Source organism: Saccoglossus kowalevskii, chromosome 9 (genome assembly GCF_978046115.1).
Source record: "Saccoglossus kowalevskii chromosome 9, keSacKowa6.1, whole genome shotgun sequence".
In the NCBI taxonomy this organism is placed as follows: domain Eukaryota; kingdom Metazoa; phylum Hemichordata; class Enteropneusta; family Harrimaniidae; genus Saccoglossus; species Saccoglossus kowalevskii.
In genome coordinates, this window is record NC_140649.1 from 19,614,713 (window position 1) to 19,819,982 (window position 205,270).

The 205,270-nt window shown below is 36.5% G+C and overlaps 8 protein-coding genes and 3 long non-coding RNA genes across 11 annotated transcripts; 8 read left to right on the top strand and 3 right to left on the bottom strand.

The window, feature by feature from the left end:
* Positions 1-23,615: 23,615 nt before the first annotated feature.
* LOC102809140 (sulfotransferase 1B1-like) lies at positions 23,616-24,515 on the bottom strand. Its single transcript, XM_006820606.3, has one exon. It carries the CDS (start codon positions 24,513-24,515, stop codon positions 23,616-23,618), a length of 900 nt encoding a protein of 299 aa, XP_006820669.1.
* An 8,107-nt stretch (positions 24,516-32,622) lies between these two features.
* On the top strand, positions 32,623-33,138 carry LOC146738947 (uncharacterized). The gene is made up of 2 exons (XR_014930391.1): positions 32,623-32,740; positions 32,834-33,138. It is a non-coding gene; the product is annotated as an uncharacterized LOC146738947 (long non-coding RNA).
* Positions 33,139-35,895: 2,757 nt separating this feature from the next.
* On the top strand, positions 35,896-50,678 carry LOC146738948 (angiopoietin-1 receptor-like; the record flags this gene model as incomplete). Its single annotated transcript, XM_085503980.1, has 6 exons — positions 35,896-35,908; positions 36,177-36,467; positions 41,622-41,882; positions 42,595-42,726; positions 47,592-47,741; positions 50,611-50,678. Coding segments are annotated over exons 1-6 (915 nt in total), but the record flags the coding sequence as incomplete, so codon positions are not given.
* A 1,015-nt stretch (positions 50,679-51,693) lies between these two features.
* LOC144345274 (uncharacterized) lies at positions 51,694-68,686 on the top strand. Its single transcript, XM_085503981.1, has 17 exons — positions 51,694-51,895; positions 53,249-53,533; positions 54,921-55,250; positions 56,250-56,317; positions 56,610-56,880; positions 57,118-57,338; positions 57,941-58,010; positions 58,111-58,217; positions 58,701-58,893; positions 59,298-59,427; positions 61,480-61,690; positions 62,070-62,115; positions 62,280-62,445; positions 62,648-62,703; positions 62,806-62,902; positions 65,982-66,037; positions 67,454-68,686. The coding sequence occupies exons 1-17, from the start codon at positions 51,694-51,696 to the stop codon at positions 67,534-67,536; spliced, it is 2,592 nt and encodes an 863-aa protein (XP_085360107.1). The 3' UTR covers positions 67,537-68,686.
* An 8,356-nt stretch (positions 68,687-77,042) lies between these two features.
* Positions 77,043-77,975, bottom strand: LOC100374694 (sulfotransferase 1B1-like). The gene has a single exon (XM_002738102.3). It carries the CDS (start codon positions 77,973-77,975, stop codon positions 77,043-77,045), a length of 933 nt encoding a protein of 310 aa, XP_002738148.2.
* Positions 77,976-79,643: 1,668 nt separating this feature from the next.
* On the top strand, positions 79,644-86,909 carry LOC146738949 (uncharacterized). The gene is made up of 2 exons (XR_014930569.1): positions 79,644-79,785; positions 86,351-86,909. It is a non-coding gene; the product is annotated as an uncharacterized LOC146738949 (long non-coding RNA).
* A 16,428-nt stretch (positions 86,910-103,337) lies between these two features.
* Positions 103,338-106,373, top strand: LOC146738950 (uncharacterized). Its single transcript, XR_014930570.1, has 3 exons — positions 103,338-103,411; positions 103,543-103,646; positions 106,259-106,373. It is a non-coding gene; the product is annotated as an uncharacterized LOC146738950 (long non-coding RNA).
* Positions 106,374-110,163: 3,790 nt separating this feature from the next.
* LOC102809497 (acid-sensing ion channel 4-B-like) lies at positions 110,164-112,646 on the top strand. The gene is made up of 5 exons (XM_085503982.1): positions 110,164-110,169; positions 110,762-110,844; positions 111,174-111,249; positions 111,925-112,065; positions 112,608-112,646. Exons 1-5 carry the CDS (start codon positions 110,164-110,166, stop codon positions 112,644-112,646), a joined length of 345 nt encoding a protein of 114 aa, XP_085360108.1.
* Positions 112,647-113,761: 1,115 nt separating this feature from the next.
* On the top strand, positions 113,762-125,594 carry LOC100374843 (uncharacterized). Its single transcript, XM_006820609.3, has 8 exons — positions 113,762-114,104; positions 117,865-117,972; positions 121,956-122,075; positions 122,346-122,537; positions 123,132-123,214; positions 123,582-123,634; positions 124,107-124,256; positions 125,160-125,594. The coding sequence occupies exons 1-8, from the start codon at positions 113,762-113,764 to the stop codon at positions 125,401-125,403; spliced, it is 1,293 nt and encodes a 430-aa protein (XP_006820672.3). The 3' UTR covers positions 125,404-125,594.
* Positions 125,595-129,261: 3,667 nt separating this feature from the next.
* Positions 129,262-139,837, top strand: LOC100374993 (ribosome production factor 1-like). The gene is made up of 9 exons (XM_002738104.3): positions 129,262-129,470; positions 130,608-130,664; positions 131,540-131,620; positions 132,917-133,012; positions 135,319-135,472; positions 137,190-137,272; positions 137,593-137,771; positions 138,728-138,854; positions 139,327-139,837. The coding sequence occupies exons 1-9, from the start codon at positions 129,333-129,335 to the stop codon at positions 139,366-139,368; spliced, it is 957 nt and encodes a 318-aa protein (XP_002738150.1). The 5' UTR covers positions 129,262-129,332; the 3' UTR covers positions 139,369-139,837.
* Positions 139,838-150,923: 11,086 nt separating this feature from the next.
* LOC102809730 (arrestin domain-containing protein 2-like) lies at positions 150,924-184,651 on the bottom strand. Its single transcript, XM_078012125.2, has 7 exons — positions 184,497-184,651; positions 164,808-164,945; positions 160,402-160,637; positions 159,865-160,047; positions 158,213-158,401; positions 152,686-152,800; positions 150,924-151,780 (listed from the first exon to the last, which is right to left on the bottom strand). The coding sequence occupies exons 1-7, from the start codon at positions 184,621-184,623 to the stop codon at positions 151,116-151,118; spliced, it is 1,653 nt and encodes a 550-aa protein (XP_077868251.2). The 5' UTR covers positions 184,624-184,651; the 3' UTR covers positions 150,924-151,115.
* Positions 184,652-205,270: the final 20,619 nt, after the last annotated feature.

Sequence of the window (205,270 nt, forward strand, 5' to 3'; positions counted from 1 at the left end):
GTTGCGTTGACCCGAATCTTCGACAGCTTGTTAAACGGAAGAATAACAAATAGATTTCCATACTCTTCAGGAGTAAAACAGAGCTGTAACTTAAGCCCAACATTATTTAATCGTTTTTATTTTATAAATGCTCTCCAGACATTTTTGCTATGAACACTTGTGACCCTCCAACCAGTCGGAGCCCAGGAACTTTGATCAACTGTACGCAATCCCTATGAGCGGGGGGGGGGGGGGTTTATCGGCTGGTATCTAGTTTAAGAAATAAGGGATGAAGGCTCCAGCCAGCTCATATTTTTTAAACTCGAAAAAACAGTCAAACGGAATGAAAAAAAAAAATCTAAAAAAAAAATACCAGCTTGAAGAATATTGGTTGCTGTTTAAAATTTCAAATTTGATCATAGTTCCTGTGCTCCAACACGGGGGGGGGGGGGGGCTCCTTTTACCAAAACCACCACCCCATACCACTCCTAGCCCAATTTAATTGCGTATGTCCCTTCTAAGGACGCCTATAGTTATCTAGAGGGGGTATAGGGAAGAAGGCTTATTACTGAAACAAACGTACACTAGTACAAGTTCGTACTAAAACAAACACTCAATTCTGTCTCAAACCTCAAAATAAGCATAGCTCTAAACCTATTTGATAAATTGATAGCACCCATCATTAGCTATGGGTGTGAAGTATGGGGAGAGGAAGTCACTAAAAATAGCGATATTATTGAAACTGTTAACTATTCTTTCTTCTGATTACTCCTGAGGGTTAAAAAGAATGCTACTAAGCTTGCAATCTTAGGGGAATTGGGAAGATACCCTCTTGCCATAAAAATTATCACACAAATAATTAAATTCTGGCTCAGATCAAAACTTCCATAGACGCCCAAGTTAATAAAAAGCACCTTTGATGAGGTCAATACAGTAAAAACTAGGTGGACAAGAAATGTCGACAAAATAATCAGTGACAACAATCTTGATAAGGCAATAAAACAACAAATAAAAAAAAAGAAACCACACCAAACCAAGACTATCTCTGCTTTACTGAAAGAAAATTATAAAATAAAATGGAAAGAAGCTCTATTTGATGACAACAGAGCAAATGGTGGAACAAACAAATTGGAAAATTATAGAACATTCAAAACACAGTTTAAAATGGAAAAATGTTTAATAACAATGAGTAATATTAAACTGAGACACTCCCTATGCCAGTTCAGAATCTCTGATCACAAACTTCATATTGAAACTGGCAGGCATTGCAGAACTCCAAGGAATGAAAGGGTCTGTAAACACTGTGCTAAAAAGCAGATTGAAGATGAGATACATTTCCTTATGGACTGCAGTCTGTACAATACACACAGAATTGAATTATTCAAGTACTGTAAGGAAATTATACAAAATTTTAGGAAGTTAAATGAACTAGAAAAATTCAATGCAATCATGAAATATTGTTCAGGAATAAGAACTGCACAATACATACAAAAATGTATGCAAATGAGATGTGAGCAGCTCCACCAAAATTAAAAATATTCTTTCCACCATAATTATGACTAATGTGATTTTAATGTGATTTTGTTACCTCTTAATAATATTAGCTAGTGTATTGTATTGTACCGTATAAGTTTATTATGATCTTTTGCGTGTTTGTAATATTATTTAGCTTTATTTAGCATTCTGTGTAGTTGATTAACATTACTGTATCTTAGTGTAGTTTATTTTATTTTATCTTATCTAGTTTTATTGTTATATGACCATAGAACAACTCACTGTAGTTCGCTTTAGTGTTGAATAAATAAATTATTTGACAAATTAATTTATTTTTTAATTCAGCTAATCCTTGTTTGAGGTAGTGATGTCTGGGGGCATTGAAGCATGTACTGTTCCAATGTACTATTTAACATCTAGTATGTTAGCTTGCAGCATTTAACTGGTACAATTGTATAAAACCAGTTTAATTCCTCTCCAGGAATTTGACATGTTTCAATAAATGTAAGGTTATCCTGATATTACTTGTTCTAGACCTGAGTGTTTTTGGGTAAATTTTTTTTCTAAGATTGGGGAACACAGCATTAAAGAACTGGGTAATATTCTTTCCACATTAGACGTAAACAAATTTCACTGGTTAACTCAGGTGACTGTGTATTATTGTTGTCGTTAAAACAATACTTCATACCTTTGTAATTTTTAAACATTATTATCTTGGTATAGTAGTGGTTTATACCCCGGTATAAGGAGCAGTATAAATTTGATATCTTAGAACATAACATGTTTCTGTTTTAGCATGTTTGGTCTTATATTGCTTCAGTGATCAAAACATTCAATCCCATTCCTATACACAAGACAGAACCTATATTTCAAAACTGTGATTGGAATAAACATCTTTCATGATGTTGAATAGTTCCTTAAAATAAAAGGAAGACAGTGATTGGTGTGCTTACTACAGGCTAATTACTGCAATGTATTTTACAACAACTTTCTTTTGGTAACCATCAGGTGCTACAATTGTTTTCTCAATAATGATCAATGTATGTTTCTAATTTGTGTTTATTGAAAATCAAATTATTTTACTAATAGATGTCATCTCTATTACTTATAATAAATAAAATGTGGCTAATGATTTTTATCAAATTTACCGCTGCATGTACATAAATCAGATTAAATTATTACCAGTAGCTGATTTGGATGGCTGATAGACAGTATGAACCTAATAAAATGGTCCATGATTTAACAGTAGAATGTATAGTTACCTTTCTCAAACAAGTGAATTTTTAATCTAATGAATATTTCTATTTAGTATCCACTGGAATTCAAACCAGTGAATGTTTTTTAAATACACAGTGCCCTCTATGGGTTGCTTGGAGAAAGATACAAAATAATGTGAACTACCCCCGGTAATTGAAATTGAAGATTGCATAGCAATTGTTAGTTTTATAGAAGTTCAAGAAAGATTAATGTCTGATAATTGTAAATGTAGTTCCACCTTGTTCAAATTCTACCATTTAAAATCATGAAGTGAAGAATATCATTTTTCAGGCATGTCTTAATATATTGTGTGCACCATAGTTTTGGAATCAGCTGTCCTGAAAATTCATTTATTTAATATTTTAATCATTCATATTGTGAAAGGTGCAGCATTTGAATATTGCATAATATTGCATATATAAATACAATACTGTATCTTATTGTTCACATTTGTCCAGCCATCCCTTTGTGCTAGGCAGCATTATTCAATTTTTGAGACTAATTGAATCCCACATCCCAAATGCCTGGGTTGAGATTTCTCATGGAAGGAATATTGTTTTGAAATAGAAAAGTGATTGTGTTTACAAATCATTAATATACCATTGTAGCTATATAAGGGGATTATTAGGTTTGGGCCAATTGATATTTAAGGTAGAGATGCAGTTTACCAGACAGGTATTTTAATTAGTTAATTAGGCAACCAAGATGACCTCCCTTGTCCACATAACTATATATTTTTAGAAAGCTTATTGTATGAATTTTAAAATTTTGTAAGTATTTTTTTTATGGACATTGTAAATTGAAATATGCACAAAAATGTTTTTTTTTTGGTCAAAAGTGATTTAAAACAAATTCGCTTCTAAACCATGTCTCTGTTTCCTGTCAAAATTGGTTTACGGGTACATCTGTTTACTATGAAGAAAGTTTCGTCTTGAAAACTGTCTACCTGGGCAGCAGCTCAAATTTCACTAATTCAAGTTTATGCATAAATTAACACCCAGGTTAGTTGTCTGTATGATTGTTGTAACACTGTTCAACCAAAAACAATGCCCCTACGGCGTTTTGAAGATAAACACATTGTCAATCATTTGTGAAAATTTTAAAACAAAAGGTCAAAGCGTAAAGTTTATAAGAGACAATTGCTAATTTGTATATTTTATAGTTAAGTAAAAATATATGCTGATTTACATTGCTATTGGATTTAACAGAGTTCCACTAAAAAATGCTCGGCACCATCTAAAAAAAAATTGTTATATATATATATATCTGTCAGATTTGTTAAATTCGTGTAAAAATATGGAAATTTAGATTTTAAGTGAATATTTTTGTCATTTTTGGTAAAAAATGTTATTTTCGACAACTAGTTCGAAACCATAAGTCCAAATGTTTTCATATTTCCAGCAATGATACGTTGGATGGTCAGATTTGTTAAACTGGTGTCAAAATAAGCAAATTTGGATTTTTAGTGAACATTTTTCTCATTTTTGGTAAAAAATGTTATTTTTGACAACTGGTTCAAAACCGTAAGCCCTATTCACAGAGAGCTTTCAACTAAATATAAAACATAATACAGCTTTAAAGTATACTTTGAATATGTAATAGCACAAGTGAGTTAAGTAACTGGTATTTTTGATGAAAAATGCGATGATTATTCTGCTTATATCAGGTCTCTTAAATTGCACACATAATAATTTGGATGGCCATTATAAATAGAACATTGATACAGTCATTAGAAACAACTTTTAGATCTTCTCAGCTTATTTCAGAAGCCACCACATATATGGCACAACAATTGATCTTGCATTCAGCAATGTCTTATGTAAAACTGGAGTACATTTGTAATTGACTCTTTTATACCTGATCATAAGATTATTACTGCACAGATTTATTGAACATTTGTTCTTGGGTGTAACAAAACAATTACATATATGTACAACGTATCAGGAAAGATAACATTTCAAAAACATGACCACAATTTTCAAACAAAAACATTTTTTTTTTTTCTCGACCATTTCTCAGGTTTTTGCACATCCATGATTTCTTAAGTTTAGCCTCAATGATGTTTGTCCAATGAAATGCACTATCCTTATGAACACTATAAAAGTTCATAATTGCAACTGCAAGAAACTGCAACTGCAATGTTTTCTAAATGACTGACTATGAATATTACAACCACAATGCCACTTCACTGATTCTTGTTCCATGATAATGAAGACAGCGGACCTATTTCGACCGTCAGGTCGCTTGGTTTTCAGTAGATTAATGATTTATTTCACAGCACAAATCATCACTGTGTACATGGTATGCTATCAAATCACATATGCAATCTATAAACGACAACCATTACAAGTTCTGAATATTAGGGTAACATCCATGTGAAATATAGGAATCTGAGTCTTTGATTTGCACAGAAGATCTGAAGTTTGTGGACTCCTAGTGATACGTCACTCAAAATAGGGAATACTATATAATAGCTTGTGTTGCATGCTCGTTGAATTATGTTTCTTTATTATTTTACCTTTTGATCTTAAAAATTATATTATGTTGTTCCTGATAATAAAATCAACGAAGATCCCATAAATTTGCATGCACAAAGTTTCTTAAAAGTGGGAATAAATATAACCACAGTTTGGCAGTGCCGTATTTACAATTAAATAATTGTATTTAATGTATTCATGGTCATTAAAGCGTTGCTGCGCATTCCCTGTAAACAAATGTGTATTTTACACGTATTGTGTATGTCATGAGTTCCATATTGATTAGGACAAGTAGTAGTTTGACCAATCATTTTCATAAACAAATTAAACAGCAAATACAGTGTTTATGTTAGCAACATATTTCTTAAGAACATTTCCCATCATTTCCAATGCTACTACCAGTACTGCAGAATTTACAGTTGATGGAAAATGTTACTGATATTAAAATATACAATCAATACAGTTTTTCTCTATTGGTGCATTAAAATTGTTGTTCTCTATTTCTTTTCTCTAATTTTTTTGGAGTATAAAGAAAACTGGTATTTTTTTTTTTACAAAATTGACCATCACGTTAAATGTTTGCAGTTTTCCCCATAGACCACCATGTAAACTGAAAAAGGGTGTATAGTAATGAAACATTTTATTTAGCCATTTCTGAATACAGTCTTGAAAATGTATTGGTCACCCTTAATTTCTGTGCAAATGAATTTATTCACTGATTTCACATCAAATTTGGTTGTTTTCCAGACTTTTACAAAATTGTTATATAGGCTTGTACATATGACTTACATATGAACATCCATTTGTGATACAGACTTATTTAACATGGACAAACAGTGGCAATTTTAGTGCTAAAAATACATCAAAATTCCCTGTTTTGGCCATTTCAGAAACAGATCTTGGTAATGCATAGACTGATTACATTCAAACTTGGTACAATGAAAACGAATGGGACCTTGATGCACGAGACATGCAGATATAATTAAAAATGGCTTACTGGTGGCCATTTTGTTTTACCAAATACAGTTCCAGGTCTCTATATTGGAAACACTGGAATGGTCAAGTTCAAACTTTATACAAACACCATACAACATGTGCTACTACTTGATTCAAGATTTAGTACTAAAAATGCATTAAACTTATTTAAATTGGCCTTTCTGAACTAATATTGAACCTTGATGCGCGTCCTTTCCTTTTGATTTAACAAATATAATTCTGGTTCCATATCTTGAAAGTACTTGGATAGTTAACCTGAAACTTTAAACATGCACACAACTCGGGATGCATATTTTTTATTCATATTTGTTTTTTATTTGTTTTTTTATTTTTAGAATAGTGTGTTTTCTTTTTTGTTTTTTTTTAAATTATAGTTTTTAAATTTCTTTTTGTAAGACCCTTTTTATTCTTCCCTGAGGATTTTATGCATCTAATAAATATTATTAAGATGACTGCAGAAGGCCCCTTCTTGGATGGATTTTGTTTTTTATGCAATGACTTAAACTTCATAACCAATGAGGACTGTATAACTTGTTAATAGTATTTTTGGGCAGGCAATACAGTAAAACTTGGGTTTTATCTATTTATAGCAGTTTAATTGTACCACAATAAGTCAAAGGTGACATTGTACACTCTTTGCCCAAAAACAATGTTTCTGGCCAAATTATTTTTTCAAAACTGATGCATTTCTTTACTACCATGGCCAACTACAAAAAAAAACATTTGACATGTAATCTTTGAGTGATGTGCATGGTGATCTGAAACATTATTTTGTTTTGTTGAGCTTAAACTATATATAAATCTTAAAAAACATGGCTAAGAAAACAGAAATTCTGTGGAACCACAGATAAATCATCCTTGTATATATCATGTGTGTTTGACATTCTGAGTGCATGCTTTTCTAGTTTGTATGTTACATTAGTATAGGAAAATGCAGAAAGTATTTGGTGTCCCTTGATGCCCTATTTTCACAGGTTCGTACAGAGTCCTGTCAGGAGCACTAGTGCATATAGAGATAGTCACACAGTGTTATAATGAAGACATTGCACACTAGACCTGATTAACCTATTTAACAAGTTTATAATTCCATAGTTTGTAATAAAATGTTGAGATGACGATGACATAAGTATCCACCACATTCCAGTATATTACTTACATGCACTGTAGGCAACTTTAATACAATTATGAGGGTATTAGTGACAACTGATTTTCATTGATGTCAGTTCAAATTTAAATAGCTAATTATTGCTACTGCAGAACTGACACTTGCCATATTAGTCATCTAGAAGGCAGCACATTTACAGTTTTCAATTTTTTTGGAAAATTATCTTTACCTACTTAAGATACTTGATGAAATTTGTGGTGCAAATTTTCACTGGCCCTTTAAATTAGTTGCTCATAATTGTGGATGTACAGTTATTTATATTTTGTGGACACAAATCTCAATTGTCAGTTTTGCGCCTAAAATGTCACACAAATCATATGGACATTCAGAACCAAGTTTATTTAGTATGGAACAACACTGCAACCATTTACAATTATTATAAAACAAATTGTGTTTTATTAGAGAACCTATATAATATAACTGAGGATGCTGATAAAGAATGCCATATTTTTTCCTTTATATTCTTTAGAACAAGCTGTATGGAAACCAACATTACTGCACTGTATACTGGATATAATATAAATTAATGCTGGCTAACCTGGAATTATCAACATTGTATAGATGTGGGTGCAACGTCAGGACAGACATTTTGCCAGATTATTTCAGTTTATAATGAAAATATTTTTTTGATAATCATCTTATAAGCTATTTTCATTTGTTAACTTGAGTCTTGAGTCCAGGAAATAATTCCCTTTCCTCGATGGGTTAAATAAAGTGACACTGAAACATTACAATGAAAAGAAATTGTTTCAGATGATATTTAAATGTTTTTCATATTAAAAGTGCTGATAATACCATGAACTAACAAACATTCATTGTCAGCTGGCTACACATGAAGCTCCATGCAATACATAACCCCCAAAATAGCTTACTGCGGAAGCACCCAACACTGTTCTGTACACTGTTCTAATACATTTGGAGTTATTGCTATATACCGGTACTGATAGAAAATTGCGTATTTCTAAAGATGCAATACAGTACAATTTATTAACTCATAACAACCTACTGAAGGAGGTTAAAGGTTACAACAACAACAAAAATTACAGAAAAAAAATTAATCAAATTACAATGGCTAATAGTTTAAAGACAACCAAAATCAGACTAAAAACAGAATAAAAGTTAGTAACGGAAATATATAATAAAGTAAAATAAAACACAAAAAAAAAACTATAAACTGAATATAAAAACAAAAACCCAATGAATAGGTGTAAAAAAAAAATAAAAGAAAAAGTGAATGACTAAGTACCAGGGGTAGGTGCTGCTGTCTAATAGCAAAGCTGTATTTCAGATATTGTGCCAGAGGAATTGCTAAGTTATTATTTGACATTATTTTTATGAATTTATTTTCAGGTGTGAGATTAGTAAAGTCAGGAATAATCTTTTCAGCTTTATTGTATAAAACGACCCTCTCTTTACTATATACTGGGCATATTATGAGGAAGTGATGTTCATCTTCAATATCATTTTTATTACACAATTTGCAGATTCTGTCGCTACTTTTGATTCTGTTTTGTCTTTCTTTTTCAATTTCTAAACTGTGATTGCTCAGTCTGAATTTAGTTAGGGTACTTTTCAGTTCTTTATTTTTTAGCTTAATTAAGTAGTTTTCCAAAATGAAGTTTGTTTTAAATTTGTTGTAAGTCCTCAGTTTGTTTTTTGTACATGTATTAGTATTTTGTCTGTTATCATCATTAATTGAGTTAATCCAATGCTTTATAAATACATTTTTTATTTTATCGTATATCCGTGACATTTGTGACGATTTTAGCTCATTATTGTCAATATCTGATAGTGTTGTATTTGTAGATTTAAATACAGTTATTATTATTATGCGTCTTATATCTACTTCAAACAAAAGTAGCCGCTATTCGTGATGAGAACTGGAAAACCAACTGTAACTTGGGTAGCTGGTAAACTGACCTAGCTGATGACAAACCACTATCAAAAAAACTTTCGACCCCCATGTAGCCACGTACGGCCGTCAGCTATATGAACTGCACTCCGTCTACAAATGTTCATCTGCCGACACGTTATTGGACTTTCCCACCCACGATGACAACCAATAAATCATGTTTGTGACGTCTGGTCTGATTACACCCAGCAGCACAAGCTCTAAATCAGGGTCATATATTGCAGATTTGTATTTGAACAAATAAGCGTGCATGGGCATCCTGTCTTCTAAGCTTTGTGAAAGCATAAGGTTTTGAAAGCATTGTGCATATTTACAACTTTCTAGCATTTCACACGTAATGCGCCATATACTAGTATGTGTATCGATGTCGCCATGCCAACGTTTCGTTTCGTCCTAGTTGTGATATTTATCTGTAAATGTCAGACCATTGGTCTGAGGTTCGTCGCAGGCTCTATTTGAAAGGCTGCGGTTGAGGTTTCATGTTGATCCGTCGAAAATGGCAGTTACTTATCACACAACAAAAACTTATTAGTTACGACAATATTTTCTTAACATTTTATGGAAACAATTCGTAGTGTGCATAAACCTTAAAGAAACATAATAGACAAAACAGTAAATTTTAATATTACTTGTTCGTGCTGTTTTGCAGCACTGCGAAGGAAAATGAAAGATTACAACAATTAGCACATATGGCTGGAAGTTACATTTGCTCCGTTGTGTAGAAAGGTTTCAACATTTCATCAGATAATACAATTTATATCCAATCATCTAGAACAAACTTTTCTAGAGAACACACGCGCACAAAGATTTTGTGGTCTCGTATTGGGGGGGGGGGGTCACAGTAATATAAACAAGGATACATTTTGCCGAGATATTCAAATCAGTCGCTATTATGATTTACAGAGGCGGCGGAACGAAATATCCCATGGAGGGGCGAGATCTGCTCATCACCCCTCGCTTACTAGGAGGACCCAGGGGCATACTCTTCCTTGAATTTTGAAATCTAGACCCTCTACAACCTAAGCTATTTCCTTCATTTTGAGGGGCAAATTGTGCTGACACAAAAGGTTTCAGCTTGATTTTCGAGTGGCGGCATATTTTACGTGCCCCTGAAGTGGTTCTCGTTTTTAGAATATTAGAAATAAGTATCGGTCTTATTTCTGATCAAGATGGGTATGAGTATCGGTAGTATTTTCCCAATTTGGTGTATTTATGGTTCCGTATATGAGCGAATATCTCCACCTCAGATTCCGGCCTCATATCCCTAGGTAACTGTTTTATTCGAAATAAACAGTGAGGACAGAAATGGTACTTTGGTATAAACATGGGTATAGATTTTGCCACTATCCAGTTATAAAATTGGCCACACTTTTGAGCACTCAGGGGCACTTCCCTACCCAGCTATGTATCAACTGCCCCCCCCCCCCGCGTGCATGCCCGTGAATGTGGTTATGCAATAGAAAGTAATGTCTACACGTAGGTAGGGTTATTAAAATCGAGAAAACAAAATACGGGTATATTTTTTCCGACATATAAGATAAACGGAAAAGAGGTTACTAATCAATCTTCAAGTTTTACATTTTTGTAATTTCTTCTGTGAATCTCTCCGGCGAACCTACCAGCGAATCTCCGGTAAGGTATACTTAGTAGTACGTGACGTTCAGAATTCCCCCGCCCCTGAATAATCGCGAAGAACAGACTGGCGTGTTAACTGCATAAATATGTATAATTTCCTTCCTGAATATAGAACTTAGTTGATCTAATCGTTAAGGCGTATGATACATTTTGATGTGAGTTAATTTGTAATGAATAGTTCAGCCAAACACTGAATTATATCATGATGGTGGTATGATGAATTATATTTTTTTTCAAAATGATATTTCTGGATTTCATAGAAGTATATTTTCATTTTTTGGCCGGCTAATGTTGGATGTGCAAACCTCATTCGGGAACATGTATATTCGGTGTTTAGAATAAAGATGGGCAAAATGCTAACAGGGCAATCGTTTTTATTGATGTGTTGAAATTACGCCAATAGGGTATGCTTTTGATGTTTTTGTTAATTGAATGTTTTTGTTGTTGTTGTTGTTGTTGTTTTTAAAAAATTGTGTACGTATTTGAAATTTATTTAAAAAGCTGAAGAACCCTTGTATCATCAGAGGGACTGTGCATCATCATAAGAATAGCGGATTTTGCAAGGAATAATGTTTACTTGCTCTCTTGACTGAACACTTAAAACCCAGAGTAAAGAATAAACTTTATAAAATACTAGTAGTCGGATGGTTGAGATCATATACTAGTATCACATGGATATGTGTAGTATAGTCAGATGGTTGAGATCATATACTAGTATCACATGGATATGTGTAGTATAGTCAGATGGTTGAGATCATATACTAGTATCACATGGATATGTGTAGTATAGTCGGATGGTTGAGATGATATACTAGTATCACATGGATATGTGTAGTTGTAGTCGGATGGTTGAGGTGATCTACTAGTATCACATGGATATGTGTAGTTGTAGTCGGATGGTTGAGGTGATCTACTAGTATCACATGGATATGTGTAGTTGTAGTTGGATGGTTGAGATCATATACTAGTATCACATGGATATGTGTAGTTGTAGTTGGATGGTTGAGATCATATACTAGTATCACATGGATATGTGTAGTATAGTCAGATGGTTGAGATCATATACTAGTATCACATGGATATGTGTAGTTGTAGTCGGATGGTTGAGATCATATACTAGTATCACATGGATATGTGTAGTATAGTCAGATGGTTGAGATCATATACTAGTATCACATGGATATGTATAGTGTAGTCGGATGGTTGAGATCATATACTAGTATCACATGGATATGTGTAGTATAGTCAGATGGTTGAGATGATATACTAGTATCACATGGATATGTGTAGTTGTAGTCGGATGGTTGAGGTGATCTACTAGTATCACATGGATATGTGTAGTTGTAGTCGGATGGTTGAGGTGATCTACTAGTATCACATGGATATGTGTAGTTGTAGTCGGATGGTTGGGTGATATACTAGTATCACATGGATATGTGTAGTTGTAGTCGGATGGTTGAGGTGATCTACTAGTATCACATGGATATGTGTAGTTGTAGTCGGATGGTTGGGTGATATACTAGTATCACATGGATATGTGTAGTTGTAGTCGGATGGTTGAGGTGATCTACTAGTATCACATGGATATGTGTAGTTGTAGTCGGATGGTTGAGGTGATCTACTAGTATCACATAGATATGTGTAGTTGTAGTCGGATGGTTGAGGTGATCTACTAGTATCACATGGATATGTGTAGTTGTAGTCAGATGGTTGAGGTTATATACTAGTATCACATGGATATGTGTAGTTGTAGTCGGATGGTTGAGGTGATATACTAGTATCACATGGATATGTGTAGTTGTAGTCGGATGGTTGGGTGATATACTAGTATCACATTGATATGTGTAGTTGTAGTTGGATGGTTGGGTGATATACTAGTATCACATGGATATGTGTAGTTGTAGTTGGATGGTTGGGTGATATACTAGTATCACATGGATATGTGTAGTTGTAGTCGGATGGTTGAGATGATATACTAGTATCACATGGATATGTGTAGTTGTAGTCGGATGGTTGAGATGATATACTAGTATCACATGGATATGTGTAGTTGTAGTCGGATGGTTGAGATGATTTACTAGTATCACATGGATGTATGTAGTTGTAGTCGGATGGTTGGTGATATACTATACTAGTATCACATGGATATGTGTAGTTGTAGTCGGATGGTTGAGATCATATACTAGTATCACATGGATATATGTAGTTGTAGTCTGAAGGTTGAGACGATATACTAGTATCACATGGATATGTGTAGTCGTAGTCGGATGGTTGAGGTGATATACTAGTATCACGTGGATATGTGTAGTTGTAGTCGGATGGTTGAGGTGATATACTGGTATCACATGAATATGTGTACTTGTAGTCGGATGGTTGAGGTGAAATACTAGTATCACGTGGATATGTGTAGTTGTAGTCGGATGGTTGAGGTGATATACTGGTATCACATGAATATGTGTAGTTGTAGTCGAATGGTTGAGGTGATATACTGGTATCACATGAATATGTGTAGTTGTAGTCAGATGGTTGAGGTGAAATACTAGTATCACGTGGATATGTGTAGTTGTAGTCGGATGGTTGAGGTGATCTACTAGTATCACATGAATATGTGTAGTTGTAGTCGAATGGTTGAGGTGATATACTGGTATCACATGAATATGTGTAGTTGTAGTCGGATGGTTGGGTCATATACTAGTATCACATGGATATGTATAGTGTAGTCGGATGGTTGGGTCATATACTAGTATCACATGGATATGTGTATTATATGTACATGTCGGATATTTTGTCTTTTACGCCTTGATGAGTCTGTCACAGGGTTCACAAAGAATCACGTGTAACTGCCCCTTAAAAGAAAAATAACATTGCATACTCCGAGGTTAGTATTAAAGCCAATCGGCGAATTTTGCAGGGGCTTATTGCCAGTAGCCCATATTCTCAAAACCGTGGCGAAATGAAACATTAAGCTCAGTGGTTAGTTTACGCATCTTTTAAATGTGTTTTGATTCACAGTGCATTCGGCAATCAACTGCAAGTCAGTTATGTGAATATGAATTGCATTCACTGGCAGCCGTACTAATGAACAAGTTGAAATCGCATTTAACGGTAGAAATATGATAATTCTTAAAACATCTACATTTCTATGAAAGGCCTCAGTACTCTATATTGTTTTAATTTGTATGTAGCTGTTGTTGTATTTTCTGATTTAGTAGTAAGTGCAATGTATATTTCATTAAATGAGTGAAACAAAGACGTGGAATTCATCACCTAAACTGAGTATAATAATTTGTCAAAATAGCAATAGAAAATAATATTTCTTTGGCATTACCCAATCTCATTTAATATACTTATTAGACAACAGAAAGACAGACAATATGCAGGGTTACATCCTTAAATGACGATTCACCGTGAATGGAAGGGGTTCACTGCCAAGTTGAAGCTCCTTGTGTTGGAGAGGTATAGGTACATTCTGCGCTACGGAGTTCTCATTTCAAACTGTTTAACCCCTCTTTTCAGTGTAATGTAGAACTATGTCTTATTATGACAACACATCTTCATCAAAATGTCGAAAATGGAATATCCATTTTAGTACAATTTACCCAAAATGGAGCCTGAGTTTTAAGACCTTTTCTAATATAAATAAGAAGTGGAGTTTAGAACACCTATTAAAACATACCATCTTACATATTTCGACATTGATTTTGCAAATAAAACATTCGCTTGAATGGTATCATCACACTGCTGTCATTTGAAATAAAATTTGCACTCTGAGAGAATTTATAAAGCGTTATTAGTGTACTGGAAAATGCCATTCTCTGTAATAGCACGGACTGTGACAAAACGTGAAACCGTGAGTTCTATATAAGTTTGTTGAACGTAAATAATTCCATTACAGCATTAAAACATGAAACTTAGTGCTGATGGTCAATTCAAATAATGGGTCAAATATTTTTTTAGTCTATGAAGACGAATCATGTATATTTTATGTAATAGATTGAGAGTTTCCTGTCACCCAGATTATTTGGAAATCTGTTTTTCAAAGTTAAATTTAGATAGCACCGCAGTTCTATTCAACCCACACATTTATAATTATAAGCAAACGCTGTTTTATTTTAGAATTATCTTGCGAGCATCATTGTTTGTTGTCATCAGAGTACTTCGCTAGGACCTACAGGACTCTATAGTAAACGTGTCACTCTTCATGACCAACTTATACAAAGTACCGAAAAATCTAATTGTTGAAAACATCACTACCGGTAAGTTGAAGATTATGAACTGGAACTCGAAGGCCTCAAAACACATTCTGTGCCCAGGAATATAACGGCACACGGCGTTTGAATCAGTCACAGTACCGACCGTTACATCGCGAGTCATCGAATAGTAGCACCGCAAACCAAGGGTCATTCAATAACCAAACACTCCCTTGCTCCCTTGCTCTGTCCGACTGTGTGCGACCCGAGTCCACGTCGCGAGCTCAGTTTCTATTTACGAAATACCAAATATATTGATACTAATGGGCCCGGCAACGTTAAATTATAATGTGCCACAACGCCATTGAACAATCAATACGTCACTTCCTGAGTCCTATTCGTGAGGTCGTATCTGTGAGGTTCTATTCGTGAGGTATATAGCGCGCGCATACATCAATTGCTAATACCTGGTTGGGTGATCCACAACCAGTTTTAAACTGGAGGCGCTTTTTGGCTAAATAAATTGCATTAAATTAAATGGCATTAGCTTAAATTTTGATAAAATGACTGAAAATTTTATAATTGATGGTCAGAAAGACCGGTTTGACCGTGAAAATGGGGGCCAAAACAGCGGCGCAAACCCATATATGGGAGTACCTCCCCCGCCCCCACGGATATTTACTGCTGCAGACATGTTGGTATATTACATGAATGATCGGTTTCCCCCATTTATCCTGTGTCTCATTTTCGCCAACACTCCTAGAATAACGATTCTACTCTGGGATACTTCAAAGTTGAGTTTGTGTTTTTCCCGGACTTTAGCTGTTTTCACCGGCTCTTCGACCGCCGTTCCACAGCAGTGCTCGCAGAGCCCATAGAAATACATGGTACAGTGGTGCGCGTCTTAGCAACATAGAACGTTCTGTGACGTAGCTCCGCCCCGGGAATATGTACATGGGCCGTATTTCCGCATGTTCTTTTTTCTTGTATCATGTTGTCCTTTTTAATTGGGAAGGTCGCAACAGAGCGCACCGGAAACCGAGATGAGTACGTATGGTGATTGCCCGAGGCCGTGAAGACTTCTAACGAGTATAGACGACTGTCCTCTATGGACTAATTATCTACTCGTTTTGTTTTATAACAGTTGATAAATACGGTTTCCTTGGAAATTGCTGGTACTTGGTGAATATATAGTTTATTGTTGTACAAGATCATATGTGAGTAAAAATGGGATGACGGTCCAATGCTTTTTTTTTTTAAATAAGCATAACATTACTTTACGCAGAAAAACAGTTAAACTTACAAGCGACTCTATGGAGGAAACAGTAAAACACGACCTGTTCAATTCGTAAGACAATATGGTGGGAACTACGGGTATATATATAAACAAAATATAATGGGAGAGGAGGTCGCATACAGTGCTAGTTATATGTCTATAGTGAACCAGTGAATCAGATTGCACTAGTATTGAGCTATTTTAGCTGTTATTTCGAGTAATTAGGAAAGTTATTCTTAGCTCTATTCCCAAAATCATCGGAAATCGGATATACTGTGATGTACAGTGCCTAGATCTTACATGGCCACCTGCATACCACAGCGTGGATAAATTTGTAATGACTTTATACCTGTATGCCAAAAATTCCCATATACACGCATGAGTACTATATGTAGGGTTGAACACACTTTGTAATTAATTTGGCGCAGTTTGACCATGTGACCTGTAGCGGCCTGTAGTATATAATACGTCAACGCGAGTACCACGTGACCGGTTTATATCTCAACTGCTTAATGTATATAAAGTATAATTAAGGATGTAGTTCGAGGTTTTGATCTTTGAAAATATAATTTTTTTTCCACATTCTCTTATAAGAATATACTAATATAAAGAATGTATTCAACTAGAAAAAACAGTTGTAGCGATGGTTTAAGCATAGACCCTAAGGTATATGGTTTAAGAGGGTAATACATACATGAGTGAATCTGAGATACAGTGTGTTTTATGTTTTTTTTTTGTGATTTTTCACGCATAAAAGAAATCGGTATTTGGGTTTAGTATAGAGAGTTGATCTTGACTTCCAGCTGCTCCACGGCAGTGATTTTTGGTCTAGGTATTCTCTGATAGCTGCTAGTGAAATCTGGCCTATATAGTTTGTCTACCACCTTGACTTTTGATATACGACACAACTCTCCCTTTGTTTGAACTCTTACATCATCATATTTCACAACAACGTTGACGATGTTTTTAAAAATTGTTATGAGGTCAAAATCTAGGTCACGCAACAGTAGACGAACTGGGAAATTTAATTCAAACCTTTTATAGTATACTTAAGTACCGCGAACATAATTGATGTGGTCTTATTTTGGTTTCTTCGAAAATAACACCTTTATATTTGCACATGGTCACGTGATTACATGGTTGAAAAATATAAAAATATATATTTTCAGTTCTGTTTTTATGACAACTATTTTATAAGCATGAAAGGCACCAGTACATGTATACTACCAATTTCTAAACTTTCAGCCAATTTGCAGTTCAACTTTTGAAGTTATAGATGAAATCATTTTCCCAATTTCTGACAACAGATTCTATGATGTCATACTTTACCCATAATTCTTTGCTTGAAAATCAAGATGGCTGATTACATAATACTGACAAAAAGTTGAATATCTAGAGAATGAAAAGTGTTATAAAAAAACTGTAAATTGGATTCTCTTACATTTGTGGAGCTTCTTCTTGAGGGGTCATTATGTTGTTTAGGGAACCGCTCAATCCTATGGATTGCACCAAAGAATCATGGGCCACTACTGTTTATGTTGTTTACAAAGTTAATCTTTTGTTATCCATTGTAATTTTTATCCAGAAAGTAAATTTGTTGTGAGATTAGGCTTAACTGGAAGTGCCCCTTTAGAATGATCTGGTACGCATGTCTGTTAAAGAAAATGCGTTAAAAGAGTGTTTTTTTTTTTAAAGAAAAGCAGGTTAACGCGCGTTACGCGTTTAGGGTTACCATTTCAGTCAAAATAGACAGATTAAGGTACTTTTCCGGTACTGCCAACGTGATAAGGGTGGTTATTTTTTTTTAATGCTTTAAGGAATTCAATGATCGCAAAAACGTGGAAAATGTCCGGCCCCCTGGTTAACGACCCTTGATCACGGGCGATCACTGCATATGACCAACCCGTGCTTACACTGAAGGGTTAGAAAGCTCAAATATCGCGAGATCAGACGCGAGTTCAAGGTGCGTGATCTTTTACCTTTCTAACAGTGAAAAGGGTACAAAATTTTGACCTTTTAAAACGTCTTTAGGGTCATTTTGAAAACCCCTTTCACAGACATGGGTTCTAGGTATTTCCACAAGTCGGACTCCCGGGCATTCAGTATCATACCTACAAGTGATTAACCTTATGTTTATGGGCCATATTCCCAAACAAATCAGGACGATGATTTTTTTTTCATTTTCATGTGTCTAGGATTGCGAGCGTCATAACAGCACAGCGACAGCAAATTTCAAATTGGGAGTAAAACACGTACAGATGATCACCAGACACCAGGATGGCAAACTTCGCCGACTAGTAGACGACTGCCCTCTATGGCCAAATGAGCCGCCCAATTTCACGACGCATCCCCAGGAGGTGTGAGTTTTCTACAAACGACGAATGCTGTCCTTTCCTGGATACATTGGGCGTAGACACCGCCAATGTGCAAGTAAATTGTCACATATTATATAAAGGACAGTGGTCGTCGCGCAGCGCATATTCAAATTTCTTGTAAATAAACAGTGTATTTTACTCACGTTGTGTACCTCGCTATGAGTCTCACATCGAACAGGACACGGAGCGACGACCACTGCTCTATAACAGCGCTAGCCAAGTGGGTAATATAACTGATAGAAACTACGCCGTTGTGATAAGAAACGTTCCCTGGTGTGACAGGGAACTTACGTGAATAAGCGAAATAAAGGACGTTCTCAACGTTGATAATTTGCTTATATCGTCGTCCGTCAATAAAAACTGTTTTTGAGAGGATTAAATTTCATAATGCACTATTTCTAGGAAGATGCATATATATATATATATATATATATCGTGACAACCACATTGAAGATAAAACAAGGGATGTCGATCTGGCATTTCATCATAGCACGCGACGACGAAAGGAGAACTGACAAGAACAGTTTAGTTAAACCGTCTTGCAACTGTTGCGAAGGCACTAATATTAATTACCGTGAAAATGGTATTTAAGGGCGTGTACAACAGTAAATTGATAAGTACTATATAATATTTCGATCGCTACTCGTCTAAAAAAACACACAACTTGAAGGTGAGTGAGAAACATGCGATCGCCGTAAAATCAACGCATCGTCTTTCATCAATCCGTTTATGAACTTCCAAAATGCGAAGATTATCGAAAAATCCTATCGTGACACCTGGGAATATATTAATAACAACTTTTTTCAGTTGCTAAGTTTATTTTGTTCAACAGCGTACAATTCACGAGAGTTCTAACAGTTTTTGGCGACATACGTCAGCAATAAAATGACAGAAAAACAGTAATGAGGGGTGGGGTCTATATAAGCGGTACTACATATGTCGATACGAGTTACTACAAGATTGATGATGGGTTATAAGACCATATTTGGCCGTAATAGTACTAATCGTTTTATGGGGATTTCCATCCATCAAATGACTAGGAAGTGTACGATGTCGTCGATAGAGGGCGCAATTAACCTTTCGGGCTTCAGTTGAAGGAGCATATCCTCAGATTAATTGAGGCATACTCGCCGTCGCGGATTATAGTTCGTATATACAAGATGTCATAACAAATCACTCTTGACAACGCATAATATTACTGCAAATATTTATGTAATTACCATGATTGATTGGTTTCACATCTTGGTACTTTTTCCCTCGAGTTAATTAAGACATTCTGAACCATCTGAAACAGGCAAACGTTTTCCAAAGCTAATACGGAGATATTTGAAAAAAAAAAGACTTTTTAGAAATGCAAGTTTGGTATGCATGTACATTTACCTAATTCATCATGAAGCAGAGAGGTGATCAAATCTCACGGACGGCGATTCACGCGATGAAGGGACGCCGCCTCAAACTGTGGAACGATCATTCTCGGATCATAGAATTGTTCATCACATTTAAATTATGCAAGTATTAAGATGTCAATCTTGCGATGACGTAGCTTTGATCAAATTAGGGAGTTTTGTCGTATACATGACTGAATGATATCTACATTTTCCGGTGACTATTTTCTGCACGGCTTCGATTATTCAGCTCAGCTTGTCGATAAGTCAGATTTGAGTACACTGGTTTATTGATGGTTTAGAATTTGAGCGACACTAGGGCGTGTTCCGTAGTAACATTAATATGAGTCACAACTATGTAACTAGATGCAGGGTGGGTATTATCGTATGCCCCAAGAAAAAAAAAAAGTTAGTTCGATTAAGCGGAATAGTAACGTATGTAAATGAGAATTCACCTATCCAATCAGACTCGATACTCTGCGGCGTCGCAGAGCACACGTCAGAATCAAGTGCTGTCTTCATAATATGATAACAATGTTCATTTTAATTCTCAGTTTTTCTGTTATACTGCCACCGGCAATATAATCCGTCATTTTTCAGCACTGTATCTCTGTAACGATTTCTCCCATGTCTAATCCGAACACGCTCCTTGAAAATTAAATTGATCCGTCCCTTAAAATAAGAGATCGGTTTCTACTCCCAGTCCACAGTTGTATTTGCCAATCTACGAACTCCCGTGGCATATCTTTGTTTGTATTGACATTACGCAGAAACGTTAACACATGTCTCAGATAAAAATAGCACATGCTCTCCGATGATTTAAACATTGGTCTAATAAGGAAAGGAATGAACGACGGGATATGCTGTGATATGTGTGTTTTACCACAGCAGACGTACGCCAAGGCATGTGAATCGGACTGACTGTTGCTGGGCTATGCTGTGCACGGTCCCGTCAAAAATATTTCTGAAAATAGAAAAATTATATTTAAAACAAAAACTGGTTTTCACTCGCATCGCCCGCGGTACAACAGACCAAGTCCTCTGGCTCGGTTTCAAGACTTGTACAAGTAAAATAGCTTAATTATGTAGAATGTGGGATATGGCCGTACATATAATACAAACTTGGCAAATAGATGCCACGATGGATATAAAATCACAGCGTTAGATTACTTATCTGTGCTATAATATAAGAAAAACTCGGTTCCGTCTCACCTTTGATGTAGTAAGGCTCTTTCGATTGGTAGGCCACAGAGTGCAGTCCAGCATGTTAATGGGCCATATCATATGCTGTCTTGATCGTGGATAGAACAGGATATAGACATATACTCACACTGCTTAAGTTAATAGCTTACACGTGGAACAACAGAAAATCACGAACTAGATAAGTAAATCGTCTTGTAAATCTCCACGGATATTTATTTTCAAATCAGCAATTAATGATTAAGCGGGAACTTGAATACCGAAGAGGATATGAGTATAATAGTAAACATATTTGCAATAACACTCAACATTCCGTAAATGTGATAAATTACCACTCATTAAGACATCGGACAGCCGACACGTGATCGCGTTTTCTGAATATTAGAAACTGACTACTTAAGTTGCCTGAATCATATCGGCATATACTAAGTTAGTGATTTTAGGGACTGCGTCATCGTATTTAATAGTACATTTCCTATTTATGTTACTTAAGTTTTAATTGACTCCAAAACATAAAAGTATCTTAATTTGAGGCATTTTGAGTCGAATTCATTTGCAATGCATTGTGGGCTAATAACTTGCTATTTAGAAAGACATTGTAAAAATGTAAATTTTCCATGTAATTTCTACCTTTGCATCTCAAAAAATAGTCTTATTTTTTCATCTACTCTTCAATTCGTCTCAAATCTCCTTATATATTGGTTATCTCGTGAACAACCTAAAACATCGTGCCGAATTAACTGTTATCAATGATACCGGGTTATTTAAATTTGCTAAATTGCGTATTTTATATTTCTTGATACAGTGATTTACAGTCATATACATAAAACACGATTGGAACTATTTCGGGATAAATGGATTCGCTTAAAATGTGCTACTGTAATGGTTTGTTTTCACAAAAATATTTTATTTGTTCGTTTTAGATTTTTTTCTGATAATTTCTTGTATTGATATCAGAAATGAGGAAATTAAGAACAATACTACCCTACAGTAGCACATTTTAAGCGAATCCAATTATCCCGAAATAGTTCCAATTGTGTTAATATTAACAGTTATTATGTTATACTAGTATATTACAAAGGTATGACGTCTGCTAGTTCATAAATGTCAGGACCTCAGCTGAGAAAACAAACATCGAATATTGTGGACTTAAATGACCGTAAATTGTAAGAATATCCTTTTCTTTCAATGGTCGCTTACAATCCTCCCTCTTTATGACTGGATGGGGGATAGGTTTAAGCGTCAGTCTCTAAGCATCCAGACCTGTCTCTGTGATCGTCGTCACCCCTTAGTTAAGCCACAGGCAGCGGGTGTTCATGTTTAATACGACTTTGCATTGCTGTATAAATCCAAGCCGGGCAAGTGGTGCTCGGAATGTGCGATAAAGCACGATGCGTTATACGGTTACAGCCTCTTGGCTATCATTGCAGTGCTCGGAATAGAAAGTTAAAATGAACGAGCAACCTTTAAAGAGGATCGTAAACACAAGTTTTTATTAGTAACGATATCTATAGAAATAGTTTGATGTTGTAAACGACAATTTTTTCGTTTGAGTTTCAAATATATGTATCAAAACAATTATTACTATGACCAGAATTAATTTCCGAAATAGTTAGAACAGTTTCAGTATGCGAAAAAAAAAATAGTTGTTCTTCTGACATTGACGGCATTGTCCCATTAGGTGTTTTATTCGAATATTAGCGCAATAACCCCGGCCGTCGTGTGTGTATGGCGCGTCTATTGGCATGGCTTTAAAATAAAATAAAACAAAATTTCAAGTTAATGCAGTAAATTAGTATTTTTTTTTCATTCGACTCTGATGTCATCACACAGTTACTATGTTAACCACAGCAAACAAAATACGTACATAGTAATAAGAGAAAATCCACACCACAACAGAGCACTAATATGCTGAAATACTTTCGTTAATCATAAATCGTGTGGTTTATTTGTAACGGACTTTGGTGACGATCAGCCGGTTACGAGCGTCACGTGTCAGTGGTTTGACGAGAACTAGTGTACCCAACGTTACCTGACATCTATGTATTACACTATCTAGTCGGTAGTTTGGCGATTTTCCGATCGTGTTCACCAACGAGATTGATAAATACAAACAAGGAATCGTCCGTGACGATAATCTTTCGTGATCGATGTCAGATATGTCTAAAAACACACATGTAAATTATTAAAAAGTAATTAGTATCCGCTTTATGAACTGACGGTCAAGATATTTCAGTTGAAAAATATTGTCCGCATCCAGGACCCGTAAGCGATTCACTGGTAAGGTGTGTATAAAAAGTCCAGGTTTTTCGCCTTCAACATCATGCCGATGTCTCGATCAAACATTTTACTCTGTTCCTCGGAGAAATGTTTTTTCCATTCCCCAATGACTCCCTTCTTGACACCTTTCATATCCGGGTCCTTATCTGTGCCGTCTGCGCGGAAACGGGACAGTCTCTTCACGGCTACTTCGTCCAATGGGTATCCGATAAATTCAGCAAGCGTACGAATCACGGTGTCGGGTTTCTGCATCAGATCCTCATAGGAGACGTGCAGGAAATTGTCGTCGTCGCGGTGTTTCAGCCATTCTGTCACGTGGTTCAACCAGGGGCCATACACAACTAGTCCTTCGGCGAAGTTCTGTACGAACGCCTCCCAGGGTATTGGCTCGCCGTCTTCACCAAGCGGGAGAGATGATTTCTCAAAACTATAGTAGTTGACGCACACATCTTTAGGGTTTCGCGATATATAAATAACCTTACATATTTTACCTTCGCGTAGCTTTTCGGGCACGATTGGGTAAGGTAGACGGGTTTTTATCAACCGGCGACTTGTTGTCATATCAGTGGGATCCGTGGCAAACATTTTTTTAGCTATACCAACAGCCCCCTCAGTATGAAACTGGCTGACGGACCATTCGAGTTGGGCCACAACTTTCCTTCCAGCGGCTTCAATGAGACCCCAGTTGTCGTACATCTCTCGGAGAAGCAGAGTCATGCGAGTGGCGCCAGACTTTGGAAATCCGACCACCAGTAAGTCCTCGTCTGTCAGCTCAAACTTGTCCAGTTCACGGTTTGTAAGTCTCGCTTCCTCTATATTTGGCGGTAAAAAGTAGCCTCTGTAAGACACAAAGCTGTCTGTTCCATGGGCTTCGGAACGTTTCCGTACGGACATGACGATACCGGTGTATATTGAATTGAATTATCGTCAACGGGCAAGGAATCGCTATTTTGGTCCAGCAGTCAGGCTCCGCGATGCAGTCTCTATCCTTATAATCTTAGCAGATCTTTCGAGTGGCAACGAAATATGCAGGAACGAACCACTACAGAAATAGGGATGAGCCATAATTATGACTTCACCATGGTAAATAAAGTCTGTACGCGACGCATGAGATTCATATCGAGCACAACGCGGTACAACGACTATGACCTTTTAATTGGCATTTTCAGTGTGTATATAACTTTTGGGACTTATGGTTTGACCTGTGCGTCCGTGTGTCCGTGCATGCATGCACCCGGACCCATATTTTAGTCATGCCTGGACTGATTACATTCAAACTTCACACATACATCATACATAATATTATACATATATGTACATCAAATTGTTTTATGATCTTATTCAAGATGGCAGCAATTTTTGTGCTGAAAAATTATCAAAATCAAGCATTTATGGATGGATTTTGTTCAAACATGGTGCATACGTTATGGAACCTTGATGCACGCAATTTTGCTTTTCAGATCTGATTTAAAATGGCCGACTAGCAGCCATTTTGTCTTAATGAATGCAGTTCTAGTGTCATATCTCTGCCATGCTTTGACTGATTATGTTCAAATTTTATATATTCATTATAAATCATGTCATGGATGTACAGATATATTTGTTTGATTCAAGATGGCCAAGTGGCGGCCATTTTTGTGCAAAAAAATCGTCAAAAAGAATTTCTGGCATTGTGGAACCAAATATTTGTCGTTTATGGATGGATTTTCGGCTATTTTGTTTTAATCAATGCGGTTCTAGAGTCGTATCTCTGGCATGATTTGACTGATTATTTTAAAATGTTATATATTCTTTCTACATCATGTTATAGATATACAGATGCATTCACAATGGACGATTAGTGGCTATATTTTTTAAATTAATGCTGCTCCACAGCAATATCTCTCAATATGGACAAGTACTCAATTGACAATCAGATACAAGACGACTGAATGTCAATCATTTCAGTGTTAACAAATCAGCATAATCAAGCATCAGCTTCTGGATCCATATCTCTGACATGTTTATGTTTGAACTACTAGTATATTACTGTACACAAAATTATATATCTTAAGTTTGATAACTAACGGAGACTGCGCCATGCATGGCTTGTTTTTACATGTTCTAACTTTCTGCGAACATGTTTCGTTCAGCATTTACTGGGAAGGTACTCTTTTTTGTTCCAAATAATGAACTAGTCCTGGTTACCAGCAAAGTTCTCTGTTTTGCCAAACACCGTACTCGTTTAATAGTTTCTTTGTTGTAAACAATTCCTGTTTACTAGAAAAGGACAGTTCTGAAAACCCGTTGTTCTAACACGATCCGAGGGGATAGTACAACTTTCCGTCTCATCATTTTAAAGTGGGACATTTTTGAGCAGCAACACCCTGGGTAAATTCTATATCGAATAAATACATGCTTACTCTACTGAACGATCTAAGCAGGTGAATTATGGTTGAATACAGCAAGTAGTTGACTATGGGACGTAGGGAAATCGGGTGTTATGTAACACACGTACGCTGTGGCAACACACAACCGGCGATGAGGCCAAGTGGGCCGCGAAAGTTTACTAGAACCTCGATACCATTAGCGTCCTCGTAGCCGACCTTTAACTATTATAATAATATATGTATAAAATGTCTTCAGCCCAACTGCACTGCCACCGGAACAAAACCTCGCATAGCTTGCAAACATACAATGCAGAATAAGGGCACGTCCTATAATAAGCAGCACAGCTTATAAAATAACTCCGGTTTATACTAAGCAGCACCTTACTGATTATTCTTTACACGTGACGTCTGGATGTGGTGACATCATGATTAGCCTGGTTAGTAATGGAATGCACTATCATAAAATGTCGAGAGTGCGGCTATAAAGTTCACGCGTAGCTTTCTTGTGCGCTCAGCTAATGTTCACTCTTAAGTTAAGTTTTTTGGATCAACCACATCAACGATTGACCCGAGCACGTCCACTTTCATCCAATATTTTTGGGTAGACAAGAACAATTGTAACTCGAAGTTCATAAAGAAAATTTTCTAAACAAACTCGAAGTTCCTTAACGCTATGGATATCCTTTATTAACAATATCCAAGCATCGTACCCAAACATTTAGATCGAGTAAACAGTGGCGTTAACGATTGTTGAGACTTTCGAGTTACAATTTTGTTGCCCCTCTCGACAAAGTAGTGAAAGTGAACGGGTTAACATTGTGCGTAGTCGAGTGAAAAAATAAGTATAACTCGACAGTAGGCGTAGTCGTCTCAATTGGACACACATATAAAACAGGGTTCACTAACGGGGACAACACGTGTTCTTCAGACATTCGAGACGTTTGACTGTTACCGAATACTGTCAGGTGTGCTTGTTGTAAGGAGACTTTTGTCGATGTTTTTTTAAGCTTTATGTTATATATATATATTTGTGTTTATACATCACTGAATATTAGGGGCATTACAATTAAAAATTATAGCGCGGTTTGTGTTTGGATAGCTTGGTAAATTCATCTCCATGTATAACATTTCTTGGCGCATAGGTGGTAGCTCTATAGGGTATAATCATCATTTCTTTACAGAGTGAAAAAATGTCATATCGTGTCTGACATCATGTCTTGATATATTTTTAAAAAAATTGCATTATAATGTTTCAATTTGAAAGTGCTGTATTCAGCGAGATTAAATCGCACTGACAATCTTGTGACGTATGGCTATTGTATTGTGCAGTTATTACCTGAGAAGAATAACACGACACGCGGGGCAGTTCTAGAACTACCCAGAGAATTATCATAAATATGTCTAATGATGAAACTTAAAAAGAAAACTATAATTTGTTATTGGCAATACCCGGCACTCGAACCCTGCTTTATTTAGATTAGCCACTTCTAAGCAGGTGATTGGTGGGAGGAATTGAGTGATGTGTGACAAATAAATGCGTGTATCAGGTTTGTCATGCCATGTACATCCGGGTATCCGATCCCTCGGGACTGTGATAAAACTAAGTTCTTACAATAAATATGTTGTTTTCCTTGTTGTTCATCCCCTCTTTCGCGCGTCTTTATCTCACCGTGTCTGTGCTGATGATGTGGTTCTCATTGCATTGCCTCCACTGACACTTCCAATAGATATTTCAAAGATAAATGGGTAAACTTTACTTTCTGTTCCATTTTTTTGTTACGACATCAAACAATATTTACTGTACATTTCATGAGCACAAAGACATCATTCTATGACAACTCAAAGTAATCAATTCAATTTTTTAACCAAAATAAGGATTGTCTCGTTTAAATTAACTTGATACAGTCAGATGATACATATGTTAGTAATAATAATAAGAACGGCCGCCTTTTGTCGATGAAGCCGACTGAGTCTGCGCAGAAGATCAGTTACGCTCACCATACATATCATACTTGTTAAATACTAGCGCACGTATTTCGCATTTCTTCGTGTCTTGTTTCGTGCAGCAACGGTAATTTGTGGTGGGTGTGCAAATCCAATTATTTTTAAATAACTGCCATGATCATTACTTTGTTCCGACACATACTTACAAATAAAGTATAAATTGTTATTATGAACGCTATATCTTCAAGCGCCCAAAACGCACTAGATTATTTGCAAGATGCGATGTCATGTGATGCTTTTTTCAAAAATCAAATCTGCATGATTCCTATTCAGCTAGTCGTGGTATAATCGCTAAATGAACCTCTAATAAATATGTATATACCAATCTATGGTTTGATAGTTCGATATGTGACCATTGATTGAAACACCATAAATTACTGAAAAAAAAAAAAAAACTTGTGCTCGCTCTGTGTTTTTTTCCCATGTGTGCGGGCATTGCTAGTATAGTCGCACCAGAAAACGGCCTTTTGTGAGAATAACATATGGATGGATCTGAGCAGCTGTCTGAATGATCAACACATTGTTATCGGAAGCTGTTTACAACAATCATGACAACTGATGGTTCATTCCGCTATCTACACTTACATGTATGTCACAGAGTTATTTGTACGCTGTATCGTATGTCTGCTGTTAATTGATTGGCCGCTGCTTCAACTATTTATAAATCAGATCACAATGACCCCACGGTTAATTATTATTGTTGATGACTGAGAGCACAGACTCGGAGTTATAGATCCGTATTGCAAGTGATTGACAGTCGAATTCGATACTGCTTCGTGGAGTCAAATATAAATGATACTTTCAAAAATTGAAACAGAAAACTCAAGCAACATTTACGAGCAATTTGAACTTGGTCGATTATGTTTCTTACCAGGAAGTGCCACGTCGACGCTTCACGTTCTCTTCAATGTGGGTCCCATGGGACGTGCTCAACGCGTGTGAATACATGAACTTTGAACCTGAAGCAACAATGTTTGAGGTGATCATGTTTTTTTTTCTTGTTGGTGAACATATGGATGGTAGCGGCTACGCAGCCATGTCGTTGGGATTTCAGAACATATATATGACGTACAATCACGTATCTTACGTCGAATTAATTGAGCAACCAATGGTGAAGTGTTCGTCATTTTCATAGATGTATACCAACAAAAAGATGTTTGAAGGCCCTAATGTTCATCAGTATAGAATAAAGGTATCATGCCACTAATTAACCAATGGCTGCTCGTAGTTCCAATTTAAATGCCTTGCAAGAACCAATGAAATTATTTAAATATTTTTTTTCTCAGGTGCTCCCTGTTTGAGGGCGTAATCACCTGGGTCAAAGGTGAGACCAACATGTGGTCTTTTGTTTACTACTTAGCGGCTGTGTACCTGTGGGTTTATTCTGTGTGTATTTGGATGTTCTAATCTTGGTGTTTTTCCAGTGATTTCTCTAGGTGCAATCCAAATACAGTAGGCGTGTCTTGTTTACCTGAGATTTGTAAGAGTTTGAGCTGGCCAACATGTTAGTTTTTTTCATATGGTTGATTACTGGCATGTTGATTTCCCATTTTTGAGCCATGTTTTCAACTTTCGTCATCATTTTCATATAGCAATCTCGTCATATGTAAACATTGTCGTCTATGGAAATTCAATTAGTGGTATGAGCCCTAAAACCACGTTGTTAAAGTCATGGAAATCTGTTTGAATGGTGCTGAGTCAACTTCCTGAATTCGTAGCGCCCCCTGTGTCTAGAGTATGTATAATGAAACGTTAACTGTTTCATCAACAAGGGAACGTGTTGCGGACTCACTCGTTAGCGCTCCAACCGAAGTGACTGATTGTCCAAGCTCTGTGTACAACAGGTTATGTCCATACTGGCGCAGATTTATTTCTCGCAGATAAGCAGGTAGGGTTTTGTATCAGGATCATACATGCTGGGTTCCCGGGGCTGGGTTAAAGGTGCATTTCAGTTTGTGCATACATTTAGTGCAGAGTGAAAAGATCAAAACTCGCAATTTGAAGAGCGCATTGAGTTGTGAGTAAATCCGACTGTTGATAAATCTCGCCCATGGGTATCCCGACGATTGACTCATTTTAGTCACAAGGAAAACACAGAGCCAGGATAGCCACACAATGACTGTTTTCATATGCGCTATCAAATCAGCTTCCTGTTTTATAATTGGTCTTGTTATATTGTCATCAAATTAAATACACCATTGAATAATGTTTTATATAATTAATTAATTTAGTAAAATTGATATTTATTTATTTTATATATTTAGCACACACAGCGGTTAGTTGTCGACCATTAGAAAATCTAAGGGATAAGGTAGATTTCAAAAAGAGAGAAAAATGTGCGATTATTACATAAAACTGTGACAATTGCAGTTACCGGTATTACGTTTAGTTATAAAACACACACACATTTGACAGAAGAAAGCCATCGCTATTTTATAAAACACCATCCTAAAACACATACAGATATACTATAATCATGGTAAAAAGGGCCAATATGAAACATAATTCATAGATCCATAGAGTGCCTCTCACACCAATATCCGAAATTACTGGTCGCTAAAGTCCATCATGTATGCACTCTATGGACAGTGGTTTTCATTGGCAATACGATCGCGAGTCGGTGTGCGATGCCCATTATCAAATGCCGTCCTGCAACCTAACTATGAAAGTCTGGCAACTAAAATAATAATTATGCGTTTGACTACTAGTAGCCACGATATTCCATGTGTAGTCGGGAGCTCTCATCGGGTTGTCATAGTAACAAACTTGCCTCCTGCCACCAGCTTTGTTTTGGTTAGAACATAGCTTGTTGTGTTGTAGGTATGTCTACAGAGTAGAATACTCTGAGCACGTGAGTTTCTAAGCTCTGGGGCACTATCTACATCAAGTTATTATTGACACACTTTCAAAACTTTGGTGTACTGCAAGTACTGCCAAATGATTATACACTCCCATCTAACGGTATGCTTTTCTTTCACAACTGCATTTATAGCGTCAGACATGAACGTTGACACAATTTAATAGTGCAAAACTTCTGAATAAATTTGTACATTTTATGTCATCATAATTTGTAGTTTTTATAGTTACGTTGTTCCCAAATATATATTATTTTTTGTAGAAGCAGCATTAAGGGGTTCATTTCAGCTCAGAAAGACTAGAAACGCGGTCAGATGCGTACCACGTTTGTTTTCAATTGTGGCTTAACTTTTTAATCCAATGAACAACTGATCGAACTAACGCGACTATAACGTAATTACGAGATGTCTTTTATTATTTCATGAAATAATAGTGCGAGATGTACACAGTGAGTAGTATTAGTTGGGTCGTAGTTTATTTTCTTTTTTCTTGGTTAAATAATCTCCACAAATGTAACAAAACATGTGCAAGATATTTCTGTGTTCATTCCCCATACTCTGTAATTATGAACCAAACAATAATAGAGATAGCTAAAATGCTCATTTAAATATCAGCTTCAAGTATTCTTATATCAAGTTTTTAATTGCATTCATGATTGTCTACACAAACTACGAAGCGTCCACACAAAGGAACACTGTCGACGCCAACATTGCCATTTGACATTTATAGGAAAATTGTCACATATTCTGTGAAAATTCAAAGTTGCAATTGCTCATTATATATTCAGAAATGAAGATTTGTTATGTTAGAAGTGTCCAACGTGTCGGCCAGTAACATGTTGTCACCCCTCGGTGTTTTTTTCTGTATTTATAAATCTTGCAACAATCTGAAAAAACATAAACAAGCGAGTCAAAATTTAATTATAGGTGTTGATTTTACTCGTATAAATGTATTCTAGGTTTAAGTGCAAGTGCAAGTTTTCCTAGTCACTCACAGATTGTAATATTATCACAAATATTGGTTTAACTATACAATTCATTATAATATGGACTCAAGGTTTGACAAGTTTTCCACATCACATATTGTGTTATACTTTGTAATACAAGGGAAGGCATATCACATAAATATAGCACACGGCAAAGATTCGAACTCGCGCAACGAAAAAAGCCCCGACTAACAGCGTCTTAATGAACGCGCCCTCACAGTGACTAGTTGGAGATGTGTAAGCCAAGGTCAGTATGACCTATTCAGCACGGCCAATGATCTGGATGTTAGACTATTGGTTTATAACACATGCCAGTTACTGGATATCAATATAATCGTCGGATTACAGCAGAATATTACCAACGCAGTCAACGTTTTCTCCTGAACTGTGACCCGGATATGTTAATAAATGTATTGTGAATAAAACCACACGCTCTATTCAAGTAGCAGTAGCAGATACTGCATAGCACTCACTCAAGCATTTCTATTTATTGTTAAACACAATGCTAATACTTGGCGCCCCACTTGTATAAACTGCCCCACTGGATACACGTTGACCTCCTCAGTACAATAATTAAGCTAAAACACAGCTCCACTTTACTGTGAATGCTTGCCGCTTATCGTGTCTGAAGAATAATTCAGAATAAACGAGGTAAACCCGCTCTTTTGTTTCATGATACAAGTAGCTATATTGCTACTATATAATCAGTTACGGCTCTATGTAGTGCATTGTTTAGCACTGAGGTACTCTCGGCTAGTTCTATATTTAGGTGAACTACCCAGTGTGCATTGCGGTGATATTCTGCTGGCGCATGACTTGCCATCGATACAATCGGTATTAAATAAGTGCACTGGAAATGAAGCTGTTACTATTACTTGTATTTGTTATTCAGATTTCACAAACAGGTAGGTTACTGAATACATGCCATATACTGAATAATGAGTATTATGAAAGAAGATCTAGTTATGTAACAACTTCGACGTTCTGTTTTTTACCAGATGTTACTTCCGCGTTCAGAAACTTTTTCTTGAGAGAGCATGCTCAAGGACGTTTAATACACGTCCAGCAAACTGACGTAGCTGTGATCGTAATACAGAAACCATCATTCAAGCTGTCATATAAAGCAAAAATAAAAGTTGAAGCACAATTAAAACAACGAAGACTTGATACAACTGGCAGTGCCTTTGTTTACTGTACGTGCTTTGAATGATGATAGGCAAAAAAACACCGGAACACAGATCGCTTCAAAGTCAGTTCTGTTAATGTTATCCTATTGTAAACCAGAAATAAAAATCTGATTGTACGTTGGTTATTTGCTCTGAGATTATAAAGACATTATTCTGATCTAATATTAGGTGAGTAATACAGAGATTAAATCACATATCCAAAGTATTTCGTTAACAAACGAAATTGTCATCATGACTAGTTTGGTCGTTGTAAATATTAAATCTGTTGATGTAATGTTACATGTTATTCAGGTTTTCATAGAAGTCATCGCACTGGTAAACCGGGGAAAGGGGTGAATTGACTTGACAAACGCTTTAACAGATCAAAAATTAATTTTCTGCAAATATGATCATAGTTATGATAAATAGCGCATTTCATTTATGATAGAACGTACGAACTATTGAACTTTGCGATAATAAACTCAAACTCAGGGGTTTACATACATTTTAGCAAAATGAAAACAATTGTTTTGAGTAAATGGGATATGAGTTTATTAATTATTAACAAATTGATATAATACATGATAATAACAATAATAGTAGTAGAACGTTTGAATCTCAATAGTATTCTGAATATTCTCATAGTTGGTAATAGTTGCAAATTTATGTTAATGATAGATACATAAAGATACAGCTAAAAATTGTTATTTTCAAATTGTTACATAATGGTCATGATTTTACAGTAAAATCAAGGAACGTTATAATTTTAGAAATACGTTTCTGTGCACTGCAAAATGGTTTTCAAGTGTGTTATGTGTGGGATCCCTATGCCCCGAGTCATAGCTTAATCAACGATCTTTATATATACGCCCGCAATGAATACTCGTGATGTCAGCAGACACAAGTGATTGCCTCCAGATTTCTGGATCAATCCAAGCAGCAGGCCGTAACCACTATGTGTACTATGTTATCTTTTTCTCATTAGCATTTTCAGGAATGCTGTGGATTTCCACAATATATCCTCTAATATAATGTTCAATATCAGTATTACAAATGTCCATATCTATTATTCGCCTTAACTGATTTTTGCTGTTAAATTGGTGTTGCATTTTCTCGAACTTATTGTTAATATAATTCATTGATCGTTTAATTTCCATGGTTTTATCATCCACTATTGTAATCGTTTATTAATGATGCTGTCTTTGGTTGTGACGGGAGATAAGTAGGCACTTCTGTTTGTGACTCTGTGGTAGTGTTATTCACAAGTACAGCTTCAATTAACGCCATGTTTGCTGAGTCTCCATCCCCTGCATTCACGGGGATCTGCAAGATTTTAACAATATTTTTTTTTCATTTATTTACCTTCAAGTCCCTGATTGTGTCACAAGTCTGATTGTGTCATGTTGGTTTATACATACTTGAAGTTAAACTGGTAGAAATAATCAGGATTTTTTACAGAGCTAATATGTGATGTTAACAATAATTTATGAATTTATGTTTGATTAGCACCGATCTTTCTAGAAATTATTTTGAAAACGCAAATCACCTGAACTATTGACCTTGAAATGAGCATTACGTGAAATATGTATATTGATTCCCGAAACTGCATATTATTTGTATTTGAACAGAGTGTAATATTTCAAAATACTGTACCACATGTTTTAATGAAAAAAATAGCACTATGAAAAAGTCATAATTTCGGCTTGAACCGAGTTGGTGCAATTAATTCTCGCCTCTGTATGAATGCGACGAGGATAATCCCTTTGCCCGCTTAAGGATTAATCTATTTTGACACGATCTAAAAGCCCATCTGATCTAACCTATAATTACTTGTCACTGCACAATAAATACTAACAATGTTAGTCTGTTAATTCACTATCTTTATCTCTGAAACTTGGCGTTGCTTACAAATTTTTACTAGTTAATGAGCTAATAATGCCCATATTCAAGCTCAAAGGAAGCTGTGTGTAGGAATGAGCACCTAGTCGAGCACCCAATCAAAGAATATCCAAATGACAATTCTCGTGTAATAATTGCCGGAATAGGGAAATAAATTGCAGTTTTTTGAGAAAATAAAATTGCGTAATTAGTTGCGTCGTCATTGCCTTACACTACACTTTTACGACGAAACAAAACATTTATTTAGTACAATATTATTTACATACCATCAGAATTCATGATGTGAAATAGGTCTGTGGAGAAGCAATCAAATTAAAGAGTTTCATTATTATCTTTGTTTTCAATATTGACAATGCAACGCGCAAGTGAATTAGCGATGTTGAAATACATGTACAATTAGTTGGCACTAATTTTGAACCAAAATAAAACAGCAATTTCTTTTTCAAAAAGTGGTAGTTTGCAGTTATTCAGTATAGAAAAAGTGTTTAATAGCTTTGAAGGCCACACTACATTCCCGACTATTGATACTTACAGTGGTCACTATAATTATTTGGAAAATTAAAACAATGTTCAAAAATCGGGTTGCATGACTTCACGTTAAGAGATTTGTTTTTCGGAAAGGGCAGTGGCTGGGTCGAACGTGATTTCGAAATCATAAACCCTAAAAGTGGAGATTGAAAGCTCAGTTGTTTACGGTTGGTTAATTTTTTTTTAACGAAGTGATTAGCTAATTAAATATCTGCTATTTGTATTTTAACCAGGTGTGGCTGACCTCATGTTTTTATTTGAGGTATGTTACATGGTCAGTATTTATTTTGTATTGTTTTATCTATTATTTGTATATAAACATATATAAACGTGTTAGAGCCCGTTGACTGGTCTATGATATTAAATGTTGAAGTTATGAGAAATGAAATAAAGTGCAATTCAAAAACACATAATTTACATATATGAATATACATGTATAGTTTCTATATGTATATATATATCATACGATGGCACCATCTCGTATGAACGTTGATGTTTCTGATACATTTCTAACCATTTTCAAATTTTAGAAACATTGTCATGGACTTGAGACTGGGCTGCATTTTGTATTTTTCATGTCATCAGTTATCTGTAAGTTACATTACATCAATTGTTCGCAGAAAATGTTTCTGTGTGAGTGGACATGTTACTGTCTATGGACCACACAGTCGTGAAAATGTGCCAATCAAGATTCAAATTAATATTTAGTTGCATTTCATTAAACGTTTTTATTGTCATTTTTTTGCAGTTGCATACTTAGATATAACATTCTTTAGTGTAAAGGCATTGCCAAGTTTGACGGAAAGATACTTCATTGGTGGATACTCTGCTGGTGATGCTATAAATACTGTTGGTACATCATTTACATATGGTAGAGTAATAAATACAGGTACAGGAGATGACCTACCAAGTGTGACTTATGAAAACTTCAATGGTTATGCGAGACGACTCAATTTACCTGAAGGTGCAGGTAGACCAGGTGTATATTACTGTAATGCTTCAGATGTGTCAATACAAACAGTACAAGTAGCATCGCAAGGTGAGTAGATTAAATCATAGCTGCAGATATGACTTTACAATACAGCTCAACTTAACTACAGGTACAGGTAGACCAGGTGTATATTACTGTAATACTTTAGATGTGTCAATACAAACAGTACAAGTAGCATCACAATGTGAGTAGATCAAACCATAACAGCAGATATGGCTATACAATACAGCTCAACTTACCTACAGGTACACCAGGTGTATATTACTGTAATACTTCAGATGTGACAATACAAACAGTACAAGTAGCATCACAAGGTGAGTAGATTAAACCATAACAGCAGATTTGGCTATACAATACAGCTCAACTTACCTACAGTTACATGTAGACCAGGTGTATATTACTGTAATACTTTATATGTGCTAATACAAACAGTACAAGTAGCATCACAAGGTGAGTAGATAAAACCATAACAGCAGATTTGGCCATAGAATACAGCTAAACGTATCTACATGTACAGGTATACCAGGTGTATATTACTGTAATACTTTATATGTGCTAATACAAACAGTACAAGTAGCATCACAAGGTGAGTAGATCAAACCGTAACAGCAGATATGGTTATACAATACAGCTCAACTTACCTGTAAGTACAGGTAGACCAGGTGTATATTACTGTAATACTTCAGATGTGTCAATACAAACAGTACAAGTAGCATCACAAGGTGAGTAGATCAAAACAATAACAGCAGATATGACTATACAATACAGCTCAACTTACCTACAGGTACAGGTAGACCAGGTGTATATTACTGTAATACTTCAGATGTGCTAATACAAACAGTACAAGTAGCATCACAAGGTGAGTAGATAAAACCATAACAGCAGATTTGGCCATAGAATACAGCTAAACGTATCTACATGTACAGGTATACCAGGTGTATATTACTGTAATACTTTATATGTGCTAATACAAACAGTACAAGTAGCATCACAAGGTGAGTAGATCAAACCGTAACAGCAGATATGGTCATACAATACAGCTCAACTTACCTGTAAGTACAGGTAGACCAGGTGTATATTACTGTAATACTTTATATGTGCTAATACAAACAGTACAAGTAGCATCACAAGGTGAGTAGATTAAACTATAACAGCAGATATGGCGATACAATACAGCTCAACTTACCTACAAGTACAGGTAGACCAGGTGTATATTACTGTAATACTTTAAATGTGTTAATACAAACAGTACAAGTAGCATCACAATGTGAGTAGATCAAACCATAACAGCAGATATGCAATACAGCTCAACTTACCTACAGGTACATGTAGACCAGGTGTATATTACAGTAATACATTATATGTGCTAATACAAACAGTACAAGTAGCATCACAAGGTGAGTAGATTAAACCATATCTGCAGATATGGCTATACAATACAGCTCAACTTAACTACAGGTACAGGTAGACCAGGTGTACATTGCTGCAATACTCCAGATGTGTCAATACAAGCAGTACAAGTAGTATCACAAGGTGAGTAGATCAAAACAATAACAGCAGATATGGCTATACAATACAGCTCAACTTACCTACAGGTACATGTAGACCAGGAGTATATTACTGTAATACTTTATATGTGCTAATACAAACAGTACAAGTAGCATCACAAGGTGAGTAGATCAAACCATAGCTGCAGATATGGCTATACAATGCAACTTAACTTACCTACAGGTACAGGTAGACCAGGTGTATATTACTGTAATACTTTAAATGTGCTAATACAAACAGTACAGGTAGCATCACAAGGTGAGTAGATCAACCATAACAGCAGATATGGCTATACAATACAGCTCAACTTACCTACAGGTAAATGAAGACCAGGTGTATATTACTTTAATACTTTATATGTGCTAATAAAAACAGTACAAGTAGCATCACAAGGTGAGTAGATTAAACCATATATGCAGATATGGCTATACAATACAGCTCAACTTAACTACAGGTACAGGTAGAACAGGTGTACATTGCTGTAATACTTCAGATGTGTGAATACAAACAGTACAAGTAGCATCACAAGGTGAGTAGATCAAAACAATAACAGCAGATATGACTATACAATACAGCTCAACTTACCTACTGGTACAGGTAGACCAGGTGTATATTACTGTAATACTTTAGATGTGTTAATACAAACAGTACAAGTAGCATCACAAGGTGAGTAGATTAAACGATATCTGCAGATATGGCTATACAATACAGCTCAACTTAACTACAGGTACAGGTAGACCAGGTGTACATTGCTGTAATACTTCAGATGTGTCAATACAAACAGTACAACTAGCATCACAAGGTGAGTAGATCAAAATAATAACAGCAGATATGGCTATACAATACAGCTCAACTTACCTACAGGTACAGGTAGACGAGGTGTATATTTCTGTAATATTTCAGATGTGTCAATACAAACAGTAAAAGTAGCATCACAAGGTGAGTAGATTAAACCATAACAGCAGATATGGCTATACAATACAGCTCAACTTACCTACAGGTACAGGTAGACCAGGTGTATATTACTGTAATATTTTAGATGTGTCAATACAAACAGTAAAAGTAACATCGCAAGGTGAGTAGATCAAAACAATAACAGCAGATATGGCTATACAATACAGCTCAACTTGCTTACAGGTACAGGTAGACCAGGTGTATATTACTGTAACACTTTAGATGTGTCAATACAAACAGTACAAGTAGCATCATAAGGTGAGTGGATTAAACCATAGCTGCAGATACGGCTATACAATACAGCTCAACTTACCAACAGGTACAGGTAGACCAGGAGTATATTACTGTAATATTTCAGATGTGTCAATACAAACAGTAAAAGTAGCATCACAAGTTAAGAAGATCAAACCATAACAGCAGATATGGCTATACAATACAGCTCAACAAACCTACAAGTACGGTAGACCAGATGTATTTTACAGTAATACTTCAGATGTGTCAATACAAACAGTACAAGTAGCATCACAGGGTGAGTAGATCAAACCATAACAGCAGATATGGCTATACAATACAGCTCAACAAACTTACTAGTACGGGTAGACCAGGTGTATATTACTGTAATACTTCAGATGTGTCAATACAAACAGTACAAGTAGCATCACAAGGTGAATAGATCAAACCATAACAGCAGATATGGCAATACAATACAGCTCAACTTACCTAGGTACAGGTAGACCTTGTGTATATTACTGTAATACTTCAGATGTGTCAATACAAACAGTACAAGTAGCATCACAAGGTGAGTAGATCAATCCGTAACAGCAGATATGTCTTTACAATGCAGCTCAACCGACCTATAGGTACAGGTAGACCATGTGTATATTGCTGTAATACTTCAGATGTGTCAATACAAACAGTACAAGTAGGATCACAAGGTGAGTAGATCAATCCGTAACAGCAGATATGTCTTTACAATGCAGCTCAACTTACCTATAGGTACAGGTAGACCATGTGTATATTACTGTAATACTTCATATGTGTCAATACAAACAGTACAATAAGCATCACAAGGTGAGTAGATCAAACCGTAACAGCAGATATGTCTTTACAATGCAGCTCAACATACCTATAGGTACAGGTAGACCATGTGTATATTACTGTAATACCTCAGATGTGTCAATACAAACAGTACAATAAGCATCACAAGGTGAGTAGATCAAACCGTAACAGCAGATATGTCTTTACAATGCAGCTCAACTTACCTATATGTACAGGTAGACCATGTGTATATTACTGTAATACTTCAGATGTGTCAATACAAACAGTACAAGTAGCATCACAAGGCGAGTAGATCAAACCATAACAGCAGATATGGCTATACAATACAGCTCAACTTACCTACAGGTACAGGTAGACCAGGTGTATATTACTGTAATACTTCAGATGTGTCAATACAAACAGTACAAGTAGCATCACAAGGTGAGTAGATCAAACCATAACAGCAGATATGGCTATACAATACAGCTCAACTTACCTACAGGTACAGGTAGACCAGGTGTATATTACTGTAATACTTCAGATGTGTCAATACAAACAGTACAAGTAGCATCACAAGGTAAGTAGATCAAACCATAACAGCAGATATGGCGATACAATACAGCTCAACTTACCTACAGGTACAGGTAGACCAGGTGTATATTACTGTAATACTTCAGATGTGTCAATACAAACAGTACAAGTAGCATCACAAGGTAAGTAGATCAAACCATAACAGCAGATATGGCGATACAATACAGCTCAACTTACCTACAGGTACGGGTAGGCCAGGTGTATATTACTGTAATACCTCAGATGTGTCAATACAAACAGCGAATTAGCATCACAAGGTGATTAGATCAAACCATAGTAGCAGATATGGCTATATAAATCAGCTCAACTTATCTACAGGTACAAGTAGACCAGGTGTATATTACTGTAATTCTTCAGATGTGTCAATGCAAACAGTACAAGTAGCATCACAAGGTGAGTAGATTAAACCATAACAGCAGATTTGGCTATACAATGCAGCTCAACTTACCTACAGCTACAGGTTGATAAGGTGTATATTACTGTAATACTTCAGATGTGTCAATACAAATAGTACACGTAGCATTACAAGGTGAGTAGATCAAACCATAACAGCAGTTATGGCTGTACAATACAGCTCAATATACCTATATGTACAGGTAGACTAGGTGTATATCGACTATGCAGTACCGAAGTACATGAGCGTGATTGCAAATATAAAAACAGTCATTTTATGTGTTGTGATTTTGTAGAAAAAGCTAAAGCTACAGTAAACTGGGACGGAAATGAAATTGATCACACGAGTTGTAACTATTTTAATAAGGTGACACATTCAAACCAGCCCCTAGAAACAAAACTTTGACGGAAAAAATGTACAATAAATGCATTTAACAGGTTAAATATTTGTCATATTTGAGCAAAGTGGTGGAAAAACGTTTCAAATAATGTACATATCATCTATATACGTAGCACTTGCATTTACGTGAATTACATGGATTCAACATTCAAATGTGATTTTCGAAGATGCACATTTAATAGCACAAAAATGATATGTTTCATGATTAATGGTGAATTTATATTCTTTTTTGCATACATCTGTTTCCGCAAACATGTTTATTTGTATTGTTCAAACAGCTGAAATATACCCAGAGATTCAAACCAAGACAGTAAGTTGGGGAGATGATGTAACACTGACCATGACCATACAATCAGCATCAATATCAGAATCACAATTGATATGGAAACATAATGGTGTGGATATAGAAGCATGGGATGGACAAAGTAGTATTACTATTACATCAGCTAAACCATCAGATGCTGGAATTTATGAATGTTATACTACTCAACAACAACGACAAAATGGATTAAATGGTTTTATGAGACTTATTGTTAGGCGTGAGTTCATTTTATTTTACATAACTTGAATACGAGTCATTTCTATGGTACACTGTTTTCATTGTAAATTTTCTACTTAAAATGTGTATTTGAAACCTCATCTTCAATAGGAGCCAGGTCATTTTTTAAAAACCAAACAGAACCAACAATTCACCATTTCTCATATGTATATATGCTCTCAAAGAAGCTGCATTCTCTGTTGCTTCAATCAATTCTAATAGAAGCCGCGGCTTCTCAGGCAGATTTTACAGTGTTCTATATAAAACAAAAAAATCACAGATGCAAATGCATTGTATTTGTTTCACTGGCCCATGTATAAGAATTTACATACATGATCGGTAATGACAACATAACACGGAAGAACATGAACATCAAGTCACAGGAACTTTCACTACAGCCCATATGGAAGTCGCAACAGTGCAGCATTATGATGACGATTTGATTATATAACAAATATGTGGAACTAGAGTGATAAAAAAGACCAAATACATACTCGACAGTGCCCTAGCTGCAACAGTGTTGTAACAGAAATAAAAACATTGCCGCATTTGAGGGCCTGGACACATACTCAGAATGAAACAAAACTATATCCTGAAAGTACCTCTGATGGACTCTACCTGGCAAAGAATGTAGTTCAGAACTGTTTAATAAGTCGTACCTTGCAAAATTTAGGCTGCAAAATAGAATTTGTTATTTATTCTGATTCTTACAGGTTGTTCTAATGGTAAATATGGTGATACATGTCTACTTAACTGTCCTACATGTTATAATGGAGGTATATGTAATGCAGACACTGGAGAATGTATATGTTCACCAGGATTTACAGGAGATGACTGCAATACAGGTACGACATATAATGACACAATATCATGACCTATACAGAAAATATGTTGTTGGATGTTTTGAGTTTAAAGCATCCGTCCATGTACCCGATGTCATTCCTTGGACATGATGTGGTTTAATTTTGGTACACAGTCAAATCATGGTGGAATGCATACACTGTCACGATTTGTCTTTTTGTTTCGCTAAAACGTGGTATCAACATCATGCACATCATTTCATTTTGCGATTAAAATTGGTCAATTGGTGTTCATTTTTGTTTTGATAGCCCCGTCACACCATAACGTTTTGGTCAGCGTTCTCTGAACGTTCCAATCGTGGAACGTTCCAATTTCCGAGCGTTCTGGAACGAGGTAGACACATCCAGCGTTCGATTAACGAGTGCCTTAACGTATGTCTAGCGTCAATCTGATTAAAATCCGATGTAGGTATGAGGCTCCAATGTTCTTTTTTTTTAATATTTTTTTTATAACCCTTTATATTGTATATATTTGTATTTTAGTTTGAATATGTCGATTTTTTTTTCTTGCCGTTAATCAGTTCTTAGAAAATTGTGTCCCAGTCGCCTCTAACTACATCTGACTCAATGCCTATACAAATCTCGTACAAATCTCGCCCAGGGACCAGCCAATCAGATCATTGGTTACAAACGCGCCTGAGCATGACTCAAAACATGGCGGCGTACTGCTGCTACTTTTGCGTGAGCTGGACCTAATACAACTTATTAACAACAGTTTTTTCGATGATGGATGCTTGTCTAAAATAACAAGTAAGTAGCATTCATTAACCAGTTTGGCCTTGATTGTATTTCATTACTGTTTGGTGGCAGATGAATTCAATGTGCAGGCAATGTTCTTTTTTTCGGCGTCGGTGTACCGGTATCAACTTCAAGTCATTTTATCCCAATCACGATCTTTACTTCAAGTTGAAAATTCATTTTAGTCGATTGTTCATAAACTAAGAATTCATGAAAAATTTGTGTTTTTTCTACTGCTCCCCGTTGACAAATTGGCCACCGTCAACACGCATGTTTACGATTTGGGGGAAACAACGCTCGCTATCAATTCACCGTGTTACATGTTTGTTTATTTTTTTCAGAAAGAACGTGACACCCCAGAAACAATTATCCTCCAGGGCAGATGAATGTGTTATTTGTGGATTCAGTTTTAGAAGCAAACTACTAGTATTCGCGTGTCGATAGTATATATTTATATAATTTACATAATATTTATGTTAATCACCTATATTGAATTTATTGATGTGCATTGCTAACAGCACAGATATCTCAGCTGAGAGGCTGCAAGCACAGTGTACTTTTTTCGCAACTATTGTAATGCAAATTTCATACAATTTACGTTACGAGATTAATGCAGCACATGGATTAATTTAACATGTTAATTAGTATTTTCTTAGACATGATGCTGTACTATATATTTTTTCCATACCAGTTCTGTTTTTTTTATAATTATTGATCACTTCGTTGTTCTTGTCTATGTCTGATCAGAATTGATTCTATCTATTTTTTAGTCAGTGTTTTGATGCAAAATGTCTTAGTTTATATCTTTGGTCACATAAAGAAAAGATCAACCAGGTATCTTTTTTTTAACTGGCATTTTGGAATAGTTGTGCTATTTTGATAAACAGTACCATCACAATTACCTAATAGTAGGTAGCCACATATCCCTGTTGACTTAACAAAAATTAAAATTCTAAAACTGTGATGAATAGCTGCCAAATACTTCTGTTATTTTTATAAGAATATTTTCAGTAAATTTGACAAACATATTTTCTTTGAGATAAATATTTATTGATACTTAAATAAACCTTGTTCTGTCAGTTTTTTGTAAGCAGATGAACATGTTACGCTTATAAAAACACAGCTGGAAAATAAATTGATGGCTTAAGAATGTAAATATATGCTATGTTTCATGACATTAACCAAGATGTCACTTATTTAGGTGATGTGGTTTATTGCTCTTCATGTCACTGATGTCTTCATTTGATGCAAAATCTTCAAATAAGTTAACCCTCCTACATACTGTTACATTTATTATATAATTTATTAATTTACATGATAAAATAAGACTGCTGAGATGGTTCATAATCTCTACCAACTCAACCCGACCCCTGTATTATAACTTTTAATATCTAAAGAGGGATCTAAATGGAGTACATTTTTGATAAAAATGCCCATACCAAAGGCTGTGTGGCATAATATTAATTTCTAACTTTAGTTTGACACTTCAGCTATTTCTTTTGAATGCGATTCTTGTACAATACTGTACTATAGTTTCCTTATAGTACCGGTACATTCACATATAAAAAAAAACTGACTGGGAATACTCCTCTTTAAAATAATGATATTTTAGAGCTAATGAAAAATATATAATTGTCTGTGGGAAAGTATCTTTCTCTTTTCTTAGTTTGTCAAACATCCAATTAAATATGGATACACTGTCCCTAAGAGTTTGGAATAATGTAATGCGGCTGTCTTTCAACTGGGACTGTAGAGATTTTGAGGCAGTTGTGATCAGTGCAAGGACTGTAACATCAGGTAAAACAGCATAGTTCCCCAACATGCTAGAAAAATTCCTTGAATGCACTTTGTTGTGTCTTGCTGTCATCTGATTTTTCACCCCTACAAAAAAGATCACAGAAATTATCATTTGAAGGTAAACGTGTACAATTTAGGACTCCAAATTAATCATTTCCTGATTTTTAAGAAAAAAAATTCTCTAATAAAACATGTACACTGAAATGTTGGTAGAATGAGCACTTTTATAATGAATTGCCCAAATAACTTAATGAATCAACACTGCTCTGTACATATGCAGTAGTGGAGGAATATGTTCACATATATCCTACATTAAAAATATTCGCATTTTATCAGAAAATATGAAATGAGTGACTAAGCCACTTTTAAACCGCATTTCATTGACCATTCAACATGAACTTCTACAATTTATAACACACATAATGCAAACTATGATTTTAATGTTGAAACTTACCTGAACTTTCATTAATAAAACCACGGGTGAAACTATGATAACAGAACCAGGTTCCTCATTATACATGGGTAGATTAGCGATTTAACCAAATCCAGTTGGCAGGATGGCTTGGATATTGTTTTTTGATAACAGATGTGTTAATGCCTCTTTCTTGCACACCTTAAGGAAAGGGGAAATGTGCACATTTAATATATCACAATAACAAAATTGACTCGGCAAATAAATTATTCACGTTACTGGTTCATGCATATAGGTCACAGTCACGGCGTCACGTGAAGACAAAACTATTACTGTTACTCACAGGCGCTCGGACCGTTTAACGGTTAAGACGGGATCGGAGTAGGGGAATGTCGTTGAAAGGCTAAATACAAATACGAAAATTACTGACATGAAAGCCATAGGTTTATCAGAGACTCACAAAAGCATTGCCTGGCCGTAATACATTAACGCATAATGCAATAGTTAGATCGTGATGACTGTGTCAGTATAAAGTCGAAACAACATGCACGTAACTGATTTGTATAGGCATTGAGTCAGATGTAGTTAGAAGCGACTGGGACACAATTTTCTAAGAACTGATTAACGGCAAGAATAACCAAAAAATCGACATATTCAAACTAAAATACAAATATATATAATATAAAGGGTTATAAAAAAAAAAAGCCTCATACCTACATAGGATTTTAATCAGATTGGTCTAGCGTGTTCCTAACCCACGAGAAGCGTGTAATGAGCGACCAAGTAAGATACCCCTGGAAATCATTTACGTGTGCTAACGTGTCACTAGCGCGCGACGAACGACTTTTAAACGTTAGGTGAGCGTGTTGAGCGTGTATCTAACGTGTGAATAACGAACGAATAGTTTAGGTCGTTAATTTGACGTTAGTCGCACGCTTTAGTGCGATAGGGGCACGTTCAGCGGTCGTTGACAGGTCGCTAGTGAGTTGTTCACTGCAAAGCGAGCGATTGGTAACAACTAAGTAACGCTAGAGCAACGACTGACTAACGATTGTCGAACGCGTCGAACGTTATTTAACGTTTAACAGCATTTAAAAATAAACATTGAAGAACGCTGGTCTCAAATGAAAACTTTTGTGCATGTTCAAAACGTTTTTTTGGGATCAGCGTTCTCCGCCGATTCCCGACGATCAGCTACGATTACCGACGTTCACTAGTGTTATCACGGCGCTCTTCTGGCGCTGTCCCAGCGACTTTGGGCGACTACCAACGTTTCCTCAAACACCAGATAACGCTAGCCAGAACGTCATGGTGTGACTGCCCCTTCAGATTATGGGTCTGTACGATCCTCGTAGATATTGCTGTCACATATGTTAACTATACTCTTTTATACCATGTTGTCCACTTAGCACAGTATCCCTCAAAGAGAAAAGAAGTGCCAAGTATGGTATTGATAATAAAGGTTTCAATATCTTGTCTGTTTTAGTCTTGGTTATGCATGCTGATTTTTGTCTGTTGGACATCCGAACAAACTTAGGCGGACTTCTGTCAGATTTGTTAGCTCCACTGTCATCTGATAGCATCGAAATGTGCACTATATATAATCTAAGCTTCCACAAAGACAAACATTATGGAACAAACTGCAGTACAAGTTTGTTCTACTTTGATTATGTTTAATTATAGCTTACAGTGATTAATGTTACTCTTATCGCCACCTTAGAAGGTTTGTGCAAAATGTTTGTATGTCAACAGTGTCAAATTATTCACGCAATGTGGAAACATTGAAGTTATATGACAAATATCTTGATTTACTGATAAATGGGTAAAGATGCACATGTTTTAAACAACAGATGACATTATTTAGGTTATGTATTCATTAATCTTTTTAAATTACATACTGTAGGTTGCCAAAATAGAGGGACATGGGGGAAAAATTGTGGCAGAATATGTTCACCGGGAAATAGTGACGGATGTCGAACAAGAATGTTTTGTGTTTCTGATCCATATGGATGTTCATGTCTTGCATCATATACAGGATTAGATTGCAATACAGGTAAGTTGAATGAATACACCAAGCAGTACTGATGGTTGTCATAGTGTAATGATGTGTGTTTCTGATCCATATGGATGTTCATGTCTTGCATCATATACAGGATTATATTGCAATACAGGTAAGTTGAATGAATACACCTAGCAGTACTGATGGTTGTCATAGTGTAATGATGTGTGTTTCTGATCCATATGGATGATCATGTCTTACATCATATACAGGATTATATTGCAATACAGGTAAGTTGAATGAATACACCTAGCAGTACTGACGGTTGTCATAGTGTAATGATGTGTGTTTCTGATCCATATGGATGATCATGTCTTACATCATATACAGGATTAGATTGCAATACAGGTAAGTTGAATAAATACACCTAACAGTACTGATGGTTGTCATAGTGTAATGATGTGTGTTTCTGATCCATATGGATGTTCATGTCTTGCATCATATACAGAATTAGATTGCAATACAGGTAAGTTGAATAAATACACCTAGCAGTACTGATGGTTGTCATAGAGTAATGATGTGTGTTTCTGATCCATATGGATGTTCATGATGTGTATCATATACAGGATTAGATTGTAATACAGGTAAGTTGAATAAATACACCTAGCAGTACCAATGGTTGTCATAGTGTAATAATGTGTGTTTCTGATCCATATGGATGTTCATGTCTTGCATCATATACAGGATTAGATTGCAATACAGGTACGTTGAATAAATACACCTATCAGTACTGATGGTTGTCATAGTGTAATGATGTTTGTTTCAGATCTTCATGTCATGCATCATATACAGGATTAGATTGCAATACAGGTAAGTTGAATAAATACACCTAGCAGTACTGATGGTTGTCATAGTGTAATGATGTGTGTTTCTGATCCATATGGATGTTCATGTCTTGAATCATATAGAGGATTAGATTGCAATACAGGTAAGTTGAATAAATATACCTAGCAGTACTGATGGTTGCCATAGTGTAATAATGTGTGTTTCTGATCCATGTGGATGCTCATGTCTTGCATCATATACAGGATTAGATTGTAATACAGGTAAGTTGAATAAATACACCTAGCATTACTAATGGTTGTCATAGTGTAATGATGTGTGCTTCTGATCCATATGGATGTTCATGTCTTGCATCATAAACAGGATTAGATTGCAATACAGGTAAGTTGAATAAATACAACTAGCAGTACTAATGGTTGTCATAGTGTAATAATGTGTGTTTCTGATCCATATGAATGTTCATGTCTTGCATCATATGCAGGATTAGATTTCAATACAGGTAAGTTGAATAAATACACCTAGCAGTACTAATGGTTGTCATAGTGTAATGATGTGTGTTTCTGATCCGTATAGATGTACACGTCATACAGGATTAGATTGCAATATAGGTAAGTTGAATAAATACACCAAACAGTACTGATGGTTGTCATAGTGTAATGATGTGTGTTTATGGTCACATTTCCATATTTATTTTAATAAACATAATACATTAAGGTGAAATGCTATGGAAAGGTAAAAACGATAAAGACAAATTCATATATACTCAGTTTAGAAAACAATCGGTCAATAAAATACGGTGAAAATAGCATGTTTGTCTGTTTTTCGTGGTCCATAGAACACACTAAAATGTATTTTTATATATATTATTTTACTCTTAAAATTGCAGTAAAGTTAACACGCTGTTGATTATTTTTAATTCAATACTAAAACGATTAATTGTAGACAGATTTTGATACCAAATAATGTCACTGGTCATTAGTATATCCTATATGTGCACATGAAAAAACTCCCTTCGTCCCTTCCATTAGTATGCTAATGAGACTCGTCCGTGGTACATCAATTATTGGAAAATGTGTTGGGTACGTTTTTTTGAATATAGAACGGATACAGTTGCTAGTTAATTGATGTGTTAGTTTTGCACGTTGGGTGAGATATGAGTGTAGTTATTACACCTAAAAACGACAAGAAAGGATGTTTCCACCACAGTCACTGTGAGTGCTTAAAATGACTGTCAGTCATGGGCTTATGCGAAATCAAAGTGTTAATACCGATTGAATAACATATATAGTATGTAAAACATTCAACCACATATTCTTTGGAATGGATTGTGTTTAACATAAGCGAAAAACAAACACACAGAAAAGTGCTTTCAATAGGTTAAGGGGCTTCCTTTAGAATTGAATAAAGCGTCTTTTCAAAACAGTTGATGGCGAAGCATAAGATGTTAGCAGATAGAATACCAAGTAAACAACTGGATGGCCATAACAAATGCATTTCCCAAGACAAACTGGTGCAATCATGGCAATTCAACTTACCATACTCTTACACGTGTGTCCAGTCTGGTGCAATAACATTTTATTAAAATAAGTTTTTAGTCAATCATTTTCAAAAATTTCGTTCTCAGAAAGTTTGTGAGTTTGATATGAGACAACTTATGATGCAAAGCAAATTATAAGGAATTCATCATGAATAATATTTAGTATTTAGCGTGAATTTGTTACTGTAAAACTAGTTTGATTTTTAAATTTGAACATCTTATAACGATTGGCTGTGAGCACATGTTGATTCAGATATTAACTGAGTTAAAATCACTTGCTATCTTTGGTGTATCCATATAAAATGCTTCTCGACATTCTAGTAGTAGAATACATTGTGTAGATTTTATTCCAATTTCTTATCACCACCAGTTCCCACTTTTCATCTCAAATTCACAAAATAGAAATTGGGACAAAATTAGGGTTCAATCCCCAGAAAAAGTGCAGACAAATTTGGTTGATAATGTCTGGTGGTAAAGGTTTAAACTTTTCCTCAGTGTTCCGTAGGATCAAGTAATACCTGTGAGATTCCTATTTTTGACCAGATTGCCCTGTTGGGAATTATGGAGCTGGTTGTACTCAGACATGTCACTGTACCAATGGATGTAGTAAATCAGATGCCGATCTACTTGTATCTGGAGAATGTACTATAAGTGGAGATACTTGTGATGATGGATGGGGTGGTGAAAACTGTAGAGGTATGGTTATCTCTTCACATGAGTACAGAATCAACGGTCACCTATATTTTCATGTGTACTCAGATCTTTTCATATGTTTAGCATTGCATTACCATTGCACACTCATTTAAAAATTTCTTTTCACAGCATGCACTGTAGTATAGTGTTGTGCATAATAAACAATGTATATCCATATTCATCACATGGGAACGATGATCTGGATATTTGTCATGTAGCATATAAGGCCATAACCTCTTACAAGAAAAACGAATATTATATCAGTCACATGGTTCGTATTGTTGACAAACATGGTCACAATTTGCTTCATGTTTTTCTCATGAGTGTTTTTGCCAATCTCAGCTTGATATTCTGCATGTAGTTAAAGCTTGTTATATATTAGTGGATACATATCAAGGCACATTCAGCCTTCAAACTTAGACCTGAAAAAACGACTCTGAAGTTTTAATTAAATTCGTTGGTGACTGGTAGTCTATTTAGAAAAATATATTGAAAACGGAAAAGAATATTTCTGATGATTTTAAAAACTGTTGGCAGCTGTAGATGCAAATACATGTTCAATGACAAGCTTAGATGCCATGTCTAATTAGCATAAATTAACATATGATTTATAATCTTAGTTCACATTTTTTCTGTTGTTTTGACATGAGTTTGTCAAGTGATCAAAAGGTTATTACATGTGATGTCATGGCTGTATAATCCACCGAGATGTGCTTGTATCGACTAGTACAAAGAAGTGTTATCGAGTGACAGCAGTATCATACAGGTGTACATGGACAGTAATGATTAATTAATTAATTCATATATTTCAGTTCCCTCCGCTTGTTCTCCTGGTTTCTATGGTGAAATATGTAATTATAATTGTCATTGTAAAAACAATGCAGCATGTGATAAGAACACTGGTGTTTGTCCCAATGGAGATTGTGCACCAGGATGGATAAATCTAGATACTATAGATTCAGATTGTCAACAAGGTTTGTATTTCAAATCACTGGTTTCCATGGTGAAATATGTAATTATAATTGTCATTGTAAAAACAATGAAGCATGTGATAAGAACACTGGTGTTTGTCTAAATGGAGATTGTGCACCAGGATGGATACATCTAGATACTATAGATTATGATCGTCAACAAGGTTTGTAATTCAAATCTCTATGGTGAATTGTGTAACTATAATTGTCATTGTCATTGTAAAAACAAAATAGGATGTGATAAGAACACTGATGTTTGTTCAAATGAAGATTGTGCACTGGGATGGTTATATCTAGATACTACAGATACTGATTGTCAAATCACTAATTCCTGTTGTAAATTATTAAATAGTAAAAACAATGCAGCATGTGATAAAACACATATGTGCACCACGATGTATTCTACCAATTCTTATTGTGTAGCTATAACCGACCCACAAGTAATATAGTCTATAATATATAACCTTGGGCTGTATATGTTATGCTGGATATAGTCTTAGAACATGACTTGATTCTACATCGTAAGGGCCATATAGTAATCACACACATTGGACATTATTATTCCGAACAAAGTTTGAAACAGGGACTTGTAATTCGGTCTTTATTCGTCTGTCACATTTCAGAACCCTCTTAACCTAATCCATTCATTCTTTGCATGTGTCTACTCCTTTATTTGGGACATTCGCACATGCAGTGCATTATTTATTTGGTCTAAGATGGCCGATGGCCCAAATGCATTGATACATGATATGTACCGGTTGATACTTTGGGTAGACTTTTATTTTTTTTCATTTCGTGATGATATCATTAATTCTCTGTTTTTAATGAATATTGATGTTATTTTTGGTCACAAATTTTATTTCTCAAATCTACATGACAATTACCTGGCGGATTGCTTTTATACATGATATGTAGATACTTTGGGTAGACTTCTATCAGATTTGTTCCTTTCATGATGTATCATTAATTCTGTATTTTTAGCGAATAGTTTTGTCATTATTGGTAAACAATAATATTATTGACTTTTCTTGAAAACTACCAGCCCAATCAATATCTCTGACATGCTCAGGTTGTTCATATTCAAGCTTATGTATGTCTCTTATGTCTTATGTCTCTGAAACTGAGAACTCACTGTGACTGTGTAGTGCAATTACTTGTTTTTCGATAGCTTCATGTTACTCTGGCAGACCTGACACAGTATAGAAATCAGTAAACATTAAAACTCACGCTACGTCAAATTTCATCGTTCACTCCACTCTAATATCATTCTGCGCATTTGTCTTCAGTTTTAGAATTTTGTACATTTTACCTCATCCCGTCAAGTTCTTCAAAAAAAATGATGGCTCCCTAGTTGCTGTGAAGATTATGTCCTTGTCATTTAACAACTGGCCACGGTAAATACATTTGAATATTGGCGACTGTACTCAGATTCACTCCTGGACTCTTACTGCATCAGCTATTTTGAATTTGTTGCAATAGAAAACTGACTTGTTTGAGTTGTTTTCTATCATTTTAAGATGGTAGTCCTAAATTGAAGAGCTTCTCCTATCACAAAGTCAACCCTGGTGAAGAAACATATTTCATCTGTGGAATCATTGGGAATCCTGTTGTAACAAATGATGAAATGAAATTATGGAAACTAGGTACAACTGACTTCCTGTCTCCTACTACCTATAATGATGGTGAAAAATATACTGCTGTTGGAACTTTTACTGGAGTTGTTGTTCAGAATGGTGATGTATATTTCTGCGATGCTCCAGATATTGGATTTATTGGATTTGCAGTTACTTTACAACTATATGGTAAGTTTACATATATTATGTATCTTATGTTTAAAATGAGGTAATCACAATACTCATAATGCAATGCAATAGTGTATAGTGGTATATCTTGCCTGAAAATGTAGAATGGTAATAAAAGTCTATTTAGCATGTGGATATGTCATTAGGCGTACATTTCTACCTGTTTATTAAAATATGACAACATGTGATATTCATGGTTTTAGCTGTGGTCATTAATACCACTCACCACACAATATCGTTTGACTCTGTGTTGATTTGTTTCCATGTGTTTGCCCCAGATGTAAAAAAAATAATAACGGCACTCAGAGCCACTGAGAAAACAATAATGCAAAGCAGATTATTTTATGTTTACCAGTAATTCCCACTTCAAATATCCTACAACAATGAGTATGCATCCTAAAGTAAATGTACTGTACTATATGCCATGTGTGTGTGTCCATCTGTTCCGATATCTCAAGAACCATATGTTTGTTTTTGATGAACCTTGATGAATATATGCATATATACTAATTAGTATTAATAATTGCATAATGATTAATCAATTCCTGGCTTTCCGACACATGTCTCAAGTAGTAATCATCTTATTACAATGATGTTAAATAATTTGTTCCTTTTTGGCTTTTCAACTGACATTTCAATTACTAATCAATACATTTGAGTGAAAATTGCACACATCTAATCAGTTTGGAATAATAATCTGTGCATATTAATAATCGAATTTGCATAATGATTAGTAAATTGTCGGCTTTCCCACTGATACCTCAAGTAAAAACCATTTCTTTACAATTAAACTTAATTGGTACATATATGCAGTGTCTCAGAGGTTCATAGACAGCTTTACTCAAAATTTGGTAAATAGTTGACACATAATAGTATGCATATGCCCCAGATTTTGTTTCTTTTCCGATACAAACTGTCCAATGCAAGTTGATTTTTGTTGAGATTCTTTTTTTTTGGTTTTGCAAATCTGAATCATTTTTCAATTTGGTTCAAACATTATCAATGGATTTGATCAAAAAATGTTATGATTAAAGTACATGAACGGAGGTGGTTGCAACATTCTCACAATTATTGTTATGTTTTTGTGTTCTAAATTTAAATCATCTGAGACTGAAAATCCTTCCATTTTTGTAGAACAGATGGCATAGAAACAGTTTTCAATGACTTTGGGTACTTTATATAAGCTTAGAATTTGTGCATGTACAGACAGACAATTATGTACATAAATTTATTATGAACTAAAAAACTGAATGTATTTGAAAAACATCCGTGTTTGTGATATAAGACATAGTATGAACAAGAATATGACTTAATATTAAACACCGTACTTCAAATATATAACAAATAACTTATGAAACTAACATATAAAAAACTCATATTACTGTAGATCTGCCACGATTTCAGACTAGTGACAAGCCACAAGTATCAGATAGTCAATCTGACCAGCTTACTGTGACCTGGAACAAATGGACTACTGATGATATTGGAGATGGACCTGTTGAATCTTATAAAGTATACTACAGAGAGAGTGTTGAGAGTGACTGGATATCAGGTCAAGTTTTATCAGTCAGTGATTCAAGTCAGATGAGTTATACATCAACTATCACAGGATTACAATGGTCTACTCAATATGAAATTACAGTGACTGTTAAAAGACCGGGTCCACTTGGTGAAGGAAGTAAAGACACAGCTATAACAGAAACTACATTGTGTGCAAGTATGTGGAATTTTTTAATCGTATTCTTGTGTCATTTTTTTGGAAAATTAATTACTCAAAATGTATTGTAATTAAAAGTCAAGTTGAAATGACATACAACAGTTTGGCTTTTTATACGGCAGTGTTATGAATGGTGTATTTGAGATGTGTATTGTTTGAGCAGGTTGTAGGTTATAAACGGCATGCTCATGGTAGGGGATACTGGTGAAAAAGTGTTTTTGTGACATAACAATCTCGCTTACCTGTTCGACGATATTTTCCTTTTTCTCATTTTGATGATCCTTTTTGGTGAATATTTCTGTTATTGATATACATCATCAGAAAGCTTGCATTTAGTCGCGATTACAGTCGCACATATACCAGCAATGTTTGTCTAAAGGATAACTAAATGTCAGATTTCACGTTTTTTAACACTTTCAGTTATGCAAATCGCCTGTGACTACATAGGATGTTGTATACCTTTCGGATTTGTTTTTTCATCTTCCAAAATGTGTTGCAGATAAACAATGATAAAGAATATGCAGTGCTGTATTCACATATATTTATGCGATGTGTATCAGATGTGCGGTTTTTTTTTGTAGCATGAGAATGTCTGAATAACAGATTTTTAACTAATTTTCCTTCTGTTGTACCCTCAGATTTATTATTGAAAATACCAGATTTCCATGGTAATATACACATGTATGTGAACATTCATGAAAAATGGCTTGACCAATCGATTTGATATTTTCCCCATTATGCATCTGAAACTACAGAGATATATATGCCCACACGCCGATTGTTCAATCAGCGTATATTAAAACATCCATCTGGGGTTATTGAGCAATTAGTAAAATTAATTAATGATATGTACTTCTGTCAAACTTGTTTGTCATTCTGGCATATCACGTAATCATTCAGTATTTTGAATTTGCTTTTCCTAATACAAATCTATATGTTGGATGATGATGTGGAGATGACAGGTGTGTAATATACATTTACAGTTCAATTGTATTACAGCCCCACAAAAACCAACGATCAAGAATATATTATCACCTGAGTTGAAACAACTTGAAGTTCATGTGCAGGTAAGCATTCATTGAATGAATTTGATTTTAGAAATATATTATACAAATTTGGGTCGCACCAGCCAGTTTAAAAAACTGTAATATCGATCCGAGGCCAATGCCCTCCTAATAAGTTAGACAATAAATCTTAAGTTCCACAGATTATTTAAAACTAATTATTAAGTTTTATTAATGTAAACTACGATTTACATGTAACTTGTCACAATGTCTTGCATACACATGTATGACAATTATTTATTTGTATAAAAAGTGCTTACAGCTTCAAATACATTATTTTTTTTTAATATTCAAGGTTCCCGATAGTGGTGACATAAAGTGTAAACACAACAATTTGGATGGTTACATTGATTACATAAAAGTACAGTATAGAAAAGCAGGTACACAAGATGAATATGGGATAAAACATGAAGTTTACCAGAGGAGTATGACTGGTTCAGAAGTGATCACTGTTACCGATGACTCATTACTACCTTACACAGAGTATGAAGTCGTTGTTTTACTCAGAAATGCTGATGCTTTAAGTCCTCTGAGTAATTCAGTGACTGTTATATCACATGAGGATGGTGAGTTGATTTATCAACCACAACTAGAATACATTTAGGTACAGAATAACATTATAACACAAACATTATGGTATAATAACAGCATATAAGATAACATAATGTATGTGTTTTTATTACAGTTCCTTCTAAACTACAACCAGCAGTGTATAAATTGTTGTTACATTGTTAGAATCAGACCTACCCAAATGGTATATAAACGGCCTATAACACAACATACTTTATGCGTTTGTATTACAGTTCCTTCTAAGCCTAGAAATGTAACACTACAACCAGCAGTGTATACAATTACTGTTACATGGTTAGAACCAGACCCACCTAATGGCATAATAACAGCCTATAAACTAACATATTGGAAAACTGGTGATGACAGTACTAAAAAGGATATATCGATAGATAATGGGGATTCACAACAACTCAATATAGATAATCTGGATTACCAAGTTAATTATACTGTAATAGTAAGTTACACTACTCTTTTTCTCGTAGCCATTCTTCTAAATATGATGTCAAAGAGTTTTCATCACGCATTCTTAATGTTAGTAGTGAATAGTTATAATTTTGTTTTGTTTTAAACAGTCGTTATCATACGATCATGGCCCTTCTTCACAAAAGACTTATGTAACACATGTACATTATAAAACACATATCTCATGATGGTGTAATAGGGAAAAAAACTAATACTTGTCAAATGTGTAGTGTAGCATCGTAACGTGAACTTGTTCGTATATTAATGTGAAGAATCAGCCACTTTTGGAGCCTCCGTCAGATTAAAGTCTGAGGGGCAAAGCCAAAATGTAGCTGGTAATTTTCATTAATGTACTTGTAAGAGTATATGGATATAATAACTATCAGCTATGTGATATTATTTATTATAAATAGACACATTTATATTTTGTTAATATTTATAAAACTTACTATGTATATTTGAGTATATGGTTATAGAGGGGCATGCAAGCTTGTATTCATGTTAAAAGAGATATTTAGGTACATGTATGTATATGTTATTAATTTTTACATTGTGAGCTACCTATTATTACATAAAATTATGTTTCGTTTTCAGGTATCTGCGTCCACTAGTGTTGGGGAAGGTGAATACAGTGATGAATTGAATACAAAGACAACAGAAACAAGTATGTATCATACACGAATCTTAACTATTTATTTTTACATATAGTACCTGTGTGTTTATTTGTTGCAAATATTATATACAAATCATATCATATGTTACAGTTCCTCATGAACCTGCCAGCATTGATGTACAAAGCACGACTGAAAACAGCATCATATTCAGATGGACAGATCCTACCATATTCAGTGGTGATATTTCACAATATAGAGTAAGTAATTAATGTTCATTTGGATCTAAAAATACGTTCTTATAGATTTACTTCATTCTGTACATGCTTGATTCTTGTCTTGTTATATTCTATGTCTGTTTCGATATACAAATTAGGATGGTATTTGCAGATTGGTGGGCGATTTACCATCCAGCAGGATTGAGTCCAGTAATTGGGTCTATACATATATTTATACTGCTATACATTTTGGTGCTTTCTGTAGAGTATAATATTATCACCGCTCAAATTTGAGATGACAAAACAATAACTCGAACTTATAAACTATAAAAGTATCCTTGTCTCCCTGCTGTGACATTTATTCAGCTTGGCTGCATCTTATTGTAATTAGTAATTTTCTGAATAATTTCACTTTATATTTTTATGGATGTGGTGGATGTGACACAGATGTATTCATCTTGTGATGATATCTTCAATTCCCTGATTGAAATGTGCTTTGCTAAAGCGGAGTTTATTTTATAATAGATAACATATAAATCATCTGAATCTGTTTATTCAACTACCGTGGTAGAACTGAAGGGAATATTCGTTGAGGGCAGTATTCATACACACACTTTAGAAGAATTACCACCAGGAACACAGTTTGAAATATCAGTGAGTGCAAGTACATCAAAGGGATTTGGTAAACCTAAATCAATTATCTCTGGAACTAAAATTGGTAAGTTCATCTTACTTTGTATGACTAAGTCATAATAATGTGAATGGCAACTGAAAGCTAATTTTGAGCCAAATGTTTTTATTTTCAAATTACATGCATGATCGTTCCAATGGAAGTGTCAGGCATGACATCAAGATCATTCTGACAAACACTATTCCTGCTCATATTGGAACATCAAGCTCAGCAACTTCCAACAACTAGTGCACTTACTATTATTTTATTACCAGGGTGACATATTCCAAATTATTATTTATATAGAATAATGGTCACAGGTGTGAGGTATAACTGATAGGAGTCGTTTAATGATTTATATAATATGTCAAAGTCAATGTGGTCAGATTAACAGTAATTAAAACTACATGTAGGCGAGTAACATTTAAACAAGAAAATAATTGCATTTATAGGTATTGATGTTTCTGATATTCTGGAAGAGCCTCATGTGACAAATGAACCAATATTAACAGAAACTACTGCTACCATTGATTTGAGAAAACTGAAATCAAACACAAACCTAAAGACTGACACACCACTTATGTAAGTTACATGCATATTTTAATATGATAGATATGCTAACTACATATATGATAGACACATCATTGAGATTACATATAGTATATTACATAGGTATAATAATGAGTTTGTCCCTGCGTTGTCATCGTTTCAGTCGTCTTGAACCATTCCCTATCTAAGGAATAAATGTATTATTAGTATAATATTGGTAATGTTGCTGTAGTTAAATATTATCTTCAAAACCTGTATTTTGTATGTCAAGTTTTTTCTATGCCTGCTTGAAACCTATCAACTCATCATCTAGTAATTGTTCCTAATCGTACATGTAGAGTTATATTGCAACATTCCTAGATCTGTTAAGAAATGTGAGTATCTTATATAAATAAATCTATTACTCCCCCAAAGTACGTGATTGTACGTTTTCCGCCGTGTTTTTGGTCAATATTTAATGCTGGGCAACCCTTTCCCAAACATGTTCTGCTTATATATGTAATATTGTGTTTATTATTCCACCCATTAAGTGACTTGTTCAATAACTGTTAGATATGTAAATGTTTGTCAAATATATTTTAAAAAGTGTAGATATTCAACGTTATACAACATGGCTTGTTATCCTTAGCAGCAATGCACTTTCATTATATGCCTGTACGGTATATGCTTTAGTATTGGTTGAATAATGAGCCATGCCAGTAAAATTTGCTAGTATCTCTGCACTAAATTCCTTCATTCTCTTACCCAGCATTTTTACTAAAACATTATTAAACACAAATTCCTCATTAAGAACGATTTAAAGTAAATATTATGGATGATATGTTTATGCGCAATTGTAATCTCTTGTTTATTGGTTAAGGGAATAACACATGATAGGTGGATCCTTTATACCCATTTCACGTTATTTGTCTTTATTAGACCCCATTGAATGCAAGCCTACACGAGGACTTATGTATTGAATATTTTCCGCCTTACGCCATGTTATCCGCCAAAACATAGGCTTATTCAATCTCTGTTATTTCATTCAAATTGACCTCACTAGTTTAATGATGCACATCATTTCGATTCAACGTAATTACTCTTATATGCTTTGACTGGACAAACAAGGTATTGACATCACCCGTGTTACTGAGTCTCATTTTGTTTTGCTATGTTTTTTGTCATTTACCTATTTTTAGATACCACTATTGATTAAATTTGGTATAATTGTCTTGCATATACTTTCTATGAAATTCCACTGACTGGCAGCAATTAAATTACAACATTTCAACGTTATCAATATATTCAACAAATTGAACATCATACATAATGAAATAGGATGCACACCAGTTTGCTCCATGATTTGATTCAAAATGACCAACTGGCGGCCGTGTTTCCTTTTTGTAACCTAAACAAAATTTCAGATGGTCCGATAACGATATATAGAGTATATATGCATGTTGAGCTGTTAATCATTTCAAATGACGTTCGGTCAACTAGAGGCTATTTTCTTACATTCATCAGACATGACTGGTTAGATGCAAAGTTGGTATTGTCTTCCCTCATGTTTTGGATCACAATAGCGAACTGTTGTTTTAGTTTCCTCGTGCTTCCTACCATATTACAGTTACATTTCCATCATTTTGTTTAAATATGATATAGAGCCAAAATTTAAATTGTGTTAATATTTATATTTAGTTTGGGGTTTTAATTATCTGATGACCGCCAGCCATTTATTGTCGAAAATCTCAAATCACAAAATATTTACATATTATCAACCATTTCTCAATAATGCCTTTGTCAATTTCATTTAAACTAATTTTGTGCTTTCCAACATTCTTGTTTTTTATTTGATTCAAAATGTTGGTCTTATGCATTCATAGTCAGTTATCGGGCGTGCCTTGGCATAATTGTCACAAAGACTAGATGTAATTTTGTGTTATCATAATTTAGGCACATACAATTTAGACTATGTCATTGAATTTATTTATTTATAACATGACAGTTTATATTGGGGGTACATACATTTTGACTTAAAATCTTTTCTAAAGTGTTAATTGCCTTGAGCATAATTCTTTTTTGTGTGTTAATTTCGTAACATTTCAGGAGGTATATTGTTGTTGTTGAAGAGAAGGAACAAAAAATAAAGCGGGACTTAGAAGAGAACCAGTATATCACATCATCGTTTCCTCTGAATGCAATTCCTGATCAACTTATAGTGGGTGATGGTATGGAATATAATGGTTATGACAATAAACCATTAACACCTGGACAACAATATGTCATATATGATGGGTTTGCAGTATATACTACAGGGGTAAGATAGTTAGTATATTGCAACGTCATTTCCATTACATGAAATCCCGGTTAGTTTTTTTTAAGTAGGGGAAGGTTTGGATAGCATTGGTTATATAAAATAATGAATAACATTAATATTTCCTTCGACTTTAATGCAACTGTGACTGTTACAGAACCGCTACAAGTATTGTCGGCAGTAATTCATCAACAAACTGCCCAATATTAACTATATCAGTTTCGTTATGTTTGCATTTAATTGTTTTTTTTTGTGATTATATAAATATATCAACTAATCTTCCGCTGTTCATTAATAATATACATATTTTTGGATTTTTGCTATTTATTTTGGTGCTCAATCATTCATCTCCCATTCACATTTTTATTTATTTGCGATGCAGGTAGAAGAGTTGATGTTACATGACAGTCAGCTGACTTCGTTTACAGGTAACATTCATTGTTCAGAAAAATTGTATAGTGCAAGCAGACATAACTGAAGCTGCTATTGATTCTATCTAATAATGTTGATGGTAGATTACGTTACTAATAATGCAAGTCAGATTGCGATATCCTGTATTATATTTAATGTATTCACAATTTATTATTTCTAGCTGGTGGGAACATGAATAGAATTAAAGAAAAAGATAACAATATATCCATGTTTATGACCGGTTTTGCTGTTGGTATCGCTGTTGGTGTAGTTGTGACAATTGTCGTTGTCGTATTGTTATTATATGTAATACGTCGTTTGAAATCACATAATAAATACAAAGAAAGGTAATACAATTTCACTTCAGTCAACTATATACATGTGAACATTCATTGAAGAATAACTTAACTGTGACATTATACAATGTGAACAAAATAGGTAATATTTGTATCCTTAACTTTGTTAAAAGTACTAGTATATTATGATGGCTTTGGTGCACATATAATATGAGTAATACATATGCTTGTTTTGTTTGTATATGCTGTTTAGGGACGAGAGTCACGATGATATTGCCCATGCTAGGAACGAGTCAAAAGAAATGAGAGGTACCATATTTTTTTGTCACATGCAAACAATGATATCATATTAAACTAATAAAAGGACGTATAAGTTAATGTGCAACATTGGTTGGTGCAATGCAATTACAGGTTACGGGGAGATCCAAGTAAAAGAGAATGACCCCTATCAAGACCTAGGAGACGTCCAAGTAAATAATTACGAAGAGTTGAAAATGAATGAGTACCGGTAAGTACACTAAAATATATGGTCTGCTACATTGGACTGCAGTGTGGATCACATCCTCGGCAAACTGGACTGAAGCAGGGGCGTCGATCCATTCTGAAAAGTGAGGGGGACACTTTTGTGTCCGCATAAACGGCCAATGTCCGCGCTTGCGCGAACAGGGGGTGTCTGAGAAGGGGGGACTGCCCTATGTTCCGACATCTCTATGTTCCGACACCACTATGTTCCGACACCTCTATGTTCCAACACACAGTATACTTGTGTCAAACTTAATCTGACTAGCCGTGCGTGACCTTTTACTGCCTTGATATAACCAGGATGTCCTGTGGGTTAATACTGGAAATCCAACTGTGGTGTAGTCCGGCCATGATGCTCGAAAGTCCGTGAAGGCGGGATCTTGCATAATGTTATCAGATAATTATCAGAGAATTATCAAACAATGTTGCCCATTGTATCATTCTAATACTTCGGCAATTATTTGACAATATCCATGTCTGTTGGATGTGGTTCCAACCTTAAATCCTCCAATTGCCTAACTATCGAAGTTTTAGATCGATAATTATCGGAGAATTGTTTTACCTATTTTATGAAAGTTGTACTTCGATATTCATCAGTCGCGGAATTGCAAGGTTGCCGTTTACATCCGGTAGCACCTTTCCAAGTTTATCTACATATTAATTAAAATCATTTATTTATTTATTTATTATGCAAGAGATGAATAGGCACTGCATTTAGCATTCCGTAGTGTTTGCATAAGTTTTTGAGATTGCAAAAAAATACAAAGGTTTCACACTATTATCAGGGGGAAATTCTTCTCTCTGGGTTTCTCTACACGTGCCAGGGGGGGGGGAATATCGTCTCGTCTCTCCATCGCGTCCCCTTGAGGTACGGGATCGGGAAAGTCACTTAAGCTTTACAGTCAAATAGACACACACAACGAAATACGTTTCAACTCTCGTCTTAGTCGGTCAGTCGAGCACTCTATAAGACACAGCGCCCTGGGGAAAAGTCCTTAAGACTATTGCAAGGCTGACTCAAGACTCGCCCAAGACTGCGCCAAGACTCTCCAGGACTGGACTGCGTCTGTCGTGGAGTACTCGCCAAGACCAACTAAAAGCAACTTTATTCATTTTCAAAACCGTAACCAATTACAAAGCAAAGCGTGGCCTTCAATCATACAGCCAATCACACTAAGTACTGAATACGTCATATCTTTTGATTAATCGTTCACTACATTAATAACTACGAATACTAACTGTCAGAAATAGTAGTCCAAATAGTGACGGTTATCTCGTAATTAATTCCAAATCACTGAGCCAAGTTCCGTGCAGGACCTCGCATAGGCCGAAACGATGACAGACATAACATAGCCATTCACTCGTAATAAACTAGCTAAGTCAGTCAACAGATACGCAAAAACAAATTCATCATACTTCCACTTTCCATTTCTATATTGTGTGTTTTCGGCCAACATTCCTTGTTTACCTCCATACGTTATACGTTTTCCTATCAATCTAAGACATTGATAGGTCTCAGAGAATTCCATGTTTAAAAAAATTAAACCACCACCCAGCTGTAGACTCTGTCTAGTATCAATCTAAAACATCGAGAATTATCAGATAAATAAATAAATAAATAAATAAATAAATAAATAAATAAATAAATAAATAAATAAATAAATAAATAAATAAATAAATAAATAAATAAATAAATAAATAAATAAATAAATAAATAAATAAATAAATAAATAAATAAATATTGAGAAAGCATAAAAGGACTTATTTTCAAATAAATGAATATGTCATGATTAATTCATTTTATCATAGACAGGATTTGCCCAGAAAATGCCATTTGATGATTTTGAATAATGTATAATATCCAACGTAATACTTGTACGCTACACCAATATAGCTTTAATTTGATATATAACATGATGGTGTTTGTCTGAGGTATTCCTATTTAATATGTGACAGGCTATTACGTAATTATATCTTTGTGTAAGGTTGATCCCATAAAATTCCCTTTTATTTGACGCTGTATTTATTTTTTTAAAGCTAACATATTTACCCTGATTTTCGGGAGCAAAACGGCTCAGATTCTACAGCCAAAATTCACCAAATTAATTCCCACGTTTCTGTTATGGCATGTAAATTTGACAGCCTTTTTTAAATTTTAATTGTACAGTCAATATTCTGTAACTAGACTGATCGCGCTGAACAGAGAAAAAACATGTTGCTTTGTTCTACCATGGGGAGGGGTATTTATCCAATTTTGGCTTCCGACCACTAACGTGCATATTTCCATTGAAAATATGGCACATTCTGGCCGGCTCAGAATTTATTGGATGATTGTCGAACATAAAAGTACTAAACAATGTAATTTAGGTCTCCCCGAGTACAAGTTGTCAGGGGCCCACATGAAGACTGTCAGGTACTAGTACATAGTTTACTGTTGATCTGAACGTTTGACAATAATTACAAAAAATAAATATGTTGCGTCTGAAGCTTGATAGCATACATCGCGTCTGAGAATATTGCCGACGATGATCACAAAAACACCTCCACGAAAGCCCATGACCAAAAGAGTGGCAATATTATAATCCGGCATAGTTATTTTTTGAGGTAAAGAAATGTAACATTGTGTTACAAAAGGTGAGCGTAGAATAATATTTGAAGAAGAAGAATAGTAAAGAGATAAAAACGCAGTGAAATATCAAAAACGTGTCTAAAATTTCGTAGGTGTCAGAACCTATTAGCATCTCAACATAGGGTTGTCGGAATATAGGGTTGTCGGGATATAGTTATGTCGGAACATAGGGGTGTCGGAATATAGGGATGTCGGAACATAGGGGCGTAACCCCGAGGAGGGATGTGCCCCCCTCAGAAGGTAGAAATTTTTGAAAACTGCAACCAAAATGAAGTCATTTGGTGCATACTTGGGGATTTTCATTCTAACTTGATCATTAAGAATACAGTACATGTACACAGAACCAAAGGCCTTACACAAACGCATCATCAAATGTGAATGATGAATGCAACATTTGATATAATTTAATTTCTGATATCTCTATTATTTGTTATAGCAATGTCGCCAAGCCTTCAATGCAAACACGAAAACCTAAGCCGATTGAAATCAGAGGTAAACAATGAATTATTATCATACAATAAAATACAAAGATTCAACTATATGCAAATTGATTTTTTCAATTGTGATCCATTATTGTTATACCAATTTAGCTTGAATTAATATATTTGGTATTGTTACAACTAATTGTATATTGTATTATCTGCCATGAATATTTGGATCGCAATCAATAAGAGACCAATTACTTAATACTGAACAGTATGTACGAGGGGCGTTCAATAAGTAATGCCCCTGACCCATTTTCCATAGCAGGAGATTAATGAAACTTGGCACAGTTATTAGTCTGTCTCTACATAGGAACCACCCAAAGTTATGCATTGCTCCCATCGTTTGATGCAGTTCTGGATACCGTTTTTGTAGAACATCCCCAGGTTGTTCCTCCAACAACGTCGTAACATCATCTGGGAAACGCTTTCCTTTCAAAAAAACTTTATGGGTGGGAAGAGATGAAAGTCAGAGGGTGCAAGTACAGGAGAGTAGGGGGGATATGGGAGGATTTCATAGCCACACGCCCGTGCTTTTGGTCTGGTGACATGCGAGTTGTTGACCGGAGTGTTGTCCTGCAGCAGGGGGATACCTTTGCTGATCATGCCCCGCCTCTTGATTTTTATAGCTTCTCTTAATTTCATCAAAAGTGAAGCATAATAAGCTCCTGTAATTGTGGTACCCTTTGCCAGGAAATCTGTCATCACTACTTCCTCCTGGTCCCAGAAGACTGTGAGCATGACCTTGCCAGCGGAGGGGTGCACCCTTGCCTTCTTTGGAAGTGGTGAGAACTCGACACGTTCTTGCATCTTGAAAGGTGTGAAATCCATCTGGAAACACCTTACGCATATGCACATGGTCTTAAATGGTAGTTTCCACAGACCCTGTACTAATCTTGACCTCTTGGGCTATTTGCGTCGATCTTCCAAAATGGCTGCCTCAACTTGACGGACAGATGCCACATCAATGGCAGAGGAGGGTCGACCATATGATGGGGCATCATCACCATAAATTTATTTTATTTCATCAAAAGTCTCCTTTGGTGTGCGTCCTTTCAAATACAAAAACCCGGATCACTGCGCGACACTCAACTGGCTCCATTTCACACCTGACTCAGTTCAAACACCTGTAAATTCTTTGCACATGCAAAATTTCATCTAAATTAGACAACTGGAAGTGGGTCATGGGAATTAATTATTGAACGCCCCTCGTATGCATCAAGATTTCTACATTAACATAATTTGAATACTAACATACGTCAATAACAATTTAATGTAATTATATATATATGCGCAAAATAAATGTGCATACCAATGTAATTTTCACCTTAATAAGTGTATGTGACCATATAATATTTGTATATAAATCGGCATAATTCCGCGAACGCTATTGTGTTACTAAATATGTATATATACTTTCTTACAGATCCAACTAAAGAACCACAAGGACATTATCAAGACCTTCAGAGTGTACAAGAATCTCAGTATCAGTCGCTTGACAAAATTTGAATCATTAAACGTGCATGTTAGCTATAATATTACATATTTGCAACTAGAATCTCTTGTGTATAGTAGGAAATTTTGATCACCAGCTTCGTTCTCTATTGAATACTGTTTTGCTAATTTTGTTTTTGTAAATTCTGATTAAGCTTGATGTTCATTAAGCAATATACAACATAATTTGTATCATATTGACATAGGCCTAGACATATCTAACCAGGACCCGTATTAAATTATGAAACTCAAAATAAGTCTTAACGCGCAATCTGTATTGACATGTATCGGTGTTTAATATGTAAACTCTCCTAATTAATATCTTTGCAAAACAAAAGATAGTTGTGGTCACGTGTACGTGATACATTCCACGTATTGCACAATGAAAGAAAAAAACATTTATGTCAATCAATCAATAATATGGCGCATTTATATCATTTTTATACTAAGGATGACATATGCATTCACAGAGACTAATGACTATACTAATGGATAGGTATATATCATGGTAGCACGTTGTTTCATATATACGTTTGAGCCTTCTTGGGAGGTAGTATCAGCGTGAATGGTGTAACCGAGTACCTGTATTGTATGACGTAACAATTAATATAATAACGATTTATTGTAGTGATAAACTGTATTTTTAAAACTTTTAGGCGTAGACAAGTACAAGTATTTATCAATAGTGCATGGAAAATTTATATTATTAGAAATCATTTTAACATGACGATACTAAAGGCATGGTCATATTCGAATGAATATGAAAGATTATTTTAAAACGAAATGTAGATGCAAAATAAGTATATTTGATAATTCACGCCGATAAAAATCTACTGGTATTATATTTTATTTGCACGCACCGATTGTTATCTTTGTAGTTTCATTCGATGCATGTTTGTATTTGTATTTTCTTTGTTCAATATTTCTTTCAGTTATTATAAAATCGTTTAGTGATACGATATATCTTGTTATATATTTACATGAAATGACTTGATATTATCCCGCTGTATGTCAATGCTTTGAATTTTCTTTTTAAGATAGTACTTCCTTGTCAAGTTCGAAGGTGGTTTCAATTCATCCGGTGTTAATACTGTGATGTAATACAGTTTCTCTATCCCCTTTAGTGGAAAACTGTAATAAAATCTAATCTTGGAATCTAATTAAATGAATATGTTTAATTGCCTGATGATATTGTGTAGATGATGGTGGATAAAAACATTCATTGACAGACGATGACTAACTGACTCTACTGACAGTCACAATAACTGGTGTATATTTGATCAATATTAGCAAGACCTAATTTACTTCTAAAGGCGTACATAGCTAACTCTAACACATCACGTGATATAATGCTGTGGCCCAGATAGTTGTCCACTTAGTACCGGGCAATATTATTGACAAAGCAATCACAGAGGCAATGCCTTACTTCGAGAAGGCAATGCTACTGTAACGGTGCTGTGATTGGCGAATTTTTAGTTTCATACAGGCATAATAACTCCCTCTACTGCTACTAATGTGCAGAAAGTTGCTTACATGTCACGATCCAAGAAGCGCATTACATTAGTCGGTTGGTTTTATCGATGTTTGTAAATCAGTATTTAATTGCGAGTGTTTTACAGTGATATGCTTGCCTATGACACTTATACACTTAACATTCAGACAATCCACATTTTCGTCAAAACTTTTTCGTGATTCACTGGGACGATGCTCAGAGAATATTGCCATCCGATCGGGTGTTTAGCCAAGGTGATTTTTGCAAACGATTCGTCAGTTTTGAACAAATCTGAATGAGGGCGCACATCATGAATCGATACACACTAAATAAGTGAATCCGCTTGGCCAATAAACACCAGGTTAAAACTCATCGTTGCATCTAAAATTTCAGCTTCCGTTATTCCTGCATCTAGTATTTTGGATCACTCAGTTAGTAATCTTTGTCGCAAGTATTCGTATATCGAATTACTTGTTGTCCACAAGAGATTTAATTAATTGTGAACCAATTAACGATAGAAAAAATTAGACGACAATTAGTGATAAATTTGCAAACTCCAGTGACCAGTTACACTTGGTTGGGTGACCATTTCTAATGTAATGTTCAAACTTGACACTCGTTCGGGAATTCAGGTACTGGATATTTATAGACATTTAATATCTATGAAAAGTATTGCATTTCATATCTTGTTATATAATCGTTGCCGACCTTGCTGTGGTGTCCGTAGTACGTGTTCTTACTAATCGTATATACTCATTGGTGTGTGGCGGAGACCGCGTTTAGCACTGGCATATTGTAGAGGCAAACCACATTGCCTGAAACGAGTAACCATACCAAACATAATTTTTGTACCGAATGGTAATTATGTGTGTCGTTTGAGTAGGATTGAGCAGTGTGCATTCGTGTCTTTATTTATATATGCATGCATTCGTATTGAATAATATTAGTGTCCGTCAAGTGTTACAAGAATTGTGTAGCTGGTTAAGAACCTGTACACAGAATGTTAAAATATTGATTATTATCGGGTGTTTTGGATTAGTATAGTTTCAGACTAAATTAAACTTGATTTCAAGACTAAATTGGAGCTGTAAAATAATGCGAATTTGTTCAGGAGTGTGTAACCCACAACCCCGCAGTGAAACACGTGTATAATGACGTGTTCATGTCCAACCGTTATACCGGTAATAGTATTGCTTACATGTCAGTTTCCATTTGACTAGTAATTGTTACTGAATGATTCTTGTACACTACTAATGTTATTGTGTATACAGAGTGGGTTCGAATTTAATAGATAATTAGAAATAGGCGTTTCCCCCAAAATTTAACTTTGCTCTGCTCAAGACCGGTTACGTTGGTGCATTGAATTAATGATAAGTGGTCCGGAGTTTAAATTCCTACTACGGTGGTCAATTAATTAATGATAGTCCATAGTTACTGTGTTTGGACAGGACTGGTTGACTCCAGGATATCACATTACATTGAGATTTGATAAAGAGATGGCCACACAACACTCGTGTATTCCCTAATATGAATATTGTTTCTGTGACAAAATGCACTATATGGAAGCACTTGCACTTGATATTCAAACAGGGAAAACAAAATAGTGACAATAAATGTTTGGAGCTGCTGCAATGCATACCTATATAAACACAATTCTGTATTATTGACGTTTGCTTTCATTTGATCACTTTGTAATTTTGCTTTTACTAATATTATAAAGTCAAGGGTTGCGACAACGTAGTAGATAAGTGATTTATAAATCATTTATGTAAACACTGTATTACCATTACATTAAGTATATAATTAACTATTTGTATTCCTTGTAGATTAGATCATTTAAAGAATTATATTGTTTGTAATGTTAGCTTCATCCACTTCATCAGTATAGAATAAAACCATGTTGTTAAAGTCAGAAAAATCTGTTTGAATGGTGCTTAGGGTCTCATGCCACTAATCAATTTAAATGCCCAGCAAGAACCAATGAAATTTTTTAAATATTATTTTTCTCAGGTGCTCCCTGTTTGAGGGCGTAATCACCTGGGTCAGAGGTGAGACCAACATGTGGTCTTTTGTTTACTACTTAGCGGCTGTGTACCTGTGGGTTTATTCTGTGTGTTAATGGATATTCTAATCTTGGTGTTTTTCCAGTGATTTCTCTTGGTGCAATCCAAATACAGTAGGTGTGTCTTGTTTACCTGAGATTTGCAAGAGTTTGAGCTGGCCAACATGTTAGTTTTTTTCATATGGTTGATTACTGGCATGTTGATTTCCCATTTTTGAGCCATATTTTCAACTTTCTTCGTCATTTTCATATAGTAATCTCGTCATATGTTAACATTGTCGTCTATGGAAATTCAATTAGTGGTATGAGCCCTTAGTCAACTTCCTTAATTCATAGCGCCCCCGGTGTCGCTGTTTCATCAACAAGGGAACGTATTGAGGAGTGGATGTTCATAACACTTCGTTTTAATGTCAATACAATTATGTACTATGTTTACCACTGATTTTGTATATCTTCTATCCCGTCTATGGAACTATTCAGAAGTATGTAAAATGCGAGAATAAAGGAAATGTCAAAGAGTAAAATATATAATGAATAGAAGATCGGCGCTATACGAATAGCGCCACCTACGGCGAATCCCCATCTCTCCTCCGTAGCTTTTACAGCTGTACAACTGTTCTATTCAAACACGATTACTGTGCTGAAAAGAAGTTTAGGAGACATTTAGGAATACCGATTTGAATTGATTATCGGGAATTGTATTGATTCATAGTTATCAGTGTCAACATAAAAGCAGAATAAGTTGATCAAATAATAAATTTCTAATTTCAAACACCATCACAGTTGAGGGCGCACTTCAATAACCGGCTCAGTCTAACGCTTCCGGAAAAAATTCAAATTTGGTTATTCGTCCTCTATTTATACACTTTTATTTTAAAAGGGTCACAATTTGAATGTTTTGGCCACCATTTCAAACAAGATGTAGAATGTGGAAATCTGAGTTTAAAAGAAGATAAGAAGCCTACTACGGTTTAAGGCCCGAGTATAACCGGAGGATACGCTGGTTTTCATCGAATATAAAACAGTTTTATCAAAAAAATAATCCAAACTGACATATTTGTACGCCCGGGCGATATCATGCCTTGTTTTATTACACTCGGGCTGCAGAAAGACGCACCACCTGTTTTTGTCATGGTGACAAATACACGCATATCTGATATTCGGTACAACGAAAAATATCACACGCGCATGTTTACATTGCACCCCATATCCGATATTTGCTCGTATGCGAAACGCCGTACTTTCAGCTTCGGGAAAAGTGGTTCGTGGAGCTTGAGAGGGTAGAATGTTTGGATACATGAGGGCGCTCCACGCTGATACACAATTCTCACAGACAAAGGTTAACTCAGCATTATTTTAAAGTACATGTACTAGTATCTGAGATGAAAGGGAAACTACGTATGAAAAACATCCTGTATCTGTTCCCTTTGCACCGTGGGTTCCGAACTACAATACGGATGGAGCTTCCAGAAGCACTCGTATATTGTTAAATATGAACTTATAGTTTCTGGCAAAATGTCAACTTTGAGGGTCCCCCAATGGACATGTTAACACATAAATAACAGATATGCATATGTGCTATAGGAAAGAACACACAGGAAAACTGATCACGGTAGATTTCCATGTTTTGCTTTGTTAGGAGATTTTTTTGTCCAGAAACACGTTGTATACTCTTTATCATATTTATATTTCTTCTACAATTTATATCCCGATAAGTTTTCATTCCAAACTTCCAATTGCGAATGATTTGATATTATTCGCAGATAATCGTGATCCGCAGTCTGATCACATTGCCACGGTACAGCCTACTCAAGACCACCAACGTGCCACTTACACACCGCCCACATATTTGACATCACCCTTATGATACACACGACATAATTCACCACCCATTTAATAATATTTCATCGACTTAACGTGAAGTTACGTATTATTATGTGGGTCGGTAAAAGTTAAGCTAATAACTTCTTTTCAATTGAGGGTGTGCCCTGTTCACCTACCCACTTTCATTCTGTACTCCCCCGCATCCATTAGTTGACACACGGTTATTAAAATTAGTAACAGTGGTTGTCAGTATTTCGTAATCCTGTTTGCATTGAATAGATTCTTTCAGCCATTCACTAATTATTTACTTCAGTATATTTAATTACCTTTTTCTTGTAACAAAGCGAAGTAAATTAATTACTTTTTCAAGTAGCAAAGCGAAACGAAGTTTAAAAATAGTTTTGTTTCCTGAACCTTGAACACATTTGTTTATTTAGGTCACAATGAACCCACACATTATTCTATATACTTACTGTCTTGTCAATTACCAACAATATTGTCAATAACATTTATTAGCCTCGTCTGAGGCCGATGACGATAATCATCCTTCGCCAAATGGCTGTTATTGGCCACAGCCGAAAGCAAATACCTAATAATGTCCGAAGCCAAGGCCAATAACGTTATTTTATTATTCTGAAAAAGAACAGCGAAGCAGTAAGTTATGTTAAACTGTTAACAAAGAACTTTGTGACTAGTCACTTATGGCGAAACGCATTGAAAAGTGTCCTTTTTATTATTATCGACTGGCAACCAAAAATCTAAGTGTCCCGAATGTATGACATCAAGTACCAGTAAGACACAAAATGACGTTGTCACGGTAGGCAAGGTTTACCATGAGAGAGCCCAATATCAATATTAGTCAAACGATCATGTGACCGCTTTTGACCAATAACATACCTTATTGATAATAAGAAGCTGTCATTGGTCACAAATAGTTTCCAGATTATACAGTTATCGTCCCGAAGTGGCTAATGGCTAATGGCCTTAACTTTTGGTTTCGGTTAAAAACTGCCACTTGGGTGAGAATAATTCTAGATATCGACCTTATTTGAGGCCAATAACTGTAATAGCGCCATCTCCGAGATTCACCGCTTTCTGCATCGTATTATTATTTGTTTAACCATTGTTCCGATGAATTCTAGACGTTATAACAAGGCACTGTGTGAATGTCAAATTTGACATCGCAACATGACTGTCACACGTCAATCACTTTTGTTCGACACCCATTAACGTATTTCCCTGGCCCATATCAGTGCTGGCAACCCTTGGAAACTATATATACACCACATGCCCTGTGTGTAATTACCCTATGCATACCGGGGTATGCACAATGTTGCCAGTACTGATCTAGTATTATTGACCTTTTCAATGGTTAAGTATATATATATATTTCAAAGTATACTGTTAGGATAACCTTATACATACGAGGTTGTTAAATTGATAAACACGAACGAACACGCGGTTATCAACCCAGTTCTTGTATTCTTATCCGATTTTCTTTCTGTGTTAATAATACTCGGTAAAGTTGCATTACACTAAACATCACGTGCGCGCTGAAATCGATGTGTGTCAGTCTCGAGGGTTATATTGCGACCATAGATAATTGTCTCTAGCATCGGATTAGTAGGAGACATGAAAACGCCAACGTTGTCACGACGCACCGTGGTCACGTGGTCAAGTGTTAAAAACAAACTTGTAAACAACACGAAATTCAGTCGAACGCGCATGACTAATAATGCGTTTTAATTTATACGCTCATCTTCGTATTTATTTATTTATTAATTAATTAATTATTTAATGTATTTATTTATATCACGAACACGCAGTGGATTTTCCCTTACATATGATATCAATACCATTACGTGTGGCTCGTTATAAAACGAACCCATGCCGCGTTGACGAGTGCATCCTATGAAATTGAACAAATTGTCTATTTATTCACGATTAGTGACAATGTAGCCGTGAATAAATGGATATCTGTGTCATTTCTATAGTTGGAGCTTCATTGTATTTTGTCGGTCGTCTGAAAAGCAAAAACCGTATAATGTCCCAATCAATTTAATTATACCCGTGTCAACACTAAATGATCGTCATACTTTACCAAAATTAATAATACGGTGATTGGTTCACTGAACATTTCCGCGAAGCTTTCCAATATAATATACAGCTACATATATAGAGGTATTAAGCCGAACATTTCCACTTTGGAGATGTTTTGTCGATCGGGAACGCAATACACTATATCAGTGCACACAATCTGACAGTACATATTGTTTGTACGATAATATCAAGCTATACTGTAAAACATGTCTTTTAGCTAGCATGTTAGTTTAGCTAATTTAGCTAATCTGTAATTTCGCTAATTCAAGATTTCACTAATTTAAAATAAAGTATATTCTCATATTATGAGAATGTTGGAACTTTAACTAAATTAAGATTCATGATCAGTCACGGTTAATTCATGCATGGAGTCAAATTCGCTAAAATGGCATGTAGCTATTTAAACATGTTTACAGTAAGGCTCAAATCGCTTTAAGGTAGAAGCCTACTCATAAATTAAAAAAAAACAGAATTTATTCATTTTGCAATAAATTGTACTCCACGGCAAGATAAGGATATTGACCTTAAAAAAGTTGGGGGTTACCAGCCTTTTTTTCGAGAAATCGATGGTTGTATTTTAGTGGAAAGTCGCCATTTTGACACTATTATAACACTTTTACCACAGGTTCCTATGGGGGAGATATTATGCAATATCTCAAAATCTAGCCTGGTGACAAAGGCTGAAAAAATCATATATTTTTAATGATGGAGTACATTTTGTTGTTCCGAATTATTTAAAAAATCTGGGTTTTAAAAAGTGTCAAAAAATGCAATTTTTCTTTAACATTGTGTTCTATGGAATTGCTCTAAAAATAGCAATTTTCAAGAAATATTAGGACACGTTTCTCAAAAAGCTTAACTGTAACACACAAAATAATGTTATTTAATTGTACCATGGAACATTAGCTTCATTATTGTACATAATAAACTAATGAACATTGTTATGCGATTTATGACCACTTTTGTCAGAAATTATGACTTGGCTTCTACCTTAAACCAGTAAAAAGGCAAATATTAACGATTTGGCATACCAGGAAAAATTACGAAATATTAATTTGCAGCACTGACTAAAAATATGCTATCCAAAAAATCAAATTCAGAAAACCCTCTGAAACTCACTACGTATACAGCAATGACAATTGTGTTTCGTTTGGTGATTAAAAACCGCAGCCTCCACTGTAGACTACCTTCAGAATTTGTGACTATACTAAGTGATTTTCTTAATTTTATGCTAATTCCATTAATCCATAAGAGATGTTCTGCATATAACACACAGTGGGAATACAACTTTAATACAAATCTTTAAATTACACGGCATAACAAACTTATCATACAATATTCTTCCAAATTAAAATCATTCAGTTATATTAAAAAAATCAATGCTGACAGAAATAAACAATTAAATATCTTAGTTAATAAATTAATGAGTACAAATATACATATATTGCATATAATAGGATCGGGTTATAGTAACTGATATTGTCGCCATCCATATTACATGATTATAAAACATCGGGCACATAGCTACACGCACGGTGCCAGTAACTCAGGCTGACCGAGATATCTTTGTAGTGATTGTTTTTTTGTTTTTTTCAAGCACGGGTTGTGTTACTCGTTTACTCAGGCTCATTTTTGTTTATAGCTTGATTCTCTTCGTTTTAGTACTTTCTTCAGTGAAATTGGCCTGTTAAACATCATATATGTCACGTGACCATGTGTTATTATGATAATTACGTAGGTTAGAGTGATAGGGGCGGGCAACTTTTTTTTCTATTGGAAAGGCCGCATTTTACTTTGTTTACGCATCATTTTTTTAAGTTTGATTATTCAGTAGAATAAGCCACTGATAATTGATTAATAGACTAAACGATTCCCCAATTAGTAACATTTGTGTGGAACAGCAATCATAGCATGGTAAATACTGCTGACAAAACGGCTGTTCTATCTATTAAATTCAGCCCGTGTGTCTACATACTCGTACTAGGTGTATTTATAGTAAACGTAAAACCAAATCTATTGGTGACATTGTAATCGAAGGCCAGTTTATTGCCGACATGGCTCGTACAAAAAGTCTAATCCTTTGTAAGCTAGCCCGACACCTATTGTCCTATCGTAAAGGTCACTCTGCTCTTTAGTGAAGTGGTTCTTCCACTCGCCGGTCACACCCTTCTTAAATTGAACTCCACCAACTTTTATCACTTTTTCTTCGGAAGTTGTAAAAGCGGCGATTGTTTTTATAACTTTGTCGGTCAATGGGCGTCCGAGAAACTCGGCAACCATTTTAATCACGTCTGTCGGATTGGTGATTAAATCTTCGTAGGTAACGTGCAAGATATTTTCATCGGCTCTGTGCTGCCACCACTCCATAACGACGTTCATCCACGGTCCGTAGACTACCCGCCCCTCGACGAAATTGGTCACAAACTCTTCCCACGTCATCACGACGTCCGGTGACGTCATGGGAAGGTAAGACCGCTCCAAGTAGTAAAAGTTCGCACATACATCTTTAGGATTTCTAGTCACATAGATGATCTTGCAACTGTCTCCACTCCGTGCCGTTCGCGGTAGCATGTCATAGGGCAAATGAGACTTAATCAAGCGTCGACCTGACCCCGATAGACACGGATCTTCAAGGAAAGTTTTCTTAGCAATGCCCGAAGTACCTTCGGTGTGCTGTTGATTGACGCACCATTCCAACATCGGGACTACGTTCCGTTTGAGAACGTTGACCAAATTCCAGTCGGCATACATCTCTCGCAGTAACCAAATCATTTGGCTCGTTCCAGATTTCGGAAAACCGACCACCAATACGTCGTCTTTGGTTAAATCGAAGTCTTCGAGTTCCCGATCCATGATTTTATCTTCTTGAAAATAAGATGGCAGGTAATAGCCTTTGTAGCAAACGAAAGCCACGCCAAGATGGCCATAGTCTGGGCATGCGGTGTAAGAACGGTTGTCTTGACTGGATCCCGCCATTTTTACAAGTGAAAAGCAATTTCTAGTTTGTAAACATAGACGCAGACAGGGAATGTCTCACTCTGCGCATGACGAGTAATTTTGGTATGCATGGTATGCAGGCGATATAAGTTGGGGTCATCGTCCCGATCGCGAGTTCTAGATTTGAATTATAAACAGCTCAGATGGATTCGACGTCAATGCTCCGTACTGCAGTAACCTATAAGTTATCCCTACACCATTTTCCCCATTTTTATGTATTTTTCTAAATATTTTTTGAAAATTTTTGACCAGAATGACAATTGACTACATGTTTTGATCAAAATTCTAGAAAAAAAAATATCTGAAAACATTACGTGTGTTTTATTTTGAGAAATATGACAAATGTTGACTTTGCGGGCTCTCAAAGAGTTAACCGTAATCAAGTACACGTATAATCCATTTCAACTGCTTCATTCAATTCACAATGTATGTACGTATATATCATTAACAGTCTCTTGTGCACATATCAATGTTTTCCACCGGGGGCTCAATTGGGTATGTAATTAGAATATTTAAGAGTAGAGTGAAGCCCTGTTTTCAATTTAGTGGGCGCTGTCAAATTTACCCTACGTGCAGCGAAATTCCCACCGTGCAAAACATTGTCATGTGCATCATCATCTATCTACAACTTGAGTCACGTCCAGTCATATACTTGTTTATATTATACCAGTGTGTCAGTGTCAAAAATACATTATTGTGATTAAAAGATATCCACTTTTATTTGTGCGAGCCACTGTTAATTGAAGCATAATGCACCGGGTATAGTTTTCGAAAGTGTTTAATATCGTCACGGACCGCGTTGTAGCTGGTGACGTCTTGCTTTAATGAGAGACATGCCATGGTATTATTACTGGCTATAATTCTCTCACTGTTAATTTCAAAGCAGCTGGTTCTGAAAATGCCAGTGTGTTGATGGGAGAGTGGAGTTATTTTAAGCAGTGAAGTCGTAAAGCAGGTGTGATACTGGTTTCAGTGTGGTTAGTGTGAACATTAGATGGAAAGTAAAGAATGATTTGTTATAAGGGGGCATTAAGTTGACATTGCTTAGTGCTTCAGTCAATAGCTAACACCTCGGGACATCGAGAGGTTTTTCGGGCTAAGCCCTCACAACACCCTCTGTCCCGCTGTGTTTACTACACTTGTGATAATGAATATGAATAGCAAATATTTACTACCTTATATACTAAAATATGTTTATATTTAGAGTACTAACAAATTCCCACTTCCGGTCCGGTTAGACTTAAAATACACCATGAAAATTCACTTTTGAGATATAATTTTTGATATGTCTTGGTTCTTGGATATTTCAGCTTCGTCGTCCTGTACTTCATTTAGTAACTCGAACTTCCTAGATTACGTAAAAACGGAGAATCCATTGGCTTAATTGTTTGCTGAGGAACGCCTGTTAAGCCACTATTTTGGTATTTGCCACTATTTTGGTACCCGCGAAAATTAAAACCAACGTCCTCTTGCTCTTTGTTATTATTTTTCTTCACAAGTCAATAAATCTCATAATTCTGAATAATTCTGGACAGTTTGTGTATAATTTGGAGTAATTTGTTATGTTTAATTTAAGTTTTCTTTACTTGCGCATCTTTTCAGACCGAATTGTCATCTTTTTGACGCAGACACAGTGACGCTAACTTAGGGGGTATTACAATCGGCTGTACTAACAGCCATATCGCGGAGCTCAATTCAACTGTCGTACTTTTAAAAATCAATTGCATAGCATATCCGTCGCCGATTGAAATGGTGTTAGTGCATCGAAACTGTTTGGCGAAGCTGCTAGGTAAGTATATGACGATTCAATACTAATATTGATATTTACTAGCTAGCTATCGCACTATGACTTGTTTAGTGTGCCTGCTCAGACTGCTGCGGCGTCTCGAGTCGTCCATTTGATTCTATCATCATCATCATGTTGTGTTCAATTCCAATTTCGAATGTGCATCGATTTCTCAAAACAGTAATTTATAGACATGTATATAGTTCATCTGATCCAGAAAGTGATAGTTTAAACTTCATGTACATGTCCAGCTTGAATTTAAATAATCTATATGCGGACGTTGAGCAGACGGACAACAACAGAGCCACCGAGCGATATGCTACATGTATTTTTCCGTTTTGTGTTTCTTCCATTTGAGGTGCATTTCTGTAAAATATTCCGTATATGATGACATAATTCGCTGGTGTTGTCAAGTTGTAGCATCCATTCTGGAAATTTTTATATTTTAGCAGCTATTTATTTTCTTGAAATTAAAATGTTTTAATACGCAAGATTTAAGTAATTAATGAGGTCTTGATATTAGTAATTTATACCCATAACCTGAATGATATTCTTGTATAAAACATGTCAGTCACTTTCTTATTTTATCATATTTTTTCTCTATAACATGACGAGATAGAACAATTTGTATAATATATTATACTCTTGCGTAAATGACAAAGGTGTGTCAATAGTCAATAAAACAGCTAGCTGCGGTTCCGTAGCTCTTTGGTGCGACCTACAATCGAATTTCTTCCTAACAATTTCATTTGGACGTCTTTTTTTTAATTTTGTAGTTGTACGTCGAACATAGAGCTACGGGATCTATCACAGTTTAATAACAGAAATCTGGCATACATAAATTAAACCGCTTTTGCTTTCGATTACTATGGTGTGACGTACCTTTATTGTGAATTTATTGCTGGATGAATAACATACAAACTTTTGTTTGCAATTTGTGTTTATAAATAAGCAATAATTTGTGATATTTTACAATTACCGTGGAAACCAAGCAAATTACGAGAAAACGGCAGCCATTGACATCCCACACTCCCTAGCACAGAATAAATGTAATCTTGGTTGGCGGTCATGTGATACAGTGGTGGAAGAATAAAACTCACTCTTCCCGTTATTCTAATTGTTCCAAGAAAGCAATCACATACAGTATTTATAATTGTATGATTTTTGTTTAATAATAGAAACTAGTTGCATAAACGCAATTTATCTACTGATTTCGGTCACGTGGTACAAAATTATAGGTCTCGCGTAATTTGCTATAAACTCTGGAATACAAAATGGCGTCTTTCGTCTTGTTATTTTTCTGCGACTCGGTGTACAGTAAATAAAGTCAATTATTTATGACCACCGTCATCATTTCACAGCGCAAATAGGTTCTGGTCATTGTTTGGAAATAAATAAACATAGTGAGTACTTTCGAAGGTCTTAAAATGTGATTTTCGCGACGACCATATTTGGCATGTGGATTTTAACCGGGCCGGCCAGAGTCAGTCACGTAAATAATGCGGTCGGCAACATAGGGCTATGATTCCACAGCTATAAAACAGCCTAGGCAATACTATAGTCATTTAGAAAAGACATACAATTTGTTATTAATCTCATTATACACTTGTTATTAATCTCACTAATAACAACCATTCATGGTTATTTCAATTTTTGTATTACATTTTAATTTGTTTAGTAAGTTTTACAATACAAAAACCATCTTTATTATTGCTGCATTGTGGATATAAATGTAGCTCCAGAATGTGAGTAACCACTTGGAATTCCTACTGAATTTTGGGACGCCATGAATTCACAGAAATGCTTTCTTAATTTCATTTCCAAATACTTGCTGTGATAGATGAATGTTTAAACAATCATTTATACATGTTCCATAAGTGAATAAATAATATTACTAAAAAAAATCCTTTGAAAATCAAAAGTTTACCATTCAATCTATTTGTATCTAACAACGTTGTCCTGACTCACTGCACTAATGATCAATGGGATAATGGCTTCCTATAGAGAAGAAATGTGTTAACTCAATATTGGATTTTGCAAAGAATTGTGGAATTGAAAATTGAACTGAACAATATAACCATCAAATTTTTAAAAATAACTTGCACGTTGCTTGAAAACAGGAGAGGTAAAAAGCTTATTTTAACGGAGGGCTCTATGGAAAAGATGTGAGCCCCCCAAATGCCATCTAAAGTTCAATTTTCTATCTCGCAACTTTTTGCAAAATCAAATATGGAGTTAACACAGTTCTTCCCTATACATGTATATAACACATTTCTTCCCTATACATGTACATGTATAACTAAAACTGGATACTATGAAACAAATAATAAGGTATAATTATTCCCTTAGAACCTAACCTGACTCACTGCACTAACAACCAATAAGACATTTGTTACTCATAATTAGGACTAGGTATTATTATTATTTTTAATAATTTTTTTGTGCCAGGCAACAGTTCCGGACATTAAATTTCACTGTTGACTCTCCTGACCTTTTTTATGTGCAAATTGCAAGTGCTGACACATAGTGCATTTTTGCCACAGAAGTCATATTCAAGTTTGGGACTACATGACAGGACTGTGTGGCCATTTTCCTATCAAATGGCAACTTAATGCACTATCCGACCTTAATCAAAGTTCCCCCAAAGTCGCATTCGTTAGTGAATAAATCTTGGCCAGTGGAATTGGGCTTTCCGTGTTCAGCCTTAGTAGGATTTGAACTTGGGTCTACAAATCATGAGTCTGATGCGACAACCACTACGGTATACTACCAGTGACCGATAGGACTAGGTATTATTACCTGGTAATCGAAGACGACCTAACCCGACTCACTGCACTAACTATAAAACTAATAATAAGGTATTATTATTCCCCTAGAACCTAACCTGACTCACTGCACTAACAACAAATTGGACATTTTTACCTACATGTATAACAACAGTGTTCTCTCCACACCTCTAAAGCGTAATGGTACAGTGATGTGACCCTGCGAGATGTTCTTTCAAGGGTGTGGTCCCTCTAAATCCAAATCAAATACTAGAATATTAATAATTTGCCCATTGCACGTAACAGCAACAATGTGACAAAACAAGTCTCACAAATCACAAATACTGCACATGTCCGGAAAATATACTGATTTGGTACACTGCTATTATTTGCAGTTTGTACTTTAATTCAAAAAAAAAACAAGTGAAATTAGGTCCCATTGAAAATAAAACTGTACATAAATCGAAGCAAAAATTATTCAACTGCAGGCATCGCCAAAGAAAAAAAACTGACTGGCAACACTGTTGTTTGGAGGTGTCAATCTGCCCAACGATTGTGTGTCTTGGCTACGCTGGTGGCTCATGCTTTGCCAAATTTTGCCGAATGGCGAGTTGAGTTTTAAGTTGATTTGCCAAATAATATATTTTATAGCCAAAATTGACCATATTTTAGGAAAGTAATGATTATTTGAATGTATAAACCATCTTTATAGTAATGTTCTTGAATGTATAATAAAGAAAAATGAACGACTTTTACCATAATATTTTTTCTGATAGTTAGTCGATTTTTCTAGGATAGTTGACGTCGCCATGTCTACAACAGAGCTGGTATTATGTTACTGTATTTTGCCGATCATGTATTAAAAACTCTTGAAAATATGATACATCAGGGCAAAATGTAAGATAAAATTGGAAACTTTGGTCTGACCTTTTGCATCACTTCCTGTTGAAACACCAACAAAGTCGTATGTTATCGCATGACTTTGTGGACATTTTTTTTTTTATCATCCCCAGTTCTTTCTAAGATTAAAACATTAACTCGAGACACACGTTAGATCAAAAGAAATACCTGGATTGCCAGTCTGTTTATTAGTGGTTCTAAGATAATCGCCAATGAATCATTTTCAGGAATTTTTTTAAACAAGAAACAGGGGTGCATCGCCCTCATGCCATGGCCATGTGCCCCTTACCCTAGGGGGCAGATTTTCTGGCAACCACAAAATTCTGAATGACAAGGGATCACAAGTGGCTTCAGTCTTCAACTTTGACCTGTCTGACAGAAATTTTGGCCCAAAGGAAGCCAGAGAATGCTCCACACCCTGATAGGCAAAACCCCATCTCCCCTACTTGATGGTGCCGCTGAATTGCAGTGCTCCCTCTTGCAGTTTTTTTAGCTCCGCTGTCGACTTTGTCGAGCGGAGCTTATCATATGAGTGATTGTCCGTCGTTCGTGTCAATGTTTTACTTTTTCGACTTCTTCTTGGAAACTACAAGCCTGAATGCTTTGATACTTGGTGTATATGTACCTTGGGTAGACCTCTCTTAGGTTTGTTCATTTCATGTTGATATCTTCAATTCTCTAATTTTGGTGAATATTTTTGTCATTTTTGGTAAAAAGTGATATTTTCGACTTCTTGTTAAAAACCGCTATTCCGATTGCTTTGATATTACATATATAGGTACTATATGTGGATCTCTCTCAGATTTGTTCATTTCATAATGATATCTTAAATTCTCTAATTTTGGTGAATATTTTTGGTAAAAAGTGATATTTTTGACTTCTTGTTAAAAACCGCAAGTCCAATTGCTTTGATATTACATATATAGGTACTACACCTGGACCTCTTTCAGATTTGTTCATTTTGTGATGATATCTTTAATTCTCTAGTTTTGATGAATATTTTTGTATTTTTTGGTAAAAAGTGATATTTTCGACTTCTTGTTGAAAACAGCAAGTCTGATTGCTTTGCTATTATATATATATAAGTACTACATATGGACCTCTCTCAGATTTGTTCATTTTGTGATGATATCTTTAATTTTCTGATTTTAGTCAATATTTTTGTAATTTTTGATAAAAGGTGATATTTTCGACTTCTTGTTAAAAACCGCAAGTCTGATTGCTTTGATACTATACATATATGTACCTCAGGTAAACCTCCCTCAGATTTGTTCATTTCATGATGATATCTTCAATTATCTAATTTTGATGAATATTTTTGTCATTTTTAGTAAAAAGTGATATTTTTGAATTCTTGTTGAAACAGCAAGTCCGATTGCTATACATACCATACATATTGTTCATTTTCTTATATGATATCCTCTGTTCTTTAATTGAAATGTGCCTTGCTAACAGCGGAGCTATCTCAGCCGATAGGCTGCTTGTTTTGCTGTTCTATTTCAAACTTTATTTGACTTGATAAATACATAAAAGACAATGGAGTAAAATGATATAAAATATCAGACTCTCTCGTCTTTAATTAATTGTAGATAGATTGTTAACTAATTTTATACTAACACAGTTATTGTATCACAATATTCAATGGGAAAATTATGCAAATTAGATACAGTGTTTGACTTGGGGTCTGGGGAGAACACTGAACTTGGACTGGATTTTTTTAATCCTGAGGCCCTGACCTGAATCACTGCACTAACAAGCAATGAGACATTTGTTATCTATAACTAGAACTGGGTTTTACATGTATTAATTAATCCTGAGGCCATGGCCATAATCATTGCACTGATGACCAATGGGACACATAACTAGAACTGAGTATATTAGTTTCAGAGGACCTGACTTGACTCAGTGCACTAACTACCAATGGGTCATTTGTTATCTATAACCAGGACTGGGTATTATTATTCCCAGAGAACCTGACCTAAGTCACTGCACTAACTAGCAATGAAACTTTTGTTACTTATAACTAATACTGGGTATTATTAATCCCAGAGGACCTGACCTAACTCACTGTACTAACTAGCATTGGGACTTTTGTTACCTATATCTAGGACTGGGCATTATTATACCGAGGGAATCTGATCTGACTCACTGCATTAACTAGCATTGGGACTTTTGTTACCTATATCTAGGATCAGGCATTATTATACCCAGGGAACCTGACCTAACTCACTGTACTAACTAGCATTGGGACTTTTGTTACCTATATCTAGGACTGGGCATTATTATACCGAGGGAATCTGATCTAACTCACTGCATTAACTAGCATTGGGACTTTTGTTACCTATATCTAGGATCAGGCATTATTATACCCAGGGAACCTGACCTAACTCACTGCATTAACTAGCAATGGGACTTTTGTTACCTATATCTAGGACTAGGCATTATTATACCCAGGGAACCTGACCTAATTCACTGCACTAACTAGCAATGGGACCTTTGTTACCTATATCTAGGACTGGACATTATTATACCCAGGGAACCTAACCTGACTCACTGCACTAACTTCATGTACAAATCAGACTTTTGTTACTTATACTAATACTGGGTATTATTAATCCCTGGGGCTCTGTTCTGGCATTTGTTAATGAGGACTGGGTATTATTAATCCCAGAGAACCTGACCTAACTCACTGCACTAATGACCAATGAGTCATTTGTTACCTATAATTAGGACTGGGTACTACCGGTATTAATATTAATTCCCTGACCTGACTCACTACACTAACTACTAATGGAAGACTTGTTACCAATAACCCTTAGGCCCTGTACTGGGATAAATTAGCATAACATACAAGCTTTGTATTTTGATAGATATTTTAACAATTTTTTTTTTTATTATTGTAGGAAACTTGGAAATACTATACAGAGAAATGAAAGAATATGGTATCAATGGCTTCAGTACCTGTAACAATGATTTATGACTTTTTAGTAATTGTATTTGTATACCACTTTTTCAGTTTTCTGATTATTTCATGACTGTATGGTGTATTTTGTTATAACATGATGATAATAACAAAAATATTATAAAAGTGTATTACAAAGGTACCATACAGTATAACAACAAGAATTAAAGTGTGATTATAAATTTATACTTAATTTAGAAATAACGTTTCTCTTCTGGACCCTTGTCAGTGTTGGTCACTTTGTAGTAAAGCATGTGATCATGTCAGCATTATGGATATTGTCAACAATTATAATATTTGAACTCTCAATATTTTCCAAATGAGTGAGATGATAAGTAAGATGGTGCATTGTTTATTTTCAAGCATGCTATATATTAAATTGCTCAGTACTATGGAAAATTCTATAATATTTGAAATTGCAGTGTTAGATTCTTTAATTGAGCAAATAATATATTTTGTACACCTATGAGACAAAAATATATTATTTCTGATTCTTGCAATACCACATTGTGTTGTGTTTATATTCTACAAAATGTTTGCTTTAAAAATTTAAACTTGATTGAAGCATAAAGCTTTGATCTCTATGATTTATGTCTAATAATTTAAAAACAACTGTTCATGTGTAGCACAAATTAGGGGCTTACAGTTTGACCTAGGTTCATGGTGTACACTAATTGTGGTTGGCATGGTCACACTAATTTCCCAGCAGTGTAAAGGCAGATCACAACAAACTTGATATGAGCATCATACATAGTGGGTTGTTATGTCACATTGTTTTGTTCAAAAATGGGAACTGATTGGGATTGATCTTTGTGTGTGTGTGTACAAGCGTACATCTCCAGCTGCATCGTTAACATGCCAGGACTGCTAACATTCTAACTGTACACATGCATCAAACATCTTGTGATATACCGGTATATATCAATATGTATGTACCGATATATACATTATCCCGAAACCAGATCTTGGTCGTGTGTATGGGATTCTTTCAAATTTGGTTTAAACATGGGATCATCCAATATGACAATAAAATTGATCATGTGTGGGGTCCAGTGCCCTTTAGTTTAGTTCTATATTTTCTGATGAGTCAAGTCTACTTAAAAAATGTAGCCCAAATAGAAAAATTCTTGGGATAGATAAGTATATGAGGTGACTGAGATGGTACAATAACCTCAGTGTAGATCCACTGTTATACCACTGCCACCTGCTGTTGATTCATTCGTCGAGCAGAGGGCAGGGATATTAGGTAGGGTTGCAAATTCCACACCACGCCAAAGCACCATTTGATTACAAGTGGGAACATCAGTACTGTATTTCTGGTGACAAACCAGATTGTAAAGGGGACCCTGTATCATATGATCCAGTACTGTTGGTGGGCCCAGATGAACCATTCTTTTGCAAGGAAGAATGTCTAACCTTGGGCACCATGTTAAATAAATTTTAATTTCCACATAAGTTTCATTTTTCTGATTTACCAAGTGCTTGCTGCAGTCTCTGGCTTTAAGCTGGCACTCAATGGACAATACAAGAATTTGCTGATCGTAACGTGTCCCTTTTTTTACATGGCTAACATCACCCAGAATGTTGTATTTATGGTAAAAGGATATTCACTGAACAGGGGCCTGCAAAACTATTTTGATTCAATGGGACCAAATATAAGGAATTAGTTTAGCCCAGTTCTGCCTAGGTAGTTTGCCATTTTGAGGGCCTCAACAGAGGCAGCAGTCAAACATATTGCCAGAACCAATGGTGCTAGGCATAGATGCACCAATATAATATGTGTTCTAAATATGATAAACTGAAGACAGATACACACGAACAATAATCTCATTCATAGGGTCAGAATGCCCAATAATGACAGTCTGGTCGAGGGGAATACAGGAACAAACATATCAACCAAGGAAATGATCGTTGATGTGGTTGGGGTCAGGTGTTTTCAGTGGTATGAATTAAAGGATTCATTTTGTTTCCCAACCCTTATTTCCTGTGAGGTTAAATTGTTCGGTTACCGTAGCAAACTACCACAATGACCCTGTAGGACCTCTCAGAAGTCAAGCACAGCTACAAGATCAAGTTGGCCAAAAAGCTTCAGTTGACTCCATCACCAGTGTCAATGGCTCTGCCACGAGTAATGGTAGGCATGATTTTCCAGGAAGTGAGAGAATTATTGGCAAATGGCATCAGTGCAGTGCCTGTTATCCCCCCATATTTTTGGTGAACAATATAGACCCAAGCCAACTGAATCAGTATATTCTCTCAGAGCATTTTATGTGATGGTGACCCCAGCAGAGGTACACTGCTGTGTACATCAGGGGATTTCCTGATATCACTCAAACATTTGATTCAAGATATTAGTTCAATGTTTGCCCATTGTAGCCTAACAGGTTTTTTTTCCCAAAATTAATGGCAGTGCCAGTTTTGTGGCTGCACAGCAGGCCAACAATGTGAATCCATTTTATCAATATCTGGTTGATACAAGAGCAGTAATTTTAGCACACATCCTTCAAACAATCATATCCCACATTTAGTATTTCCGGGAATGTATTCTTGGGAGTGTTTCAGGTTGAGAGACCCGGCAGCCACACTTTTTGCATGCACGCACAGCTCAGACAATTATTGAGCTTTTTGGAAATGGCTTCATCTATGGGAGGCCTTGTGCCTCAAACAGCTCTCAAAGGTATGCTCGTCTAGGTCCACACACTCCAGTTGTGTGGATCGCCACATGAGAAATATCATGGACCCCACAAAGCTTGACTGCCATCAAGTGGATGGACTTAACCAACATAAGACGGAGATAACAGATTGCTCCATCAACTGCGGCTATAACACTGGTCATGGACTCCTTGAAAATAGAATGGGGAATGGCTCCCTTGCAAAGCACAGCTCCACATAAACATACCTAATATGTTGGGGGCATTAGATTGCTTTCTAGATGAAGTATAGAATAAAACAGTTCCCATCCATTGCGACAACACAACTGTATTAGCATATATTACAAAACATGGGTGGACAAATCCCACAAACTAGCCAGCTAGTGGAGGAGATAAAGAGTGGGAAATAGAGCTGAAGCCCACCTGGCAGGGATTAGAAACAGTGTGGCCAACACAACACGCAATGCCGTGTTTCACATTCCAATCTCGTTTTTCAGTTTATATGTTCATATATGTGCCTGTAATTTTGAATAGATAATTATTTAGCTGCGCCTCTTTCCCCATTTTGGGATTTACTTGAGGGTCACTAATGGGCTTGAACTCCCGCAGTTCAGCCACCACCAGGGTATACTTTATACCCATTGAACATACATACAATACATTGGTTTTGGCAAGGTAGGTATGGCTTCACTATGCAAAATTTCGAATAATTCCCCGGGAATCTGATAATGCAAAGATCAGTACATTAACAAAGGGAATTAAAAATTGTTAGGGGTCATGTGACAACAAAAGAATGCACACTCCTATGTTGGAACCTTTCGTATATTGAAAGAGAATAATACATGCCACTATGTTCGTACCAATCGTATATTAAATAATAGCAGATCCCGACAACAGAATAATACATGCCACTATTGTTTGTACCAATCATATATCGAATAATAACAGATACCGACAACAGAATAATACATGCCACTATTTTTGTACCATTCCTATATCGAATAATAACAGATCCCGACAACAGAATAATACATGTGTGATAGGTATTTTTGATGGTTAACAACCTTTCACTTAGGTAACCGGGATTCGGTCGTTTCCACGCTAGGCTGACAAAAGACACACACAAGCTTCGTTCATGTTCCCAAAACGATTCTCTGCCAAGTCCCTCGTTTTCACTCGAGACAGCATTAAATCCATCTTTATTTCTTGTCACCCCTTAACCAATTACAATCAGTATAAGAGACTCCAAGGCCTTGCCTTCAAACAAACAACCAATCACATGAAAGTTTTACACATCATAATCAATTAATTACTCGTCAAGCTGTCTAGAGAAAACATTTCTATACATTGTCAACGCTAACTAATATTGATGGGGTAATAATCTCGCACTAACATTCCACCAAGATACTACCTTTTTTTAAACTCGCAAACAACATTGGTTTAGAATTACAGCTACTGTCTTGTATCTTAAAAACTGCAGAGTCATAAGATGTTTTTGGTTGATTTCGACCAGCTCGCCATCTGGTCTTGTCATTAACCTTTATCAGTATATGTCATGACAACCACTGTCAAACTGACTGAAATATAAATCATGATACATGCCACTATTTTTGTACCATTCCTATATCGAATAATAACAGATCCCGACAACAGAATATTACATGCCACTATTTTTGTACCAATCCTATATCGAATAATAACAGATCCCGACAACAGAATATTACATGCCACTATTTTTGTACCATTCCTATATCGGATAATAACAGATCCCGACAACAGAATAATACATGCCACTATTTTTGTACCATTCCTATATCGAATAATAACAGTTCACGACAACAGAATAATACATGCCACTATTTTTGTACCATTCCTATATCGAATAATAACAGATCCCGACAACAGAATATTACATGCCACTATTTTTGTACCAATCCTATATCAAATAATAACAGATCCCGACAACAGAATATTACATGCCACTATTTTTGTACCAATCCTATATCGAATAATAACAGATCCCGACAACAGAATATTACATGCCACTATTTTTGTACCATTCCTATATCGAATAATAACAGATCCCGACAACAGAATAATACATGCCACTATTTTTGTACCATTCCTATATCGAATAATAACAGATCCCAACAACAGAATAATACATGCCACTATTTTGGTACCATCCCTATAGTGAAGTATAGCAGTTCCCGACAACTAAATTATACGTGCCACTATTTTGGTACCATCCCTATAGTGAAGTATAGCAGTTCCTGACAACTAAATTATATATTGCTACTATTTTGGTACCATCCCTATAGTAAAGTATAGCAGTTCCCTCCAACTAAATTATATGTGCCACTATTTCGGTACTATCCCTATAGTGAAGTATAGCAGTTCCCGACAACTAAATTATATGTGCTACTATTTTGGTACCATCCCTATAGTGAAGTATAGCAGTTCCCGACAACTAAATTATATGTGCTACAATTTTGGTACCATCCCTATAGTAAAGTATAGCAGTTCCCGACAACTAAATTAAATGTGCTGCTATTTTGGTACCATCCCTATAGTAAAGTATAGCAGTTCCCGACAACTAAATTATATGTGCTACTATTTTGGTACCATCCCTATAGTGAAGTGTAGCAGTTCCCGCCAACTAAATTATATGTGCTACTATTTTGGTACCATTTCTGTAGGGAAGTATAACAGTTCCCGACAACTAAATTATATGTGCTACTATTTTGGTACCATCCCTATAGTGAAGTGTAGCAGTTCCCGCCAACTATATTATATGTGCTACTATTTTGGTACCAATCCTATATCGAATAATAACAGATCCCGACAACAGAATATTACATGCCACTATTTTTGTACCATTCCTATATCGAATAATAACAGATCCCGACAACAGAATAATACATGCCACTATTTTTGTACCATTCCTATATCGAATAATAACAGATCCCAACAACAGAATAATACATGCCACTATTTTGGTACCATCCCTATAGTGAAGTATAGCAGTTCCCGACAACTAAATTATACGTGCCACTATTTTGGTACCATCCCTATAGTGAAGTATAGCAGTTCCTGACAACTAAATTATATATTGCTACTATTTTGGTACCATCCCTATAGTAAAGTATAGCAGTTCCCTCCAACTAAATTATATGTGCCACTATTTTGGTACTATCCCTATAGTGAAGTATAGCAGTTCCCGACAACTAAATTATATGTGCTACTATTTTGGTACCATCCCTATAGTGAAGTATAGCAGTTCCCGACAACTAAATTATATGTGCTACTATTTTGGTACCATCCCTATAGTAAAGTATAGCAGTTCCCGACAACTAAATTAAATGTGCTACTATTTTGGTACCATCCCTATAGTAAAGTATAGCAGTTCCCGACAACTAAATTATATGTGCTACTATTTTGGTACCATCCCTATAGTGAAGTATAGCAGTTCCCGACAACTAAATTATACGTGCCACTATTTTGATACCATCCCTATAGTGAAGTATAGCAGTTCCCGACAACTAAATTATACGTGCCACTATTTTGGTACCATTCCTATAGTGAAGTATAGTAGTTCCTGACAACTAAATTATATATTGCTACTATTTTGGTACCATCCCTATAGTAAAGTATAGCAGTTCCCGCCAACTAAATTATATGTGCCACTATTTTGGTACCATCCCTATAGTGAAGTATAGCAGTTCCCGACAACTAAATTATATGTGCTACTATTTTGGTACCATCCCTATAGTGAAGTATAGCAGTTCCCGACAACTAAATTATATGTGCTACTATTTTGGTACCATCCCTATAGTGAAGTATAGCAGTTCCCGACAACTAAATTATATGTGCTACTATTTTGGTACCATCCCTATAGTGAAGTATAGCAGTTCCCGACAACTAAATTATATGTGCTACTATTTTGGTACCATCCCTATAGTAAAGTATAGCAGTTCCCGACAACTAAATTAAATGTGCTACTATTTTGGTACCATCCCTATAGTAAAGTATAGCAGTTCCCGACAACTAAATTATATGTGCTACTATTTTGGTACCATCCCTATAGTGAAGTGTAGCAGTTCCCGCCAACTAAATTATATGTGCTACTATTTTGGTACCATTTCTGTAGGGAAGTATAACAGTTCCTGACAACTAAATTATATGTGCTACTATTTTGGTACCATCCCTATAGTAAAGTATAGCAGTTCCCGACAACTAAATTATACGTGCCACTATTTTGGTACCATCCCTACAGTGAAGTATAGCAGTTCCCGCCAACTATATTATATGTGCTACTATTTTGGTACCATTCCTATAGTGAAGTATAGCAGTTCCCGACAACTAAATTATATGTGCCACTATTTTGGCACCATCCCTATAGGGAAGTATAGCCGTTCCCGACAACTAAATTATATGTGCTACTATTTTGGTACCATCCCTATAGTGAAGTATAGCATTTCCCGACAACTAAATTATATGTGCTACTATTTTGGTACCATCCCTATAGTAAAGTATAGCAGTTCCCTCCAACTAAATTATATGTGCCACTATTTTGGTACTATCCCTATAGTGAAGTATAGCAGTTCCCGACAACTAAATTATACGTGCCACTATTTTGGTACCATCCCTATAGTGAAGTATAGCAGTTCCCGACAACTAAATTATATGTGCTACTATTTTGGTACCATCCCTATAGTAAAGTATAGCAGTTCCCGACAACTAAATTAAATGTGCTACTATTTTGGTACCATCCCTATAGTAAAGTATAGCAGTTCCCGACAACTAAATTATATGTGCTACTATTTTGGTACCATCCCTATAGTGAAGTATAGCAGTTCCCGACAACTAAATTATACGTGCCACTATTTTGATACCATCCCTATAGTGAAGTATAGCAGTTCCCGACAACTAAATTATACGTGCCACTATTTTGGTACCATTCCTATAGTGAAGTATAGTAGTTCCTGACAACTAAATTATATATTGCTACTATTTTGGTACCATCCCTATAGTAAAGTATAGCAGTTCCCGCCAACTAAATTATATGTGCCACTATTTTGGTACCATCCCTATAGTGAAGTATAGCAGTTCCCGACAACTAAATTATATGTGCTACTATTTTGGTACCATCCCTATAGTGAAGTATAGCAGTTCCCGACAACTAAATTATATGTGCTACTATTTTGGTACCATCCCTATAGTGAAGTATAGCAGTTCCCGACAACTAAATTATATGTGCTACTATTTTGGTACCATCCCTATAGTGAAGTATAGCAGTTCCCGACAACTAAATTATATGTGCTACTATTTTGGTACCATCCCTATAGTAAAGTATAGCAGTTCCCGACAACTAAATTAAATGTGCTACTATTTTGGTACCATCCCTATAGTAAAGTATAGCAGTTCCCGACAACTAAATTATATGTGCTACTATTTTGGTACCATCCCTATAGTGAAGTGTAGCAGTTCCCGCCAACTAAATTATATGTGCTACTATTTTGGTACCATTTCTGTAGGGAAGTATAACAGTTCCTGACAACTAAATTATATGTGCTACTATTTTGGTACCATCCCTATAGTAAAGTATAGCAGTTCCCGACAACTAAATTATACGTGCCACTATTTTGGTACCATCCCTACAGTGAAGTATAGCAGTTCCCGCCAACTATATTATATGTGCTACTATTTTGGTACCATTCCTATAGTGAAGTATAGCAGTTCCCGACAACTAAATTATATGTGCCACTATTTTGGCACCATCCCTATAGGGAAGTATAGCCGTTCCCGACAACTAAATTATATGTGCTACTATTTTGGTACCATCCCTATAGTGAAGTATAGCATTTCCCGACAACTAAATTATATGTGCTACTATTTTGGTACCATCCCTATAGTAAAGTATAGCAGTTCCCTCCAACTAAATTATATGTGCCACTATTTTGGTACTATCCCTATAGTGAAGTATAGCAGTTCCCGACAACTAAATTATACGTGCCACTATTTTGGTACCATCCCTATAGTGAAGTATAGCAGTTCCCGACAACTAAATTATACGTGCTACTATTTTGGTACCATCCCTATAGTAAAGTATAGCAGTTCCCGACAACTAAATTAAATGTGCTACTATTTTGGTACCATCCCTATAGTAAAGTATAGCAGTTCCCGACAACTAAATTATATGTGCTACTATTTTGGTACCATCCCTATAGTGAAGTGTAGCAGTTCCCGCCAACTAAATTATATGTGCTACTATTTTGGTACCATCCCTATACTGAAGTATAGCAGTTCCCGACAACTAAATTATATGTGCTACTATTTTGGTACCGTCCCTATAGTGAAGTATAGCAGTTCCCGACAACTAAATTATATGTGATACTATTTTGGTACCATCCCTATAGTGAAGTATAGCAGTTCCCGCCAACTATATTATATGTGCTACTATTTTGGTACCATTCCTATAGTGAAGTATAGCAGTTTCCGACAACTAAATTATATGTGCCACTATTTTGGTACCATCCCTATAGGGAAGTATAGCAGTTCCCGACAACTAAATTATATGTGCTACTATTTTGGTACCATCCCTATACTGAAGTATAGCAGTTCCCGACAACTAAATTATATGTGCTACTATTTTGGTACCGTCCCTATAGTGAAGTATAGCAGTTCCCGCCAACTATATTATATGTGATACTATTTTGGTACCATTCCTATAGTGCAGTATAGCAGTTCCCGACAACTAAATTATACGTGCCACTATTTTGGTACCATCCCTATAGTGAAGTATAGCAGTTCCCGCCAACTAAATTATACGTGCCATTATTTTGGTACCATCCCTATAGTGAAGTATAACAGTTCCCGACAACTAAATTATATGTGCTACTATTTTGGTACCATCCCTATAGTGAAGTATAGCAGTTCCCGACAACTAAATTATACGTGCCACTATTTTGATACCATCCCTATAGTGAAGTATAGCAGTTCCCGACAACTAAATTATACGTGCCACTATTTTGGTACCATTCCTATAGTGAAGTATAGCAGTTCCTGACAACTAAATTATATATTGCTACTATTTTGGTACCATCCCTATAGTAAAGTATAGCAGTTCCCGCCAACTAAATTATATGTGCCACTATTTTGGTACCATCCCTATAGTGAAGTATAGCAGTTCCCGACAACTAAATTATATGTGCTACTATTTTGGTACCATCCCTATAGTGAAGTATAGCAGTTCCCGACAACTAAATTATATGTGCTACTATTTTGGTACCATCCCTATAGTAAAGTATAGCAGTTCCCGACAACTAAATTAAATGTGCTACTATTTTGGTACCATCCCTATAGTAAAGTATAGCAGTTCCCGACAACTAAATTATATGTGCTACTATTTTGGTACCATCCCTATAGTGAAGTGTAGCAGTTCCTGCCAACTAAATTATATGTGCTACTATTTTGGTACCATTTCTGTAGGGAAGTATAACAGTTCCCGACAACTAAATTATATGTGCTACTATTTTGGTACCATCCCTACAGTGAAGTATAGCAGTTCCCGCCAACTATATTATATGTGCTACTATTTTGGTACCATTCCTATAGTGAAGTATAGCAGTTCCCGACAACTAAATTATATGTGCTACTATTTTGGTACCATTCCTATAGGGAAGTATAACAGTTCCCGACAACTAAATTATATGTGCTGCTATTTTGGTACCATCCCTATAGTAAAGTATAGCAGTTGCCGCCAACTTTATTATATGTGCTACTATTTTGGTACCATCCCTATAGTGAAGTATAACAGTTCCCGACAACTAAATTATATGTGCTACTATTTTGGTATCATCCCTATTGTGAAGTGTAGCAGTTCCCGCGAATTAAATCATATGTGCTACTATTTTGGTACTATTCCTATAGTGAAGTATAATTTGTGTGCAATTTTACTGTTAAAGAATTTTTGTCATTAAATCCATTTTCTAAGAAACATTTAATTTGGAACACACCTTCAGTTTATTTTATTTTCAGGCTAAACCTTGATACTTTTACAATCCACCAATGTCCAAACAAGCTGCAAATAATTTGGTTACTAGTGGCGGTCTTTATTGTCGATATAGTTATTGTCCGCTTGCTCGTTAGTAGTATTCAATAGGCTTTACTGCCACCTCCTAGGCCGCTCATTATTGACACGGTACCAAAATAGTGGCAAATACCAAAATAGTGGCTTAACAAACGCCCGCTTAGGTACGTGCTCTGCACAGTCAGCTGTGCCAATAAAATAAATGCGATATTTACTATATGGGGCCGCCATCTTGAATGCGGCATAAAACCATACGAGACAAGTTGTGAAACGCGTTTTTCAAATTCCTACAAATCAGGACAAAAATACCAATCTTTCACAAAAATACGATTCGTTGGGGTTATATTAAGCCAGCCGATAACAAAATTCGGCCGAATTCGTCGTTTTTGTGTGGAAAAATCCTTTGCATACCAACACCTAATTACACAAAGAACCTAGAACACTAAGCTGAAATGACAATTTTCGGTTTCAAATACCCCAGAAAAGTTACAAATGACTGGTTCAACAGTGTCAATCCTGACTGCGTAGGGTCGGCTCAGTCGATATTTAACTAACCAACCAACCAACCAACCATATACTAGTATAATTCTAAAAAAGAAAAAACAAACAAGTGTAAAATTATGAAGTCAAAGAAGAAACCGCAAATTAAATAAATATTTAAAATAACATTTCTATAATTGACAATTCAGTAAAAACTAATCCACTATCATCTGTTATGTATACTGTGAAATTTGGTCTCGGGGTTATTGAACATAAATATTAAATATGCGTTACTATTGAATCTTTTGATGCTTGTTTAAGGGAGCCCATTTATGTGTGTGTTTTTATTTTCGTCCTTCACAAGTGAACACATAAGATGATTAATATATTAATAATTACCCTGTGTTGTGTTCAACATGGCTCCCATGAGGCGAACTATTCTCGGGACGGACATCCGGGTTATTTTCACTGCCTGGCAACCATCACGGTGAAAACAAAGGCCATAAACTCTCAGAAAACGGTACTTTGGGATGGTTGTTGAGACTCCCCTGAACAGTGTAACTAGATTATCCCTACATGTGCAACATATAAAAATTTGGTTGCTCAGAATTACGTCAAAGAGTTGTTTGTGCTGTTTCTTCGACTTCAGCTGTTTTCATCAGCGTTCCACAGCTGCAGCTCGCACATAGCCCATAGAAATACATATTTGGTGATCGATGTCCTAAATAACTATTTAAAATAGCAAAAATAGAAATACATGGTACAGTGATGCGCGTCTTAGCAACGTAGAACGTTATGTGACGTAGCTCCGCGCCTGAAAATACAGCGCGTAAAATCGTTGTGTCGTCACAGGAAGCGCTGTCTCAGCACAGACTTAACAAGGGTCACGTGCCATCCTGTGATTGCTTGGGATAAATGGCTGAGAATGCACAGATCTGTGTCCAATCTCCCAGGCAGAGTTCTATTCCACGAATATATCTCTGCCTCCACACGATCTTATGCTTGTCGTTGATTGGTCGATGCGTCACAGTGGCACTACTTTCAAAGGCGCCCAACAAAACATTGCCATGCAAGTGTTCGATTTTCGAACCCGACGTATATGTGTACGCGTTGTTTACAGATTTTGGCTGTTTTCAAAGTTAGAAGCTTTTTTTTTTCTTTCTGTAACACAAACGGTGTGGCAGTAGGAATATTTAGTCGTCAATACTAGGAACTGCTTTCGTTAGTTTGTAATTCTTTGCCTGGCAATCGACAAGACGGTCAGTTTGATGAACCGAGTAACACCTTGGTAACGGTTATTACGCAATGGAATTATTTTGTTTTGTAAATTATAACTATTGCACCGTTTTGGCAAAAAAAAAATCATTATCAGCTATCGATGAAATCTTTTAAAACTAGTTTATCAGTAGGAATAAATCAACACAAGATCCCTCTCATAACAAAAATACGCAAATAATTGGCGTAGTAAAAGTCTTGTGGTGTTTCACCACAAAATGGCGGTGTGCGTTGTGTCGTCACCGGAAGCGCTGTCCCAGCACAAACCTGTGTCATCAATCTCCATCCCAGAGGCCTTTGCGCTTTACGCAATAGTGCCTCTGCCACAGGCAGCCTTCAATTTTGTGGTCAATCACCTCACTACGCACGGTCATTTTTCCGCGGTTGTTTCATTTGAAACCGAACTACAAAAAGTGGGAAAAAACGTATGTGACATCCGAACTATTTATTAATGTCAGACTTCAGTAAAAACGTAAATACGAACCATTTTATCGCTATGTTTTGCAAGGTAATGTTACTGTAGTGAAAAGGCGCACGTGATACACTAAAACTGGGGAGAAAAAAACTCTCTGTTAACGAATATAGTTGGGAAAGAAACATTAAAGACTAATTTCACTGAAAGGGGTTTCCTAACATTTCCGTTCATCTTGTATTCTGGTGAATATTTCAAAACTATTTCTGGCTTGAACGGGTTCGATTTTCGGCGTCTAACAGCCATAGAACACACAGGTTCTAGTAAGTTAATAAAGTTAGTCATTTATAGTAGAAACTAACGCTTTGGCATGTAGAAAAGGATTGTACTTTTCTAACGCAAGTCATGTATATTTTAATCTAATTAACTGCACATTTTATTCGGAGTTAGGGCGTGAAACGTCTTATTAAAATGATTAATTTGCATATTCGAATATGTTCGAACTACAAGACCCAGTCGGTTAACACAGTTACGTTTAAGCCACCGTGTTACTTCAATCACTTTAATAAAACATTTTACGTCCTAAATCTGAAAGAACTGTTCGGTAAATTAAATTAAAACATACATGTTTTACGCTTGGAAAGTGCAGTCCTTTCAAAGTTATCAAGACATTAGATTATACAATAAATTACTAACTTTATAAACTTATTAGAACCTGTGTGTTCTATAACTATTAGAAGCGGAGAACCGAATCCGTTCAAGCTAGAAATAGTATTAAAATATTCACCAGAAAACAAGACGAACGGGGTTGTTATGAAAATCCCTTCGAGTAAAATTAGTGTTTAATTCTTTCCCCATCTTATGTACATAAACAGAACGCCGTTTTCCCTAGTTTAAGTTTACTAGTATCACGTGCGCCATTTCACTAAATAACAATACCTTGCAAAACATGGTCCGTGATAAAATGGTTCGTATTTACGTTTCTACTGAAGTCTGACATTAATAAATAGTTCGGATGTTACATACGTTTTTTTTTCATTTTTTGTGATACGTTTTCAGATGTAAAAACTACAGGAAAATGGCCGTGCGTAGTGAGGTGACTGACCACGAAATTGAAGGCTGCCTGTGGCAGAGGCACTATTGCGTAAAGCGCAAAGACCTCTGGGAAGGAGATTGCCGACGATTGTCTTCGAAACGTTCTGAGTTCCGAACAAACTCTCGGCACTCCTTGCGCGATATGCGTCAGATCGGTGTAGAGAGGACGAATTCACAGAGTAATGAACGCACGCTGCGTGACACTACACGATTTGCTGGGACTTAGAGTGCTAACCTGTTCAATTGGCCATCGATTAATCGATTAACAATTTGACAACAAATGCATTCATTTTCCAACTGCCTAGGTGTGTGTTTGTATGTGTCGAGTCACCTGTATGTAGCATGAACATTCTGATATTTTATCCTTTGTGTGTTTATTTGGTAACACGAAAGTCAGTATTTCATGGAATAAAAATATTTTAAAAAAATCGACAAACAATGCAACTCGTGTACATTTAATGACGTCCACAGCAAACTGAAATTGTTGAGTCACTCAATGTAGTTTGCTGATTTAAATTCTGAAGAAAAAAAAACCTCAATTGCATTCATTTTACTCAGTTTACAATACAACACTATAGGGTTTAACGCTACCAGACAATCGCAAAGTCACTGTTTCCATGGAAACAACTTTAAGTTCGAGTAACCCCGATTTTTATTTGGAGGAAAATTTCACCCAGTAAAATATCAAGGATTGACAGTGCTTTTTAAAATGTTCACATTGTTCACTACTTAACAGAGGTCAATTCTATAAGTTGTTCGTTATATCCCTTTCAAATGAAAAAATACGCAGAGCTGACACGGAGCCCTTACAGTTTTCTTCAACCTCTATCTTTCCAGGTTTGGATGAGCATATACCTTTAGAAAGTTAAAAAAAAAAGTTTTTTTTACTTTTTCATACCTGTTGAATGTCCTTGTTCGCATATCATGCGCATCTCGATTCGAGTATTACCGGATGCGTACAAGACAAAATACCCACCTAACGATCGGACGCTTGAATTTTTAACGACTTGTCATCATCGAGCCATAAATTTAATGTCTGCATTGGATGACCTTTCATGCGTAGATTGCTGTTAAGTGTGGACAATATTTCACTCTAATATTTCACTGAACATATCCATAGAATATTGAACTGATCCATAGAAGGGTGTGATTATTATACAGTTATAGGTCTCGCTTGAGGCCCATATTAATAAGTATTGTCCTCTAAGATGCTGTTAATGCCCTCGACTGCGGCCAAAACCAGTGTCATAAACAGTCAGGAAGTAAGGAAGGTGAATCTGAACCTCCGAGTCAAAACCAAATTAGCCTTCTGTGGCGAAACATCTTGCTGTCGTCAAGTGTCCCGAATGTCATGACGTCACAGGACAGTGGCACACAAATAAACTTCAGAGTCACCAAATACAGGAGTAGTGATGAATGTTATTGATATTTTCACCCAGCAACGTTATTAAATTGCGTAAGTGTTAATTTATAATACCAAGATATTGTTATGTCAGAGCGTTATGTATAATTGATGTAATTGTTGATAAATAAAACGCAGCCAGCTTGTATATGTCTTTGTTTTATTGGTAATAATGATGACTAACATTTGCAGGAAACGTCCTGAAAAGATCAACAAGTTGGTTACCATAGTGATAATATACATTGCGTTACTTCATCCATGACAATTTCAGTATCACGCATGTTTGCTCCAGTAATTAAATAAAAAAAATCATCACTTCGAAGAAGAGCGCATGACAGAGAGGTTCATTTGTTAGATCTCGATAATTTTCCGGAACGGAAAAACAAGAGGCGTGCTCGATGGATGTCGTTGTTCCTTTGAGTCAGATGGACAACACTGACCACCAAACAAAAAAAGCAGGTATGAGTGCTGAGGCATCATTTGTTGTTGCCTTACTCTCGAATTGTATGTTTATTTTTAACACTCTTTTCTCGAATGTGTTGTTTTTCAGAAGACGACACGGCATCACAGTCACAAGAACCGGAAAAACCCTCCAGATTGACGCTTGCTGTAATTTATGCTCAAAATACGACGGCCCATGGTTTGGCTAACACTGTCAATGCTGGTACACTACACAAGCGCCTGTTTTGGATACTGACTTTCATAATATGTATGGTAACGCTGGTTGTACAAGCGCAGTCGGTGATCAGACTGTATCTAAGTTATCCCAAGGCAGTCTCAGTGGAGATAAAGAGCCGCTCCAAACTCGACTTCCCAGCTGTCACGGTGTGCAACCTGAACATGGCCAGGGTATCAAGGTGGAATGGAACAAGATTTCAAGAGCTTCTGGACGTTGATAGAATGCAATTTGACATTGACGAATGGTTTTCGGAGAACCTAGGAAGCTCGGATGCCCCGGAACCTGACACGTCTACCCAAGCAGATGTACCTATAAACGCGACATCGTCGGGTGATGCACCCGTAAACACGACATCGTCAGGTGATGCACCCGTAAACACGACATCGTCAGGTGATGCACCCGTAAACACGACATCGTCAGGTGCTAGAAAACGACGTGCGGTTGTTGCTAAACACCCAGTTACTGATTTACTTGGTCAAGGAACACTGTCGGAATTCTTGAAGACCCTCGGACCTGGTTTACAGTCGTCATGGATTCGTCAGTACGCCAAAGAAAATGTCATAACACGGCCCAAACGAAATTCAGGAAACGATAGTGAAACGTCTGAAACAGATGGTTCGGACGACACGGATAATGGAAATAGCGAAGGAAGCGAAATGGGAAGCGAAAGAGGAAGCATGGGATTCTATGCTTCTGACGATTACGACGATTTTTCAAGCAATGCATTTATGGACTATGGGCTAGGTGGTACGAATCCTAACGACTGGAGTACTTTTTATACGAAATCAAGCACAGACGATTTCTCTGATCTTCGCGCTGCTTTGCGTATGACCCAGGCGGAAATCGAAGAGTATGGTGAAAGGGCGGAAGATTTCATTGTTCAGTGCTCATTCGACAGATCAAGCTGCTCGTCGAAGTAAGTTTCATGTTATTATAATTATTTTTAAAAACAAAATATTCGCCGGTGTGTATATTAAAGTAACTTTCACCAAGAAAATATTATAACGCATCTAATAATCAAGTATTCTAATTAATAACTTTTTCCAGGGACTTTACCGTATCTCAGAATGACGTTTACGGGAATTGCTTTACGTTTAATGGGATAACCGGCAATAAAACCAGACGTACTACTAAAGCAGGGGAGCAATACGGTTAGTTGGCTCATTGTTTGTTTTCACTACATGGACAATTTTATATTAAAGAGTCGCGTTAGAAATGTTTTTCGTGGCCACGTATGCAGACCGCTCGATGTACTTGCCCTAGAAAAAAGGGTTAACTTTCATATGCATCTATATACGTGAGGCTCAGTGGTGATCTCCAACGTTTTGGCCAATGTATGGCTGGACTCCAAACTATCCACAACACTGCTGCTTCTTGAAGCGCTACATAAGCTACATAAATAACTGACACGATGACCGTAACACTAGTCTCGCAAATCCATAATTCCATTAAGTGTGGGTTAAATATGTATGTGTGTACCTTTACAGGCTTGAAATTAACACCGTATGTGTGTACCGTTACATGCTTGAAATTAACACTGTATATGTGTACCGTTACATGCTTGAAATTAACACCGTATGTGTGTACCGTTACATGCTTGAAATTAACACCGTATGTGTGTACGTTACAGGCTTGAAATTAACACTGTATATGTGTACCATTACAGGCTTTAAAAGTAACACTGTATGTGTGTACCATTACAGGCATGGAATTAACACTGTATGTGTGTACCGTTACATGCTTGAAATTGACACTGTATGTGTGTACCGTTACAGGCTTGAAATTAACACTGTATGTGTGTATCGTTACAGGCATGGAATTAACACTGTATGTGTGTACCGTTACATGCTTGAAATTGACACTGTATGTGTGTACCGTTACAGGCTTGAAATTAACACTGTATGTGTATACCGTTACAGGCATGACATTAACACTGTATGTATGTATCGTTACAGGCTTGAAATTAACACCGTATGTGTGTACCGTTACATGCTTGAAATTAACACTGTATGTGTGTACCGTTACATGCTTGAAATTAACACCGTATGTGTGTACCGTTACAGGCTTGAAATTAACACTGTATGTGTGTACCGTTACAGGCTTGAAATTAACACTGTATGTGTGTATCGTTACAGGCTTGAAATTAACACCGTATGTGTGTACCGTTACATGCTTGAAATTAACACTGTATGTGTGTACCGTTACAGGCTTGAAATTAACACTGTATGTGTGTACCGTTACAGGCTTGAAATTAACACTGTATGTGTATACCATTACATGCTTGAAATTAACACTGTATGTGTGTACCGTTACAGGCTTGAAATTAACACTGTATGTGTGTACCGTTACAGACTTGAAATTGACACTGTATGTGTGTACCGTTACAGGCTTGAAATTAACACTGTATGTGTGTACCGGTACAGGCTTGAAATTAACACTGTATGTGTGTACCGTTACATGCTTGAAATTGACACTGTATGTGTGTACCGTTACATGCTTGAAATTGACATTGTATGTGTGTAGCGTTACATGCTTGATATTGACACTGTATGCGTGTACCGTTGCATGCTTGAAATTGACACTGTATGCATGTAGCGTTACATGCTTGAAATTGACACTGTATGTGTGTACCGTTACATGCTTGAAATTAACACTGTATGTGTGTAGCGTTACATGCTTGAAATTGACACTGTATGTGTGTACCGTTACAGGCATGAAATTAACAGTGTAAGTGTGTATCGTTACATACTTGAAATTGACACTGTATGTGTGTATCGTTACAGGCTTGAAATTATCATTGCGTGTGTGTACCTTTACAGGCTTGAAATTAGCACTGCGTGTGTGTACTGTTACAGGCTTGAAATTAACACTGTATGTATGTGTGTACCGTTACAGGCTTGAAATTAACACTGTATGTGTGTACCGTTACATGCTTGAAATTAACACCGTATGTCTGTACCGTTACAGGCTTGAAATTAACACTGTATGTGTGTACCGTTACAGGCTTGAAATTAACACCGTATGTCTGTACCGTTACATGCTTGAAATTAACAATGTATGTGTGTACCGTAACATGCTTGAAATTAACACTGTATGTGTGTATCGTTACATGCTTGAAATTAACACTGTATGTGTGTACCGTTACATGCTTGAAATTGACATTGTATGTGTGTAGCGCTACATGCTTGATATTGACACTGTATGCGTGTACCGTTGCATGCTTGAAATTGACACTGTATGCGTGTAGCGTTACATGCTTGAAATTGACACTGTATGTGTGTACCGTTACATGCTTGAAATTAACACTGTATGTGTGTAGCGTTACATGCTTGAAATTGACACTGTATGTGTGTACCGTTACAGGCATGAAATTAACAGTGTAAGTGTGTATCGTTACATACTTGAAATTGACACTGTATGTGTGTATCGTTACAGGCTTGAAATTATCATTGCGTGTGTGTACCTTTACAGGCTTGAAATTAGCACTGCGTGTGTGTACTGTTACAGGCTTGAAATTAACACTGTATGTATGTGTGTACCGTTACAGGCTTGAAATTACCACTGTATGTGTGTACCGTTACATGCTTGAAATTAACACCGTATGACTGTACCGTTACAGGCTTGAAATTAACACTGTATGTGTGTACCGTTACAGGCTTGAAATTAACACCGTATGTCTGTACCGTTACATGCTTGAAATTAACAATGTATGTGTGTACCGTAACATGCTTGAAATTAACACTGTATGTGTGTACCGTTACAGGCTTGAAATTAACACTGTATGTCGATGCTGACGAATACGTAGGATTGTTCACTCAACAAGAAGGAGCGCGAGTCGTGGTACATCCGGGTAGCCTTTACCCGGTACCTGAATCAGTTGGACTCACGGCGGGTGTTGGACAGTCGCTGTCGATAGGATTAAAGAAGGTAAAACCGAAATACTAACTGAATTTTTACATTGCCAAATCCGAGTAAACCCAAGATTTTGAGTTGAATTTCGGGTTTTATTACTGTATCGATGAAACCTGTATAATTTGACAGATTAAACAGGCTGTTTTATTGTTCAGTGCACAGATCAAAGTAACGCGTATTACGTGTAATATTATTGTATCACAGTTGCCCGTATGTGAATCAATAAACCTTCAGGTTCAGCACGTAACTTTGAATGTTGTGACGAAAATGAACCTACGACCAGAACAATAGGAATAGTTACCGTTTTTCGCTTAATTTCAGAAAGCCATTGAGCGACTACCTAGTCCTTGGGGAAAGTGTTTGAACAATGATGAAGACAAAACAAGACCTGGATTCAAGTACTCAAAATTAGTGAGTATCCTCTGGGGCGGAGCTACGTCACAAGACGTTCCACGTTGCTACGACGCGCATCACTGTACATGCATTTCTATGGGCTCTGTGCGCGCTGCTGTGGAACGCCGGTCGAGCCGGTGAAAATTCGAGAAAACAACACAAACTCAACTTTGAAGTAATCCTGAACAACCAAATTTATATATGTTACACACGTAGGGCTAATCTTGTTACACTGTTCAGGGGACTCTCAACAACCATCGCAAAGTACCGTTTTCTGCGAGTTTTTGGTCTTTGTTTTCACCGCGAGGGTTGTCAGGCGGTAGAAAATGCCCGGATATCCGCCCCCCGAGGATACCCTCGTGAAACGTGTAAGCTAGCAACACCGCCATCACGCCATTCCTCCAGTAAAAAATGAAACAGCAAAAAATGTTTAATGTATGATCGACGAAACAGTTTGAATATGCAGCGCTAAGACTATCGCGCAAGTTACTTAAAATTTTGCCATCAACTGAAAGTTGTTTTTATTTGAGCATTTTGATAAAAACATAAAGCTGCTTTGGCCAAAAAAAGTAAGGGAAACCATTTAGCTCAAAACTCTAATGCGCATGTCTACCGGATTTACCTATATGTACTGTTATTTTAAGTGCACACAGTTGTGTTACTAAAATTGCAAAGTGCAGTATAACCAGCCTTTCACGAGTGTTTATTCTAAATAATTAATTAGATAATATTAATTAAAACGCAAATCACTAGAATAAGATAATTTAATTTGTCCTCTGCTTGCCTATGCATCAAGACGACACAGTTTAGTTAATTAGTTGATTAACGGCCAAATTCTTCTCTAAATGTCAGGATCTTGTCGCTTACAAATGGGACATGGTCGATATAGCGTGGCATGTTAAGCAATGTCGCTAATAAATTAGTAATTAAGTCATAAATAATTAAAGTGCAGGGGTCGTTGTACGACCACCGCCCATTAATTACGTTCGCACAAAGAATGTATTTTTATGATTACGTGGAACATTGATAGTAATAATAGTGTATCATATCCACTTCTAATACATTATAAGTTATTAAGCATCAGTTATTCTCAACTTTCGCCCCAGAACGGGATAGAAATAAAATAACACCCAGAACGAGCATGAGTCACTCTCTCGTATACATCACATGCTACAACTAAACACCGACAATGTGAAAAATTGAACAGCGGGACCCCTCCCAGTTGAAAGTGTGGAATGGCAAGTTTATAATAAAATTAAATAGTGAACATCATCATCACAGGAATTGAACGTATCCGAAATGAAGCAAATTCAACGACATACTTGTACTGGCGATATTGGAAAAAAATGAACCTGCTGAGTTCCCTCTCTCCAAATCAGTCATCCCGCATTGGTACAGAGTCTGGCCATAGCGTGAAGCACTGTTGTTCGTAACGTAGTGTTCTATATACTCCTTACAAATCGCGCCCTCTATTTTCGTTTTGACACACCTGCGCATGTAGCAGACGGCCGTAGCGTGTCATTGTTTACATACAAGCGTCTACCCATGAGCCTTTGCATTTTAGCGTGCGTTGTTATCATCGCCTAGGACCCAATCCTCACGCGTGCGCAGGTGACGACCCTACCGCCATAATGTAACACCGCACTTATGATGATGTTATATTTAATAAAAACACCAGCAAACCCGATTTTCGGGTTAGATATCTGTGCTCGAAAGCAAACATACACATTTAAAGTGAATCCACGACTAATTCGTTTCACCTCACGTTCGTGCATATAGGATTGCAGCAGACGATGTCTTCAAGAGAAGTTATGGATTCGATGTAACTGTGTCGACAATAATGTACTGGAGGGATTCTATAACGTGTGCAATATAGTGTCGAAAAAAGATGGTGGGTGTTCGATGCCTGGATTCCAGTTGTTATTGTTTTTTATATTTTTCTTTTTCTGTGATCCAAATTATACTTTTAATCCTTTTTTCATTGTTCTGTAGATTTATTTTATATTGTTAGAATTTCGAGTCAGTAGCTTATAACTTCTTATGATGGTACGGTCTTATAACTTCTGAGCTATTGTGTCTAGTACATTTCCCATTATTTGAAATTTAAAACTTTTTCACGTGATTTAAGCGTTAATCCAGGTATAAGTCAATAATTAACACTTTTATGCTCCCATTTTTCTTGCCAATAATTGACGTATATTTATACTCCGACCATTATTAGACCGTCGCTAAACATCATTGGCTCACTATGTGTTTCTAAGGACAGTGACAGTCTCATACCACAATGCGTGGGACTGGCGTATTTGTCCGATGAGAGCCTAGTTGAATGCTAGTGTGATCATTGACCAAACAGTTTGCTTATTCTACTGAACAACCCACCATAACGTTTTAGCTTGGAATTTTACTGGGTATTTTCTTCCTACCATATTAGGAAATGCGAATTCCAAATATGGTATGATTACACGCAAGCGTCCTCTAATAATAAAAACAAACATGACTGCCACCAGGGTTTGACCGGTCTCCAAACAAAGAAGTTCGCTTATTGTGTTCTAAACTTTTTGGATTTCGGCATTCTCAGATGTATCATTGGAAGGAAAAGATGTATAATAATAAAGTTGTTACGAGGATACCTCAAAGTATGCACGAAGACAGTACGCCGTCACAGTACTGTCTTCGTGCATACATTGAGGTATCCTCGTAATAACCTCATAGTATTATATTTGGTCTATTATTATTAATATTATTGCTCTAACTTTTAATTAGTGTTGTGTACTGACAAGGCATATTTAACATTCTTCAGAGAAATGTCGTCAGTTGGTACGCGCACATTTTCATTCGGAAACTACTGCTGAAGACTGTGGTTGCCTAGATTCTTGCTAGTAAGTCCAGATATATCTTACATTTTGGTACGGCATCATTACGTTATATAGTTAATCCGAGCAAACGATGCAACAATATACATTGTGTGTATTTTTCCCTATTTTTTTTCTTGACAACTTACTTTTTCATTGGGGGAATCAAATCATTAGGGTCCACTTGCAAAAATATTAGCGGTTTTACACGCGTATGATCGTTGAGTTTCAGATGGGATGTCGCTGTATTGACATCATTTCTTCTATCTTTCTCTTCCCAGCGAAGAAATTTTTGAAACCACGGCGTCCGTTTCGCAGTGGCCGTCTGAGTTCTACGTTGTAAGTATCCGATTCAGATCGACTCCATATTATCAACATTTCTGATATTCCTACGAATACATCGCGCCCTCTTGTGATAGAGAGCTCATAAGACATTCGTCTTTAAGAATAGACCACTTTCCTGAATGTAGCGTGGCTGAAGTGCAGAAAAACGTATGTTTATACCATAATGATGGCGGCAAATACAGACACGTCAGCTTGCTGATATTTGATAAATAGGAGTTTTTTTTCTTGAGAGACGTCGATTGATATATCCACAAGCGCAATAACATGCGTACATGGTTCCTTTAATCCTCATATTCGGTATGCGCGCGCATGCGAAACGCCGTATCTTCGACATTCAGGGAAAGTGGTCTATATAGTATAATAGCCCAAAAATAGAGTCTTCATTAATTGACGGCTACAGATCAAAACGATAACGACGATTTGTTATCCGTTCATACCATAGAAACGAAATCGTTTTCTTTGTGTTATATGTGTCGATCTGTTTTTCAAAGTGTAAGCGGTTAAATGTTAAATTAATAACATAGTTCTATGTTGTAAATAGCACTTGATGATTCTAGCTCCGTTATTATACCACGTAGAAAAATTATCGCTTTTAATTTGTGTAATTAAAATGGAATAGTGCTCTACTTACTTAACGAGAGAGAACATGGAACACTAGTTGAGTGAAAAAACAAGACTCGTGGAACTGTCACTCTAACGAGATCTTCGAGTTGACGACAGTTTGCGTCTAAGTCCTACTCATTTTTTTATTTGTATTTTCACAGAACCATCTACTAAATAAAACAGCTGGAAAAAACACCACAACTGCTGAGTTCATGAAAGTAATGAAAGAACTGGACTCAATTAAGTAACTACTGGTGTATTTTTATATTAACGATCATTGTACTTTAGTGGGATGAATATTAAATGTATACAATATACTTATAAAGTTTGTTTAAATACGCGGTGACGTTATTTGAAGAATGACAATAGGCAGAGCACTGCAACCTTCATAATAGCTTACATTCTAAATTATCACTGATTGGAGCATAATAGAGAACCTATTCATAGGTTTCCAGCGTCGATATCCAACCAAACCTGGTGGTGTTTGAACCGGGTTACAATTATTTTCAAATATGTGCATAAGAACTATGTAATTTGCATAAATAATCAATTAAACTATTCTGTCTTACGCAGGAGAAACTTTGCAAAGGTACAGGTATATTTTGAGGATTTGAATGTGGAAACAATCACTGAGGTCAAAGCTTACCAGGTATGCTATATTTGATACATATTATTAAAGATAATGATCAATCTGTTTCAATTAACAATTAGTTGCGCGCCGGAACTTTCTGATGTGCTGAAATCCTGTCGCTAACATCCGATGTTTCTGCTGTATTAAATCCCTGCGTTAAGAAAATGAACATTGTTATTCGATGTTATGGTTCAAACCAAATTTAGATATATAAGGTCACGCGAGAAGCCGAATGGGACGACAGTTTGAGTTTCAACGCTGAACCGATCGAGAAAGTAATTCTCCCACATTTCATCCTGATTCAACTTTTGGATTCGCCATAGAGCCAAACTTTTAAAATCGAATTAGTGTTCACTTTTCATGGCAATGTTTTAGTTTTCTGTATATCATAATTTGGTCATCAACATGCAATAACAAACAATATTAAACATATCATGGACCTATGTGTTTAGAGGTCCATGAACATGTATATGTTTTCACACATATTACATCTTTGAGATTCTTCAAACGTAAATTAAGTTCATAGAAACCAATAACGAAGCAACCAGGACCGTCGTCAGCAACTGATTGGGGACTTTGATAAATTTACTTACCCTCGTTACTAACCAAATCTAGCTCAGTGTTTACGGTTATTTCCGGAGTGTAGCGTCAACTATCATGACGACCAAAATTCGGTCTGTACTTTTATTTCAGGAGGAGAACATGTTGGGAGATCTTGGAGGAACTATGGGTCTTTTCCTCGGTATGTCCGTCATAAGCATCATGGAGTTTGTGGAGTTCATCTTGTCACTGTGCGGCATACTGATTAAACCTGCAAGCAAGACGAGCAAAAAAGTAGGCACGCAGAGCCAAACGTGGCAAGTCAATCATATTTATGTCTGGTCGTGTGATTCTTCCTTGCGATTGGATACACGAAAATATCTATTTTCTATTTTTGTTCAACTTTTCCTTGAATGGTGCGGTTTTTTTACTTGTTGAGATTTATGGTGATTTGTTGGTTTTAGTGGCACTCTAAAAACATTTCTTCTTTTTGAATGAATGAATGAATGAATGAATGAATGAATGAATGAATGAATGAATGAGTGAATGAATGAATGAATGAATGATCGAACTAACAAAGGAACGAAAAAACGAACCAGCAAACCATCTATACACGTATACCACAAACAACACACTGTCGAACGAATGACATTGTGGTAGGTGGTTAACGAGAAGGAATAAAGATATAATCTTTCATTCGTTGTTAGTCATTACAGTAGTATGACTCGATATTATATCAACAGGCAGACAAACCTCGTGCATATTAGATGTGTTAAGCTAAGCATTTATTTGTCACTATCTAATCTCTCATGTGCGATATTGTTTTCCTGTTTCAGATGCGGGAACGGTCGGACTCTTACGCACCAACATCCTAACCTTGTGCAATATTCGATTTCTGTGTAAACAATTTTCAGCCCTAATATATGCGTTTCGCAAATGTAGATCGTGTACGATGTGATTGAAATGACATCCATGTTTTATATCAATAACTGTAATCTACAAATAATAATGTGTTTTATCTAACTAGACAGTTATAGCAATGTTTTATCATATTTAATAATTTATTATTCATATATTGTATTCAATAATGTAACAGTAATGTAGTAATTAAATTAATAGTTCATGTTGTACATTTTGATAATTTCAAAAGCATACAAATATGAAAATATTATAGTTGAACTACTACAATTCTTTTCAGTGTTTGGATTATATTATGTATTATTTCCTATTTGTGTGATATTACACGGAGTATGTACATCCCGCATACGAATTCTAAATATGGAAAGATTACGCAATATTTCAAGTTGCTTGGCAGACATATTTGAAAAGGTAGTTCATACTGACGAAAACCATCTAGCTCAGTTGACGGATTCATACACGATTCGAATGGGTCGGACAGGTGTATACTTAGAAGCACATTACGAGAGATACAGCAAAGTATACACGACGACTATGACGTGGAATATCATTGTAACGTGTACATTGAGATTATCTGAAGTTGAGAAAAACAAAATCGAAACATGTGCTGGAAAAGTAGCACTGGTATGTGTTCAAGTATAGTATAGTAAAGTATAGAAAAAAAATTAACATATTCATTGAAAAAGTTCATTCTGTTTACAGTACAAATAATTGAATATATATAGCAGAAAGTAAGATACACATTCTACAGTATTCACAATATTTTGAGTACTATCGCGTCTTTGGAAAGCACAGCGTACAATATTTTATTATGCTAGTATTTTTTTGCAACGATTTGTTGTATGTTATTAATAGAAGAACGAATTTGTTCGCAATACAAAATAATGACATTTTTTTCCTATTTGTATCAGTCGTTTATCTTAAGACCAAATTATATTTAAATTTTATTAATGATAATACAATATCAGTAAACAATGACTTATCAACCCAGAGCATTATTTCTCATGTGAATTGTCACTGGAATATCATATGGTGTGTATTAGGTAAATAAAATTAGCATACATAAATCTCAATGACAGTGTTGGATGTTCATTTCCATTATAAAGTAGACATGATGATAAACCTCTTACTGCTCGTCGCGTTGGTTCCATCCGCTGCTCTCTGTCAGGACTTAGAGGCGAGGACCTTGGGATTCTTCACAGTAGAATACCCAGCTTTTACCAGCGTCATTGACTTGGCCGACACCCCTGGCTTGTATGACCTATTTGTGACAACCTTCGAAACACAACCAAATACCACCGATGAGGTGTATGCTGTACGCGACTTGGCAGCCAAACTAGACAATGTGTCAGCCATAACAACAGAGTTGGTCACGGATGAGATTCTCTATCCAAACGAGATTAACCTCGTTCCAGGTAGATATATTCTTTACATTTACGTTTCATAGAAGTTTGGTTACCGCGTGCGTAGCATATCAACAGATTCGGACAGAGATAACTAGTAATTAGTGTTGCTCCTTTTATTTTATCTAAATCGATCCATTCTAAATATATGTAAATGTTACGTATACAAATATCAATAAAATCTCACGTTACTAAAATTATACATCGAACATTATACTGAAAACACCGTATGTTGGGGCGTTACCATGTTCACAAGGAGGGCGACAAATGGTTGTAGGTCAGAAACACATCAGATAAGGCCAGAGCGTGATAAAAAAAATGATAATTATATGCAAGTGTCATGTCATGGCATGAAATGAAGATCACGCGATTGATCACTGCAAGGTAGATATTTCTAGAATACTGTGAAAGAAATACCGTGGACCTTAATTACAAATAACCGTCGTTGAAAGCAAGAGACAGACGCGACTTGCAAATGGTGTTTAACATGATCCACAGCATGTTACGGCAATCCATGGAAACTGCAAAGACTCATTAATATTTCACTCTTGTACTCATGCTCAAAATTGCTCAAAATTGCGCAAAATGTTTACAATAACTTTTATCTAATTAGTATGCATTTCGGAAAAATAACTGTGTTTGTGTGCATGCGCAGTTTGAAATGGAACAATTTTGAGCGCAATAAAATCAAGCGTGGAACTCAAACCAGCAAGAACAAGTGGCGTCCAACTGGTTGTCGGTTGAATTGTTTTGCAATAGACATCATCTTAGGGTATATATGTATGATGTTTCTATATTTCGTTGAGAATTGTTCTGTAAAGAATTCGCTGAAGTTATTTGGCTATGGACGATTAACCTCGAAACGGCGCATCCAGATCGGACAGTGGCCTCTCGTGCCGAAAGAACGGAATACTGAAAAACATAATCATATAGATGAACGAAACGCCATGTGGTACGTGGTACTCCTGGGAAATGGGTACCGCACTCGTGTGCTTGACTTTCAATATGCACCCTCTTTCACGAGAATTGCTAATAAAACATCCCTTATATAAATAAATTTGGGAGAATATTCAGATGAAAAGAAAAGCACCCCAATTTTAAAATCTCAGGAGTTTAAGAACATACAAAGTCTAGTTACTTTGTTGGAATGGATGACTTTTATACATGTTGCAGTACTTTCAAAAATAAGATGTTTAAAAAATAAAGGAGGACATGACACTACACATGTTTTGAACCCCCCCTAATCTGGGTTTTCGAAGAAAATATCAGTATACTAATTTCTAGATTATAGTCTCCTATTTCTGATTTCAAAAACTGTGATACTAGCTGCAGGTTCCGCTCCTTCTTCAAAACACCAGAATGACACGCAATGAATATATATTAGAATTGGGACGATCTAGTCCGGGAGCCAATTATCAAAATAGGTCTAGAAAATGTGTTTGTTTACCCCGTCTACTGGCAGAGGTTTGACTATTTTATGTGATAGTACTGCCCTTGGGGAATATTACCTGGGTGGCAGTACAACTTTTAGGGTGGGCGTAAGGTATGAATATCGAATAGAAGGCATAACTTTCACTTTATATACAATATACGTGAGAGGGCGTTGTTTGCTGTTGCCATTTTAGTAATGCTGAATTTCAATGTTCGTGACATACATTGTGTGAGTACTCTGGATGAATGGTATCAGGGTGGCAGTCTTCACGTCTATTGTGAACTGCAATCAATTTTTACAGTTACGTAATCAACGTTTTTTTTCATTTCTAATCGAGGCTGTCATACGCGCAGAGAAAGGCAGTTTTATCTGTAAATTACGTAGTCGACGTGGAGGGTCATGTATTGTTCGTTCTATTCGGGTTTACATCACATCTTGTCCTGAAATAATCAAACCAGAAAACAATACAACATATCGCACACCAACGTATGAAGTATGTCACTCTATCACCTACTTCACGCCATGATGGTCATAGTGATGTGGATGTACACTGCAGTCCATTTGTCAACTGGTTACTGTAAATATTATATCACATCGTCTTGCATCGTATCCCAACTTTATTAACGGTGACCTACATTACTTATCCAAATAATGAATCAATACAGAATAATTCTCTTCACATAGTGATACTAGTATGCCAATATCGCTTTTCAATGCGCATACAGTTAAAGCGGGGGAGTCATCACCTGCTCATGCGTCAGATGGTCATAGCGTGTCATAAATAGTTTACGAACAAGCGTCTACCCATGAGCCTTTGCGTTTTTAAGCATGAATTGTTATCGTTGCTTGGGACTGAATTCCCGCGCATGCGCAGGTGACGACCCCCCCTGCTTTAATAAATAGCCCGGAGCGAAGAACGGAGATATCTATAATCTTCATTACAAATAACAATAATCAACTCGTGTTTCTCACTGAAACCTGGCTTACATAACATGGTAAAGATTTGACACCACCAGGATATTGCGTGACGTCATTTCCCCCACTCTACCAGGGATGGTGGTCTTGCACTTATTTGCAGTGGAAACTTGTGTATTGCATTGTTCTTGTTCTAATTAATTACAATACACATTCAACGAAATGTTGCAACCAAGGGAGTGTTTGATATGTGTGTGCAGTGCAATGGAATGCACTGCAAATGCGTGTTAAACTAATATGCAAATGCATGTTCTACATATTTTATGATGTATTTGCATGTGAATGGTTGGGTATGACATGTAAGTCATTGACATCAGTGCATGCCCCGGGTGCATGATCAGTAAAGCAGACGAATCAGATAACAGAGTCTTGATAGTGGCTCAGGCTGGAGACCATGTTATCAGTTACTGTTTCATTTTGATATTTAATTACATTGGTCTTTGAAATAGATGAGGGGATACGAATACATAACCTTCACTATGTGGGACGGACATGCTAACTTCTAGATTCTACACTACTGGCTATGAAGCAAAACAAAAACTGATGTTAGTGGTCATGATAGGGTTCGTCATGAAGGTCTAGGGTTCGAATCTTCCTTGGGGCTATTTGTAACTTTTCAGTTAAAATATGACTGCTGAACTTCATAATAGATCTGTGAATATGTTTATGTTCATATTTACATGTCTAATTCCATGAAAGTTTAATGTAAAAATAATTTAAATAATTCTTGACATTGTTAATGTGCAATATAATGATATTCATATTGTGTATGGCATTGATGCTAGCTGTGTGCAGCATTATAGAAATGTGAACTTGCCTGTCATTTGACCTCATTAATTATTCTTTAAAGCGCGGTGGTCGTCGCGCAGCGCGTGTTCGAATTTCATGTAAATAAACAATGTAATTTACACGCGTTGTATACGTCGCTATGAGTCCCATATCGAACAGGACGCGGCACGACGACTGCCGCCCTTTAAGTATTATTAAATCTAACTGTCAGTGATAAATTATATAGATACACATTTAATTTCATAATCAGAGACTTGGACCCCCCACGATGCTGTTTACAACTTGAATCTTTTGTTATTGTTACTGTGCGTTCTTGCTGGTGAATGACCCCCCCCCCCCACCAAATTAGTTTATTTAGTTTAAAATTAGGGAGAAAATATTCCACGTTTTTTTCTCCAAAAAGATGATGGTGTCCATAGTGATAAATAAATTTAAATTAACTACAGAATAACTCCCAGTACAACATATTTCCTTCAGTCCTCAAAACGACAGTCGGGTTGAAAGAGAAAATGCAATTATATTTTCACATTTCTAACATTGACAAACAAAACTAAATAGTTGTGTCCTTTTTTTCAGAGGAAGTGTTTGGAACGCCAGATGTACTGTGGGTAGCATCCGGGTTTTTCGTGCCGACGAAGAACGATGGCGCAGTGCATCTATTAAGTCTTCAATATGGCGTACCAGGTAAGTACAATTTGATAAGTTGACTCTTTTTCAGGGACAAGAAAACATGGCTGACTTCAAATTAGTATGCACGACCAAGTCATTTACTATACATCAACAAACACATAAACCCTGTTTTCATAGGTGAGTATTCGCATTCACCCAACGTAGGAAAACGACTTCTGGGTGATTAAAGGAGAAATCAAAATTTATTTTTCTAGAAAATTCAAGTGACAGTTCATAAAATCATTAAAAAGGCAAACTTGTTTTCACATACGCATATTACGGAGGTGCAGTATCTCAAGTGCAACACTAGCTAATATCTCGTGTCCTTAAACTTGCTGGACATTCCCTTAAATGTGTGGATATAAAACAGTACCTTCTTTCGCTTACATTTCCTCTATCATCTGGAAATACAGCAGCGCGTTATGCGAGTCTCAGCCTAAAGTCACATGCAACAAAGCAAGCGTGCCATCAATTCGGCCACTCAGCATTACCTAAAAGATCCTTAACAACCAATCTCATTTCACGCTGCACACAGCGTCCCGGATGGTGATCAGAACTCTAATACAGGATCATAATTCGGTAGCAGTATCAGGGGGAAAATTCTCTTTTCTCTCTGGGTTCTCCACACTTGCCAGGGGGGAATCTCGTCTCGTCTCTCTATCTCGTCCCCTTGAGGTATGGGATCGGAAAAGTCACTTTAACTTTACAGTCAAATAAGACACACACAACGAAATACGTTTCAGCTCTCGTCTTAGTCGGTCTGTGGAGCACTCTATAAGACACAGCGCCCTGGGGAAAAGTCCCCAAGACTATCGCAAGGCTGACCCAAGACTCTTTTAGACTGCGTCAACACTCGCCCCAAGGCTCTCCAGGACTGCTCTAGACTGCGTCTATCATGCTGTGTTCCCCAAGACCAACTCAAACTCTCTTTATTCATTTTCAAAACTCTAACCAATTACAAAACAGTAAAAAGACTCTAGGGCGTAACCTTCAATCATAAAGCCAATCACACTAAGTACTGAATACGTCATATCTTTTGATTAATCGTTCACTACATTAATAACTATGAATACCAACTGTCAAAATCTTAGTCAGAATAGCGACGGTTATCTCGTAATTAGTTCCAAATCACTGAGCCAAGTTCCGTCCAAAACTTCAAATAGGCCTAAACGATGACAGACATAACACAGCAATTCGCTCGTAATCAACTAATTAAGTCGGTTAACAGATACGCAAAAACAAATTCATGACACATCCCTTCATCCAAACACGTTCACAAATCAAAGATACCGTCCTCTACTCATCGTCATACAGGTTAAATACAATACTAATAAAAAGGTATAAATCAAAAGAGTAAAACACACTAATTAATAAACTGATTATAAGTCTAAATACAATGGTTATAAAGTCTCAAATATCAACGGTTATAAATCAAAAACAAGGGAAAGGCTACCAATCGACTCACTTTTCTCAAAACGGTCCGCTGAGGGTAACCCTTCGCTTCACTGTCTCTCGTTACTAAGGTTACAAACTCTACATCAAAAGGTCAAAAAAAACTAAGGCGTGGCGGTGTAACCAAGCGATCAGCCAATCGCTGCAGTCGACAGCATGATCACGTGATTACCAGGGATGCGTCTCTCGGTTAAAGCATTGCAAAGCGGTAACTAATACACAATGAATAAACAAGCTATTAATTAAACTCCTGTCATATACGCTTATAAACTTCAACTGAACTCACAAGTCGTTAATCTAAACACAAGTCATACGGCGTGGAAACAGAATGCAAAGACAAAGCTATCATAACACATTACTCCTCTGGCAATTAAGACGGAAATAGGCTAAAACGATAGAAACTACTAAGTTACATATAATCCTGTCAATCATGAACAAAAGCTTGCGTTATCAAACAATACGTATATAAGCGCACCAAACCCTCACTTCAAAAAGACATTAAAAACGTTACAAAGGTGCTATCAACTCAAAAAGCGTCAGAAGTATTCCGGAAAACAACACATAAACAAAAACAACTCTTAAAACGTCGGTATCTCTGTACATCGACAAATCTCAAAACTTTTAAAAAAAACTCATTGGGGCATTACTTTCCCCATCATAATCCCTTACTCATAAACTCATTAAAACACCATAAAACTTCACAAAACTCAAAACACTGTGTTGCAAATACCTGTCCACTGAGGTGCGCTTAAATCGTTATAAAGGACCTCGAACGTCACCAAATATCATTTTAAATCAAAGATCTGGGCGCTTACATAACATACAATTCGACATCACAAAAAAACGGTAAAAACAATAGAAAAAAACAGCAATACATTACATTACTGAGCAATAGTGTTGGGATTGTGGAAAAGAGTTCAACGTCCTGAGTTACACAGTGTCAGTTACAGTGTCCAACGAGCGGTTCTCTAAGCAATACACAGATAGCTAAAGTTCTAATTAAAGTCTATAAGCGTCTCCTCTTGTCATCGCGTTAGTCCGGGTCGTTCTTTTTCTTCTTCTTCTTGTCTTTAATGTCGCTCAATTCTTAATTATACTGTCCTATACGATACTCATCCTTCCGAAGGGGCTCTGAAATCTTCATTTCTTCAGCGTTGTACATCGGTGCCATACTGTTAACGGTGTTAGTCGTCAAGCGCGGTCAACTGCCATCGAGCCAGTTAGTTCGGTTCACAAGAAAGACACCTCTTCACCATTTCACTTTTCTTCACAGGAGGTCAATATGTGTTAAACACCTGCCCGGGATCTCCACTCACGTATCAGGGGTAAAATCCTTCTCACGGGGTTCTCCACACGTGTCAGGGGGAATCTCGTCTCGTCTCTCTATCGCGTCCCCTTGAGGTACGGGATCAGGAAAGTCACTTATACTTTACAGTCAAATAAGTCACACACAACGATTCTGAAATACGTTTCAGCTCTCCTCTTAGTCGGTCAATCGAGCACTCTATAAGACACAGCGCCCTGGGGAAAAATCCCCAAGACTATCGCAAGGCTGACCCAAGACTCTTTTAGACTGCGTCAACACTCGCCCCAAGGCTCTCCAGGACTGCTCTAGACTGCGTCTATCGTGCTGTGTTCCCCAAGACCAACTCAAACTCTCTTTATTCATTTTCGAAACTCTAACCAATTACAAAACAGTAAAAAGACTCTAGGGCGTAACCTTCAATCATAAAGCCAATCACACTAAGTACTGAATACGTCATATCTTTTGATTAATCGTTCACTACATTAATAACTATGAATACCAACTGTCAAAATCTTAGTCAGAATAGCGACGGTTATCTCGTAATTAGTTCCAAATCACTGAGCCAAGTTCCGTCCAAAACTTCAAATAGGCCTAAACGATGACAGACATAACACAGCAATTCGCTCGTAATCAACTAATTAAGTCGGTTAACAGATACGCATAAACAAATTCATGACAGCAGTGCAAGTTTCTTATGCAAATTTTTGGGGATGCCCGGAAACGTAAAAGCGTATATATAAGCGATTTAATGCCGTGGTCGCCAGTTTGGAGTTATTTCTCTGTGTGACAACTACTGTCACATCTACATAAAAACATAAGGCCAAGAATAGGGTTAAAACACATGACCACTACCAGAAATAGTGGTATACAAATACCCTGAATAAAAAAGAGTGTAGCTCACTGCAAAGACTTCCATAAGTTATCCCGCGCTGAATTACAATCGAGCAGCGTAAAATAATGTGCATGCAAGCAGAGGGATATGCGTATGGATAAGTAACAGCTGAAAATGTCACACACCTAAAACAAAAATCATTTTGTTGTGACTGTTTTCTTTAAAAACACATTGTATCATTGTTTAATATGGGTCAACTTTGAGGTTGTTTGTAACAACATTCCCTTGAATGGTATTTGCGTTTTGACCTTGCTTTGATTGTAACTCGGTTTTACGTCGCTTCCTGCTAAAATGACAAGACCACATGCTTTTATTCTCTCACCAAAATATCCTTTTTTCTAACGCTAGCCACAACGGTATTCGTGACAGACGACCCGGTGCCTTGGTACTTTCATAGAGCGGATTTTCTTGACATGAACGGCGATGGATTGATTGATATAGTTTCGGCCCGATGCAATGTAACTAACCGTAAGTACTACATGACAACTGATCCATGTTTTCCGAGTTGCAGGTTGGTCGGTGTACTTTCATTTTTACATCATGTGACGTATGAAATAAAGAAACCGTAATCACGTTGGCTGTACCAAAATATATTACAACGGACGCGATGACGAGAAAGATTTTAACAAATTTTGAGGGCGAAATAAAGGTTACGTTAAAGGTCAATTCCGACAATTAGTTTCGGAACAGCCTAGCTTTTCTGTCAATCGTCTAATAACTTGCATGTGTCACCGTCAGATGCTCTGATGTGGTACGAACATCCATCTGAGGGGGATCCTCATAAGCAGATATGGAAGTCACATCATATTGTCGACGGTCCCGATATCTTCTTCAGAATTCATGAACTTCCGGTACCCGGCGGATCTACGAGAACTGCCATCATTTCCACACAATACTTTACGCAGCTTCTAACAGTCACGTGGACGGAAGGTAATGTAATTATCTAGAATGACTAATAAATTGATATCATGGAGGTAAAAGATAAATGTCTTTTACCTGTATGCTGATATGCACTTGACGCATGAACATTTAAACCATGGAGGTGACCTCCATATTCAAACCAAGTTTTAAACCAAACGCTTTTGTACAAACTGATCTTGAAATTGCAAATATGCATTGGCTTGATGCGGATTGAAACGCATATAAAACATGCCTGAACGGATCCAATAAAACCAATGATCCTCACAAATCTACAAGCATCCGAGGGAATAATTCCATACAGCTGTTGTGCGTGTATAACAACTCCATACATAAAGCTATTTTTAATACTTAGATATTTATAAATAAATAGACACACAAAAATATTTTATTTTCCTCAAAAGAAGGTGTGGCTATATATGTTATATTCTCGGCAGATTTCAATAATAGGCTGTAATAGGTTCCACATTTTCGGCTTTTGATAGTAAACCTATAATCCGATCGCAATCATCAATGTGCAAATTAAAATAAATAGATTAAACAAATTGTTATCCTATAATTTATTAATTTATATAATTTATTAATTATAAATTGTATTTCTTGTAGATGAAAACGGATTATGGAACGACCCATCTAAGATTTATCACCGAGTTATCGATAAGGACCGCGGTAATTATTTTGACCTTGAGGTAAGTCATGATACATATCATATAAGTGCCACGAGCGTCTCGTTGTGTCATGCGATATGGAAACCCACTGTGACGCATACAAATGCTTAGACGAAATTGAAGCGCTCGCTGCTTTGTGACATTTGTGCTTTGTTTGTGTCAATTTTTGTTATGTAGCGAAGCTGAATTGTTCGAGTTACGGACCAGCTGATATTTTAGAGGCCACGTTCACTTTTGCAAAACTACACCAAAATTATAACTACAGTGTAGATGTTACTAACTCGAACTTTAAATAACAGTTTGCCGAAATTCGAGTTACGTACATGTACAATAGTATTTGTTACGCTATTTGATGTCCACATTTAGTAACTCGAACTTTATCTTTCAGGTTGTAGATTTAAATGCTGATGGAAACTTAGATTTGTTAGTGAGTGTGAACAGGTAAATGATATTTATGATCAATAGGCGCCATAAATTGGGGGTTTTAGAGGGGCGCGGTTTGTGCCACGCCTTAAACCGTCATTACTCATACACAAGAAATACACAACGCAATGACACAATGACGTCAATGTAAAGGGCGCCCCAACCGAACATTCTGTATTCGCCCTTGCAATTGGCTACTATATGGGATTGAACATGCCAATATGAACGAAACACGTTCGTCGTACAGCTCACTCACGTAGTCCTAAACATGAAATATGGCTTATATTATGATAGCATAATGCGACATTCCTCAACGTCCCTGGTACACCAAAACATGAGAAACAAAACAACTGCGAAATCAAGTCGTATGTGTATTGTATGTTCCGGTAGTTCATGTTAATATTTCATATATTGTTATAGGTTACATATTTGCGTTATTATTTTGTTCATTTGGCATCATAATCTGTTTTTTTTGTTTTTTTTCGAATAGGCAATCAAATGGTTCGTTAATGGCGTTCGAGATCCCTGCCGACTTCCGTGTTGATGAGTATAAGCCGCATACGCTCGGAGATGGATTTGACGGTGTTCCTCTACAAGGTTCCGGTTCTCCGGGATCACCAGTGTCGTTTTATCCGAAAAGGTAACTTAGGAGGAGAACCATTAGAAACTCCTGGGGCGGTGGCAGAGCTAAAAAAATAAATGTACAGAAAATCATGGAAGACTTTCTCATGGTTCATCCCTACCATTATCGGCAACTCAGACTGTGGGGAACCAGTGTGTGTTCAGTCTGTTTTATCTACCGTCACCGGGCTATATCACCTCTAATCGAAATGATTACACAAATCACACCCAGGCCTATAACACAGTTCTGATTGGTTGATGAGAACTTTAGATGCAAATTGCTGTCGAGATCTCGTAGAGAACAATAGAGCCGCGAGACTTGCTTTTGCCCCTCATATCAGGGTATAGTGTTTCATTGTCTCCCGAAATTTTGCTGTCAGTGGGACCTCGGATGCCATTAGCAACGAATGTATATTAAGGTTATTCTATACAGTTTCACAAAAGTATTTAGAATGTTTTCATATTTTGCGAATAGATTGTATATTACGAAAAAAATAGTGGGATTATGGGTCTATTTTTTTTTTTTTTTAGAAAAAAGCGATACCAATGTATTTTAAATATAGAGTTAGTTTGATTCAATTCAATTAGAAAAATAATCTTTGCGATTTTTTTTTCAAACTCGAGGCAATGAAACAATGGTAATGAACTATAGCGTCGTCTCTCCTCTTATTATAATAACTACATCGGACTGTAATTGCGTAACTGGCAATACACATTAAAAAGGGAATTACTATACCAAATTGCTAGATTTTTGACACAAGATGATTAATTAGCATTAAAAATATAGTAGATTACACCATTGTGCTGCCCATAGACGGCAACTTGTGACAGTGGGTTTGGGCTAAAATGATGAACCGTTAGGAGATACAAATGATCTCAAGTCAATAACGTTTATGAATTTTGATATCTCTTTACTCAACAGCAAACCTTCATACGTTAAACCAGAGATCATTCTATCAGGAGACGACGACGGCAATGTCTATCTGTTCACCGCCGAGGACGACAAAGATCCCAGTAATTGGAACTACGCATATGATAGTATTTTCGCGGCGGAGGGAATTGTAGGCACTGTCAGTGTGAAGGATGTGGACGGGGATAACTATGAGGAATTGTTCATTCCGGCATACTCCCAGGACGAGCTCCACATCATGACATTTGCCCCGTAACCATGATTGGTCTAGTGGGTGCTGTAACTCCACGATGGTGAAATCGGTGTTTAAGCTGTCAACACAGTTGTTTTGTTTGCATAAGAAATATGATATTAATTCGATTCCTCTATTTTTGTTTGTTTTTATCTCAAGGTAAACAATCATCATATAATATCCAAATAAAAAAATACACATATGATTTAGTATTTTACAGTCAGTATTTGTTTGAATTCAAACAATTTATAACGATTGAAGGCGCCCAGGGATTGTAACATATGTAATAGCCTGATGAGGTCGCATGCGTTGCGCCCTGTCTTTGCCTAACCAATTCAAACAACCTGTTGACAAGACTGGTAACCATTGTATCCATTGTTTAGTTATCTATCAGTTCCTCTAGCGCTAGCCTGGTAACAGCCTCATAACATATCTTACTTATACAACCTACGCATACATATATAATTATATCAGGAATGAATATATTCACGAATCTAGTAGTAAAGACGCAGGCGTGTAAAACGTGAAAATGATTGATTCACCTCAAAATACAGTGAAATGTATAAACAGGACCGGACATGTATAGTCTTTTGGTACAACAAAATAATGTTTCCTATACACAAATTACGCAACAGAATGATTTAATTTAATTTAATTTACTCTAAATGTACAGTAGAAATAAATGTGTGTTGCTTACCGAGTAAATGTTATTATTTATGTAGGTGGCGAAGGCAATTGACAAGTAGAAGAATTCACTATACAGCAGGCGGCGGATAACAGACAAACTAAATATTTTTTAATACAATATTTTTACTACACCTTGTGGTCAAACAAACCAGGGCTACTAGATTTTATCCCAAAAGCTGTTTTGCAAAGTTTTTGATTTTATTTTACGACAGCCAATCAAATAGACCAGCATTTTCACCTGTAATTACCCACGAATATATAGAGTTAGCCCTAGAATTGCCACAGTTATCAAAGTAAGGGGTAACGATCAAAGGAACCATATATATATTTAAAGTGGCTGGACAACAGTAACAAATCTGCCTGCTTCTAAGCTTCAAATGAAGATACTAGGTATAGAAAAAAAAAACATTGTTTTCTCAATATGCCTATATTCAATAAGTAGGGCACACATATGTATTCTGTGTTATCATATGTAAATCTGGCCGGAAATTTGAGTAAACACTCGTACTCGTAGATTGTCCGGCAATCAGGTGTACGTATCCCACTGGCACAGAGCGTGTGAAATACACACAGCTGTTAGTATTGTTGTTAACATTGGGTTAGAATATCATCTTGCACCAAATACCTATCACAGAGTGACACCTGTTTTGTCACTCGAAAACGTCAAGACGAACTACGCTCGTGCTACATAGTCCGACTAAGTTCTAAGCTAGCCTTGAGATTCTTCGGTGCTTCCTTTGTGTTTTGGAAATTATTTGACGATCAGCTGGAATGTTACGTCCCGCCAAAAGTGTGAAAATTTAACTTTGATACTTATATGCCAAGTTTTGCCACTTTAGCTTGGCTCAAGTATGACATAAATGCAACTAGTATTTATTGTAATCCCACGTGTCGTAAATCTATCAATATTTTGGGAGGCCCTGATTTGTTTTATATTAAACGATATTATTGCCAAGCCCAATATTTATGTTTATTGTGACCCACATCCCACGTCATGTAAATGTTACATACATGTATAACAGTGTTTTCTAGCAGTGTTTTCTGTAGTTATTATGAACATGAATATTTCACTTAACCGGAAGAAGATGTAAAAATAATCAAAAGAGCACAATTTGATCACAATTACCAACATTTTAAAAATCACTACATTACTGCGACAACTCGGATAATATTAACCCTCTTGATGTTGGGGCCACTATGGGATAATATTATTTCTTTTTGGGGCGTTCAGGGATAATATTATATTGTCTTTCCTTGGAACCACTTAGGGATAATACTATCCCCCTTCGTTCAACTCAGAGATAATCTTATCTCCCTTGTTGTTGGGACAACTCAGGGATAATATTATCTTCTTCGTCCTTGGGACAACTCAGGGATAATATTATCTTCTTCGTCCTTGGGACAACTCAGGGATAATATTATCTTCTTCGTCCTTGGGACAACTCAGGGATAATATTATCTTCTTCGTCCTTGGGACAACTCAGGGATAATATTATCTTCTTCGTCCTTGGGACAACTCAGGGATGATATTATCTTCTTCGTCCTTGGGACAACTCAGGGATATTATTATCTTCTTCGTCCTTGGGACAACTCAGGGATAATATTATCTTCTTCGTCCTTGGGACAACTCAGGGATGATATTATCTTCTTCGTCCTTGGGACAACTCAGGGATAATATTATCTTCTTCGTCCTTGGGACAACTCAGGGATAATATTATCTTCTTCGTCCTTGGGACAACTCAGGGATAATATTATCTTCTTCGTCCTTGGGACAACTCAGGGATAATATTATCTTCTTCGTCCTTGAAACAACTCAGGGATAATATTATCTTCTTCGTCCTTGGGACAACTCAGGGATAATATTATCTTCTTCGTCCTTGGGACAACTCAGGGATAATATTATCTTCTTCGTCCTTGGGACAACTCAGGGATAATATTATCTTCTTCGTCCTTGGGACAACTCAGGGATAATATTATCTCCTATTTGTCAGTATCAGTGATAACCCATATACGGCTCACCTGACAGTGACAGGGTGGTATGAAGCCCACGTATTTGTCTGACGCAACACACCCTGGTACCATGTATCTTTGTGACACTACAGCGTCATCAACCAGCAATATTATATATTTAGCTGTCGCCAGTCAACAAACAAACACACAGTCTCGAGTAGGTAACGTTTGTGGGGTCCATTCCACCCCTTGTTATATATCTTTTTTTATTGCATGCGTTATTTGATCTTGAAGTCCGAGAACTATATTAGATCATGCCGTAATTTAAAGCGGGAATAAAAAAAATAATAATAAGAGTTCAGTGACGTGCGTACGTACATGATTTTATTCTGGGAGAAAACGTCCAGCAGAAGAGACAACTAGTTACATTGTCGACAGTTAGTTTTCGCGACATGTGTAGCAGAAATGTTTTTTGTTGTAAAAAACAAACAAACGAAACACAATTATGATCTTAGCAATACCGTGACTGTATTGGTTTGCAGATATATTACCGTTCCACTGTCGATCACATGTGAAACCATACCAATTTGTGAAGGAAAATGTGAATAGTTCGCTCAGGGAGTAAAATCCTTATATATTCGTTTTCCATTGCATAAAAAGGGAACACTGTAAGTCAACGTCAGCATCTTGTTAATGTCATAACCAACGTAAGGTTTTCACAAAAAGTATTAAAGCGGGAGGGTCGTCACCTGTGTCAAATATTCACGGTATGCATGTCTGAAAAAGGTAGGGGTTTCAAACAACCAGCTTCACACCCCTGTCAGTATTTTTTGCAAGTACCTCGAGTCCCCCGGGGCTTTCGCCATTTATACTCTCATATAAAACGGTATTCGCAAGTATCTGGGTCAGAAATTGATAGCAAACAACCGAACATTATGTAGATTTGGCTGTAGTTTTTTTTCTGTCCTTTTTTTTTACTTTGTCTCCATTGTTTTCGTGTAGATTTGTTCTCAAAATTCATAACGCCCAATACATTATCAATGCGTTGTCTCGTTGTCATGTTAGTAATGTGTGTCAATAACCACTGATGCGTTAGAACACCCCTAAACAAGCAGTAATTGACTAATTGTCTTACTATCAAATTTAACATAATAACGGGTAGAAATTATTGTTGTACTGTGTTTTTTTAAAGACATTTACTGTTTAATGGGTTAATATTGTAAATTGTTCTTTACATGCGTGGTCATGCTAAAATTAAGGTTGTCCTAGGGAGTCTAGTTGAGTTAATTTCCCAGCATCCTTCGTAAATATCCAAGATGGCTGACCTCGTGGGAAAAAAACACGCCGCGAAGGCGAACTTGGCAGTTGATGTGCCTCTGCCAAATATTTCACGGATAAAAAACAAAGACAGGAGAAAGGAAGAATATGTGAAATTGAAAAGGAAGAAACAGAAAGTATGTACATGTATATGTTTCTAAGTAATTTTTGTGACACGTACACATTATGGTACGACTGTACGTTTACTAACCGTGGAAATCAAGGCTGAGAGAAGACGCATTGAGATCATAGAGTGAGCAGGGAACGTAGTAGGGGACTACCTTCCATAGATAAAGTCAAATCGTGTTACCAGTTTAAAAAATGCGTACATCCCCCCCAAAACCGCCATGCCCCTATTATTTTTACTATTCGCCTCACAAAGTATAATATGTTTTCTAATCCTGGGGGGGGGGGGGGGGGGGGGTCCCCGCTCCAAAATGTAATAATAATAACCTTTATTGATAATGTATTCCTACTGGGATCTAGATTATAATACAATAAGGATATAAGGAACAATAAAATACATAAGGAATAATAATAATTGAAAAAAAGAAAAATAGTAAAATAAATATTTGTTGGTGTTATTTTGAGGCAGCTGGTAAATTGCTTTTCATGAAGTTCTCTCTTTTAGTAAAACAGTCACTGATAAACTTGGCAATTGCTTGAATAGTTTCAGAATTTTTGTTATTGAGAAATGCTATCAGATTACGTCGGAGAAAACATATTTTGAATTTTCCCTAATACATATGTATAGAAATACAGAAGTTATGTCATTTGTTTGATTGTTACGTACTGGACTGTACGTTGTTTAAACTTGTTACATAACTTGTGACAATATCCGGCGAGGTCTGACGACTATTGTGCTTTCACTAATAAATTAAAACAACTACCGTACATGTACTGTACTTGTGTTTTAGTTCCAATATGTGAACAATTTATATCGCATAGCATTAGTACATGTGTGTGGTTTTGCTTTATACTGAAACATAGATGACACACATAGTCCATCATAAACATTTTCTATTATAGTTGATATATGCGTTATTTTAGTTTATTATTATGCTTTAATTTTTTGCATCATAAACACCAGAAATTGCTTGATTTATTTTTACAGAATTTAACGTCAAAATTTTGCGCAGATTCAGTACTAAGGATATAGAGTACTGCATCATTGGATTGAGTACAGCAATGACTTTGTTATAATTGTCTTAGGGTCCACTTAATGTCATTCTGTATAAATTGCCGTTAATCAAACTTGTCTTCTTTCCAAATAGGAAAAACGAGAGAGACAAAAGAAACGAAAGAAAGAAGAGGAGGCCCTTGGAGATGAGGTGAGATTGTTTAATGTATTATGTCAAAGATATTAACACAATACCTATATTTTATAGATTTTAAGGTTATGAAGTTGCATAAATTGTGAGATGTTAATTAGGCCACGATTGATTGAAACATGCACACAGCTGCAAAAACATTACTTGTTTTATCCCCCTTAAACAAAAGTTTTTACTTATGAAAAATATGTGAGACAACATTCTAATTTCACATGAACTACTGACCCCCCCCCCCCCATGTATTTTGGTTATCCATGAAAGCTTCATCAGGTGATGTTTTAAACTTTGTTTGCAACAAAGTCACTCTTTCAATATGACGGAGATGACCATTATGCTAGTCATGTCTAACCAGTTAATTGTGGTATTGAAATGGTGGCTGCATTGCTGTGATTCATCGCTTCACATACGACAGTCAAAAATAACTAATTCTGGGTATTTGTATTTATAAGTAGGCTTCTACCCCAAAGCGTGGTGCTTGTTGCGCTGCGCATGTGCAACATTTGTGTTGATAAACCTTGATTTTCCCATAATCCAATGCGCTCTTCAAATAAAAATCACAAGTATGAGGTTTGACCGAGGCGCGACTTGAACTAATTACCACCGGTGACTCTTTTGATACCATCCAGTCACCTAAAAATACCTAATTAAAGCCTGGAAACGTGTCAGTTAGTACTAGTTGATCTGCGCAATGGTCAACGTCACCATTTTTGTTTATATGAGACCCATATATCTCACGCATGCGTGACGCGACGACTACTGCCCTTTAAATCTTCTGTCTTGTGAGTCATGCATGAGTTAGGTTTGCATGTACATTGTAGAAGTTGCTGTAGTTGACTATCTAAGCTTACTACTATATGCTTTTTTCTGGTTTGTAGGCACCGCCGAAGAAAGTACCGAAGACGATTGAAAACACCAGGGTCTATGATGAGACAATGGTTGATCCGCAGGATGAAGAGGTATGGTTAAATACGAGTTTACAATTAATTCCTAGTAAAATTTCAAAAAAACATTTAAATATTTAGTTTTAAGAATGATTGAATTTTTGGCAGAATATATCATGGTATTACAGTGTTCTCCCCAGGATGTAAACAGCGTGGCGGTGCCGCCACAGTGCTTCGATTTGCCGCCACACCGGTCTGACACCGCCACGTTGATTAGCAAGACCGCCACAGTGCTTTTTTCATTGGGGATCTCGTCACGCTGGTCGGCCCGACCGGCACTCAAAATTAGCGACCACCATGGAAACGCTTCTGACCAGGACTATTGTTATTGTCATATTGTTATTATACTTACGTACCGACCGACAAGCATCCTGCCAGTGATGGATAATAATTTGTAAACAATAGACATAGTCGTGCGATGTGGTAGTGGCTTTAAACAATACAAGTAAATTTTGTAAAATTAGCACCTCTTTGTTTGTAAGTAAATACTTTCTGACGATAGCCGCAGTCTTTAGATTGAAAGCTAAAATTCTTTCAAAATCAATTCCACCCTGATGTAACATGGGCAACGCGGAGTTCACGATCAATTTTACGCTACTCATGAAAAAACGACGTGTTTGTTGCGTGATTGGGTAAAATACATTTGAACTGTTATCATCGTGAATCATGTAAAAACTCTTCTTTCAAGACTTGTTTTACATTTTAAAAATTGCTAATCACCTCTTTCGAAAACCATCATGCAGTTTTCACTGTGGTGGCACCGCCACACTGTTTACATCCTGGGGAGAACACTGCACAGTGGTTTAAATTCCTGGGGAGAACACTGTATTATGAATACGAGTTAAATTAGTGCCTTAGAAATGGCTTAAGATATATTGTGCAAATAACGTGTCATCTGTTATCTTTAAAGCAACAAATTTTACTGCAACTTTTGAGATTATCAATAATATTTATTGGTTATTGGCAAGCTGTGTACCGTTGATTCAGTGATATTTATTATACTTGATTGTGGAAGCATAGGTTCAAAAAGACTAATCTGAGGCGATGGAAATTTTGGGAAACAATATAAAAAAATGGCACAATTCTGTGATCAGTCAAAATTATATGAGGTTATTCTGAAAATACCACATGTACGAGCGGTCAATGCATTCCCATTCTGCCTCCTAGGTAAATGTTATTAAATTTTATGAACAAATGAATTGAATTTTCAGCGTCAGATGTCTAATTATGTGCTGTATGTGAGTCTTCATTTAAAAACAAAATTTGGTCGGCATTATCAACTGTCCCATGCCATGATTGCTTTATTTGCAGGTACGGTATGACGAAGCCACGGATGAAATGTCATCATATTTCGACAGAAAATCATTGCCAAAAATCTTAATAACAACAGCAGACAGACCCAAATCAGTAAGTAAATGTCGTTGCTTATATTGCATGTACAGTATTTACTATGATGTAATTATATATAATTACCAGCTGCGGATTTCCAAAATAAATTGGGGAGATCAGTGGTCGTGCTAGGTCATGTAAGTTGCGTATATTGAATGCACCAGTCTCCAAAAGATGTGTTTTACGGACCATCAATGCGTACACCCACTTACACATGACACATGTTTAAGTTTTAATTTTTATCAAAAACACTTTTTATACATTTTATCCACAATTTGTGGCGATTTTTTTTTTCTGATGATTTCAAGTGCATGATCAAAATCAAAACGATCTATCGCAAAGTGTAGTGGCATCACACAAACCAAGTCCAACCAATTTGCTGAACAGGTTGTCTTTCTTTTCGCCTGTTACTTGCATTTTATTAAACATTGTTTCACACCACTTTGAACAGTATAGTCACCACCAAAATCAGTTTCAGCTCTCTCGTTCTCACTCAACACTCTGAAACACACAATTAATTTGTTAAAAATTGTCACATTAGCAGTCCACAAGTATTCTGATGAAGGGACTTTATTCATTTTGTTGACATCCTCTCTTAATGTCTCGGCAACAGCGTCCTGCATTTCTGTTGCATTTGAATCGTGTTTTTTTTTATTGATATGCTTAACAAAACAAAGATACAATACAGGTTACTACACAAATACAAACAAAGTCTGGTTTTGTCCCAACAATTTTACATTTAAATATATAATAGCGTGTCAATAATAACATAGTATTATGTAATGGTCTAGCATTGTATACATCCCCCAAAATACATGTGACTGCATTTAACGTCAAAGTATCACCTGTAATGAATCGTGTGTTTAGGATTGCAGTGTCTTTAGAATTGAATGCCTGGCAGCCATGTTCATGATGTAAGCCGATAAACATCATTGGGTATCTTGAATTCTTGTTTGGATAACAAATACATCGTGCGAAAAACAGCTTTTCGTGTTGTGTCAGATTGTCATTCATTACAGCTCAGTTGTGTCTGGGACTGTCGTTTTAATGCAGATTTCTTCTAATTCACGCATCCTTTTGTAAAGGCATTATGTTCTCCTCGCTTGTCACACAGTCAGCAGAGCATGACAGTTTCAGGTTCCAAGTTTTTTCCAGACGTCGCCATTTATATTCTGCTTTCCGAACTAACTGATAAAGCTGCAATGGGGACACCCTTCACTGTAATATTCGCGAGATCGGGTGCGAGTGTTGAGAATCTGTCGAAGGCCTGGTGATTATCGGTAATTCAGAAAAATCAGAGTTATTTTATGTTTGTGTGATCTTCTGCTGAGACTGTAGATGTGACAGTATTGTCGTCAGTTTCTCAAGTATTTGAAACATCATCTATTTCCTTCCATTGTCTTGCGCTCTTCGTGGGTGGTAAACTTGAAAAATATGAAAATAGGCTACTCCATGTTGTCGTCTAGCGAGCGGCATTATAAAAAAGACGTTACAATGTGCAGTATTCACGCGTTGTTATCAGTCACTGAGTCAAAATTGAGGGTTTTAGTTAGCTTAAATTTATTGTTTAAAAATGCAGTGAAAAAAAGTTGTCGATTTGTCAGTGGCCGTGTGGGTGGGAATGCGTGTTAGTCACGTACATGCAGCACTGTGTTACCAAATTTGTACACTCGGCGTTTGTTGAGTCAGCGTTGGTACCGTTTTAGTTCAACGTCAGCGAATGCTATGAGAGGGTTCGAAAGAGTACAGTGACGCCTGCCACATTAAAAATAGCAAACTTTTTTTTTTGTATTCTTGCATACATAGTAGCACTGAGTTTATTATTTTGTGTACACTGTGATTTTGATGCATAATATACGCATGTTTTTGTGTAAATGCGGTCACTGTTGAACTCTTATGTACTGTAAACAGTCACATTTTTTTTTTGCGAATGCCATAAAAAAATACTTGTGAAAATTCTTAGTTCAAATTTATCATTTACTGTATCCTCCTTTGCGTCTCCTAATCTGGAGTAATTAATAATACAATTTTACAGAATATTGCAATTGTATTTTACATTGTTATGTTAAAAAAACAAAACAATTTGTTTGTATGTGTTAAGTTACTTTGCCAAAGTTAATTCTAATAATTATTAGTTTGGAAGATTGTGCAAGATTCTCAATTATCTGAATGTTTAGCGCCCTCACTGTCAGAATTGTGATAAACTTTTTTTTTATTTGAAAATGCCTTTATCATCATTGAGAGCTGCAGAACTGCAGATGCGGATTTTCTGTTAGTGTTGAATGTCATTGATTTACTTATTCAATGTATTCTTGGTTGAATAGAGAACAACGCGTCTTTGTAAAGAGCTTTCTGACTGCATTCCTAATTCTGAGGTATACTACCGAAGGGGACTGGCACTGAAAAAAATCATTCCACAGGCCATTGCCAAAGATTTTACAGATATTGTCGTTATCAATGAAGACAGAAAAAAGCCTAGTATCCTTTGCTATCAGTATTTTATCTACATGTTGGATTCTTGTTGGCATCGATGTGAAATCCTTAACAACTTCGTTATTTTTTTGTGATTCAGTGATGTATGATAGAGTAAAGAAATGTTTGTTATGCATGCATCGTAGCTCTCAAGGATGTGTACATTTCAGTGAGACAAATATGGTTATTCTTGAACACATGTATTATAAAAATGAAAAAACTGTTTAACTTTTTGTATGCATAAATTTACAGGTTATGGTCAACGTTTAAAAAAAATCTGAAAAAATTGCATCGTTTCATTTCAAGAGTTTAACGAGTGTCTTAATGTTTCGATTAATCTTTAAAAAAATCATTTTTATTTCGTCATTGTGGATGAATGTAAAGGGATAAAAGTTTAAAATGTCTGTCCTTATTAGTCCCCGTTTGGACGCAGTCCGAAAACGGGGACTTATGTTTTGACCTCTGTGCGTGCGTCTGGACCTGTATCTTAGAAATGCCTGGACCAATCACAATCAAACTTCACACATACATCATATATGATATTATACATATGCACGTCAATTTGTTTCACGTTCTGATTCAAGATGGCCGAATGGCGGCCATTTTTGTGCTAAAAATCATCAAAATCAAGCATTTCTCAGGTGTTTACAGATGGATTTTGTTCAAACTTAGTATATACATTAGACTTTATAGGACCTTGATGCACATCATTTTGTTTTATGATCTAATTCAAGATGGCCGAATGGCGGCCATTTTTGTGCTGAAAAATCCCATAAAGCAAGCATTTCTCGGCTGTTTACAAATGAATTTTGTTCAAACTCGATATATACATTAGACATTATGGGACCTTGATGCAAATAATTTAGTTTTTCAGATAAGATTCAATATGACCAACTGGCGGCCATTTTGTTTCAATGAATGTGGTTCTCGTGCCATATCTCTGACGTGCTTTCACTGATTATGTTCAAATTTTAAATATTCATTATACATCATGTCATAGATAAACAGTTACATTGGTTTGACAATCCTATTCAAAATGGCCGAATGGTGGTCATTTTTGTGCTAAAAAATTATCAAATATCAAGCATTTCTGGCATTTATGGATGGATTTCGTTCAAACTTGGTACATATATTAGACATTACGGGTTCCTGATGCACGGCATTTTTTTTTTTCAGATTGGATTCAAAATGGCTGACTGGCGGCCATTTTGTTTTAATGATTGGGCTTATAGAGCCGACTCTTAAATACTTTGACTGATTATATTCAAATTTTATATATTCGTTATACATCATGTGATATATATACATGTATTCAAAATGGCTGATTTTGAATGCTGTTCCAGAGCAATATCTCTAAATATGGACAAGTACTTGTTTGATGATCAGATACAAATGTCAATCATTTTAATGTTAAAAAACCATATTCCTGACATGGTTATATTCCAGCTATATTACTATAAACAAAACTATATTTCTTAAATTTAATAACTAACGGGGACTGTGTCATGCATGGCTTGTTGATGTTGTTATTGAATGAACTTCATTTCACCAAATGCAGTTACATGATAGTGTCATTGAAACATGTACTATCTACCTTTCAGTATATTTAATATTGTCTAGATTGGTCAGTCTCTGTGATTTGTACATTTTGATTATATGTTTAAATCCAATGGGTCCAACAATAAGGTTACTGTTATGGATTTCTTTAATCACACACCTACAGATGGATTATATATATGCCATTTACCAGACGGCCCTACTGTACATTTTAAAATGAGTTCTGTCAGACTATCCAAAGACATCAGAGTAAGTTTAAATCTCTCTCAATCTTGCCTTTCTGCATGCTGCTGTACTTCTGGTGACCACAGCATTTAGGTGAAATAAAATAAATATGCTTATATTGTGGGGTAAAATCCTAAAATTATTTCATGGATTATTTTTTTATTGTATGCAAATTGTTCATGGTCATTTTACCAATGTTTCATCTGTGTTCTGTAGTAAATGCCTAGCACTTATCTATAAAGTAAACATGTCGTAAAAAAAATCTCAAATACTGCCATTGTAAGACAAAATGGTGAATAATATTATAAATGTAATGATTTCATTGTTTTATCCACTCCACACAGCACTGTAGTAGCGGCACAGAACACCAACCAGAAGTGATACTGAATAACTTCAACACAAGGCTCGGTCACAGTGTTGGTCGGCTATTAGCCTCTCTATTCCCGCATGATCCAGAATTCCAAGGAAGACAGGCAGTCACATTTCACAATCAGAGGGACTATATATTCTTCAGGAGACACAGGTAGGGTCTTTAATCAGATGGATGTATCAATTTGTTTTTCATTTGCTTTTGTGTAAAATTAATATTGTTATTTTAAGGATGCAATATGGAATTTTCAATATTGTTTTTTTTTTTTTTTTTTACTGTACATTGATGTTTACATTGAACTATGATTTATCATACACTAAAAACAGTATGTTTTCAGCACAAATCCGAGTATTCAGTAGATGAAACAAATTCTCAAATAAACATGTTCACTGGTTGTTTTGGTACATACAGTAACAATCACTGCATATGTGTATTTTTGGTTCTGATTTTTTTATCTAACAAATACTGTGAATAAATGAATGAATGTTACTTTAAAAGGAATAAAAAAATGTATGGAATTAGTAAATGAAATGATAAATAATTAAGTATATTAGCTTAGAAAGCAATTGAATTTGAAGGGCGTAGGATAAAAGAAGTTATATGAACTTGGACGTTAGTTTTGAAGGAGGTATGTTTTCAAATTTTCCTTCAAAGAATGTCTATTTGTAAGAATGTTAATGAAATTAGGAAGAGTAATCAAATGCTTAGTGGCAGCATATTTGAAATTATGCTTACACGTTTCTAATATCGGAAAAGTACTATGCTTGATCTGTTCACCTGTTCACATATAAACCTTATGGTTCTAATTCTAATTTTCACAAAATTAATTTCTATTTCTTTTCAAACTTGGCTATACTTTTATTCAGTGCGAAGTCTCATTTGAGTTAATTTCTGGTATACTCTGCATGTATATTTTGTTAGATGTGGGTATGTGTGCTTAACATAGAAATAAGTGCATGAGCAACATGTATAGAAGTAAGGAAATAATGATGAACAGTCACTTTACTAGCTCTGTCTGATGACAACAGAATGGAACCAAATGTACATCATACTTGCTAGGCTTTTTTCGCTGAAACAAAAATTAAAAAAATTTGTTTGTTTGTTTCCAGATACATCTTTAGAAATACTAAGAGAGTTGGTCTGCAAGAGTTAGGACCAAGATTTACTTTGAAACTCAGATCTTTACAGAAGGGTACCTTTGATTCGAAGTTTGGAGAATATGAATGGGTTCATAAGGTACTGTGGAATACTTTATTTTCGCTGGAATTAATTTTCGCTGAAAAGGCTGTTTTGGCGTTTTGTATGGAATTTATTTTCACTGATTTTTGATGAGCTTAATGTTAAATATAGGAAAACAGGTATATTCACTGGATTTTATTTTCAAGAAATCATCCCTTCAGCGAAAATAGCGAAAATAAATTCCAAGCGAAAATAAAGTATTCTACAGTAAGTCAATTTTTCAATAACTACAAGCCACATTAACATTAATCCAATACATTCACAAATCTTACAACAGTGCCAATTCAACATAAACCTGCTAATCTAGTCTTTATCTGTTTGTTTTCATTCAGGTTCAGTTAGTGAGCAATGCTAAAAAAAGTACATTGAAATTATATGAACACACAAGAGCTTTGATCGTGTTTGTAACTATTCTCATCTTGTACAGATACAGATCTATCAATAATGCTTCATTTGTTCTATTTTTCAGCGTCATGAAATGGACACCAGTCGCCGGAAGTTCCATCTTTGAACAGTCAGTTTTTCTACAATCGCGGGACTCCTAAACTGATAGATTATGTTTTGATTCTGTCACAGGTGTATAAAAATGTCAAGGAAATGTGAATTCCAAAATGTATATATGCAGGTTTTACCAAAGATTTATGAGATATGGGTATTCAGTTTTCATAACCATGAAAGGTGTTATGCAAAGATGATCTCATAAAAAGCAACGCTTTCATTTTGTGAACGCCAATTGAACATAGTTCTAAGTAATAGCATCACAGAACACAGTTGGTATTTATAAATGTTTGATTGCTTAAATGGAAATGAGTGAAATTATTGCTCTTTATTCAAAATTGTGAAGCGCGCATATTACAACACACTTGCATTAGGATATTGTAGGAATGTTTGTCTTGCAACTTGGTGATCAATTTGTGTAATCTTCATTTCATGTCACACACTTTGCATATCTGGATTTTAATAAATCCTTGGGTTTACATACATTATACTGGAAATCTTTTCACCTAAGAACATCGCTATCCAGAAACTGTAATGGAATTTTGCATGGCTAGTAAAGGGTTTTGATTTTATTCCTGTACAGTTCCAATGTAGCTAATATAGATGAACTCTTTGTTTGTGATAATAAATGTACATATTAAAAGAGGAAATACGGGCATAATGTATTGCTATGTTTATTCATTGTGTAGTGCGTCTGTTATAAATGTTAATACAAAGTGGCTAAATGGTGACGAATATCATTTCTGCTATTTAGGAACCATTTTTGGGCTCTGCATGTCATTTTTACATGGATAATATGAATTTCTTTGATTAATTAAATAACTATGGATGGTCAGCATGGTGAGGATTCTTGACGCGAGTCATGGCGTTAACATCCCAAGTCTCTCCTTCAAGAGGCAGCGGCATTGAGGAGATGCACAGACCAATGCTGTTTATGAAATGCTAAAATTTCCCAGTGGGCAATTTTTTTCAACAATGAGAGTAATGATTAGGTTCAATGCTGAACACATCTTGGATCTGGGTGTCATTGAAATACATGATTTTACAGCACAAATCCTAGCACATGTTCAACTGGATGCATTCAAGATGGTTACACTAAAGTTCATCTGTCATTTATCAAACCAAATTATGAAGATTGCTTCCTTGTGCATCTCAATGAATCCGGTATGGCGATTCAATAATTCGACAGCACTTTGTACGCAAAAGTGTGCTCTGCGTTCATAGTTCAACCACATCCTAGGGGCATATTAGTTTACACTTGCATTGATGACTGGCTCCCCCACCATCAATTACTAGAGGTGCTGCCATACACTTGCATTCCTAATCAATATCTAGAAGTCTTAATTCACTACGTTCAATTATCCACCATAGACTCCGGTCAGTCAAAATGACTATTTTGAACTGTAGGCATTAATCAGCGATTCTGCCAGTGACGGAGAGCAAGAATCCAGGTCAGGGGAAGCCCCATGACCTCAAGATTCTTTTACTCCTTACGTCACGAATCCACGTGACCGAGGCCATGTGGCATCACTCTTAATTTTCCTCCGCCTCGAGTGGAGATGAAATCTAGCGAGCTCTGCTGGATCGCCTGCTTTTTTTTTTTCCTGTCCGGATTTATAGCTTGGGTTGTTGCCGCTGCTCGGCATCCGACATGGTAGCTGGTAGGATAAGTTTTCCTTGTCATTTTTACCCCCGTGTCGTTTTCCCCTTTGTGTGTAGTATTTTTCACAGCAAAGAAATCAAAATCCGGCGCCACTACGTAGTCACATGTTGATTTCATGGCGGCACTATTTACAACTGTAATTCGTTTCCCTCATGCATGTCGTCTTTTATTTTTAATGTATTTAGCAATATATAGATGTAATGACAGCACCAGGGCTCGCTGCCGTTTTCTTTCCGGTCTCCTCGTGTTTCGAGTCGACCGTGCAGTGGTTATATTCAGAATTTACCAGCATAGAACCCGCATTCGAGATACTTTGTCGTAGCTACATGCGGGTTTCGGGGTTTTTGCGTGAAAGCGTGTTTTTTTCACTGGAGTTCTGAGGCCTGAGATTTTCTTTCAGAGCCATCAAAATCGCTGAGACTGACCGCGTCACAGCAAGGTCGCGCGTCCAGTAAACAAATCGGTTAAAGTGAGTTGCATGTTTTGCATGAGTGGAAAGTCCTCACGCTCGGCTACCGGTACTTCATGTACCGGGACGTCGAGTAAGAGGCCCGACGGTGGAGATGCCGATATTTTTCTCGGTCTCCCCCGCTGATCGGAGGGCATCCTCAGTCTGTTTTTTCAGGCGGTGGTTTACCCGATTTTACCGGCTGCAGCGAGGCTGTGCCCCTGGAGGCTTTCCTCCTATGGGGCCCGTTGCGGGTCTCTTTGTGGACCCTTCCTCGCACGGCACCGGGTTTGCCTCCGAGTTGAGGGCTTTGGTTGAAGGACTGTTGGGGCACTTGCGTCCCTGGCAGGCCGGGTAGATCAGACGCAGTCGGAGCGAGCTGTCTCCGCTGTGTCCCCTCGGTGGGCAAGCAGGAAGAGACACGAAAGCATGTTTGCATTCAAACACGTCTCTTCCAGGGAACCCTGTTCCCAGTCACGGCTCTCCCACTATTTTAGGGGGTGGCCAAGGCTCAGGCTAATTGCATCGGTCCTTCTCTGGATCCGCGGGCACTGAATGCCAACGGGGTGCTGGCAGCCAAGTCTCCGATCTTGGGGCAGGGCTTTCAGGGCAGGGCACACGTTGACCCCCCCACTTCCAGCCAGCTAGGGTTCGTCACGCGGTAACGGTACAACGGTAACGAATTTATCCTCGTGTCCGTTCCCCGCTGTGGGTTTTGACTCCTTTCTTACCGACCCACGGGCGTCCCCAGAGGGAACCGACCCTGTCATGAGACGCACAGTCAAACACGCTCCCTCTCACATATTTTAAGTTAATGGAGACGCAGTTCGCTCGCATTGGATACAGCCGGTACTCCGGGCGGTCCCTCAGAGTCTTCCATCTGTATGACTCAGTGAGCCACGCTTTTGGGGTGAGGCGGAGTATCATCGATCCCAGTGATACGATGTATATACCCCCACCCTTGATCCTAAAGCGACCACCTAAGGTTGCTTCAACGCTTATGGGATCACGGGCGTTGGGATCCAAAGCAACCCCATCGGCACATCTCTTCCCTGTCCGTCTGAGTGCGGAGTTGGGCGCAGAGCACGCAAACGGTGTTGATGGGCGGCATTGGTCAGCCGCGGAGGATGTAATGCTTAAGGCCCCCGGGTGGGGATAACGTTAGGCAACACTTCCCACTGAACCAAACGCTACCCGGTCGGTGTGTTTCGGGATCAGACCCCATAGCGTGGGATGAGACCAAAACGCCCCCAACCGGATTCCAAGGCTCCTTCCCCAGACCCCGGTACCACGAATTTGGCAAACCGGGCAAAGGGGGATAGCCGCGTTCCATGGTGTCTTTGCCAATTGAGGACGACCCATCTAGCCCTAAGGGCAGAGTTGCTTGAGCGCATTATTATGCGTGCCCAGCACTCTGGTGACCTTGGAGGCAGAATGCACCAGCCTCCTAGACCAGGCGACATTTTTACTGGTGGGCCACCACACATCTACGTGCGACACCCCCTGGTGTTGCCTGGCTCGCTTGGCCAGGGCCACTACTGTGCTACAAGACGCGGCCTTAGACGCACGTGTTTTCGCCGACAAGCTGAGCCTGGGTACGTCCGCACCTCAGTGACGCAGACTGGACACCCTCCACCCTCTTTGTTCAGGGAATGGTGGGTACAGTCTCGGAGCTTCAGAGTGCAATGAATCAGAGGGTTCAGATCGAATCCGCTAGCCAGTTGGTCCTGCCATGGGCAAGCGGAGGGCACCCCAAGCACAGAAAACACAACGCCCTAGGGCATCGTCCGCTAGCCAGAGTCAGCCAGGAGGCAAGCGCTTATACCCTTCCATGGGAGGGAAGGGTAGTGGCGTGCCCCCAGGGAGGTAAGAGCCAGGTGGTGGCTCCTCACCCTCTCTGGGCGGACGTCTACCCGGCAGCAGGGGAAGCATGTTTGACGCTCACCTCTGCAACCGGGGGGACAGGCACGTGTTCGATGAGTGGCCAGGTCACAACTTAGTGACTACTTCAGGCCTTGGGGAACTTGCCTCATGGGGGAAGGGAGCACCTCCCCTCACAACTGCCGAACACATGGCCACACATCCCTGTCGTACACAGATTGCGCCGGTGTAGTCCGGTTTGGAGACGGCGGGTGACCGTTACCTGGACCTTTCCAGGTGGTGACATCCGTTTACAGCATACCGCTGAAATCTCCATTTCCCCCCGTCAGTGTCTCTCCTGTTGGGCACTGCCAGGGGACTCCCGCAAGGCGGAAGCAATCAGACAGGAAGTAGCAGTTTGCTGGGGAAAGACGCCATACACAGGGTACATCAGCCGGAACTAAGTCCAGGCTTCTACCCAAATGTGTTCGTAGTACCAAATCTACAAGTGGCAGGCGTCCAGTTTTGGACCTAGACAGACTGAATCAGTACGTGCCCCTCGATTGGTTCCACATGGAGACACCATTCAGGGTTCTTCTCTCCATCCACTGTTTTGACTGGCTAGCCCCGGTAGACTTAAGCGGGGCCTGCCTGCACGTACCGATGCACCTAGCGAGTTGCCATCTTCTTCGAATCGCCCAGCTGGGCCAAGTATTCGAATTTCGGTGCCCCCCCCGTTCGGGTTAGGCACAGTGCCCTACGTGTTCACCAGAGGGATGAAACAGGTAGTGCTGCTGCTTCACCAGATGTCGGTACACCTCAATCCCGTACCCAGACTACTGGTTACCAACAACCCGGGCAAGGGGTAATAGACAAACGCATCAGGCTAACACAGGATTTACTTCACCAGTTGGGCTCGTTAGTAAATCGACAAGTCCCACCTCGAGCCAACGCGCAGTTGGTGTCCCTGGGCATGGAGTTTTGACACAGAGGTAAGCTTGGCTTAACTATTTCAAGTGTATTGCTTAGCGCTAAGCAGCCTAGCCGAATGCCTAGTCAGCGTTCCCTCGGTGTCCCTCCGTGAACTAATGCGGATCATCGGAATGATGACCTCGGTTCGAAGGGTCGTTCCCCAGGCCGCACTACGCAGCCGCCCGGTATAACGCTTGTTATAACGCCGAGCTCTCCTATGGGAACTAGATAGGCAGGTTTCGATCTCGGACCAAGTGAAGAAAGCCCTGCCCTGGTGGTCGTCACTGACCAACCTCGGGCAGAGGGGGCCCCCTTGGACCCGCTCGCCGCAGGTATGACTCTGGTAACAGATGCCTCCCCCCAGGGTTGGGAGCGCATCTATTGGACAAACAAGCCCAAGGATATGGCTCCCGCATTGTTTCGGGACCACCATATCAACCGGCTCGAACTGTGAGCAGTGTACTTAGCACTACCACGCTTTCTACCCGTAGTTCGAGACCACAGAGTCCTGCTCCGCACAGACAACGCAGCGGTGGTCTCCTTCAAGAAGAAGGGGGGGACGCATTCCCCATCGTTGTCAGTCCTAGCGGAGCAAAATCCTCCTTTGGTGCCTGGAATACAATGTGGAGCTAACCGCACACCACCTTCCAGGGGTGAGGAACAGTCTGGCGACACCCTTTCAGGGCGACTCCGTCTCCAGAACACGGAGTGGCTGATACCCCAGTGGGTAGCCTCCAGGCTGTTTCGGCTGTGGACGGTTCAAGGTTAGACCGTTTGCCTCACCCCGGAACACCAAGCTCCCAACGTACGTAACACTCCTTCTGTCGGAAACGATAGTCGAAACACCAGCAGTGCTTCCGGACTTACCGGACATGCCGTCCCAACCAGACGGTGCACTACCACGAGCCCAGCAGGTATCACTTACCCGCATAGATGTTCTCATTAGACCCGCACATACGAAAGCTTTATCTGAGCGGGCTGCCAACGTCCTGGCCAGGGCGAACAGGGATTCCACCAATGCAGCCTACATTTATAGGCTGCGAGCATACACTGGTTAGTGTAGCAGAAGGGAGATTGATCGATACCATCCCTCTATTGGCCAGGTAGCAGGCTCCTTCGTCCACCTGTTTGACGAAGTGGGTTTGTCCTACGCAGCGATCGTTGGCTACAGGTCGGCCTTGTGCCCCACCATTCAAACGTACAGGAACAAGACTAACCGATTGTCCTACTATTAGGAGACTATTTACTGCTTTCCAGACGCTGAGACCCCATGCAAGGGAACTGCCCAACTGGGACTTGTCGGCTGTGTTGTCCGCTCTAAGCAGACCGCCTTTTGAGCCTCTCTGATCAAGCACCACTCAAATTTTTGACGTGGAAAATAGTCTTCCTACTGGTCCCCGCCTCAGGTAGGTGTCGGCCAGAGCTGGGGGGCATTGTCCTTCTCAGATGATGTACCGCCGTTATGGACAATCAAGTTGTGCTAAAGACACGAATCGGGTTTCTCGCCTAGAACCAAATCCCAGGACACGATCCTCACCCGATCGTCATCCCCCGGCTGGCAAATGTTGTCGGTCCAGAGGATCAGAAGGAATTGCTTCTCTACCCGGTCCGAGTGCTGAGTTGCCGCGAGAACCGTACCAGGTTTTCCAGACGGGGAACCAAACACATATTTTTGTGTTACGGCCCTGGCAAACAGGATAAGCCGGCTTCCCCGACTTCCATCTCCAGGTGGATTACTGCGACTGTACTGGAGGTCTATGATACAATATCCTCCTCAACACAGACCTTGCAGAGACACCAAGTACGAGAACATAAGGTCCGTACGATTGCTAACTCACTAGCGCTAGCGTCAGGTGCCCCCCTCAAACACATTCTGAGGGCAGGCTTCTGGAGAACGCAGAACGTCTTCATCAACTACTACCTAAGAGACACCCAATCTATTGAGCAGGGTCTCTTCAGGTTAGGCCCCGTCGTAACGGGTCAGGCTTTGTTTGCTGACCCAGCCCGTACGACTGCATGGGCCCCTGCGCATAGGCGATAAGTCAGTCTCGGCATTTTTGCGGGCAGATTGTCTGTACCACTAGCACTCCCTGGAAGCTCCCAGGTTTCGCTTCTTTCGACCTACGCCCTCATGCGAACTGTTTTGGTCCTACTTCAAGCTTATCACCCCCGAATTCGGCTTGGGTCTAGCTTTCTCGGGCGCACCGAACCCTGTCACCACAGCAGCATTGGTTTCTTGCTTCAGGGACAGCACAGGCAAGGTAAGACATCACCCTTCTTGGATCTTAACTTAGGTCTTTTGAGTTTGTTTTCATCCCGGACTGGGGAAAGACTTTCATCATTCCTTTTTTTTCCCTCTGTTGGCTCGGAAAACCTGCCACCTATCGGTGTCTGACTCTGCCTACAGTTCAAAATAGTCATTTTGATTGACCGGAGTCTATGGTGGGTAATTGAACATAGTGAATTTAGGCGAGGGTTCTCCCCCCCAACCTCCCCACTCTCCGTCGCGTTGGTCTAAGTCCTCGAGGTGGAGAGAAAGGAACCAGAGTGATGGACGGCTACCTGTGGCGCTGCCACATGGCCTCGGTCACGTGGGTTCGTGACGTAAGGGGTAAAAGAATCTTGAGGTCATGGGGCTTCTCCTGACCTGGATTCTATCTCTCCGTCACCGGCAGAATCGCTGATTAATGCCTACAGTTTAAAATAGTCATTTTGACTGACCGGAGTCTATGGTGGGTATGAACTATGTGAATAGGCGGGTTCGGAGAACCCTCGCCTAAGTTTGAGCGAACGGAATGTTTTGCTAACATGGATATGAACGCGTGTCCTGTCCCTCAGAAAAAAAAAACTGCATCAAGACCAGAAACTGTACCACACATCTGACATCTCGGACGTCATCCACATTGCGAAATTTAATGAGCAGTGTGGCGATGTTCACATCAATAAACAGTAGCAGTTCTGATGGCCCAGGCTCACCCAACGTCTTCTGTTTGTTGTAGAACCATCCTTAAGGAAGGCGTCCTGGACAGACCCATGAATGAGTGCCTGAGGGAGTTCTGTATGCCCTTTCCCAACAGCTTTATTAGCTTCGAAGTGAGGGTTATGCACTTGATGGCTTTGGGTTTGAGAAAAAACTGAAAGCAGTTCAGCTTCCACTGGTACATTTTCTCCAGTCGATCTACAGCAGCGTATAGTTGCTCTGTTGTAACAATACAACCATTATCCTAATTTGCAACAGAGTTAGCTTCGGTTTTAAGGTTTAATCTATTAAGTAGACGGATACGCTAAATTAAGGACTTGTGTACGCCTCACCAAAGAGACAGTTAGTGAATATACAGTCTTGCAATCGAGTATTCCGGTTTCCCGACCCGCTCAACGTGGGTTGAATATACTTTGCCGAGATGTTCTGTTCACATAGGAACACGTACACGTACATATATCAAGCAGGTCAGTACAACTCTGCAAGCACAGTTTCCGTTGCCTGAACAAGCCAGTATTCATTCAGTATCTTGAGCACGATATCTATATTACTTTCCAGTGAATTATAGATGAAGTGCCAATAGGGATGACAGTATGGTCCTGGCGCCACTATATTGCTTTCATTAATGATCTGATGAGATCAACATTTCAGAAATGATTAAAGCAAATCTATCAATATTTGAAAGCATCATAAATCATGCTGCCACGAAGAATTTCGCAGTTGAGTCGAAGCATGCATACGAAGCAGAATAGCTGCTATATGATTGGGTTTGGGTAGCCAATCAGACACAATCTTGTAAGTAGCTTCGAAGTGAATCGACTTGCGTTCATTCCTGATATGGAATGTGCGTGTTTCAAAGGAGGTGGTCATCGCGCCACGCCGTTTCCGACATATGTCCAATTTGTATTCGAACACTGCTTTTTTAGTAACTTGAAGTGACTCGACTTGCGAACATTCTTGATATGGAATGTGCGTGTTTCAAAGGAGGTGGTCATCGCACCACGCCGTTTCCGACATATGTCCAATTTGTATTCGAACACTGCTTTTTTAGTAAACATGTTTGTTAGCCATCATTTAAATAAATGATCAGATTATCATGAATTATTCAGTATGTTGTCGTTAAATATACATGGTCACGTAACTACTTTTCGTGCAAACACTGTTTAAATCATTCACAATTGGCGTATAGGATAATGAAACCAATCGCAGTCATAAGATGAGTACTCAGAAATTGTCCGAAATTATAAGGAAATTCTGTACAATTTATATATATATATATATATATATATATATATATATATATATATAATTTGCCATTAACATGGTTTCAAAAATGTCAGCTTTTGCATTCAGTTCCACTCAAAAAAGTGTTTTGTATTTGGGAATACAACCGAAAATAATTATTTTATGTCATATTTGAAGCAGGAGATTGTAATGAATTTGTCGCCTCTATTTGTTGAGTGGCATGCGCGTGAGTGACTTTAAAACAACCATATAAATGAAAACATACGCAACTCGTTTTTTTATAATAGTTCATGTTTTAATCGAATCAATGGGAATAAGAAAAGTTAAAATGTGAAATGTACTAGCCCCACCGACGTTCAGCCTTGTCCGTATATGATTATAAACACACACTCACTTCAAGCATTGTTATATTTATTCAAAATAATGTTGTGGGATGAGATATAATGAACAATATTGCTTATTCTGTTTATGATATACTGGAATTCGATTTATCCAAACATTCCGTGTAAAATCCGTAAAATATATCTACATTTTGTGAAATAAGTTCATTTTTCTCATTCCTTTTTTAGAATATAATTAATGATGATAATTGTTCGTTGTACGTTTCCCCAGGAACTGAAAAAGAGCACTGGGCACATTTGGAGGAACGGTCACTTGTGGGTTTCTAGTGCACGTGATATACTGTCTGATTACGTCATCACAGTGGGCTCGTTCGCAGTTGATTCTTGGCGGCACGGTTAGTGTGTTCTGTATAAATAAACAAATGCACGAAATGAATGCAAATATTTATCTGCATTTTTGTGGTTTGATGGATGAATATTTGGAGGACTATTTTAATGATTATTGCTCGACCTGCTGCGAACGAGGTTGCATGCCATACTCGGACAACAATATCACGTGATACTGAAATTCGCTGTCTGTCTAATTAGAGGAGGGGGGCGGGTAATGCAATGCCTATGATATGATATCCTGATAATGAGATTATATTTCCAGACGCCCACGAGTGTCGATTCCGATTTGTCACATCTTTGCCACAACCATCGTCGTGTACGAAGATGAACCGTATATGACGATGAAATGAGACAAATAATGTATTGAATTATTGTCAGCTTGGAAAAAGAAATTCCCGGGAAACTCAGCAATGGGAATCGAAATAATGACCGCAGAGGTAGTGAAGTGCGTGTTCGAATTCAAAGTCAACAAACAGCGCCTTCTCCACCTATTGTGTACGTCACATAGGAACGCCACGGAGTATTCTGTTTTCTAAATTAACGTATTTGGATTTTAAATGATGATACAGTCTATAACTGCTGCTGTTTTATCAATCAGTCACCTGTCACTGATGCATTTGAGCACAATGGCAATTAACATGACTCTTTAGTTATGCAAACAATTATCACCTATTAACCAATATCAACGATTCCAAAAAAAAAGAAAGAAAAAAGAATGTCCTTCTTCCCTGGAGTATCTGTAAAAACGTACTATTAGACGGAAATTATGCAAAAGTTGGAAATATCCGTGGTTACATTGTCTCCTATGTAGACTTTAGAGTTTAATCATTCGTGAATGTATGCTTTATACAAATAAAACAAACACTCTACGCTCATGAAATCATGGCTTTAAATCTACCGTAGTATTAGTATTGGAAAACGCAAATCCTGAACAATTTGGAGTTTTTCAATAAAACGTGTTTACCTATATTTAGGTTACCAAACTTATTCATTAGACACTTTCTAAGTGATCATTCCCTCCCCCGATTTGGGTCTTTACAAATTGAAAAGCGTTAATTCAACCAATTACATAAATTACAACAACATTATTCAAAAAATATGTAAAATAAATATGTCACATCCTTTATGTGAAAACCGTTACCCTGGGTAATGTAAGAAAATCTTTAATTCGTGAAGACGGGACGGTCGCGATATCAAGTTAGATATAGCTAGGCTACAAAATATTACAACTTTAAATATAATAGGATCCATAGCCCGTATGTGTTGTTATTGTTTCTATCAAGCCTTTAAACATACCTCGGGAAACAATTGTTTTAATTTAAAAAAAAAAAAAACAATTACAAGCAACGCTCGAATACTTAAAATTAATGGAAAATCGAATTATGAAAATTGAAAATAACTCGTAATGGTCTAAAATCTGAGTCCCAATGTCACTTAATATAATAAATTTTATAACAATGGGTCCGAAATTAACAAGAAATTGTCACTTTTCACTTCAAAGGTATGAAGTGAATTAATACACAATTAATTAAAGGCTATATTGTGTTTGTATAGTGTGTTATTATTGCCCATTGTAAACGAAATAATGCATTGACAGTTGTGATAAAAATCCTGATAGTACTCTGGTATGTAAATGTTACAGCGCAGACTGTCCGACAGAAAATCAAGTGTCGTCTTTCAACTACCTGCCACATTTCTGAGTTTTAACATCACGTCGAACGAAGACATTATTCATATAGTAGAGCTCCCTGACTCGAAAATCTGTCCGAAAGAAAATTCTGCATAGTATCCACGTTCCCGGGCCCACGTTCCCTGCTAGTTAAGCCACAACATCTGCATAGATTTGATCAATGTAATGACGTCACACATAATGCCCGGATATTCTGTAAGGCGGGTCTCTAGGTCGCACAACTCTGCCGTATTCCAAAGCGTCGATATCGGGCGGTTCTGGGAGCCGTTCGCTGGGTAAGCTGGTACTGGACACTGATACCTGGCTTCTTGTCAAGAGTTCGTGTTCTTCTGTGTCTTGGGTACCCCCAGAATGTGGTGTTCTTTTATTAATTCCGTTGCATTCAGTTTTAACCGGGAAGTTTGTTCCCCCAAAAGTGGGAAATATTCCGAATCTTTTTCTCGGGTGTTCCGGATTACTTGTTCCGTGTTTACCAAAATGCGTGTGCGTATTATTTATGGGGGCGTTCCTCGAAATGTCAGTTTCCGTCTTAGTGGTCGTATTGTGCACGGATTGAACAGCCCGTAGCTTCGGCAAATTGGAGTACTCCTGTCGAGAGTTGACGCGGATGAATACACCGTCTCTTTCCCTGCTGTTAATCCGCGTGATTGTTCTCGTTTGTACCATCTCATTAGGCTTGATATTCACAAGTGAGTTCCCGTTCGAGGAGTGGAAAAGCGGTGTGTTGGCTAACACCACGTACAATGGGGCGAATGGTTTCAGCTGCGTAATGTTTTCCCCGTCACTGTACTGAATGTCCTCTGTCATGGCTCCACACGATGAGGGCGCCGTGTGACCTGCAATGAGACATCAATTAAGATCAAAGAAAACTTAGTATTGGGAGCATATTTAATTAGGTATTTATTATGGATGTATTAAACCCTAAACAAATTATGTCGTCGTATTGTCTTAGAGGATTTATGTTTTTAAGATTCATTGAAGTGTGGTGATAATTACTAGAGATAATGATGAGGAAACCTTATAATTATTATGGAAATAATGTAAATAATATGCTCGTATTTTAACATAAAACCAGTCAGGTCTGCACCATGTCTCAGATCATCTAAGTTTCATTGAAAAGTGATGATTAGTACTTGAGATATCGTTAGAAAAGTCGATAATCAGGTCTGTTATCTTGTACTTGTACTAGTGGAAAAGCGTGCAAATTAGGTAGTTAATATGCACGGCTGCTTAGTCAAAACTAATCAGATCTACGTATTGTCCCGGAATACCTATATACGAATCGGTTCTTGAGATAACAGATATACATACTCACATATATACGCACGCACACACAGACAGGGTAATTACAAAGACTCCCATTGTGTGCTTCGTTAAAAAATCAATTTTGTTAAGCGCGTTCAGCGTATTCAAACGCTTAATATAATATCGCCTTATCTAATATATAAGTTTGACACCACACTTAGAATTTTTGAAAACAATTTTCTACAAGTGACGACATGCTTGTATTTTAAACTGTTTTATGTAATATGATACCAGAATACTGGGGAGTTCAATTGTAGTTCGAGCAAACCTTTGATCATATATCTGCCACCACCGCACATAACACTCGTGTCAATATTTAAACAGCGCATGTGCATTGCATATCCTTACAATATATGAAGTGAATGGTATATGTAGAATATACTGATATTATACTCATATTGCTAGACAGACAGACCTGCCAAAGATATATACAAACCATATGTGATTTCTTTGGGACTTGCTGTTGGCGAGACGTCTATATAAGGCACGTTACCAATGACAATAGGAAAATAAATTTCCAGTTCGTTTTTTTCGTCAATAAGAAGAGACACCTGTAAAACGTAGATTGTATCATAGATTAACACATATATGATCAATCGTTGGTTTGCGTAGACAATTAATAAGCCGCCACCGGGGGGGGGGATTTAATGTGTGTTACGTATTTGCAGTATGCTAATATTATACATATCATGTATACATTTCGTGACATTTCAGTAATTTAGCGTAAACAGTTGGCTGTTTGTAATTTTTGCCCCCCCCCCCCCCGATGTGTTATTCAATAGTCTTTACGTAGCGCGTGTTCTAACAGGAGCCCACGTCGAGCAGACGCGCGAGGAGCAGACGTGTTGCTGTTACTTATAGAAGATAATATTTGGTAATCGTAGTCCTAAATAACTATTAAAAATAGCTATTTTTAATAGTTACTTAGGACTACGATTACCAAATATTATCTTCTATATATCATATTTATCAGTCCAAGCAGCGTTTATTTATTTATAAATTGCTGTTACTTAGCCGTTCGTAAATATTCACATGTAACACGTGCCTTAAAATACCTAACATGTGCGTCTAGCTATAGGTTAAATGCACTGCAAACAATCCGCTCATCATTTTATATCATTCAAGCCTAAGCGCTGTATAAAATGCAAATCAAAAGAAGAAAAAAAAAACAAGACCAGCGCAGGTTGTCGGTCTAGAAACGGCATTCTAACGTTCGGTTGAAAAAAAGGCGAATTCCATGTTGTTATATGTGCCCCCTCATAACAACATACACCATTGAAAAGTAAATCTCCCATTGTAATCTGTAAGCGCTTGGTCAAATTATTTAAACTATTTTTGTATTTACAATTATATGTATCATCTAAATGTTACGCTTGACGTGTTCATGTAATTTCATTTCACCTGAGGCGTTATTAAATTATTAAATTTAAGAATTATCCAATTATCAAATGTATTATATGATTACAACAGTACTGAGAAGCAAGTTCCCCGTTGCCGACGTTCATGATCACCCGCCGTGAAGTATGCGTAGAGCTCCCATAATTGTTGTTATTACTGCAACACACTGACTGAATTCACCTACTCGATAAATGGAAGTAGAAAAAAAACACTGCCCGCAATTTAATTCAATTGCTTCTCATGGAATCTTCACACACGTCTAGATAATGTGTTACGGTGTATGATCTCTGCGTCCCCAGATGTCATGGATACTGAACTTAAAGCGCGGTGGTCGTCGTTCAGCTTGTGTTCGAATTTCATGTAAATAAACAATGTATTTTACACGCGTTGTATACGTCGCTATGAGTCCCGTATCGAACAGGACGCGGTACGACGACTGCCGCCCTTTAAAGGGTCGTCGCGCAGCGCATGTTCGAAATTCATGGAAACAAAGTATTTTACACGCGTTTCATAGACACCGCATTTTAACGTTGACAAAATTGTTGGTGTCTCTAATTATAAATACTATACTACGCATATCATGTCAATACATGAGTTCAACTGAGTTCAACGTGAAATATTGATTTCTTATTTTGAGGTGAGGCTGGAATAATGAGGTACTTATCCAATTTAGGGAGAGAGTGAGGCAATGGATATACACACGTGTGTCCTAAATGTTTTGTTGCCACAACATTGTGTCTTGTTAGTGTTTTTTGAAAAGACATATGTACTGGTTAAAGCCGGAGGGCCGTCACTTGCGCACGCGCTGGAATTGAGTCCCAAGCGACGATAGCAACACACGCTATAAACGCAAAGGCTCATGGGTAGACGCTTGTTTCTAAACAATGACACGCTATGGCCATCTGACGTATGCGCAGGTGCAGGTGCAGACTCCCCCGCTTTAACATAAGTTACAGTTATAAACGATACTTCGATTTACAAGCAAGGCAAGAGATACCCTTTGTCTTAGAAATAAATGTTCCACGCGGATTCTCATCAAGGCTGATGAGTTTCACTGATCGCTGCCTGTGTGACGTTTTTTTTTATTCACTGGCATTGAGTCGTGACTGACAAGTCACTAAAATACACTAAATACTTCAGCTAAAATCACAAGGGACGTATGGTACTGCTGCACACAAAATATATTTGCCTAGAGAATGAATAGATCCATAACATGTTAATAATTGAGGTTATATTTTTTTAAATGTATAATTTCAAATTCATTATTTGCTAAGGTTCGCCAGTTCACCAGAATTGAATAATTATTTCGTATATTATCGTTTTCATGACACGTTCAGTAGTCCAAATGAAAACTCAGTTGCTTGATCTTTCTTTGAGATTCAGTACAGTATTTGTTACCTTACTATCAAGACTTAAATATTGATTCCTTAGAGTTGACGAGTATCATCCCAATGCGATTGCCATACTTTATGTACTGCAACCAGAACAATATGTCTGAGCAGTTGTGTTGCCAATTTACTGTAGTCTGGTTGCTACGGACTGGACTAAACTCCCGAATTGTCAGAAACGTTAGGTATGTAAGTCACAGAAAACAGCGGCAGCAACAAGTCTGACGACTAGAATCACCAAAAAATAATATACTTATTTGAGGTGGAGAAACACCACTACAATATCTCATATCAAATAATTTACTTTGCACTGTTGCCATGGCAACAACCAAAATCGATCGAAACGATACATACAAATGTATGCTAAAACAGTCTTGTTATTGAACCTAGAAAAACATTGTCGGTACCCTAATATTTATATGGCAACAATGGCAATTAAATGTTTTGAAATTCAACATCCGGGATGTTAACATTTCCACGAAATGATAATCATTCTGAATAATGGACCTCTATTTCAAAATATGTTTGCTGTGAATGAAATAACCACTAAACCCATTTGCTATAAAATACCCAATACAGAAACAGAAATCATGAAATATGCTTTAATTTATTTTATTATTCGAGCTTAAAAATAACAATATTTGCAGCAAAATAGTTACATAAATATGAATATGTTAATTAGATGATTTACATAAGACAAACTATGCAGATTACTACTATGCATCGGACTGGTTGCTGGAATCGACGCATATGAAGGTTCATTCGATGCCACAATGTCTGAACATCAGTTATCATTGTTGTTGTGTGACCGTGGTAGACCATGTACAACTACGAAAACCTTTGTAATGGCACAAACGATGGGTAGTCTTGTTTCGTGACATTTGACCTTATGAGACAATTAACTACCAAGATTGACCATGCATAATGAGTATATTCTCATTACATTGGTTTATTTTTCCCACGACCTAATACAAATTGTAGTTGCCTACAACATTTCGGTTTATTATTATTTGCATAATGAATAATCGATGGGACAGGGAGCTCAGTAGATAATTTCCCTCACTCAGATAATACGATAAGAAATTACCACTTTCTGTCATCCTTTGAGTATTTTATTCTAAATTTTTCAAATTCGTAAATAAAGTCAACCAGTTTAGTTTTCTAGATTGTTCTGCTAATATTGGTAAAATGAAGGTGAGGCGCTGGCAAAAAGCAATTAATATTTTCCAAACTGTTATTTTTTTTATATAATTTGACTTTTCTTTCCAGTTTAAAGAATATAGAATCGCTGGAGCCTTCGTCGCCTGTATATCATTATATACAAGATACCAACCGATACCTTCCTCATACAGGCTAGGCGCACAGTTTACTATATAGGTTTCCGGCTCCGTATGATTATACTATTTCGAGTGAATTGAAACGAGGTAGTCGTCCCCTGCGCATGCGTCAAATTGCCATAGCGTGTCATTGTTTACAAACAAGCGTCTACCCATGAGACTTTGCGTTTTTAGCGTGTGTTGTTATCGTCGCTTGGGACTCAATTCCAGCGTGCGCAGGTGACGACCCTCTCGCTTTAAGGTAGAGATGCAGTTTACCTGACAGGTATTTTAATTAGTTAATTAGGAAACCAAGATGACCTCCCTTGTCCACAAAACTATATATTTTCGGAAAGCTTATTGTATGAATTTTAAAATTTTGTTAGTATTTTTTTATGGACACTGAAGTTTGAAATATGCACAAAAATGTGCTTTTTTGGTCAAAAGTGATTTAAAAAAAATTGCTTCTAAACCATGCTTCTGTTTCCTGTCAAAATTGGTTTACGGGTACATCTGTTTACTATGAAGAAAGTGCCGTCTTGAAAACTGTCTACCAGTTGTCAATTTTGCAGAGCAGCGGCTCAAATTTCACTACTTCAAGTTTATGCATAAATTAACACCCAGGCTAGTTGTCTGAACGATTGTTGTAACACTGTTCAACCAAAAACAATGCCCCGACGGCGTTTTTAAGATAAATACATTGTCAATCATTCGTGAAAATTTCAAAACAAAAGGTTAAAGCGTCTAAGAGCTATTTTTTGTTAAAGTTCTGGGATGTGCACTAAAAAGAAGCTGAGATAATTGCTAATTTGCATAACAATTCACCCAGTAACAAGTTTGCTAATGCTCATATTTAAAATGGCTGTAACAGTTCCATATTTAAATGTATTATCGTTTTGTAAAAAGTTAAATATAGTGCACACTATGGAGATCCTGTCATTTCTTGTTTTCACCATGTTTCTTTTTTATTATTTATGTACAGCCTTGCTAAATCTTGCTAAGCATTCAAAAGAGAGAATGTTTGCACCTGTTATCTATATTTTAAAATCGTCTTTTGAGTATTTTCCACTATTCACAATTCTACAAAATTTTAACAGTCTTTAGCCAAGACTGTTTGGATAATAAAAAGCAAAAAAAAAAATTCACTCCCAAGTGTCCACGAACCTGCATCTCTATCTTAAGTTTTAGTTATGTTTTTTACTCACAAAGTGCGTTTCTATAAATATTGCCGCTGATTGCTATCAACCTTGAAGTAAAGAAAATATGAACGCCAGTCGCCCTAGTGTTTGCAGTTTTTTTTCACCGGGATACGGGAATGATAAGGTTTATTTTCATTTCCCATTTAAAATAGAATGACGAATCCCAAATTAAGTTGTTGTAATAGTATGAATTTGATTGAGCGTAATTTCTTGCCATTAAATTGAATGTTTATTTCACAGTTTGTACCAATTTATGTCAAAAGCCATGTCAATTGTCATAGAGCAATTTATTTCAATTTCCGAGGAGGTATTTTAAAAAAAAAAACTGTCCCGCGATCACTATGGAATTCATTCATAATATTAACATGTTTTGTTGATGATAATTGGGACAAACTTTAAATTTGTGGTATTTACAAGTCACGTTCCTTTCTTTGGAGCGGGCGAGAAAAACGGAGAGAAAAAATACAATCCACCATAGATTTGTCTAGTCGAACAATATAAAACTAAATATCCATGAATTTTATTTATTTTCACTTTATTTGCTGTTATCTGTGTTTACATTGTCCATGATGCAGTGCTCGCGACAGAATGAACTACCGCCATTTTCGCATGCGTTTGTACTGGAATATTGGGATGTCAAACATTGGAACACTACTACCTACCTCGATGACGTAATTCATTTGTATCACGTGTGTCGTAACAGATGGTGGCAACACTGGGATTTGAATCATGCGCGCTGTGTGTAACGTGTATTCTTGGTAGGGCAGTACTCTTGGACTTGTGTACGCCAGAATCTCATAAGAGCCGCTCTTAGATGTTTTCTTGGGTGAGTCTGCATTAATTGTTACACTCTGAATAGAAAGAAAACAAATAACACGTGTGTGATATCTGAGACGTATAACAGTCAGTTAAGTATAATGAAAGCGCGGTGGTCGTCGCGCGGCGCGTTTTCGAATTTCATGTAAATAAACAATGTATTTTACACGCGTTGTATACGTCGCTATGAGTCCCATATCGAACAGGACGCGGCACGCCGACTGCCGCTTTTGAAGCTGCCACTAGCGAAGGGTTTGACATTTATTCAATATGTAAATCTGGTACATAATCTTCAATTCCGTGATATTATAAAAGCATAATGCTTTGCAAAAAGGTTGAATTACTCATTGCTTATATAATGAGACGTCTCTGTTTTTAGAATACGTAAAAATGGTTTTATTTTGTGGTAATATGGTATAAGAACATAATTAATTATTGTCTAGTTGATTTCCCAACTGAGAAATATATTTACTTGACATACATCTGCATAGTCTGTCATTTATCAAACATCTCCTAACTAATAACAGTCGATATTTAATTAATAATTGCAAACACACTGGCCATACAATGCTGATCTACTTTTCTACGCAATCTCTTCATTTTATTCCAACTTGGCATTTCCCTCTACATTCGCATGCGTGCAATTGTGCTGTATACAGTACATAGTTAAATCAGTAAGATAATCCGTGAAAGATTAACAAGGGTACAGACAATCGATTGGCACACGTGTTAAACATAGTCGAATGATTGATGAAAGATTGGAGGATATCAATAAGTTTCGAAAAGAGTGAGTCCGTTCTGTTGTTACGTACATGCACCACTTCATTTTAAAATAATGCCAGCGGGCGTGTTTTACCCCATAGGTAATCCGGGGAAATTGTCAAATCTTATCGATACACGCAAGACAAACCACAGGCAGTTTCAAGCTGTTCCCTTTAGCTAATTTGTTGGATGAGACAATCATTCCGATGTTCACAAAGAGCGACCAGTCTTCAAATTATGCGCGTTGGTAAATTAAATTACTTGTGCTCTCGATGACAATACACACTAAGGCGTAGGGCAAGTAGAGTGTTTTTAAATTCTGAGAACCAGTAATAATGACTTATAGTCTCCCCTTGTTAACGGATTACAATGATATGCAGTGACAGAGAACATGGAGCCAATTGCCAGATGCCTCTAAATCTGAATGCCTCTATGTCCTTTAATGTTACCTTCACAATTTCAATTAAGGGCATTTGTGGAGAAAAAAAAGGCAAGTGGAGTTTTTACTAAAGACACACAGCTCCAAGAGGCTGTATCGTGTCGCACACTTTTCACTTAACAATCAATTCCACAGTTGAATCTTCAGGTATTTAAATAATCCCACACATATTGTACGCATTACGCATATTAGACCCTAGTGCAGTACAGCAGAATTACTATATTTGCTATAATATTGTTTTATATTCAACTGCTCAATAAAAAAAAAAACAATTTCAAACCACATCACTTAATTTACCTGTACAAGTTTTACTCCTAACTTCATAACCTTGTCTGAGTTATTATCCAGTTTCGTTTTGATATTGATGTATTCCCCAGGACAGTAGGCTGTTCGCTGTAATTCCGCCTTCAGCGCAATCGGGCCACGTCCACAACACCAACAGCAACACAGCGTCTTACGATCAGCAGCGTGAAGTGTTTTCTGTCGGACATAACAACAACCAATTAACAATATATATATATATATATATATATATATATATATATATATATATATATATATATATATATATATATATTTATATCGACCCCGCACATTGGTTGGCGTTTGGAAAAAAAAATGCAAATGCAATTATATGGTAAAACGTCATGTACTTGTCACGCCCTCGCGTTTGTGAGTTTGACGGTTACATTTACTTGCTTAAAATGTCCGAGGAGTCGGTCTAGTGATACAAGATGTTGAATATAAACGTGGGTGAGAAATATAAAATAATCGCATAGCTCTGAGCGGCGATTGAAAAAATTATCCTGTCCAATGATGTTAAATAAGTCATACCTGATAGCCAACAAGGTTACAGTCAATTGGACTGCCAACAAAAGAGAAGTATCTCTCAGCTACTGGGTCTACGGCCCACGATATATCCATGTTTGTCTGCACGTAGTACCTTATGAACGCAATTTTACCACATTCAAATGAACACGGCAGATTGGAGTCCTTTGGAAATACGAAGGAAAACGGGAAAGAGTACTGCCCAGCCTGTAGTAGCGGTATTTCACCAGATTCATGGGGCTCTGCAGAAGAAAGAATATCGTTTAGTAAAGGTTTCTTGAAGTATGTGGCGGAGTCCGATATTGTTAGGAAATATAACAATTGTACACGTCAAGTGACAGCAGTGTGAATCCCAATAACTACTATGATCACATGGACACACACACACGCATGCATGTTGTTATATTTGTCAAACTCAAAGACTTTAGCTTCTACCTTCCACTCGAAAACAAGTTCGTGGCATTGTTCAGACACGGTTCATTGTATTTAATTGTTTTCAAGATTTAGCCTTTACTGTACTTTGGAAATTGCAGGCACATATACGAACAAACTCAAAACTCGACAAATTCTTCTCACCACCGTAAAAAGTAGGTCTTCCCGTTACGTCGCATTGCACTGCCCCCAAAAGACATATTTATTTAACGTGTAGTGAATGTATAATACAATCATGGTTAGTTACGAACTTCGTCTTAACCTAAAATTCAACAGTTTTGGGGTGGATGCACATTTTGCCTATTTTTCATTATAGAAGAAGGTTTGTAAAACAATTTTCTAAATTGGTGGTGTTATTCAAAATATATATATTCAGCATATCAATTCAGTTCGATCCGTTAATACATAATGTATTCAGACGCAAAGAATCGTTTTCTAGAAGGTCGATACGATTTCAGAAATGAAATTGATTGAGAATTTGTGCCAGGTTATTTCGGGAATGAAGGGTGATGCATTCCACCATGTCGCAGCAATTATTTGTATTCGTATCCGTCCTTGGACAGTTATCACGTAATAGTGGGCAGTGTGTCTATTCCCAATGTAAGAGTACACATATGATAGCGAGATTAAAGTAGATTACCGTAATCGTCTATCCTCTTAACGACACGCATGTTTTTTACAAGAGATAAGGTGTATCCTGTATCTCGCTTTACTTTATATGCTTAAATAATTGACATGCTTGCCAACGTGCGGCACATGCGTAAATCATTATTATGTTTCAGTTACACAGTACTGTGTGCTTATATGTAGGCAATTCTTGTTTTTTCACCTCACGCGACTTCTAGGCATTGTGACCTCGTGGCTTGTTATCGTGATCAAAGTGGTAATGGTGAATGATGTGCGTTTCGCATAATAACAAATGACATTTATAGAATAGAATTAAAGGGTGTTCCTGATAGCAGGAATTTGAATAAATAAATAAATAAATAAATAAATAAATAAATAAATAAATAAATAAATAAATAAATAAATAAATAAATAAATAAATAAATAAATAAATAAATAAATAAATAAATAAATAAATAAATAAATAATACGGCCATAAGCTTTTGGGAAATACAGACAAAATCCCTAATCCAGATCTCTATGAATTATATAACGGATTGTTTCATGGGTCTTCGCAAAATGCGGCAAACATTCGTCCAGGTCATTTTTAGTTATAGCGCCCATGGCTACCAGTTCCGGATACCATCCAAAATTGACTCGTCATTCTCTCAATGATACTTCCTCATACAAAAAAAAATCATGAAAACTGAACCATAACTTGTCCAGTAAACGCCGAAAGAATTAAAATCATTAGATTTGCCTTAGTCTATATGCCAGTCAAACAGAACTAACCGCATTGTTTATGGTCGGAATAACCATGTGTAGTGAAACATGAAGATACACTACTTGCAGCCGTGTTCAGCTGCATTTCAAGCGATATCAACAACACAGTTCACAACCTGTGATGCCCTAAGCATCGACGTCGTTGCTACGTGTGTATCTCTTTCTCGTCATACACGTGTGAGCTTGAAAAGGACTTTGCAATCTGAAACCTCTGTGTTCTTTTGTTATTTTTGCCAAGAGGAGATTTAGATGGCAAAACTGCAATATCTAAGGTTATTTCTAAGGCACTCGTTATAAAACTTGTGGGCGAATGGATGTGCGTTTAGTTTATCCATGGAGTGCTTCAGACGATACCTGATGAAAGCAATTCGTATACGAATCATGACCCCTAAGAGCTGTTTAAATCTATTCAACATTTAGTGTTTAGATTACTTTTTCCCCCTCAAAGAGTTCATAAAACCATACAAGATGTTTCCCAGGTTACACTATTGTTAATGCGCAACAAAAAAAAGTCAACGCATGTAGGAATGGAATGTGATTACGTGCAGTGGTAAATGAAATGTTAAAAATCGTGCTGAGCAGACATTTTAAGTACTATGAAAATCAAAACAAAAAAACACTTTCAAGGACTCTGTAATACAATATACAGCGATTTGAAATGTAGACTGCACGCACAAAGGTGGACACATTTCAGAAGTGGAAATCCATCCAGACGTTTTGTGTAATTACTTTCCTGTAAAGGTCTTATTGTATGATGGTTCTCAAATGAATTCAATCCTTTCCGTTAGTTTTTACTTATTGTATGTGCTGTATTTGTGCCTGTTATAATCTGTAAAAAAATATTCTAAATTTGATTACGTTTTGTCATTTTCATTTTCATTTTCACACACCTTCAGCTATCATTGTGTCAGTTTTTTTTGTTTTCTTATATTCACGTTCATGTTATCATGTTATCCTCAACAAAATATTTTTTTAAAGTGCGTATTCCCAAAATTTAAAGTGCGTATTCTCCATAATAACTGACTACCAGACTAATTGTTCCAGTAACAAAACAAGTGTTTCCTGTTAGAATATTATAAGGCGTGCATGGGCATTAATTGATTTTACACATATTTTGTATAAAAATGAGAAAAAATATAAAAGAAAAATATGGTGTCTGGCATATTTCTTATAAATAATGTTTCATAGGATAATATTTTGTATTTATTTTCTACTAAGATTGCTATTAATATTTACACGTAAATAATCAGACTTCCTAAAAACTTGCTTGCCTGTTATTGTAGTTGTTTCTTTTTTCTTTGCTTTTGTAATAGCAGCAAATCAACAGCTTTTGATAATGTTTCATATTTTAATATACGTATAAACATATTATACGATCTGGTATGTATAGCGAAATATTGCTGTTATTTAAAAATGAAAACAATCGTTACTCCAATTTTCAATTCATTTAAATTATAAAACTATGTTGCAACGAAAACCGCCAACCATTTAGCTAATATACATTTAATATTGTCACTGGCTCACCCCGGATTATGAATTGTCGGAAAATACAGTTAAATGTCACCAGAAAGCCTAAGACCAGATTTATTGTTGTAAACATTTGTTCTGCTGCAAATGACGAGATGTTCTGCTAGTTCTGCTCGCTCGAACGCCACCATCCCCTCGAGCAATGAACATTATATTGCTAGATGAATGCTAGAGGAGTTTAAACATCAACCATATCACTTACACATGGAATATAACCCAGGTGTTTTTTGTAGTCATATTGGCCTCACTCTACACAATTATACTCTCCGACGATCAGAATATAAACAATTGAAAAGGAGGCTACAGTTTGTCTACATATTATGTTCGAGCAATTTTATATAAAAAAATCATTGTGTTAATTATAACATTATAATACTTTATAAATGGGCATTGTCAATCAATGAATACTTGTTGGTCGACCATTTCAAAGCCGATAGCTGATAAAATTCAGACAATTGTAACTAATGAGCCTAATTATTATCTATTTCTGTTCTAATCAGCCGAATTGAGAAATGACCTTCGCAGTTTCAATAACCAATGTGACAGCTTCCACTGTATAGATTGATTGAATAATTGGAATTATAGAAAATTGGAATTATATGTAACAATATTGTATCTGCTGACGTGCAGATGAAATGCAAATCTATAATTCTTCATTCACACGCTTGTTTTTATTTCGAAGTAATCTTGCCGAAGAGTCACTTTCAACCCATTTTATATCGCAGTTTATTTGGATACTATGGACTTTTACTACTTCGGGTTAACTTACTCTTTAAATGGGCCTTTGAAGAACATACAAAAATATGTAAATACAGTTTATTAACATTCTATTGTGAATAGTTATTTGTAGAAGCGTATACAACATATCTGGGTACATGCTTTGAAATGATGCACGTTGTCTACCAGAGAGATTTCAACTTCAACATTTATTTCATGAAGAATTATGGCCGAAGGTTTTCCATATTTCTATATGTCTATATCATTGATCAATTCTTGAATGACACATATATCTAGCCATAATAACTTGGTTCAGTTTTCATAAATTCATTTTCTTGGAAGCTTACCCTTTCCCCATATTGTTTTCCTCTCGCATAGAAACTGTTCATTCCCGTGAAAGGTCGTTGTTCTCTTCTTGTCCGGCATGACGTTTAATTTTTCCCTCCAGTGAACCCTTCCGTCTCCACGTAAGGATACACGAATACCTGTAATAAAAAAAAATTGTTGAGAATCCTTCAATAAAATTGTTTAAAGCTACACTGTCATGATAGCATTTCAAATTTGCAATAGAACCATAATATGCAATGGCTTCCAATAAACATGGATGGCTATCCACACAGGCTGTAGCTGGTCTAGCTGAAATAACAAAATGCCTTGATCGTAGTAAATCAAAATATCAATCTTGACACAAGCCTATCAAAAAAAATGACATATGCATAGACACTCACAATCATGCTTTTTGTCCTTCGAAACTACATATACAATGTTATTTACTGTAGCAAATCCCAAAACACACAGTTGCAACTATTTTCCCTGACATATTATGTCGGCAGTGTTTGGCTAGGGCACAGCAACTCAAGAAATGTCCTTCTAAAAGTATCCTTCCACACTACAACTATTTATTTTGGCAGAATATGTGTCTATATTGCAGCATAGCCAAGATAAAATGCTTAAAGGGCGGTAGTCGTCGTGCCGCGTCCTGTTCGATATGGGACTCGTAGCGATGTATACAACGCGTGTAAAATACATTGTTTATTTACATGAAATTTACGCTATTTACGCTTCAATATGTCAACAATTGGCACTGGCGTCAGAAAAGCGTACCTTAGCCATAGCAAATCAAGAATAGTTTACCCTCACTACAGAAAAGCATCATAACATTTGCCTTTGCCTAGCAATTTTAGAAGCTGTTGTTTTAGTTATGGCAATTCTACAACTAATTAACTTAGGCAATCCAGATCTAAATTTTCAGTTCTCTAATCTGACATGAGCAAAATACATAACCTACTATGTGCCCGACAATACTATTTGTGTAAAAATTGCATTGACATTTTGTCACAAAAAACATATTCAATTTTTGGAATTACACAGTTATATTGAAATGATTAAAAAAAAAATGCCTCGGTTGTAGCACAGTCACAACAATTAGCCTTGATTGTAGCACATTCACAACAATTAGACGTGGCGATAGCACTCTAGGAACAATTAGTTGTGGCTTTAGCACATTGCAAATATGCAATATTGTCAATTTTGCTCACTTTATAGTAAAGTGTGTAATTATTATTGAATTTGACATGAAAACTGTTTTCGAACGTCGTGTATACTTTAAACGTTGGTATGGTAACAATCTGGGAGATTCCATTTTCTACTGTGGGTATTAAAGACATGTACTCATTCGAAACTGCTTGCAAATTTAACTTGCATATTCTAACTCACTCAAATAGAATACATTCGTTAATTTTTGAGATATTTGAGTCAGTGAATCGGCAAATCAAGTCATATGATGTTCGACAGTAAACCACAAATTATATAGTACCCCACAACTGTACACCCTCTGTGCTTTTCTTCGCTGTCGCCTATATCGTCACGCTCGTCCACTCTCTCGGGATCCGCAGTATCAGGTTTGCATTGCCAGAAATAAACAATAGAAGCTGGTCAAAAGTCATTTCCTGTCAGCTTGGGGTGTATTCTGATGATTTCCTGTTGACTCAGGGGGTTCTGCCTTTAATTAGATGCAAGAGCCAAGAAGGTGTGACTTAATCCATTGTTTTCAAGGGTCCAGCCCAGTCCTTTGTTATTATGAGTGGTTCTTTGTTTTCGTAATCCAAGCTGTTTTTCCTAATTGTTTTCTTTGTTCCGCTGCATAACATTGTGCATATAACCAAGGAATCTCCTAGTATACCAATTTACTAGGTCCTGACAACATGTACCATATTACAGCAACAAGGAAAGTAGGCAATGTAGAGTGGTTTCTGTTGGCTGATCCCAACAAGCCATCCAACAAGTGGAAATGGCTGTGTGAAGATGATGCTCCCATTGGTCCCATTCAGCGATTCTATCAAATGATGCCTCCAGAAAAGTCAGCAATTCAGGATGGTGTTAACAAACTTATCTTCATGGTCCGTCAAGCACTTGGCAATCCACTTAAGATGGTACTGACACTGTCCCAATGCGCCGGGATGTATATGATGCCTTATTTGGTGGGGATATTGGTATCCAACAATATAGGAAACACCCGAGGCGTTTTGACCACACCAATAAGGACATATTCAGCCCGGTGTATTTTCCTCATGGATGGTCAGAGTATACCACCAATGTGGGCACCAATTGCAAGGTGGCTAACATGGAGATGAAGTTTCCATTGGAGACCAGTAAACCAAGTGTTTTAATCACAGATGATGTTACCAGGGAGATTTACAAGATTGAAACTGTATCTGTACGTGTAACCAAAGAATGGTTAACGGTTAATGCAGTTGCACGGAACAAATATATCTGGTAATGCTGATCGTCATACCACACTCCGGTTATATACCGTATTAGTCCCGAATAACCTCAAATTATTTCATTTGAGAAAATTTGATGCAAAATATAATTTGCATCGTATTATCGCAAGCATTTAATATCGAGTAAACTTCAACAAATCCTTGTTATCCGATTCAGTTTTGCCACTGTTTATGTAGGAATCGTTATCGTGTAGCATTATAATATTCGTCTAATATAATATATTACAACACCACAGGGTCAGTAGTTCGTCTGCCCGTCAATAATAGACGCATTCGTTTCGTTAGTTTTCTCCAGGCGTGTGTCAGATGCACTACTTTATCGCTTAAATAATTTAGATCCAACAAAGTGTACGTGATGCCCATGGGATCAGATGAATAACTGTTGTTTAGTCAATCAATAATAGAATCCAAAAGATGTGTCAGCCCACGTACTTTCGGGTCTGTGAGCGGCATGTTATAGAACTCCCTTAACTACGTCGACGATTTTGTTTCAGGCATTATCAGATGTTGGTATACAGCTTCAAATATGACGTAGTATATAATCTCGATTAATCGAGAGTAAACCGGTTTTTGGCGTAAAATTAGGTTTCATCATGGGACATTTTAGCATCCATTTAATCAAGAAACATTTTAAGTGTGTTTGCCTTCATAGATATACAGATTAGTAAAGCAATAAAGAAGCTGCTGTACAATTCGTTATAATACAGGGAAAAAAACCGTTAAATGTTGATTTATAGGTTTGCACTATATTCTCGGCAACATATAATGCTGTTTATTAGTCAGTGCATCGCTGACGGCCTTTAATAACTTGTTATAACACTAATTAATTGTTATTAATAAATATTTCGAAACTCTTGAGTTGGCTGCCCACATCTTCATGTATCGATGTCGACTCATACACAAATACTCAGCCACTGAATTAGGCAAAGCCAATTAACAGCAACTATTTTCAATACTGGGCTGTATCATGTTCCGTACTTGTTATATAAGAAATAAGGTGAGCATGATCAATACAAGCAATATATCGGATCTAATATGCGGTTTTTTTTTGTATAGTATTTTATTACACAACAAGTCGGGTAAATCTCAGTAGATGTGTCCATATTACTTAACACTTTTTAATAGGGATTTCAGTCACGTGGTTAATGACATCGGAAGAAGTGGGGGCAGCTACCCTTTCAAAAACTACAAAATACGTGAGCAAAACTAAAAGCAAAACAAAATAAAAATTACCAGTACTTCTAACCTAATATCATATGGTTATTTTCGGAAAATTGCAACCCATTGCGAGTAGCCGTTTTGACTATACGGGAGAATAACAACTGAAACATTTGATAATCCTGGCAAGCGCCGTGAACGCGAGCGTGACCTCCAAATTTGACCCGGTGTTCTAAATCTAGAGAAGGTTGCTGCAATTTTCCCGCGTTGGAATGGACCGTACGATTTTGAAAATGCCACAGAAATCAAGTAGCTGTCATCAGCTATAGAATGAGGGGTGATAGGTGAGAATCGGCTGAAAATTGGCAAAACGGCAATAAAAACAAACGTTTAACGGCAATTTTCGTATCGACTTACATCTTTCTGGCATATTTATCACTCATAATTTGTAAACAATTTTAATAGACAAAAATCTAGTTTTTGTGAGTGTGACATCATTTTAGAAAGTGCGACAAGTCAATGTACCTCCGCAGCCTCACCTCCATTCCGGTACTTTGTTTACATGAACGCCATTTTCATGTACAAAGAGAATTTTTCACTAGTTCACTTTCATATACGGCAAGATACGTTTATTTTGTTTTTAGCATATCGAAAATGCCGCGCAAATGCAAAGTAAAACGAATTGTACATGTTAGAGCATTCACAGCTGTAAAATTGATTTCACATTTTCCGGGCAACTCCCAGTTATGTTTTTCATGCATACTTCTTTTCTAAGTTGCCAAAAAATAAGCTGTATATTATTCTAAAATGTTATCTTAGATTTGTTTATTCGTGTCAATGCTCTTGTTTCATAAATATTATTTTAGCGTAAAAATATGCAAAGCTTGGTAGAACGCATAGCCGGTCGATGAGGGCGTTTTCAATGCATTTGTATAGGAATAAAAACGAAGGCAACATAAACGAAAGTAAAACTTGTTTATCTTTATTGACACTGACAGATGATTTAAGATGAAATTTGAATATGGCCTGTTTCCGTGGCAACAAGTGATTATGACTATCCCCGACTTGAAAACATGCCCAATATGTGGGATGTTTTCTTAGTCATATTGTCTTAATTAGTTATATTATTTCCATGGTAACAGATGGTCATGACATTAGATAAACATTGATATAAAGTTCATTTGTTGAAAATTTGGTGAAAATTTGATAAAAAATGGGAAAGATATGGCAGTTTTAAGTTCAGCTCCGATTATATAATTAGTGCCTATTCATCCAAAACGCGTTTTAACGCGTTTTACGTTGGACGTTATTAATTATGTAGGTATTTCATGTCAACGGTTAACTGTTTCAAATTGCGTTCACCAGAAGAATGCCATATATCTATTAGCTATGGCAATATATCTGTTGAAGCGACGGGTCTCATATGCTAAGTGCAGTCACTAGTAAAACAGTCAGCAATTACGCCTGCTTACTGATGATAATCCGATAAAAGGTGTGGTAAATTGGAAGTAATCGCAAGATGAAAGGTGCAAAGATCGAGGCATAAAGTGGTTCATTGAGTGGTCTATATTTCATGCGTAAAGTAGAGGATTTCTGTACATGGATAGGAATTGCATCATCAACTCACGTAGCAAGTGCATTGTATCGGCAGCTGGACATGCTATGATGTTGCTCGGGGATAGTGAGCATCAGTGTATTGGACCCCTCCGATCGAGGGTGGATAAAATATACATTTAACATAGTAACTAAACTTCAATTCAGACTAGCACTATTTTGCTCCGAAACTAACTAGATCGCGCATGCGGAATTTGACTGTTAACTGGCAATCGCACGTGTGTCTCGTGGGCAGTTTTCATCTACTGGGTTGCTTGAATTATTATTTTTTTTCCAAGCTCCATTCTGGCTGGGCTAGACTTACTTTATTCGTAATTTTAGAGAACGTATTCCATTTGAGGGAAATAATTCTAAAATTAATATTGCCTTTTGTCAAATTTATTTGAACAACAAATTTGTTTATATATTTAATAAGTTTCTATTCATCTTCCTTAAAAATTGAATGTGACTATTTCTATGTCTGAAAAATTAGGGTTGTCTTAAATCTAATTCTTTAATTCGATTTGTGTGGGTGACGTGGAAAAGTTTAAATTTGCCCACTTTCTCATTACTACACGCCGTTGTGGCCATGAGAAGATACGTGATAAACGTGGTCGATTAGACTGAAATCATAAAATGGTTCACATACATACATACATACATACATACATACATACATACAGACAGACAGACAGACAGACAGACAGACAGACAGACAGACAGACAGACAGACAGACAGACAGACAGACAGACAGACAGACAGACAGACAGACAGACAGACAGACAGACAGAAAAAAAGTTATTTCCTACACCCATTGCGTGTATAAATGATGAATTGATTAAACATGATAGCATTGCAGATGACATTTGTTAGCGTAACATAGCAACGGAGATGACGGCGAGAAAACCTTTCAAACATAAAGTCAATCTGTCTGAGACATGATTCATAATAATGATATATGTAAAGCTAAATGCAATCGTTGACGTATTTGGATTGTCTAATTAGTATATTAAAGTGACACTGGTTTATCTCGTGCAATAATAACTACTAACGATGCAGATAGTTAGGGGCAGTTAATTTTGCGTTGAGTTGAATCCTCCTATGAACATGTATATATAGTGTGTTTGCTTCTCGTTATAGAACTAATGACATAAACACTTTTTTTAGTTGGCATATAAATGCATAAATCTTACTCTTAATTCAATAAGTCTAGCTGTAGTTTACATCCAAACACAAACACTCAGCATAGCATAGCCAAATTTGTCTTGTGTTAAATTCATGATCGATATGTTCTAAGCGCAAATCATACACAACGCCAAAAAAACACAATTCTAACTGGGAGACGAATATGCCATGCGCTTAATGGTGCGATTACGGGAGCGACGTTCCAAGAACATTGTTTCAGGGTTTATGGTGGTCAGCAATAAACAAACAATTAATATTATTAACAAATCATTCAATTAGAATATTGAGTGTCATGATTTTCAATTTATCCTTTCACGTTTCCGTCTCCAAATGCAAAATATTCATCAGTCGTGGGTGGACAGGACCCAAATACACATACTTAACAGGTGTGGATTGACAAGGTTTGGTTTTCTTTTTACAATCTTGATAGAAGGGAATCTACATATAAAATTGTCTTCTAGATGTTTTAAATTGTTTGTTTAAAAGCAAGTTTGTGTTTATCCCATTTATTTGTGCATTTTTAATCTGTTCATTATATTTTATTTGAATTTTCCTGCTACTGGAAGTTAGCAAAAATGCTAATAACAAATCTGTCTATATCAATTCATAAAATACCGTCAACGGTGTTCACAAATTTCAAAAAACAAAACAATATAAGTGGATCAATGTTCTGTAAAAAAAATAGTACACGAACTGACTGAAGTGGTGTATTCCACAGTGTATTGTACACTTGTTGACTTACCTCATATGTTAAGTTAATTGTTTGCAAATACATAATTTATTCCATAAGACTGACATGTTTCGCATTTTGTTTGTTATGTGTTTGATATTACAAAATACCTCAAATTACAGCAAGTCAATGTTCAAAAACAATTTCTATTAATATAGGTCTCATCCATAATTATATCGTCTTAGTGCGATATACTTGCATTACCGCGGGGAATGCTTCAAGTTAGATGAAACTCTACTCGTAAATACAATTCTTGGGAAAGAATAATTTAATCTGAAATTACCCACTCCCACGGGTTTACAGTAACAGTTTTATCAGTACGATGTCTTTGTTGTAGTCAGTATATAACCAGAAGATTAGAAGTCTATCATAACAATATGGCATCTGTAATATGACAATAATGAATCCGCTAGAGTACCTTGATAACCGTGGATTCTACGCCCCCGGCGTTAATATCATCAAGCAGAGAATTGCGAATCTGTGAATCCAATAAGTCGCTGTGAAGAACGGGTTATTGATATTGTAATATACAGTCAATTTATGCGAAGTGTTTATGGGCCTCTTTCTCCATCCAAACATCAGTTTCAACTCCATTGTTGGAGTACTCTCATAATGCGTGATTATATGGCCACGTAAAAGAAGAGGCCATGCACCTAACGACACACTGCCATGATGTGATAGGTAGTTAGATGAGCGGTGATATATCCAGTAATATATCAGATTCAATAATTCTCTCCAGAAACATGTGGTCTACTATGCATCGAATAAATGTCACCGATGCATTAATAAGCTTTGTAATGCAGTTGGTAGATTTGTACACAAGCCTGTTGTAACTGCCAAAAGACAATGTTTATGTTAAGGCAAGTCAATTCTTGGATACATTATATAGTGTGAAGTAAACATAAAATGTGTTTTTAAACACCCTGCTTATGCACATACCAATCCAGCGAATGTGCTGAGAAACTTTCACACCATTAGTTGGGTGTATTATTTACATAAATGTGTCATTTATTATTTATATGGACAATGTATGCCACCTTTTTTGTAATATCATGTGTTAAAAGCCGAGCATTAGAGAAAACTTAATATTTGAGCTACACAACAGTGAAAATAATTTTTAGTTGGAAATATTATTGGAATATAATCACTAAATTTAGAATTGTTAATGGAAAGTACATTTCCGATATACATTAAAATGAAACATAGTTTCTCAGTTTCTTTTGTCTTTTAACCAATTTATGTGAGGCATATTTGTGCTTCATACGAATGAAAACAAAATAAAGCTGCACCAACCTGTTTTACGATTTGTTTCATTTGAATTTGTAGTAACTTGTTGTGAAAAATATGCCTTCAAAATCCATAGTTTGTTTGTCACTATATGTGTTGTAGCACAATTACAAAGTCAAATTAAATTGTACTGCTCAATCTCAATAAATTATCCCAAACTCTCTATAGCTGTGATCTCAATTTACTTTTCTAATTTCGACAACCTAATAATAGAGTTGAAACATTAATTCACGAACTAATGAAATCATTATTTCCGTGTGTCGAACCTTTATAAACACCAAATGATTTCCAGCCTCATCCAAGAATAAATAATGACGTTGATAGAAAAGTGAACTTGGATATTCTCTATAAAGGATTTCACAATGCAGAGATGCACGTGCAACGTCAAGAAAATTATTCACAACTGTCCAAGGAATTAAGTGCTCAGTTCACCAATCGCAAAGTCAGAATAATTGTGCCAGTTTCTTTCGTCATGAGCTACATATTAAATACTTTTTGTAAATAGTTTTTTTTCTTTTTTTTACATGGATATTAGTTATCTGCGTTCTCCGGAGAACGTCTATTCATATAAATAATCGAATTCATATTTAAATGTTGAAACGTATTTGTATTTCCTGAAATATGCCATTTTAAGTGCAAGATCTGAAACCTGTAGAGATTTCAAGTAGTAGGTAGCGTGAAGCTAGCCTGGACTATTACAGACTAGCGTACATGGCCACAGACAAGAAATTGCAACTATTGGTAGTCGTAGCAGCTATTGGTTGAACAATTCTTAATAGGAAGACAAATGTTGGAATAAAACTTGACATCTGTAAAAATAGCCTTGACATTGCTAAATGTAAGATGTTAAAATTGACCTTATTATATGTTGTTATTATAGTCCTTCGTAGATGTAACACGTGTTCCCGTAAAAAACACACAAATACAACTGGTTGTATTTACGAGTCAACTAACGTTTTCATGTATGTAAAATTTAAAGTTGCTTGTGTTATACGAATATCCAATGATTGCTTCAACTACCATTGCATGCAATGTCGCATTCAAGTGCATCCTTCGAATTAGATTTTAAACCGCATTGAGCGACCAATTTTGAAAAACTCACAAAATTAGTGTTTCTTATATTGTGCACAGGAGAGGGTTATATGCGGACAGTAAAACAAGGCATATTGTACATCATATTCAAATTTCAGCCGATCAAAACACATAACACTTACTCAATAACGCAATGTAGGAGCTTGCCGTTGATTGGCTGATTTATGCGCCGACTTACACATTATTTCTAAGCTAAGGGGCATACTAATCAGTGACAACGCGACGAACAATAAACTTATACTACGCGAATAATTCTCTATTCCCTGTTCTATTGTCATCTCTGTAAACAACTAAACTTCTCCGAATGGTGATTTTGAATTTTAAAAGTGGGTCTAATCGGCGACGTACTTTATTCCACCTAGATCATTAATGACGTCTTTCCTTCGTAGATATAACACGTGCTCCCGTAAAAGACACACAAATGTTACGTGGAAAATTGATCTGCCGTTACAAATTTGTGTGAAACGTCATTTATTTTAAAATATTTTATTCTGCGTGAAAAAAAAATCCCTGAGTGCAAGCTTGACAGGCAGAGCGAAGCAGGAAGCAGGAATAACCTCAGGTTGACCTTTCGTTGCGCGTATCACATTTCTGTGGCACCTGCGCAAACATAATGCAATTGAATAACGTTGATGGCCGCCTGCGATGACATGCATCCATAATAATAATAAAAACTGCATTATATTGAATACAAGGACATATTCTTTTTTAAATGATCTGTTATGATACCCTGCGATTTTAAAATAACGGAAAAGCTGTTTGTGAGTCATTATTGACACGATGAAGATTTGTTGTTACGTATGTTGCAGTATTCTACGTTACGTATAATGAAGAAGTATTGCGTGAAACGTGTGATGAAAAATAAAATAAAATGTTATATGTTACGTATGATGGAGTATTATGACTGGGTGGGGTGGGATTGATGTTCAAACAAAGGCCGGAAACGACAGTTGAACAAATGCGGGATATGATCTCAATAGCCACATTTGGTAATTCCATACCTGACTAATATCAATAATATGAAACACCCGGCGGACATTTGCAATCATGATTAATTTTTTTTAAACTAGGTCGATTTCCATTTCTAGTTCTCCACTTCATGCTCTACCATTGCAGTGCTCCATCTGGCCATATGTTATTTTGTTTTATTTTTATGTTCACGTAACGGTGTCAATTTCGCTCGTTCGCAAAACTCGGGTTGATTTCCCACGAGAAACCGTAAACCTTCTTTGTTGATGTCGATAATTGGTTACAGTGTCTCCATAGAAGAGGGCAAATCAACAAAAGTGTTGATATGACGTGGGAATGGTGCCTGTGTATTCATATTCCCAGGGAATTAATTTCGGCGTGCTGGAAATTCTATTACAATTCATGCTGCCCACTAAACGAACGCACGTATACAAGAGAAAATGTCAATTTAGTAATTAGAGTAAATTGATAGTACATATATTTCTCTTTATCTTTCCCGTTCGCTCTTTCGTTCGCCCAACTGACTAACCGAAACATTGATCTAGGTAAATTCAGAATGAGTGATTAGTGATACATTTAGAAATTACGAGTACAATTTACGACGACAAATGCCGTACAGTTGACTAATGTCACATTAAAGTAAGGAACAGTATAACTTGAACGGTTTGTTTGTATGATCGCTTTCCATGCACGTGTGCTAACGTTGTTGTATTATTTGTTTTATCTGTGGTTGCCTTGTACTTTAATTCAAATAATGCGCATGGTATTGAAAAAAAACACTGCCACCAACATAAGACATAACAATAAATAATCATGTCTATGTAATACATGATTGATACACGCGTCTCCAAACTCCAGACGCGTATGTGAATATGCACCGAACACACTATACTGTCCTCGGTTGTAGTAGTTGAGGCTGCCTAAACAAGCCACGCCTTGTATAGTTTCATATGCCACGTGGATTTGCTATCACTTTCATTCTGAAATCACGACGGGTTTCCAATTCAATCAATATAATGGATTATGTGAATAATTGGCCCCATGATAGTAACCTAGCTGAACTTCACTATCAACAACAGTTGTTGTTTGGTGCCCTCGTATATTTGTCTTTATCCTCCATGCACTGTGTCGGTGTATAGAAATATATAATGCATATACATATAAATCTACCTGGCTGGTCATATTCTCTTTTTCGGCTAGATAAAAAAAGGTTCTACACAAAATAAAATTGTATTAATTTATATTAAGACTATGCATTTGGCGGATTAGTTACGATTTTGCTGTTATTAACTGCGCGTGCGCGTTTGCTTCATTGTACGCTGGACTAATTATAATGTCCGCAAAATGTGACATTGAAAAATACTCCCTTCAGTTAATTGCCGTGACAGAAATGCATCTGTCATAAAGCCTTAGACACATCTGAATTTCACTGCGACAAGCAAATGTTTTTTTTTTAATGACGAAACCGAAATTACAGAACTTGTTTAATAAGAGTCGATTCCATTATTCGAAGTTCATTGAAAACGACTACGCGGACTTGACTGCAGATGACAGGTGTATTGTTCGTTATCAAAACGTCACATTTTATTTAAACTTGTCATAAATTGAGATATTTGCAGCATGCGGGTAAAATATAACGATGTTGTTTTTCTTGGAATTATCCGATTAATTACATGTATAGCACCATTAAAATTAGCTGTGAAAATATAATTTTGCATCTTACAGAGAAAGAGTTTCAGAACGTGGGGTAACTACACTTTGCTTGGCTCTACAAGTAATTTACAATGTAATGACCTGTCCACTACAATGATTAAATGTCATAAGACGAAGACCTTGTGGAATTGTACTGAAGTATACATTATTAATGAACGTGGCGTACGTACAATAGCTCGTCTACCTGTCATTTACACTGGGCAAATTCTCATTACATTAAGTATTCGACAGCGATTGAAGTAGCGATTCTTGCCTTATTTCAGCGGAACATGGAATATCAGTTATTGATGTGCTGGTTTTGTCTGTTGATATATCTATAATGCGCCGTGTGTATAATTATAACACTCATGTATTGAGGAATGGCATTGATTCAGGAAATATGTCGATTTCACTCTGCGGTTATTTTTCGCGAAACATGTAAAACTACACAAGGCGGGAACGGGGTAGATGGGTATTGTTACAGTAGTCATATTTGAGTTTGCTAGTAGGATGATTTTGGAATATTACTAGAATATACTAATTTACAAAGTATGAATAATTCATGGGAAGTTATCATATACGAATTTAACGAATATCTAACATTATAGTCGAGCGCCAAATATTCCCTGAATTCCCTATTAAAAAGGGGGTAAAGAATTAGTCATTATATGCACGACACGGAACGCACAGTGGACTTACAATATATATTCGCGATAACCTCTTCTCTTCTCTTGTTTTGAAATTCGGAATCATTTCTATTCAAGTTTTTTTTTCATTGGCTCATTTTTAATTGTATTCAACATTATTTGAATATTCTAAACAAAATATACTAATCATCTGGGAGAGTATACAATAACTAGTTACTAATTATGTACAACGTGTTTTATAGGTTACTCCATATGCATTTCGTTTACGAGTGATCTGAGCTTGCGTACAATGAATTGAATACGTATAATTCTAATTGAGTATATGAAATATCATCTAAATTTTCAGATTTATATCACATACATTAGAAAGCAGTATTTGACTATAAGAACCAACGTGACAAAATAAACGGATCATGAAAGCTAATATCTTCCTATAGTATTTCTTTGAAACATTGCAATATCCTTTGTAAGGTGCTTAGCGGTGTTTGTTATGACCCACGATTGCATCCAGACATTGAAAACTTGCATATCGAAACTACCAATATTATAATAATTTATATGCGTGTTTTTAAAATTACTTGAACGCTTGTGATTACATATCAATTAATAATAACTGTGTTCAAGTGCAGAACGTTCCTATGAACCAAATAGTTACCATTTTAGCAATAATTCCACGCGATTCCTACGCTCGAGTGTCTTATTAAAAAACGATTTTCACAGAGAAACATCGCTCACAAAATCAAAATACCATGGATAAATATGTATACCATGAGTAATTACGTATACCATACGTATACATCACGGATAGATGCGCACATCACGGTGAATGTTGTATACGCATTTCACGGGAAAATACGCATAAAACTGATTGGAACGCATATTACGGGTAGAAATGCAAATCATGGGTTTGTCGGCTCAATTTTACGGATGTTAAAAGTTAAACCGTTTTGTCATGAATACGGAACATTCTATATACAAATTTTATTCTCATTGCCACATTGGGAAGATCTACATAAATTTAAAAAAAAATGTTTGGACAACAGTGACAAAAATACCAATGTGAAAAAAATAATCGTGTTTAGCAAACTTAAGACAAAACTATTCACATAAATTGATTAATCATCAGTAATGAACCTGTTTTAATTATTTGGGTAGTTCTTATAAATTCAATTGTATGCGCGATACAAAATATAACCGCTTAATTAATTGCTATTTATAAAAAGAAATTGACAGGTAAAACATATATTTTGACAAGTAAAAGCATATGAAGCGAAATGATTAATTACATGCTATATCTACTCAATTTTATTGGTAAGCCTGAAACCATTAGAAAAGTTACTGAACGTCTTATCACGGTAATGTTGTTGTTGGCTTAAAACCATAACTTTAAAGGGTCGTTAATATAATGCATTAAACAAAGATAATTAGAATTCAGAGCACATTATTAGAGAACAAAACCTTGGTCAACTATCTATCAAGGTGCATTTATAAGATCTATGGCAGGTAGCCAATAGTACACTAGTGTCAAACAAATTGGCATTCTTCGTTTTGTACATAATTGTTTTGGGTAAGCAATACGGTTTAAGAAGAATTCTACTAGTGTTTTTTTTACACGTGCGTATATATTAGCGGATATATAGCAGTGTCAATATTTTGTGTCACAATCTGTCCACAACTACTTGTTTTAATATTAGTTTACTGACAATCTGTTCTTTGAGAAACACGGTAAAATAATATACATAACATGCCATTTTAGCAACAGTTTCTATGGATAACACTGAAAACCCACTAATATATTGTGATTGTTCTAATACTTCTAGTTATCAAGAAATGCCTTGTAAGACACGATATATATTCTATCGCCATATGTCACCGAGTAAAATTGTGAGATATATCCTTGCCATAGCAAACAATGGTAAATGTTCTGAAATAAACAAAATATGTTTTACCACGGTATTTTATTGATCGATTTTCTCCAAACTGAGTACGGTGACCATATATTTTTAATCTATTTTCTTCATTGTTGTAACATGATATACCAAATATGTGAAAATGAAGAAAACGACAATATTACCACTATTGTGTAGCGTTCTATCTCAACAACGTCAGAATCTGACATAATTTCGAACACTGTAACCTTTAGGATGTAATGTACAGTTATTCATTTCAAACAAAATTATACATGCCCGATATAAACAATAAACATGAAAATTTATCACAACTAATTTTCAAAAGTACCTACGTTTTTTTGGGTGTGAACGTGCTGAAATGTTGTAATCTGGATTATGCTGATTTAATTTTTGAAAATTAAACAGAATTGCAAATCCCTAATGTGATCCTAGAAAATAATCCTCGGTTAAATGGCACTGACGTATTTCATTTAAGAACAGATAGTATTCGTATTACTAAATCCAAATCGGGTCTACCTCGTATTTTGTGATATCCATTTCGTCCCATTATGATTCCATTGTGCACATTGTCCACCATTGTGCACTGTTTTGTCGAATGAATGCCTCTAATTCCTGTCACGAAAATGACTGATTGAACTATTTAAAGACAGGATGTTCGAATAAACTGACTGATTGCCGCAAATACTCCAAACTACAGAGACCTGGAGCATTAAATCAAGTTTTGTAGTACGGTTCGTGTTTTGCTCTATGTTTTTTTTTTCTTAATTTGATTTTGACAAATAGTAGAGTAGAACCATGTCTGATCTGTTATGTAACGTATATGAATGCAGTGTGTTTTAGTTTCTCTGTCTATATATAATAATAAATGTATAAATACAAAAATACATACTGTTGCGTATAGAATGCTAAGAAATTAGCGTTAATCGATGGGCATGGCACATTAGGACGACGAAGAGACAAACTACCACGGGTAGAGTTCGATGAATTTTCAGTTAAATGCAATATTTGAAGACGCTGAATCATTAATAGCTCGCAACATAAAATATCGCAATTTACAGTCAATATGAAAAGGATATTAATATAACAAAGTAGCATTTGATTCGTTTCGGTCAATATGCTATATGAAGAAAGAATATTGAGAAATATTGATTTTTTTACGTTTTATTAATATTGACACAATTATATTCCACAGGTGTAATGCGTACATTTATATTGCTAAATCGCGCGAGAAAAGAGATCAAAACAGGTCTGAGCGTCGCTCGAGTAACAATAAGTACACCTGCGTTTTATTTATCTGCAAGAGTTCGAACTCCTAAACACTTTAGGTCGGTCCCAACTGAACAGTTCCCCCAGATCATACATTTGTTCAATAATTCGAAGTGTTTCTTTTTAGTTCTACAAGTTGTTATATCCAATTAACATATAATAAATTGTATTCATAATACTGTAGGCCTCCGGCCTCAAGCTATACTCATTGTAATTACATAACATGTTACAGAGGACAATGTTATTTTACAGTGACTGAAAAAGAACAAGAAAATATGAAAAGAACATGAACTGTCAGACTAAAATATTTATATATATTCAATTAACATAATGACCAGCTATTGGCGTACATATATTGATCTTTATTCCAATTATATGACCATCAGCTCCAAATTTATAAATATATAACAATTGAACACTGCATAATTTTATAATAGCTCATCAGTAAATTAGATTCAGATTTTTTTTTTCGATGGTAGTCCTAAGCAGTAATACGCTACAAAATCACATCACTATGTGATGTAAGTAATTTTTGTTAATCATTATTGGAAAACAGTGTCGTAGAAGTAATTACAACCATGGATTTACGCATAGTAACTGCCAACGCAACATATTGTAATTCCGTGGTCATTTCCGCACTATTAAAGATATTAAAATCGATCATTTCGTACGTATATAGCCAGAACCTTTTAATAAAGTTCTCAATATAATGGCAAACCCGCTTCTTTATTACACGTGACTAAAACATGGTAGAACTCATAACTTCATAATGTTAGAATAATCTAATTATACCATAATTTTGTTTTCAAAACATTCGTTGTACTAGACTATAGATACGTATATGTATATATTGCGATAAACGTGCTGTAACTTTGTACATTGAATGAATTTCTATAGAATTTAACTTATCATAACCTTATCTCCTTTTCCCTGCACACACTCTCCAGAACAATATAACGATGTTGGGCATAATTACGGAAACTGACGCCTCTTACTAAAGTAACATATTCTGTGCTAACGGATAAGGAGTTTCTTTTATTAACTGCATAGCACAGCAATGAATTCTCTGGTAAATGTTGCCATGGTTTCCCACTGAGACGGCAGCACAGACGTTACGTGCTATTGATTCTTATCTTTTTTATCACGGATGTTGTGATTATTAAGTCCGTTCACCTTTTCATCACATGTTGGTATACAATACACGTCATCCACAGAATGACAATTAACAGGAGCCATTGAGGGATATCGTTCAGTGCGGTAAAAGGCTTAAGAAACATAATTCGCCACACCGATGCTGTCGCCTACAGAACAGACCATGTATCGTACGGTTTTTAAATGACACTGTCATATTAAAAGAATCTCAATATAAGAACCTCCCCCCCCCCCAAAAAAATATACTTAGGCTACATCCGTTTTTTTTTATTGTCATCTAGAACGCTTATGATATTCAGATTATTTCATATCCAGGTAATATGAAGTAATATTACAGCAATTGAATCGAGATAATTTATCGGGACAGTTCGATAACAAGAATGTTCATATATCGGATCTCACGTCATCTTGTTCTGTATGCTTTTAACGTTGACATTGTGTGCATTAAACTTCACAAGGTATAATAATGTGCTCTTTAGCTTCTGTCCCCACATTTTAAAAACTACAGGGTTTTATTGCATATTCCGTTGCCAACCCAAGTAACTACCTCGAAATAATTCCTCGTTTAATACCTATTGTTTCCCGGTGTATTTAAGATTGTCGCATGTCGTTGGGGGTAAATCTCAATCATTTTAGGGTAACACCTGACATAGATGTTTGGCCATCTTTGTGAGAGAAATGCTGGTACCAGTTGAGACAAGTATGTAGACGTGTATGCGTATGCCTTCTTTATTTTTTTCTAATTCAATGACGAACTCGTATGAATGGGTTGCGGTACTCGTTTGCGGGTTTCTGAAAGACAGCTCGCAGCTCACGACAACTGTTTAGATTGCGTACTTTATACTAAAAAAGGTGAAACTGTCATGATTCTGTCAAGTGGTCATGCCATCATCACGTTTTGATATTACATTCAATTTTCAAGTGCGCTTTTTTGTTTCGTTTCCCTCACGTTTGAAGTACACGACGTGGTTCGGTATAATGGCGCATAATGTATGTACAAACAACCAAATTGAATATATTGTAAACTAACGCAAATATTGCAAAAAAAATGGTGTAAAGTGTAACTCTTTATGGCATGTTTTGGGTAATTCCTATTGCCGATTAACGTTCGACAAGTCTGGAATAATACTTTCCATGTATATCTCATTTTTTTTATTTTAACAAATAAAAAAGAAAGTTGTGTACCCACTTTACATTATCAACTGCCATTTGTTATTCTCTGAGAGCTGATGTTACTGTCAGTTTTAACTATATCCACATTTTCGCACAGAATACTGTATTCGAGATATTAAAATCTGGTGTAAACACATGTTGTAAACTGTACAATGAGTAGAAGACGCTTAACGAGAATGATTGTAACATAATATCATCGCAATCTGACTACAAAGACACGTATTTTGCTAGCATCTTCACGTCGATGGGGGGGGGGGTCGTTCTACCTCCAACTCGGCGGTCACTGTTCAGTCTCATGTGGCTTTTGTTATAGATAACAAAATTATTAATAATTGACGTAGACTAACTTTAATTACTCTGGGGATTTCGAACCCATGAGATTCAGTACGTTCGATCGATACGCTAACCACTACACAAACTGGCGGTTAGAATATCAGTCTTGTGTACTGAATATATATGGCTCTTTCCGTCCTAATAGACAATCAAAGCAGCATGTAGTTGCTGCTTACCTGGGCTTCGGATATGGAGAAGGTGCCTAGCCCACAGAACACGTTCCCCCGCTCGACACAGATGATAAGAGACAAAGGAAAGACAGTGTCAATACTTACTGAATATTATCTGTTCAAATCCCGCACTACTGAGATTTGCATTTTTCACATATGCATTTATATATATATATAAACCATTGCGTACACGGAGTACTACTTGTAACATTTCGATTCTAATAAGATAGATGCTTATCATCAGAGAAGCCATCTATTATAATTATCATCATTATTATGCTAACGCGAGCATAGTGTATGAAAGCCATTTTAAATAAGGTTTAAGGTCTTCAAGCATGCTATCAATGATTCAAAATCATGTACAGGTAAACTAATTGACGCTACTGAGCATGTTTCACGACTACAGCACGTATCGTGGTCTTACCCTTCATACCCTTTCTGCGCGTAAGAACGGAACGTTAAAAATAAAACAGTCGAAATTAAGTAATGCCTTTTCGCTTATCTGTGACGGAAGTGATGGCAAGTAAAAACAGCAGCCGCGCTTAAAGACGTTGCTTGCATTGTATTTGAACAGACTATAGGGTGGACCGCTTTCCCCCTGTTTATAATGTTTCTCTTCAGTTTATATATTTCATCCATTATCGGGCACGCTTCGACCCTCAAGTCTAGAGTACTAGTCTTACCTACATACGTGTGTGGCTTATGTACGCTAACAGCACGTTTATATTAAAACACTGTAATATTATCTTAACACGTCAACTTGCTATATAATTCAACAAACATGATTCGATGGGATAACTCTTTTGCCATCACACATGTCATCCTTCCCGGTGTTCGTTTTAATTCAAACGTATGCTTAATAACAGTGGAACAGTACACTTATAACATAACCTACCTCGCATTGCCAGATCCTTGGTTAACGATACGACAACGCGTCCAGTTATCGTCTGCCCGACGTGGTACACCTCTATGCTGTCATCCAAGTACACGTCGAACGCCTTCACAGCTCCCATATTCAACATCTTGTCGGTGAATTGCTAATAAATCCACGTGCGAATAAATACAAGGGTAGCGCGAACAAAGTAATGGCGTCCTGGGTGGCTCACGTTTGCTGTTAGTACATCGCGTGCGTGGCCACTATGTCTTGTGTACCTAGACCATATTTGTAACCCTGATATTGAATATTAATATGATGATTCCTTTCTCGTTTGAATCCACTTAAAACATCACAGGTTAATGTATCCCGGCGTTTTACAGCCAACGCGCGTCTCTATACAATCAGGTCTCCGTTTACACTGGTTGATTTCTTTTTGTAACGTTGGATGGGATTATTGAAGATATCCATGCCTATTATTACGCTTAATGAGCTGACTGTATAATGTAGAAAATCATGAGGCTGCCATCAACGTATATTCTATTTCACTGCCTAATGGCTGATTGGTCTCTTCATGTTGGTTTGAAGACAGTATTGGACGTACAGCACCACTGTCAACGCTGTTGACGTTATACACGCGTGTATCGTGCTCCTCGTGTGTGCGCGAATATGCTGACACCTCCACGTTTCGCGCACGCGCGGCGTGTACATCGGGAGTGACGTGGGGTAGGGGATTGGTACGAAGTGTTTTGAAATTTGACAGGGTTCCGATCTGCATGAGCTATTGTAAGAAATAACTGGGTGTGACTGGCTGATGGCCAATCAGTTCAAATAATATAATACTCTGCGGGGTTTGCATAATGATTCCAAGGTCAAAATATCGCTGATCTTTACATACCGCAGTTTCGCAAAGTCGAAACTTACACGATTTCTCCCGAACCCAAAAGTAGACAGTCTCATATTAGCATACAGTCCATTAAATTTCCTGTCGCGCAGTTGCTACGATTTGCTTCCGCTAGAGAAATTATAGGGACGCGTTGCCATGGATACGCACGTGATATATGAAACGTACTTATCGCTGTGATTGTCGGGCTTCCTCCAAGACAATAATAGAAGACAGGGATGATTACAAAAGACATTTACAGCTGACACACTATATGCTTGTATCTTTAGTTTCAGGCGATTATGTTGTAAGGAAGAGGATGGTGTTTTATACCAACGTAATATTTAAAAAAAATAATACTCGTTTGAAATTGAGATGTGGAGGGGGCGGGTGTTACGTCGAAATAAATTGAGTAGCACTGCATAGATTTAGTTATCAATTTGTGGATAATACTCAACTGTAATCATCATCATTCGGGTATTACATGTAATTGGTGGTCTAATTTTGGCTTTAATAATAATTATATACAGTATATAACCACTAAAAGTAATACATTATGTGAAATCCATCAAACAATAAAGTGGAAATGCACGACTGATGAAAACAATACTCAGGGCGTGGTCATTAACGCGATGTTAACAAACAAACTGATTTTACAGACTGTATATGCACCGCACTATATTTGATTGATTGATTGATTGATTGATTGATTGATTGATTGTTTGTTTGATTTATTTATTTATTTATTTATTTATTTATTTATTTATTTATTTATTTATTTATTTATTTATTTATGACTAATGCATCATTCCTATAAGTCACGCCCTCTCGTGGTGGAACGTTTCTGTTATGCCAAAAGTACGTCATCTGTAATATAGTCAAATATCTCAAAAAACATAATCTTCATTAATGAGCTAATAATCAAGAAATTCTATATTTATTTTGGAAAATCAATACCCAAATTCAAATGAAGATTTAAAGAATCGCATATGCGCTCTTCTGAGTATTTATCATTTAAAGCAGGGGAGTCGTCATCTGCGCATGCGTAAGATGGCCCTAGCGTGTCATTGTTTACAAACAAGCGTCTACCCATGATCTTTTGCGTTTTAGCATGTGTTGTTATCGTCGCTTGGGACTCAATTCCCACGCGTGCGCAGGTAACGACCCTCCCGCTTTAACCTTTCACCAACTTTGTCTATTCAAAAGTTTATAGCCGTGTTGAAAATTACATGTCATTTTTTCCTTCATACTTTTAACTTATGTCAATTGACACAGAAAAGAAATTTCATTTTGTTTCATATTTTTTTCATTGGTGTCTATAGTGAAATGGTTTTCGGCTAGAAAAATTATTTTGTTACTGTTTTTTTGTTTTATTATTACTGTCGTGGTGTATATATATATATATATATACTGGTAGTATATTGATTTTGATATTCGAATATATTAAAATACAATACGAATGACCTGAATATCTATTTGGGATACTTTCAATTACGATTCTAATTCGCTGTTACAATGAATGAAATAACAATATACACCATTATTTACTTTGTTGAAAAGATCTTATATTCTATATATGATATACAAATAATACAGTATAGTGATACCAATGTAATTTATATGGCCTCATACCACGGTGTTTTATTGATATGTACAACGTGCAAGGTTTGACATAATTTTAGGTAGTTTGCTACGGTAACCATTGAAAACTTATTCAGAAATCTTCGAAATCCAGCAAAAGGGGTTAGGTTACTGTAATTTAAAAAATTCTGTAATAAAAATATATGGTTACTGAACTAAGTTTTCCACAAAACTATCTCGAAAATTGTACGTTTTTTGAATAGTGTACAATTGGTTTCTATGGCAGAAACATTCCATCATATCTGAAAATTGTGTTTGTTGACCTATGATAAAAAAGTGATAGTGTTATGAAGGCTACATATGACTGTCACGAAAAACAGAAGAATTCTGATTATTAGTATATAAGTTATCCATGGAATAATTCTGTAGATTTGGGATGTAGAATCTATATTTGAATAATTAATAATAAAAACCACACTATTACCATAGAACTGTAATGATTTCCACATTTCAAACCATCCATAAACAAGTCTGTACAATTACTGTACTAGATCGTGTGTTGCATTCAAGTTTCCATTAAATAAATAATGTTATTATTTTCATAATAGTGTCAGAAACACGTAAAATGAGAATGATTAAAATTAATTATAACTTTATTCAAAAGGTCTATAAACTTTAATTTTTGTTATAGGGATATATAAAAGTATATAAGAATCTTAAAATACCTTTCCGCGTGTGTACTCATTTCAAAAATTAAAGTGTATATATAATTGTCGATGTTTATTTGAAATTCGGATTACAAGGAGATGAGAGGATAACACGTATATTGACAATTATAGTATGTGAATATAAACGCAATCACGTGCATGACATCAGATGAAACCAGTCTGCTTCCAGTCGCAATATTGAGGCCGGACTGTTGATGTGACAGTATCCTGATATCTGGAAATAATGCAGAATACTTGATTCTTTATAACGAAACATTCCTTCTGAAAGTTATAAGAAGAAGTCTCATATAACAAATAACCTTCCTCATTTTCGATTTATAAAATTGCACATAGTATAATTATTAATCGAAAATGGCATGCCTCACCATTGTGTATTTGTTACGCCACAACATTCCATATAACATGGACGCCGAACGACTAGTGCCATGAAAACACTTGTATGGCATACACAAAAATCCTAAAGTAAAACAAAAATACATTGTGGAGTTACATATCAATACCTCATATCACTGAGTTTATGACCTGTATTTGAAACCAGAAATCCCTAAGGCTGAAAAATGATTGCCCATCTTTTAGTCAAAATTGAAAACATCCAACTTCAAGCAAACAATCAAATCATATGTTAATATAAAATAAAGACAAGTAAAATCGAATAGCCGTGTGACGTGAAAACACGGGGAAAGCAACAGCCGAATGTTGTATTTCGTCTAGTCAACACGTGATTAGAACCCTTCCGCTAACTGCAACAAAAAGTTTTTAATTTACAAATATTACCTCAACAATGTATCCATATTTCCCGAAAATCTAAGTAGGAAAAAAAATTGTTAAATAAAAGCATGTCATTATTCATTGTTTGCTGTATAGTCATATGTTCTTCTAATCAGCGGTTATGTAACATACTTAAACATATTCAATCTAAAGAATAAATGCACATGTGCAATGAATCTGTCCAATTATTGGAGGAATATTACACCTGTGCACAAGATGTACTATTATATTACTATAGCAACCGTGTAAACCGAATGTATCAGATCTCTAGCTTTCGTAAGTCACTCTGGTGGGGAGTGGATGTTCCAATCTTTGATTTTCACTGTATTTTGCATAAAATTATAACAATTCTGTATTTCATACCTGTTCCTCAAGTATATAGTATATCAATTGAATTTCTTTCTAAATGTAATTTTTTAAAGTTAGGTTTTCGAAATAAATTTATTAGACAATTGCACTAAATTCTAATAATACATTCTTAATTAGTGTTTCTGAACAACGAATATGTAAAGATTTTACTTTTAAACAATCTTATACTTCTGAACGTAGATGTCGGTAATTTGTTGATATGTTCTTCGGGGGGGGGGGTATTTTCTGATGCATTTAGTGGCATGTTAGGCAAGATCTTTGACTAAATTGACTGGACGGTATATAAACAAATAATACGTGTACATGGCGACAGGGTTTGGTTGCAAGGTTGGTTATTGTTGGGCGGAAATCAACGTGGTTCTATAAAGTTCAAGCCTGAAGATATTTTGTGGGGGGGGGGGGATCGGGTGAACTTTTAAACTAGGGTCAATATACCCTAGTGAAGTCCAGTTTTAAAAATGTGTTTATTGCGCGTACACAGTAATTTAGTCACATGATTTGAAACTACCAATCCATTGCGGTTATTATTACATAATAACAAGTAAGCATATAAATCTCTGCTCTAAGTAGTATGGTTTGAAAGAGAGAGTCATTATCCCATATACCATACATCTCAAAATATAATACAAAGTAACGTGTAACCATTATTGCCGCTATAAGTAGACTCGACTGGAGTAGGGGCGTGATGTAATCATTATAATTAAAAGCGCAGTGTTACTTAATGATCATACTCAATGGATAATTCGTCACCATTATATTTTGTTATGAATAGAATGGGCTGAATGGGAAGGGGGTCATTATTATATATTTATGATTTGCGGACCAATTCGAATCATATTACAATGTAACTTACACATTAATTTACGCCGTGTTGATGATTATTTCATATCTCCTCATCGGATACATGTGTTAATTCCCCAATGACATATTTATTTTTTCGCACTAGAACATGAACACCAAAAATACCCTGAAAACTGCGCAATAGCATTTTTTAAACTGAACTGGTAAATTTGGACCATTCTTAACCATTCTAGCCACTAAAGTAGACCACGATGGTGATCACAGGAAAGATTGCGTACCACATCATTCAGTTTGCAGTCAAGTTCTTAATGATTATAATTGTGGTTTTCGTAGTATAGGATAAAGCTCGAGTTACAAGGATTCCTCTTGAGACGGAGTACGAAGGCTTATCTGATTTGAAAACTATTGCCCGAACTAATTTTTAGATATGTCGGTTGAAGGAAATCAGGTACTTTTGAAAACATTCAGTGAGTGTCCTAAATTTCAACGCGAAATTGGTAATGAGAATTGAAAATTATGATATTATTCACCAAGTGCTTTTACTTTGATACGATTAAGAAACGCATTTATTTTCAATGGAAAAAAATGTACCGGTGATGAATTTGTCACGCTTGAATAACATAAAACGTTTCGTTAAACAAGTTGACAAGAATACAGGTTTTATTACGTTAGAACAGTGTGCGAACGAACTCGGCGTTCATCAACGCCTGGTCGTAGCGCCATTGCACGAAGTCTAGACACCATGATGTTTTTTGTTGCATTTGTTCGTTCAATATAAAGCAGTAATTTTTTAACAAAAAGTTAAATAGGGTTTTCTCAGAACTGGTTACTTTTCAGCAGCTTTATGAAGCAACGGTCATTAGAATATTTCTTTTACGGACAAACACATGTATTGTCTGGAGATAGTTATTTTCGGCGTGTTGACGTCATTTATAGCAAAGCAATTCAACCTCAATTAGGCTTATGACCCATGATATTTATCATTTCTATTAACCCATTGAGGAAACTTATTTTTACCCAACCTAGATTCGTTGCATTACATGACTTTCAATATGCAAGCAACAACATTATAAGTTAACGCGAAAGTTGATATATATATATATATATATATATATATATATATATATATATATATATATATATATATATATATATATATATATATATATATATATATATATATATATATAATTTATAAATATGCTTAAAATAGCTGCATATTTACTGTATCATCGACTCACTCGATCGCAGAAAAGAATGCATTTATAGTCGAACAGTTATGAATGAATTTCGGCTTTTCCTCGATATGGTATGTAAGTGTATTGTGATTTGCCTTTTATATCAGGAGAAGTCATATCGCGTGTTGATAAAAAGGACATTACAAATGTCGTAGGCATCACGTGTTGTGTTTGGGTGGAAAAGTAATTCACGTACGTCCAAATGTAATGAATTAAAGAATTAATGAAGAACAGTATTTTTTTTACAGTATTGGCGTTGTTTGAGATTTGGAAAAGCGCTTCGACAAACAGAACACATGCACGTGGTAATCGCACTTGAAATATCAACCGGGCAATCACAAACTCTCCAACCCTAACACATCTCCAAATTTGCCTATGATTGATTATGTATAGTGGACGTGTAAAATATCGGCCACATCGAGTGAATGTGCCAACCCCGGTTCGTAGGTGTACAAAGACACGAGTATAACTATTGCGTGTGAACGACGCCAGGCAATACATCATGATTTACAGAGATTCGTTTTAGTTAAACCTCGATTGTAATTAACATGTTGTTGGTTATCTAACTCATAAGATATATATACGTGAACGCGCGCTTTGCTACGACTATGTCACTTTATTCGTCACTCGTCCAAACAATAATATGTCATGTTACCATCGCAACCGCATATTACACGCGCGATAAAAGCAGTGTTGCAACATTAGTATGTATAACATTGCCACGCGATTAAACGGACATTATAACTGTATCTTCAAGTAATTTGCGTTCAGTATCCCTCGCATTTCCGATATTATGAAATATAGTGAGATACGCTGTTACAGTCGATATTAATTTGAAAATTGACACGACGTGCCCAACTTATCCCCCGAAACAATGAGGTCATTAATACTGCGACATCGCTCCATAATAATAATACGCACAAGCTGCGTTTCCATAGCAACTCGTGTTGTTCGAATATATAAATTTGTGCTATTAAGGTAGAAGCCTACTCATAAATTTAAAAACCCAGAATTTATTCATTTTGCAATAAAATGTACTCCAAGGTAATATAAGGATATTGACCTAAAAAAAGTTGGGGGTCACCAGCCTTTTTTTCGAGAAATTGATGGTGGAAATTTTAGTGGAAAGTCGCCATTTTGACACTATTATAACACTTTTACCACAGGTTCCTATAGCAGAGACATTATACAATATCTCAAAATCTAGCTTGGTGACATAGGCTGAAAAAATCATATATTGTTAATGAAGGAGTACTTTTTGTTGTTCTTAATTATTTAAAAAATCTGGGTTTTAAAAAGTGTCAACAAATGCAATTTTTCTTTAACACTGTGTTCTATGGAATTGTTCTAAAAATAACAATTTTCAAAAAATATTAGGACGCGTTTCTCAAAAAGCATAACTGTAACACACATAAGACATTAGCTTCGTGATTGTACATAATAAACTAATGAACATTGGGATGCGATTTATGACCAATTTTGTCAAAAATTATGACTAGGCTTCTACCTTAATCTTCTAGCCGAAGACAGTATGATGACAAATGCAATACACAACATGTATAACAAATGTCTCCGTGTTTCGCGTTATTAAATGGCGATACCTTGAATTAAAGTATGGCTATTGACTGTGCTAAGGAATAACCCAGTTATCATGAGCGGAGTCAATGGCCCGAGGAAGTGTCCGTAACTACGCAGCCGCAAAGTGACATTCGAGATATGGTTGTTTGGCGATGCGTGATATAACGGAGTTAAAAATAACGGTAATACATGATGTGGAATCAATTTGAAGAGATGTCATTTTCTCATCCATTCAATCAATTGTTTTCCCCCATGTCTTTAAATTCTATAGACAAACATTACGCATTACGCCGGGAGAAAAATATTAAATTTGGTATTCGACACGAAATCCCCAAAAAATTACTTTGACGCCTCCCTAAAATACAATTTCTCTTCTTCTTGGCCGTCATTGCATAATTCCCCGTGCTTGTCCCGTTATCACACAATAATGGGGGCGCTTCGTCTTTTATTTCCTAACCAAACGTAAACACATTATATTATATGGAATTTAAAAAAACATACAGTAGACCACGTGTCCAAATGCATACATTACTGCAGCAATAAAGGTACATAAAATAAAATAAGAGACGAAGTGCAATAAAAATAAAATAATCCCGTCATGTTAGTGTGTTATGCAAAATAAAAACAATGTAATTACAGGCGAACAGAGATACGGGCATATGTGCAACATTGAAAACGGGATTAGAACTCGCGATAATATTGTCACACGTATCATCGGAAGCACCAGAAGTTTCTCGTTTCAGCGTTTGTTCATAGAGAACATATAAATATACCTTTTAGAAATGAAATAAATTGATTGAAATGCAATAGTTTTGTTGAAACCCTGTTTAATATTTCTATTTTTATTGTCGATGAAATAAGCAATTACAGTAAAGGCAACATACGTGTTCCGAAGACTGCAAAATGATTCAGTTTTTGCAAAGATTAAATTCATTTGCATATCGCTGCAGGCAAACAGGTGTTTTGTTTCATTTGCTTCGTGGACAGATGAATCCATCTATAAAATCATTTTTATTAAAAATTAAGTATCCACATTGTAATAAATTGTAAGGCAATAAAAGGACGTTTGGTGAGACCAGCCTGTTTTTCGTGAAAATAATTTTGTTTTGCCATGTAGCTCTGCGAGTGTACATGATATACCAAGGCAACATTGTTATTGCCATACATACGATTATTTGTACTCTACCACCTTACTATGTACAAAACCAACAATATAACCCCCCCCCCCATAAGACAACGTTTAATGTTTGGTCTGATATAGTAAGAACAGAATACAGTCCACCATTGACGAAAAAAAAATGACTGCCGCGATACTAATAGGTTAAACAAACCCGGAAGTGGATTAGTTGAAAGCGACTAAGCCGCGTTACTTCGTTTTTTGCTTTTGGTATATTTCGAACAGTGGATGCAATGACGAGAGAACGGGGTCGCAAAGAAGTCAGGTGGCATCGTGGCAATATTTTTGTCGCATAATGAATAAACAAAATGTCAGAATAATGATTAATTTTGATAGTGGAGTTAGATGTTTTAACTTATTGCTAATGGCTATGGCGTCCATGTTATGCATTGGTTTGAAATATAAAATACGTGAGACATAGCTTATGTGAAGAGGGTGGCAAGGGAGTGGGTAGCTGGTACAGATTACAAGAAATAAAAACGGCATTTTACGTTTTTACAGGAAATAAAATGAAAGTTCCATTTACAGTGAAAAATAGATTTTCACACTTTACAGATAAAACAAATTCCTAATTACATTTTACATTTTCATAATATTTTTGATAATTTGAGTTTAAGAATCAAAAATGGAAATTGCGTACGAATTACGACATTTAATTTGGAAAATGCTTTATACGCTTACAAAAAATAATATTTTTGTACAAAATACGGACGAATAAAATAGCTGATTACATTTTACACCTTGCCCATGTCTACGAATTTATTTTATTTATTACGAAAATAAAAACAATTGATTACAGCTTAAGAAAATACTCCTTGCTGACCTCCTGTGAAAGCTCGCATCTTAATGGTGTTGCATGTAATTGAATTGAATAGACTGATTGATAGACTCACCAACTAATTTGTATAGCTATGTTGTACTATTTGATAGACATAATGTAAATATCAGTGTGGTCACCGATTTGAGAGTTCCCACGTGGCATTAATGTACTCAGTTATGGATTATTTTAATTCTGCTATTGGCAAAAAAAATAAATGTCATTCAAACCATGTTCTGTCACTATGTTCTATTTGCGAGTTGCCTGTAATTTCGATTAACATAATTTGTTATTAATGACTAACGTGCTAGTTTTGAAATTCCTAATACTATTACGACAACGTATTTTTTTATAGTACTTACTTGTCCTCAGCACAGTGCAGGAACAAATCGTCACGTCGAAATAACATCGCCAATGCTGCTGCTTAAAATTGAATTGATTTACTGGATGTTGTGGGAAATTCGTATGCGGGACAAATTCATAAACGTCAGCAGACACGAGCGATCGCCGCAGAAGGATAAATCCTCGTCTACGGCTCGGAAAGTTACACAGCCCTGGCGGATATCTATTATCACAATGGTGGTAATCGCATGCATATTCTTACAGTTTGAACAATTTAAACGGCTGAAATAACAGTAAATACGAATATATCACAAAAGATGCTAATTTCTATGACGCATTTGTTTGTACGCCTTGCGTATGCTGTATGATGATTCTGTTCGTTCGGTGTTGTTATTTTACACTATTCAGCAAACAAAATATACATAACTAAATATCCATGATATGCAATTACACTTTTATTCGCTCTCTACACATTGAAAATTTGTTTTATACATAGTTAGTGTACCATTTATCAAAATACGCAAAGCAGTGGATGTTTCGTTCAAACTTCTAGTAGATTGCAATTCGCAATAACTTAGTATATAAATACATCATATAAGGTATAAATGTGTAGATACGTTTTTTACCGGCGGGCATGTTTTGTGATAAACATTAATCGATAAGAGCGTAGCTTCTAAATATAAAATATAAATAAGCAGTTATTATGATGACAAGTGAATCTTTACAGAGCACACATGCTAAGATGTAGAATCATAGGAAATGCGCACATATGTATTATTGAACGAGATCGTTTAAATAAATTGATAACTCTGAGATCTTGTGATCGCCTGTGGTATGACGATAAGATCAGATCCAGATTATCGGCATCAGACGAGCCAAATGCACGTGTGATGGAGTTGCATAATTTAAAATGAATATTCCATGTATTCCACCGACTTAATTTGGATTGTGATCAAATAAGTTATTCATATTCTTTCTTATATTTCCTGATTAAGAGTTCATACTGGGCCCTGAATTAACAATCCATGTGTTTAATTTATTTACAGGTGCAATTTGAACAGTCGGATTTTTGTAATGTAGATTCAATTGTTTCCCATCTTTCAATGGCATTTTTTTTTAAATACGCATGGGTTATCATTTACTGTTACGTATTATTGTCAAGCTGTTAGGAAGCGTTTAATTTAATGAATAGCAATATACCCCCAGGTTATGTAAATTACATCGAGACTACTTTAATGATGTATGCATGTAGAACCATGCAAACCGGTTTCGCGATATTTGCTATAATATAAATGCTTAAGTACGAAAAGATTCGGTAAACTCAAGTACGACAATCAACAATCAGAAAATTACAACGGTTGCGCGAAGCAAGTAGCTAACAAGATCGCGTCCGTGTTAATTAATCGTTGTATGGGGGAGCGGCAAGTTGCATGACTTTTTGACTGACTTTTGACGTTGTCCAGTTTCAGTACAATTGGCCTATAGCGATTGCATAACCAATTGTATATATACCCCCAGTAAAAGGAAACTGAAAGTGAACATTGGAAAATTGTGCTAACATTGTGCTGGAAATGTTTGGTAAAACGAACAATAGCAATTGCTTGCTTTCCAAATATTGATATTGCCCATTTTATTTGTCCAAATGTAAATTGAACAAAATACGTTCTATCGTTTCGTTTTGAATTTGTACAGTAATGCTTCCAGTGCGGCTGTAAGAGGTGAGCTAGGGAGTTTTCCTGTTCGAATCCTTAGGCTGGTGAGAATTTTATTGCTAAAGGAGTGGAAGGTAAAAAAAAACTTTATTCCCAAATATAAAGTACGATGAGCATATATATTGATTCAAGAATGGAAAAATGATATTGGTCTTTTACAAAAACATAAAATTTATAAGCAAATAATTGACATCAAATAACATATGTTGTATTTGTATCTCTTAACTTTTTCATCATCAGACATTCTCGTCAAAATTTTTCTGCACCTTTTACTTAATTAATATATAATTATTCAATAAATATGGAAATTAACCCTAATTTTAGAGCCAACAGACACAATTTGAGTCAATTTTCAAAACATGTGCAGACTACAAATGAGACAATTTTGTGAATCTTTGATGAAAAGAGGGAATGGGGTTAAAAAGGTAAGAATCCACTTCATATGAAAACAGAAAGAAAAAGTATATTTAAATATTCATCTCAGTAAGCTGGATATGTCTACCATTACGGTAATATTTTACTCTAGTCATACTTGACATTGACATAGTCTTTTGAAATAGGAAGCACAATTACACAATTGTAATCGTAGCTATAAAATAACAAATTGAGTTGTTTTGTATTGAATATTCTACTTTCCCACCGTATTTACCTAGTTTAAATAACAGGACAGTGATAGCATGTTCGTTTCAATCAATGTTATTGCAGCCCTGGCATTTTTTTCATGTCTGCAACGATGATTTTGCTAAGGGTAAATTAACAATCAAACATGACTTGAATAAACATCGTTTATATTGCTTTGTTGAAACAGGAAAGCCCTCGGACGACAACCAACTAACTTATGAAAAATTGTGGGTTGAGGTGTCCCTTTTTGGGAAAATAGCGTGCGGTCGAGAAGTTCTTTACTTCATCTACAATTAACTACAGAGTATAAATTTAAAAAAAACAAATCAAAACACGGAATACTTAGTGTTCGTTTTGCAGAAATTATAACGATAAAACAAACTATCTCAAATGTATTGCACCACTTCTGCTTTCACGGCGAACTACTGTAAAATACTTTATTTTCGCTTGGAATTTATTTTCGCTATTTTCGCTGAAGGGATGATTGAGTGATAATAAAATCCAGTGAATATACTTTTTTTCCTCTATTTCTCATTCAACTCATCAAAAAACAGTGAAAATAAATTCCATACATAACACCTAAAAAGCCTTTTCAGCGAAAATTAATTCTAGCCAAAATAAAGTATTTCACAGTAATCAGGGCGAACAGCCCGCCAAGTATCTTCAATTATTGACACTGCGCGGGCGGAGCTACGTAACTTACTACTATTGCTGGACAACAGAAGGTTATTAAGCACATAGGCCATGCAATATTTGTTTTATAACACGTGCATAGATCGTCTGCCGTCTTCTTCTTGACGTCTGCTAGCGGTGTCTCGATTTCTTCACAAAACGATGTAAAGACGCTTCTAGAAAACCTGATTGCGTCCTTCGTCTTCGGTGCATCTTTATTTTTTACTAGTGTGCCAAGTTTTTCTTCTGAACTGAAGCTAAATCGTCCAGTCTTTCGAGGCGGACCATCGATATCAGCGGATATCCGCGACCGAACTAGCAGACGACATATTGGAAATCACACGATCAAGTGACGCGTGACGTGTAACACGTGATCCTGTTTTGACCAATTACAGTACAGTACTAACGAGTGATGTGTTATAATTAATATTATTATATCTCATAGCTCTGTCAGCCAATCAGATTCGTACATTTTTCGGTCAATATAATTATGTATTGACTTCTCAGAGGTCAAAGACGTAATAATAGTCCTCTGCGTTTTCGCAGACGTTATGATTGTTATTTAAAAAAAGTCTGATTCATCGTTGAGGTTTGTTTTCGTTTTCTGCAGTGGTGGGGGCACGGGGGCGACGTCCCTCCAAAATCAAACTGAAACCCTTTGTGTCAGCAAATTTTGCCATTCAAAATGCAGGAGGGGTCTATATTTCAACATTTTCAAAGAAGAGCATACCCCGGACCCCCTCGTAAGATCGCGCCTGGTTGGTGAGCAGATATGGCCTCAATGCAAAATGTCGTGCCCCTACCTCTGCTCTCGGAGAATTATGGTCGAACAACTATAACATTGCCTGTTCAACAAAATATCTTGCAGTACTTGGAACGAGTTATGTTCCATGTGTATTCTTGTAACCGAGAGATAATCATCGAACACCATAACTTGTACGCAGCTATCGCTGATACCTTGGATTTCGCACGGTATTCCTGTATTTATTGACGTCGTATACGGTAGTCCTTCTATATTTTTCATCAAGGTGATTTTATTACTCGTACATACACCATAAATGCATTGTTGATATTGCGTTTCATTTTGGTCCAAGTGGTCCCAGTGCAGTGTGCTTTTATTTTTTTCGGTGTGTGAGCGCGTCTTGTTGTCTCCGTAGCAAGTTGATACATACAAAACCATTTGAAGTGTGATGAAACAACTACCTGTGTCATCACAAATAGTGTTTTTTATCACAGGGAGCCCAGGAACTATATCAACTGTACGCCTAGTCTATATGCCGTTTTGGGGGGGGGGGGGGCGGCTGGTATCTAGTGTAAAAAATATACAAGAGTTGGAGGCTCAAGCGAGCCAATATTTTTTAAACTTTTTAAACCAGACGAAATGAAAGTAAAATAAAATCTATAACGAATACCAGCTTGAGGATTATTGTTTTACCAAGGAATTACCTTTATTTCACCTATATCGGTAGAATAAGACAAGAAAACTTCACAAATTGACTTCATTTACGAACAATTAACAGCTATACAAAAAGCATGGCACAGTTCAGCACAGTTGGAGGTGTGGCCTATTCAGAATTTGATTGTTTTGAACCGTGACGCGAGGGGCCTTTTTCCTTTATTTGTACATTTTCAGACAAAGGCGAGCCTCAACAACAAATTATAACAGATCAAACACTTCATCTAAAATGCGAATACGAATGGTCATTACAGGATTCGACGCCAGTCCCAAAATAAAGTATCACGCAACACTTTCACGCACTTAAGTAAAATTTTCGAAAAGAGGATAACACTTTTAAATAAAAATGACAGCGAACAAACTCATGACAACCATAAAACCGTTATTTATGACCGGTTGAACGGTGACATTCGTCACTATTGATGTGCAAGTTCGTAAAACTTTCCTCGCGTTGCTTCAAAATATAAAACGTACGAGAAAATAATTCAGACGCCCCCAACGTTATGTTAACTCATATTTTCTAGCTACAGACAATGAAAAATGTCATTGTTTTATAGTGTACATTGCAGGTCATCCCGAGGTCATCGCGAAAATGACATTGTAGTTTGTGCTTGTTTTTAATCTGTTATAATTTGTTGAATGAAACGTGCCAAATTGATAATAGGATTTTGATTTTCGTCGGTCATCTCAAAATCCAATTGCAAAAAACTAAATGTCGCCGCCACAGTTGTGAATTCAAATCATCAATTGAAATTACGACAAAAAACTAAATTTTGGATTCCAGAAAATATTAGAAATTCGTTTGGCTTCATGATTAGCCACGGACTCCCCGTTTCATTTTGGAACGTTTCATTTAAAAGAAAGCATACATGAAAAATAAATCATATCCTCTAAAAAAATTACGAGGAACTTAAGAAAACGTAATTATAGTACTCCAATATAATGATCACGAACTCAGCCTGGTGGTTTGAGCTAAAGTCATCGTACGAGTCCAATGCTCATGTGTCGATATATCGAAATTAGATACAACGTAATATTCAAACTCTTTGTTAACACAATTAGCAATATTGATATACTATCAATAATACTGCTTGCATTGCAAGATTTAATTGAATTCGCTCGGGGGTTCGGAAGTTTGAGGCGCCAAATTTTGTTTCTGCTAATCTCACTACCAATGGATTGGCGACGGAGTAAATACTTTTTTTCGTCTTACAGCAAACTAACGAACTCTTTTAAACCTGAAAGAGGGAAAGAAAGAAGAGTCGATGACACGGTTAAAATACCATAACATTTCTAGTGCCCATGGCCAGTCTCCAAAATGTAATACTGTGGTCGAGGATTTGGTCGTGGTCGTTATTTTATTCTCGTAATAGTGAAGGAGCTTAAACCAACCATTTCCCTGATACGTGTTTGTTTCGAAAAAAACGGTGATTAGTGAACAGAGCGATAGCTTATATAGCGCCCTCTGTTAACCCCATGCAGAATAGACAACATGCTATGTTTGAGTGTCGTGACTTGTCAAGTGAATTTCATTCGAAATTCAATGGATCCTTTATCAAGCAGAGTGTCGTTAGATGTCAATGTCACCCTTCCTTTACCCGTACCCTTCCCAGATCGACGAACATGCGCTGTGGAATACATAAGAACGACCCGAAACGTACACTATGTGTTAATAACTTTAATGGGGTTATGACGTAGACCTACACTCTGTCTGTTGTGGGTATTGGAAGATTGTACAACTTGTGCTGTGCTGTGTTGCTTCTACTCATACTATAAGTCTACCTTTGCGAGCCACTGAAAATTTGGAAACTATACAGTGCCGCCAGTGACTGTTTACGACTGTATCCGTAAAGATATACCACACAGAGTACTTCGTCTCACAGGTTCTCGTCTCAAGTGTAATGGCGCACCAAGCCACACGAGACCGGTAACTAGTGATGGGTCCGGCATTCTGATTGGTCCATCACATTCTTGTTGCTTGTTCGAATTCCCTTGGTTACCTGACGTCAGAGAGCTTATGCTCGTGGCCGTAGAGCAGGGGTTTCTTTTTACTCTCGAAAGTTGGAAAAATAAAAACACTTTTTGCACAGAAACAGCGCAGAAAAAGCTAGAAATGTCAGAGCATGGCGCTGGCGTTATGACTATTAGAATAAGAATATTAGAATGTTTTCAAATTACGACACTCATTCATGCGCCTTTTGGGCCGGAATCCCGACCCAGTTGAACAATATGGCGATTACTAGTTACCTGCGTCCTACTTAATATTCGCAAGGGAGGCCGGGAACCAGCGAAACATGGTACTTGTTGTCATCGGGGTCAACTACATCGAGGAACGTCATGAAATATACGCTGCAATAATAACGGAGATGCCAATAAAAAGGATAAGTTAAGTTACCTCCCAATGACAACCAGGTTGTATGTAGTGATTTGATTTGAATCGGCATTGTTTACAGTGTACATTAATATCAGTAGTGGTGTTATAATAAGGTTGTCTAAACTTGGGCAGATGTGATTGGCAGGGCGCATCTTTCCTCGACAATACTATGGCCACCATCACACCGATATATAAACGTTTAAACAACACAATAGTTCTGACACGAACGTTGTTGCTATAAACCACACCATCTCTGAAAACATATCCACTGCGCATGTCACCTGCACAGTTTAATGCCGAGTACCGCCACCGATCGAGCCACTCGAGACCGATACAAAGTCAAGAACACCTTGCGCCTGCAGGGCTGATTAAATTCCCGTGGTCGGGAAGTGAGGAGATTATCACGTTGATGACTTGAAGGTGAGTAAGTCTTTGATGTTGCTCGTTATATTTACCCTTTTTACTAAATTCGGAAGTTAATTTTGAATCGCTGCGGGGTTTGTTGATAATCCGGGGAACACCCGGGGCTATCTTTTAATGGCTCACTTTGGCGGTTATTCTGTTGAAGTACTGCGGGAAATTGAAGACGTCGTGAAGATTGAATTTTTTATAGGCGCTAGCGTTCCCGTCACACAGTGGCTGTAATGTCACAGCAAAGATCATAGTTTTACTTTCTTCACGTTCAATTTTGTAACCACGTCAAATTGAGCGGTCCGTGTGTATCTCAACCACCAGTTGCTCATTATTGTTGGTACGTACGTCTCCATGGTGATTACATATATTATTGTATATTTAATTGACACTTGTAAATATTACGTGACGCATGTCAATATCGATGTTCAAAGGAATTTCTCGATTAACAAAATAGTTAACAAAAGAGGACGATGATTGTTACCATGCCAACATTACAACAACATTACTGTACAATGTAACATTATATATTATTACATCTTTGTTGTTGTTTTGAACATATAAAAATCCAAAACATTGACAGCGTAGATACAAATCCAAAAAAATAACGATAGGGGACAATCATTATTTTAAAACATTAATTTTTTTTCCACATTACAGGTTGTCTGTATTCAGTATATTTGGTTGTAAATAACAATCACGTGACCTAGTGTCATTCCATCCCAGCTATAGACTGATAGATGGATAGTTTCTCAGACATATTTTACCGTGTTCCCAAGCATGTTAACACTCACAATAGAATGAATCTCACATTCCACAGTTTCAAAACATTGAATGACAATGAGAATTGTAATTGAAAATAATTCACTTATACTTCAATTTACATATTACGTCTGTACGGAAATACTAGTATATATCACAATATCCAAGAGTTTGAAGGGGGTACGCTTTGTTTGGCACCTGTTTACAATTTGAGATACTGTTAGGCCGTCGTGATATGAATTGTGTGTAAAACGTATCGCAATTTTGTGACACGAAGCCATAAGTTAGCAACCAAGCGACTACACGGTTCTGTAACTACGGCCTCAAACGGCCTGGGAAATCATCCCCCATCGTGTCAGTTTGACGGGAAAATAAGTCCGTTTCTAAAATTGATTTTTTTTTAAACGCGAGTATTTATTCTATACATAGTACGCAATATCATGCCCGTGGGTTGTTACATTTTAACGAGGTGAGCTAAGAGCGTGCCGCGCAACAAACTACGCTACTTCGAGGTCGTTAACGCAAGCTGATACCGACCCATTACAATAATTAAATATTTCCATAATACATGATACATATGTGTATTAGTACTCCATTAATTAAAATAACGTGTATTTACGAAAATTATAGTTGTGTATTTATTTTTAACGCTGCCCAAAAGTGATTGCAGTTTCGCCCGGGAGACCGTTATTTTACGTTTACCAGCATTTTGAAAGCGCGCTGCGCGTCAACCCACAGCCCCTCAAACAAAAACGGCTTACCACACTCCGACAAAATGTTATTGTTTTAAGTGCTTGTCAATGTCATTATAATTGTGTAATATGATTAACCGTAGGTAGATCGTGGAAATGTCGATGAATCCACTTGGTTTAATTTCTCAAGAGAAATTTGTTTATCAAAGTGCACCCCGTGGTTGTATTTTACACATATGCTTGTCACCGCATTTGATTTATTTGAACATTTCCACCATGATAGTACACGAAATAGTCTATAAATAGTTAATTATAAGTTTTCTCATCAAACACCGATACATCTTCTTATGATCAATCAGTTATGGGTTGCATAGGTGATATGGATATAAACATATTTGAAACGCTGTGGCAATATCACGCGTAACTTTGCAATTTGATTTAGATGTTACCGGTTCAGCATTAAACACGATTCATTACGACACCGACATGAGGTTGGTGGATATGCGGTTTGTATCTATTGCTATTTACCCGACAAATCCATTAAAAAACAAATTTACGATGCGAGAACGCGTGTAAAACCTTAATTTATGTACTTACGAGTGTTTAGAGCTACGTATTTAACCAGTAACACTGGGTAGTAATACATACAGCATGACGGTTCAATGTAATAAAGCAGTGGAATAATTTTCTAAATCTCCTTTGTATGAGATAAAACAAATCTCGGCAATCTGATGGGGACTTGCAAGCAAATTGAATTTTTCTTATCAAAGCAGAAATTTGTCTAGTGGCGATGGATTGTGAAACGGCAACGGTTTGTATAGACTCCAAAATTAGTGATTATGTTACAAATGCATCCCCAGAACCGTAAATTTGATGATGATGAAGATTTCAAAAACAACTACATTTCGTAATCACAATAGGGTAAACTAACGGTCATCGGTCTTCGTAAACGGCAAACTTTTAGGCAGATGAGCCAGAATATCTGCGATGTTCTGAATACGAGACCACAAATTAGAATCACTGCGTTAGTTTAGCACTTGGAAGTTATAAAAATGAGGCATGGGATAAACCACATTTCAGATTAATAATAACCTTGCAATATCAGATTTATTAAACTCGTGTAGTAATCTCCATTCGGCTCTAGCCTTTGGCGAGAAGAAAATAACAATCACTACACTCACTGTGTCGTATATCATGCGATGAAGCAATATAATGATGTTTGATGTATCTTACTATTTAACATATCTCGCAGTAATCTGGTTGGCTCATGTATACATGGCATACAGACTTAAAACAAGTCATATATTGTTCTGCACAGTTTTTCTTGAAGGATTGTTAGGTTATATGCTACTTCAGATATGTTTGATAATTTCAGATATCATGTAAAATATGTTTTATACAATTTAATTGCATAGGGGTGAAGCTGATTGTAACGTTTTCATGGAATAGCTACTTCATAGGTAAATAGGTGAGAACGCTGTACACACTTTGATAAAGGGCTCACACATTGAAATCTGTTGTTGGCGTAAGTGTCTTTATTGGTAATTGTCGCATTTCGTAGAGTCTAAAAATGCCATAGTCGTCACACAACACATGGTCGAGTTTAGTATTTTATGATTCAGGCGCTTTAAGCGGAGTTTAATGTATATACGCGTTCAATATTAGTCCCATGATGCGTCTGTTTATGGTAAAGAGGGTGCCACTCGTTTGAAATGTAATGTCCATGACGTTTACATATCACCATACGAAACAGTTTTACGATTAGATCATTTCGCGGTTATTATACACAGTGGTCGATGAATTGCAGATATCT

Coding starts and splice junctions, on each gene's coding strand:
- LOC102809497 (XM_085503982.1), top strand. Junction 110,845..111,173: donor AAAGAACTGGACTCAATTAA/GTAACTACTGGT, acceptor TGTCTTACGCAG/GAGAAACTTTGCAAAGGTAC. Junction 112,066..112,607: donor CAAGCAAGACGAGCAAAAAA/GTAGGCACGCAG, acceptor TTCCTGTTTCAG/ATGCGGGAACGGTCGGACTC.
- LOC102809730 (XM_078012125.2), bottom strand. CDS start 184,623: ATGTTGAATATGGGAGCTGTGAAGGCGTTCGACGTGTACTTGGATGAC. Junction 164,946..184,496: donor CAAGGATCTGGCAATGCGAG/GTAGGTTATGTT, acceptor TTTTTATTACAG/GTATTCGTGTATCCTTACGT. Junction 152,801..158,212: donor AAATGAATTACGTCATCGAG/GTAGGTAGTAGT, acceptor TACGTTTTACAG/GTGTCTCTTCTTATTGACGA.
- LOC144345274 (XM_085503981.1), top strand. CDS start 51,694: ATGGATAAATCTAGATACTATAGATTCAGATTGTCAACAAGGTTTGTA. Junction 58,894..59,297: donor TATCTCTGGAACTAAAATTG/GTAAGTTCATCT, acceptor TTGCATTTATAG/GTATTGATGTTTCTGATATT. Junction 62,704..62,805: donor CGAGTCAAAAGAAATGAGAG/GTACCATATTTT, acceptor ATGCAATTACAG/GTTACGGGGAGATCCAAGTA.
- LOC100374694 (XM_002738102.3), bottom strand. CDS start 77,975: ATGGCGGGATCCAGTCAAGACAACCGTTCTTACACCGCATGCCCAGAC.
- LOC100374843 (XM_006820609.3), top strand. CDS start 113,762: ATGACAGTGTTGGATGTTCATTTCCATTATAAAGTAGACATGATGATA. Junction 117,973..121,955: donor TCTTCAATATGGCGTACCAG/GTAAGTACAATT, acceptor TTCTAACGCTAG/CCACAACGGTATTCGTGACA. Junction 124,257..125,159: donor GTGTCGTTTTATCCGAAAAG/GTAACTTAGGAG, acceptor TTTACTCAACAG/CAAACCTTCATACGTTAAAC.
- LOC100374993 (XM_002738104.3), top strand. CDS start 129,333: ATGGCTGACCTCGTGGGAAAAAAACACGCCGCGAAGGCGAACTTGGCA. Junction 130,665..131,539: donor AGGAGGCCCTTGGAGATGAG/GTGAGATTGTTT, acceptor TCTGGTTTGTAG/GCACCGCCGAAGAAAGTACC. Junction 138,855..139,326: donor AATATGAATGGGTTCATAAG/GTACTGTGGAAT, acceptor TCTATTTTTCAG/CGTCATGAAATGGACACCAG.
- LOC102809140 (XM_006820606.3), bottom strand. CDS start 24,515: ATGTCCGTACGGAAACGTTCCGAAGCCCATGGAACAGACAGCTTTGTG.